General features: G+C 36.9%; 3 protein-coding genes and 2 pseudogenes across 8 annotated transcripts; 2 read left to right on the top strand and 3 right to left on the bottom strand.

Annotated features, from left to right (window-relative positions):
* Positions 1 to 26,900: 26,900 nt before the first annotated feature.
* On the bottom strand, positions 26,901 to 27,418 carry LOC141520279 (coiled-coil domain-containing protein 90B, mitochondrial pseudogene; annotated as a pseudogene).
* Positions 27,419 to 60,119: 32,701 nt separating this feature from the next.
* On the top strand, positions 60,120 to 187,514 carry TP53BP1 (tumor protein p53 binding protein 1). Of its 5 annotated transcripts, XM_074235236.1 has the most exons (28): positions 60,120 to 60,233; positions 61,134 to 61,318; positions 61,528 to 61,621; positions 61,823 to 61,895; positions 65,704 to 65,801; positions 66,756 to 66,917; positions 67,651 to 67,723; positions 71,729 to 71,892; positions 74,577 to 74,700; positions 75,345 to 75,439; positions 83,204 to 83,406; positions 86,495 to 87,833; positions 131,661 to 131,780; positions 132,822 to 133,025; positions 138,288 to 138,345; positions 140,053 to 140,145; positions 160,072 to 160,591; positions 164,523 to 164,675; positions 172,840 to 173,117; positions 174,142 to 174,291; positions 174,581 to 175,011; positions 177,280 to 177,471; positions 177,840 to 178,058; positions 179,418 to 179,633; positions 183,009 to 183,103; positions 183,578 to 183,777; positions 186,575 to 186,720; positions 187,169 to 187,514. In XM_074235236.1, the coding sequence occupies exons 1-28, from the start codon at positions 60,227 to 60,229 to the stop codon at positions 187,354 to 187,356; spliced, it is 5,880 nt and encodes a 1,959-aa protein (XP_074091337.1). In that variant the 5' UTR covers positions 60,120 to 60,226; the 3' UTR covers positions 187,357 to 187,514. The 5 variants fall into 5 exon arrangements, with proteins under 5 accessions (XP_074091337.1, XP_074091334.1, XP_074091336.1 ...); XM_074235233.1 differs by lacking the exons at positions 186,575 to 186,720; positions 187,169 to 187,514 and adding an exon at positions 185,041 to 186,565 and having other exon boundaries at positions 60,155 to 60,233; XM_074235235.1 differs by lacking the exons at positions 186,575 to 186,720; positions 187,169 to 187,514 and adding an exon at positions 182,590 to 182,666 and having other exon boundaries at positions 60,155 to 60,233.
* On the bottom strand, positions 149,455 to 150,241 carry LOC141522118 (small ribosomal subunit protein eS4-like; annotated as a pseudogene).
* Positions 187,515 to 188,501: 987 nt separating the features above from the next.
* Positions 188,502 to 223,967, bottom strand: TUBGCP4 (tubulin gamma complex component 4). Of its 2 annotated transcripts, none has more exons than XM_074235241.1 (18): positions 223,682 to 223,967; positions 212,207 to 212,335; positions 210,519 to 210,641; positions 209,483 to 209,536; positions 208,975 to 209,031; positions 206,687 to 206,766; positions 204,941 to 205,142; positions 203,889 to 204,054; positions 203,454 to 203,578; positions 202,767 to 202,817; positions 201,548 to 201,653; positions 201,041 to 201,148; positions 200,403 to 200,541; positions 198,743 to 198,935; positions 197,790 to 197,924; positions 196,685 to 196,801; positions 190,240 to 190,379; positions 188,502 to 189,564 (listed from the first exon to the last, which is right to left on the bottom strand). In XM_074235241.1, exons 1-18 carry the CDS (start codon positions 223,757 to 223,759, stop codon positions 189,552 to 189,554), a joined length of 2,016 nt encoding a protein of 671 aa, XP_074091342.1. In that variant the 5' UTR covers positions 223,760 to 223,967; the 3' UTR covers positions 188,502 to 189,551. The 2 variants fall into 2 exon arrangements, with proteins under 2 accessions (XP_074091342.1, XP_074091343.1); XM_074235242.1 differs by having other exon boundaries at positions 198,743 to 198,920; positions 223,682 to 223,966.
* A 99-nt stretch (positions 223,968 to 224,066) lies between these two features.
* Positions 224,067 to 235,120, top strand: ZSCAN29 (zinc finger and SCAN domain containing 29). The gene is made up of 6 exons (XM_074235239.1): positions 224,067 to 224,447; positions 224,869 to 225,304; positions 225,713 to 225,917; positions 228,204 to 228,902; positions 231,208 to 231,708; positions 233,191 to 235,120. Exons 2-6 carry the CDS (start codon positions 224,987 to 224,989, stop codon positions 234,060 to 234,062), a joined length of 2,595 nt encoding a protein of 864 aa, XP_074091340.1. The 5' UTR covers positions 224,067 to 224,447; positions 224,869 to 224,986; the 3' UTR covers positions 234,063 to 235,120.
* The last annotated feature ends 727 nt before the right edge of the window (positions 235,121 to 235,847 follow it).

Raw genomic sequence — 235,847 nt, 5'->3', positions numbered from 1 at the left:
GTAAGGGACCCAAAGAAAAGGGTCCGGGGGCCGACTGGTCGGCAGCAACAGCTGCTTGCTGGGACTTTCCTGGGGCCTAGCGGGGAGCCATCTTGTTGGTCCCCGAAGCCTGTAGGTGTGAGGTTGGCTCCCTTCATCTCTGTCCATCCCGCGCTCGGGCCGGGCTCTCCGCCCCTGCAGCCCCGAACCGTTGCTTATACCTGGTGTCCATCCTTCCCATCCCTAGCCCACCCTCAGCGGGGTCTCCCTTTCATGCTCATCGCCCTTCGCCACGCCCCTCCGCCTTCGGGGTCCCCAACCCCAGCGATGGAGCCAGGGCCTCCCTTCCATTCCCGGGTCTCCACGGAGACATGGTGATTTAGAGGATGGTTGTTCTCTGTCTTCCAGGGGAAACCGGGCCCTAGGGAGGGCACTCAAACTTCAGTGAGGGGGATTTAGAGAAGACCCAAGAAAGATATTTTCCTGCAGACTTCTCCAGACGGTGGGGGAGGGGGTGCAGATACTTTTCTCTGAGCTAGGGGAGAGGCTAAGCTCTCTGACTGCAGAAGAGGTGACCTCTGGAGGGCCCCAACAATGGTGTAGGATGGACTGGAATATGCTTGCATATGAGATCGGACTATGTGAATCTCTGCATCCTGTGTTCTTCTTCCTCCCTCTTGGTAGCACATGAATTCTAATTCAGATCTGAATTAGACTAGACTCTAACCACTATGGGAGGCAATCTTCAGGGACTCAGCAAATTGTAGTGGTACCCCTTCTCTGCCCCATATATCTAACATTTTGGGAGGGAGGGGTACCTTCAGCTACAAAGTATACAGATGGATTATGTAGTATTTTTTAATTTTTCATTTGAACTTAAGCATTTCTGGCATGAAAAGCACAACAGAATACAAAAAAGAGGATTGTCTGAAACCATAGATCTCTATTTCATATACTGATTTTTTTTTTTTAAAATGGACTATGTATCAGATTCCTCTCACCCCTGCAGCTCTAGGGAAAGAGATCAGTGGTTCAATGAAAAGATTTTGCATCCTTGGGATGTACCTTTCCACAGGTTAACTCCTGCCTAGTTGCTCTTAAAATAGTCCTCTTAACATGGAGCATCAATGGTAATCTATGACAAAGAATTAAGTTTTTAAATATATTTTATATATAATAAATAATATGTATTATATAAATATATATAATATATATTATATAAATATATATAACCTTAGTTCTATGACAGAGCAATCAATCATCAAAGCCATGGTAGTAAAAGGGTTTTTGTTAAAACCTAGATGGTAAGTTAGTAGACTTGTTTACCACTAGTTAGTAGCTATATAGTAAATAAATCAGTCATCCTGCTCTGCAACCAAACTGAGAATAAACAGCAAGATAATCAGTAGCTTTGGTGATGCTAAGGTACAAAGAAGAGAAGAAATGGGGTGGGGAAGGATCTGCATCTGGAAAAACATAAAATAGGACCCTAATTCCCATCTTTGCCTTCTAAATCTGCCCCTGAAGGGGGATGGAGGGAAGGATAGAACGTATTGTAGGCTTTTTTTTTAATTAGAAAAACTGCCAAGTGGTGATATGGAGCTGGTGAAGAGCCCAGTAAGAATAGGAATGAGCAGTTCCTATGGCAACGTGCTAGAGATGAGGCCCTTGTCTAGGGCTAGACCCTGCAAAAGGGGTTAGTAGCATTTTGCTACAGGTTTCATTACTTCATCAAATTAAGCAAAGGCAAAGAGATGGAACTGCAGATGTGATGATGGAATACAAATGCATAAATAAAATAGTTCCTTTCATTTTATGGGTCCTGAACATAAAAGGCTTATGATAGTACATCATGGGAGTGTACTGGTGTATATTACAATGGGCAAGCATATGCAGGTATCCAGAAGACTTAGCATACCAGAAGATATACCAAAGTGAATGAAGAGCTCAATTTTGAATTTCATTTCAGTGCTAGTCCATCACACTATCCACATCTAGTTTCTTGGGAGTACCCATCCATGATGTGATAGAAAGAGCTCTGAATTGGGAATTAAAAGACCTGGATTTGAATGATATTGTAGCTACTCACTATCTTTGTCACCTTGGACAAGTCTCAAGTTCTTTGTTTTGGTTTCTTCATTTGTAAGATGACAGAGTTGTACAAGATGATGTTTAGAATTCCCTTCCTACTCTAAATTCTATCATCCATTGATACTAGTACTTATTCAATTCAACAATTTGTTCAGGCCACAATACCATATGCTTGGACTATAGAGATGGGAAAAAAAGTCCATTCCCACAGAGAATTTATAATCTAACAGAGGTGATGATCAGTAGATATAGTAGTTTTATATTCAATTTTTAAGTTTTTCATCAATAACCATGATTTATGTGCACTTGTGTTGTGATATTGAGTACAAACTAGGGTGTAAACCATTTCTTTTTAGCTTATATTTTATTTATCTATTTTTTTCTAACTACTTGCAATGGTAGTTTTTACCATTTTGGGGGCAAGGTTTTGAGTTTTACAATTTTTCTGCTTTCCTACCCCTGACAAGAAAGCAGTCTGATATAGGCTCTATATTTATAACCATGCTAAAAACATAGATTGATATTGAACATGTCATGAGAGAAGAATCAGATCCAAATGGAAAAAAAGAAGACATTAGAGAGAAAAAAATGACAATACTTAAGACAACTTTTAAAAATTGAAGATAATAAGCTTTGGTCTTCATTTAAACTCTTTAATTCCATCTCATATTTTCCATTACAAGTCTTTTTTTTTTAGGTTTTTGCAAGGCAAACGGGGTTAAGTGGCATGCCCAGGGCCATACAGTTAGGTAGTTATTAAGTGTCTGAGGCCAGATTTGAACCCAGGTACTCCTGACTCCAGGGCCGGTGTTTTATCCACTGCACCACCTAGCCGCCCCTACACGTCTTTTAAAATTGATTTTGAAAATCATTAATTATTAGAGAAATGCAAATTAAAACATCTCTGAGGTACCACCTCACACCTCTCAGACTGGCCAATATGACCAGAAAGGACAATGGACAATGTTGGAAGGGATGTGGGAAATCTGGGACACTAATATATTGTTGGTGGAGCTGTGAACTCATCCATGCTTTCTGGAGAGCAATTTGGAATTATGCCCAAAGGGCAACAAAACTGTGCATACCCTTTGATCCAGCAATACCATTGCTGGGTCTATACCCTGAAAAGATTATGAAAAAGGGTAAAAACATCATCTGTACAAAAATGTTCATAGCAGCTCTGTTTGTTGTGGCAAAGAATTGGAAACTGAGGGAATGTCCATCAACTGGGGAATGGCTAAACAAACTGTGGTATATGCATGTCATGGAACACTATTGTTCTGTTAGAAACCAGGAGGGATGGGAATTCAGGGAAGCCTGGAAAGATTTGCATGAACTGATGCTGAACAAGATGAGCAGAACCAGAAAAACACTGTACGCCCTACCAGCAACATGTGAATGATGATCAACCTTAATGGACTTACTCATACCAACAGGGCAACAATCAAGTACAATTCTGGGATATCTGCGATGGAGAATGCCATCTGTATCCTGAGAAAGAATTGTGGAGTTTGAACAAAGTCCAAAGACTATTATCTTTAATTTAAAAAAAAGTTATCTTATTACGTAACTTTGCTATCTCTTATACTTTATTTTTCTTCCTTAAGGATATGATTTCTCTCTCATCACATTCAACTTAGATCAATGTATACCATGGAAACAATGTAAAGACTAACAGACTGCCTTCTGTGGGGGTGGGGGGAGGGAAGTAAAATAAGGGGAAATACTGTAAAATTCAAAATAAATAAAATCTTTCTTTTATTAAAAAATAATAATGCCACTACTGGGTCGGTATCCTGAAGAAATCATGAAAAAAGGTAAAAATTCCACATGTAGCAGGGGTTTTTTTTGGTAGTGGCGAACAATAGGAAATTGAGGGGATGCCCATCCATTGGGGAATGGCTGAACAAATTGTGAGAGATCATGAGGGAAGGGATTTCAGAAAAGCCTGGAAAGTCTTGCATGAATTGATGCTGAGTGAAAGGAGCAGAACCAGAAGAACATTATATACATTAACAACAACATAGGGTGATGATCAACCTTGATGGACTTGTTCATTTCAGCAGTAGTTTAATCAAAGTCAGTTTTTTAAAACTGCTTGGAACAACAATGTAAGCTTTATTTATTTTTTTTCATTTTAGAAAGGTTAGGCATAATTCCATATTGCTCTCCAGAAAGCTTGGATGAGTTCACAGCTCCACCAGCAATATATTAGTGTCCCAGATTTCCCACATCCCTTCCAACATTGATCATTGTCCTTTTCTGGTCATGTTGACCAGTCTGAGAGGTGTGAGGTGGTACCTCAGAGATGCTTTAATTTGCATTTCTCTAATAAGTAGTGATTTAAAGCAATTTTTCATATGACTGTGGATCGCTTTGATTTCCTCATTTGTAAATTGCCTTTGCATATCCCTTGACCATTTGTCAATTGGGGAATGGCTTTTTTTTTTTAATTTGACTCAGTTCTCTGTATATTTTAGAAATAAATCCTTTGTTAGAAATACTAGTTGTAAAAATTGAAAAATTATTTCCCTATTTCCAGTAGTGGTATTACTGAATCAAAGGATATGTACATTTTTATTGCCCTTTGGGCATAATCCCAAATTGCTCTCCAGAAAAGTTGCATTAGTGGGTGAGAACTATTTCTAGAATTTTGTTAAATAGTCAATTTAGAAAGAATCAGCAGAATGGACCAACTCCCAGGGGTGGCACAGGAGCATTAGCAATTGCAATATGGAATACATTTGATTGTTTTTCCCTGTGATCTCCCCACTGCTGTCAGTGTTAAAGAGACTAGGGAAAGTACCAGAAAACAACTTTGTTCAATTCAGCAAACATTTCAAGACACTATGTTGGGCACTGGGGGATGCAAAGGCAATAATGAAACCACCTGTACTTTCAAAGAACTTAGATTCTACAAAGGAGTAAATAATATGTATATGTAAGTAAATATATTATATTTGGATTCTCCCAGAATAGCTGTTCTAGGTCCTAGGGTGCTTGGTCGATCTGTACATCCCCACTGATGTGTTTACTATAGTTATTCAAAGGACATAATGAGCTGGAAAGGAAACACATTTACAGTAACATCATAGTGAGATTTATAATAGATTATTACCATCCCCCCATAAATTTGGGGCTGTTTCCTACAAATATACACCACACTGGTGAGAAGAGGGATCAAGTACAGAGCTTTTGCCATCTTGGTGAGACACATTGATTTGATAGGCTCACTTGGCTTGTTTTTTACAAGGGATGTTGCCATTCTGGTTACATGTTGTCTATAACCTCCTTGCATCTCCAGTTCCTGGTAACCTAATTCTTAGAACCCTGCAAGTTTCTTTTAGAAAACCAGAACCTTTACTTTAGGGCTTTTGGAAAGTATCCCCATTTCTTCTCCCTTACAGTCTTTCCCTAGTAGCAAGATCCCAGTTCCAGATGTCAAACTCTCTTCTTGAACTTCTTTACAGAAGGCTCAGAAAGTCATGTCCTTAATCTTCCCTTGTAGACTGCCTGTAAATACATGTATGATGGTCATTTCTTGTGAGCTACCCCTTCTCCCTTCCTTTTTCATCTCATAATCCTGTGACATCATTTCCTCTGCTTCTTCCTTTATGCTAGAAATAACTTTACTTCTTTCTGTGTATACTTGATCATATCCTCTTCCATTTTTATGCACAGATTGCTACCACCATCTTTTCCTCTTTTAATCTTCAATTTTGCTACTGACTTTTTCCTTGCTGCCTACAAACAAGCCCATTTTCTCCATTCTAAAAAATAAAATAAAACAAAATAAAAAAGGTCTCACTAGAAGCTATCATTTCATCAAGCTATTGCCCTTGCTCTCTTTTTTTTCTTTCTTGGTCAAACTGTGAAAAAATGCTGTCTATACTGGTGCCTCTGCTACCTAGCCTCTCTTCTCACTCACCTCTTTAATCTGATTTATGACTTCATCATTCAAATGAAATACCTTTGTCCAAAGTTACCAATGATCTCTTAAATGTGGATCACATATCCTTTTTGTAATTGATATTTTATTTTTCAAATTACATTTTATGAGTTTTTCAACATTCATCCACATGCATATACATATTTTAAAGTTACATAATTTCCTTCCACTCTCCCTTTCCACCCCACTCCCCTCACTGGTGAACAGTTTGGTGAATATTATACGTAAACATTTGTGTTTCAGATATTTACAGATTAGTCATTTTTGGTATGAAGATTTAGGATTAAGGGAAAAGAAAGAAAATCATAAGAAAGGAATGAGATACATAAGAGAAATTTTTAGAAAGAAAATATAGTGTTCATTCAGATTCTGTAGAGTTTTTTATTTGTTTTGTTTTTCTTCCTCTGGATGGGAACAGCACTGTCTATAGCTGGTCTCCTAGGGTTGTCTTAGCTCTCTGAACTTCTGAGAGGAGTTGCATTCTCTTGGTTCTGCTCCCTTCACTCAGCATTTGTTCCTATAATTTGTTCCATGCTTCTCTAGAGTTCTGTCATTCAGTTTCTTATAGAATAATAGTTTTCATAACATTCATGTACCATAACTTGTTCTATCAATCCCCAATTGATGGGCATTCCCTCAATTTCCAATTCTTTGTCACTACAAAAAGAGCTGCTATGAATATTTTGGAATATGTGGGACTTTTCCCATTTTTTTATGATTTCTTCTGGATATAGTCCTAGTATCAGTAATGCTGGGTCAAAGGATATGAACAATTTTATTACTCTTTGGGCATAGTTCCATATTGATCTCCAGAAGGTTGGATCAGTTCACAACTCCACAGAAATGCATTAATGTCCCAATCCTCCCACAACCTCTCTCTGATCGCTTTCCCTTTTTGTCATCTTAGTCAATCTGATAGGGTAAGGTTGAACTTCATAGTTGTTTTAATTTGCATTTCTCTAAGCAGTAATGATTTGGTTTCGTATGATTATGTATAGCTTAAATTTCTTCATTTGAAAACTATTCATATACTTTGACCATTTGTCAATTGGGAAATGACTTAAATTTGATGCAATTCTCTATATATTTTAGAAATGAGATCTTTATCCAAAGCCCTAGCTGTGAAAATTATTTCCCAATTTTCTGTTTTCCTTCTAATTTTGGCAGTATTGGTTTTATTAGTGCATCAACTTTTTAAATTTAATATAGTCAGAGGGGCAGCTAGGTGGCACAGTGGATAGAGCACTGGCCCTGGAGTCAGGAGTACTTGAGTTCAAATCTGGCCTCAGACACTTAATAATTACCTAGCTGTGTGGCCTTGGGCAAGCCACTTAACCCCATAGCCTTGCCAAAAAAAAAAAAAAAACTAATAAAAAAATTTAATATAGTCAGAAATCATCCATTTTGCAATTTTGCAAATGTACTCTATTTCTTGTTTGGTTATAAATTTCTCCCCTTTCCATAGATCTGATGGAGTATTTCTTGGTCTGTCAATTGGTTCATGGTCTAAATCCTATACCCATTTTGATCTTATTTTGGTATAGGGTATGTGATATGAGTTTTTGCCATATTATTTTCCATTTTCCCCCAACAATTTTTGTCAAATAGTGAGTTCTTAGGATCATATAAATTTTTTTCAATTCTCATCCTCCCCCCCCCCCTTCAGCATTTGACATTGCCTAGACCCCTCTCTTCCTTAATACTCTCCCTTCTTTGACTTTTCATGATACTCCTCTCTCCTGATTCTACTATCCAACTGTTCCTTTTCTCGGGATAAACATCCATGCCATGCTTCCTGAATGAATGTACTCCCAGGTACTGTATCTCACTTTAAATTCCCTTCTCAACTGCCTCAGAGCCAGCTTGCTTTCTATGTAGGACACAAGTGGCATGGCTGATTCTGGAAACCAGTTATAAAGGTCCTTGTGCCCATCAGCTGCCTACTTAGGAACTTCAATTTGATCAGTGACTAACAAAAGACTATCCTTTATTATGTTTTATCAGGTTGTTTAAGAAACCACCCCACTCCCTGCACCCCAAATTTAATCAAACTTCCCCTAATCCTCCTTTTTAATACAAAGTATTTTTTCAGAGGAGAGAGTGCTAACAACTTGAAGGATTCAGAAAGGCTTGTGACAACTCAGCTACTTTGAGGAAAACTAGGGATTCTGTGAAACTGGGATGTCTAGGACTGTTCTAGACTTGGGGGACCAATTTTGCCAAGGCATGGAGGTGGAATATTGCCTAAGAGAAAGCTTAACAGGCTAGTGTTACTAGAACAAAGTAGAAAAAAGTATTGGCTATTTATAGGAGCAGGTGAATCAAGGTTATTGATGCATAATTTTAGTTAGGCATAGAGCAGATGACAGTAATAAACTCTGGTATGGAGGATAACTATTGTGCTTTCCACCTTAGCTAATCACATTTAAAGGTGAAAGGGAAAAATGTTAATTGTCCTTTGTAGGGTGACAGGAAGTAGATGTTGCAGTGGGACTTGACCTGGAGTGAGGAAGATCTGAGTTCCAACTTGACCTCAGAAGCTTTTAAGTTATATGACCCTGGACAAGTTACAGCCTCTGCTTTCCCCCCAGGCATCTATCTCTCAAGTTGTTTTGAGGACCAAATCAAATAATATTTGAAAAGGGATTATTATATAGTAGGTATTTAATAATTGCAAAGTTCTCTTCCTTTTTTAGTAGGAGACCCAGATTACTAAGGGATTAGTAGCAGCTAGCCCCCTAATTGCTTTTAAATAAATAATTTTTTAAAAAATGTCAACATCCCCTATTTCCAACCCTCTAAATTTAAGCAATCTTTCTTTAAAAGACACTGGCCTCCTTTGGCAGAATTCCGTTTTGTCCTGGCTAGGTTGAAGGGTTCTATGACCTAAGGCTTTAGGAAAACAGCAGCTCAGGTTCCCATTACATACTCAGTTTTGCCCATGAGGCAGAGTCTTTATGTGTTAGATTACAGAATTGCAGGTTATATCTTTGACTTTTTGGAGATTATTGAGAGGTCATGATGCAGCTGAGCAGCAAGGGTAAGGTCACCTTCTGGCAGAACCCAGGAATGAGCCTGCATAAGATCATCCCAAGCAGTGTTGCAGAGATTGCTCAGTGTGAGAGTATGGGGCTTGTAGAGGATTCTGCTTTTCTCAGTTGATGAGGCTAAATATTGGCATCTTTTAAAATCTTTTCCTTTAGAATGGCAACTCCTTTAAGTAGAGATTGTTTTGATCATTCCATTTGTTTCCATCACCTAGCATAGTGCTTAATAAATACTTGATTGATAGTTTGAGGGATTGATTCTTCCTCCCTTTCCCCTTTTTAACCTACTGACCTTCCTTTCACTCTACAGAGGACAACTAACATTTTTCCTCTCCCTTTCACCTTAAAAATGTGATTAGCTAAGGTGGAAAGCAAACATATATGGAGGTCATTTTCTTCCCTTTTCCAGCTTGCCCTGCTTCAGTCCCAACTTGGGTTACCTGACTCTGATTTCTTCACTCAAACCAGGACATCCCACACCTTTGATTTTACCCCAGGACCTTCAGTGCTCTGGATGACTTCCCCAATTTGAACCACCTCAGACTGCTAATTCCTGATTTCCCTTTAGACTTCCCATAGACCACACCTTCACCTGCTGTTTTCTGTTGGAGGCATTTCACCAGGGTCTTACAGAAGACACCATCACTACCTACTTAGAGGTTGGATTTTGGGAAGAGTCTTCAGTGGTCTAATGTGGTCCTACTTCTTTCACTGGACCTCTCCACCCACTGATATTGTGCTTGAACTCATTCCTCAATGGTTAAATGTACTCTCACTGTCTCTTAGTCTCATCATTTCAGTGATTTTGAACCCATAACTAACTTTATTCAGATACCATTTCCTATTCTCCACTACCTGCTCCTTTGTTCTCATTTCCTGCAACTCTAGCTGTCCCATCTCCAATGTCCTATTCCAGATCTATTTAGAATACTCACTCTGCAGTTCACATATATCATATATATATATATATATATATATATATATATATATATATATATCATGAAGAATTTGTCAGAAAGGAAGGAAGTTGTTTAAATTCACTAATTTTCTGTATAAAGTTCAGGTTGATGATAGAAATACTTATCACCCTTATTAGGGGTTGTCATGAATTTTTCTCATTTCTGCTGTTTCAGAAAGTAGCACTCATGACTTCAAAAATCAAAAAGACAATAAAATGGCCAAAAAACCCAGAATGATGAAGAATAGGGATGGGGTTAGCATATACAAGATAAAATAAAAGTAGCAAATGAGCATCATTAGAATGATCACACAGCATAGAGTGTAGTGAGAACTGGCCTCAAAACCAGGAAAATCTGGGTTCAAGTCCCACCTCTGACTCATAGCCCTTGATAAGCCACTGAATCTTTCAGTGCTCTCTCTAGGCAACTTCTCTCTGGGTTGCTGAGAAGGTACCAAATAGCAGAGGAAGTAAACTCACCTGGAAGTCCTATATAACAATGACATCAAAGGCCTAGTTCAGATCCCTTCCTTCATTTTGTAGGGAAAGTAATCTGGGAGCTAAGCATATAGTGAGTGAATGAGTCACTTTTTTGGTTGGTTGGTTGTGTCTAGTGAAAAAGGCTAAACAATTAACCTTTTTTGTGTGTTTTTTTAAAAATGCGTTTTGACAAAGACACCTTTGGCAATTTTCTCCTCCCTATCAGAGCCCAAAAGTCATCAAATAGTCAATAAATTTCATGGGAAAGAATGCTAAATTCAAAAATCTTAAGAAACTGGGTTCAAATTCCAACTCTTCTACTTCTTATATGACCTTAGAGAAGCCAAAGATTTATCTCTGGGAGTAATCATAGAGGTCATAAAATCCAACCCCTTATTTTACATATAGGAAAACTGAAGTCTAGAGAGGTGAAGTGATTTGCTCAGTCACATAGCTAATAAACACTTGAAGTAGGATTCAAACTCAGATCTCAGAGTTTCATTGAAGAAGCATATACCAAATTGCTCTAGTGTCTTTGCCAAGAAAACCCCAGTAATAAAATTATAATATAATTATATTAATACAATCAATAAAATTATAATATAATTATAAAAATAAATTTATAAAAGATATGATACCAGTAGATGAGTCCCTCAAGTGAAAAAATGTTCAATGTTCAAAAATGTTCAAGAGCAGAGGACAACTACAAATAGCTCCAGTACTAATGAAGGCATTTGTCCAAAGCCTACAGGAAGTTTTTGAAAGCAGTGTCATATTTTATATTCTTGGGTTCAAATATCATTATAGATAGTGACTGCAGACATGAAATTAAAAGATGCCTACTCATTGGAAGGAAAGCCATGGCAAATCTGGATAGAATATTAAAAGCAGAGATAATACCTTGCCAACAAAGATCTGTATAGTGAAAGCTGTAGTTTTTTCAGTAGCAATGTATGACTATGAGAAGTAGACTATAAGGAAAGCTGAGTGCCACAGAATCAATATCTTCGAAATATGGTGCTAGAAAAGATTTTAGAGAGGCCCTTGTAGACTTGAAATATGTAATGAATTAACTGAGCAAATCTATTTGCTTTTCTGTTTTCTTATCTGTAAAATATAGATGATAGGACTTGTCTTACCCACTTCACAAGGCCCTTTCTCACTCCCTCCATCTTCTGTTTTTTTCCCCTTGGTTTTTGTGAGGCAGTGGGGTTAAGTGACTTGCTCAAGGTCACACAGCTAATAAGTATCAAGTGTCTGAGGCTGTATTTGAACTCAGGTCCTCCTAATACCAGGCCTGTGCCCTTATCCATTGCAACACCTAGCTGTCCCCATCCTCTAGTTCTTATTGATACCTGATTTTGTCCTTTTGACACTTTTTTTTACTAACTAACCCTTTCTAATACTGGTTATCATTCCACACTCTCCCTCCCTCAAACAAAACAAAACAAATTTAGATCTGTGGTAAGGTAGAACTTCTTGTTCTCTATTATCTTCTTAATTAAGCATCCCTATTTATCACCTAATTTAGATCCCCTGCGTCTGTTATGAAACGACACTTAAGAGATTCTCTTTCCTTCCTTAATAAATTCAGTACCTTGTTCAGAGTCTTTCTCTTCACTTTAACTCCTGCCTTTGTTTTGGATGACTTCAACAGAGATATTCTTTCAACTACTCTAACTTTAAATGTCTTTAGCCTAATTCGTCCTTATGACCGACTCCCCCATTCCACAGTAGTTACACATAGTCATACCCCTTGATCTTGACAACATTTATAGGTTTTCCATTCATATTCATGAATTCTGAATTTCCTTTATCTGATCATATTTTTCATTATTCTATCTTTTCGCTACCTTTTAACCTCTAAATTCGTTTTTCTTTTTGGTACTTACTTTGACCTCTAACCCCTCCACCCTTTAATATTTTCCCAGATCATTATTCCTGCATTATTCACCTCCTTGGATAATCAATTCAACTCTATTCTTTTCTCTGAACACTCAAATCTTTTGTCTTCCCTTCTTATTGTTGATCTTGTCTTGGCATGCTTCAACTGTTGATTATTTTCATAATCCAGCATCTTTAGTTCTATTCACATACTACTGAATGGAGCTGGAGAAAATCATGATACTGGGGCAGCTAGGTGGCACATTGGATAGAGCACCAGCCTTGGAATCAGGAGGAACTGAGTTCAAATTCAACCTCAGACACTAATGATTTCCTAGCTGTGTGATTTTGGGCCAGTCACTTAACCCCACTGCCTTAAATAAATAAAAATATTTTTAAAAGAGTAAGGAAAATCATGATATGGTGCTGAGTAGGTACACTGCAGATTTAATGTTACATAACTTCTGCTGGGCCCTCACTGTAGCAAAGTAATCCTTTCAAACATCCCTAATCGATTAGCTCTTCTCCCCACAGCAACTTTTTTCACCATTGCTCAAGCCTGCAAAGGCATCTCCTCTCCCTCACTGAGAACCTTGCACTAAACAATTTACCAAGCCTGAGGCCATTTTCTTCTTCTTCTTCTCATTCCACATCATCAGATGCCTCTTTTCCTTCTCCCAATCTTCTCTTTCACACCTGCCACACATGAAGAATTTGCCCAACTCCTAGTCAAGACTTCATTCAATCGTGATCACATTCCATTACATTTTTTCCTGGTGGATTCCTTCCACTATAGTTCCCACACTTTCCCTAATCTTTAGTCTCTGTCTGCTGATGACGACTCCCTTATTACCGACAAATACACCAATGTCTCTCTTATCCTTAAAAAAAAAATCCCTTCTTGATCTGATCACCTTTGCTAGCTTTCATCCTTTATCTCTGCTCGACCTTGGCAGCTAAACTGCTTGAGAAAGCTATCTATACTTGTTATCGCTATTTCCTTTCCTTTCTCACAATTCTAATCCCTCCATTATTTGGCTTTCTACCCCATTATTCAACTATAAATGCTCTTTCCAAGGTTACCAATGATTTCTTATTGCCAACCCAACAATATTTTCTCAGTCTTCATTCTTCTTGACCTCTTTACAGCCTTTGACCTGTTATTCATCTTCATCTCCTGGATATTCTTTCAGTTTGGGGTTTTCAAAACACTGCTCTCTCCTGGATCTACTTATCTCACTGCTTCCTTGAAGGCTCAGCTCAAATCCTACTTTCTGAGGAGATTTTACCTTGTCCCCCCAACTGTTACTCCTTTCCCTCTTAGATTGTCTTCTATGTATACACACATATGTATATGTACAAAAATGTGTGTGTGTGTGTGTGTGTGTGTATACACACACACACACAATTTTTTGCCTTCTTTCCATTAGATTGGGAATTCCCTGTGGACAAAGACAAGACTGTATCTGCCTTTATCTCCTCTACCACTTCCTGGCTCATAGGAAGTCCTTAATAAATGTTGAGTGACTCTTTATCTTCAGTATATAGTTTGCTCTTTTTTTTTTTTTTGCAAGGCAATGGGGTTAAATGGCTTACCCAAGGCCACACAACTAGGTAATTATTAAGTGTCTGAGACCAGATTTGAACTCAGATACTCCTGACTCCAGGACCAGTGCTCTATCCACTGCACCACCTAGCTGCCCCTAAACTTTCACTCTTTTTTTTTTCAGTATATAGTTTGAATTGCAATACTAATGTGATATCTGGCCCCAGTATTTCTTCTTCAATATAAACAGAACTTCTACTCTGAAATATTTTTGAAAATTCACTTGAGGGGACAGACAGGATTTAAATCTAGTTGTATTGAATTCCAGACCACATCTGCCTTTGAATTTTCGCATTATTTTCAGAGTATCCTTAGGTGTGGTCATTGGATTACAGATTTAGAGCAATTAGATGCTATTAAAACTAACTCCTTCATTTTAGAGAAGAGTTCTAACTAACTAAGGCACATATAAATTTGGGGAGAAGGGGCTCATACTTAAGCATTTTCTACATAGCATTGGATAAGGCCCTGATGAACTGAGAGCCTTAGGTTATTCTTTAGGACCTCCTTGCTGGTCTGGACACAAAACTTGCTATAAAGTTAGGCTCCCAGACCACTGATGACTTGCTACTCTGATCTTTCAAAGCTCACAAGGTCATAGCTGTCCCCAGTGTCCTTAATAAAAAAGCTGGAAAGGTTAGCTGTAACAGATAGAGAAACACAGCAAGGCCACATGTTCCTAAAGCCTCTCTCCTCAGAGGCAAAACTCCATACTCTACTGAATCTAGGTAGCAAAGAACCAAAAGAAGAGAATTTCTAGTTGATGCTTTTGGAATAGATTATATTCTAGTTCCAGCTCCATAGACAATCAAAAAGACTTCTACACCATGAGGCTAGCATACTGGACCCAGTTAAAATTGTCTGTGCATTCTCCAAAGTCCAGGTGGAAAGTTCATCAGCCAAGAACATTGTGCATGCTCACCATCCTGTTACACCTGATAATGAATTAACCCTTCATTCCTGATACATATCCAAACTGCTCATGGTGAATGACCTTTTTAAAATATTGCTGTAACTGCTTTGCTCCTATTTAATTGTTTTTTATTTTAATTTATTTTTATTAAAGATATTATTTGAGTTTTACATTTTCCCCCAATCTTGCTTCCCTCCCCCCTCCCCCCCACAGAGAGCACTCTGTCAGTCTTTACTTTGTTTCCATGTTGTACCTTGATCCAAATTGGGTATGATGAGAGAGAAATCATGCTCCTATTTAATTGTATGGTTTTTTAAATTTATATTCATTTCTCTATAATTTGCTTTTTTTCTTGTTTTGGGTATTAAGAATGAATTTATTTTGGATAGCTTTCTATTTTTGCAAACAATTTGCATAGTTTTAGAATTACTTATTCTTTGATATTTTGAAAGAATTGTCTGATGGATATGACATTAGTTTTTTCTTTGAAAAATTATTTGTAGCCTATTCAACTTCTTTTCCTGAAATCAGGTTATCTTGTTTACCTGAGCATTACCTATTTTTAAAGTTTATATATTTCATTTAGGTTATCAGTTCTGTAAAACATAACTAGTAAAATAATTTCTAAAAGCTTCTTTTATTTCTCCCTCATCTGTTGTATGCTTCTTTTTTCACTTTCTATTTTGGCAATATGATTTTATTCTTTTTTTATTTTATTTTTTATTTATTTTTTTTAGGTTTTTGCAAGGCAAATGGGGTTAAGTGGCTTGCCCAAGGCCACACAGCTAGGTAATTATTAAGTGTATGAGGCCAAATTTGAGCCCAGGTACTCCTGACTCCAGGGCCGGTGCTTTATCCACTGTACCACCTAGCCACCCTATTCTTTTTTTTTTTAAATGAAATCGGCTCATGGCTGACTCATTGTATTAGTTTTTATTTAAACAGTTATTTAGTTTTTATGAATTGAATGGTTTTTATTTTTCAATTTTGTTTCTCTTCTTTGATTTTTCATCATTTAAAATGTTATGGCTTTTTCTCAGTTCTCATATTTCTTAGTCTCTCTTTAGCCTTTGACACTGTTTTTTTTTTAGGTTTCTTTTTTTTCAAGGCAATGGGGTTAAGTGACTTTCCCAAGGCCACACAGCTAGGTAGTTATTAAGTGTCTGAGGCCAGATTTGAACTCAGGTACTCCTGACTCCAAGGCCAGTGCTCTATCCACTGCGCCACCTAGCCACCCCAGCCTTTGACACTGTTAATCATCTTTTGGATCGGGGGTGGGGTGGACACCTTTTTTTCTGCCAAGGGTCATTTGGATATTTGTTTATAACACCATTTGCTTGCTATATTTGATCAAACATTTGATTAATTCACTCCTAAAAAGCTCCTGGATTTATTGAATTTCAAGTCCCACCTGAGGTTGCCATGGCAGCAGCAGACCAATGACCTGCCCCACTGGACATCTCCCACTCCTGTTCTGGATACTCTCACCTCTCTCAATTTTTGTGAAACTGCTCTTTCTTGGTTCTTTTTCTCTTTGACTCCTACTCATACTCCTTTGCTTAATCTTCATGAAGATCTGGCCTAGATATTCACTAGGGTCCTGAAGCCTCTCTCCCCAGGGACAAATCCTCCATATTCTACTGAACATAGGTAGAAAAGAACCAAAACAAGAGAATCTCTGGCTAATGCCTTTGGAATAGAATATATTCCAGCCTGAGTTCCACAGCAGATCATAAAGACTCCTCTCCATGAGGTTAGCACACTGGAATCAGATAAAACTGTCTGTGCATGTTCTACAGTCCATGTGGAGAATTTCTGGACTCTTTTCTCTTCTCCCTCTATGGTCTCTGGCTTGGTCATCTCAGAAACTTCATGGATTTAATTATCATCTCTTTGCTGATAATTTCTCAGGTTTTTTAAACTAGTCGTAACCTTTTCTCCTGAACTCCCAGTCTAACTTCACCACCTGCATCTTGAAATGGATGTCCTCTAAATATCACAAATTCAAAATATCCAAAACAGAATCCAAGACCTATCCTCTTTCCTATTACTGACAAGGGCACTCCTGTCCTCCCAGGTACCTAGGATCACAACATTAGTGTCCTCCTTACCCTCCTTAATTCCTTACTCATACTATTCTGTTGCCTGTTTCTACCTTCACAGCATCTCTCGTAGACCTCACTTGTCTATAGTCACCCACCTACCATTACCCTGGTGTAGAACCTTATTACTTCCCACTAGGATTATTTCAATATCCTTCTAGCTGGTCTTCCTGCCTCAAGTCTTTCCTTACACAAATCTATTCGGGTGCCAACATTATTTTCCTAAAGTAAAGGTCTATATTTGACTGTTTTTTTCCATTCACAGAATGTTTCTTAAATGGAATTTTTTTTTGTATGCTAGATATGAAATTAGAGGTCCATTAGAATATAAGGCTCTTCAGATTAGGGACTATATTTTTACCTTACTTTTTATCCCTGTACTTGGGAGAGTTTTTATAGTAAAAACCTAATAAATAGCCTGTTTTAGAGTGAAAACATAATAAATGCTTGTTGATTGACTGTTTTGTTATTTAATTTATTATTTTTCCCATTTTTAAGTTGCATGTCTAGTTTATTGATCAGTTCTCACTTTTACTCTTGTAAATATTTGGAGAGAGAAATTTTTACCAAAGATCTCATTTGTCTATATCCCCAAAGTTTTGGAATATTGTCACATTGATGTAATTTTTTTGATGAAATGATCATTTTTCTTTATTGATGAAATGATTAGTTCTTTGACCTGTATATTCTTTAGCTTATATTTCTTAGTCTGTATTTTAAGTTGTAATCATTTCTTTGAATATCTATTATTGATTAATATTTTATTGTATTGTGTAAAGGATATGTTTAATATTTTTCTTTTCTGTATTTCTTTATGAGATTTTTAGGTACCAATGTGCCATATACAAGTGAAAAATATGTGTACAAACTCCTTTTAATTCCCACTCAGTAACTGCCAAAGACCTGTCATAGCTAATTTTTCAAAAATCCTATTCAGGTCATCAGTTTCTTTTTTGTGTAGTTAGTATACTAAGGATTTACTAGCCCAAAGAAACTCCTTCCACCATGTGGCTAGCAGATTGGAACCATTTCCAGGATGTTTACACATGTTCCTAAATCTCTCAAAAATATCTTGGATTACATCTTTCATATGGAGAGTAACATTAGATAGGTTCTGTTCTTGTGCCAGTCTTTACAATTGTTTGTCTTTTTTTTGTTAGATTTGTTCACATGGTGAGGTTCCCAACCATCTTCTTTCTCTCTCTCTCTCTCTCTCTGTCTCTCTCTCAAGGCAAGCAGGATTAAGCAATTTGCCCAAGGTCACACATCTAGTAAGTATTAAGTGTCTCAGACTGAATTTGAACTCAAGTCCTCCTGACTACAAGGCCAGTGCTCTAACCACTGTGCAACCTATCTGCCCTTCAATTATCTTCTCTTAAATCAAACAAAATGAGATGAAAGAAATCTCGGTCCTGTGTTCGTTTGACTTTCTTTACCTCCTCTGTGACCTTGAATCAAACAACAAATATTTATTAAACACTTATATGCCAGACACTATGTTAGACACTAGGAAGTTCAAGAAATAAAATAATTCCTACTTGTAAGAAGCTTCCATTCTAATGGAAAAATGTTATATGTACACACACACATATATACATATATAAATAGTAAACAGTAAATAAATACATATATACAAAACAAAATACAAAGTAGACTAGGAGGAAGGGCTTTAGTGTTTGGGGAATCAGGGAAGATTTTTCATATAGTACTTGAGTTGTGTCTTTTTTTTCTTCTCTTCTTTCTTTAGTTTTTCTAATTACATACAAAGATAGAATTCAGCATTCATCCTTTAGCAAACCTTTGAGTTCCACATTTTCTCCCCTCCCTATGGCAGTAAATGGTCTGATATAGGTTGTACATGTTCAATTATGCTTATCATATTTCCATATTAAGCATGTTATGAAATAACAATTAGAAATAAGAGGGGGGGGAAGATCATGAAAGAGAAAGAAACAATATAAAAGAAGTTTTAAAAAGTGAACATAATATGCTTTTGTCTACATTCATAGTCCATAGTTTTTCTTCTGATGTGGATGGCATTTTCCATAACAAGTCTCTCTGGATTGTCTGAACTGCTTAGAGGAACTGAGTCCATCATAGTTGATTATCTCACAAGGTTACCATTAATGTATATAATGTTCTGCGTACTTCATTCAGCAACAGTTTATGAAAGTCTTTTCAGGTTTTTCCCAAAGTCTGCCACTCAGTATTTCTATCAGGAAACACCATGAAAATTGTTTCCAAGCTTTCTGCATTCTTTTTTTTTTTTTTTAGTTTTTACAAGGCAGTGGGGTTAAGTGACTTGTCCAAGGTAATGCAGCTAAGACATTATTAGGTGTCTGACACTGGATTTGAACTCAGGTTCTCCTAACTCCAGGGCCAGTTCTCTATCCACTGCACCAACTAACTGCTCCTCTGAATTCTTTTCTATCTTGGTTGCATTGGTTTTATTTGTGCAAAACCTTTTTATTTCCCTCCATCCTATCTTCCCCACTATTTGCATTATAGAAGATAGTGCTTGAGCTATCTCATAAGGAAGACAGAGACTCCAAGAGATGGAGATATGGAAGGATAGGCATATGAAATAACCAATGCAAGGGCATGGAGATTGGAGATTGGAATGTAGTTAAGTAAACAAGCTTTTATTAAGTGCTTACTGTGTGCAAAGAAACAGTTCCTTCTGTGAATTCTCATCCCAATGGCGGTGACAAGCAAATAATTATATTTGTATATGGTATATACAGGGAGAATTAGATGTTATCTCAGAGGGAAGGCACTTAGCCATGGGGGAAGGGGGAAGGTGATTGAGAAAAGCTTCTTGTAGAAGATAGGATCTGACCTGTCTTGAAAGAAGTAAACGAAAGCAATTGGAAAAAATGAGGAGGGAGTGCATTTGGGGTATAGCAACAACCAATGAAAGGTCATGAAGTGTCTTGTGGACAGTATTGTGCTTAGGGAATATTATTTTGATAGCAAGGCCTAGGATTGAAGTGGTGAGAGACAAGACACTGTTACCAAAAATTTAGGTAAGAGATGAACTAAGGTTGTGACTTTGTGACTGGAGAGAAGAAAATGGATTTGAGAGATCCTGTGAAGGTAGAAGCAGCAAGACTTAGAAATGATTAGCTTTATGGGGAGAGAGAGGATAATGCCAAGGTTACGATCCTGGAAATCCAGAAAGTTGGTGATGCTTTCAATGGAAATAGGGAGCTTTGGAAGATAATTTCTTCTATATCAATTTTTCCTCTTATGCCTCATTTGTATAAATTTCTTCATTTTATGTTTTCCTACATAGTTTTTATTTTTTGTTAGAATTACCCCATCCTACTCAGTTCAGCCCAAACTTTTTTTTTTCAAACTACCCACATAATGATGACAGTCATGAGTACTGATAGGGGCAGCTAGGAGGTATAGTGGATAGACCATTGACCTTCAAGTCAGGAGAACCTGAGTTCAAATCTATCATCAGATACTTGATACATATTAGCTGTGTGACCTTGGGCAAGTCACTTAATTTCTTCACCTCCCAAAACAACAAAAAGACTACTGACAGCATTTATATTTCATAAAAGAGGTAAATAATTTGACCTCATTAAGTCCCTTTAATTGGTCTTTAATGTTTACCTTATATTTCTCCTAGGTGTTATATGTCAATTTTTTCTTAAGTTCTGCTGTTTTCTTTTTGTCACAAATATCTGAATGTCTTTCAGTTCATTAAATGAACTTTTTTTGGTCTTTTCTTACTCAGGATGATATTTGAACTCAGGTACTTCTGACTCCAAGGCCAGTACTCTATCCACTGTGCCACCTAGGCGCCCCATAATATAGGATTCTAAGAGCTACATTCCATCAACAAAATAGCTGCAAGGCCTTGTGTAATCCTTATTGTAACTCCCTGATATTTAAATTGTTTTTTTCTTGTTGCCTCCAATATTTTCTACTTAACCTGGGATATATTCCAGGCATATAAACTGGCTAAGATATTCCTCTAAATTTTCTTCCTGGTGATTGATGGACTTAAAATTTTTTTTTAAATTTATGACAGTGGGGTTAAGTGACTTGCCCAAGGTCATACAACTAGGCAATTATTAAATGTCTGAAGTCGAATTTGAACTCAGGTCCTCTGATTCCAGGGCCAGTTCTTTATCCACTGCATCACCCAGCTGCCCCCAGTAATTTTTAAATAATATCTTTGACCTGGGTTCAGGCCAGTTTTTTTTAAATATGAAATACCTTGTATTTTCTTCTAGTTCTTTCAGTCTTTTATACTTTTTAAAAAATTATTTGTTGTTGTCCCATCATGGAATTATTAGCTTTGGTTTGCTTAATTCTATTTTTTCAGAAAATCCATTATTTGGGTAATGCTTTCCTTCTTCAGTTCTAAACTATTTTGTCTCCTTCCAGTTTTCCCCTCATTATTCTGATTTCATTTTTTTGTCTCTTGCTTAATTTCTTCCAAATTCTCTTGGCATCCTTCTTGCCAAGACATCTTCATCTTTTCCCTTTCTTAAAGACAGCTAGGTGGTACAGAATAGAGAGTTTTAGGTCTAGATGCAGGAAGACTTGAGTTCATATCTGGCTTCAGACACTTAATACCTATGTGATTTTGTGAGTCATTTCACCTATGTGCCTCAGTTTTCTCATTTGTAAAATGGGAATAATAATAACATTTGCCTCCCAGGGTTGTTATGAAGCTCACATGAGATAAAACTTGTAAAACACAGCACAGTGCCTGCTATGTAGTATGCATTAACAAATGTTTGTTGTTCAAATCCCTCTCCTCCCCTCCCTCATCCCTTTTCAGCTTATCAACAAACTTAAAGACTTCTTGCTACTACATAGCATCAGGTTACACATGACCAGAAGTTGGCCCAGCAAGCACAGAGTTGGTCAACAGTTGTTTCTCATGGAAATGAAAAAAGGTGAACTGTGCTTCTTCACAAAAATTTCCCCTCCCAATGATAACTACAAAAATTTGGCTGGAAGCAAGTCTGCTGGCCTAAGGGACACTATTGTAGTGGGGGAGAGAAGAGAAAGTGGGGAGGGAAATAGGGAATACAGAGAGAGGAGTGAGATGCCGGGTAAGAGGAGAGGAAAAAGAAAAACAAACACAAAAATGGAACTGAGGGCCCCTGACTGCTATATGGGTGACCAGGAGCATGCATTAGGAACACATACCTGGGGTGTTGGCAGTCATGGCCCATACTGTCTTTTATCATCAGAACAGGTGACTAGATAGCAGAGAATCTATCGTGGGTGGTTTGAATCTGTGCTTATGGCGATGAGATCAGGAGCAAAAGTGATGGAACCAGTCTAGGGGGCATAAGAAGGAGGTTATATTGAGTGACAGTGCTAGCAATTGTCAGCTCTTATAAAATTCAGAGGAATAAAGAACTAGGACTGGGAGGCCAAGCTTCCTTACTTTACTGTTTAAACTCTATCTTCTATAACTGAGACCCTTTGCCACATGCATGCTTGCACACAAACCCAAAACACACACACACACACACACACACACACACACACACACACACACACAAAACTTTTTTTTATCCTGCTGCTTAAACAGTGAATGCTGATACTCTGAGTCTTTCCCAGACGCTGAAGAATGGGAAGGTGGTCTGGAGAGAGGGTTAGGTGGAATGATGATGATGTTTGTCCTTCATTAAAGAAGACCATGACATCACCTCCCTGATGTCATGGCATACAAGTGAATTGGCTTTCAGTGAACTGGTGCTGCACTAAGTCACCAGCCTCACTTTCTCCTCCAGAATCATCTGGGTCCAGTGAACTAGGACGAAGACTCAGATGCTAGGCAATCAGGGTTAAGTGACTTGCTCAAGGTCACACCACTAGTAATTGTAAAATGTCTGAGGTCGGCTTTGTATTCAGGTCCTACTGACTCCAGGACTGAGTTCTCTATCCACTATACCACCAGGGTGCCTGGATGGAATGAAAGAATGCCTAACATGGATAAACTTTTAATTAGCTCCTTTGATATTTTTGGACACATACTCCATACAATTCCTCTTGTTAAATTTAGAAAACCAGCAACCACTAAAGCCTGGGAGACTGTGGTGGAGGGAGGGAGGAGGTATCATAGCCTGAGCATTTGTGAACTGAGTGCCCCCCGTAGCAGTTATTCTCTTTTTCCTGGGTCCCTACTTGTATTTCTGGGCTTACATTATGGGTTTCTCTTAATGCATAATGTATTTTCATTGTATTTAGAGTTTTCTTTTTATTTTCATCTCCTGGATTAGGACTTTGTACAAAGCTAGGGAATATGCCATCTGGATTTTTTTTTTTAATACAAGGGACCCATTTGATCTAGTTGCCACAGTAGTTTGGGTGCTAGTATTTAGAGTTTTCTTCTTTTTATTTACATCTCCAGTTTCAGTTCCTGGATTAGGACTTTGTACAAAGCTAGGGAACATTCTCTCTAGCATTTTTTTTTTTTAATATAAGGGATCCATTTGGTCCAGTTGCCGCTGTTGTTTGGGTGCTGATACCATTGTTGTTCTGGATACAATAGTTAGTACTAATCCTCATTCTCTGCTATAATATCTGGTTTCTACTACCCTCTCCTGGTGTCCCAAATGTAGCTATTGACCTTGGGTTCAACATCGCTTGTTTTCTTAGATTTGCACAATCTCCAATTGAGAGTGGTTTTATCCCCTGCTGTGATTCTCATTAGCTACTAGTCAATGTTGAGCCTCTTCTTGCAAGACTCTGGGGCCTGGCTGGATTTTGAGCTGTGCTCTGGGATGATCTGTCCACCTGTACTTTGATCTGTTAGGAGTTGTCTCTGTCCCCAATGCAGTTTTGAGAAGTGAGAGTTGATATTGCACTGCCTTCAATTTATATTTAAATAAATATCTATAGTTCAAACTGGCTTCATAACCTCCTGGTATGTTCCAATTCAGAACCCCCACAGGCTTCAGGTCCTTTTTAAAGAGCTTAGTCTGATTTTTATCTCACTCCCAGCCTTCTGGCCATCTTCCTATGCAGTCTTGGATTGACTGGAAGAAATTATTACTATTTCTTCTTGATCATTGATCCATATGGTGCCCTTTTAGACATTTTCTGTGCTATTTATGGAGATCTCTGCTATTCTAGTTTCTTTAACTTAACATAAGCTTAAAATATACTTAAACAATCCATATTAACAACAAATAATACAAATTTACATTTTTATATACAACCCTTTATATTGAAAACTCATGTTGATGATAATTAGATTCATTTAACCAACTAATATCAATTAGCTTTTACAATGGTATATTTAACTTCAAAGATATAACAGAAACAAAAATATTTTCCCTAACATCTGAAGGACCTATTCTGCCCTATACCATCTCAATCTTGGGGAGACTGGGCTCAGACTTAACAGTTTGTACAATGTGTTCACCCTACTAAATTCACTTCCAAACACAGCATGGTGGGCTGTTGGATGAATTATACCTCTGCTACTGCTGGAATAGGCAAGAAGGTTATTTAGGACCTCTCTTCTCACTGTCACTCAGAAAATTCTGGCATGGACTCTAACTCCTTGGTTCCATTGTTTCACTCCCCTGAATTTTCAAAAAGCTTACAAGGTCACAGGTATCTAGTCTTTCTCACCTAAAACAGGAAAAAGTAAAAGTAAAGAGGCAAGAAACAGAAGTTCAATGGGGGTGCAGGTCTTTCCACTAACATTCTTGACACAAAGTAAAGCAAAGCCAGATCTGACTGATTTTATACAGCCAATCAAAAAAGCCTCCTCTTCACTACATGATTAGTGTACTAGTTACAGACTATCCATACAAGCTCAAATATACTTGAGGAATCACATCAAGTAAACATATTGAGCATATTCATCAGGCCTGGATTCATTGACCAGACCCTCCATTACACAAATATTTATAAGTATCAATATATTTTTTGTATTTTTTCATTTCCTATGGTGGACTAATATTACATTGTATTTATATATTATGTTTTCTTCAAGCATTTCCAGGTCAATAAGCACTTCCCTTCCTTCTGTTTTTGTTTTATTGCTATTACAAAAAGTGCTTCTATAAATATTTTTTTTTATATTTGGGAACTTTTTCTGTCTTTGACTTTGAATTTTATGTGTAGTAAGGAATTATATGTGTAGTTAAATAAAAGGTAATATATAATAGAGACACTTTTTATACTATAATTCTCAGTTGGTTTGGTTTTTTACAAAATGATTGAATGTATTCATGATTCTACTAAATTATTATATTAATGTGCCAGTCTTTGCAAAACCTATCCAATATTTATTATCTTTGCCCTTTATTACCTATGCAAATCTTTTGGGAGAGAGGTAGAACATCAATATTTTTGGTGATCTGTAGTTTTTTCATATACTTGCTGATAACATTTTCTCATAAAAATTACCTATTAATATCCTCTGACTACTTGTCAATTGCGCTTCTTAAATATTCATATCAATTCCCTATATGTTTTGAATATTAAATCTTTATCAGAGATATGTGCTATAATGATATTTCCCAATAAATTGCTTCTCTTCTAATTCTAGCTACATTGATTTTGTCCATGCAAAAGCTTTTCAAACTTATATAACACAAATTACACATTTTATCTTCTATGAGAATCTATCCATTTTCAAGTTGGAATTTCTCAGATGTAGACACTGGAACTTGGTGAAATTGAGTAAATCTTCCACCATCAAATGGCTCTCTCCCTAAAGTCTCATGAGTCATCTTTTCTGCAGACAGAGCCAAAGGCTGATTATGATGATTTAGGTCTTATAACTATTTGGAGTTTATTATGGAGTAAGACTTTTAGTATGTATTTAATTTTTAGTCTACATTTTTAGTCTATACTATGCTAAAATGCTTCTAATTTTTCCAGTATTTTATTAAATAGGGAAGCTTGACTATTTTAACTGGTGACCTAGGGTTTCTCAAATACCAGGTTGCTATGTTCAGTTATTTCTGGGACATGCTTACTTAGTCTATTCTTTGATCATTTTTTTCTATTACTGCTTTACAATATAACTTGAGATTTACTAAACAAACTTCATTCCTATTTTAAAAATTATTTTCTTTGAAATTTTTACCTTTTTTCCTAGATAAGTTTTGTTTTGATTTTGTGCTATATACAAAATACTTTATGAAAATTAGCTACATACACTTTCTTGTTTAATTCTCAAAGCAACCCTGGAAAGTAGGTGCTATTATTATCATTCCCATTTTATTCTCTTTCCCCTTATTTATTTATTTTCCAATTACATGCAAAGATAGTTTTCAACATTAATATTTTTGCAAGCTTTTGAGTTCCACATTTTTTCCACCACCCTCTTTTTCCAACCCCCTCCCCATGGTAGTAAACAAACTGATGGAGGAATTCCCATAAATTGAGGAGTCACTATATGGTATTTTAATGTGATGGAATACTATTATGCTGTAGGAAATGATGAAATAGATGATTTCTTTTTTTTAAAGTTAGACTAATCTTTTATTTTACTCAAATATGTAAACATCTTACTACTTAGTAAAACAAACCACAATAAAATTCCCACAAATACTATCAGATCATGATAAAAAATGAATATAGATACACTAAGTACTTAAGTTTGAGGAGTGGTTTACTCATATGTACCAAAACTGAACAGTCCAAGATGAATCCATGCCTAAATTACTTAAGTACATAGGTTATTGCAAGGACACAATGCAGAACTACCTGCAGGTTTAAATTGTAAAATAATTTTCCACCATACTTTAATTAGATCCTGAATGACAACTTTTTGGCATAAGGGAATAAAGTCAAATAGGAATTGAGACACACCAAATTGAATCTGTTTCCAAAGTGTTATACAAAAGTAAAGATCTTTAAATGTACCAAAAAAGTAGCTTTGCTCCTGCTGGTGGTGATACTGAGGAGCTGCTTTATTTCCAGAAGCGGTAAAATCCCAGAGCTATTGCCAGGCAAGTAAAAACAGAAGCTGCAAGATAACGAATTGTCTCAAGTTTGTTTGACTCCATCATTGTTTTTAGTGAAGCAATTTCAATGTTAATTCTATTCCTGGTCTATGAAATAATGTTTTTGATATGGGTATCCCTTTTGCTAAATTCATTGGTTGCTTCCATAAGTTTCTTTTCCTGATCTGTAAATAAATCTGTCACTCTGCTCCTCTCTAGGTTTATGTCCAGTTTATTATTTGATCTCATTCGAGTAGTTTCATCTATTAGTTGTTTAATTTGGGCTAGTTCAATTTTCATTTTCTCATTCTCTGCTCTTAGATTTTCAAATTCACTTTTCTCTAAGATGACCATATCTTTCCGGATTGAATCCAAATGTGCCATTAATTGCTGGACAGTGATTTCCTGCTAAGCTCAAGTGACCATCTCTTTATAGATTGTGTCTAGGCTGACATTTAACAGAACTGTTAATACAAAGACAATGGTTTCTGCTTTCTCGAATCCTTGACTTTCCAAATCCTGAACCAATGCATGGGTATCAAAATTTAACTTCCTTTGCTCTAAAGGAGCTATGTCTACTCTCCGAATGTTGTAACTTTTCCTGGAGCTAGTGGTTAGCAAACCTCTCCACGGGGCCAGTGGGCTGCCCGCTATGCCGAGAGGTCTCCCATGAAGGGAAAGGGCCCCCCAAGAGAGAGGCCCCCGTGAAGAAGCCCCGGAGCCCAATGAGTCCTCATAGCTCTCAAGGCATTGAGCTTCTGGAGATAGAGGGGAGGGCCCGGAAGACTCGAAATGTATGATTTCAAAAAGACATGAAAAGATTTAGATGAACTGATGCATGCTGAAGTAAGCAGAGTCAGCTAAATAATTTATACTGTAACATCAAAAATATAAAATTGAACAATTTTGAAGATATAAATTGATAAGCTAGGAAAACAATTTATATGATAATAATAACATTGTAAAAATAAAGAACTTTGAAAATTGTAAGAAATATGAACAATACAATTATTCTTCATGATTCCAGAGTGGTAATGATGAAACATGCTATCTATTATACAGAGAGGTTGGAATTAGGGTGCAGAATAAGATATATATATATATATATATATACACACATATATGTAGATTATATATGTATATATACATATATATGGTCATTGAGGGAATTTGTTTTGCTTGACTGCATATTTTTAAAAATTATTTTTCTTTTCTTTTTTTGTTCCAGTGGAGTAGAAGTTAAGAGAGAGAGAAAGCAGATTTCTGTTAATTTTTTTTAAATTGAAAAGTAAATCCGATGACACACATGTGAAATGTTACATGCACTTTCAGATGAGGTTACTGTGTTATTAGTTTTACTTTGTTCCAAAAGACCTCTCATGATGTGGGAGTAATCTGTAAATGTTTGTAATGTAAAAACAAAATACATCAATGAAACTTTTTAAAAATAAAGATAAACATAAAACTAAAACATAACCCCTTTTAAAAAATATGCATAGTGAAGCAAAACAAATTCATGCATTGACTGTGTCCAAAAATATGTGTCATTTTGACCTCTGAGTCCATCATGGCTTGGTCAGGAGCTAGGCAGTATGCACAGTAAGTCAATAAAGTAAGTGATAAAGTATTTATTAAGTGCCTAGGAGCAGTTTGGTGGAGCAGTGGATAGAGCACTGGCCTAGAAGTCAGGAGGATAGGAGTTTGAATCTGGCCTCAGACACTTGCCACTTACTAGCTGTGTGACCTTGGGCAAGTCATTTAATCCTGATTGCCTCTCATCCAGGGCTACCATCGGTTGAATCTAATCCTGATTCATCTTTGTACCCAGATGGCTCAGGAGGAAAAAGTGAGGTTAGTGATTTAACACAGGCTCCCTCCACCCCCCCCCCCCAAATCCAATTCATCTGCTTGTCATGGCATCACCTCTCTAATATCATGCTCTTTTTCGAGAATGAAAGACAAAACATCATCAAATTAAGTGTTTAAGAGCTTATGTGCCAGGCATTAACTATTCTAAGATACAAAAGGAAACAAAAGACAGTCACTGCCCTCAAAGAGCTCACAATCTAATGGGAGAGACAGCAAACAAACAAATACGTACATTCAAGTTAAACACAGGATAAATAGAAATTAAGTAAAAGAAGGAAAATATTAGAACTAAGATATATTGGAAAAGGCTTCTTGTCGATGGTGATATTTTAGTTGGGATTTAAAAGAAGCTAGGGAAGCCAGTAGTCAGAGAGGAGAGAAAACTTTCTAGGTATGGGGGACAGCCAAACAAAATACCTGGAACTGAGAGAGAGTCTTATTCATGGAATAGCAAGGAGGCCAGTAGCACAGGACTGCAGAGTCAAGGAGTAAGTTATAAGAAGAAGACAGGAAAGGTCAGGGGGTGCAGAGCACTAGTTTTTGCAATTTGATCTTGGAGACATTAGGAAGCCACTGGAGTTTATTGAGTCGAGGAATGACATGGTTGGAGCTGCACTTTAGGAAAATCATTCTAGTAGTTGAATGTGAAACATTTAAGGCAAGTGGTCCCACCATGAGGCTATTACAGCAGTCCTAGTGTGAGATGATGAAGGGATATCATTGGAGTGATGACCATATCAGAGAGTGGAGAGAAGAGATGTCTTCAGAAGCTGTTGAAAAGATGATATCGACTGGCCTTGCTTACAGAAGGATATGGCAGTTGAGAGACGGTGAGGAGTCAAGGATGACAACTACATTGTGAGCCTAGGGGAATAGGAGGATGACTTGACAGTAAATAGAAGTTAGGAGAAGAGTGGTATAGGGGAAATATAATGAGTTCAGCTTTGGATGTGTTGAATTTAAGACTCAGACATCCAGTTTGAGATGTCTGAAAGATAGTTGGAGATAAGAAATTAGAAGTGAGCAAAGAGGTTGGGGCACTTAGAGACATCAACATAAAGAGGGTAATTATTCCCCAATTATTTCCAAATCCATGGGAGTTGATGAAAAAGTTTAATGAAGTAGTTTAGAGGAAAACAAGAAGAGGGTCCAGGATGGACCTTGAGGAACATCTAATAACCACAGGTGTGATCCAGATGATGTTCTAGCAAAGGAGACTCAGGAAGATACAAGAGAAAGAGGTACCCTAGAGAAGAGAGTATCAAGGAGGAGAAGTTGATCAGTGTCAAAGACTGCAGAGATGTTGGAGAGAATCAGGATTGAAAAGAGACAATTGGATTTAGCAATTAAGAGATTATTGGTAACTTTAGAGAGAGCATTTTTAGTCTATGAGGTTTGACAAAAAAGGGCAAAAGAGGTATAGGACAATAGCTGCAAAGAAAGGATCAAATGAGGGTTTTTTGAGAATGGAGAGATAATAAACATGTCTATAGGCTGTCTACATAGGCTGTAGGTAGAAAGTGAAGATGAATGAGAGAATGGGGCAGAGAAGGCAATCAATTGGAGGAAGTAAAATGAAATGGGATTGGGTATAGGGATTTGCCTTGGTAAAGAGGAGAGCCATCTCTTCATTTTAGATAGGGATGAAGGAAGAGTTAATGGCAGAGACATATGAGCTATATGAGATGAGGAAGAAAGGAGAAAGACTTCAGAGAATGGTCTCAATTTTTTCTGTAAAATATGAGACAAATTTCTCAGCTGAGAGAATGGGATAGGATGGGATAATTGGGAGAATTGAGGAGGGATGGATAGATTTGGAAAAGTCATTGTAGAGAATGGGATAGGAATTGATAAGGAAGGTGAAGAAAGATTATTTAGCAGCACTGAGAACCCAGTTGAGATTGTGTAGCATAAATTTGTAGGGGACCTGGTCAAATGGTTGCATGATTTTTCCCATTTTCATTTAGCAGCTCATGTGGAGGAATGAACATAAAGGATAGTGGAAGTAATCCAAGTCTGATGCCTGGTACAGTGATACACTTCCTCATTCAATTTGTGGAATTTTGGTAGATCATTGGAATGATTATAGTTCTTAAATCTTTTGAGGTTGTTCATTTTTATTATGATGTTATTTTATCTATTATTTCTCTGGATCTGTTCAATCCTGATCCTATCTCTTCCCTTCTATCCCTTCTCCCTTCCATCTTCCCCACTTTCAATGATGGTTTCAGCCTTCCTCTTTCTTTTAGAGTAGCTAGACTGAGATATTAAAATTATCAAGGTATTGCTTTCCAAATTTCCTAATGAAAGAGAAGGGAAGGATATAGCTATCAAATCAAATCCCCTTCCTAGAAGATTAATACTTTTTTGTAGTAGAGGTAACTGAAAAGTGGAAAAGGACAGTTTAGTGATAATGACATTTAACAATGAATGCATGGGATTAGGCAAAATGGCAGGAAAATCTCAAGTATCTTATGTGAACTATTGCATAGAACTGAAGGAAATTATTTTAAAGAACAACACTACTTTTGTAACACAATTGCCTAATAAAATGTAAAATATATTTACTGACTTGCTGGGCCAAAAGTTTGTACTCTAATTAAATTCCTGAAATTTAGAAAGCAAAATATTTTTTCATTGTTATTCTACTATTTTCCTACCAAAAAAGATGAGTCCAATAGGTTAGTTTACATTTATGTAGCCAGTAGAAGGCTTTCATACATTTCATTCATAAGCATGAAAGGTCTTTCAGTGAATTGGTAGCACAAAAACTTTGTCAGATTATAATGGATATAGTGCTGGATGACTTAAGAGTCAAACTGGGTACTTGCCTAGGGTATGGTGGTAAAAATTAGTGGAAGTACATGTACAGGTTTCAAACCATGTCTTCATAGGCTGATGTATCTTTGACTCCCTCTGCCCATATCTCTTACCTCTTAGAAGCTTGACCTCTAAGTCCTGAGATGGCAGAGTCTCTATGAGGAATAGACAAACATCTTTGTCTACTCTGCTGTCCTGAATCTGAATCACTTCTTTTTGCCTCACAAATGGGCTACATTTCTACATGGATCTACTTCTTGTTTTGCCCCAATTTGTAAGTTGTTGCTCTCCAGTGGAACACCTATTATTTTTATGATTAATATGTAAGACTATAAATATGATATCATTTGCAAAAAACAACATTGTTAAGATTTTAAATTTTATTTAATGATTGTCAATGCTAAGATTTTTCTGTTTTACTTAATGATTGTCATTTCTCAAATTTACTTTGATTTAATTTAAATGATTTTCAATTTGCTTTCTCAAGTCAATTATTTTGATTTTCACATTTGTAAAAGCTTATTTGATTTGAAATCAATATACATTTTTATATTTTCCAAATCTACTTTTTTCTTTTACAAATTTATATATCCTTAATATAGTTTAAAATAAAGCTAGAGAAATAATAATGGCTTATTTATACATTTCAATGCTAACATAGAAATTAAAATGTCAAAAATAGCTTATAAGTAACATAATGCAATAATAAGCCTGGTTCCCATTTTAAAAATGCAATTTATAACATTTTAGTATAGTATTATAGTTCTTTATATGTTTTTTTAAAAAACTATTACAAATTATGAAAAAAGATCCACAAACTCTTGACAACCAGGGGTACCAGAGGATCTTAATATAATGCAGAATGAGATTCAATCAACTTATTATTATTAAAAATAATATATTTAGCATTCTTCTATGTTAAATATAAAGAACATAATCAAGAAGGGCAAATACACTAGCAAATATGGTTCAGAAATAGAAATGATAAATGCCAAAGACTTGCAGTTAGACAGTTAACCAGCTAGACCAAAGTACAAATTCTGCTTTATTAAGTATGTTACCCTGGGCAAGTCACTGAATTTCTCTCAACCTTGTTTTCCTCATTTGAAAAATGTGGCTAATAATAGCTCCTATCTCAGGTTTGCTGTGAGGATCCAGGGAGACAACGTATGTCAAAAATTTTGCAAAAAAAAGTGCTACCTAAATGCTAACTATTAGCTATTGTGGACAACACAGAACTCATGATACTACATTATAATTCTTTTCTTTTTTTTTAAATTTTTTATTTATTTAAGCCATTAGGGTTAAGTGACTTGTCTAAGTTCACACAGCTAGGCAACTAGGAAGTATCTGAGGCAGAATTTGAACTCAGGTCCTCCTAATTCCAGGACCGGTACTCTATCCACTATACCACCTAGTTGCCCCCCCCACATTATAATTATTTTCAAAGTACAGAATTGGGAGTTACTACACTGGTGACAAGCACCAAAGATTATAATAAAAAATAAGGTCAATTATATTTTAATAGACAGGAAATGACTCATTATTTATGAGGGAATCATTCTCATAAAGTGAAATTACCAATTTATTAAAGAAAAGAAAGCAATATAAACAAGAAGTTAAAAAATAAGAGGTCAGTATTCAAATAAAACAATTTTATCTGACCTATTTAAACAAGTTATTTGTGCCAAAAAAAAAAAGGGAAAACAGGACATCAGGCCTGATTATGCCAATTTCACATTACCATAATAATGAAACTTAAAAGAGCTTTAAATTTTAACTATAGAAAATATATCTCCATGCTAAGCAGGGACATATGATAACCAAGAGAAATACTATATTAGAATATAAATTAGTTTGTAAAAATCTTAATGGAGAAGGATGGTGGTAGATTATGAACAGAGCAACCTCATAAATCAATGAGAAGTGGGCAGCTAGGTGGATAACGCACCAGCCCTGGAGTCAGGAGGACCTGAGTTCAAATTTGACCTCAGACACTTAATGATTACCTAGCTGTGTGACATTGGGCAAGTCACTCTAAACCCCATGGCCTTAAATAAATAAATTTTTTTTTTTAAAAAAAGGATGAAGCTGGAAGACAAGTAGACAAGATGGGGAAGATCTGCAGGAATTTTGAAGGCAAATTCTTTTCAACATCACCAACAGTGGAGTCACCTACTTTGGACTTTTAACATCCTTGTTCTTGATGTATTTCTTGAGGAAATAGAGATGCGATTGAAAAAAATAAAGATTAGAAAAGGTGCTGACAAGCTTGAGTGTAGTTCAATGAGTGCTATACTGGAAGGATTTCTTCTAAGGTTCATGAAGGATAAATTGAAAGGTATAGTATCTGAAGAAGGAGAAAATATAAAATACAAAAAAAAGATCCTGAGTTCGTTATTACTAAAATAAGTTGTCCTAGAGAATATTAGAATAATCCATGTCTACTTACTTATTTTTTATGAGAATAAGCTCAAATATAATTAAGGATATCCCTGATAAGGGTATTAAAAAGGAATAGATGAATCTTCACAAATACTATACCACAATTGACTACATCTTTACCATCACAATTTTCTGAAAGATGTAGAAAATTTATGATCTTACTCCATTATTTGTTGACTACAAAATTATATTTGATTTGGCAAAGCAAAATAATGCCACCAAAGGCTCTCCTTATAAGGTCTTTCCTTTTATTATGTTCAGATAATTAAATATTCTTTTAAAATATATAACAATATTATGAGACAAAAAAAGCAAGGAGATATATATATATACTCTCCAAAGGTATTTGTCATAGTCACTGAGGACATTCAGCCCTCAGTCCAGATTGAGGAGTGATTTCCTAGTAATAGTGAAGTGGGTGATAGTTACTTTGAAGATAATACTTACTGTGCTACTTACATCAAAGATTGGAATGTTGTAGGTGAAATCTATAATCATTCAAAAGAGTTTGGTCTAACCATCCACACAGGGAAAATAAATGAGTAAAGAATGCCTATTTATGATTTATTTTTAAAACTTTAATTTATTATTTATTTTTAACATTCTTTTCTTTTTAAATTCCGAGTTCCAAATCTCTCTTTCCATTCCTTCCCACGCTCAACTCAGAAGGCAAGCAATATGTCAATTATACATGTGACATATGTTATTCTTTTGAATGGACGACCTATAGAGCTTCACCAGCATATGTGCATATAAATATTTATGTGTATATATATGTATATGTGTATAATTTTGGACAAATCCTAAAAATGAACCATAAGTTGAGCCTTGAACAGACCAAAAAGCGGAGATTAAAGGCTGGAATGCCTTTGGGAAATTACAAAGTTCCTTTGAAAAACCCAAGCTTCTCTTTGAAAGGAAGACACCCTTTCCTTTCCCCACCCAACCCAGTGTCTCTCTGCCTCTGTCTGTCTCTCTAGTTCTCTCTGTTTATCTGTCTCTATATGTGCATACATATTTTAATACTAATATTTTTTCTGGTGACATGGAACATAGAACATAGTCATAGAACATAGAACAAAGTATAGGAATTGAGGACCCCCCAAAAGATAACAGGAAGTCATGTGGTTAAATTATGAGCAGGCTGCAACATATTACAAACTAGTAATTATGAAGGAGAAATAATTTGAGTAAGTTATCAAAGAATAATTTTTATATAATTCAAAAATAAGATTTCTGGTCACATAATGAAAATGAGAAATAACCAATGAGTACCTTGTGTGCTGTGCTGGTATTCATACAGCATCAAAATACTGTAACAAAGCCTTCTGGGTGGATCCTCTGAAGTAAATTTATAGGAAAACAGATGAATGTCCTATGGCCTAATTTAGTCCATTTGAATGACTCAGATTCAGAAATAAAATGAAGTAATACTTCTGGATCATACAAAATGCATAGTTAAGATTTTAAAAGATACAAAAATGAAATAAAATGTATTTCTGCTTTCACCAGGGCAATGGCTATTCTGGGTCAGAAAGGTATCTCCACAGAGCAGTGAGAATTCTACTAAAATCTCCAATACCAACTCCTCACAGACTGGTCCCTTTATGTTCTGAATGTAAATTCAGAGAATGGCCTCTGCTCTTTTAGAAAAAAATCAGATTAAAAAAATAAAAAAAATAAAGAAGAAATCAGATTAACCTAGTTAAAACAGGTATTACTCCTACCACATCCCCACATCCACCCCTTGTTGACAAGGTCTTACAATTTTTCTAGGGGATCTTCTGTCACTAAAATAGTCTAAAACAATTTTGACCTTAGGAAGAAGCCTAGCATATATAACTCTGGAAGAGGATCTTCATACAAATAATAAAATCATAAAAACAAAAAATACAGGTAATTTTCTAAGAAATATAACATACAGTAAGGGTAATGTTAGGTACAGTTCAGAATAGGTCAGATACCATAATAATGTTTGTCCTTCGTTTTCAAAGAAGATCATAACATCAGGGAGGGATGCCATGAAACGTACATGAATTGGATCTGAGTGTGGAGGGGTGCTGTGCTAAATCACCAGTCTCACTTTCTCCTCCAGAGCCATCTGGGTCCATTGGCCAGATATGAATCAGGACAACTGGAGAAGACCTAGATGTGAGGCAATCAGGGTTAGGTGACTTGCCAAAGGTCACATAGCTGGTAAGTGGCAAGTATCTGAGGCCAGATTCAAACTCTTGTCCTCCTGAACCCAAGACTAATGTTATATCCTCTATGCCACCTGGCTGCCCTAATGACTGGAAGTAGTACCAGAAGCATCAGGTCCACAGCATTGTTATTCCTTATCATAGGTTTGGGTCTTCTGTACCAAGGTATGAATAAGTCATAAGCCTTTTGCATGCAGCTTGTCTCAGGACTTAAATTAATGCCAAAATTCATCTTGTATTAGTACCCACTCAAGGTTTACTGGTTCCTAACTAAAACTTCCTCCTCATTGTGAAGTCCATCAGGAAAACTGTTTAGAGACCTATTCTGAGGGGATGCTCCTGTCTTTTGTGGTGGTTGGATAAGGACTTCTGTTTATCTTTACTCTTTAACTCATTATTTGTCTCCCCAAGCTCTCCCTTCTTCCTAACTTATTGTCATGAACACTACCTTCTTATCAGTCACCTACACCAGCAACATAGGTGTTAATCACCACAACTGTTGACCACCTGCCACCAACACTGAGATAAGTACAGGAAGGAGCTCTGGAAGTGGTAGCACCTTCCCAACCACCATTCTTGCTTTTAGTTCATCCTTCCCAGATGATATGCAGGGAATTAATTCCTGTGGAAAAGACAGGTCCACCACCTGTCAAACCAACTGCCACACACAGAGCAAAAAGTTCAGCCCACTTAAAGCAGCAAAGAGAAACAGGAGATAGCATATGCTTGGCAAGTCAAACCATCTTGACCATCATCTTCCCTCAGACTCTGAACAACCTGAATCCAAGAACCCTGGAAATAGCAATGATACCAGCTCAATGTCTATATCTATCAATCTGTGAAGCACTCTTGTGGAGGTACAACCTGGCAACTGCTCCTGCAGTTGCTGCAGTCACAGCTACTAAAGATCCAGAAAGATTCATGAAAGTTCTTGGCATTATCAAATCTATCAACATTAGAAACCTATGATTTTGTCAGTGGAAATTAAATCAAAGAAGAGTCATTACTACCTGCTTTACTACTGCACCCTAAAGACCATAGGATTTTTCCATCTGACTTGCTGATGGAAGCTTCTGTGTATGTTGTTGTTCCTCATTAGAATGTAAGCAAATTGAGATCAGGTGTTCTCTTACTTTTCTGTGTATAATCAATACTTAACATAGTACTTTGTATATTGGAAGCACTTTATAAATGCTTCATTCATTTGTTCACTCACTCAGTTCTCTCACTCTTCAACCCCCCACATCTAATCTTTTGCCAAGTTCACCTTCATAACATCTCTTTTCTTCTCTCTTTTCTTATTGTCACTATCCTGGTATAGGCTCATCACTTCATATCTGAACTATTGCAATAGCTTTCCTAAAGTCTCTCCAATCTTCAGTTCATCCTCCATTCAACTGATAAATTGATCTTCCTAAAGTAAAAGTCTGACCACACCACTCCTTTATTCAATAAACTCCAGGAGTTCCCTGTTACTTCCAGAATCAAATATTACATTCTCTGAATGCTAAAGCATTCAGATTCTTCACAACCTGTTCCCCTCACACCTTTTCAGTTTTCTTCATTATCTTTTTTATAGGTTTTTTTTTTTTGCAAGGCAGTGGGGTTAAGTGGCTTGCCCAAGGCCACACAGCTAGGTAATTAGGCTGGATTTGAACTCAGGTACTTCTGACTCCAGGGCTGGTGCTCTATCACTGTGCTACCTAGCTGCCCCCCTTTCCAGTTTTCTTATACCTTGCTCCCCTTCTCCCAAACTGCATACATGAATTCTGTGATTCAGGGACATTACTGTTCCTTGCACAAAGCACTCTTATCTCCAATCTCCAACAATTTCTCAGGCTGTCCCTTTCATGCCTGCAATTCTCTCCCTCCTGAGATCTCCATCTCCTAGATTCCTCTACTTCCTTCAAGTCGAAGCTAACATTCTACTTTCTGCTAAGAAGCCTTTCTGGATTCCATTTAATGTTAAGTGCTTTCTCTGGATTAGCTCCAATTTATCTTGTTTGTATTTTGTATTAAGGTTCTTAGGAAATACTTCTTGACTAACTGTCCTTTATCCAGAGATTTAGGATTATCATATAGTTAACTATAGGATTCCCTTTCTTCCACATGAATTTCTGCTCACTAAATTTATAAAAAGAGAATTTTATCTCCCCAATGTTGTTAGAAAGCAAAACACCTCCAAGTAAATACCCTCCTTGATCCCTCAAATTCTCTCTAGGAAGGATTTGTCTGAACCCATCCTGGTGGAAAGAGGACCTCCAATTAAGCCTTATCTCTCCATCTCCCATCCCCCCCCCCAACTATTTCCATGGATTGCATAAAGAGTCCTATGGACTCATCACAGGAATAATGAAGTACTGGAGAGGGTTAAAAGTAGTCTGTCCTTTATCATATGAGTCTTACTAAAGGCAAGATCCAAGAAACTGTGCCTTCCTCACTTTTATGAAACTATTGATTTGAAAGGTGATTCTAGTGTTCAGTGATACCAACTGTTTTAAGATGACAAGAAAAATGTAAAACTTGGCTAATATGATGGTATCAGACCCAATGTCAGACCGTTTTCATGGCAAGATAGATTGCAAACTCCTTGAGGGCAAGAACTATCTTTGATTTGTTTTTTGCATTGAAGTTCATAAGGAGATATAGTGTTTTCATCACTAATATAATCGGCATAGGAAGCTTTCAAGAATAAAATCTTGATGATACAAGTGCTTAGCACAATACCTAGAACATAGTAAACACTTAATACATGTTTATTGATTAAAATGGGCTCTCTGATTAGAGGCAATGATGCAGAGGGTCCTATAAGGAAGAAGGATATTTTCTCTAAGAATTTTGACAGTGACTGCCACAATGGAGATTTAATTAGCACTCTAATTCCATACCTTGAATAAATTTCAACTTAAATTAGAGCAAATTTATTACCCTGAGATTGTGAAAAAGAGTCAGTTTAATTCATTTGAAATTAAAGAGAGGTCAAGTACCCAGTGGGACCATGCTGTACTGATCTTTCCAAGGCAGATTGGCACGAGGTGCATCATTGAACAGAAGTGGCTACAATGTCCTTATTTAAGAGAATCATGTGGTCCCATACTCACAGAAACATAGCACGATGGGCCTCATTTTTCAGTTTGTGATGGAACTAGTCTCCTATCTCTGTTCATTTCCTGCTTGTATCTAGATTTGGTTCATGATCCAAATATTGAGTGGCCTTGACATCAAAGTCTCAACAGGATAAGCAACTGGTAGAACAGATAGAAAGATTCTGAAAAGTATGAGTGTGATGATTCTGTCCAAGTCACTATTTTGGTCTTCCTTTATAGTCACTTTCAAAAAATCTCACTACATTCTGATGTTTCCATTTTTTTTCCTGCTTTTACCCATATATTTCTGCAGAGCTGGAAGGGCTTTTACATCTGAATTTTAGCAGTAACTTATGATCTTCAATAGTCAACAATATTCATGAGGTCACTATTCAAACATACCATTATCTTAAAAACAACCAAAAACAAAATACCTTTGTTACTGATGCAACATGTGAAAATAGCTTTAGAAAATTTTAAATATTTTAAGATATTTAAGATAATTAACTTCCAAATACTTTGATATACTATTTTAAGATAATTAACTACCAAATCTGTTTGCTTTCCTTTCAATACAATGCAAAACCAAAGCTAATTGGTTTTGATGATGTAATCAATGACTGTGATTTACACCTGCTAAAGCAAGAAAAGTTGTAATTAACTAGGTGGTACAATGGATAGGGCACTGGGCCCAGAGTCATGAAGACCTGGGTTCAAATAAGACTTCAGTTATTTGCTAACTGTCTAATCTCTATCTTTGGTGGGTAAAATTATTGATGCTATGATGTATGATGCACATATAAGTCAGAACCAGAAATTTAGCAACCAATGAATGTTTATTGAGTTAGTTAGTAAGAGAGCCTTGGCTTGGTTGTTGTCCTTTGTTCTTGAAGAGGACCAAAATGACATCACTGTGTAAGAGTCAAGTTACATAGTATGTCTGACTTCACTTGCATTGGAGTCCTAAGTAACAAAAAGATAAGGCTTATATAGGTTTTAATTAAACAGGAGATAAAATTGAGTCCAATGCACATCTCTTTATTAGATAGGGCTTGTCACTGGGGCTTGATGATAAGATTGGGGGCATGTAATAGAAAAGGCTCTTATTTGGGTTAGCTGTTTCTAGTAACCCTGACCTTATGGTTAGGACTCTTCTGGATACTTGTTGTTTCAGCAGAAAGGAAAATCATAGGACAGGGGCTGCAATATAAGCAGGATCTGAAACAAAAAAGAGAAATTGCAAACAAAATGACTTCAATTTTCTGAGCAGCCCCTCAGTTTCCTCATCTGTAAAAATGGGTATAATAATATCATCTTCAGAGAGTTATTATAAGAATCAAAGATAATATTTATAAAGTGTATATACCTTATACCCAATGCTTAAAAAAACAATATTGGTTCCCTTCCCTTCTTGAATTTGTGTGATTAATTTGATAATTTACTCAGGAAAACAAATGGTCAACAAAAGTCATTTTCATTTCCCCTTTGTCTCTCTCTTAAATTAAGTTAATTCAGGCCTTTGTAGGGACTATTGGGAAAATCATAATTCCTGAGGGAGTTCAAGTTGGGCAGAAAATCTATCCAACCTGTTTGAGAGGAAGACAGGATGCAGAAATAATCAGTTATTCTCCATTCCTCTTAGTTTAGTCTTGAGGGGTAGTATGGTGTACTAGAAAGAGTTCTGTGCTTCTAGCAGAAGATCAGAGTTTGAATCTCAACTCTGAGTTACTAGCTGTGTGACCTTGGGTAAATCTTCTATAAAATGAAAAAGCTTGCATTAGACAGTTTCTGAGGTCCTTTGCAGCTCTAAATGGATAATATTAAGATTTAACATGGAAGTCTGTGGATGCATTTTGGGAGCAGTTATATACCTTGTTAACTTGTGAGTCAGCAGGTTTCTTCTGGGTTTAGAATGCCATCAGCCATGCAGTCTTCTTTCCATTTGGTCACATTGGTCAAAAGATCATTTGCATGCTCTCAGTACCCATCAGAAATCTGTGTTGCTACCATCATACTTCCTTCCTGTGGCTTCCTTCTTTAACCTCTAAGGTCTCTTCTAGCTCAAGATCTGTGAATCATAAATTCTGGTTAAAAAAAATTGAAGTTCATAAGGAGATATAGTGTTTTCATCACTAATATAATCAGCATAGGAAGCTTTCAAGAATAAAATTTTGATGATACAAACTTTGCTGATGAGGAAGGAAGGAGGTACCAGTTAAAAATACATGTAAATGTGAAGGAAATCATTAGATATTTTAAAAGACATAAATAGGAAAAGTAATAAAAGATAACCATGATGAAAACAAGGATAGCATTCTTCTTTAAAGAAGTTTAGAAGAGCTGAAGTTAAAGACGAATACTCAATGACATAGGTAAATTTGAAATGAGTTGAATTTCAGCAGTGAAGTGACCCAATGAATAGGACACCAGGGTCTGGAGTCAGCATGACTCATCTTCCTAAGTTCAAATCTGGCCCTCAGACACTTACTAGTTGTGTGACCCTGGGCAAGCCACTTTATACTGTTTACCTCAGTTTTCTTATCTATAAAATATGTTGGAGAAGGAGATGGTAAGCCATTCCAGTATCTTTGCCAAGAAAAACCCCAAATGGAGTCACAAAGAGTAGGACATGACTGAAAAATGATTGAATATTGAATCCAAAGAGTTGTGATTAATTAATCAATGTCAAGCTGGTGGGAGGTTCTTATAAAGAAGCCAAGGAACTTCTTTCAAACTATTTTTTCCAGTACTGTCCTCATTGACTTGGATGAAGATAGTGAAGGCACATAATAAAATTTCAGGTGACACATAAAGCAGGGAGGGATGGCCAAGAGTGTGCCTGTGCTAGCTTGAAGTTTGAAATCTGTCTAGTCAATTGTTCAGTTTTTCACTGTGAGCATTTACATTTCAGAAATAAGCAAACTTACAAATAAGTGCTTGATTTATAATTTGGTTAATTGTCTAGACCTAAGAAAGTATCAGTGGTACAGATTTCTTGCCATCTATTTCTCCTTTCCCTTCAGAGAACCAGTTGTTAAATATTAACCAGCACACTCCTGAGGATAACTAACATGCTAAGTAACTGAGAATCCATAGAGATGTTAAAACGTTGAGCTGAATTTAATAAGGGAAAAATTAGGAATGAATATAAAATCCTACGTTTAAATATTCAGAAAATAAAGTTTCAGTATAGCACAGGAAGAGGCATGGGCAAATAATTTTTCTCATGAAAAAGAGCTGGTAGTGTTAGTGAATCAGTCAACAGTGTAACATGGCCACCAAAAAATCTAAAATATCCAGGACTGAGAGTAAGCTATAGTCTAATTATCACATTTTAATAAAGATGTTGACTAGCTGAAGTTTATACAGAAGATGAGCTGGATGGTGTGGAGGCTAGAAACTATGTTATACTAGGATTAGTTAAAGCAATGGAATTATTAGTCCCAAAATAAGAAGCCCTAATGGGAGATGTTAATTATCTTCAGAAATTGAAGACTGACATGTAGAAGAGTGTTGAAATTTATTCCTCATGACCCCAGAAGGCAATATTATGAGCAATTGATGGAACTTTCAGAGAAGCACAACATAATGAATAGCTTTCTAACAATTAAAGATGCCCCAAAGTGGAATGGCCACTTTTAGAGGTAGTAAGTTCTCTACAGCTGATGAGCTCCTGAAAAAAAAAGGCAAACCTATCTCTTTGGGGGATATCAAGGAGGGGATTCTTTTTCATATATTATTTGCTCTCAAAGATGACTTTTGACATCTCTTGCAGTTCTAATATTCTGTAATTCTTGTTCATAGACCTGGTCATGTCATTTCAGTGGTTTCCTATTGAATAAAATTCAGATTCCTTATCCTTGCATTCAAAGCCCCTGATAATCTAATACACTTATGTTTTTCTAGACTGCTGTTCTTCAGGATGAGACAGTCAGGAATTTTGGTTGTGTGTTTATGTTCTACTGGATATCTTTGTGTAGGTCCATACTTGGGTCCTCTGGTTATCAACCTGGACACAGAGTACATTTTCTCTTTCTTTCTTTCTTTCTTTCTTTCTTTCTTTCTTTCTTTCTTTCTTTCTTTCTTTCTTTCTTCCTTCTTTCCTTCCTTCCTTCCTTCCTTCCTTCCTTCCTTTCTTTCTTTCTTTCTTTCTTTCTTTCTTTCTTTCTTTCTTTCTTTCTTCCTTTCTTCCTTTCTTCCTTTCTTCCTTTCTTTTTTCTTTCTTTCCTTTTGTTTTTGCAAGACAATGGGGTTAAGTGGCTTGTCCTAGGCCACACAGCTAGGTAATTATTAAGTGTCTGAGGTCAGATTTGAACCCAGGTACTCCTGACTCCAGGGCCAGTGCTCTATCCACTGCACCACCTAGCTGCCCCCAGAAAGTACATTAAACAGGGCATCTATGTGATAACCATCAGATTTGGTCCATGAGCCATGAATCTATTCCTTCATAACTGTGTTCAGTTCCCTATAATCTGAAAAAGATACCTAATGTGCATCACAAGTGACATTATCATTCAAAAACAGCCAACATTTTTCTACTTCATTGGCTTTGCTGACATAATGGGCATGTCTAATGTCTGAAGGCCTCTTTCTCCTATGATATTCTGTGATGGTGATGATGTAGATAAAGATTAACAAAGAGGGGAAGTGGCTGGGAACAAGGAGGAAGACACAAGGATGAAAATGGGAGAGTAAGAGTCAAAATTTTAGCAGACAATAAGTTAGTGGCCATCAGGCAAGCCTGAGGAATACCTGAGGTAAGCAGAAAGCTCTGTAACTGCAATAACTCAACTATTGAAGGCATTGGAGGCAGATAGGATCAGAGCTGAAGTAGATTATGGACTCTGTCTTCACCCCAATTCTCCATGACCATTCACATTGCCGGGACATACTCCATGGGTATTGTAAGTTTTTTTCTTTTTCCTACTGAATTCAGAATTGAATTACATTGATATGATTATTTGCTTTGTAATAAATATGTTTTATGTTGAAAGAGTTGATTGATAACTTTTGTTGCCAGCAGGTGAGTTAATTGAATATCCTAATGAATAAGTCCTTTTCCCACACACTGCTGAACTAGTGTTCTCTAGAGGTCACTCCTTGCACCTTGGGGTACCATTGTTATTCTCCAGTTTCTTGGATTCAAATTTCTGGGATGTTTCCATCTGGATCTAAGAGAGATGGTGGTCAAGGTAGTGGTGGTGGTGGTGGTGGTGATGATTTGAGTTGTCTGGCACATGCAGTCTCCTCTCTTTCCCTCAGAATATCTTGCTGCTTCATCTAGGAGGGTTTGTCTATTCTGTAAATAGCAGTTTGTGGGCAGATGATAAGGATAGTTGACCCTTTTCTATAGATTTGCTTCTTCAGATGATGACTGTGAGAATTGGCTGGAAGTAGGACTAGTGGTTTAGGTTTCACTCCTAAGGCTTTTGTATTTCTCTGCCTAGTAGTGGCAGTTGGTCAATAGGTATTGCTCATAGTGATGAGAAAGGTGTCCCTCCTTCTGATTATTTCTATCCTCAATGTTGACTGTGTTGGCTAGGCTGGAAGTAGGTATGGTGGGAAACACTGCTTTTCCTAAGATTCTTTGATTCAGGATCTTGGGCTATCCTCATCATGGTTTGAAGGAAGATGATGGTCAAGGTAATTAGTGGTGATGATTTGACTTGCTTGACTCATATTGCCTCCTGTCTCTCTCTAAGGGTGTTTTGATGCTTAGATTGTATTCCAAAAATTTAGTATATTGTTTCAGTGTTCATTATCTTTAATTAAATTTTTTTTCATTTCAATGATCTGATCTTTGACCTACCAAAACTTTAGGATTAAGTTATTTAGTTTTCAGTTTTATTTCATTAAAAAATAACAAAAATCACTCCTAGGCCATCTGTCTTATTTCACTCCCTGTATAACCCTTGATGATATTAAGGTTCTTAGGACATATTTATATCATCCTCCTTACTCTATTAGAATGAATATACTTCATCCTTAGAATATTCTTATATAGCCTTTCCTATAAATCTTTCCAATTTCTTACTTCTTTTCCTTTTTTACTTCTATTTACCCCCCATGATTTGTTATAGAATTTCTACTTAGGTCTGGTCTTTTCATCCAGAATTTTTAGAAGTCCATTTTCTCTTTGAAGGATTATTTTTTTCTCCTATAGGTTTGGGCTTAGTTTTTTTAAAAAAAATTTCTTTATTTTTCCAATTTCACATAATGGTAGTTTTCAACAATCATTTCTTTTTTATATTTTCTCTCTCTCCCTTTCTTTCTTCCCCACTCCCCCTACAGAAAACAATGTAATATAGACTCTATACCTATAAACATCCTAAAAGTAGATCTAATTCAATCATGTTGTAAAAGAAGGAAAAAAAAAAACAGAAAAAAGACATAATTCATAAAACAACTTTTTTTTTTTAAAAAAAACTGACGATTTCAACTTTGATTTGTATTTAAACTCCACTGTTTCTTCTCTGGATATGGATGGTATTCTCCATCAGAAGTCTTTTAGTATTATCTTTGATTATTGTATTACAAAAATGATCAAATCCAATATAGCTGATCATCACCCCATGTTGCTATTAGTGTGTAGGTTCTTCTGGTCCTGCTCACTTGAATCAGCAACAGTTCGTGTAAATCTTTACATGCTATCCTGAAGTTCTTTCCCTCATGATTTCTTATAGAAAAATAGTGCTCCATCACATTCATATACCGTATAATCAGCCATTCCCCAATTGATGGGCATCCCTTAAATCTTTAATTCTTTGCTATTATGAGAAGAGTCGCTATAAATATTTTTGTACATGTGGGGTTTTTTAATCCTTTTTTTTGTGATCTTTTTGGGATACAGACCTAGTAGTGGTATTGCTGAATCAAACTGTATGCATAGTTTTATTGCCCTTTGGGCAGAATTCCAAATTGCTCTCCAGAAAGGCTGGATCAATTCACAAATCTACCAACAATGCATTAATGTCCCAGTTTTTCCACATCCTTTCCAACATTGATCATTAGTCATATTGATCAATCTGATGGATACAAGGTAATACCCCTGAGTTGTTTTAATTTGTATTTCTCTAATCATAAATGATTTAGAACATATTTATAGATAGCTTTAATTCCTTCATGCAAGAATCGTCTTTTCATGTCATTTGGCTATCAATTGGGGAATGATTTTTATTCTTATAAATTCAATTTAATTCTATATATATTTTAGAAATGAGTTCTTTGCCAGAAATGCTAATTGAAAATTTGTCTCCCAGCTTACTGTATTCCTTTTGATCTTGGCTGCATTGGTTTTATTTGTGGAGAAACTTTTTTGTTTGATGCAATTGAAATTATCCATTTTGTCTTTTATAATATTCTCTCTTCTTTGGTCATACACTGTTCCCCCTTCCACAGATCTGACAGATAAACTATCCCTTGTTCCCCCAATTGGCTTATGATAGCACTTGGTTAAGTTTTTCTGGTAAGTTATTTCTGGTTGCAAGATTATTATATTACTACTACTACTACTACTACTACTACTACTACTACTACTACTACTACTACTACTACTACTACTACTTTACCTATTGGAATATCATATTCCATGCTCTCTGCTCCTTTATAGTAGTAGCTGCTAAATATTGTATGATTCAGACTACAGCTCCATGAAACTTGAATTCTTTAATTCTGACTGCTTGTGCTGACTTTTTGTATATTTTTTTGTCCTGGGAGCTCTAGATTTGTGCTATGAAATTTTGGCGTTTCATTTAGTTTCTTTTTGCACTCTTGTCCTTTTGAAACAGCCAGTAGTACAGTGGATAGAAAACTGGGTCAGGAGTCAGGAAAACCGGACTGGTCTCAGATATTTAATAGATATGTGATCCTAGGTAAGCCACTTAACCCCTATTTGCCTCTGTAAAATGAGGATAATTATACTTTTTCAAGTTTGTTGTAAGGATCAAGTGAAATAACATTAAAAAAAACAAAATAAAACAAAACCACTTATCACAGTGCCTGATATATATGCTTATTTCCTTCTTAATCCCCTCCTTATCCTAATATGTCTGGGTATTTTTCTTCCATTATTTCTTTTTTTTTGTTTTTGTTTTTTGCAAGGGCGTGGGGTTAAGTGACTTGCTGAAGGTCACATCACTAGATAATTATTACGTGTCTGAGGTTGAATTTGAATTCAGGTCCTCCTGACTCCAGGGCCAGTGCTCTATCCACTGTGCCATCTAGCTGCCCCCATTATTTCTTGAGATATGATAGGTTCTTTTTTCAGTCATGGACTTGATAGTTCAATGATTCTTAGATTTTTTTTTCCTCTTCCATTTTCTAGGTCAGTAGTTTTTTTGTTTTTTTTTTTTTTAGTTTTTTGCAAGGCAAATGGGGTTAAGTGGCTTGCCCAAGGCCACACAGCTAGGTAATTATTAAGTGTCTGAGACCAAATTTGAACCCAGGTACTCCTGACTCCAGGGCTGGTGCTTTATCCACTGCGCCATCTAGCTGCCCCTAGGTCAGTAGTTTTTGATGAGATATCTTACATTTTTTTTAATTAAAAAACTTTTTATTATTAATTTTATGTTGTTTTGAAATCACAGAAATTAGGTGGGGATTAAACCCAAAGGGAACAAATAAAACTGAAAGCTACAGTGTCTCCCCAAAGTTCTTGGTTTTTACAGGAGCCTGGGGATAGGGAGGGGAACAAGACCTATACATCTTCTACTATGTAATTTAAGAGTCGCAAATCCAGGGCCAAGTGAAGGCTGGGAGCAACACATCCCAGGACCTCAAGTTTTCTGCTTCAAGGGACTCTGAATTCATCCGAATCCCTGTTGGTTATTCTCTGGCTATACAATTCTGAATCCTCTTGAATGTTGTTGTGTATTCTTCAGATGAGCTGCATCCTTCTCTCCCCAAAATTCCATCCTTCCTCTCCCATATTCCATCCTTATTCTTGTTCTTTGTTTTCATCACTCTTCCCCTTCTAGTTTGTGGATTCACTATTTACCAGAGTAGAGAGATCAGTATTAGGTTCCTCTTCAGTCTTCTCCTTGAGGACTCCTCTCAGGTCAATTGCTCTTCACTCATTCCCAACTCTGCTTTGATCTTCTGCAATGCAGGCGTATTAGCTTTCTGGTTTGCTTCAACCTCTAGTCCAAAAACCTGGATCTGAACCTAGTGTGGACATCTGTGGCTTTCTCTTCTATAAAGCCTGGCTGGCTTTATAATAGTGAATCTTTTTTATTTTAATGTGACCACCATCCAGATTGTGTGAGATACCTTATGTATGAAATTTTTTTCAATCTTTTGACTTTATTTCAATATTTTTGGTTGCCTGATGTAGTCATAATTTTCCATTTGGTCTGTTTTAATTTTCAGGTGACCTTTTATTTGGGTAAAGTTTTTGTATTTCTTACTCTGAACTATTCATTTCCATTTTGTCTTTTATTCAAAGTTTTCAATCCTTTTCTCTGACACTCTGAGTTCATTAAAAAACATTTTAAAGTTCTTATTTCATCTAGAAATTCTAATTGATTTTTGTGGTCAACCTATGTTTTTTTCTTTGAGACTTTGTGGTTGTTTTGAAGTTATTCTCTTCTGTATTTATGCCTTAGGAGTTCCCACCTTTTAGTAGTTATCTTGTTTGTTCATTTACTAATTATTCCAGTTTTATTTTCCAGATTGGACTTTGTATAGAGCTAGTAGCTGTGAACTCTTGATGGGTCTGGGGTCCTATTGCTATGACTGTGTTCTCCAAAGATCACAAGGGAGGCTTGAATCAGAGAGGTAACTACAAGCTTTCACTGGGTCTTATATGATGTTTGCTTGCTTTTTGGGCATTTCAGGTTGCAGAATCCTGTTTGGCCTTAGGGCAACAGAATTGTGGATTTGCCTCTACTCTAAAAGAGAGTAGCTGACCCTAAGCCCTTTCAGATAGCTAAAAGGATAAACAAGTTCAAAGCAACTGTGTTTCTGGCTTAGCCCTTTTTTAAGATGTATGCCTTTCCCTTTTCCCTTTTCTCCTCCAGGTCCATCCCTTAAAATAATTAAAAAGAGGATAAAGTTAAAGTCCAGCAAGATTAAATCAACATATTGAAATATTCTTTTTTTTGCTTTTCAATTTAATATTTATTTATTCTCATTTTGTACAAATAATGTTTTTTATACATTAATAAAATATTCTTGTTTAAGAGTAAACAAAATACCCACCCCCCAAAAAAAACAGACTCTCTTGAGCGATAAAGTAAAGGGGAGAGAAAAAAATTAAAATTAAAAAAATAATAGTAATAATTGTAGGTATGGCCAGGTGGCACAGTGGACGGAGTACCAGCCCTGGAGCCAGGAGCACCTGAGCCCATATCTGGCCCCGTACACCCAACAATCATCCAGCTGTGTGACATGCAAGCCACCCCAACCGCACTGCAATGCAAAAACCAAAAAAAAGAAAAAAAGACCCAAAATAAAATAAAATAGTAATAATAGTAGGGGCGGCTGGGTGGCGGACAGAGCGCTGGCCCTTGAGCCAGGAGCAGCCGGGTCCAAATCCTGCCTCAGACACCCAATTATCACCCTGCTATGCAGCCCTAGGCAGGCCACCCAGCCCCATTTGCCTTGCACCCCCCCAATAATAATAATAATAATAAATGTGCTTGAGTCTTTGTTCCAATACCAACAACTCTGTCGCGGGTGGACCACATTCTTTATAAGTCCATCACAAAAGTTACTTCCATATTTTTCTACCATTGCCATTGCTGATCGCAACTCCCTCCTTTTGTATTTCTCCACTACCATGTACTATATTTTTTCTCTCCTTTCACTCTGACTCTGCTGTAGGGTAGCTGAGTGGCACAGCAGACAGATCCCTGGCCCTGGGGCCAAGAGGCCCCAAGCCCCCATACCACCCCTTAGGCCCAGCATCCACCTGGCCCTATGGTCCCAGACAGGCCATCCAATCCCAGCCCCTTGCAAGAAGTAAAAAAGAAAAATGTGTTATATCTGACCACTCTCCCCCCATGGTCCATCCTCTCCTCCATCACTCACATCCCCCACCCCTTCCCCCTGTACCCCCCCCACTCTCCTTACTCCAGATGCCTATTCCTCATTGAGTATATATGCTGTTTCCTCTCCTAGCCACCTCTGATGAGAGCGAAGATTCCCTCATTCCCCCTTGCCTTCCCCCCGTTCCATATCATTGCAATAGCTCATTGTAATAAAGAAAAATCTTATTATATGAAATATCTTGACCTATTCCCCCTCTCCTTTTTCTTTCTCCCATTACATTTCCCTTTTTTCTATTGACTCCATTTTTACACCATATTTTATCTTCATATTCAGCTTTCTCCTGTGCTTCATCTATAAAAGCTCCTTCTACCTGCTCTGTTAATTGAGAAGGTTCATATGATTATTATCAGTGTCATTTTTCTATACAGGAATACATGCAGTTCATCATTGTTAAGTCCCTCATATTTTCCCCTTCTCCTCCACTCTCTATGCTTCACCTGGGTCCTGTATTTGAAGATCAAACCTTCTGTTCAGCTCTGGCCATTCCAACAGGAACATTTGAAATTCCCCTGGTTCATTGAAAGTCCATCTTTTTCCCTGGAAGAGGACATTCAATTTTGCTGGGTAGTTGATTCTTTGTTGCATTCTAAGCTCTTTTGCCTTCCGGTATATTATATTCCAAGCCCTACGAGCTTTTAATGTAGTTGCTGCTAAGTCCTGTGTGATCCTGACTGCAGCTCCACAATATTTGAATTGTGTCCTGGCTTCTTGTAATATTTTCTCTTTGACTTGGGAGTTCTAGAATTTGGCTATAATATTCCTAGGGGTTGGTTTTTTGGGATCTCTTTCTCGGGGGGATTGGTGGATTCTCTCCATTTCTATTTTGCCTTTTAGGATATCTAATTTTCCTGTAGTAATTCTTTGAAAATGATGTCAAGGCTTTTTTCCTGATCATGACTTTCAGGTATTCCAATACTTTTTAAATTATCTTTCCTAAATCTGTTTTCTATATCACTTGTTTTCTCAATGAGATGTTTTACATTTTCTTTTAATTTTTCATTCTTTTGGTTTTGAAGTATTGAGTCCCAATTTCTCGTAAATTCATCAATCTCCCTGAGTTCTATTCTTTGTCTGAAGAATTTGTTTTCCTCAGAGAACTTTCTTATCTCTTTTTTCCATCTGGCCAATTCTGCTTTTTAAAGCATTCTTCTCCTCAGTAACTTTTTGAACTGTTTTGTCCATTTGACCTAAGCTGGTTTTTATCATGCTATTTTCTTCAGCATTTTTTTGCATCTCCTTGACTAAACTGCTGAACTCTTTTTCATGTTTTTCCTGCATCTCTCTCATTTCTTTTTCCAATTTTTCTTCTAACTCCCTCATTTGATTTTCAAAGTCTTTTTTGAGCTCTGTCATAGCCTGAGCTTCTGTTTTTCTTGGAGTCTTTAGATGCAGGAGCTTGTGCTTCCTCATCTTCAGACTGAGTGTTTTGATCCTTCTTGGGCTCGCAGGCAAAATATTTCTCAATGGTGTTCCTCTTGTTTCTCTGCTTGCTCATTTTCTCAGCCTATGCCTGTTTTCGGGGGTGCTTCCTGAGCTTTTGGGGCACTCCCACAAGGATCTCAGTGTGTGAGGCTCTGTCTTCCCTCCTGGTCTGTGAATGACCATAAGCACCCCCCTCTGCCACGGGGCTGAGGTGGGGGGGGGGGCCCTGCTGTTCTATGGGGGGGCCTAGACTGCAATCAGGATCTGAATGCGGTCAGAACCCCAGTGTCCTATTCCCAGGGCAGAGGACAGAGCTCTGCAGTTTCTCTCTTCACTCCCTTCCCTAGGTTCAATGGGCTCATGCCCTGGGGGCTCCTGCTTACCAGCTCAGCCTGCTTCTATTCCTGGATCTGGACTGCCTTGGCCACCTGCTTGCTGTGTGCCCTGGGGGCTGGGCTTCACGTGCTTGCTCTGGCAGAGGTCCCCCGCTGTTCTGCCCAGTTGTCCCAGGTGCTCCCTGGGGGTGTAGGTCAGGAAACTTCACCGCTGCTGTGAGCTGGGGCTCCCAGCGCCCTGGGGCTGCCTCTGGGAGGCTGAAGTTCTTTGCCTCTGGCGGGCTGCCCCTCTGGCAGGCTGCCCCTCCAAACCCGGGGAGCAGAGCCTTTCTGCTCTTTTCCAGGTTACCTTGAGTAGGAGAACTACCACACTGGGTCCCTCTGTGGGTTCTGTCTCTCGAAAATTTAGAGTCCTTAGCTTATAAGTTTTATGAGAGAGTGCTTAAGAGAGGATCCTTTCTTGTCACCATCTTGGCTCTGTCCCATACTGAAATATTCTGATGTTCCATGCAATAGTCTACACTCATGACTAAGTTTAAGATCTATTCTATATAGAGATGGTGTCTCTAGTTCAGATTTCTTCTGAGTCTAGGCTTGACTCTGTGATCTACTCTGGGAAACCTGGTGATGCTGGATGCCTGGGAGCTTTGGGGGGCTGATTAGACAATTCTGAGTCCTCTAGGAGAAGCCTTCTATATTACTGCCTTGGCTGGGGGCTGAATCTATGATCTTTTAATGGTTTTTTTCAATATTTGTATTTTTTGATCTCTCAGTAGCATTTGACACCCTTTCCTCCTAGATACTTCTTCCTCTCCAGGTTTTTTAATCACACTAATCTTTATTGGATTTCCTTCTATATTGTTACTCTCAGACTGCATTGTTGGGTTCATATGTAAAATATTCCTTCCCAGAGATTTCTCAAGGTTCTGTATTTGGTCTTCTACTCTTCACCTCTTACAATCTCTCCTCAGTTCCCATGGGTTTGACTCCAGAATCTGTATATCCAAACCCACTCTCTCTTTGGAGGTACCTCAATCTCAATACATACAAAATAGGCCTCACTTTCTTCCTCCCAAAACTCCCTTGACTTCCCAAGTTCCTTTTATCTGTTAAGGGGACCATCATATTTCTAGTCACTCTAGTCAAGTCTTGCAATCATTTTCAATTTTTCACTTTTCTTCATCGTACATATCCAATTTAAAAATACATTTTTATTGAAATATTTTATCTTTTAAGCTTCCCATTATATTCTTCTTTTAATGACTCTGAGAGGTCTATTTAAATTTTAAAAAAAAGGGAAAAAGTTCAGTAAATCTAACATATTGAAATTTGTTAATTCCACTCATGGTTCCCATCTCTGCAAATAAATTTTGAGTTATTTAACTTGTTCCCCCCATTTACATGACTGTAGTCATTTGTATTCCTTTTTCTGCTTCTTTTTTTTAATCGTTCACATGTCTTTACATTTCTGTATTCATCATATTCATTGTTTCTTATAGCAGAGTAATATTCTATTTCATTTGCATAACCCAATTTGTTTAGCTTGATCAATGGGTATTTACTTTGTATCTACATCTTTGTTGCTACAAAACATGCTATATTTTGTCATTTTTAGGGATTTTCTCTATGTTATTGATCTTAATGAGGTAAGTTTCTTAGCAGTAGATTCTCTGGGTAAAAAAGTGAGGGCATTTTAGTCACTCTTTTTTACATAATCCAAATTGCTTTACTGAATTGATGAATCAATTCATAGCTCCACCAAGAGTGCAATAGTGTGTCTTTTCATAATCCCTCTAACAATTAAATCCTATCTTCTATATTTATAATTTTTCTTGTATCCATCAATTTTTCTTCACTCATATGGTTAACAGCCTATTTTAGACTCTTTTCACCTTTCACCTAGACTATTGCAATACCCTTCTAATTTTCCTCCCTTACTCAATTCATTTCTCCCCTAAGCCATTCTCTATTCAGTTGCCCTAAATGATGTTTGGGTGATTGACTAATAAAGTCTGAAAGAACCTGATGACATTCAATAGGATTCCACTCTCCATTTCAGGGCATGCACATCACTTAGTGTACATCACTTAGTGTTAACAATTGTTTTATATCAATTTAGCTTTTCTAAGAAAAGGCAATAGTCTCATTACCTTTATTTTTATCCATTTCTCAGTTTTTCTCAGTAAAAAAAAGGTGATTTAAAAGGTAATATTGGTTTTTTTTTTTTAGGTTTTTGCAAGGCAAATGGGGTTAAGTGGCTTGCCGAAGGCCACACAGCTAGGTAATTATTAAGTATCTGAGACCAGATTTGAACTCAGGTACTCCTGACTCCAGGGCCGGTGCTTTATCCACTGCACCACTTAGCCACCTCAAGATTGGAATTGTTACAATTGAACACAGCGTTTTCTCAACTTTATCCTTTTTCTCCTTTGGTGTTAGGTTTTCTTTTTGCCCTCCTAGTTGGTAACCTGGAAGCACATGCACACCCATGGACATCTGATTCTAAATAATTCTCATTTCTATAATACTTAAAAGATTTACAAAACACATATCCCACAAGAGAAGTAGCTAGTAAAAGTATTATTATCCCCATTTTATAGATGAGGAAATGGAGGCTCAGGGACAGGCAATAACTTATTCATCCTCATATGCTAAGTGGTTGAACCTGATGTAGAGATCTTCCCCGACATGATGCCACCTCAGTCTTGCTCCTTCATTTGTTAATTAGTTTTATTTTTTGTCATAACATCTAGTGTTTTTTATTTTGAAGAAAGTATTCTGATATAGTCATGAAAGTTATGTTTTTACATACCTTTATAAATTGTGAATAAATCTGACTCCCCCTCAATTAATCCCCCAATTATCATAACCTTGCATGGTTCAGCAAAACAAATTTACACATTGTTCATGCCAGAAAAATCTATGCCTCTCCTCTACATTTTAAGTACCTCACCATTTTAGTAAGGAAGTGAGGAACGTGTTTCATCTTATGTCTTCTGGCCTCATGGTTTATTATTGCACCATTTGGAATTTTAAAGTCTTTCAACATTGTTTTCTCTGTAATGTTCTTGTATAAATTGTTCAAGTTCTGCTTGCTTGGTTTTGCATCATTCCATAGAGGTCTTCTCTGAGAAACTATACATGTAGTTATTTCTTATTGTATAATAATAATATTCAATTACATTCATATACCATAATTTGTATCACCATTCCCCAAAAGGAGGACTGACATCCTCTTAGTTTCCAGTTTTTGGCTACTATAAAAATTGTATCTATGGGTTTTTTTTCTTTCTTTGATCTCTTTGGGTGTATAGGTGTAGAAATGGCATAACATAGGAGATGCTCCATTAACTTATTTTTTTTTTCAAGGCAATAATGGGGTTAAGTGGCTTGCCCAAGGCCACACAGCTAGGTAATTATTAAGTGTCTGAGGCCAGATTTGAACTCAGGTACTCCTGACTCCAGAGCCGGTGCTCTATCCATTGCGTCGCCTAGCAGCCCCATCCATTAACTTTTTGACTGTAGTACCAAATTGCTTTCAAGGTGGGCAGTATCAATTCACAGCTCCACCAAAAGTTCAGTAAGGGGACAGCTAGGTGGCACAGTGGATAGAGCACCGGCCCTGGAGTCAGGAAGACCTGAGTTCAAATCCACCTCAAACACTAAATAATTACCTAGCCGTGTGGCCTTGGGAAAATCACTTAACCCCATTGCCTTGCAAAAACCTAAAAAAAAAGTTCACTAAGGTAGGCATGAAACTTCTAAATAATGTATAAGATTTTAAATTCTGGGCTTCTATGGAAGTCCTACTTCAATGAGTTTATCAAGGTTAGAATATAAGATTTTAGAGGAAAGACTAACATTTACTCAGATGATTTCAGAGATGTCTGAGGTTAGGCAATAACAACATTAAAATATTGAAGAATTGATGCACACTGCATGGTATAGTGCTGGGTACAGTATAGGCACTTAATAAATGCTTATTGATTAGTTGAATAAAATTATGGCTTCTCAAATTTCTATGGGTTTTTAAGATCCTCATTAAGATCACTGTGAAGAGAATAGTGAACCCAGGAAGTATTTAATTTAGATAAAAGGAAAATTCTTGACAATGAGGTATATCAAGCTTTAAAATGAATTAAACACATGGAATAATGTAATTCTTTTCTTCAAGTCTTTGGAGACAGGATAGTTTTATTTTCTGACATGATATAAGTAAAATCTTATCTGAATGTATGTTGATCCACTAGATGACCCCTCCCCAGTGGACCCAGCAACCCTAAGAGCCAGTAAGAGTGGCTTTTTTTTATAATCTACAATGGAGAAAACCACCTTGACTCAGATTTATTTCTAATTCAAGCTATTGTAGATAATTTAGTGATTATTGATGGATTTTAATTGCATAGGATCTTACAAGGCAATTAAAATCCATCAATCCATATATATTAGGATTTTGCAAGGCAAATGGGGTTAAGTAGCTTGCCCAAGGCCACACAGCTAGGTAATTATTAAGTGTCTGAGCCCGGATTTGAACCCAAGTACTCCTGACTCCAGGGTCAGTACTGTATCCACTGTACCACCTAGTCACCCCAGGCATTTTTTTTCCAGTTTTTCTAGCTATCATATTGTTTAGCAATGGGAAGAACCCTGACCTTTTTATTTGAGGAACAAAATCTTAGGGATAAGCAGTGAAGAAGTATTAAGAGTTAGTATTCATCTCCTTTTCATTCACTTGGCTAGCCCCCTAAACAAGCTTTCATGACCTATTGCTTGGATTATTTAAATAGCTGGCTAATTAGTCTCCTCAGCTCAGATCTCTCTTTTTTTCCAATTCATACTCCATATTTTTAACAAAGTAAGATGATCACATTTCTTTCTCAATCAACTCCAGCATCCCCCTTTTGTTTTGAGGATAGAATACAAAATCCTTTGTTTGGCATTTAAATTCATTTATAATTTGGCTCAAGCATGCCTAGGATACATTACTCCCCTTAATTCAGAACTCCAGCCCTGGAACTGTCCTAATTGATAAGTGACTCACTTATAATGGTTGGTTTACTTGGGCCCCTACACTTAAAGTAGGCTCTTCCTCTGCATTTTTTCTCTAGCAGCCTTACTGGATCATTACCCTGTCTTTCTCTACTCCCTTCTTCCCATTTCCTCCCCCGCCCCAAACCCTTCTCCACTTTCTGATAATCAAATCAACTCTGTCATTCTTCTGGAAAGGGTACCTTGTGGCTCTGTGCACTAGCTCCTGACTTTTTAAATCAAAATGCACCTCCCAGGCCCTCTCACCTGTATCTGTGTAATCTCCCTCATTAGAATGTAAGTTCCTTGAAGGCAGAGACATCTTTGTTTTTGTATTTGTATTTCTAGCTCTTAGTAACAGGCATAAAGTAAATGCTTATACATTCATTAATTTTATACATTATACATTCATTTTATATATTATACATTCATTCATTCTACAATGCAGACAAAAAGAATTGCTTATTGTTCCTTATATATGGTATCTATTTCACTGAGGCCTGAGATGAACTCCTTTTTTACCATCTGCCTCTTACAATTCCTAGGTGCCTTCACAGCTTAACTGAAAAGCCATCTCCTACAAGAGGTTTTTCCTGAACACTCCAGTGGGTAGTGGCTTTCTCTATCCCCCACCAATGAAATTATCTTGGGAGTATTAGGGGAAGGGGGGTGACAGTAGGGGAGAGAGAAAAAGGGATATGGAGAAGCTGGTTTGTTAACTTGCTTTGTTAACCACAAATCTGACAACCCAGTATCTTGAGTTCCCCATGTCTTCCTAGTGCCATGTGGGCCATACCGACATTTCAGTACCCCTTAGGTACTTCCAAACAAAAGGTTATGCCAAATAATGTCGTCAAGTAAACTGGGGAATTCATCAAATTGATCAGGGACTTATTTGACTGAGCAATCTGCCCCCTCCTCCTACCACACCCACATTCCCCCTTTCCCCTCCCCACTCCCAGCCTCCCACAAACACACCATAACACTAAAAAATTTCTTTTTTTTTTTGCAAATTTTTTGCACCCAAACTGCAAAGTCTTTCAGTATTCCCCTTGCTTCTTGGGGATACAGCTTGTTAGTAAATTTTCATACTTGCCACACCTTCTACAGGACCCTGGCATCATAAGTGACATTAGGAGGGGCAGCATTTATCCCTTTCTTAATATCAGAATCCTCACAAAGCCAGGAAGAGGGTAGCATAGCATGTTGATAATGATCCTCTGTTTGTCTTCTAGGTTAGTGCAGAGAGGCTTGTCCCCAGAAGGTTGGCCACCAGGTGATTTTTTTTGTTGCCATAGCAACTCAGGAAGTATTCGCTATTAAGGTGTGTGTGAATGAGTTGTGTTAGAGGTGGTGGGGTTACATTCCACACAGTTTGTGGAATACTCACATCTATGAAATCACAGATCTTTAAAGCATTTTTGTTATTGTTTGGAGAAGGGTGGTTCCTGGCCTGGGTATGCTTGAGAACAAAGGTTAGTTGCCTGTATTCTCTACAGCTTGTGAGGAAAAACTGTATTTCTAATCAATTACTTTAGCAAAGTCATTCCAAGTGATTTAGGATTGACTTGATTTTGCTCCTTTACCATTTTTGTTTGATCTGATTTTGGTTGGTGGTCTTACAGAGAGAAGAAAGGATATGATAATCAATGATTGATATCTGATAAAAGTAGAAATGAAGTCTTCTACAAATTAATGCTTAATTTTTCCAGGTCATCAGCTCATTATTGAATTACAAGCTTTTGAAGGTCCCTGGGTTACATTCTGGTGGATTTCTTTACATTTTACTTCTGGTAAAATGAGATGCTAATTTAGATATGGGAGAGAGGGTTAGTCGGCAGGTAGTGCAAATTCAGCTTAGGTCATGTTATCAACTAATAAGAGTCCATATAGAATGGATAAAGTATTTTCCAGATTGTGGCCCCGTTTTTGCCGGGCTATATCTGAAAATTTCTGAGCCTGTGGCATGAATGTGATATTTATCACCATGCATCCCACGTCCATTCATGTTTTAAGTTATAAATACAAATACTAACTGATTCTACAGGTATCAGCTCCATTTTACAGGTGGGGAAACTGAGGTTGAGATCGCCGACGGTCATAAATACTGCTTAGCTTGTGGTCAGCATCTCCGCAGACATCTTCTGTAGGACTCCCCTCCCTCCCTGCCGCCGCCTCCCCTTTAACTAATATCAGAAGGGCAACATCAATCTTTGTCTTCAGTACAAAAGGAACCTCACAAAGGGCGCTAGGCACAGCCTGTTGGGAGCGGCGGATTCCAGCCCTGGAAGGATGGGGGACGGAGGCGAGGAAGGTGCAAGCTGGGCTGGTCAGGGATGGGTGACCTCAGGAGGCTCCCCTCTTTTGAAGGGGCTCCCGAGGGGCACCGAGGCCTGGGACTTCATGAAGACCCCGGGAGGAGTCCGGACTTGAGAGCGAGCCGACAAAGCCCGAGTTCCTTTGCCGTCCTGCCACCTTCCCGAGGCAGTGGTCATTTGCATTCTGCTTGCCCGGTCCCGTTAAAGGGAACCCCTTGGCCGTCCCCTAGGGGCCTGCGAGAGCCGGGATCCGGGCAAGAGGGTCTTCTGTTTGGGAGAGATAAAAGCCGCCCCTGCGGGAGGCAGGGGGGCAGCTTGCGTGACCTCTCAAGGTCTCTTCAGTTCAAGGATTCTGTCATTCTCTGGCAAAACTAGAAGGGGGAATGGGCCGGGGGAACCTCCATGCTGCCATGGTAACACGCCGCTGTCTTCCCTCTTCTTGCGCGGGGGTGGAGCCTTTGGGCCACGGGGTGCATTAGTGGCGGGATGCGATGAGTGACAGGCCCCTCCAGCCAATGGACTCGGCGTGTAGTGTGACGCGCGACGGGAAGAGGGGCTGGTTGTGGCGGCGGCGGCGGCGGCAGCAGCAGAAACAGCGGCGGCATTAGCGGGAGTAGCGGCGGCGGCGACCTGCGGGGACCGAGCCGCGGCCTGGGCAGCGTGCGGAGACCCTCGCGGCCTCCCTCCCGCCGGGATGCCCGGTACTGGCGGGAAGGGAGGCGGACAGAGACGGAGAGACAGAGGCAGAGAGCAGAGGCTCGCCGGCGGAGGCGGGAGGGGAGCGCAGGGAGGCCGGGAGGATGGCTGGCCGAAGGGGGCGGGGTGGCAAGCATGGCGGCCGTGACGGCGAGAGGGCTGGAGGGCCCGGGGAAGGGGGTGGCGGCGGCGGGGTGGTCGCGGCGGGGGGGGCGGCGGCGGAGCCGGGAGAGGAGGGGCCTGGCGGGCGGGGGGCGCTGCCGCCGCCGCGGGCGCCCCCGAGGGGCCCGGAGGGAGGCGGGGTCGGGGCTGGCGGCGAGCGTGGGGAGGAGAGGGGTCTCTCCGGGAAGGGAGGGCCCGTCTGGCAGGCCGAGGGGCGGGGGCCGCGCGGTGGGAGGAGGGGGCCGCGCGGTGGGAGCAGGGGGCCGCGCGGCGGGAGGAGGGGGCCGCGCGGCCGGAGGAGGGGGCCGCGCGGCCGGAGGAGGGGGCCTCGCGGCCGGAGCAGGGGGCCTCGCGGCGGGAGGAGGGGGCCGCGCGGCCGGAGGAGGGGGCCGCGCGGCGGGAGGAGGGGGCCGCGCGGCGGGAGGAGGGGGCCGCGCGGCCGGAGCAGGGGGCCGCGCGGCGGGAGGAGGGGGCCGCGCGGCGGGAGGAGGGGGCCTCGCGGCCGGAGCAGGGGGCCTCGCGGCCGGAGCAGGGGGCCGCGCGGCCGGAGCAGGGGGCCTCGCGGCCGGAGCAGGGGGCCTCGCGGCCGGAGCAGGGGGCCGCGCGGCCGGAAAATGCCGTCTCCACGTTGGAGGAAGGCGGGCCGGCGGGCCGGCGGGCGCGAGCCTGCCGCTCCGGAGGGGTTTTGTCCTTGCCCGGCCCGGGAGCGGCCGCTCGAGCCCTCGCCCTGCTGTGCGTTCCAGGGGAACAGATGGACCCTCCCGAGAGTCGGCTGGATTCAGACTTCTCCCAGCAAGGGACGCCTTGCCTGCTCGTCGAAGACTCCCAAGCCGAGAGCCAGGCCCAGGAAGAGGACCCCGGCTCCCACCTGAGCGTGCTGTCCAGGCACCTTCCCCATCTGCAGACCCCCAAGGAGGGCCCGGGGCCGGTGAGTGGGCAGCCCTCGAGGGACAATGAGACGGCATACCATTTTTCCCCCCTTCTTCTTCTTCTTTCTTTTGACGAGCCAGAAAGCCTTGGTAACGTTGGACAACTCCAGCTTTTGGTTAGGATAGAGGGAGTTTGTCCAGCAGCCCACCTCTCGGAGCTTTGTTGGAAACCCGAAGGTGGAGATCCTGAAATCGGTGTGTTTTTTAGGATGTTGTGGAAGACCCTGAGCAAACAGCTGGAGAAGAAAAAGGAGACGCGAACAATGAGTTCTTGGAACACTTGAAAGAACGCAAGTCTTCAGGTGAGGGAGTTAGTTCTCTTTTGGATTTTTCCAACAGAATCTTGCTGCAGCGAGACAAATAAAAACTAAGAATCTTATGCTTGTTTATTCGTGGAAGTTCTCCTGGCTATTCTTGTCGGAATCTCAATTTGCTTGAGTTTGTGGTTAAGTGTCTTTTGTACTAAAACCCAGTTTTTTTTCCCCTTCCTCTATATTCTATAGATTCTTCTTTGGACACAGGAAATACCAGAAGTCAGATCATTGAACTTTTGCCTCAGCCCAATAGGGAAAGCAGGTACATTGATGTTTGCTATTTATTTCAGTTCATTTTCTAAATTATTACTCTTTTATTTTCATTTTAAAAAATTTGTCATTTATTTAAGGCAGTGGTATTAAATGACTCACCTAAAGTCACACAGCTAGGTAATTATTTGGTGTCTGAGGCTAGATTTCAACTCAGGTTCTCCTGACTCCAGGGTCCATGCTCTATTCACTATACCACTTAGCTGCCCTATATTTTCATTTTTTTTTAATATCCCCAGTGCATATAGTAGGCATTTACTAGAAAAATGCATGTTGAATTGAATTATTCCTGTTTCTTAGACTTTAATCCTAGGAAAAAAGAAATTAGCCTAGTAACCTTTTAGACTTTTGTGAATTGATTTGGGAAATTTGTAATTTGTATTTCCAATACCAGAAAGGTGAACTATCTCTTGTGGAACTAGTAACCATTGATACATACACTGTTCAAATTTAACCTGTTCAAATGAAATGAAATGAAATACTTTTTTTTTCCCCACATACTCAGATATATAATTAAATTTGGAGAGACTGTGTTCTGAAAGGGTGATGAGGCCTCTAAACAAAGCTTTGTTGCATTTGGTTTTTTAATTTATTTTTCTTCTGTTTTAAATAAAACTTTTATTTTTTTCTGATTACATACAAAGATAGTTTTCAACTTTCATCCTTTTGCAAGCTTTTGAGTTTCCCAGTTTCCTACCATCCTTCCCATGGAAGTGAACAATCTGAAATGGGTTGAACATATACAATCATGTTTAACATGTTTCCATATTAGTCATGTCATGAATGAAGAATTAGAAGTAAGGGGAAAAATAGACCCCATGAGAGAGAATGGAGCAACATCAAGTTTTAAAAAGTGAACATAGTATGCTTTGCTCTGCATTCAGACCATAGTTTTTTCTCTGTATTTTTTTTTAGCAATTTTTTATAGTAGGTCTCTCATAATTGTCCTTGATCACTGAATTGCTGAGAGTTTGTCATAGTTGATCCCTTTAATGGAACTGGTTTCATTATATCTGTGCAATATTGCTATTATTGTGTACAGTTTATTCATGGGTCTGTTCATTTCACTCAACATCAGTTCATGTAAGTCTTTTTTTTTGGGGGGGTTGCAAGGCAATGGGGTTAAGTGACTTGCCCAAGGCCACACAGCTAGGCAATTAGAAAGTGTCTGAGGCTGGATTTGAACTCAGGTACTCCTGACTCCAGGGCCAGTGCTCTATCTACTACACCACCTAGCCACCCCATGTTCATGCAAGTCTTACCAGGCTTTCCTATAGACTACTGCTCATGATTTTCTTACAGAATGATACCACTACATGATATTCATATACCATAACTTGGTTTGTCATTCCCCAACTGATGGGCATTCCCTCAATTTCCAGTTCTTTGTCTTTACAGAAAAAGCTAAATATTTTTGTTCATGTGAATCTTTTCCCTCTTTTTATGATTTCTTTGGATATAGACCTAGTAGTGGTATTGCTGGATAAAAAGGTATGCACAGTTTTGTTGCCCTTTGAGCATAGTTCCCATTTGCTCTGTAGAATGGTTGAATCAACTCAACTCCACAACAGTACTTTTATCATTTTTCTTTTTTGTCATTTTAACCAACCTGATAGGTAGGAGGTATTTTAATTTTCATTTCTCTAATCAATAATGATTTGCAGGATTTTTTCTTGCTTTAATTTCTTCATCTGAAAACTGCCTCTTCATATCCTTTGACCATTTATCAAATGGAGAATGACTTAAATTCTTATAAATTAACTCAATTTTATATGTATTTTAGAAATGAGTCCTTTATCAGAAACATTAACTGTGAAAATTGTTTCCCACCTTTCTGCATTCCTTCTAATCTTGCTTGCATTGGTTTTATTTGTGCAAAACTTTTTTTTATTTAATGTGGTTGAAATGATTCCTTTTGCAACTTATACTGACCTCTCTTATTTGGGCGTAAACTTCTCCCTTCTCCATAGATCTGAGAGATAGACTTTTCCTTGTTCTCTTAATTGGCTTATAGTTTCATCCTTTATATTTAAATTCTGTATCCTTTTCATCCTTGGTATAGGGTGTGTGATGTTGGTCTGTGCCTAGTTTTTGCCATAAATTTATTATTTTTGAGGTCCTGACCATAGAATCAGGAAGACTTGATTTGAGACCTTCCTCTGTACATATAAGCTTTGTGACCCTAAAGAATTCACCTTATCTCTCAATACTCTAGACCAAGGCTGTCCAGAAAGGATGATTTTATGCATTTACTAAATGCTTAAGTAAATGAAGCTGAGCTACTTCAGAGCTCTTACTAAAATGTCAAATCAAAATATATTGTCTATTTTTTCAATAAAAACTTTTAAAGGTAAATTTGGATAGCCCTGCTCTAGACAATTCTCTGAAGAACATAAAGTACAGATAAGGTAAGAACTTGCTTTGGCAGCTGGAATTTTCTCATCTAGAAGGTTTGTTAATAAAAATCACAGGTCTAGCCATTTAACATCTCTTTTAAAAAAAAAATTAATCTCAGCATCAAAGATGACAAATTTTTACAGGCTTGTGGATCTGGATGAGTCCAGCAGAAATTAGAAGATTCCTAATCAGGATGTAGATGGAAGTAGACTTTTTCCAATGAATTTTAATAAAAATAGTTTTATTCTTTATTTCTTTAGTACTTTACTTTTTTAGCTTCATGATACCATATATTTTACTATCATTAGTATACTCATAAATGTGGAAAGCTTTTGGGAAATTTTATGAGGTAGTAAAAAAAAGCAACTTTTTTTTTTTAAGGAGGGTTTTTGCATGGCAGTGGGGTTAAGCGGCTTGCCCAAGGCCACACAACTAGGTAATTATTAAGTGTCTGAGGCTGGATTTGAACTCAGGTACTCCTGACTTCAGGGTCAGTGCTGTATCCACTGCACCACCTAGCTGCCCCCTTTTTTAGTTATTTAAAAAAAAAACATCGAGGAGCTTTATGAGTGAAACATGGAAGTTTGTTTTATTTTATCCAATTATTTAAAAAATATTTGAATAAGTGAATGTCCTCAAATTAATTTCTCCTTCTTTAATGAGTCATTCTTATCATTCCTTCCTATTATCTTTGATAAGGTCTTTCTCATAGTTTTAAAAAAAGTTTCCTTGCAAATATGTTTGTCTTTGAGCTTGAATTTTATTTTTCTGGTTTTTTTAATTTGTTATTTTGAAATTCAAAGTTTTCATTGCCCCAGAAATTTTCCTTTATGTTTTTCTATTTTTCCTTTGTAAAAAAAAAAAATCTTTATTTGGCATAGGTTATGTCAGCTCTCCAAATTTATATTACTCATTTTTTTAAACACAGAAAGTTACCACTTTGTCACTTTAATCACCACAGAAGGAATCTGGCTCTGTATAGTATTCATTCTAGGATCTGGCACTAAAATGAAATCCTTGTGAGTTTTCTCCTCTTTCATAGATTGACTTTTTCAATATATCTGTGCTAATACAGTCCTTCTCTGTTTAGTTCTCACAGTTTTTTCACCTGAAAGACAAGATTTTTATTCAGATTACTCATACTGATTCTCAGTCCTCTTTCATCGTCCTAAGGAATTACTAGTTCATATGTCTGTATATGTCTCAGTTGATTCTATATAATTTTTTTTTTTGAGTATTTATTGGTTTCCTGCAGTAAGTGGAAAGAAAGGGGAAATAGTTTTTATTTTCTCCAATTTACTTAATGGTCATTGGTGAGTAGAGAGACTGAATTCAAAGAATAATACTTTTACTAGATTTTGAAATGATATATCTTATGTTGCTTAACTGTTTATTTCATACAGTATCTTTGGGATAACAATAGTGGCTGATTCTACTGCAGAGAAAGAGGAAAAGGAAGAAGATCCTACAGACTGTATTTCACATTCAGTTAGTGCTGAAGGTAACCTGAATTCAAGTTTTCCTTACATGAGCTTCAGGATTCTTGCATTTTCCCCCCCTTTGACTAGATTAAATTTCTTATTAGGTGTTATGTTAACTTTGGATTGGGACTAGTGATTTAGAAATTTACGTAGATGTTCAATTTAATACTGCATTTTTTGAAATTTTTGCTTTGTAATATGTCAGTTACTAGTAGTTGGATGAGCATAGGTATGATTGTTTAGGGTAGTAGACAGTAGGTTTTTTCACTAATAGAAGTCTTGCATTAGATTTTTCAAAAAATTTAAATATTTTATTTATTTTTCCAACTACATGCAACAGTGGTTTTTGCCAATCTTTTTTTGGTATGGTTTTGAGTTTTACAATTTTCCTCCATCCCTCCCTTCCCTCCCCCTCTCCTGACAGAAAGCAGTCTGATATAAGTTCTATATTTATAACCATGCTCAACCTAGATCTAATATTGAACATGTGAGAGAAGAATCAGATTCAAAAGGAAGAAAGAAAACATTAGAGAGAAAAAATTAACATAACCCATAAGACAACTTTTAAAAATTGAAGATATTAAGCTTTGGTCTTCATTTAAACGTCATAATTCCTTCTGGATATGGATGGTATTTTCTGTCATAAGTCTTTGATAATTGTACTACTGAAATGAGCAAATACATTGTGGTTGAACATCACCCCATGTTGTTGTTAGTGTGTATAAATGTTCTTTTGGTTCTGCTCATTTCACTCAGCATTAATTCATGCAAGGCTTTCCAGGCTTTTCTGAAATCCCATCCCTAGATTTTTAAAAAAGATAACTTTTATTTTATGACATATATGGTGCATTTATTTTTGTTATTTTGATTGAGTTGAGATAGGTAGGAGAGAAGAGTTGTGATCTGAAAGACCTGATAATCTGCATGGTAGTTTGGGATAATGTATAATTTTGGGGGCTATTTGGTTCCTATAGATACTGGTTCATCACAGTTGGGCTTTGGGGCCCTGGAACTCTCACAGAGTCAGGATATTGAGGAACAAACTCTACCATATGAAGAAGACAAAGAACAACAGCTGCAGCCAGTAACCAAGGAGTCTAGTCCTCTCAATCCCTCTAATGTAGATGTAAATATTGGTATGTAACAAATTCCCCATGGCTTGGCACTGTTTTTCACATTAGATATTCTTTTCTTTGACAATTATTCTTCCTATTTTTGCTACAAGTTTTGAACAAGTTTTATCTCAATCCAAGGTGAGGTTTAAATTATTTCTAATATTGTGTTAGGTAGTAAACACTGGAGGAGTAACCTTGCAAATTGAGTCCTGTTGAAATGCATTGTTTTAATGGGTCTATTTTTGGAATGCAGTCATAATCTACCTAACATTGTTAATTGGTGCTTCAAAACCTTTCTATTGGATGAAATAACATCACTGGGTTGATTGGTTCCATAGAACAGTGTTATAAATATTATACTTTGATAATCAGCTGAATCATAGCAGGGTTTATTAACGTTATGGTAGGATTCAATTAAAATGTTTTATTCAAATTCCTGTTTTTAGTGACTTTAGTGGAGGGATATAACTTAAAAAGGAATAAGTAAAGCCAAGGTATTTGAGGAAGGAGAGAGCACTGAAATTGGAAAAGAGCATGAAAGATTTTACATTGGAGATAGCATTTGCAGTGAACTTTGCAGGAATTGTGAAAGGACATTGGTCAGGATAAACCTTAATGGCTTTTATTTATTATGCTTATGCACATTTTGAGTTAGTTTGCTTTCCAGGAAAATATTTGCTTTTTTGTTTTTTTCTGGGACACTGGGCCTTCTCCTTTCTCTTTTTTTCAACAACATAAATTCATTTGCTTCCAGAACTTGAACAGGATAAACATGAAGATCGGTCCACTGAAGATATACAAGTGTCAGTCCAACAAGGTACAGAGAGGTAAAAGAAACTTATTTTTTAAGAATTTTTAGTCTTATCTGACTGTTTATAGTAATTTTATTTCATTTTTTTCTCCACAATTTTTTAAAAGTTTCCTCACGTTTTTAGCATTTCAGAGCCATTAGAAACACTTTTAGAAATTAGAATTCGCATAGGGCTATTTCATTTTGCATGCAAAATAAAAATCTAAATTTTTAAGAGTCTCTTTAAGTTACTGTAAATTTTTTTTTAAGACTTCTAGGTTATCATACATTGCTGGGATCAAACCATTTTTAGAGTAGTGGAACTCCATTTAGCTTTTAGGATTGACATTAGATTTTTTTATCCATCTAACGCTGTTATCATTGACTTGCTATTCTGTGTCTCCAACTTCTTTCCAACCTGACTATTGCTGCATTTAGGCAGGTATACACTTTGGGAGATTTGCAGTATTCTTTGGTACATTATCATGCATTGGACCTCTGCTGCATATGAAAGCATACCTTTTCTATACTTCAAGAGATTCCCAGTTATCTTTTGATTCTTAGCTTCCCTTTAGACTGACAGTTTCTGGGCAGACTACACTTTCTGAGATCTGTGATAAATTTTGGACACCTGTTTTGACTAGGTAAGATGAGAGTTAGGAAATGTTACATACTCTGTTTATCACGATTGTTGGGACTATAGTATTTATATTTCTGAACAGCGGTAGCTTGCATTTGCCTGGAATAATAATAGTTGGAGAGATGGGCTTTTAAAAATTAGCATTTTCAAAAAGAGAGAGAAAGAATGCACAAAAACCTGTAAAAGCTTGAACCATAGAGATGTTGTTTTTATAGAGAAAAGCTTTTGTAATAATGGTTCTTTTTGGCCTGTGCTCAGAAGATTGTGTTCTAACAAGTTCTTAGGTAGTAACAAGTTACAAGTTCTTGTAAGTTAGTTCAGGAACTAACCAACTGGAAATTGGGAAGTCCTGTGGTCAGTGTAGTAAAACTATAAAGAAAGAGGAAGAAAACTGCTTTAGAAGATTTTGGGTATATTTGTGATAGGTGAGATAGGAAGATATCACTAGAAGGTGACATGAGTGGTTGTAGGAAGGAGGAGCCAGAAAATAATTTGGTAGCAGGATTTTTTTTAAAAAGTACGTTTTTAGTGATCTTTTCTGTTTCTAATATCTACCATAGTTATCCCATGATAACTTGCCCTCCCAGAGACCCAACCATAACCAATTGATACATTGAAAAAGTTTGGAAATACCTGTAGTCCTCCCATTGTGCAAATGGATGACTTGGGAGTGTGTTCTTTTTTTTTTTTAAAGGTTTTTACTAGGCAATGGGGGTTAAGTGGCTTGTCCAAGGCCACACAGTTAGGTAATTATTAAATGTCTGAGGCCAGATTTGAACTCAGGTACTCCCTGACTCCAGGGCTGGTGCTCTATCTACTGTGCTACCTAGCCACCTCCAGGAGTGTGTTCTTAAATCTTTTCATTTAAGTCCTATTTGATCTTCATAATTTTGGGACATTTGATTTTTTTTGGTATTTTGTTGGTTCTTATCACTTACATATATTGTTGTTTCTGTTGTATATTGTTTTCTTGGTTCTGCTTATTTTGCTCTGTATCAGTTCATTTAGATCTTTCCATGTTTCTCTGTAAAGTATTCATTATATATCAGTTTTTACAGCATATTATTTCATTATATTCATATGTGGCATTCATATGCCACAATTTGTTTAGCCATTCCCCTATCCATGGATGTCTACTTTTTTTCCTAATTTTTAGTTATTACAAAAAGTGATGAATCAGGAGCATTTTTTTAAAATGATGAGATGAATATTTTTAATTTTTTTAATTTTTAAAGATTTTATTTGAGTTTTACAATTTTTCTTACTTTTTAATTTTTACATTTTTTTTTGATTTTTTGCAAGGCAATGGGTTTAAGTGACTTGCCCAGGGTTACACAGCTAGGTAATTAATTATTAAGTGTTTGAGGTCCAATTTGAACTCAGGTCCTCTGACTCCAGGGCTGGCACTCTATGCTTTGCGCCACCTAGCTGCTCTTTTTAAGAGCATTTATAACAGAAATTGATTTTTGGATTTAAGTAGAAGTTACTTTTATACCATTCAACAGTTATATATCTACTGTATGCTCTGTCATGTGGATAAAGTAATAAAAGCAAGACAGTCCTTGCTTTCATTGACCTTAGTGGAGGAATACAACTCAAAAAAGGATAAGTAAAGCCAAGGTAATTTGAGGAAGCGAGAGAGCACTGAACTTGGAAAGAATCACCCAATATTTTGTATAGGAGATAGCATTTACAGTGAACCTTGGAGGAAGATAAGAATTTTAAGAGGCAGGGGTAAAGATGAAATGCATTCCAGGCGTGGTGACAGCCTGTGAATGGGTGGAAGATAGAATAACAGCTTTAGGGGGCAGTTAATAGACTATTTTGTAGGAATGTAGCTTCTGTAAAAAGGGAGTATGAAGTTATAGAAAGGTAGGAGACTGTGAAATGAGATGCTTAAAGAGTTTGTGTTTATCCTAGAGGCAGTAAGGAAAACCCTAAAGGTTTTTGAGTAGTAGAGTAGCATAATCAGAGCTCTGTCTTTGCATCTTATAGCAGTAGGGTTGAGGAAAAGAGGTACTGGCAGCAGAGGGACCAAATGCTTCTTCAGTTGGCTGTTGAAGTAATTTGGACAATGGCTGATGGCTTTTGAATTGGACTGACTGTGTGGGTAGAAAATTCATAGATTAAAAATTTTTGTGGAGATTGGTTCATTAATGCTTGACCACTGATTGTATATTGGTCTTGAGGGAGAGGGAGACATTTCCAGTTTTGAAACTAGGTAACTGAAAGAATGGTGATACCCTTAAAAGAAATAGGAAATTTTAGAGAAATGGTAGATGTTGGGAGAAAAAGATAATACATTCAGTTTTGGATATGTTGAGTTTGAGATGTCAGTGGAATGCCAAGCCAATTTGGGATATACAGCAGACCATTGACAATGCAAGGTTATAGTATAAGAAGAGAAGTTAGAGCAGATTTTTTTTTTGATAGATATTTTTCTGATTACATGTTAGGAATATTTTTCAACATTCATCCACTTGGATATTTATAAGTTACACAATTTTCTTCAATTCTCCCTTCCCACTACCCCCCACCCCCCTTCCCCTCAGTGGCAAACAGTCTAGTGAGCATTGTACATGTACATTCGTGTTTACATGTTTGTGTATGGGGAATTAGGACTAAGGGAAAAGAAAGAAAACCTTTGGATAGGGAGGAAAAACATAAGTGAAATTTTTAAAAAAGTGAACATAGTGTTCAGATTCTAGGCTTTGTTTGTTTTTTTTTTCATCTGGATGTAATAGTTCATAGCAGTTCTCCCAGGGTTGTAGGACAGAATTTTTGCTTTATGAGTTAATTGTATATAGATGATGCAGAGGAGATCCTTTTCAGAGTGTGGTCAGAGAGGAGAAAAAAGCCCAGAGACCACAATTCTAAGTTGTTATCAATATTTGGATCTGGTGTACCAGTCCCATCTCTATTTAACAACAGATATAATAGGTGTATAATCTTTCTTCAGGTGAACTGTTGCCCTCAGTAGAAGCACTCTTTGTATTTTTAACTACTTGTATGCTTGTAGTTAAAAACTAGCTTGGTGATATGGCTAAAATCATCAGTATCAGGAAGACCTGGATTCAAGTCCTGCTTCAGCCCCATGTTGTCTATATGACTCTTGGGCAGTTCACTTAACTTTTAGGATCCTAGGGAATCACTCTTAAGAGTATTAGGTGCCAGAACAGTGGCCTGTCTGTTTTGGTAGAGTGTTCTTTCTGAAACCTCCTCCCTTCCCTAGTGAAATTTCAGGTCCAGACAGAGGTTCTAGTAAATACAACTAAGAGGAACAATACTCAATATAGGGAATATGATTGTTTACATGTCTAGGAATTAAAGAAAGTTATTTAGACTTTAATAAAAGATTGAAATATTTGAATTTAAAAATTTTTATTCACCTAAATTTTGTAGGTCAGAAAATGCTTCTGTTTCACAAATGCCTCTTACCTTTATGGAAGCCAAGATCCAACTTTCTACCCAGGAACTGCTGGAAGATGAATTGCCAGTTCAGAAATCACCCGAGTCTGAGATTTTGTCAACTCAGGAAGACATGTTTGAGCAGAGTAGTAGAACAGGTATGTTCAATACCTTTCCCTTATTTTTGAGGCAGGGTGGTACAGGGAAGAAAGTGCTAGGTTTGGAGTCCTGAACACCTGAACTTAACTCCTTATAAACACATTTTATCTTTATTAACACGAGAAAGTTACTTAACCCTCCACCTGTCTCAAGTGACTCCCTGTAACTTATCTACCAAGTCACAGATGAGTTGTTGGGGGAAGGATTTCCCATACTGGAAGTTGCCCATGAAGATAAAATCACAGATCTCTTTGTGTACTTTTTACATTTTATTCAAGATACAAACGTAAAGTTTTTCTGTGCTGATCCTACATCCTATTCTTTGGAGATACTGATTCAAGATGGGAGAAACACTGGTTTTTTTTTTTAAAGGAAATGCAGATTAGAATAGGAATGTTTGTGATAGAGACTTTGGTTCAAGAAAAACAATTTTGAAAGAATGTTTTCTTAGCTAAATTAAATATTGAAGACTTTCTAGATAATTATTGCTGTAATTTTTATGGCACTTAATAAACTGCATATATGAATCTCTTTATAATATATACTTGTATAAACTCTCATATAACCTACTTGTTCTAACATTATCATCATAACAATATTTGACATTGAAGAGAATTGAAGTTTAGTTTTAAGAAAGTATCAGAATTGGGATTGTCAGTTACTGTCAGTATTTGTTGCTTGAGTCCTGAATTTCATAGTGGTTGGCTCTGTAAATCACTCTGCTTTCATCTCAGTGGTCTCTCAGTGACCTGAAGTGAAATAAAAAGGGCATTTCTGATTATACAAAGTACGTGTGTCCTCATACCTAAATATGTAGTAGAGGGCATTTGGGAAACTGGTCTATAGCAATGATAGTGAATCAGTCTCTTTGAGTAAATCTGAGTAAATCTAGACTCTAGAAAGCAAGACTGAGGGAGGTCTAGTTAAAAATCACAGTAACTCTGACAAAAACCTTGAACTGAATTTGGTGCCCTTGCCAGCTCCCTGAAAATTCAGGAGATTGGTTTTACATTTTTTTTTACATCAATTCTCTGGTAATTTAAAAAAGAGAAAGAAAAAGACCTTAATTCTTTTTATAGGCAATACCACTGCCAAAACTTTGTAGTTTAATGTCCCAGCAGATTCTCAAGTATGAAAGAGAAAAAGTTCATAACATCCAGCTTTAGAGGTGGAAGGAATCTTCGAGTTTTATGTAGTTCAGTCACTTTATTTTATAGATGAAGAGATTGAAGCTGAGATACAGTAAGTGATCTGACTTCAAGTTCATGGCTTCCAAATGGGAATTAATTGCCTTGTCCTAGTCATTGAGTTTGCAGCTTGTTTTTTTCATTCCTTGCAGTTCCTTAGCTTCTCAATGTCAAGTTTGGCAAATTTCTTAAAACATGATTTGGATTAGTTATATAAGGGTCTTCACATAGACTTGCCAATTGAAAACTCCATGTTGTTGTTGGACAAAGTGTGTTGGTTATTCTGAAGGCAAATAAATAATTTAGGGTAATGTAGATTTTTAGTTCTTTAATTTATCAATACAACAGCCCTATGAGGAAATTAAATGGCAAATGTTAGTAGTCTTTTCCTTTCTGAAACATTGAAGCATGATGGGTAAATTTCTCTCACAATGATTTAGCTAATTTAGTGCAAGAGGATTAGATGTGCCACACTTTTCTATTTATTTATATTTACTAGTAAAAGTCTCACATCTGGGATATTAGAATGCTTTAAAATTTCTCATCCATAGTAGGGACTGTATTTTCTTCTTTGGGAAAGTGTTTGTGTAGCTGTTACAAATCTGTTGATACTTTGTATCAGAAACATAAGCAATAAGAACAGTAGGACCAAAGGTAGAGATTTTGTTATCTCTTCCCTAAGCCTGTACTCGGAGAGGAAGGTTAGAGAAAACTTATCCTGTTGCCTCTGTCAGAAGAACTTTATTAGTAAATGTGTATTTTTAATATCATGCTTGGATCTTTTCTCATATTGGGATTATAATGTTTATACTTAAATTTTTAAAAATTATTTTTAACTTTTTTTGGAATTTTACTTCCAATTTCTCTCCTTTCTTCTCAGCCCACTCCCATTCACTGAGAAAGCAAGCAATATGTTGTTATATTATACACACACACACACACACAACACACACACACACACACACACACACATATATATATATATATATATATATATAAATAATATATAAATCATGTAAAAAGCATTTTCTTATTGGCCATATTTTTAAAAAAACCTATGAAAAATGAGTGAAAACAATGTACTTCAATTTTCACTCAGTTTATTGATTTTTTTTATTTGAAGGTAGATAGCATTTTTCATCATAGGTCCTTTTGAATTTGCTTCAATCACTGTACTGATCAGAATAATTAAGTCTTTCACAATTGATCATCATTACAATATTGTAGTTTCTGTATACAATAATCTCCTGGTTCTGTTTACTTCACTCTGCATTAGTTCATTTAGTTATTTTTTTTTGAAACCATCCCCCCTAGTCTTTTCTTATTGAACAATACTATTCTCTCACAATCTTAATATGCTTTACATATTAAAATAATTCCTGCCCTAAGGAATATAAATTAGAAATCAGCATTATTATTATTTTTTAAGAGTAACCTTCTGAAACTTCAGTTGTGTCTGAGAAACTTAACCAATTTTCTTTCCTTTGCCTTTCTAGTGCCTGATGATTGCTCTGCTCCAAGTGTGGAAGATGGGTATTCTTTGACTTCCACTCCAGCTACTACTTTGAAACTTCTACATCTCTCTGGCCAGGGTTCTCTTATGCAGGATAGTGCTACTACGTAAGTAGTAGGAAATTGTCTTGATGGGGAAATGTGTATGAGAATCAGTGGTGAGAAAAAGTTTGCTTTCTTTTATAAACTTAACAGTGTTTAAGGTCTCATCTGAGGGTATTGCTAGTATTTCTTTGAAACCCAGGTATTGTACCTGCTAAAAAAATAATGGTACAAGACTTTTCCTTTTATTTGGGGAAAGTCATATATCTAAAGTAGGTACTTCGTGTTTTTGTTTTCTTAAATAAAGCATATGCTTATTTCTTCTCCATATAAATAAGAAGTAATGTTATAAGTGACAGTGAATGGGAATTTTTTATTCATTTTCACCTTCATAATAGAGATGAAGAGGAGTTTTTTCTAAATATCTACGATATTTTCTAGTTCTTTGCAAAAAACTTCACGTTCTTAGTTGATAGACATTTTAGCAGTGATTTATGCTTTTCAGGTCTTGTGTCTTTGTGTCCAAATCACTTACTCTCCCTTATTTTTAATTCTGTTTGTTTATAATGTCTTCTGAAATGTTTGAAATGGAAAAGAATTACCATATCCAGAGCATTTTTAGTATTGTTTGCTTCAGGTTAGGTATTTTTGCTGTTAGAAAAAAAAATTATTCTTGTTAGTAAAATAACCTGTTAACTTTCTAAATATAGGAGTTCACCAGATCTTGTTGCTCCTTCACCAGATGTTTTCCAACCCACCCCTTTTATTGTTCCTAGCAGTCCAACAGAGCAAGAAGAAGTAAAAGGTGAGAACTTTTATTTATATATTTTTATTCCAGAATCGTTTTATACTATAGGAAGGTTTGGAAACTTTTATAATATCAGAAGTTTTTAATATCCCTTTGGTGTTAGAAGTCTGGGGTTCAGGCTATATAGATTGATATTAAATTCCATTAATCAATAGATTTTTAAACCAAGTTCTTTTTTTTTTTTTTTTTTCAGATTTTTGCAAGGCAATGGGGTTAAGTGGCTTGCCCAAGGCCACACAGCTAGGTAATTATTAAGTGTCTGAGGTCAGATTTGAACTCAGGTACTCCTGACTCCAGGTACTCCTGACTCCAGGGCCGGTGCTCTGTCCACCGCGCCACCTAGCCACCCCTAAACCAAGTTCTTTATCAGACCCTGGGACTATAAAGATAAAAATGAAACAAACCCTTCCCTCAATTCAGGGAGATAAAATGTACATTCTTAAATATTTACAAAATAAATTGGTTGCATCAGGGACATGACCTTGTTTGGTGCTTCCTTCAGTTCTTTGCTTTTCTAGCACTCATCCTTCTTCTGTTACTCTACATGATTAAAATAAAAATAATTAAATTTAGTTAATAATAAAAGAGAGCTAAACTTAGTACCATAGGTACAATATTTAGTAGAGATCCATGGATATATTACATGAGAAGTGTAATTCTTGGCTTTTTTGGGAATCTGTAAACAAGAAAGGATTATCTTGTTTTGTGAAAGGGTCACCCAGAGAAGGTCAAAGGACTTCTTGATTCATTCATTATCCTCCTTTCACTATTGTCTCCACAGTTGCTTTTACTAGCTATATTTCCCTCCCCACTCTCATTTATTCTGTTCTCTCCTTTTACCCTGTCCCTGTTAAAAAATGTGTTGTAGCTGAGTACCCTTTCCTAGGATCTTTCCTCTCTTCTATCACTTATTCTCCCCTTCCCACCCACCCTCCATTCCCCCTTATCCTTTCCCTTTTTTCTCATATTTCTCTAGGGTAAGATAGATTTCCATACCCTATTAAGTGTATGTTATTTACTTTCTGCTATTCCTGTTCCACTCCATTGAAAAAAAGCTTTTTCTTGACTCTTAATGTGAAATATCTTATATCTTAGTCCCTTCTTCCTCTCCTTTGTCTTCCTCCCGGTACTGTCCTTTATCATTCATTGATTCTATCTTTTTACTATATTATAACATTATATTCAACTTCTTCCTGTGCCTTGTCTATATATACTCCTTCTAACTGCTCTTATAAATGAGAAAATTCATATGAGTTATCAGTATCTTCTTCCCATGCAGGAATACAAACAGTAATTGTTCACCCCCTCTTTGGTTTACCTGATTCCTGTGCTTGGAGATCAAACTTTCTCTTCATCTCTTGTTGTTGTTGTTGTTGTTGTTGTTGTTGTTGTTTAGGTTGTTTTTTTTTTCCAGGCAATGGAGTTAAGTGGCTTGCTCAAGGCCACACAGCTAGGTAATTATTAAGTGTCTGAGGTCGAATTTGAACTCATGTACTCCTGACTTCAGCCTATGACTGATTTACTACACTTCCACTGTGCCACCTAGCTGCCCCCATCTCTTGTTGTTTCAATAGGAAAGTTTGAAAGTCCCCTGTTTCATTGTGAAAATTCAACTTTTCCCTGAAAGAGGATGTTCAGTTTTGCTGGGTAGTTGATTCTCGGTTGTAAACCAAGATCTTTTGCCTTCCAGAATATCATATTCCAAGCCCTACGAGCCCGTAATGTAGATGTTGCCAGATCCTGTGTAATCCTGACTATAGAGCCATAGTACTTGAATTGTTTGCCATAGTACTTGAATTGTTTGTTTCTGGCAGCTTTTAGTATTTTCTCTTTGATTTGAGAGTTTTGGAATTTGGCTATAACATTCCTGAAAGTTTTTCTTTCATGATCTCTTTCAGGAGGTATCTGGTGAATTTCCTCAATTTCTATTTTACCCTCTGCTTCTAGGATCTCAGGGCAATTTTGTTGCATTATTTTTTGAAAAATGAAGTTTAGCCTCTTTTTTTGGTCATGACTTTCAGGTAGCCCAATAATTTTTAAATTATCTCTTCTGGATCTGTTTGCAAGGTTGGTTGTTTTTCCAATGAGGTATTTCACATTTTCTTCTGATTTTTGTTTGTTTTTGGAATAGTTTTATTTCTTCCTGATCATCGACTTCCTTTAGTTCCATTCTGCATTTGAAGGAGTTATTTTTCTTCAGAGAACTTTTTTAATCTCCTTTTCCAGCTGGCCAATTCTGTTTTTTAAGGCATTCTTCTCAATTTGCCTTTTGTTTTGCCTTTTCCATTTGACCCAAACTAGTTTTTAACATATTATTTTCTTCAGTATTTTTTTTGTATTTCTTTCACCAAGCTGCTGATTTGGTTTTCATGATTTATCTGCATTACTCTCATTTCTCCTCCCAGTTTTTCCTTTTTCTCCCCTAATTGCTTTTCAAAGTTTTTTTTTTCAGCTCATCTACAGCCTGAGCCCATTTTCTATTTCTCTTGGAGATTTTGGGTACAGAAGCTTTGATTTTGTCATCTTCTGAATTTTCCATGGGACCAAAGTAATTTTCTATGGTCAGATTCTTCTTTTTTTTTGTTTGCTTATTTCCTCAGCCTATAACTGATTTACTACACTTTCAAGGCTTTGGGGGTGGGGGTTTGGAACAACCCTCTGGGACCTTAATTCCACTAAAGTCTTAGGAGAGGCTCTGACTACTTTCTTGCCTGTGCTTTGGTGTGTGGATGGCCCTAGGCCTTCCCCTCTGCCCTGGAACTGTGAGGAGGGTTTCCTGCTTAGTTATGGTAGTGTTGTGGGGGCCCAGACTGTGACCTGGATTTGGGTGTGGGCAGACAGCTGAGTCCAGTCCAGGGAAAGCAGAGAGAGATCTCTGCAGTCTTCCCTCTCTGGAGGTGCAGGCTAGCTTCCCCGATTCCCACTGCAGGTTCTCACTGCAGGGCTGCTCTGAGACTTTATCTTGGAATATTTTATATAAATAATTTTCTGCTATGAGTTTTCCTCTTTATTCTGTCCTTTTTGATTTTGTTCATGTTAAGTCTTTTCGTACCTATTAATTAATTTATCCCCAATCCAAAATGTTTTCTCCTTCAATTTAATACATTACAAAAAAAAAAAACTAACTCAACACTTTTCTGTATGGTGTAGCAAGATAAATTCCCATGTTAGCCGTGTCCAAAATTGTATATCTCTCTTTGTATCATAAGTTTCTCACCTCTTACTAAAGAGGTGCGTGTTGTGTTTCATCATCATTCTTTTGGATTTGTGGTTTTTTTCACTGTATTGATCAGAGCTCTAAAATCTTTAAAAGCTGCTCTTCTATATAATGTTCTTATCATATGAATTATTCTCTTAGTTGAGTTTGCTTCACTCTACATTATTCAAAAAGACATTCCTTATTTCCTTTGAAAATTTCCATTTCATCATTTCTTAGGGCTCAAGAATATTTCATAACATTTATATATCACAATTTTTTGAGCCATTCTCCAATAGGGGGACACTCCTTAGTTTCCAGTTTTTTACTACCATAAACAGAAGCTGCTACTTTGCACTTGTAGAAATCCCTTTTTTCTTTGTTTTCTTTGGGGTTAGTAGTTAAAGCTAAGGTTGAAAGATATGCAGATTTTGGTAATTTTCTGGACATAGTTTTCAGATTGTTTCCTAGAATGGTTGGATGAATTTGTAGCTCCACCACTAATATGTTTGCATTTCTGTTTTCACACAGTTCTTCTAACATCTGTCATTTTTCTTTTTTAACTATTATGTTTGCCAATCTAGGTATGTGGTAGGATCTCAGACATGTTTTAACTTACATTTCTCTAATCTTTATGATTATTGGTAGATTGGATTTCTTCCTCTGAAAATTGCTTCTTCTTATTTTTTAACTATGTTTCAGTTAGGGAATGGCTGTTAGTTAAGGACGTGATTTAAATCTTTAAGACCATCTTGGAAGTGATAACTTCGAAAAGACACTTGCCACAAAGCTTTTTTTTTCCAATTCCTGTTTTCTCTTGGAATTTTTGCTATATTAGACTTGTTATGCAAAAAGAAACGTTAATTTTATATATTCAAAATCGTCCACTTAATCTTGTTTGATCTTTTCTATCATTTTTTAATTTATGAACTTTTCCTTTCTCTAGGCAGGGCAGGTAATTTTTTTGCTTTGTTCTTCTAATTTGTTTTTAATGTGATTTTTTTTATATGTTATATATCTATTTGGAGCTTAATTTGACATAAGGTATGAAGTATTGATAAAACCCACATTTTTGCCTGACTCTTATCCCTGTCTTTCCAGTAGTTTGTCCTTGGAATTTGCTTTTATATTGTGTACCTTTTCTGTTCCATTGATCAACCTCTCTTTTCTTCAAGGATCAAATTGATTTGGAGTATAGTTTGAGATCTGCTACCACTAGGTCTCCTTCCTTCCCCCCCCCCCCCCCCATATATCTTTTGAGATTTTTTTGACCACAGTAGTTTGGCATGGAACTAAATAAAAATTAATTTAAATGTTGGTATTTTTATTATATTGCAGTTAGTTCCCACCCCATTACATAGATCTATTTTTATTTCTGCAAAGGGTGTTTTATAATTAGATTCATATAATAGTCTTGGAATCTTGAAAGATAACACTCAAGTATTTTATAGCTTCTTTCATTAAAGTATTCATATCCATTTATTATTTTGAATGGAATTTTTCTTTTTTAGCTCTTGTTCCTTTATTTTTTGCTTTTGAGTTTTTTTGGGTAATATTTAGAAATGCTTATGATTTATATATATATATTTATCTTACAACTTGCTGAAGTTGTTAACTACTAATTTTTTTAGGTTACTCTGGGTTTTTCTAAATATACCATTTTATCTTCAAAAATGCTCATTTTCTTTTCTATTTGACTGTGTTTATTCCCTCAAATTCTTTTTCTTGTTTTTTTACTATAGTCAACACTGTTAAATAGCATTGATAATAAATGTCTTTATTTTATCCCTGTTCTTGGAAAGGCTTCACATTCTTCCCTTAAATATGACTGCTCTTGGATTTACCTAAATATTTAGTATATTAAGAAGAATTCTGTTTAATCATTTGTTTAATTTTAGAGTTTGCAAAAGAAATGGGTCTTGACTTTTGTCAAAAATCTTTTTCACATCAATTGAAATAATTGTATATAATTTATTATAAGATTAACATGGTTTATTAAATTTATAGCCTTCTTTATGTTAAATCACCTCTGCATTCCTGGTTTAATACTAGCTTGGTCATAGTCTTTTTGATATAGTTTACTCATATTTTAATTTAAAAATATTTTGTCAAAGTTTATTGGGAATGTTACTTTGCTTTTTCTTCCTTGTCTCTCTCTGGTTTTGGAATCAAGACCATGTTTGTATCATGGAAATTGGAAGGGTATTTTCTTTTTTTTAATTGCACTCAGTTTTTATAGTGTTGGAATTAATTATTTTTGAACGTTTGTTAGAATTTACTTGATAATCTTTATGGATGATTTTTTTCTTTGGGAGTTTACGTCTTGTTTAAGCAGCAACTAGGATAAATAATGGTTGTCTCTTGTGTTTTTTTTAAATAAGCTGGATATTTTACATTCTTATAATATACATTAATTTCTTCAGAGTTATCAGTTTTGTTAGCATTTAATTGAACTAGTTTCTAATCATTTATTTCCTCTTCCGTTTTAAGTTCTCTTTTTTCATTTTTTTGATAAGAACAATTTTATTTTCCTCTATTTATTAAATTGGGTTAGCTCTTCATTAGGTTTCTTTTGGGGGAAAAACTTCAAGTTTTAATTATCAATTCAATAGCTTTTTTTGCTTTCAACTTTATTAATTTTTTCTTTATTTTCTGAATTCTTGCATTATCATTTAGTTTGGGATTTTTTATTTGAAATTGAAATTTTTTAAATTATATGCCCCAGTTCATTGATTTGTTTATAAAGTGTTTATAGATACCCATTTTCCTCTCAGAATTGCTATTGCTACCTCCTGTAAATTTGTATGTATTGTCATTTTATTTGATAGAATTTTCTCTCATTTTTATAATTTTATAATTTGTTTTTTGATCCTTCAGTTCTTTAAAAATTATTTAGTCTGCAGTAATTTTTAAATTCTTTCTTTAAGGGATCTATATTGAATATAACTTTTACGGGCATTATGATCTATAAATTATATGTTTAGTATTGTTGCTTTTCTACATTTTTATTGAGGTTCTTATGCCCCAAGGTATGGTCACTTTTGGGAAAGGTCCAATTCCAATTCAATAATTGCCATAGAGCTGTCATTTCCAATTTTTCTAAAGTTCTCTTCCAATTTTTAGCTCTTTATCTTTTGGATCTGTAAAACCTTTTTGATTTTCTGTAATAGAAATTGTCTGTTTTGTCTTTTATGTCTTCCATCCTTTGTATGGCTAAGCAATTCCTCCCCTCAAATATAGTTGTGAAACATTCCTTCTTCCATTTGTCTCTGACTTAAACAAAAAAATAGCACAACCTATTAGATACAAGGTGCATATCCATTTTGAGTTTATATCAGCTTGTGGCAAAAAAAAAATATTTCAAATTTTTGTCAAACTTTTGTGGTTTTCCCAGTATTTCTGTCACTACTGTCTTTTTTTTTTTAATTTCTTGTGACTGGTACAGTACTTTTTGCATGAAAGTTACTTAATGAATATTTTTAGTTTGATTTAGGGTGACAGCTTTTTTTGGGGGGGGGTTAATAGCAATGCTGTTTATAGCAAGGGTTTGAAAAGGCTATGTAAATGGATTAGCAAGAGTAAGGTTCTAGACCAGTCTCAGGCAGCAACTAGGATAAATAATGGTCATCTCTTGAAGAAGATTTATTATAGAGCAGAAGCAAAACTGAATTGAATATTTGAGTATCAAGAGTGGTTGTTCGTCTCTAGTTTAGTTCTCTTTTTGGTCTGGATACAAGCATGGTGCTAGGCAGCAAGGGCAGAATGGCCTCTCTTTATGTATTAGTTCTTGTGTTACTTAGTAAATAACCTTGGATATTTTATATTCTTATGTCCATTATATTTTTCCTTTTTGCAAATCAATGGGGTTAATTATTAAGTGTCTGAGGCTGGATTTGAACTCAGGTCCTCTTGACTCCAGGGCTAGTGATTTATTGACTGTGCCACCTAGCTGCCTCTTGACAATTATTTCTAATGTACCTCAGTGGCTTAGACCTCTGGCAAATGCTGATAGAAGCACCATCAGGCACATTTCTCTATAGTATACAGGTGTTCACTTTGAAGAATGATGAGCTTGTTTGCCATTCATCAAATACGTTGCAGTTCAGAGTTGTACAAATGAAATACTCTTAAGAGGTGTATCCCTGGGCAAAATATTGCCCCAAACCAGGAATGCCTTCCTTAAAATTCATTTAATCGTTTTATGTGCACAAGGGAGGGGCTTACCTTGAATTAATACTAATTTAGTTTCCATCTAATTTTTTTTAAGAATGTATATTTTTTCATTTGGGGGAAAACTTCAGCCATTTCCCCTCTTTACTTTTCTGTTTGTTCTCACAGTAGAAATAATAAATACTCCACTATCTGGGTTCCAGTGAAATGTAGGCACAAGGAATTTTTCTCTTTTCAGGTACAGTTATTATGCTTTGAGGAGGGAGAGAGTCTTATGGCACACAGACCATTTCAACAGGATGTGTGGCTCCTGTCTTAAGCTTGCAAGGGCATAATAAGACTTTGTATTGGTTGGTGACTGGCTCTCTTGCTATGTTTTCCTTTTTAAAAATCAGATGAGCCAGTGGACATGTCAGAAATGCCTGAAGAGGAAGGAGATGTTCTGAAGAACTCCCTAGAAGAAGAAGAAGCAATGGAGATAGAAAATACTCCCCTTGAACAGACTGTGGTCCCTCAAGCCTCAACACCTGTATCCCAGAGCACCCCTCTTTTCACTTCTGAACCACTTCCTGTCCCATCACAGCCTGATTTTTCTCATGTAAGTATTTCTGGGGGGGGGGGGGGACTTCCATTCATTTCACCATGTGAATCTTCTTCAGATTACCATGCTACCCTGAGTTTGGGATTAGGGTGGGGGAAATATGATACCTGTATATAGTTATCATGCATATTTTCACACAGATAAACATAAAAGTCCAGTGCCTTAATTGGTTCAACTTTTAAATTTTAGTGCTTTAAGTTATGAAACATAAAAATGAAGTTCTAAATTTAATCTAAGTGACTATATGGATCTGTTCAATCTAAGTGCTTATTCTCTCACAACTCTGGAGGAATTATTTTAGTGTTGCTAGGAAAACCTCTGCTATTAGTGCTTCATGCATTTTAGTTTGCAGATGTTAAATATAAAAGACTTTATATTTAAATTAGCTTTCAAGAATAGCAAGAACTGGATGGCTCAAAGAATGGAATTCTAGTTCTGTTATTAGAAATTACATAAAGATGTGTCTTCTATTGAAGTGACTTCATCTTGTTCAGACCACTAACAATAGAAAAATGAAGGCACAAAACTTCATAGAAACAGTAAATTATTTGGTTAAACTACTTTTAGTATCTGCAGAATTAATTTTGTTAACAGTTAGAAGGCCAATCTTTTTTTTTAACCTCATTATATGTTTTTTCTTTTCTTATGTGGTAGTTGTAAAGAAATGAAATTAGGACAGTAGTTAATTTGCAGTGTTTTTTGCAAAATGTACCTTGTGAATGGTAAAGCACTATACAAATAGAATATATTATTAGCAGCTATGCTCTTGATTCTCTTCTGCAGATGGTGAAAGTCTTTGATAATCTACATACTGACTGGCATATTATTTGTGATTAATATGCATACTAAATTGTTGACAAAGGGAAGTAAAATGTGGTTGAATGTCTGTTCAGCTCTGTCTAATAAATTTAACATACTCTTAATGGATAGTCTCTTAAGGGCAGTGTGGTACTTGTTTGATAGTTATTTATTTGGATCTTGGCGGGTCTGAATTGAAGTGACTCCAGTTGCTGACTTACATCATAGACTTCATCCTGGATGCTCTGTTGCAATTACAGTTATTTCTCATCTGTGGTCCTCCTGAAAGTTCATCAGGTCTATCCAGTCTTACTTTTAAAAGTTTTTATTGAAACAATAAGCAACATCTGCCATTTTAGTGAGAGCTCTGTGTACTAAAGCTTCATTTACTAAAGTATTTAGTAAATCCACAGGGGTCCACATAAAATTGTACAATGGGCTACATTTTGGACAATCAGGACTGTCCAAAATGCAGCCTGCTGTACAATTTTTTGTGTGCACTGATGTCATGAAGCCCAGAAATGACCCAAGAGGAGAGAAAAGTCTTCCCTAGCCATCATATCTTTCGAAATCCCAGAACCCAAAAATTTCTACTCTGTTTGAATTGCTGTTGCTAATATAGAAATTCCTAATTTATGGATTGAATAAGTGGACTCTCACCACATGAAATTTGTTTGCCAAACCCATTAACGTTTACGTTACTGAAATTTGAAAGGAATTTAATATTTAATTAGATAATGCTCTCTTTGTTTTTGCATGGCAGTGGGGTTAAATGACTTGCTCAAGGTCATATAACTAGTAAATATCAAGTGTCTGAGGCTGGATTTGAACTTAGGTCCTCCTGATTCCAGGACAAATGCTCTAGCCATTGTACCACCTAATTCTTTTGCATGGTTCCTGTTTTTTTGAAGCTTCTGTTACCTTCACTAAGCCACATCCCTAGACTGTTTTCTTCTCAGCAATATGTTGTTTCTTCTACTTAAAGAATTTTAGCCTTCTTTTGGGTCTAATCCCTTTATAACTTTGATTTTGACAGCTTTTTTCTCCAATCTAGTTATTAATACTAAAATGGAATATGTTTTGTGTTTGTTCTTTTATAAAATTGTGAGGTTTTATTTTGGTGAATATTATGCATATTGTGATTAATTGGAGGCAGATAAGGAACATATTTTAAAAGTTGTTAAAAGTGTTTATCTAGGTTCATTGAAACCATTATAACTAGGATCCAATTGTGCAAGTAATGAAGTCCCTGAAGTGGTTATATGTATTGAATTTTTACTATTCAAAGTTATAATTGTGAAAAATATGATAATTGATTCTAGACTAATGAAAATAGGCAGTACAAATTCAAGTAATCCAGCCATTTAGGGGATTTTATTATTCTTAATATTTGGGACCTAGCTATAAATTTCCCAAAACAGTAAAACAGATTTTATGGCATTGGAATATAGAATATTTAATATATGGACACTCTTAGAAACTTATTTTATTTCCAATTGGTTATTATAATTTTAAAATAATAGCAAATTCATATCTCACCTGCTTGGTTTAAAGCTTTTTAGAATTTATATTCAAAATAGCATAACAAATGGAAAATTTTTTGGAATCAATATCTGTCCTAGATTTGAATTTAAATCTTCTTACTGACATTCATCACCTAACATAATACTGGGAATATGGTTGCATTGCTCTTTTGTGAAAAACTTTGAAAACTTGGGAAAAGTTTATTTTAACTGAACATTTTACTCTGTGTCTTAAGTTGTGATATATTTTCCATGTTTCACTGTCAGTGCTCTTCATAAGAAAGAATCCTTCAGTAATAACTTATCTAAGTGTGTGCTGATTTCTTTATTGTCATCATTTTTTAAAGTGCCCAATTAGCTCTGTGATACTATTTTGAAACTGTAAATATATGTAATCAGACATTTAAATATAAATGTTTGTTTCTTTCAAAGGGAGAAGTTTGTTATCTTTAAATTATATCTTATAAGCATTCTGTTTTGCTTATGCCTGTGATTTGGACAGAGGAACTAGAGGAGGAAGTAGCTTTTTTTTTTTTTTAGCTTTTTGTTTTGAGAAAGATTGATAATATAAAAATCTGGGTTTTTTTTTTCTAGCCAGTTTCTTTTTAATCCTATGATCATGGACAAAGTGTTTATATAAACTCAGTCATTTTAGTTCCTAGTTTGTATAAAAGAGATGTAGACTTTTGATGTGAATTATACAGGTATACACAACAATATGAATCTGAAGAAAAAATGATATTTATTAATTTTTCTTTCCTTAGGACATTTTTATTCCATCTCCAAGTTTAGAACAGGGACCAAGTGATGAAAAGACTACTGAAGACAGAGGTGATTCCTCTTTCCCAGTGGAGTGCTCTAAGACCTCACAGACTGATCAAGAGAATCCCTCTGAGGATCTTGGGCAGTCACTGATGGGAGATTCTTGTAAATTGATGCTTTCTGCAAGTGATTGTAGTCAGTCTATAAAGATGGAGAGTTTTAGTTCTCAGCAAACTGATGAAAATGTTAAAAACACACAGATTGAAGATACTGAACCTGTATCACAAACTCTGGAGTCTAAAATTTGTTCCCCAGAAAATTCTGGTCTACCAGTGAGCCAAACAAAAGACAGTCAGGAAGAATTGAGTGAAAACTGTAAAATGACAGCAGAAGATGATATAAAAAGTACAAATGAAATTACCATTTCAGCTACTGAATGCAAAATCAGAGAAGAGGTAGAGCATGTTTGTGTTGATTTCACATGTGATTCAGGAAGCCAAGTACTTCTTTCAGAGGCACTTTCATCTGGGACTCTTTCTTCTGTGGTTCTTCCATCTGAGGCACTTGCATCTGCGTCTCATTTAAATGCATTAGATCAAGAGGTCTCTTTGGAGGTTAAAGAATATCAGGCAGAGGAGAGGTCTTCAGTTTCTGAGGTTGAAGAAATTCCTGAAACTCCTTGTGAAAGCCAAGAGGAGGAGCAAAAAGAAAACAGGGAGAGTAGCCCACTCCATCTCTGTCTAACTCAAACTCAGTCACCAGGATTATGCCTTCAGGAGAAAATCCCAGATCAAGAGTACCAAGAAGCTATGGAAGTTACTTCAACTGTTAGTGGCGGTGATTCTCCCAAAAAACCGCAAATGTTTGATGAAGAACAGAAGGATCAAGAGACTTGGGAGGAAGCCCAAGAAGATTGTGGTGTCCTTATAGAGGAGAATGTCACAGAAGATGAGTCCCCAGCTGATGTTCCCTCTCAGCCATTTGTGGGAGAAGAGGGACCTGAAGATACTCATTCTTGTATGGATGTTGATCCAGGAATAGAGGGATGTGCTACAAACAGTTTAGATCCTAAGGGAGAGAAGAGTCAAGAATCTGAAGGGAATCTGAAATCACTGACTGAAGAGAACTCTCAGCAACCTCCAATTTCTTTAGAAAGAATAGATGATGTACTGGCTACTGAACAGGACAAGCTGCTGCCACAGTCTCCAGAGAAAGTAGAGAATTTGTTAATAAAACATTCACAAATGGATTCTGTAGAGGAATTTGGAAGTGAGCTCAAGGCCCAGCAGCTTGAAAAAGCAGCTGATCACAGTCCACAGAGCCCCTGCGAAAGTTCCAATGGTGAGTGCAATTCATAAATATGAATGTGAATTGTTTGGCTCATTTAGCTGATGGATTGGGAGGCTTAACTGGAATTGATTTTTTGAGAGGTAGGAATACAGAGGACTGAAGGTTTATTGGAGCTAATGCTAAAATTGGACAAATATTAATAAATAGGAAATAACAATTAGCAAATTATCAACCACGATTATTTGTTTGAACCTAAGATCCTCTTTACTGACCATAACCCTATTTGCCTTGTATCCAGAAAAGGTTCTTTAATTTCACAAATATATGTAAATTGTACTTAGCTTTTTTTTTTTAGGGCAGGAAATTGTAGAGAGTATAAACATATTGTATTCTCAGTTGAATAATTTAGTTGCAATAAGTATTCATTTCATTATTCTTCATAGCAGAGCTACAAACAGATACGTAATTAAATAATTTTCTAATGGTTGTTTTTCCTTTAGGAGTACTAGACCTTTTCCAAGTATGATTTAACATATAAATACACACACACACACACACACACACACACACACACACACACACACCTTAGAATTTAAACCTTGAGAGATTTATTATGAACTCCCATTTTTCCTCTGGGATTCATTTCAGGATTATAAATTATTTTGAACTATATTGTGTAATACTGAGAGATTGCAGATATATATGGGTATACTATTTTCATGTGTCATAATGCTGAAGTGTTCTTAATTTTTCAAAGTTGATATTTGTGGAATTACAAGTTCTGGCAAAAAGGTTACCAGTGTGGGCCTAGGAGAACTAGTTCATTCACTGCTAAGTGTTTATTTTTTTCTTTTTTCACTAAAAGATAACCTGCTAAGGTACAGAGGAAGTTGCACTCTGTGAGGATGGATGGAGTATCCTTACCAATAAAATCACAGATCCTTCAGGAATAAATATTAATGCAGTGCTATTTGAAAGAGTATAATTGAAAAAATAATATTTGTAAGGAACATAAAAAGTGGCAAAACAATGTTTGTATAAATTTGATTCTAGAATGCCTAAAGGCAAATTCAACATTTGAACTTGTCCATGATAATAATTACATTAATAGATGCTTTTTTTTAAGAGTATAATTTAATGAATTTAGACTGTTTATATTAAGGGATACTGAATTACTGCTTTGAGTAATTTTTTCTCAATCTTCATCTTTCTTCACTTCCCTCTACATGTTTGACACATCACCCTCTTAATATTTCTCTTTAGTTTTTTTTTTTTAAACACTTAAAGTTTTCCTCCTACCTGTTAGACCTCTCTTCATTCTCCTTTACTGGATCCTATTCAGGCTATATCACTCTGATTGTAGGTGTCCTACAGGCTGCTGTCCTGGGCCATTCTGAAATACTTTGCTTGGTCATCTCATAAGCTCCCATGGATTTAATTATCATTTTTATGTTGGTGATTCTCAAATCTACCTATCCTTTTCTAACTTCTGCTGACCTCTGTTCATGCAATTTCAGTTGCCTTTTAAACACTTTAAACTAGATGTCCTGTAGACAGCTTAAACTCAGCATGGCACCAAAATCTTTCAGTCCCTCAGACTTGAAACTTAGAAGTAATTTTGGACTCCTCACTATCTCTCATTCTTATATCCAGTCAGTTGCCAAGCTTGTTATCATCTTTGCAAGATCTCTTGAATGTCTTCTTCTCTCCTGATACTGCTGTTGCCCTGGAGCAGGCCTTCTATATCACTTCATGCTTGGGCTGTAACAAAAATCTATTGATGGACCTGCCTGTCTCTGGTCTCTCTCTATTCTAATCTTTCTTCATCTCCTTTACATACTGTATCTTTATCCAGGTCATACCTACTAATTATGGATGTTGCTCAAGGCTTTGCTCTGAGACTGCTTTCCTTTTTTAAAAAAAATTTTATTTATTTTTATTAAATAAATATTTCATTTGTTTTCTAATTACATAAAATACTAGCTTTTACCAATCATTTTTTTTGCAAGGTTTTGAATTTTAAATTATTCCCCCTCCCCCAACAGAAGGCAATCTGATATTATATACATATATATATATGCATAGATCAGAACTGAATGTGTTGAGAGAAAAAAGCATGTCCATAATGAACAAAGAAAATCAAAATTATGTAATACATAAGGCAACTTTTTAAAAATCGGAGATAAAAATCTTTGGTTTTTTTGTTTTTAGAACTCCATAGTTCCTTCTCTGAATACAGATGGTATTCTCTTATCGCAGATATCTTAAAATTGTCCCTGATCATTGCACTGATAGAGTGAGCATATCCATCAAGGTTGATCATCACTCTATGTTGTTGTTGTTTTTTTTAGGTTTTTTTTTTTTTTGCAAGGCAATGGGGTTAAGTGGCTTGCCCAAGGCCACACAGCTAGGTAATTATTAAGTGTCTGAGGTGGTATTTGAACCCAGGTACTCCTGACTCCAAGGCCGGTGTTTTATCCACTAGGCCACCTAGCCGCCCCCTATGTTGTTAAGGTGTACACTGTTCTTCTGATTCTGCTCATCTCATTCAGCTTCAATTCATGCAAGTCTTATCAGGCTTCTCTGAAATTCTACCCCTCCTGATTTCTGATAGAACAGTAGTGTTCCATCACATACATATACCACAATTTGTTCAGCCATTCCCCAGTTGATAGGCATCCCCCCAATTTCCAATTCTTTGCCACTACAAACAGAACTGCTTATGAATGTTTTTGTACATGTGGGGTTTTTACCCTTTTTCATGATCTCTTCAGCATATAGACCCAGTAATAATATTACTGGATCAAAGGACATGCACATTTTTATTGACCTCTCCAGAAAGGTTGTATCAGTTCACAGCTCCACCAGCAGTGCATTAGTATCCGAGATTTCCTGCATCCTCTCCAACATTGATCATTATCCTTTTTGGTCATATTGGCCAATCTGAGAGGTTTGAGGTGGTACCTAAGAGATGCTTTAATTTGCATTTCTCTAATCATTAAAGATTTAGAGCAGTTTTTCATATGATCATAGAGAGCTTTGATTTTACTCTTCTGAAAATTGCCTTTTGCATATTCTTTGGCCATTTGTCAATTAAGGAATTTTTTTTTAAGTTTGGCTTAATTCTCTATATATTTTAGAAATGAGTCCTTTGTCAGAAACACTAGTTGTAAAAATTCTTTTCCAGTTTACTATATTTCTTTGATCTTGGTTAGAGTGGTTTTTGTTGTGTTAAAACTTTTTAATTTAATATAAACAAAATTATCCAGTTTATTTTTTATAATGTTCTCTATCTCTTCTGACTGGTAAAAGATTCCTTGTTCTCCTAATTTGCTTATAATATTACCTTTTATATTTAAATCCTGTACCCATTTTGATCTTATCTAGATATAGGGTGTGAGTTGTTGGTCTAATCCTAGTTTCTACCATTCTGTCTTCCAGTTTTCCCAGAATTTTTATTGAAGAAGCTGAAACTTTTTTCCCAGAAGCTGAACTCTTTGGGTTTATCAAACAGCAGATTACTATAATCATTTCCTGCTATCTCTTTTGCCTAATCTGTTCCATTGGTCCACCACTCTATTGCTTAGGCAGTACCAGTTTTGACGATTGATGCTTTATAATATAATTTTAGATCTAGTTAAGGCTAAGTCACCTACTTTTGCATTTTTTCATTAAATCCCTTGGTATTCTTGACTTTTTTGTTTTTCTATGTGAATTTTAGTTTTTTCTAGCTCAATAAAGTAATTTTTTGAAAGTTTGATTTTTATGGCACTAAATAAGTAGTTTAATTTAGGGTAGAATTGTCATTTTTATATTAGCTTGGCCTAGCCATGAAAAGTTGATATTTCCCATTATTTAGATCTGATTTAATTCTGTAAAAAATGTTTTATAGTTGTTTTCATAGAGTTTCTGAGTCTACTAGACTCCCAAGTATTTTATATTGTCTCAAGTTATTTTATTTTATTTTGGGGGGGGGGGTTAACAAGGCAAATGGAGTTAAGTGACTTGTCCAAGGCCACACAGCTAGGTAATTATTAAGATTGGGTGCCACCCTAGCTGCCCCCTTTGACATTCATTTTTGTAAGATCTTGAGTTCCAAATTTTTCTTTCTTCCCTCTTTCCTCTCCCAGACAGCATGTAATTTGATAAAGGTTATATGGTGTACAATCATTAAACATATTTTCTTATTAGTCATGTTGTGAAACAAGAATAAGAAAAGGGGAAAAAAAACCCAGAGAAAGAAAAATAAAAAAAAAACATTTAAAAAATTGAAGGTAGTATGCTTTGGTCTGCCTTCAAGCTTCATAGTTCTTTCTCTGGATGTAGATGGCGTTTTCCAACACATGTCTTGAAATTGTCTTTGATCTCTTATTGTTGAGAAGAACTCTGTCTATCTTAGTTGATCATCCTACAATGTTGCTATTAATGTGTACAGTGAGTATTCTGATTCTTCGCATTTCATTCAGCATCAGTTTATGTAAGTTATTCCTAGATTTTTTGAAATCTTTCTACTCAGGGACAGCTAGGTGATGCAGTGATAGAGTACTTGCCCTAGAGTCAGAAGGATCTGAGTTCAAATCCAGACTCAGCCACTTAATAATTGCCTAGTTCTGTGACCTTGGGCAAGTCACTTAACCCCATTGCCTTTAAATAAATAAAATTAAAAAAAAAAAGAAATCTGTCTGCTCATGGTTTCTTATAGAATAATGGTATTCCAATCACATTCATATATTGTAATTTGTTTAGTCATTCTCCAGTTGATGAGCATCCCTTCAGTTTCCTATTTTTTTGCCATCACCAAAAGAACTACTATAAATATTTTTGACTTTTTTATAAGCACTTTGGGATTCAGACCTAGTAGGGTTATTTCTGGATCAAAGGGTATTCTGGATCAAAGGGTATGCATAAGTTTTTTAGCCTTTTGGGCATAATTTCAAATTGCTCTCCAGAATGTGGATCAGTTCCCAACTCCACCAACAATGCATTTGTGTCCCAGTTTTCCCCCATTCCCTCCAACATTTATCATTTTCTTTTTCTGTCACTAGCCAATCTAAATAATTATGATGTGCTATCTCAGAATTGTTCTAATTTGCTTTTCTCTAATTAATAGCGATTTTAGAATATTTTTCATATAACTATAGACAGCTTTAATTTCTTCATCTGAAAATTGCCTGTTTATATCCCTTGACTGTTTATCAACTTGTATTATAAATTTCACTTGGTTTTTTCTGTATTTGAGAAATGAGGCCTTTATCAGAAATACTGACTATAAAATTATTTCTTAGCTTTCTAATCTTATTTGCATTGGTTTTGTCTGTGCAAAACCTTTTTAATTTTATGTAATGAAACATTCATTTTCCAGTTTTTTATCGCTTATCTTTTGTTTGGTCATAAAGTCTTCCCCTCTCCATATATCTCACAGATCTGACTTGATTTCCTAACTGGCTTATAGTATTGCATTTATTGTACCTAAATCGTAGTCCCATTTCGACCTTCTCATGGTATAGTGTGTGAGATATTAGTCTATTCCTATTTTCCAACTTTTCCCAGCAGTTTTTGGTCAAATAGTGAATTCTTATCCTAGGAACTAAAGTCTTTGGGATTATCAAACAGATTGCTTATAGACATTTATTACTTTTTTGTTTTTGGATTTTTTTTTTTTGCAAGTCAATGGGGTACTTGCCTAAGGCCAAATAGCTAAGTAAGTATTAAGAGTCTGAGGTCCACTTTGAACTCAGGTACTCCTGACTCCAGATACTCTATCCACTGTGCCACCTAGGAGTCCCAAGACAATCTTTTTTTAAAAAAAAATGAATGTAATCGTTTTTGCTCTTTGTTTAAACTCCATAGTTCTTTCTCTGGATACAGATGGTATTCTCTGTCACAGCTGCCCTAAAATTGTCCCTGATTATGGTGCTGATAGAATGAACAAGTCCATTAAGGTTGCTCATCATTTTCATGTTGCTGATAGGGTGTGCAATGTTCTTCTGATCTTCTCGTTCAGCATCAGTTGATGCAAGTCTTTCCAGGTCTCTCTGAAATCCCATCCCTCCTAGTTTCTAATAAAACAATATTGTTCCATAACGTATGTATACCACAGTTTGTTCAGTCTTTCCTCAGTTGATGGACATTCACTTGATTAACAATTCTTTGCTACCATACATAGAGCTGTTATGAATATTTTTTGTAAGAGTGATGTTTTTATCCTTTTTCATGATCTTTTCAGGGTACTGATCCAGTACAAGTATTGCTGGATCAAGGGAAGCACATTTTTGTTGCCCTTTGTTCATAATTCCAAATTGCTCTCCAGAAAGGATGGGTGATTTCACAGCTCCACCATCAATGCATTAGTGTCCCAGATTTCCCACATCCCTTCCAGCATTGATCATTTTCCTTTCTGGTCATATGGGCCAATCTGAGAGGTGTGAGGAGTGTCTCAGAGATGCTTTAATATGCATTTCTCTAATCAGCAATGATTTAGAGCAGTTTTTCTCATGACTATGCATAGCTTTGATTTCTTCACCTGTAAATTGCCTTTGCATATCCTTTCACCATTTGTCAATTGGGGAATGGCTTGTTTTTTTTTATAAATTGGACTCAATTCTCTATTTTATTTTAGATTTTTCTTTAGTGGTTTTTTTTTTTTGCAAGGCAAATGGGGTTAAGTGGCTTACCCAAGCTAGGTAATTATTAAGTGTCTGAGGTCAAATTTGAACTCAGGTACTCCTGATTCCAGGGCTGGTGCTCTATCTGCTGCACCACCTAGCTGCCCCCCGCCCCATATATTTTAGAAAGGAGTCCTTTGTCAGAATACTAGTTGTAAAAATTGTTTCCCAATTTGCTACATTTCTTTTAATCTTGATTACAGTGGTTTTGTTTGTGCAAAAGCTTTTTAATGTAATGTAATTAAAATTATCTAGTTGGTTTTTTTTGTAAGGCAAACAGGGTTAAGTGGCTTGCCTAAGGCCACACAGCTAGGTAATTATTAAGTGTCTGAGACTGGATTTGAACCCAGGTAACTCCTGACTCCGGGGTCGGTGCTTTATCCACTACGCCACCTAGCTGCCCCTCTAATTTGTTTTTAATGATGTTCTCCATCTCTTGGTCATAAACTGCTTCCCTTTCCATAGATCTGACAGGTAAACTATTTCTTGATCTCCTTTTTTTTCTAAATCCTGTACCCATTTTGATCTTATCTTAGTTTAGGGTATGAGATGTTGGTTTAATCAAAGTTTCTGCCCTACTAACTGCCAATTTTCCCAATGTTTTTATCAAAGAGAGAGTTCTTATTCCAGAAGCTGGACCCTTTGGTTTATCAAATAGCAGATTATTATAATCATTTCCTGCTGTCTCTTTTTGTATCTAGTCTCTTCCACTGATCCACTACTCTATTTCTTAGGCAGTACCAGACAGTTTTTGATGACTGATGCTTTATAATATAATTTTAGGCCTGGTAAGGCTAAGACACCTTCTTTTGCACTTTTTTTTTCATTAAATCTCTGGATATTCTTGACTTTTTGTTTCTCCATATGAATTTTGTTACAATTTTTTTTCTAGCTCATTAAAGTAATTTTTTGGAAGTTTGGTTGATTAAAGCACTAAATATAAGTAGTTTAATTTAGGTAGAATTGTCATTTTTGCTATATTAGCTCAGCCTATACATGAGCAGTTGATGTTTGCCCAATTATTTAAATCTGATTTTATTTGTGTGAAAAGTGTTTTATATCTGTTTTCATAGTCTCTCTGAGTCTCCCTTGGCAAGTAGACTCCCAAGTATTTTATATTGTCTGAAGTTATTTTAAGTGGGATTTCTCTTTCTAGTCCTTTCTGCTGTATCTTGCTAGTAATATTTAGAAATGCTGAGGATAGGATTCTTGTTTTTAAACCACTCCCATTATATGTGAGTTCATCCCATTCACTTTCACAATTATGATTTCTAAATCTTTCCTAATTTTCTTCCACTTCTGTTTTGTCTCTCTTTCACTCTATCCTTCTTCATCAGTGTTTTGCTTCTGAACACTCCCTCAGTCTGCCCTCCCTTCTCTTTTTCTTTCCCCTTTCCCCTCCTAATTCCCTATAGGATAAGATAAATTTCTAAACCCAACTGAATGTGAATGTTATTTCCTCTTTGAGCCAAATTCAGTAAGAATAAGATTCAAGCAATTCTCACCTCCTCCCTTCTTTCCCTCTACTGTAATTGGTCTTTTGCTCCTCTTTACGTCATATAATTTACTTTATTCTGCTTCCCACTTTCCTCTTTTCCCAGTACAATCCTTCTTTTATGACTTAATTTTTTAATATATAATCACATCAAAATCAGCTGAGACTTACATCCTCTCTCTAAGAATTCTTCTAATATACATTTCTCAAGAGTCTTTTATCTTCCCACGTAGAGATATAAACAGTTTAATTTTATTGAATAACATTTTTTTCTTTTCTGTTTATCTTTTTAGGCATCTCTTGAGTCTTATATTTGAAGATCAGATTTTCTGTTCAGCTCTGTTCTTTTCATCACGAAAGTTTAAAAGTGCCCTATTTTGTTGAATTTCCATCTTTTCTCCTGAAAGAGTATGTACATTTTTGCTGTGCAGTTGGTTCTTGCTTGTAAATCAAATTCATTTGCTCCCTGGAAAATCATATTCCAGGTCCTCTGATCCTTTTTTTAAAAAAAATTTTTATTTAAGTTAATGAGGTAAAGTGACTTGCCCAAGGTCACACAGCTGGGCAATTACTAAGTATCTAAGGTTCTGATTTCAACTTAGGACTTTCTGGCTCTAGGGCCTGTGCTCTATCCACTGGACCACCTTGCTTTTAATGTTGGAGTTGCTAGGTCCTGTGTAATCTTGATTGTGACTTCTTGGTTTGAATTGAGTCTTTCTTCTACTTGACCTGGTAATTCTGGAATTTAGCTACAATATTCCTTTTAGTTTTCATTTTGGATCTCTTTCAGGGTGTGATTTCTTCAAATGATTATTTTATCCTCTGGTTCTAGGACATTAGAGTTGTTTTCCTTGAAAATTTCTTGAACGATGTTATCCATGCTGTTTTTTGATCAGGGCTTTCAGGCAGTACTATAATTCTTAAATTATTTCTCCTGGATTACTTTTTTTTTTTTTGGCAAGGCAGATGGGGTTAAGTGGCTTGCCCAAGGTCACACAGCTAGGTATTATTAAGTGTTTGAGACTGGATTTGAACCTAGGTACTCCTGACTCCAGGGCCTGTGTTTTATCCACTGTGCCACCTAGCCGCCCCTCCTGGATTGCTTTTTTCAGGTTAGTTTTTTTTTTCCTTCCAATAGTTTTTTTTATTCTATTTTTAAATTTTTTAAAAAAAATTTGATGGATTCCTGATATCTCATAGTCATTGGTTTCCACTTGCACTCTTTTTTTTTTTTTTTTTGGCAAGGCAGTGGGGATTAAGTGACTTGTCCAAGGTCAGACAGCTAGGTACTTATTAAATATCCGAGACCAGATTTGAACTCAGGTCCTCATGTCTCCAGGGCCAGTACTCCATTCCCTGTGCTACCTAGCTGCCTCCTCCACAATTCTTCTTTTAAAGAAATTATTTTCTTCAGTTAACTTTTGTAGCTTCATTTTCATTTGACCAATTCTATTTTTAAAGAAGTTTTATTTTTCCAGTGGAATTTTTTCCATTTGGCTAGTTCTGTTTTTTTTTTAAGAGTTCTTTTTCCTTTTGACCAATTATGTTTTTTAAGGAGTTATTTTCTGTGCTTCTCTTTTCATGCTGTGTTTTCTCTTTTTCATAACTCTTATTTCTTTTCCTGATTTTTCTTTTACCTCTCTTGATTTTATATACTTTTTTGAGCTCTTCCAAAAAGGGACTTTTTGGCCTTGAGAGCAATTCATATTCTCCTCTAGGGCTTCACAAGTAGGTCTTTTTCCTCTGCCCTCTTCTGAGTTAGTGTTTTGATTTTTCCTTGTCACCTCAGTAGCTTTCTGTGGTCAGGGCTTTTTTCTGTGTTTTTTTTTTCTTTTTTAAATTAAACTAATTTAATTTAATTTAATTTTTTTTTGCTTTTTTTCTTTTACTCATTTTTTAACCTAGTTAGTGGTTTTTAAAGTTGAGCTCTGCTTCTGAAGGGACACTGTCCCAAACTTTGGGGACCAGGGACTTTCTGCACTGGGACCTCACTGTGCTGGAGTTGCCTAGTCATGCTGCACTTTCAGCACTGGGGCTCCAAGGCTTGCAGTTTGCCTTCATTGCTGAACTGTGCTGTTGTCCTGCTGAGCTGAACCAATCTTCGGTTGTTGATCTTTGCCTAAGAGCCTCCTATGGCTTTCCCACACCCTGCCTTGTGCTGGGCTGAGCTCCCCTTCCACCCATGTAAGACAGATCTTTCCTGAAATCCTTCCAAGTTAACTTAAATGGGAAAATTCCTCCACTCCGTCTTTTTTGTAGGTTCTTCAAGATTCATTTAGAGGGGTGCTAGGTGGCACAGTGGATAAAGCACCAGCCCTGGAGTCAGGAGTACTTGGGTTCAAATCCGGTCTCAGACACTTAATAATTACCTAGCTGTGTGGCCTTGGGCAAGCCACTTAACCCCATTTGCCTTGCAAAAACCTAAAAAAAAAAAAAAAAAAAGAATTCATTTAGAGACTGGATTTAATATTGTTTCCAAGGAAAACTAGGAAGAACTCAGATTACTTTCTGGCTTTTCTCTGCCATCTTGGCTCTGCTCCTTTCTTCATCCCCCATTTACTTTGACTCCTGACCTAGGTGCCATTCTCTACTCCCACTTTACCTTTCCTTCCTGATCCCACCTTATTCAATCAGGTGCAAAGTCTTGTTGATTCTACCTTTTTGATATCTCTTATAAATGCCCTCTTTTCTGACACTGGCAACACCATGGTGCAGGCCCTTATGAATTCACCTCATTAACCTCCTTGCTATGCCTCCTATAAAGATACTCCATCGCTCTACTTGGGATGTTTTTACTGGACAGTTCCCTATGCTTGGAATTTTATTCTTCCTTTTCTCAATCTCTGGGTCCTTCCTGCCTTCCTTCAAGTCCGATTAAAACCTTATCTTCTTCAAAAAAACCTTTCTACATCCCTCTTCATTCTAGTCCTTTCCCTTTCTTGATTGTCTCTAATATATTTTGTGTATATCCTGTTTGTATATAGTTGTTTTCATGTTGTCTCCCCATTACTAGAGTATGAGCTTTTTGAGAGCTGGCATTTTTTCTTTTTTTTTCCTCAGTGCTTAACATAACTGGCAAGGTACTTCATACATATTTGTTGACTGATAGATATATGTTAAAAGAACTTTGGTTTTATTTCAGAAATACAGTAATTTTAATTTCAGTCAGATCAGGAGCAGCTAGGTGGTACATCAGATAACTGCCCTGGAGTAAGGAGGACTTGAGTTCAAATCCGCTCTCACACATTTAATAATTACCTAGCTACGTGACCTTGGACAAGTCACTTGACCCTATTGCCTTTCAAAACAAACAAACAAAAAGAAAACGTTAGGCCTTTCTATGTTTTTAAATACCATAGTTTGTAAAATACTTAAAGATGCTTAATAATGCTTTTAAGTAGTTTAAAGCATTTTTTATGAATTTACTTTTTAATGTTGATCTGTTTTAATAAACTTTTTCTTCATAGACAAACCTTTGTGCAACCCTTTTCAGAATTAACACAAATTCTGAATTAATGAAATCTTGAAGGCATGAGGTTTAATGAACTATGCCTAGTTTGGGAATTGAATTTTTGACAGAAAAAAGTTTTAAAGAGTTCAAGTTGGAACAATAAAACCAAAGAAAGAATTGAAAAATGTATTTGTGAGAAATTAAAGAAATTGGGATTGTTTAATTTGGAGAACAGAATGCTAAGAAGCTAAATGTTCTTTAGGGGGAAATTGATCCTGTGGATCAGCTGAAGGAACTAGGATATTTATTCTGAAGAAGAGAGAACTTGCTGGGATAGGACAGCCACATAACTGTACTCAACTTTCAAAGCATTATTTTTGTTATATAGAAGAGGAATTAGATTTGGTTTTTAACCCCAAAGAGCAAGACTGGAGCAGAATGAAATTTTCAATGGGTACAAATTACTTTGAGCTGAATATGAAAGAAAACTTTGAAAAGTTAGACTAGTAAATCATGGCCAATGGAATGGACTGTGGTGGGATAAATTACTGAGCCTCCAAGTCGTTGCAGGATTTTCAAACATAGCCTTCATAGACTTGATGAGCACTTGGTGAGGATATTATAAATTAGATTCATGCTTTGGAAAAGGGATGAACTAGATGTTTTTTTAATAAAGATTTTATTTATTTTGAGTTTTATAATTTTTCCCCTGATCTTACTTCCTCCCCCCCCACCCCTCACAGAAGGTAATTTGCCAGTCTTTACATTGTTTCCATGGTATGCATTGATCCAAATTGAATGTGATAAGAGAGAAATCATATCCTTAAGGAAGAAACATAAAGTATAAGAGATAGCAAGATTAGACAATAAGATAGCAGTTTTTTTTTCTAAATTAAAGGTAATAGTCCTTGGTCTTTGTTCAAACTACACACAGATGGTAATTCTCCATTGCAGATAGCCCCAAATTGTACCTGATTGTTGCACTGATGGAATGAGCAAGTCCATCAAGGTTGATCATCGCCCCCATGTTGCTGTTAGGGTGTATAGTGCTTTTCTGGTTCTGCTCAGCAGCATGGACTAGATGGTTTTTGAGATTCTTTATGCTTTTTTAAATAGCTAGGATGTTGTAATGTGCTAGCAATGTGACCAGCTGTTTTCCACCTCCCTAGATAAGAGGAAAGGGGCTTATATTTAATAGTAGGTTAGAGATCAAATGGAACTTTACATCATTGTTCTCAACACAGGATTGGGCCAGTGAGTTAGATTCTAGATTCACCTTTCCAGAGATTCTAGATTCGCCTTTTAGATAGATATACAGTAAATTTTCAATTTTGGGGGGTAGTTAAACATTTTATATTAAGATCTTTCCTCCTTTTCCACTTAAAATAATTCCTTCTGTATTCTATAAAAGAAACCAAGAGACCACCAGTCAGCCTGCTAACATATTCCATAAAGATATGGGGAAGAAAGAACCTGATGGTTTTAATTCTGTCTTTAAGGAAGAAATGCTATTAGAGGCTTAGATTATATGAGATATGAGTAGAAATGGAAAATTTTAGCAAAACCAGTGCTAAAAGACATACTCTAGCACAGAGCTGTCCAAAATGCAGTCTGCAGTGTGATTTTATGGGGCCCCCTGTGAGTTTACTAATGCTTTAGTAAACAAAGCCCTAAAATGGCAAATCAAAATGTATTGTCTGTTGTTTCAATAAAAACTTTTAAAAAGTAAGATTGGACAACCCTGCTCTAGTAAATAATCTGATGTGGTAGAAAAGAAGGTTTGAAATAAGAATATCTGATTTTAAATCTTGACTCTGCTACTTAATATTTTTTTTTTGACCTTGGGCAAATCTTTTAGCTAATTCAAGTCTCTCCTCATCTTTGATGGTCTGTCAGGTTTAATAATTCATTAGTTCTCAAAGTGTGGTCTGTGGGATCCTTGTCAAAATCATTCTCATAATGACACTAAGATGTTTTAATTTCTAATATGGTATACTGAAAGATACAATCCCTTTAAACAAAAGCTCTTTAGGGAGAATATTTCGTAATTTTTGAATCTGAAATGGATCTTGAGATCACAAAGTTTGAGATCTGCTGGACTAAAGATTCCTTCCAGTACTAAATCTGTGATCCAAATAATAGTTCAGCCTGTTGAAGAAAATACACAAACAAACAAAAAAAAAACTTCAAAACTGAGGAAATGGCATAAATATTGTAGGATCTTTGTTTTATATGCCTTTCATTTAGTTTTTAAATCAAATTTCACAGGAAAATATCACATATCTTTATTATAGAATCATAGTTATTTGATTCTTGTTTTTCATTATTACTTTAATTTCCTCCTCATTGGTGGTGAGTTCACCTTTTTCATTTATGATACTAGCAATTTGGTTTTCTTCTTTCTTTTTTTTTAATCAAATTGACCAGAGGTTTATCAATTTTATTGGTTTTTTCATAATACCAACTTTTGGTTTTATTTATTAATTCAGTAGGTTTTTTTCTTTCAATTTTATTAATTTCTCCTTTAATTTTTAGAATTTCTAATTTGGTACTTAATTGGGGATTTTTGATTTGTTCTTTCTCTAATTTTTTTAGTTGCATGTTTAGTTCATTGATTTCCTCTTTCTCCAATTTATTCATATAAGCATTTAGAGCTATAATATATCCCCTGAGAGTTGCTTTGAATGAATCCCATAGGTTTTGGTATGTTGTTTCATTATTATCATTATCTAGGATAAAATGGTTAATTCTTTCTATAATTTGTTTTTTGGTCCACTCATTTTTTAAAATGAGATTATTCAGTTTCCAATTTGTTCTGGGTCTGTATCTCCTTGGCCCAGTATTGCATGTAACTTTTATTGCATTGTGATCTGAGAAAGATGTATTCACTATTTCTGCCTTTCTGCAGTTGATCATAAGGTTTTTATGTCCTAGTACATGGTCAATTTTTGTATAAGTTCCATGTACTGCAGAGAAAAGGGTATATTCCTTCCTATCCCCATTCAATTTTCTCCATAAGTCTATCATATCTAATTTTTCTAACAATCTATTTACCTCCCTAATTTCTTTCTTGTTTGTTTTATGATTCGATTTATCTAGATCTGATAGCGGGAGGTTGAGGTCTCCCACTAGTAGAGTTTTGCTGTCTATGTCTTCCTGTAATTCTTTCAGCTTCTCCTCTAAGAATTTGGGTGCTGTCCCATTGGGTGCATATATATTCAATGTTGAAATGACTTTATTGTCAATGGTACCTTTTAGAAGGATAAAGTTTCCTTATCTCTTTTAACGCTATCTATTTTTGCTGCTGCTTTGTCTGAGATAAGGATTGCTACTCCTGCTTTTTTTACTTCAGCTGAAGCAAAATATATTTTGCTCCAACCTTTTACCTTTATTCTATATGTATCTCTCTGCTTCAAATGAGTTTCTTGTATATATTGTAGGATTGTAGGATTCTGGTTTTTAATCCACTCTTGCTATTTGCTTACGTTTTAAGGGAGAGTTCATCCAATTCACATTCAAGGTTATGATTACTAATTCTTTATTGCGCTCTGTGCTATCTTCTCTTTGTTTGTATTCCGCCCCCCCTTTTTATCCATATTCCCCAGTCTTTTGTTTCTGAAAACCACCCCCTTCGGAGTTTTTGCCCTCCTATATCACACCCTCCCCTTTCTTTCCCCTTTTCCTCTTTCCCTTTTCCCTTCCCTTCCTTTTGTTATTTCCCCTTATTTCCCCCACTCCCCTTCCCTTTCTCCATCCCCCCTCCCCTTTTCCCCTTTTAATACTTGAAAGGTTAGATGTTTTATAAGTTAACAGTATGTGTCGGTTGACTATAAGCCAGATCTGATGAGAAGAAGATTCAGGTGTTTCTCCTCTGCTCCCTACTTCCCCACTATTACCATAGGTTTTTTGTACCTCTTAGTTTAATGAGATTTACCCTATTCAATCCTCTCCCTCCTCCTGTCTCTTCTCTCTGGGTTTCCTGGATCAGACTTCTTCTAAGAGGTTTGTTTCATGTGATGGATGGGGAAGAGATCGGGAGACTTCAGAAATGTGCCTGTCCTCTCTCTCCGCCATCTTGGCCGGAAGTCCCTGTTAATCTTTCTTTTGTTTCCATACTATACATAGATCAAAGTTGAATGTGATGAGAGAGAAATAATATCCTTAAGGAAGAAAAATAAAGTGTAAGAATTAGCAAAATTACATAATAAAAATTAAAGGTAATAGTCTTTGATCTATGTTCAAACTCCACAGTTCTTTCTGTGGATACAGATGGTAGTCTCCATTGCAGATAGCCCAAAATTGTGCCTGATTGTTGCACTGATGGAATGAGCAAGTTTAAGGTTGATCATCACCCCCATGTTGCTATTAGGGTGTACAGTGTTCTTCTGGTTCTGCTCATCTTGCTCAGCATCAGTCATGCAAATCCTTCCAGACTTCCCTGAATTCCCATCCCTCCTGGTTTCTAATAGAACAATACAGTGTTCCTTGACATGCATATACCATAGTTTGTTAAACCATTCCCCAATTGACTTAATTTCCCATTTTTGCCGCCAGAAACAGGGCTGCTATGAATATTTTTGTACAGGTGATGTTTTTACCCTTTTCCATAATCTCTTCAGAGTACAGATCCAGTAGTGGTATTGCTGGATCAAAGGGTATGCACATTTTGTTGCCCTTTGGGCATAATTCCAAATTGCACTCCAGAAAGGTTGGATGAGTTCACAGCTCCACCAACAGTGTAATAGTGTCCCAGATTTCCCACATCCCTTCCAACATTGATCATTGTCCTTTCTGGTCATATTGGCCAGTCTTAGAGGTGTGAAGGTGACATCTTGGAGATGGTTTAATTTGCCTTTCTCTAATAAGTAGTGATTTAGAGCAGTTTTTCATATGACTATGAATCACATTGATTTCCTCATCTGTAAATTGCCTTTGCATATTCCTTTGACCATCTGTCAATTGGGGAATGGCTTTTTTTTTACTTTTTATTTTCTTTTAGTTTTTGCAAGGCAGTGGGGTTAAGTGGCTTGCCCAAACCATGCAGCTAGGTAATTATTAAGTAGCTGAGGTCGGATTTGAACTCAGGTACTCCTGACTCCAGGGCCAGTGCTGTATCCACTTTGCCATCTAGCTGCCCCAGAATGGCTTGTTTTTTTAAAAAATTGATTCAGTTCAGTTTTAGAAATGAGTTCTTTGTCAGAAATACTAGTTGTTAAAATTGTTTCCCAATTTACTACATTTCTTTTGCTCTTGGTTACAGTGGTTTTATCTGTGCAAAATTTTTTTAATGTAATCAAAATGGTCTAGTTTGTTTTTAATGAGGAATAGCATTTTTTTAAATAGAACTTTAAATAGATTTGATTTCTTCTGAAAACTGCCTATTTGCATCCTTTGACCATATTTTTTTCAATTAGGAAATGACCCATATAGTTGAGGAATGAGTCCTTTATCAGAAAAACTTGTAAATTTTTTTCCTCCATTTTATTTTCTTTAGTGCCCTTGTATTCTTGGCTGTGTTTATTTTGTTTGTGCAAAATCATTTTAATTTCTTATAATAAAAATTATCCATTTTATTTCTTATAATCCTCTTAATCTATTGATGGTTATAAATTCTTTCCCTTGTTATAGATCTGACCTGTAAAATTTTCCATGTTCCTCTAATTTGCTTATGACATCATCCTTTATGTCTAAATCATGTGAGATGTTAATCTAGACCTAAGATTCTACTGAACTGCTTTTAGTTTTCCCAGTAATTTCTCGTAAATAGTGAATTTTTGTCCCAAGAACTTAGATCTTTGTGTTGATTAAACATTACATTACTGTCAACATTTTCTACTGTGTATTGTGTATCCAAGCTATTTCAGTGCTCCACCGCTCTTTTTTTTTGTCAGTACCAGATTGTTTTCATGATTACCATTTTGTAATAGAGTTTGCAATTTGGTAAATCTTGATATTCTTGGCCTTTTGTTTTTTTCAGATGAATTTTGTTTTTTTTTTCTAGTTTTATCAAATAATTCTTTGGTAGTTTGATGGGTGAGGCACTAAATAAATTAGGTAGAGTTGTCATTTTTATTATATTGGCTCAGCCTAACCATAAGCATTGACTATTTCTGCACTTATTTAGATCTATCTATTTGTAAGAAAAGTGTTTTGTAATCATGCTCATATAATTTCTCTTTTCTTGGCAGCTAGGCTTCATGTTGTCTATAATTGTTTTATTCATTTATATATTTGATTTTTGCATTTTATTTTTTCCAATTTCATCTTTTTGTAAGCTATTGAGTTTCACATTTTTCTACCTCCCTCCTTTCCCTCACTCATCCCCATGACAGCAAGTAATTTGATATAGGTTATACAACTACAGTTATGCTTACATATTTCCATATTAGTCATGTTGTGAAGGAAGAATCAGAATTAATGGGGGAAAAACATTAAAAAGAAAAAAGCATGAAACATTTTTTAAAAAGTGAAAATAGTAAGATTTGTTCTGTATTTGGACTCTATACTTTTTTCACTGGATGTGGATGGTATTTTGCATCACAAGTCTTTCAGAATTGTATTTGATCACTGAACTGATGTGAGCAGATGAGTACCTTATGGTTGATCCTCACTTAATGTTGCTGTTAATGTGTACCGTGATCTCCTGGATCTGTTCACTTCACTCAGCATCAGTTCATGCAAGAGTTTCCTGAAGTCCACTTGCTCATGACTTTTTACAGAACAATAGTACTCCATCATCTTCATATACCATAATTTGTTTAGCCATTCCCCAGTAGATGGGCTTTCCCTTGATTTCCAAATATTTGCTAATTCAGAAAGAAGTACCATTAATATTTTTGTACTTATGTGTCTTTTCCCCCTTTTTTGAGATATAGACCTAAGTAGTGTTATTGTTGGATCAAAGAGTACATGCTTAGTTTTAGTCTTTGGGCAAATTTCTCTGTAGAATGGTTGGATCAATTCACAACTGCACAACAGTGCATTTAATGTCTCCGTTTTCCCATATCCTCTCCAATATTGATCATTTTCCTTTTTTTGTCCTTTTAGCCAATCTGATAGATATGAGGGTGATACATTAGAATTCTTTCTGTTTGCATTTCTCTAATCTGTAATGACTTAGAGCAATTTTTCATGTGACTATAGATAACTTTAATTTCTTTACTTGAAAACTACCTATTCATATACTTTGACCATTTATCAATTGGATAATGACTTATAGTCTCATAAATTTGACTCAATTTTTAAATATGTTTTAGAAATGAGACCTTATAAGAAATATTTGCTCTGAGACCTTTATCAGAAACACTTGCTGTGAAAATTGTTTCCCAGCTTTCTGTGTTCCTTCTAAACCTTGGTCCTGTGGTTATTTTAAATGTAATTTCTTTCTATCTCTTCCTGCTTGGTTTTGCTAGTAATAAATAGAAATGCTGATGATTTATGTGAGGTTTATTTTTTATCCTGCAACTTTCCTATATTTGTTAATTGTTTTGACTAGTTTTTTAGTAGATTTTCTCAGGTTCTTTAAATATACCATGTGCAAAAAAGAGAAAGTTCAGTTTCCTTATTGGCTATTCTTAGACTTTCAATTTCTTTTTCAGTTTCCTCTTGGCTATTCTTATTCCTTCAGTTTCTTTTTCTTATTTCTATAGCTTGCATTTTTAGCACAATATTGAATAATATGATAATGGACATTCTTTTTTTTTTCAGCCCTTATCTTATTGGAAAGGCTTCTAGGTTATTCATATTATAGATAATATTTACTTTTGGTTTTATTTTCCTTTCTGGTATTTATTTAATTTTTTTGCATCAATATTCATTAGAGAAATTAGTCTAAAATTTTTTTACTGTGTTTTTACTTCCCTTGATTTAGATATAAAACCATATTTGTATTATAGAAGAAATTTGGTAGGATTTTTTTTTTTAGGGTTTGTTTTTTTTTTGCATGGCAGTGGGGTTAAGTGGCTTTGCCCAAGGCCACACAGCTAGGTAATTATTAAGTGTCTGAGGCCGGATTTGAACTCAAGTACTCCTGACTCCAGGGCCAGTGCTCTATCCACTTAGCTGCCCCCCGACTCATTTTTTTTTACCAATTTTTTTCAAGTAGTTAATATATTATTAGAATTAATTTTTATTTAAATGTTTGATAGAATTCTCTTGTAAATCCATTTGTCTTGGTCTCCCCCTCCCCCCAAACCTTAGGGAGCTTTTATGGCCTGTTAATTTTTTTTTTTAGGTTTTTGCAAGGCAAACAGGGTTGGTTAAGTGGCTTGCCCAAGGCCACACAGCTAGGTAATTATTAAGTGTCTGAGACTGAATTTGAACCAAGGTACTCCTGACTCCAGGGCCAGTGCACTACGCCACCTAGCTGCCCCTTAAATTTATTTTATAAGAGAAAATATTCTGTTTCCTCTTCTGTTAATCTGGGCAATTATATTTTTGTAAACATTCACCCAATTTAATTTAGAATGTCAGGTTTATTGGCATTTAATTGCATAAAATAGTTCCTAATGCTTAAATTTAATCTTAATTGGTGGTATATTCATCCTTTTCATTTTTGTTGCTGGTAATTTAATTTTTTGTTTCTTTTTTAAAAAATCAAATTGACCTATGATTTATGTTTTCTTTTCCCTCTATAAACCAATTCCTAGTCTTATTTCTTAATTTAATGCTTGGTGTTACTGTTCTTGTTTTACTTGGAATTTTATTAATCTCTCCTTTGATTTTTTTTCAGGATTTCTCTTTTGGGATTTTTAATTTATTCCCCCCCCCCCTTCTAGCTGTATATCCAGTCCATTTCATTTTGCTTTTTAGTTTTTTTAAACTTTCAGTGTTATTAATCTCTTTGATTTTCAGAATTCTTATTTTGTTATTTAATTGAAGATTTTTAATTCGTGCTTTTGTAGTTTTTTTATGTCCAGTTCATAGATCTCCCTTTTCTTTCTGTTATTGATATAAGCACTTAGGGATATAAATTTTCTCTTGTGAGGAACTGCTTTGACTGTATCCTAGAAATTTTGATATATTGCCTCATTGTGGTCATTAGCGTTAATGAAATTGTTCTTGTTTCTGTGATTTGTTCTTTGACTCATTGATTCTTTAAGGTTAGATTATTTAGTTTCCAATTAATTTTTTTTTTTAAGATTTTTCAAGGCAATGGGATTAAAGTGGCTTGCCCAAGGCCACACCGCTAGGTAGTTATTAAGTGTCTGAGGTCGGATTTGACCCCAGGTAATCCTGACTCCAAGGCCGGTGCTCTATCCACTGTGCCACCTAGCCGCCCCATAGTTTCCAATTATTTTAATTTTTTTTAATATGAATGGTCTGAAACAAATATATTTAATATTTTTTACTTTTCCTGCATTTGTTCATGAGGTTTTTATTCTTGGACAATTTTCATGGTGTCAAGTAGAGATATAAAAATGGTTTTTTGTATTTCTATTTAGTATTCTGTAGAAGTCCTTCATATCTACTTTTTCTAAAATTCTATTTATCTCCTTAATTTTTTTATTTTTTTGGTTAAATTTATCTAAGTCTGAGAGGAGTAAATTTAGGCCCCTTAGTAGTATAATTGTATTGTCTGTTACCTACTGTTTTTCATTTGACTTCAATTTAAAGAATTTTGAATGCTGTGCCATTTAGTGCATATGATTAAGATTGATATTAGTTCATTTTCCTGTGGTACCTTTTAGTAAAATATAGTTTTCCTGATTATGTCTATTTTTCTTTTTGCCTTGATATCATGATACTCTCCAGCTTTTTTGTACTTCAGCTGAAGTATTAATATATACTGCTCCAGTCCTTTTTTTTTTTTTTAACTCTGTATCTCTTTTTGTTTCAGGTTTGTCTTGCCTAAACAACTTATTGTTGAATTCTGATTTATAAGTCACTCTCCTCTTTGCTTCTGTTTAGTGGGTGAATTAATTTCATCATAGTTATGATTAACTATATGTATTTCCCTCAAACCTATTCTCTTTATACTTTTCTTTTTTTATCTCCTTTACCCTCTTCAAAAGTCAGTTTTGTTTCTGACAGCTGCCTCTTGTTAATATACCCTGCTTCTTATCACCTTCTCTTTGCTTCTTAGTCCTTTCCCTTCCTCCTTTCTGTTAGGCAAAATTAATTTCTATATCCTTCCCTCTTTGAACCATTTCAGATGTTGAAGTGTTGTCTGTTGCTCCCTATTTCCCTTTGCCCCATTGTAGTAACTCTTCTTTGTGTGCCACTTTTATATGAAATTATATTCCCTAGTCTTCCTTTTCCTTCCTTTTTTCTCCCAGTACATCTCACTTTCCTACCCTTCCATTTTTCTTTTGAGACCATCTCAACATATTAGACTCACACGTGTACCCTATATTTAAGTAGATTTTTTCTGATTACCATTTCTAGGTCTGTTTCCTAAAATATATTAAAAAACAAAAAGGAAAATCACCTTTATGTACAAAAATATTTATAGCAGCTCTTTTCTTGTGGCTCAGAATTGGAAATTGAGGAGATATACATCAGTTGAGGAATGACTGAACAAACTGTAGAAATGCAGTTTAAAATGATGATAAATTTCCTAGGGGTTTACATGTATCTTCCTTTTTGGGGATTGTAAAAAGTTTAAACCTTACTAAATTCCTTATTTTTCTCATTCATGTTTATCTTTTTATTCTTCTTGTACTTTTTATTTATCAGATTTTGTATTCAACTCTGGTCTTTTCATTGGAATTGCAGTCCTCTATTTCTTTAAATGTCTATCCCACTCTTTCTTTCCCCACCCTTCCTTGTGGGATTATGCTCAATTTTTCCAGGTAGATTTTTGGTTGTTATTTTAGCTCTATTGCCTTCTGTAATACCTTCTTTTTTGTTGTTGTTTAAGGCAGTGGGGTTAAGTGACATGCCCAAGGTCACACAGCTAGGTAATTATTAAGTTGAATTTGAACTCGGGTCCTTCTGACCCCAGGGCTAGTGCCCTGTCCACTGTACCTCCTACCTACCCCAATACCTTCTAAGCTCTCTGCTTCCTAACTATTTTTATATCCTATCTATGGTTCTGTGCTGTTTGAAAAAAATTTTTCTGGCTGTTTTCTGTATTTTTTCCTTGATTTGGAAGCTCTAGAATTTGGCTATGTTATTCCTGGAAGTTTTCATTTTTAATCTCTTTTAGGAGATTATGTAATTATGGAAGATTATGGAATCTTTCAATTTTACTCTCTCCTTATAGTTGGGTGTTTTCCTTTATAATTTCACAAAATGTGATATCTAGACTTTTTTGATCATGAATCTTAGGTAGTCTAATAATTCTTAAAATAATTCTGTTTTCCAGGTTAGTTATTTTTCTTATGAGATATTTCATACTTTTTTCTATTTTTTATTCTTTTAATTTTTTTCTTTATATCTTATGGATATACTTGACCAGTTTTGATTTTTAAGGAATTATTGAGATTTTGTCCCTCTTTTGCCATTTGATCAATTCAGATTTTTAAGATTTTATTTTTCCCCAGTTATATGTAAAAACAATTTTTTTGCTTAAAGATTTCATTTATTGAGTTTTACAATTTTTCTCCCAAATCTTACCTCCTCCCCCCACCCCCACAGAAGGCAGTCTGTCAGTCATTACATTGTTTCCATGGTATACATTGATCCAAATTGAATGCGATGAGAGAGAAATCAATATTCTTAAGGAAGAAACATAAAGTATAAGAGATAGCAAGATCAGACAATAAGATAGCAGTTTTTTTTTTCTAAATTAAAGGTAATAGTTCTTGGTCTTTGTTCAAACTCCACAGTTCTTTCTCTGGATACAGATGATATTTTCCATTGCAGACAGCCCCACATTGTCCCTGATTGTTGCACTGATGGAATGACCAAGTCCATCAAGATTGATCATTGACCCATATTGCTGTTAGGGTGTACAGTGTTGTGAAAATAATTTTTAACGTTTGTTTTTAAATTATTGAGTTCCAAATTTCTTCATTTCTTCCTCCCCATTTCCCCCTTTTCTCTCTTTGAGAAAGCAATTATATTTGTGTAGTTTGCAAACCATTCCCCATCCTCTCCACCCCCCAAATAAAAAGAAACCTTGAGATTATTAAAGAAAATAAAAAGGTATGCTTCAGTCTGTATTCTGACACCATCAAGTCTTTCTTTGGGGCTGGATAATGTTTTTTTATCATAAGTCCTTCAGAGTTGTCTTGGTGTTTTTTGCTGCAAAGAGCTAAATCATTCACACTTGATCTCCTTAGCATATTACTGTTACTTTGTTCGGTGCATTTTGTTCTGCATCAGCTTATGTAAGTTTTTTCCAGGTTTTTCTGAGAGCATCCTGCTTTCTTTTTTTATTTTTGTTTTGGTGAGGCAGTTGGACTGGAGTGACTTTCCCAGGGTCCTCCCAGCTAGGAAGTATCAAATTTTCTGAGGCTGGATTTGAACTCTAAGAGTTCTGACTCAGGGCAGACCTTCTCTCTACTGTGCCACATAGCTACCCCATTGTTTGTCATTTCTAATAGCAGAATAGTATTCCATCATAAGCAATGTAATGTAATGACTGGCAGATTGCCTTCTGTGTGGGGGAGGTAAGATTGGGAAAAAAATTGCAAAACTCAATTAATGAAATCTTTAAGCAATTTATTCATCCATTCTTCACTTGATGGACATCCCTTCAATTTCTAATTCTTTACCACCAGAAAAGAGCTATCTGTATTTTTATATATAGGTCTTTTTCCTTTTTATTTTTTATCTCTTTTGGGATACAGGTCATGGATAAAGCTTGGTTTTATAGCCCTTTGAGTAGAGTTCCAAACCGCTCCACAAAATGATTGAATCAATTAATAACTCCACCAAAAGTGCATTATGGGGGCGGCTAGGTGGCATAGTGGATAAAGCACCGGCCTTGGAGTCAGGAGTACCTGGGTTCAAATCTGGTCTCAGACACTTAATAATTACCTAGCTGTGTGGCCTTGGGCAAGCCACTTAAACCCCATCTGCCTTACAAAAACCTAAAAAAAAAAAGTGCATTAATGCTTTGTTTGTTTCACATCTCCTCCAACATTTGTTATTTCCCTTTTTTGTTCCTTTTAGCCAATCTAATAGGTATGAGATAATAACCTCAGAATTGTTTTATTTTGGGGGGTGATGTTCAACCTTGATGGACTTGCTCATTCCATCAGTGCAACAACCAGGGACAATTTTGGACTGTCTGCAATGGAGAATACCATCTGTATCCAGATAAAGAGCCGTGGAGTTTGAACAAATTTCAAGTACTATTCCCTTTAATTTAGGGGGGGAAAGCCAGATATCTTATTGTCTGATCTTGTTATCTCTTATACTTTTTGTTTCTTCCTTAAGGATGTGATTTCTCTCTCATCACACTCAATTTGGATCAATGTACAACATGGAAACAAAATAAAGACTAACAGATTGCTTTCCGTGGGGGTTGGGGTGGGGGGAGGGAAGTAAGATTGGGAGAAAAATTGTAAAACTCAAAATTCAAATAAAATCCTTAGAAGTTAAAAAAAAAAAGAAAAGAAATAACAAGATCAAAAAACAAATAATGCAGTATCTTGGTGACCCCAAAGGGAGAATACTATTTTCAAATAGTCCAATTTATACTTAGGTAGTTGTTTCACAGACTTAAGGAATCTTATAGTCAGAAAAGACCGAAGAAATCATTTAGTCCAGAGATATGACATATGGGATCTTGTCCACTAGTGATGGTCAAGAATGTGGCATGAAGATTAAAATGTAATTGGGAAATATTTAAGAAAATAAATAAAAATACAATAAAACATAGATAATTCTCCATATTTAAAATTGTCTTTAAACAAACTGCAGAAGTCTTTATATAAGAATTAGAGTTCCTTTATCTCTGAGTTTGATACCACTGATTTAATATGGCATATTACTTGAAGAGGAATTCCTTTTATAACCTTCCTCACAAGTGATCATCTGACCATTTATTGAAAATCTCCCATGACAGGATTATCACTGTGATCATTTATATTCTTAACTTTACTTAATTAATATCAAATTTTTTATTATAAATCATTGCTATATGAAATTTGCAAGTGAAGAAACTCCCTTGAAAGAATCAAATTGGCAACTTCTCTGACACTTATAGTCTTAGGGGACTTCAGAAAGCACCAAGAAATTTGTCTAGGATCACAAATAAATATGTGTCAGAGATAAGACTTGAACTAAGGTCTGTTCTGGCTTCAAAATTAGTTTGCAAGATATGATGCCACATTGAGTCTCTATTGTATGGTATGGGGATAAAAAAAATCAGGGGTGTGCTGGAGCCCATGCAAAATTGCTTATGAGGGTTGAATTAAATTTTCAGTGAAAAAAATGTATATTTTGGAAATTGATAAACACTGCAAACTAGGAGTTGATTTCTTTTTTTTCCTGTTTTGTTGATGATCTAAATAGTAAAGTGATAAAGGAAATGTTAATAATGCAGGTTAAAAAAAAAGAATTGTTTAATTTGCATTTCTCCAATCCAATAATGAAGTAAGACACTTTGTCTTAGGGTTATAGATAACTTTGATTATTTCATCTGACAACAGCTCATATCTTTTGATCATTTATTACCTTCAATTACATATTTAATTAAATTAATTAATTTATTGGAGAATGACTCTTATTTTTATAAATTTTACTTAGTTCTCTGTATTTGAAAAAAATGAGACCTTTATCAGAGAAATTTGCTTCATAATTTTTTTCACAATTACTGTCAGTAACTATATTAACCTCAGTCCTATTTACCCATTTATTCTATTCTCTCTCTCTCTCTCTCTCTCTCTCTCTCTCTCTCTTTTCCCCCCATCCCTTCCCAAAGTGTTTTTTTCCCCTATCCTCTCCCCCAGTCTGCCCTCTATTTTATCATCACCCCTTCTCCCTTCTCCCTCCTTCGTCTCCTACTTTTCCTATAGGGTAAAATAGAATTCTATACCAGTTGAATATGTATGTTATTTCTTCCTTTTTTTTTTGGTTAGTACCTCTTCAAACCAGTTCTGATGGGAATGAGTGAGGTTCATTCATCCCTCTTATCACCCCCCTCCCCCACTGTAAAATCTTTTTCTTGCATTTTATTTACCCCATTCTACCTCTCTCTTGCCCTTTTCCCCAGTACATTCCTCTTTTACCTCTTAATTTTTTTTTAAGATATCATTCCTTCCTTTTCAACTCATACCTGTGCCCTCTGTCTACATATACTCCTACTAATTGCCCTAATAATGGGAAAGTTCTTAGGAGTTCCCAGTATCATCTTCTCTATAGGAATGTAAACAGTTCAACATCATGAAGTCTTTTTTTTTAGGTTTTTGCAAGGCATTGGGTTAAATGATTTGCCCAAGTTCACACAGCTAGGTAATTATTAAGTGTCTGAGGTTAGATATATTGTCTAAAGTCAGGTCTTCCTGACTCCAGCCCTGGTGCTGTATTCATTGCACCATGTAGCTACCCCAACATTATTCTTTTAAAATTTTCCTTTCCTGTTTACCTGTTTATATTTCTCTTTGAGTCTTATATTTGAAAATCAAATTTTCTTTTCAGGTTAGGTATTTTCTCAAGAATGCTTAAAAGTCCTAAGTTACATTGGATGTCTGTTTTTTCCCTCCTGAAAGATTTTGAGTAGGTGGTTCTTGGTTTCTAATCCTAGCTTCTTTGCTTTCTGGAATATTGTATTCCCACCCCTCCATTCCTTTAATGTAGAAAGCTGCTAAATCTTTTGCTATTCTGACTGTTGTTCCACAATACTTGAATTGTGCTTGCATTATTTTTTCCTTCACCTGGGAATTCTGGGATTTTGCTATAATATTCTTGGGAGTTTTCATTTTGAGATCTCTTTCAGGATATGATAAATGGATTCTTTTGATTTCCATTTTACCCTCTGATTCTAGAATATCAGAGCAGTTTTTCTTGATAATTTCTTGGAAAATGATGTCTTGGCTCCTTTTTTTCTGATCATCACTTTCAGGTAGTCCAGTAATTTTAAAGTATCTTTCCTGGTTCTGTTTTCAGGGTTAGTTATTTTTCCAGTGATATATTTCACTTTACATATTTCACTGTCCTATATTTTTCGTTCTTTTGGTTTTGTTTTATTGTTTCTAGATTCCTTATAAAGTCATTAACTTCCATTTGCTCAATTCTAATTTTTAAGGCATTATTTTCTTTAATGAGCTCTTGTACCATCTTTTCCACTTGACCAATTCTGCTTTAAAAAGCATTCTTCTTCATTGACTTTTTTTGTAGCTCTATTTGGCTTAGTCTGTTTTTTAAGGTGTCATTTTGTTCAGGTTTTTTTTTTTTGTGTCTCCTTTACCAAACTCTTATTTCTCTTCCCAATTTTTCCTCTGCTCTCTAAACTTGATGTTCAGAATTCTTTTTGAACCCTTCAGTGGCCTGAGACCAGTTCATATTTTTCTTGGAACCTTTGGATGTAAGAGCTTTGACTTCATTGTCTTCTGAGTGTGTGTTTTGATCTTCCTTATCATAACCTTTGGATTTTAACTCTTTGGTAAAGTAGCTTTAGGACTTTTGTGCAGTTGTTTTCATAGATGCTTCTAGGTATCTGTAAGTTTTTGGTTCTTCTAAGCTAGTTTGATCTAAGAAGAGGTATATGTTTACTACTCTCCTGGCCTGTACTCTGGTCTGTGAATGACCACAAGCACTCTTCTCCCCTAGAAATGTGAAGGAGGATCTCTGCTTCCCTGTAGCCTCATCAAGCCCTGGTACAATAATTCTCCTTCTCACTCTGGGACTACCATCCAAAACTGGGACCTGAATTTGAATGTGGGCAAAACAACAGAGTCCTGCCTTAGTGCTAGCAAAAAGATCCCTGAAAATCTCCTGCTCACCAGTTGTTGAACTCCATTACTGGCTGTGGACTGAGAACTCCAGAAGCAGCAGGTGCTGCTGATTTGGTGGGTTCCAAGATCTGCTTCTGGTTTGCTGGAGCCAGGTCTGCCCTGCACATTCAAGTGTGACAGATCTGTTCTACTAACCTTCTCAGTTCTTTGGTATCTGTGGGCTGAGAGGTCTGGACACTGTTACGACTGCCTCTGATTCAGTTCTTGAAACCTGCTCCTGGCTTGATAGGACCTGGTCTGTTCTGGTGTGATCTATGCTGGCTTGCACATTTCTCTCACCCTAATGCAAGTGAAAGTTATCTTAGACTGGCAAATTGTTTTACTCTGTCTTTTTGTGTGTTCTGCTACCCTAGAATTTGTTTAGAATCATTTAAAGATATTTGGAGGAGTTTAGAGCTCAAGCAAGTACCTACCTTTACTCTGCTGTCTTGTCTGTGTCCTAAGGTTATTTTCTTTAGTAGTTTGGTTGATCATTTGTTCCAGTTTGTCTTTGATTTAATTTCATTAATTTATTTCTCTACCTCCTTTATTTATTTATTTTCCCAGCTACTTGCAAAGATAATTTTCAACAATCATATTTTGGTAAGGTTTTTAGTTTCACATTTTTCCCCCTCCGTCCATCCCTCTCTCACAACTTCCCTGATAGAAAGCAGTCGAATATAGGTTTACATGTATAACTAAGTTAAACATATATCCATATTAATCATGTTGTAAAAGAAGAATCAAATCAAAAAGGAGGAAAAAACCGTAATACAAAAAACAAATTTTAGCAGTTGAAAATAGTAAGCTTTGGCATGCATTCATACTCCATAGTTTGTCCTCTGGATGTGGATGTTTTATTTTCTAACATGTGACCTTTGGAATTGTCTGATCATTGTACTACTAAGACCAAGTCCATGATAGCTGATCATCACATAATTTTACTGTTAGTATATACAGTGTTTTCTGGTTCTGCTCACTTCACAAAGTCTCAGTTCATGAAAGTTTTTCTAGGCTTTTCTGAAGTCTTGTCCCTCAATGATTTCTTTCTTTTTTTAAATATAATTTTATTTTTCCAATTACATGCAAATTTTCAGCTTTCATCCATCTGCAAGTTTATGAATTCCACATTTTTCTACCACACTTTCCTCACCCCTTGCTATAGTGGTGAACAGTCTGGTAAAAGTTGTATATGTACACTTGTATTTCACATATTTCATATATTTCAATATTAGGTATGTGTGAAAGAGGAATTAGAACTAAGGGTGGAAAAAAATTCCATTCACATTGACAGTTATGATGATTAATTGTTTATTTCCTATGCTGTTTCCCCTGTTTATACTTTTCTCTTTCCTACCCTTCCATCCTTCCTCACCAATGTTTTGTGATTGTTGCCTTTTGATCAGCCCTTTGATCAGTGCTTTTCTTCCCCTTTTAAATTTTTACTTTAACTCTAACTTTACCTTTACTTTTTCTTTCACCCTCCCTTATTATCAGTCCATTCTTCCTTATTCTTTCTCCTTCCCTCCCATTTCCCTGTAGGGTAGGATAAATTTTTAAACCCATTTGGGAATGCATGTTACTCCTTCTTTGGGCTAAATCTGTTAAGATTCACTGCTCACACCCTCCCTTTCCCCCTCTACTTTAATAGATCTTTGTGCCTCTTCATGTGGTATTATCCTATCCTCTGATGCTTTGTCTTCTACTAGTTTAATTTCTTTCATGTTTTGATTTTTTAAAAAATTTTATTCATTTAAGGCAATGAGGTTAAGTTACTTGCCCAAGGTCACACAGCTAGGCAATTATTTAGTGTCTGAGGTCAGATTTCAATTCAGGTCCTTCTTGACTCCAGGGTCAGTGCTTTATTCCATTGTTCTACCTAGCTGCCCCATCCATTTACCTTTTTATCTCTTGAGTCTTGTATTTGTTGATCAAATTTTCTGTTCAGTTTTAGTTGTTTTATCAGATAAATTTAAAAGTCCTCTATTTAGTTGAAAGCTCATCTTTTCCCAGGAAAGAATATGCTGAATTTTGGCAGGATAGTTGATTCTTGCTTATAAACCAGTCTTGATTCCTTTGCCCTCTGGAATATCTCATAAATCCTGCATAATCCTATCATTCCCTGGTATTTGCTTTTTTTGGCTGCTTGTTGGATTTTGTCCTTCAGCTGAGAATTCTGCACTTAGGCTACAATATTTCTTGGGAGTTTTTATTTTGGGACCTCTTTCTGGGGGATGATTGATGGATTCTTTCAAGGACTATTTATCTTCTTGTTCTAGGATATTAGAGGAGTTTTCCATGATAATTTTCTGCATGATGTTGTCTATGGCTCTTTTTTTTTCCCCAAGGCAATGGTTAAGTGGTTTGCCCAAGGCCACAAGGCTAGGTAATTATTAAGTGTCTGAAGTCAGGTACTCCTGACTCCCAAGGCCAGTGCTCTATCTACTGCGCCACCTAGCTCTTTTTTTTGATCCTGGTTTTCAGGTAGATGAGTAATTATATAAATTATCTCTCCTGTATCTATTTTCCAGGTTGGTCATTTTTCCTAAGAGGCATTTTAGATTTTCTTCTTTTTTTTTTTTCAGCCTTTTGTTTTGTTTGATGGAATCTTGGTCTCTCACAGTCATTTATTTCCATTTGTCTAATTTTAGTTTTTAAGGTTTTTTGTTTCCTATTCCAGTTGATTACTTTTATTTTCCAGCTAGTCAATTTTACTTTTAAAATTGTTTCCTTCAATTAAATTTTTATAACTCTCCTACATGACTCTCATTTCTTTTCTCTATTCTCCTCCCCACCTTTGTTTTTAAAATACTTTTTGAGTTCTTTCAAGAAGTCTTTTTGGAATTGAGACCAGTTCATCAATCCTTTGTAGGGTTTTTTTTGTCACTGCTTTCCTCTTCTGAGATGGTGTTTTCCTCACCCCTATCAGAATAGTAGCTGTCAATGTTGAATGCTTTTTCTTTGTGGTCATTTTGTCAGTTGAGTTCTGTCCCTGTGGTATAGGGTATATATAGTCTCAAACTTTTTTTTGCCAGAGCCAGGGTTCTAGTGTTCTGGTGTTTCCAGTGTTTCTGGTTGCCTAGGGCTCAAAACCTTGCTCTGCAAATTGAGATTGGGACTCCTCTGAGACCTTAGTTGTGTTATGGCTAAAAAGCTTCTTGCTTGTTTCCCAGCTCTCCTGCCTACCCTGGAGCATACTCCCTTTTTACCCATGGGACCCACTTTTCCTCAAGTTCCTTGCTATCAAGTTGTTTCACTTTTCAGTGGGTTCTGTTGCTTTAGGATCTTATCAGAGATATTTTCTTAAAAATTGTTTTTAAGCCTCTTTTCTTTTAAGAAAGATTTTATTTAAAAAATAAAATAAAAATAATAAAAAAAATAAAAAGGGGTGGCATAGTGGCGTAGTGGATAAAGCACCAGCCTTGGAGTCAGGAGTACCTGGGTTCAAATCTGGTCTCAGACACTTAATAATTACCTAGCTGTGTGGCCTTGGGCAAGCCACTTAACCCCATTTGCCTTGCAAAAAAACCCTAAAAACAAATAAAATAAAAAGAAAGATTTTATTTATTTTGAATTTTACAATTTTCCCCCTAATCTTGCTTCTGTCCCCCCACCTCCCACAGAAGGCAGTCTGTTAGTCTTTACATTGTTTCCATGATATATATATATATATACATACATACACATATACACATTGATCTAAGTTGAATGTGATGAGAGAGAAATCATATCTTTAAGGAAGAAAAAGTATAAGAGATAGCAAAATTACATAATGAGATAATTTTTTTTCTCTGGATACAGATGGTAATTTCCATTGCAGATAGCCCCAAATTGTGCCTGATTGTTACACTGATGGAATGAGCAAGTCCATCGAGGTTGATCATCACCCCCATGTTGCTGTTAGAGTCTATAATGTTCTGGTCTTTTCATCTCATTTAAGCCCCTTTTACCAAACTATTCTCTTTTCATAATTTTCTTGTATTCCTATTTATTTTCTTAAATTTTTCCTTTTATATTCTTATCTGATTTTTAAAATGTTTTTTCATCTTTTAAAAAATTTCTTTAGTTCCTTAAGCAATTCTTGTTGGACTAACTTGCTTTTTTATTTTTAGCTTCTCTGTCATTCTAGTAGGTCTTGGGGGTGTTGTTTGTGTGTGTGTGTGTGTGTGTGTCTGTGTGTATGTGTGCATGTATGTGCGTGCACGCATGCGCTTGCATAGGATTTTCCTGAGTTTCAGGCTTTTATGCTGTGCTTTTTTCCACAACTAGATCTGGGGGCAAGTTTTTGGTGCTTTCATAGTGATATATTCTAGGGACAGATCTGATCACTTCTCTCCTGGTCTGTACTCCCTGCTCTCTTGTGACTATAATTCCTCTCTGCTCTGGAACTGTAATCCAAAACTGGGTAATGGACAATGGAGTTTCCAATAGTAATAGTACAGGGGTCCCTTGTAATCTCTAGTCAACCAGATGTTTAGTCCCCTTACTGACTCTGGATGCTGAGTGCTCTCAATATTGTTGTTGCTGCTACAAATGGTGTCTTTTCACAGTTCTGGATAGCACCCACTACACTATCCTTAGACCTCTCTTTAAGGTTTTTTTTTTGCAGGGCAAACAGGGTTAAGTGGCTTGCCCAAGGCCACACAGCTAGGTAATTATTGTCTGAGGCCAGATTTGAACTCAAGTAGGTACTCCTGACTCCAGGGCCAGTGCTCTATCCACTTCACCACCTAGCCACCCCTGATTTGATATACTTTTGAGGGTGAGGTTGATTTTTTTGTTTTGTTTTGTTTTGTTTTGTTTTGTTTTTCTGAAGCAATGGGTTTAAGTGACTTGCCCAAGGTCACACTCCTAGTAAGTATCAAGTGTCTGGATTTGAACTTAGGTTTCCTGACTCTAGGGTCTGTTCTAATCACTGTGCCAGCTAGCTACCCATATTTGATGCACTTTTTGGTGAGTATTGGGAGAGTTCCATTTGGCTTTCAACTCCATTCTGGTTTCCAACTTTAAAATTTCTTTTTTTGTTCCAACTTTATCATTTTTATCATATCTTTAGGAAAAAGACCTGTGTTTAATTTTATCTTTATATTCCTGGTGCCTAATAGTTAGGCATAGTAGACACTGAATACATGCTTGTTGGTTGATTGCTTTATCATGAATATCTTTGAAAACACAAAAAGGGTATAGCAAGTTTTTATAACTGATTCAGTATAGTAGAATACTTAGAGGCTAAAATAAATGATCTTGCAGTTTTTATTGGTAACCAGTAGTCAACAAGCATTGATTAAACATATGCAGTGTTATAGGTACTGCTAAGGCACTGAGGTTATATTTTCAAAGAAAAAGAAAGCAGTTGTTTTTATAAAATAAAATATAATCTCTTTTCCAATAAGATATCTCTTGAAAGTAATCTTCCCTTCTAATTTCCATTTTCTAATGTGGACTATAATATAAGGTACTAATCTAAGAATAACTTTCAATATATACTGCATTCTATTTTCCCTGCTGTTTTTAAAAAATGGGGAGTTCTTCCTTAGGTACTATGATTACAGGGTTACTGGGTTTCATTATTTCTGAGTTTCTCTTGTCTAGTCTGTTCCATGGATGGATTGTTTTCTATATATTTTTTTAAACCAATGCCCAATAATTTGATGATTGCCAATTTATAATACATTTGAGGTCTGTAAGTTCTATGCCCTCTTCTTTTTTCATTATTTTCCTTGATGTTCCAGACCTTTTGTTTCTCTAAATGAATTAGATTTTAATTTTATTCAGCTGTTATCATTTTGATAATTTGATTGGTGTAACATTAAATCTGTAAATTAATTGGTAGTCTTGTCATTTTTGTTATTTTGTCTTATCCCAGCTGTGAATGCTAATTGTTCCTCTATGGTGCTATTCCCAATAGAATATGAATTCTTAACTATTTTTGTGACATGGACCCCTGTGGATCCATTGCAATCTGAGGAAATCTCTTAGTTCCTTCAGAAAACAGTATTTTTAAATACATAAAATAAATTACATAGAACTTAAAATGAAACTAGTTATAAAAATATTTTTTAAGTTCACAATCTTCTGTTAGAAACTTATATTATAGAAGGCAAGATTCTCTAGATAGTTATTTTTTGTGCATGCTCTTATTGAGATCCATAGCCTTACCAAAATAAATTGGTATTCCTAATGAAGAATCCAAGGGGATGAAGTATTCCCATTATCTTGATTATAAAATGCAATTGGATATGTTCCCATTGATTGTGGGGATGAGGGTAATAGGTATTCATTAGGTACTATAGACAACAAGCCAGAATTGAATAGGGGAAATAGAACAGAGTAGATTGGATTTGGTACATTGTACTGTGTTTTCAGTGCCTGTTTTCTGCCTTCAGTGCCACTAACTTGTTGACTTCAGATTTTTTTCTGATGATATTATATGATTATGAATTATGGAACAATCAGAATTGCAAATTACTTGGGTAACAGAAGGATTTATGGAGGGGCATAAGTTGACTGTACCCTATTAATGATAATGTTTGCCCAAGTAGTAATCCCAAGAAGGATTATCAAAAAGATGTATAACTGAAAAAGGAGGTGGTCCAGTCACATATTGAGAATAATTTGTACTTAGAGGAATGTTGCCTAGTATATTGCATAAATCTTCTATGGCAAACTTAGGGAAAAACTTGAACAAAACAATAGCACATTCTGAAGTAGTATATATTAAGTGTGATAGGAATACCCATATCAATGAGATCAGATCTATTAAAGAATCAAGGTCAAATTGTACAGGCAATAAATAATTGCTCTAAGCGTTCAAAAAAACTTTACAGTGATGGTAAGAATTTTTTTATCATTACCTTAAAATGTAATTTTTTATTTGAAACTTTAACATTCAGATCAATGCAAGCAGTTATTTTTTCTTTGTAATCACATGTAAATATGTATAAAGTTTCATAACACTTTTACAATAAGACATTTTTATAATTCTCTTTTAAAAAAATTTCTGTATCAGTCATGTGACAGAATTATCACTAGGGGAGGAAAACATGTCAAAAAAAGAAAAAACAAAAGAAATTTTAAAAAGTGAACATAGTATGCTTTGCTTTGCATTCAGACTCCATAGTTTGTTTGTTTTCTGAAGGTAGGTTGTTCACTGAACTGCTAAGAGGAGCTGTGTCCATCATAGTTGACCCATCTCACAATGTTGCTGTTAATGTGTAAAATGTTCTCCTGCTTCCGCTCACTTCACTTAGTACTAGTTTATGCAAGTCTTTCCAGGGTTTTCTGAAGTCAGGCTGCTCATGACTTCTTTTATCTTAAAAATAATTTTGTTTGTTTTTACAAGGCAATGGGGTTAAGTGACTTGTCCAAGGTCACATAGCTCGGTAATTATTATTAAGTGTTTGAGTCTGGATTTGAACTCAGGTACTCCTGACTCCAGGGCTGGTGCTCTTATCCACTGTGCCACCTAGCCATCCTGATTTTCTTTTCTTGAAAAAATTTATTTTTATTGATTTTTTGTTTTTATATCACCTTTATTTTTTAATATATCCTTTTCATCTCTACCCAGCAAGACATTACTTGTGTTCTAAGTTTTTTGTTAATCCTTCCAGCCAACTTGTTGTTCCTTTTTCTTTAATTTTTTTGTGACTTTCTAGTTTACCTTTCAGTTTCTTAATACCCTAATTCGATCAGCTAGATGTCCTGCAGAGTTCTATCATTTTATTTTCCATGGGGTCACTGTGTACTGATTGGGTCAACCTTCCTACTGCTTTTCTCTACCATGCTCTCATTCCTATTAAATCCTGCTATCTTTTTATTTTCTTTCCTACACCTCTTTGAATGACAGTGAGATGGTAATGAACAGAGAGAGCTGGCCAAGGGAGTAAGATCTGTGGGTGACTCTGAGTAAGTCACTTTACCTCCTGGTGCCTCAGGCAATATTCTAATATTTGAAGTGGTTGAGCAGTTGTAAATCTGCACTGATGGAAGGAGTTTCCTCACTGGGGAACTCTGTACTTAGAAGGGGAACTCCCCATACTGGGAAATTACATGATTGGGTGTTGGAGTAGGCTGTAATCTCTACTTTTAGGGAGAGGTAGAGGCTGATGAATACTGGAATTTAAGAGCTCTGAGCTATAGTAGGGTAAAATCTAATTGTTGTTCACAATAAGTCTGGAAACCAATATGATGAGCCCTCAGAAGTGGATATTCATCAGATTGTCTAAGGAGGGGCAAACTGGGCTAGATCAGAAAAACAGATCCCATCAGTATTGGGATCAGATCTGGGAGTGGCTGCTGCCTTTTCAGTCTGGGTGGGATAGGGATATCCAGTCACCAGAAAAAAGAAAAAACTAGTGTTGTGATAAACAAGACCCACCCTTTCATTCTGATTGCTTTTAGGCATTAACTAAAACTTAGTTTTTCCTTGAAGATTCACTTTTTTGACAACACACTCCAATTCTAGATTCTCTTTCCTATTCCTCTCATCTCACAGGAGCCTGGAAAAGTTGGTGTAGTTCTTGCTTCTCATTCCTACCTCCAGATTCTCTGCCACTATTATTCAGCAGTTCCTTTTTTGATGTTCATCTCTGGTCATCTGTCTCTCTCTCTCTCTGCAAGATAGTGGCTTTACTAGGTTAGATTTGAACTCCGGTCCTCCTGACTCCAGGGCTAGTGCTCTATCCACTTTGCCACTTATCTGCAGCATTTTTCTGCTTTTCTCAGTGACTTTGATGCTTACGCTTTTTTCTCTATCCTATTTTCTGATATCTCTACAGTATGCTTCAGAATCTAAATTGGGGATTCCTTGAATTCCTGGTCCACCTTACCTTCATTCTGTTTACCTTCATTCTGTTGTTACCTACTAAACTGGTCACATTTTTAGCCTTTTAGAATATCATATTCCAAGTTTTCCATTTCTTCTGAGTGGTGACTCAAATTCTTTCTGCCTGATTGCAGTACTTTTTTCTTTGATGTAAAAGTTGTAGATTTTGATTAATGTACCTAAAAATGTTCATTTTGGGGTTTCTTTCAGGAGTCAATGGGTGCGTTCTTTCTACTAACATTTTGCCCTTTGGTTTTAAAGATTTCCACAATTTTCTTTAAATAATTTAAATAAGCTTGTTTTTAGGTCATTGCTTTAATTTTTGATATCTTGATACTTTCTAATCTTTGCATTGTTTTCATGGCACTTCCCTTTGATCTTTTTTGACTATTTCTTCATTTCCTACCTCATCCTCTTGTGTCAAAATTCAATTTTCATTCTTTCTTTCTCTGAAATTTCTTTCATTCTCATACTTTATCATCTGTGTAAAGATGACTCCTAAATCTCTGATCTCTTCCTAGAATTTCAAAGTTTTTCTTTTTTTAAAAAAATTATTTATGGCAGTTGGGTTAAGTGACTTGTCAAAGGTCACACAGCTAGGCAGTTGTTAAGTGTCTGAGGCCAGATTTGAACTCAGGTCCTCCTGACTCCAGGGCCAGTGCTCTATCCACTGTGCCACCTGGCTGCCCTCTTCCTAACTTTCTAAAGTCTCAATGCCACATTCACAAATTTCCTATTGAATTTCTTCATCGGAACTGTAACCTTATATTTAGCATATCTACAACTAAACTTAAAATCCTGCTTCTAATTGTACCTTCTGTTCAGCATGATTTTTAAAAAAAATTAACATTTTTTCTTTTCTCTCCTTTTTCTCCCAGACAGCAACAAAAAGAAAATTAAAATTATCATAGTAAACATTTGTAGTCAAGGAAAGCAAATTATCTTGCTGGTCATGGCCAGAAACATATGTTTCATATATTTTGAGTCCATCACACCTCTAGCAGGAGGTGAAAAAACATTTTTTTCACATTCATTTCTTTGGAATTAGATTGATCAGAGTTCTCAGGTCTTTAAAATTGTTTTTTTTAAAATAATGTTGTTGTTGATATTGTGTAAATTGCCCTCTCAGTTCTCCCCCTACTTCATTCCATAACAATTCATATGCATTTTTTTTTTAAGGTTTTTTGGTAAGGCAAATGGGGTTAAGTGGCTTGCCCAAGGCCACACAGCTAGGTAATTATTAAGTGTCTGAGACCAGATTTGAACCCAGGTACTCCTAACTCCAGGGCCGGTGCTTTATCCACTACGCCACCTAGCTACCCCCATATGCATTTTTTATAGATTTCTCTGAAATTGCCCATTTCATCATTTCTTATGCTATAGTAATTTTTTATTACATTAATATGCCATAACTGTTTCTCAGTAAGAGGACATTTCCTTAGTTTCTAGTTTTTTTTAACCACTTTGAAAAGAACTGCTGTTAACTTTTGTACATATAGACATTTGCCTCTTTCTTTGAACTCTTTGGGGTCATGGGTCTAATAGTAGTATCTCTAGTTTAAAGGCTTATTGATTTTGGGGGCATAGTTCTGAATTGTTTTCCTGAATATCTGGACCAATCTTCAGCTCTTCCCATAAGCACACTAATTTGCCTATTTTCCAGTAAATCTTTCAATAATTAGTTATCTCATATGTCTTCTGCTAATTTGAATGATAGGTAGAATCTCAAAATTTCTTTAATTCAGAGGTGTCATACTTGTGACCTGTAGACTACTTAGTCTTTAGTGAGACTCCAACTCCCAATTAAAATGTAATTGAGAAATGTTTAACAAAAGTACTGTACAATATATAGATAATGCTAATTTTGTGGTTATCTAAGTCACTATGTAACAATCCTACAACTATCCTACTTGACATCACTGCTTTAATTCACATTTTCCCTTATGGTTGCTAGATCCTAGATTTCTTCATTTGTCAATTTATATTTATAGTTTCTGACTATTTATCAATTGGGCAGTGGCTCTTGTTCTTATAGATTTGAATCAATTCCATATGTGTCTTGGATATGAGACTTGTATCAGAGAAACTTTCTGCAAAAATGTTTTTCCTACTTACTTACTTTTCTAACTTTTAACTGCAAAAATTTTTGCTTTTCTTGGGATGAAAATTGTCTATTTAATCTTCTGTGATATCACCTTTCCATCTCTTTTGTTTGACATGAATGAACTCTTCCTATAACCATAGATCTGCAAGTTTATTTCTTTTACATTTAATTTGTTACATCCACTCATGTCTAAGTGATCTTTGGAACCTGTCCTGATGTATATAATGTATGATAGTGGTCAGTGCCTAATTTTTGCTAGACTATTTTCTATTTTTCACAACTTTTGTCAGATAGTAAATCTTTACCCCAATTAGGTAGCATTTTGGAATTTATGAAACACTATGACACTGTTTATTTCCTTATTTATATTATGGTTTTAATTTGTTTCATTGATCTCTCTATTTTCTTAATCTAGTACCTAATCCTTTAGATAATTATGTCTTTGTAGAATAATTTGAGATGTGGTACTTTTAAACATCTGTTCTTTCTCAACTTACTTTTTGTTTTATAATTTCTCTTGTGATTTTTGACCTTTATTTTTTGCCAGTTAAGTTTTATATTTTTCTTTCCTAATTCTGTAAAGTAATTTTCTGATAGTTTGATTGATATTGGCACGGAAAAGAAAAAAGGCAACTCAAAACCAACCAATAAACCATATTTAATACTATATACAATATTCCTGTAATTCTCCACTAGTATAAAAAAGGGGGAGGGGAGGTGCTTTTTTTTAATGTATTCTTCAGGATCAAGCTTCTCGGTCATTATATTACATAGTGCTAGGTTCTTTTTTTGTTAGTTCTTTTCATTTACATTATTGTAGTCATTTTGTATGTTTTTCTGGTCCTGTTTACATTCGTTTTTGTTCAGTTCATAGAAAAATCTTCTCATGTTTCTCTGTTATTTCTTAGATAATATTCTATTACCTTCCTGTACCATATATCCTCCTTGGGCATATATCTATATCTATATCTATTTTTGCCAGGAAGTAGGGTATTTAGAAGAGAATTCAGGACGTGAACAAATGATTATTGGTATTAGAGAATAGGATTTGATTGTTTTCATCTTAACCAAAGATGAACCTAATAAGGACCAGAAAGAATATGTTTGCATGGAAGCTTGCTCATTTGAGAAAAGTGCCTAGACATAACAATGGAGAGGCCTGCAAAAGAAATGAAAGAAAGACTGGGTTGATATTCATAATCTCAGATGTTTGTAGAACATTGCCATATATTGATTATAATGAAATTAAGAGCTTAACACTAGTAAGTAAACACAATCTCATAGAATTCACTTAGACATAATTATAGGTCTGTCATATGTGAAAAAAATAGCCTATGCAATGAATTAGCACTGTATATTGAATCTTTTTCACAGAGGAGGTGACATTTGAATTGGATTTTCTTGATTAGCTTTACTAATAAATTTGCTTTTCTTAAGATGAAGTTCACAGAAGTCTTACTCAGGTCCTATTTTTAGATGAGCAAGGCAGAACTGAAGTAGAAATGTTGGAAATATTTATTAGAATGTTTGTAGATTATTATTTAGTGAACTGATTCATAAAAAAGAACACCATAACATCTTAGAATTCTTTTTTAAAATTTATTCTTATTTTTGTACAAATGATTTTTTATACATTACTAAAATATTCTTGTTTAAGAGTAAACATAATACCCCCTCCCCCCAAAAAATACAGACCCTCATGAGCGATAAAGGAAAGAGAAAAATTAACATGAAAATTAATAATAATAATAATAATAATAATAATAATAATAATAATAATAATAATAATAATAAGTACAGCCAGGTGGAGCAGTGGATGGAGCACTGACCCTGGAGCCAGGAGCATCTGAGCCCAAATCCTACCCCAGACACCCAACAGTCACTCAGCTGTGTGACCCCAGGCAAGCCACCCAGCCCCATTTGCCCTGACCCCCCCCATAATAATAATAATAATAATAATAATAACAATAATAATAATAATAATAATAATAATAGTAATAATAATGATAAATGTGCTGTGTTCCAACACCTCCAGCTCTGCCACGGGTGGATCACATTCTTTATAAGTCCATCACAAAAGCTACTTCCATATTTTTCCACTGTTGCCATTGCTCCTCGCAACTCCCTCCATTTGTACTTCCCCACTACCATATACTATATTTTCTCTCTCCTTTCACTCTGTCCCTCATCTTAATTGTGCTGTAGGGTAGTTGAGTGGTGCAGCAGACAGATTCCCGGCCCTGAGGCCAAAGGCCCCGAGCTCACATACCACCCCTTACCCAGCATCCACCAGGCCTTGTGGTCCCCGACAGGGCCATTCAATCCCAGCCCCTTGCAAGAAATAAAAAAAAGAAAATGCATTATATCTGACCACTCTCCCCCCCATGGTCCGTCCTCTCCTCCTTCATTCACATCCCCCCTCTTCCCCTGTCCCCCCACTCCTTACTCCAGATGTCTATACCCCATTGAGTATATATATATACTGTTTCCTCTCCTAGCCACCTCTGATGAGAGCAAAGATTCCCTCATTCCCCCTTGCCTTCCCCCCTTCCATATCATTGCAATAGCTCACTGTAATAAAAAAATCTTATATGAAATAACTTAGCCTATTCCACCTCTCCTTTTTCTTTTTCCCATTACATTTCCCTTTTAGCCCTTGAATCCATTTTTATACTATATTATATCTTAAAATTCAGCTCTCTCCTATGCTTCATCTATAAAAGCTCCTTCTACCTGCTCTGTTAAATGAGAAGGTTTATATGAGTATTATCAGTATCATTTTTCTATGCAGGAATACATGCAGTTTATCATCGTTAAGTCCCTCATATTTTCCCCTTCTCCTCCACTCTCTATGCTTCACCTGAGTCCTGTATCTGAAGATCAAACCTGTTCAGCTCTGGCCATTCCAACAGGAACATTTGAAATGTCTCTGGTTCAGTGAAAGTTCTTCTTTTTCCCCTGGAGGAGGACGTTCAGTTTTGCTGGGTAGTTGATTCTTGGTTGCATTATGAGCTCTTTTGCCTTCTGGAATATTATATTCCAAGCACTACGAGCTTTTAATGTAGTTGCTGCTAAGTCCTGTGTGATCCTGACTGCAGCTCCACAATATTTGAATTGTGCATCTTAGAATTCTTAGCCTAGTTTTTTTTTTGTTTTTGTTTTTGTTTTCTTAGGTTTTTGCAAGGTAAATGGGGCTAATTGGCTTGCCCAAGGCCACACAGCCAGACAACTACCAAGTGTCTGAGACCGGATTCGAACCCAGGCACTCCCGACTCCAGGGCCAGTGCTCCATCCACTGTGCCACCTAGCTGCCCCCCAAGTTTTTAGGAGGATTAGATTGTAGGAAATTTGGTGCAAAGATAAGTATAATCTCCTGGATTGAGATTCAAGGTGCAAAGTCAGTCAATTTAAGAGGGATAGGAAATGTTGAAGAACAAAAAAAGTTTAAACAATATTTTTCAATCAATAAAACGATTTTCTTCCCATGACTATCCCTCAACCCCCACCAAAAAAAGAAAAAAAAATCAAAGCCCTTGTTATTGTTACAAAGATGCATTGTCAAGTCCAAAAATTATGTCTCATTCTGCACACTAAATATATTATCTCTCTGTTATGCTTCATTGTTAGTTATTGAGCTAACTAGAGTTTTAAAAAATGAAGTTATAATGATATGTGAGAATAATACTGATGCAGAAGATAAAGAGACACCCAGGACACCATTGTAACTATGGGGAATTCACTGATCATAGAATAGAGAGAACATGTAAGGAAAAAATGGAAGTAAGGTAATATATAAGTACTAAAAACAAATACATCGTAATAGTATAGTTCTAAAGGAGCACTGAATACAGGCTGCTTGTCAGGAATGTTGTAGGAGGACTATTATGCTTCAGGCAGGGAATTTTATTAAATGATCTCTTTAGTTTCATTTTGTAACAGCAATACTACCTTTATACAAATTATGAAATATTAAATGTTTTGTTGCTCTCACAGTTTTATGTTTTGCAGACTTTCTCTTACTTAGACATGCTCTTATCGGGTCTATCAATATAATTCTCTTGTGATTTTTTGGGGTGGGATTTTAAGATTTAAATAGTTCAAGAAAAGACCAACTTAATTTCTTTTCCCTAATATTGATCTTTGATAAGTAGGACACACTGTGCTAGGTATTTCTAAAGCCAAAGCCTGTCATTTTTGTACATAGTCTTTCCTGAAAGTTGAGAAATACTTTGGCAAAAGGGGAGACTTTTAAGTATGTATCTTTGTAAAATTAAAGACTTATTGTTAAAAGAAGAGGGTTTTTTCTTTGGTTAAAACAAATAAATCATAAACTGAATTTGTAATAAAGGTTAATATGGTGAAGAAATGAAAATCACACAGGAGACATGATGACTGGAGGAGTAACATAGTGACTGGAAGAGATTTTGGAAGTTAAGGAAAAGAATGAACTCCAATAGGCCTCTTTTAAAGTTTACTCTTCTGTTGCATATTTTGTGTCTTTCTTTTTCAGAAACACCATTTCATTTCACTCTGCCTAAGGAAGATGATGTTATCCCATCTTTGACCAACACAACCCCACCTTTGATTGGGCATCTTAAATTAGGTCCAAGGAGACACAGTACTCCTATTGGTGAGTGATATGAAACTGAAACTCTTTGAGCTAGAAATTCTGAGATGTCATCCTTTATAATAAGGATATCCTTAGGATCATCTAAGGAATTGGGATTAGGTTCTATCATTTATTCTTCTTGCTTCAGGAAAAATAAGACTGACTGCAGATCTTCATATGCTTATTCTAATCCCATTGGGGATCTGGTGACAATTTCCAGTTTCTTCTGTTTTGAAAGTATTCTTTTTGGCCTTTTAGAAAAACATATATTTGAATAATAGAAGTTGGCTGTGCTTGCTTTTTCACAGAAGCTAATCAAAATATGGAGGGGAGTCAACTTCCAAAAAAAATTAAGCAAATATTGATGTAAGCTTCTTGAGGGCAGAACAATGTTTTTTCTTTAGTTTACCAAAGTTTGGCAAAGGGCCGGGCACATAGTAAGTGTTCCATCAAAATGCTTTTTTCATTCATACATTGATTGAATAAGCAACTACTTTGTGTGAAACACTAGAGGAAATGGAAAGTTAGAATGAGTATAAGAAAAGGAGGGAGGGGAATATGGCCTGAACTGAGATAATATAGGTTTTAGGTAGGGATATAAGTTCATGGAAGAGGTCTTCTTATGCAGGACCATGTACAAATAATACTTCTGCTTGACAGGCAGGAATATTTAGGTAGCTCCCTCCTCTTCAGCAGTTCAGTAGTGTTCTACATTAATCTATTTGTTTTCTCTAGTCAGTGCTGGGAGGTAACTGTCATGCCGTCTGGAGTTTCCTGCTACCTATGCCTGATGCTGGCAGATGTGGGTTGGCTGAGGGCTCATGCAGCATCCTAAATCCAGATGTGGAAGTGGAACTGAATCCTGTTGCTCCTCTTAAGACCAGGTGTCAATTATAGCGTGTAGTTGTGGATTTTTGTGACAGGATCTCTCTCCTAGGTACAACACCTTGGATCTTGCAAACCTGTCGAATTATAGAGGCAAACTGATGACCCTGAGGTGCTGTATTAAATGTTTGTGCTTTAGTGGTTTTTTTTTTCTTCCTCCTCCTTCCTTTCTTTCAGTTGTGGACAGCTATTCAGAGAGCCCCTTAGCAACCAGTGATGTCATGGCAGAGAGTTCTGTGGGGTCCAATGATGTTACTGTTGAGAGTGAAAAAGGGGATTCCAGAGCTGTCCCAGAAATGGATGAAAAATTATGTCTGAGAATGAAACTGGTCAGCCCTGAGACTGAGGCGAGTGAAGAGTCCTTGCAATTTAGTTTGGAAAGTAAGTTGTCTTTTTATGCATATCTAGGTAAGCTATGATAAGCTTCTGACCCCTTGTTTATATTATAAGATCCAACTGAGTAATAATCTTGGCTATTCTTAGTACTCTCCTTTTTTAAATTTTATCTCAATTTTTACTGATACTTTTTGTTTTTCTATCATTTTTTCTTAGTACATCCCTCTCCTTTCCCTGGAAACATGCTTTATAAAAATTAAAGAAGAAATTTAAGAAGTTCAACGAAACTAACCAGCACATTGATTATCTCTAACAGTATAAGCATATAAGCATAAGTCATATCCACTGTTCCTCATATCTGCAGTGAAGGAGATCCAAACCCTCTTTTTTTTCCCTAAGTAGGGTGAACAATAGATTAGCTAGTAAAAAATGAATTTTGGGAAATTTGTGTTAGACTGAATTTTCTGATTTTTGAGGCATTTGGCAATGCTGCCTAGGCTGGTTGCATTTTAGTACTTTATTTTGGTTTGGGGAGGAGAGCGATATCTGGATAATTAGGTGATAATATGATAGAAGTACTAAATATTCTTTATTATTCAGTCAAAAACTCCCTAGTTGTTTGATGGTTTAACCTGGTATGATAGAATGTGAATAAACTAAAACCATAATGTCCTTGTGGGATGATGTAGGAACATCATAAAGTTAGCATGGAACTTTTCAAAGAGAAAAGACAGCATTTTCTTTTGAGATTATAAGGGAATTGGATGGGATTCAAGAGTGAATCAGAATGGCACATCTTAGGTTGAGGAACTGTAGTAGTAAAAGAGAATAATTTAGGATCACTTCATATGGGACAAAATAGTTTACTTCTCATTTACCTTTTCTGATTGTATTTATGTAATCTCTTTTCCATTGTTAGGATGTTTTTTAAAACTAGAAAACATTCTTTCTGATGAGTTTTGTATGGAGATGTGGGGCATAGAGGAAGGATGCACTGGAAATGGATGTGAGGATAGAGTGACATTGGCAGAAAGAAGGAGACTATTAGGTGATTAGGGATTAGGTATTTCAGAACCCAAGAAGTTATACCAGCTCTGTACCTTTGAAAGTCATAGGATCACAGGATTTAAGAGCTAGGAGGTCCCTTGGGCATCATTTGATATATGTCTCTTATTTTTACAGAAAAGGGAACATTTCTAAAGAAGTTAAATGATTTGCCACATAGATACTTAGTAGCAAAGCTGGAACTTGGACTCAGGCCCTCTGCCCCTAAATCTAATGCTCTTCCTGGTTTGTTTTTTAAAATTGTGAACTTAACAGACTAATTGATGTTAATACCAGAGTAAAAAAGAGAACAAGAATTATATGTGAAACCATGAATCTTGATGTAAGGAATAGAGGGAGTTAGGGGAGTCCATATAAAAAAAAGACAAAAGAAAACTTAACAATTACCTAGTACAGCACAAGGGAAAGTTAGATGTCTATCCTTTCCTCTTCCCTTAAATGGAGGAGTTTATGATTCTGCCCTCCATTCAGAAAGTCAAAAGGTACTGATGAGGAATGAGTGACAAGTTATTGGATTTTGTAAGATGATGAGATTTTTCTGTGATGATTTTACTAGGGACAAGGTAGAGAAATCCAAAACAGTGCTGTCACATGGGAAATTAGAAGATAGCCCTACTATCACTTTTTTTTTTAATTTTTAAAATTTAATTTTAGTTTTTGCAAGGCAATGGGGTTAAAGTGACTTGCTAAAGTCACACAGCTAGGTTATTGTTAAATGTCTGAGGCTGGATATGAGCTCAGGTCCTCCTAACTCCAGGACCGGTGCTCTATCTACTGCGCCACCTAGTGGTCCAACTACTATCACTTTTTAAATGGTTGATAGACTTCCTTAGTTTCTAATTTATGATTACAATAAAAATCACTGCTGTTTTTTGTACATTTTCTTCCTTACATTGATCCCTTTGGAGGAGCATATGCCTAGTAATACTAAACACTGGATCAAAGGGTATGCACAATTTTTATCTTTTATATACTTTCAAATTGGTTTCTAGATTGGCTTGACAACTTCAGAGTTCTACCAGTAGTGCATTAATGGTACCTGTTATCTCACAGTTCTTCCAACAGTTATTATAATTTTCCATTTTTTTGTCATTTTGTCAATCTGAAGGGTATGAAATAGAACTTGAGTTATTTTAACTTGCATTTTTCTTCCTATTAGAAATTTCATATGATTGTTGATAGCCTGGATTCCTTTATTTGCAAGGCACTTATTCATAACATTTCTCCTCTCTCTTCAGGGTATAGACCCAGTAGTGGTATTGCTGATCAAAGGGTATGCATATTTTTGTTGCCCTTTGGGCATAGTTCCAAATTGCTCTCCAGAAAAGTTGGATGAGTTCACAGCTCCACCAACTATGTAATAGTGTCCCAGATTTCCCACAACCCTTCCAACATTGATCTTTATCCATTCTGGTCATATTGGCCAGTCTGAGAGGTGTGAGGTGGTACCTCAGAAAAGCTTTAATTTGCATTTCTCTAATAAGTAATGATTTAGAGCAATTTTTCATATGACTATGGATTGCTTTGATCTCCTCATCTGTAAATTGCCTTTGCATACATATCCTTTGACCAATTGTCAATTGGGGAATGGCTTTTTTTTTTCAGTTTAGTTTTTGCAGGGCAATGGGGTTAAGTGGCTTGCCCAAGGCCACACAGCTAGGTAATTATTAAGTGTCTGAGGTCAGATTTGAACTCAGGTACTCCTGACTCCAGGGCCAGTGCTCTATCCACTGTGCCACCTAGCTGCCCCCGACTTTTTTTTAAATATGACTCAGTTCTCTGTATATTTTAGAAATTAGTCCTTTGTCAGAAACATTAGTTGTAAAGATTGTTTCCCAGTTTACTACATTTAGGAAATTAACTTTTGTTCCATGTTTGTTCCAATTTGCTACATAGCTTGGTTATCAGGACTTCATTAAAGAAATTTGCTCTAGAGATATTTTTCCCAGTTAGTTTTATTGTTCTGATTCTAGTCTCATTGATTTTTTTTTGTGCAAAACCTTTTCAATTTTATAAATTTAAAACTATCCTTTTTATTTTTTGTAGTCTTTCTCATGTTTGGTGAAAAACTTTTCCCCTTCTTCCTACTTGTGCAAGTACCTAATTACTTGCTTTTCTAATTTATTTAATATAACCTTTTGGATTTAGTCTTTAATCCATTTTGAGTATATTGTGAAATATGGTGTGAAAACTCATTTGCTTTACATTTTTTGTAACAGTTGTAGAATATTGAGCCCTTAACTGAGTAGAGATAGTCTTCTTAGGTTTATCAAATATTGAACTACTTACAGTGTCAGTTTCTTCTGGAGTCTGGATTCTAATGCTGTTTCCACTTTATTGTGCCCTTGGAGGCATATGCCTCCAAGTAAGTAAGGGTCAGTTTATCAAAGAAGTTTAGAGAAGTGAAAGGCAATGTTTTGAGGCCAAAGAAAAGTCTCTAGGTCACTCATTCTACTAACTGAGCAGAAGAGCTTGATGCCTTGGGATTCTAACTACAATTTATTGAAGTCTTAAGTTCAGGGCTGCAACTCAGACCTGACTCTGCTAACTCCTGCAAAACGAGGGAGTGAGATTAAGATGATCCCTAAGGTCCCTTCCTGATCACATCATTCAGTTTTGTTCAATTCAGGAAACATTGATTAAGAGCCTGAAACTACAAATTGGTATATACAACTTGCTATTCCCTTTAAATATATAATAAAATTATGTAATTTTTTCCTCCTTTTTTTCTTCCCTCCACTTTTCTTCCCTTCCCCAGCCCTAGAGATGGCTGCCATTAGACATAAAGGAGTAGTGTGTGTGTGTGTGTGTGTGTGTGTAAAATCATTCTATATATTACTGTATACTACATTCTCTTAGTTCTTCTCATTTTTCTCTTCCTTATTTGATACAACTTTATCAGTGTTTTTCTAAGATCATTGAGCTAAGCATTTCTTATAGTATAATAGTATCATCACAGTTATGTACCACAATTTGTTTGGCCATTTCCCAATTGATGAGCATCTCTGTAATTTCAAGTTCTTTACCATCACAAAGAGAACTGCTGTAAAATATTTTAGTGCCTGTAGATTCTATTCCTTTTTCCTTAATCATCTTTGGAAATAGTAGTAGTAGTAGTAGTAGTAGTAGTAGTAGTAGTAGTATTGCCAGGTCAAAAGGTATATAGGCAGTTTTCTTTCAGAAAGCTTTCCAAAATTGTTGAATCAGTTCACAATTCCACTAACAATGAATTAATTTCCCAATTTTTCCATATCCCCTCCATAATTTGTTACTTTCCCTTTTAATAAAGGTATAGCATGGTATCTCAAGGTCTTTTTAATTTGCATTTCTCTAATCAGTAGTGATTTAGAACATTTTTTAATACAACTGTAAATTGTTTTGATTCATTTGTTATTCTTGAGATTTCTCTTTCTGTGTGTATAAAAATTAGAGAGTTATCTTGTGGAGAGGCAGAATGGAATAGCTAGGTCATTGAACTCAGTGTCAGGAATTTAGGAAGACCTGTATTTGAATCCTACTCCAGATATTAGATGGGTGACCTTAGTCATACCTTGACATCTTTCTCAGCTTCAGTTTCCTCACCTGTGTTGGTTAGTTTAGATGATTGAGATAATATTTGTGAAGTACTTTTCAAACTTGAAAAAATAATAAATGTGAAATATTATTACTGTAATTATTCATTCTATTTTTATTTAGATCTGAGGTTCTTAACCTTCTTAACTTTTGGTATTTTGGTGAAGCCTACGAATATAATATTTTAAATACATAAATTACAAAGAAAGCCAATTATATTGAAATCTGTTAGCTATATTTGAAGTCAGATTTAAAAATATTTAGTTTAAAATGATAAATTTAAAAAATGAACAAATCTCAGGTTAAGGACCCCCTGATTTAGAGAGATATGTAGGTGATAATTTAGAACAGTGATTCAGGGAGTTAATTTTCATTGTTAAATAATACAGCTAAATTATTTCACATAGTATTTTTGGCTTTACCCACTTAGTCCTTAGAAAAGGTTTAGTAGGAATATTGATTGTTAGGAATGAGTATGCTTGTATTGTTAAATTGTAGTTCATGATTTTTCTTATTATTCCTTTTTCTTTATCTGTTTTTCTGTTCCTTTCTGCTGCAGAGTAGGGGGAAGAAAGAGTACAAAAATAAGGAAAAGCTTGTTAGGTATGACACTAACTGTATTCTTTCTCTATTTTTCTCCCTTCCCTCTTTGCCTGTGTTTTTGTTCAGAACCTGTAAGTGGTGAAAGGAAAAATGGATCCACTGCTGTTGCTGAGTCTGTTGCCAGGTAACTAGAGCTTGTTGCTATGCAGAGCAGTCTCACACAGAGCCACTGATAATGAAGAATGATTTATCAATAGCAGAAAAGATTAAAATGAAACCCAGAATAAGGGATTTGTAGGAGGAACTATTGAATAAATCAAAGCTTTTTTTTCATTAATATTCTCAAAAAACCCAGTATTTTGACTACTAATTCTTGACTAAATTGTTGACAAAAACAATTTTAAAAATTTATTCCATTAATAATATTACAATTTTTATCCTGAATATCTTTATTGGTGGGGCTGTAATGTATGCTAGGCGATTATTGGAAGCTCTCATAGAGGATAATTGTGGACTTTGTCCTTCAGGGATTTCAACTATTAGCCATTATGTAAGATCATTTTTAGTCAATGTCCCAAACTAACTGCTGTTTTGTGGTATATACTTATTATTCTTTTTGTTATTGTAAGCTATTACATAAGATCATTCTACTTGTGTCCCAAACTGACTGCTGTGTTGTGGAATAGTATTGCTGTTATTGTGGTATAGTATTGTTATTATCAGTTTTTCTTGCTCTAATGCCTTGAGGGTGACTGTATCTGTAGGTTCAGGCTTGTGTAGTTGAACTTTGCCATCTGGTGGCTATGAGAAGGTATGAAAGTTTCTCATCTGCTACTGACTATATGATAATAAAATATTGAATTACAGTAGTATTGCTTAAAGCATGACTAAAAGGTCCTAAGTCCTTCAATGTGATCCTAGTTATACCTCTTGCTTACTACATATTCTGGAAAAAATTTCATCTCTCTGAATTTAACAATTCTTCCTGTTAATGAAGTTAATATTTCTGGGTCAGGTTTATATGTTATTTTTGAGTATTCTACTTAAATATCCTTTATAAATATAGACTTCCTAGTGGGGAAAGAAACATTATTTTATTCTATAGTTTTTGCATTATTATTTTCCAGACACTGCTTATGGTTAGTCTTGCATGTGCAATTGAATTTACTTCTAAGGTTAGAGAAAAAACCTTAGAATATGGGAGAGAAGTCCTGCAGAGCAAGGATGGGAATATAACAAAGGAAGGGATTGGAATGAAGTAAAGGGATTATTAATGATTTATGTTACTGATAGTGGTATGAGGGTATTATTATATGTTTATCTTCTTTTAAAAACAAGCCCAAACAGATGAAAATCTTGATCTATAGAAATAGATTGAGGGAGATAGTCTCTTTGCCTGTTACTTTAGATTCTCATTATTTTTCTTTTCTTTATTTTTTTTTTGTTTCTATGTTTCTGTTTTTGACAGCTCTCATAAGGTTATGTTTGGAAGAATCACTCTTACTACAAAGATGGAGGAGTGTTGCTATTTCTGAACATTTGTAATATTAACACTGTCCCAATATGAGGCAAATCCTGTAGAGGGACCAGAAGTATGGTGATAACATGGGATTTGACCTTGTTTGATTACATTGTTGTTACTGATGATTTTTCTCATGATAATTTTCTTATGCTGCATTATTAGTATTTATAAGAGTGCTACATCCTGGATAAAGATGAATTATGGGAGGACTATAAAGGAAGGATTATTTACCTCCAGTGCCAAAGATTTCTAATACATAGTATAGTGCCTTACACATTCTAGACACTTAATAAATGCTGTTGCTTGATTGACAGGTATTTCTATCCAAATAACTATAGGATTATTATTATTTTACTTTATTATCCTTAGTTCTCAGAAGATGGTGTCTGTCTTTAGCCGTGTCTGTGAAGTCCGGCAGGATGACGAGGCCAAAGGCCATAATCTCCCATCAAGTCTTATCAGGTAAGCATTATTTTCATGTTATCTTTGCTCTCACATTGTTTCACAAAATTGTTGCTGCCAGAAAGTTATATTATCTCTTCTATGGTTTCTAATTTAGCTTTTTCTTGAATATGGCATATTCAAACCAGACAGAATCATGTTTTATTATCTTTATATTTTTGATTGGGGGGGGGGGGTTTGAACTCAGGTTCTCCTTACTCCAGGACCCGTGCTCTATCCACTGTACTACATAGTTGCCCCAGAATCATGTTTGTTAAAAAAAAATGGTCTTTGAAAGAAATGGCCCTTTCTCTTCATGACCTTTGAATCTGCAATCAGATTCCAACTTTTGTTTTGTCTTCTCCAGAAGGTGGCATCTTCAGTCTTTCCCTCTCTATTGAATATTCAGCCTCTCCTTTTTTATTGATTCGTTCACTCCTGCTTTCAAAAATATTCTTTAAAAAAAGCTTTTTTCTGCACTCTATGATCCCTCAAACTTTCATCTTATATCTCTCTCCTCCTTTTCTCAGTGAAATTATTTGAAAAAGCTGTCTTGATGTACTTGATACCTCAATTTTCTTCCCTCTCACTCTTTGATTCTTCAAAATCTGACTTTTGACCTCATCACTCCAATAAAACTGCTCTCTCTGATGTTACCAACAATTTCATTGTTGCTGAATCTGATGGTATTCTCTGTCCTTATCCTTGAGCTGTATTTGACTCTGTTGTTGACCACTATGTCCTCTATGGGTTTTCATGACTCCACACTCTTCCTGATTCTTCTCTAACCTGTCTGATCACTCTTCAATCTTCATTCCTGGCTTAAATCATCTGTATTATGCTCCCTAAATTCGGATATTCCCAAAGTTCTGTCCTAGGTCCTTTTTTCTCTCCTATACTTTTTCCTCTTGGCAGCTTCATTAGCTCCATGGGTTTAATCTTCATCCATATATGACTTCTAGAGCTACATATTCATTCTCAGTCTTTCCCCTGAGTCTCAGTCCTGTATCTCCTGTTATATAGTGGGTATTTCAGAAAGAATGTCTCAGTGACATCTCGAATTCAACATGTCCAAATCTTGACTCATTATCTTTCTGTTTAAACCTATCCTCCTCCCCCAAATGTTCTGGGTTTTTCCCAATGACATTTACTATCTTTTTGGTCTTCTAGATTTGCAACTTTAGCATTATCCTAACCTATACTATTTTCTTCTCACATATGTCAGATATTGCCATTTCTGTTGCCACAACATCTCTTGAATCTGACTCTTCTCTTGTAAGTACCACCTTAGTTCAGGTCCTTCTTCTCCCTTGCCTAAATTATTGCAAAAGGCTCCTCTGTGGCTTGTTTTTTCCTCCATTCTATCCTACACGCTGATGCCTAAGTAATTTTTCTTAAGCTCAGATCTGAATGTAATTCCCTTATATTTTTAAATTTTTTGCCTGTAAGAGCAAATATAAACTCTTGTTTAGTTTTTTTAAAACCCTTTATAACCTGGTCCCAGTATTTTTTCAGCTTCAGTGACTATCACTTCCCCTTATTGTATTCTACAATCCACAAGACATTTCATCTCCTTTCTCTTTATCTTTACAGTGGACATTGTTCATATCTGGAATACATTTTCTCCTCACTTTTTACTTAGAGAATCCTCTTTCTTTTAAGATGTAGGGCCAAACTCAAGCACTACTTTCTGCATAAAACTTTTCCTGATTTCCCCAACTACTAGTTCTCTTTCCCAAACCTTGTATTTAATTAATTTTTATACATTTGTATTTATTCACTCTGGATACTTACATATTTCTTAGTGAAGCTTTAAGCTTTAACAGCATGAAACTACACTTAGACTTTTGAGACACTCTATACTCTATACTGTCTCCCTTTTAGAAGGTAAACTTTCTGAGGAGGAATTTTTGTCCTTTGATATCCCCATTGCTTTAATATAATGAATAACTTGTAGTAGTGCTTAATAAATGCTGTTGGTTGATTAATTAGTTGCTGAATCAGTTTTCCAAATATTTTTATAAGGACAGAATATTTGTGTTGTTAATCTTGCTGTCAGAAAGCCCTATTCATTTTGATATGATTCAGTTTGCATAAACTTTTGTGTGTGAGGGGTTTGGTAAGGCAATGGGATTAAGTGATTTGCCAAAGTTCACAAAGCTAGTTTCAACTGTCTTGAGGCTGGATTTGAACTCAGGTCTTCTTGACTCCACGACCCATGCTCTATCTACTGTGTACTTTAGCTGCCCTTTGCATAAACTTTAAAAAAATATGGAACTTTTAATATCCACATATAGATATTTAACTTAACACCATGCCTTCAGAGTTCAAATATAGGGGCAGCTAGGTGGCACACTGGTCCTGGAGTCAGGAAGACCTGAGTTTAAAGTTGACCTCAGACACTTAATAATTGCCTAGCTGTGTGACCTTGGCAAGTCACTTAACCCCATTGCTTTGCAAAAACAAAAACAAACTTCATGTATAGTAACTAGCACAGTGACATAATTCATATTTTATTAACTTCTGTTGACAGTAAGTGGTAGATCATGCCTCTGTCCAAATTTAACAGACATTAATCCTAATTTGTTCTGATTTGCCCACATAATTTTATAGAATCATTATAGTACATTCACTTTCATTTGGAATGTGTCTAAATGTTAGTGAATTGCTTTCATTGAATTTTTTTTTAGGTTTTTTTTTTGCAAGGCAAATGGGGTTAAGTGGCTTGCCCAAGGCCACACAGCTAGGTAATTATTAAGTGTCTGGGGTCGGATTTGAACTCAGGTCCTCCTGACTCCAGGGCCGGTGCTCCATCCACTGTGCCACCTAGCCGCCCTGCTTTCGTTGATTTTGATTTGACTTGTATTTTCATTGAAACAAAGAGATATATTTGTATAGGAGTTGTACTTGACCAAATACATTAATTTTGGGCATTTACTTCATGCCTCTTCCCAGAGGATCTCGTACTTTTCCAAGAAGGTAAATTTCATAACCTGGAAAACTTTGATCTATATCTTTATGTGAGAACTTCTATTCTAATCAGGTGTTCAGTAAATCAGACTCCTTTGCTTACTGTTATTTGCCTACTGTTATTTTATCTGGCCCCTAGAACCTGTCTTGGTAACTCTCATGGCTGGCAATTATTCATCCTTCTATCTACTCTGACTTCTAACACTTAAAATAGACTCTTTTATTCTTTTGAGGTTGCTTTTCTTTCTTTTTTTGGTTTTCAGAGAGCAAAAATCCACCTTCTTCCTGTTTACCCTCTCATTCACTCCTTTTGAGAATGAAATTAAAACAATATCCTCATTAAAAACATGGTTAAAAAAAAAGCAAAATAAATTTCTACAGTAGGCATGCCCTTAAGAATGAGAGAGAGAAAGAGAGAGAGTGAGAGTGTTTGTTGGTTTCATTGTGCATTCTGAATCTTTCACTTGTTTATCAGCATGTGGGCAGAATATTATATTATTAATCCTTTTGAAATTTTGTTGGTTTTTATATTGATCAGAATTCTTAAGTTTTTCAGTTATTTTTCTTTATTGTAATGTTGTCATGTTACAAATTATTCTGATTCTATTTACATCATTTCATACAAGTCTTCTAAGGTTTCTCTGAAACCATTCCCTTCACCATTTCTCATAACACAATAGTATATACTATATTTTCTCAATTACATATAAAAACAATTTATTTAAAAAAATTTTGAGTTCCAAATTCTTTCCCTTTTCATTTTCCTCGTTGAGGAGACAAACAATTTGATTTTGTATGTGTACAGTCATGCAAAACTTTTTTTTTCCATTTTAGTCATGAGAAAATAGACGAAAAGCAAACAAGAAAAAAAAGTTTTTTAAAAGTATATTTCAGTTTGCATACAGACTCCTTCAGTTCTTTCCTCTAGAGATAGTATTTTTTTTTTAAGTTCTTGGGAGTTACCTTGGATCATTGTGTTGCTGAGAATAGATAAGTCATACATAGTTAATCATCATAAAATACTGCTGTTTCTTTGTGCAGTGTTTTCCTCATTTTATCCATTTCACTTTGCATCAGTTCATTTAAGTCTTCCCAGGTTTTTCTGACAGCACCCTCATTTTTTTAGAATATAGTAGTATTCTATCACAATCATATACCAAAAAAATTGTTCAGCCATTGCTCAGTTGATGACTATCCCCTTGATTTCCAATTTTTTGCTGCTTCTAAACTATTCCACAGTCATTTAGCCTTGTTTAATCTGTGTTATTTGCTTATCTTATCCTTTGTCATGAAGGTGTGCTGACTGCTAAGAAAATCCTCATTTCTCATTGCCTTCAGTAGCCCTTCTCTTCCCTTATTCTTTGTAATTGATGCATCTATGTTGAATAAAAACAAAATGAAACACCCTGGATTCAACAATGTTCAGACTTCCTGAAGTTAAACAATCCATTATATATATATATATATATATATATATATATATATTTTTTTTTTTTTTTTTTTTTTTTTTTTTTTTTTTTTTTTTTGCTATTGCCTCTGAGCATTGGAGGGAAAGTCACATAAGTACCCTGCTAGGTTATACTAGAATTTGATGCCATTTACTTGGGGCTTCCATGCTATTTAGATGTGGTGTGAGGATCGAACTTTGGAGTCAGAGTGACTTGAGTTAAAATAAAATCTTGCCATAGATACTAGCCATGGAACCCTGGGCATGTCACTTAACCTCTTAACTTCAATTTTCTCATATGTAAAATGACAATAATAATAACATCTATCCCATAAGTTTTTTTAAGTATCAAATGAGATAGCACTTGCAAATGTTTTGCAAACCTTAAAACTTGTTATCTTAGCTATTTTTATTATACTCTGATTGACTTCTTTTTTGTCTCCATAATGATCTTTTCACTCTACTCAAGCTTCAAACTTTACCTTGTTCTGCTTATTTTATTGATATTTTTACATTAAAATAATCTCCCCCAGTATTCCTCCTATATAGAATCATTCTATATATTGAATAGTATTTTTTAATACAAAAAAAGAAAAAGAAGAGCAAAAAAATCAGCCTAAGTGATTAATAAATTGAAAAAGTCTGAAATGATGTGCAATTTTGTGGACTTGGGGCAGCTAGGTGGTGCAATGGATAGAGCATCCTCCCTGAAGTCAGGTGGACCCAAATTCAAATCCTGCCTTGGACGCTTAATAATTACCTAGCTCTGGGACCTTGGGCAAGTCACTTAATCCTATTGCCTTGCAAAAACAAAAAAAAAAAATATTTGTGACCCTTTCACCTCTGTCTTTTTCATCTGTTTTCAACAGTTGGTTTTACTTTCTCCTTTTCTTTTTTTGGGGGTGGTGAGGTTTTGTTTTGGGGTTTTGGGGGGGGCAAGGCAGTGGAGTTAAGTGACTTGTCCAAGGTCACAACATCTAAGTAAGTATTAAGTGCCTGAGGCCAGGTTCTCCTGACTCCCGCTCCATCCACTGTGCCACCTAGCTGCCCCTACCTTCTCCTTTTCTGAAGTAGAGCCTTTGATTTGAAACTTGTTTGGTGTTCTTGTCCTTAAGATTTCATATATCTTTAACTCATTCTTTACCATTCATCAAGAGAAGTATATCTCCTTTCCAAGAAAACTTGCACCTCTGTCTTTCTTTTGGTTCCTTCCTCATCTGAGTCTTATCTCCTTTGCATCTTTTTCTCTTTCTTGTATTCTTCTCCTCTGTCTATAAGCATATTTAAGGCTTCCATAATTTAAAAGACTCACCCATTAATCTTACTTACTTCCTCCTTGAACTATATATCCTTCCTTTTACCATCAAACTTGAAAAGGATGTTTGTACCTACTCTCCCCTTTCTTATCATGCTTTCATTCCATTTAATAAATAATTATTTTTCAACTTTTTCAGTTTGATTTCTACCACAACTATTACCATCACTCTTCTGCTCCTTTCAGTCTTACTTCAACCTTTACCACTCAAAAGTCATTACTGCATCATGAAGGAAACCAGGGATTCCAAGAGGCAGAAGGTAGGAAGGAATGCATTCCAGATACAGGATAAAACCAATACAAAGGCATGGGAGTGGGAGATAAAGCATCCCTTTTGCAGAACATTGAGTAGGTCAGTATAACTAGATTACAGTGTGAGGAGGGAAGTATAGTGTAAGAAGATGGGAAAGTTAAGAAGGGACCAAATTATAAAGATATTTAAAAGTCAAGAAGAATGTGCAAGGCAATGGGGTTAAGCGGCTTGCCCAAGGCCACACAGCTAGATAATTATTAAGTGTCTGAGGCCGGATTTGAACTCAGGTACACCTGACTCCAAGGCCAGTGCTCTATCCACTGTGCCACCTAGCCGTCCTATATTTTATTCTTGAGGCAAGAAGGGAAGCCACTGGAATTTGTTGAATAATTGAGGGATGATAAAAGGTGATATGATCAGACTTGTTCTTTAGATAAATTACTTTGGCAGCTTTGTGGAAGATGAATTGGCATGAGGGTGGGTTTGAGTTAGGAAGACCAAATAGGTAGTTGAGTCAAGAGGAAGTGAGGGCCTAAGTTAGGCTAGTAGGTATGGAATGGCAAGGTGGAAATATATGCAAAATATGTTGTGGAGCTAGGAACACAATATTTGTCAACTGACTGGAAATATAGGATGAGTGGGAATGAGAAGTCAAGGAAGACAACTGAGGTTGTGAACCTGAGTTACTGGCATGATACTGCTATTTTTGCTAGAAAAGCTGGGAAGAAGGATTGATTTTGCGGGGGGAAGATGAGTCCTGGTTTGGTCATGTTGAATTTAAAATAACCTATGCATTACACAGTTCTAAAGGCAAGTAATGATACAGACTAGTGCTCTGGAGAGAGACTAGCACTATAGGATTAGAGTTAATAGTGGAATCCATGGATGCTGATGAGATTATCAAAAACAAAAAGCCAGGAAGAGTTATCTTCTTGAATTCAAATCTGGTCTCAGACACTAGCTAGCTTTGTGACCCTAGACAATTCACTTAGCCCTTTTCATCTCAGTTCCTCATCAGTAAAGTGAGTTGGAGAAGGAGATGGCACATCACTTTAGTATCTTTGCCAAGAAAACCCCAAATGGGGTCATGGAGTCAGAGGTGACTTGAAATGACAGAACAACAGTTACAAATCAAAAAAGAGAGTGTAGAACATAAAGAGGACAGAACTTAGGATGGAGGGTTGGGGAACATCCACAGTTAACCTGGTTGGTGAGTCTGCAAAGAATACTTAGGAGTGTTTGGAAAGGTGTTAGGGAAACCAGGACAGAGTAATAAAATTGAAAGCTCAGAAATAAGAATGAGAATGTAATCCAGGATATGAAAATAATTAATATCAGATACAGCAAAGAGAGTGGGCGGAGGAGGAGAGAGAATTAAAGAGATGCCCCATATACTAGATTCATAGATGATATAAAAAAGACAGAAGAAGAGTCACAACCTAAAAATAAAAGAGTCAATTTAATAGGACTAAATATCAAGTCTTACTCTTTGGGTCAAAGAAATCAACTTCTTAGGACCAAGATGGAGAAATCATGGGAGTCATACTCTTAGTCTGAGATGTCATCAGTTTGGGTGTTCCCTCACTTCAGATCAACCTGTCCATATTTGCCCATCCTTTATGTAACTTTTTATATATGTTCTCCTAAAAGTTCATCACAGGGGTTCTATCCCACATTCTGGAGGCCTTCCTCACTTTGTCCCTATATCTCAAGGGATTCCAGTGGTTCACTCATGGCCATCTTTCTTGTCATCCCCCAGTTTCCCACCTCTTAATTAGAGGATTCTAAGAAACTGCAATATGATTGAACAATATGACATTTGACATGAAAATGTATACTACATTAAGAGAGGTATAGATTCTGGGAATAAGGATCATCCTTCTGTATTCTGTTCTGGTTATCAGTTCACATTTAGAATATTGTGCTCAAATCTGAGTGTTAGGTTTTTGGAAGGATGTTGGTGATCTGAGAAAGCATGTTACCATATTTGATAGTGAATTAGTGGGGCAGCTAGGTGGCGCAGTGGATAGAGCACCAGCCCTGGAGTCAGGAGTAACTGAGTTCAAATCTGACCTCAGACACTTTAAGTACTTAGCTGTGTGGCCTTAGGCAAGCCACTTTAACCCCTTTGCCTTGCAAGAACCTAAAAATAAATAAATAATTAGATAATGACTTAGCCTTGAAGCCAGGAGGAATAAAGTTTAAGTCCATCTTCATGAACCCTAGACAAATCATTTAACCACTAAATGCTCTAGGCAATTATGTGAAGATTTGTAAATTACAGAGAAGGTATGGACTTAGATAGTTTGAAGCATTTTACTCTTTTGGCCATTGCTTGAATCAGTGAAATCTTAGGAACAGTCCCTATCCCTGTTAATAAACTGATGAGGGACCATAATGAGGGACCTGAAGATGTTTAGCTTGGAGAAGAATAGATTCAAAAAGGACATGATAAGTATCTTCAAATATTTGAAGAATTCTCTAGTTCTGTTTAGCCCAGAAGGCAAAATTAGTTAGATTGTTGTTGCCCCTTCCCCCCCTTCACATACCCCCTGCAGCTTAAAGTTGAAAAGAAAATATTTAGTAATAGACTATCTTATTATTGAGAAGTATTTTCCAACTCAGGTTCTGTGATTCCTTCTACCCATCCATAACCTGTCATTTTGACAATTCCTGTCAGCTCTTTATCTGTATCATCTCACTTTTATTTTCAAAAAAGATTCTTTGTATTGTTGCCCTGAACTATTTTAATTGCCTAACTAGCTGTTGTTCTATTCTTTACCTCTTTCCTATCCTGTACATTGATGTCAGATTTAATCTTTTTTTTTTTAAGTTTTTGCAAGGCAATGGAGTTAAGTGGCTTGCCCAAGGCCACAAGGCTAGGTAATTATTAAGTGTCTGAGGCTGGATTTGAACTCAGGTACTCCTGACTCCAGGGCTAGTGCTCTATCCACTGCGCCACCTAGCCGCCCCTGAGATTTAATCTTCTTTTACTTTTTCTTTAAGTTTTATTAATATCTTTTGTTTTAACATCAGCCATTTTTCAATATTCCTCTCCCCATCCTCCAATCACAGTGGGATTTCCCATGTAACAAGTTAAGCAAAACTAATAGAGGTACATCTTCCACGCCATTTTATGCAACAGTCATACACAAAGTACTCTAATTCAAGGAAAGAAGAGAAAAGCATTATGGCTTGTTCAGTATTGCTTTATAAAAATGAGCTGTTTAAGATTCTTATTTTTTTGGTGTAATTTGTGTATTTGTAGGATAATCGTCTTAAAAACTGAATTTAAGATCTTAATTTGATTGAAAACCTACAAATTCTCTCATGATTTACAATCATTTAGCCACTGCTCTGCTTAGCTGTCAATCTCTTATCTCTCTCCTCAGCAATTGTAAGGCGGATACCCTTTCCTCTGGGAAGAGAGATCCAAGGCTTATTACCTTTGCCAATAACAAAAATGTTTGAAAGCCTAGTGGCAAAACTATTGCCATTGGCATCTTTTACATGAACAACATCAAAAGAGCCAGGATGTTTCTCCCTATTTGTAATCACACCAATTCGACCCAAGTTGGCTCCACCGGTCACCATACATAGGTTTCCAGTATCAAACTTAATGAAATCAGTGATTTTGCCAGCTTCTAAATCAATCTGAACTGTATCATTCACTTTGATGAGGGGATCTGGATAACGGATAGTACGGGCATCATGGGTCACCAGATGGGGAATACCCTTTGTACCCACAAAGATTTTTCTCACTTTGCATAACTTATATTTAGCCTCCTCAGCTGTGATACGATGAACAGCAAAGCGTCCCTTTGTGTCATATACCAAACGGAAATGTTCCCCTGTCTTCTCAATGCTAATGACATCCATAAAACCAGCAGGACATTGCCATCAATCTTGATGAATCGCTGCATGCAGATCTTCTTTACTTCATCTCCAGTAAGGGCATACTTGAGCCTGTTTCTCAGGAAGATGATGGGGGGAGACATTCTTTCAACTTGTGGGGACCTGTAGATGGTCTTGGAGCAAATACTCCTGTTAACTTATCCAGCATCCAGTGCTTTGGAGCTGCTACATGTTTCAGATGTTTCTTGGGACCACGAGCCATGGCTACACTAAATCTGGGATAAAGCAGGAAGTTTACTCGACTGCAGGTAGGGTCAGGGACTACTTAATGGCTGTGTTTGGCCACGTCACTTTAACCCTCTGGGCCTCAGCGCCTTCTCCAGAAGCAGGACTGGCCGGTCCCAGGGCCGCGCGGCAAGAAGCAGATTTAATCTTCTTAAACAATGATTCCGACTATGTCATTCTCCTATTCAAAAACCTTTTACAAATCTTAATTATTTATAGAACAGTAGCTACACATTTTATTATAGCATTAGAGGTCCTTTATGCTTTGTTCCCAACCTGTCACTATTCTTTTCATGAACCCTATATTGCAGTCAAACTGGGCTAATTGAAGTTTTTTCTTTCTCCCATCCCTACCTGTCACAATTTTACCCATTCTTGTGACTCTAGTTTAGATGCCATCTCTTCCATGAATTCTTCTTGATCCCCAACTACAATCTTTCCTTGTACTTTGCTCCTCTGATATTTTACCTAAACTACTCTTACAGCTCTTACATGTTTGTTTTACTTCTATTATAATTATTTCTGTAGGTGTCTTATCTTCCCTATTAGATTTTAACATGCTGTTTTCATGGAAAATAATTTGTTTTTCTTTGTATCCCATGGGAATTTGCCCAAAAGAGTATTTAAATATATATGGAATTCAATTAGTTTTGGTAGCCTCTCTGATTTATAGAGCCTTAGTAGAAAGAAGTACCCAGTCATTCAGGGACTGAAAACTTGAACAAACATTCTTCCAGGCCATCCTCCTCAGAAATTACAGAATTCATTTGCATGTTATATTCTTGACTGTTTTCTTATTGAAACTGGAGCATTCAAGTGAATATGCATTCAGTGTTTTTAGCTTTTTAAATTTGTTTTGGTATATTTTATGGTATCTTCAGAGATGTGTATGTTCTGAATCTATTGGTTTCAAGTAGGAATAACTCCTAGAATCTTATTACTCAGAATAGTACATTTGGATTTACTGGGATTTATTTGTTTTTTATCCTTCAGAAACATTCTGTTACCCTTCATCTGTCTCTCTCTGTAGGTGGTGGCAGGATTAATTACTTTGGAAAGCTGTCCATTTTTGTAGCATTCAGAGTATTATTACTAAAAATTCTGAAGTATGGAATTTTTGTCTAATTTTCCACCAGAGAGCTCAATTTTTGATTATGAAAAATGAAATGAAAATAGTATTATATTAAAAAATTACAGTCTTAATTCATCATCATTAATAAGTGTTTATTAAGCACTGAAAAACTGGGCACTATGCTAATCTATGGGATTATAAAGAATGACAAAATTCCTGCCCACAAAGAGTTCACATTGTACTGGAGAAGATAATATTTTTTAAAAAACCTTCTGTGCATATATGTGTTTGCATGTATGAATGCGCACACACACATATTGTGTACATAAATACAGTGTAATTTCAGAGGGCAAGGCACTACAGTGGAGGAGAAGAGGAAGGAAGAGACGAGGAAAATCCTTTTGAAGAAAATGGGACTTGAGTAGAGCATTAGAGTTAGGAGGCAGAAGTGGGAAAAGAGAACGTTCCAGCAAAGCTATGGAGAAAGCATAGAGTAAGATGTCTGTCATGTTTGAGGAAGTACAGGAATATTACAGTATCCTAGAGGATATGGAGAAGAATAAATGTAGTAATACTGTAAAGGAAGGAGCTAGTTGTGTAGGGCTTAAAAACACAAGATTTTATGTTTCATCTTGAATGCAGTAATAGGAAGCCATTAGAATACTTTGAGGAGTAAATTGATGTGGTTAGCTTTGCCCTTTATCAGCTGATAAAGATCAGCTGAGTGGAGGATAGACTGGAAGAGGGGAACTTGTGGCAGGGTTACTAACCAGCAGGCTTTTTACAGTAGTGTGAGGTAATACTCTTGGCAAGGATTTGATTATGTGTCAGTCAGTAAACAGGTATTTTATATGCCAGACACTGTGCTAATTGCTGGGGATACACAAAAAGGCAAAAGATTTCTCAAAACAACAAGCAAACAAATATGTACAAACAAATTATATATAGGATAAATAGTAAATAAATTGGAGCGGGAAGGCACCAGAATTAAGAGGAGTTTGGAAGATGGAATTTTATTTGGGACTTGAAGGAAGCCAAGAAACCATTAGGTAGACATGAGGAGGGAGAACATCCCAGTCTTGAGAAACACCCATGTCTTTGTAGAACAGTAAGGAGGTCAGTGTCACAAGATTGAAGCATATGTGACAGGGAGTAATGTATAAGAAGACTAGTAAGATGATAAGAGAGGCTTGATTATGAGAAGCTTTGAAAACCAAAGTATTTTTTATTTGATCCTGGAGGCAATAGGGAGTCACTAGAGGGCATTAAGGTCAGGAGGGAATGGGGAGTGCTATGATTAGATCTGCCTTTTAGGAAAATCACTTTAGTGATTGATTAGAAGATGAACTGAAGTGAGGAGACACTTGAGAATAATCCAGGCATGAGATGATGAGGGCCCACACCAGAGTGATGGCCTTGTCTGTCAGAGGAGAAAAAAAGGGCATATTAGAGAAATGGCAATGGTGAAATCGACAGACTATGTAACAACAGATTGGTTATGAGGGATTATGAGGATTCTGGGATGACTACCAGATTACAAGTGTGAATGGTTGGGAGGTTGATACTATCCTTGACAGTATTAGGCAATTAGGTATGAGTGTGTGGGAATTTGGAGGGAAAGATAATGAACTTGGTTTTGGATGTATTTAGTTTAAGATGTCTTCTGAACATTCAGTTTGAGATATCTGAAAAGCAGTTAGAGATACCAGATTAGAGGTTAGGATAAGATAGATTTGGAAATATTCTACATAGATATGATAATCAGGTCCATGAGTTAATGAAATCACTAGGTGAAGTACTATAGAGCAAGAAGAGAAGAGGACCCAAGATGAAACCCCATAGGACCCCTACAGTCCAGAGAGTCTGATTCAGAAGAGGATTCAGCAAAAGTGACTGAGGAGAAGCAAGGAAGAATGGTGTCCCAAAAACCTAGAGAAAGGAAAATATCAAGAATGCAGAGTGATCAACAGTAAAAAGGTTGCAGAAAGGTTGAGGAAAAAGAATTGGGGGGAAAATCCATTGGATTTGGCAATAAAGAGATTATAACTTTCAAGAGGGCAATTTTACTGTAATGGGTTTGGAAACTAGATTGTAATGAGTTAAGAGAATGAGAGATTTTCAAGGAATCTAGCTTCGAAGGGCAGAAGTTAAAGAATGATAATTATCAAGGACAAAAGGATCCAGTGAGAATTTTTTACAGTATGAGGGGAGACCTGGACATGTTTTCAGGTGGTAGGAAAGAAACCAAGAGACAGGAAGAAGACAATCTTTTGGAATTGTTGATATGGAATAGGATCACTTGAGTGGGTGGATGGTGTTAATCATGATATGGAATAAGGCCACCTCTTATGTGAGAGAACAGTGAAGGAGGAGATAGTGGTAGAAAGCATATGAGTGATAAGAGATGAGGAAGAGGATGCCAGTTTTTTTCTCTAAAATATGAGACAAATTTTTTTTAGCTGAGGGTTTGAGAAAGAAGGGGAAACTGTAGGAGGTTTCAAGAAGGATGAAAAGGTTTGGAAGAGCTTCTGTAGAGAATGTGTTGATAAGAAAGATGTAGGAAGGGTAACTAGGTAGCGCAGCAGATAGAGCACTGGCCCTGGAATCAGTAGGACCTGAGTTAAATCCTGCCTCAGATACTTAATAATAGCTGTGTAACCTTGGGCAAATCACTTAACCCCATTGCCTTAAGTAAAAATAAAATGAAAAAAAAAAAGGATTGCCTAATAGTAGTCAGGGCCCAGTTGAGGTAGTGTAATTATAAATTTATAGAAGACCCTACTAAAGTGGTTGCAAATGGGATTTTCTGAACATTTGTTCAGCCTTATATGTGTAGGAGCAGAGGAGGCAGATGATGGAGTTATCTGTCCAAGGCCCAGGACCTTCTGAGTATATGAGTGTGAGTATTGACCTCTGGATTGTGAGCCTGAGTGACTGAGAGGATAATGGTGTTGACAATAATAGATAGGTGTTACAGATTAGACATATTACCACAAATATTAGCAATAGAAGAATGTTGGTAACTCATGAACTTATACCTAAGGATGGAAGTACCTAATGAAATATATCCTCTAGAACCAGAGTCCTTAATAGACAGAAAATCTTTTCACATCTATATTGAGCATAGATGTCTTCACTGCCTTTTATAGCTTCTTTGAATCAACTTTAAGAATTCCTAAATATTGAAGATTTAGGTGAGTATAGCTACTTAACTAAACCATGAATCTTAAAGAATAAACTTAATTTTAACAATTCCAATATTAATTTTCTTTGAGAATCCAAAGTGAATCTTTGTGTGCTTTAGTTTCCTAATCCGTAAAATCAGATTATTATGAAAGTTAATGTATTTTAATGTATATAAACGTCTTATAAAAATAAGAAACATGGTATCTTGTTTTTATTGTCATTTGGTGCTCCCTTTGTCTTATTGACTTATTTTTCTTCTGATATTGAATCAGCCTTGAAACTTGATTGCAGTATTATAGTTGAGATAACATTGGAGCTAGTTGAAGAATTGTAGCTTTAATTCATCAATCTCTATGTAGTACCTTTGTTTAAAAAAAAAGTAAAATCACTATATGAATTACACACTTAATTGTAATATTCATTTGTCCAACATACATACTGTGACTTCAAAATTTTGTACTGTGATCAAAATTTCTTCTGGTATTTGAAAAACTGATAGTTGTATGGGGCTGATTGTTCCAAAGGTATAAATATCTAAAGACAATGTTACTTTGTCAAGTCCCACCTAAATAAAGCACAAAATTAGAATGATATAGGTCACTTGTTAGATGAAATGATTTGTCCACACCTCTGATTTGGTGGCTCACTAAAATCATCATAGAACATGACAGAATTATCATTTAAATTGTGGCCAGAAGATTCAGGATGCTAGCTGGGCAATGCATATAAGTATTTCCATCTTATCTCAGCAAACTAATGGGAAGGATTATTATATTTAAAAAGTTCTGCCATTCATAGTAGCAGTTCTCCAAAATAAGTAAGTCCTAGAACAGATAACTTCAAACTCTGAAATCCATCATTGGAATAGTATATCTTGGATCTCAGTCAAAATATTACTAATTTATTAGGCAAAGATCTACATTTGACAGTAAGGAGGAAACTTCTTTTTCTTTGTTTTTTTAATGGTTACAACTTCCATTTGTACAATTCAGGTATTATACTTGGTGTTCAGTAGTTGTTGTTTACTTGTTTTTAAATATCATATTTTTAGGCATACTTAATGTTTGATTTCTAGTTTTTTCATTTCTCTTTTCAAGTCTTCTGTCTTTTCATTGCTGCTAGAAATAAAGACTGAAGTCCCCATTTACTTATGCTTTTTTAGGGAAGCCAAGAATATAATTTCTTTGCATCATTGTCAACCATCATTTACTTTTTTTTTTTTAAGTTTTTGCAAGGCAATGGGGTTAAGTGGCTTGCCCAAGGCCATACAGCTAGGTAATTATGAAGTGTCTGAAGGCCACATTTGAACTTAGGTACTCCGGACTCCATGGCCGGTGCTCTATCCACTGCACCACCTAGCTGCCCCTACAAACATACATTTTTAATACTATCAGGAGATGAGTTGAAATGTCATCTATCATTTAAGTAAATAAATATAGAGAATGAGAGCAAGAAAACAAACTAATAGTAATATCAGGTAAATTCAGCTCTTGCTGTATTTTTTTTTTTTTTTTTTTTTTTTAGGTTTTTGCAAGGCAAATGGGGTTAAGTGGCTTGCCCAAGACCACACAGCTAGGTAATTATTAAGGGTCTGAGACCGGATTTGAACCCAGGTACTCCTGACTCCAGGGCCGGTGCTTTATCCACTGCGCCACCTAGCCACCCCTGTGTTTTTTCTTAATGATATTTCTTGTTACAATGTACCCAAACTCACCAAAGCGAATAGTACAGTAATGTGAAATACTGCTTAGCAGATACCTGTGAAGAAAATGACTGAATGAACCACTGGAAAAGATTTCTGTTCATGGAATTATATATCTCATGAATAATAAGTTTGGGAACTATAAGGCCAATTTCATCATGTTATTTTCTCCTGTTTTTATTTCAAATCTAAACAACAGATATTTACCAAGTATTGTGTGCAAAGTCTCAGACAAACTACTATGAAGAATATAAAGAAATTGAAATATAAAGAAAATAGAGCTTAGTTTAATTAGGTGCTGTAATCTAGTTCTTCTTGAAAATACAGGAAAGCAAATGGTGTATTCTACTTTAATGATAAGCAAAGATCCTAAAGGGCAGTGTTCCTTGATCTCTGTCATCTTAACAAACACATTTAGATTTAAAACCTGAAATATGCTCATTTCTTTTTCATGTTTTACTAATATCAAACAGTATTAAAACTTAATTTTCTCATTAGGATTTTGGTTCTTACTGATTTCTTATCTTTATTTTGCTGAAATTAAGCAGATAGAGTTCATATTTGAAGGAACACTTTGAAATCAATCTTATCTGAGACTGTATCTATATATACAAATTGCAATTTCCTGCAATTTTGGGTAGTTTTTAAACTCAAAAATACTTTTCACCTAAAATTTCTCAGATAATAATTAAAACAAAAAGCTTATTTTTAATTTTGTTAAGTTTATGCAGTTAATTTAACATAGCATTCTTCATTATTTCAAGAGATACTACCTGAGATTTTCTTTTCATTGTTTAACCCCTACTTTAATAAAGAATATTTAGATTGTTAAGTATTTGTTTTAAAGCTCGCATAATAATAGTAACTAATCGAGATATTTTAGATTAATAGCAGATTTGTATAGAGCCCCCCCAAAAAGTAATAAAAATTTTTACATTTATCTAACCATAAATAATATGCTTATTATCCAGGTGTCTGTCAGCTACCTAGTTTCCAGTTTAACAGATTTCTTTCTCCAAGTAGATGGGGATTTGATAGATTCTTATTGTGAGCAGAGGTCACTTTGTTCTCTAATGCATATTGCTCATGTATTCAGAGATAGCTGTTTACTTTCTTTTTTTTAAAAAAGATTTTATTTATTTTGAGTTTTACAATTTTTCCCTTATTCTTGCTTTCCTCACCCCACCCCCCACAGAAGGCAATCTGTTAGTCTTTACATTGTTTCCATGCTATAACATTGATTTAAGTTGAATGTGATAAGAGAGAAATCCTATCCTTAAGGAAGAATAATAAAGTATAAGAGATAATAAAATTACATAATAAGATAATGGGTTTTTTTTTTCTAAATTAAAGGTAATAGTCTTTGGTCTTTTTTTCAAACTCCACAATTCTTTCTCTGAATACAGATGGTATTCTCCATTGCAGACAGCCCCAAATTGTCCCCAATTGTTGCATTGATGGAATGAGCAAGTCCACCAAGGTTGATCAACACCTCCATGTTGCTGTTAGGGTGTACAGTGTTCTTCTGGTTCTGCTCATCTCACTCAGCATGAGTTCATGAAAATCCTTCCAGGCTTCCCTAAATTTCCATCCCTCCTGGTTTCTAATAGAACAATAGTGTTCCATGACATACATATACCACAATTTGTTAAGCCATTCCCCAATGGAAGGATATTCACTTAATTTCCAATTCTTTGCTACCACAAACAGGGCTGCTATGAATATTTTTGTACCAGTGATGTTTTTACCCTTTTTCATCATCTCTTCAGGGTATAGACCCAGTAGTGGTATTGCTGAATCAAAGGGTATGCACATTTTTGTTACCTTTTGGGTGTAATTCCAAATTGCTCTGCAGAAAGGTTAGATGAGTTCACAGCTCCAACAATGTATTAGTGTTCCCATATTACCCACATCCCTTCCAACATTGATCATTGTCCTTTCTGGTCATATTGGCCAGTTTGAGAGGTTTGGGGTGGTATATAAAACCCCCTTCTGCTGCTATCTTTACAATATTCTCTATACTTTTATGCCAATCATATATCACCATTTCATATTAGTTTTACTTATTCTGTTGGTCTAGGCCCTCTTTTGATCTTGGTCTGTTCTGATGACTGCATCATTGACAAGGAAGATTTGATTTAGAGTTTCATTATTACATGAGTGATAAAAAAATGACATCCTTGCAACTTTTGTAAAGCTAAGTTATCCGAAGGTGGTTACTGCACCAATAACTATTACTATTATTACCATCAGCACCATTTATATAGTGCTTTAAGGTTTGCAAAACTCTTTACATGTTATTTCATTTGATTCTCACTATGGCCTCATAAAGTAGGTGCCACAGTTATTTCCATTTTATAGATGAGGATACTCAGGTTAGAAAGGTTAGGTGGCTTGTCTAGGGGTCACACATCTGGTAAATGATTCAAACTCAGGTTTTCCTGTCTCCAAGTCTAACACTATCCATTGGGCCATTCCCTAGATTACCTCCAATATATATATATCTATATTTCAAATTACTCTGTATGTATCTTGAATGTACATAGCTGTTTCGCATGTTTTCTCCTCTATCAGAATGTGAACCCTTTGAGGACAGGAATTGTTCTTGCCTTTCTTTGTATCCTCAGAACTTAATATAGTGATCAGCACATATTAGATACTTATACATATTTTTTGATTTGACTACTATAACTGACAGAACTGGAGGCTTAATTGCAGCACATAGCCTTTTAAATTGGATTCCTTTCCCCAAAATAAATGTTGGGTTTGAATGGTACAGCTCAAGTATTATTAACTGATAAATACTACTAATTAATTAAGAAATATTCTAATGGATCACTTTTCTTATTAGTGTGAATATTTTATCCAGCAAATGGCAGTTCATTTACTGTTGCTTGTCCTTCATGACCTTTATTCATGTCATCCATTTCTCATAATGTCAACTAACAAAAGGAAAAATCCCCAATATCCAATATTGAAGTGTGAGTTCATAGCAAACCTGTAAGTCCATTTAGACTCAGAAAAATATTAGATACATTAACTTTGTTCATAAAACTTGTGCTCTGACTTATCCTTTTTTTTTTTTAAGGTTTTTGTAAGGCAAATGGGGTTAGGTGGCTTGCCCAAGGCCACACAGCTAGGTAATGTGTTTGAGACCGGATTTGAACCCAGGTACTCCTGACTCCAGGGCTGGTGCTTTATCCAGTACGCCACCTAGCAGCCCCTTATCTTCCTTTTTAAAAGTGAATTCTGGGACAGCTAGGTGGTGCAGTGGATAGAGCACCGACCCTGAAGTCAGGAGGACCTGAGTTCAAATCCTACCTCAGGTGCTTCATAATTACCTAGCTGTCTGACCTTTGGCAAGTCACTTAACCCATTACCTTGCAAAAACCAAAAAAAAAAGTGAATTCATCTGTTTTCTTGTTTTTCTTTTGTCAGTAGTATTAAGAATTTATCAGTAAAAATGGAAAACATTTTACAAAAATAGTATTGTCATATTTGAATAATTGTGAATTCACCATTCTTATTTCACAGGAACAACTACTAAAGATAATGATATAAAACTTCATAAACACAGATACCAGTAACAATAATCATAATGTTGTCACTGTCTGTATTTCACGTGGTGCAAGTAGTCTGGACATTCACTTTGGTGGAAAGACTGGAACATGGTTTTGCTAAATTTATATGTTTTGGTATCACGTAGTGGTGAATGGGACATGATATGTGCTCATAATGTTAAGAGAACACCAAAGGATTAGAAGGGGGTTTGGAGCACTTGTTAGGAGGCTTGTCTTTTGGGTCTTGATTCAGACAAATTTATTTACTTATGACATGATCTTTTTGTGTGGTTGGTTTTCAGGGGGGATTTATTTAATTTCCCAAGTACTCAAGAAGTGGCAGATGAAAAAATGGAGGATGACTCTAACTCCTGGTCTTGCCAACAACAGCCCATCAAGCACACTTCTCATGCTGAGGTCCCTGTGTCCCCAAATGCACAACAGACTGTCACACAAGTGCCATCCAGTCCAAAAGGAGATACTGTGGAGATGAATGTGGCAGGAGATCAACAAGAAGAATCAAAAATCAGTCAGGACAAACACAGTAAAGTCTCATCTATGAGCCCAGGAAGTAGAGGGGAAAGCATTTGGCCCAAGACAAATAACAAAGAAGTTCAGACAACAGAATATTCCCTTTGGGTTCCAACTGTTGTTTCAGTGGCAACGCAAACTATGAAAGGAGTGTGTGATCAAGTAGAGGTGGGTACCAGCATGGCTGACCAGAACCTTGGGAGACAAGATGCTAAGGTACAGACTGAGAGGAGGAATGCTGAGAAACCTACAAATATCTCAGGAGATGATACTGACTCCTTGCATAGCCAGGTATGAAGAGGCATGAGGCTTCCTTGGGATCTTTTAAACTGTGTGATCTATTAGTTAATAATTGTATCAGTTAATTGAGAAGGTGAGACCTTGACAACATAGGGTTGTGTTTTTTTATGGAATACAAGGATACCCTCAAGAATGGAGGTGAAGTGGAAGATATCAAAATTAAAGCTAATCTGTAATTTTATAGAGAAAACTGAGTACTATTTGAGTTTGTTATCTCTTGAATGAGAGGGTAAGGTAAACTATCTGCACCATATTTCATCTCTCTCTCTTAGAATATTGCTGTCTTCCGTTATTTTTCTTTCCTTTAATGGACTTAGTCTGCTTCCCTATAGTTCCTGGGATTTTGGGAATGTGAGAGAGGCCTGAAAGTTTGTGGGGAGTGATTGGAGGAGGAGCTGTCTTTGAGCAGGAGGAACACAAGTAAAAGAAAAAGAGTAGTTAGAAACTTTGGGTGGGGATCGTGGAGGAAGTTTTAAGATTTTTAGTGAGTAGGAAAATATCAGGAACTGGTAGGAGTAGAAGGGGAATGCTTAAGAATATAATAAATAGGGGCAGCTAGGTGATGCAGCAGATGGAACACCAGCCCTGGTGTCAGGAGGATTTGAGTTCAAATTTGGACTCAGATACTTAATAATTGCTGAGCTGTGTGACCTTGGGCAAGTCCATTGCCTTCAATAAATAAAAAAAATTAAAAACAAAGAATATAATAAATAAGACACTAAAATTGGGTGGTCTTAAGTACAGAAACTTTTATATTAGACTGACAGATCTTAAAATAAATTTTAAAGATTTCTGTAGGTGGCAATGAGTTTGTTCTTTGAGATGAAAAATATGGAAACTGATACAAGTTTGACTATGCAGTCTTACTTAGCCTGTCAATAAATAAGTTATGGATCACTTTCAATTTGGTTCAATCTAGAAAAAGGCTTCTTTCTAATCATAAACCCATTATCATGTGCTTTCCAAGGGCCCCTGTGTTGAACTGTAACACAATCTTAACTTATTTCATTTATTCATGCTTCTTTAGGAGTAAAACCTATAAGGTACTATAAGAAGCTTCTACTACCTGAAGAAATGTCTGGATAAAGAGGTGCTGTTCTAAAGCAGTGTATTATTACTCCAAGAGTATGGTAGTTTCAACCTACTTGGAGTAAATCAATCCTGGCACAGGAGACGCACCTCCTCAGACCCCTAGTTCCCTATTTTCATTTTTAAGGTATGACATTGTGGCTAGAACATTGCACTTGAGGTTAGAAATTCTTTAGTTTAAACCTTGCTTCAGATGTTGAGTAGCTCTATGTTTAGCCTCAATATTACCTGCCTCCAACAATTGAGAAGACCAAATTAGATTTATATATTGATATATATATATATATATATATATATATATATATATAGAGAGAGAGAGAGAGAGAGAGAGAGAGAGAGAGAGAGAGAGAGAGAGAGAGAGAGAGTTTAAATTTCAGCCTTTTTGTTGCAATCTGTTTTAGATTTCTCAGAGACTCATTTTCACGTGGTACCTTTTTAATTAACATTTTCCTCACTTCAGGTTTGAAAAGTAGAAAATATGAATTTATTTCATTCCATATTATTTCCCTCATGGCAAGTGATTTCATTTTCAACAGTAGTAACGTAAGAATATATTGTGAAAGCTTATCCTGAGCAGCTGAAGACATATATGTAATCCTTTTAACTTAAAGGCAGTATCAGTAGGTGAAAGTACTCTGAAGTGTTTGCTCAATTAGCAAGTGTTAATATGCCTTCTCTATGTCAGACACTATACTAGGAACTCGGGTAGAGGGTTCAAAGTGAAATGTAGGAGGTTCACAAGTAAATTACATTCTTATAGGGATCATAACATGTATATAAATAGGTATTGCAAAAGAGATAGAGGGGAGGCTAGGTGGCACAGTGGATAGAGCACCAGTCCTGGAGTCAGGAGTACCTGAGTTCAAATCCGGCCTTAGATACTTAATAATTACCTAGCTGTGTGGCCTTGGGCAAGCCACTTAATCCCATTTGCCTTGCGAAAAACCTAAAAAAAAATAATAATAAAATAAGAGATAGAAGGAAACCTTGTTAGAAAAGGGACTATCAACTGGAGGGACTGGGATAGGATTCATTCAAAAAGTGGTATTTATGTTCAGTTTTTTAAGGATACCATGGATTCTAAAAGGTAGATCATTGTGAAGTGGGGAGCACAGTTAGGGCAAAGACAAGGATGGAAATAGGAAATATATTGTCAAGTTTGAGTAACAGAGAGACCAAACCAGTTTGTACTTTAAAAGATGTGGAGGGGAGTGATATGTAAGAACTTTGGAAAGCTAAGTTCAGATCAGGTTGTAAAGAACCTTAAGTACCAAAGAGAAGAGTTCATCTTGGTCCCAGAGATCATAGGGAGCTGTGGGAAATTGTTAAGGCATGTGGTGTAGCGGTCAGAGGGAAAGACAGTAATAGCATTGGAACTATACTTTATTTTTTAAAAAATCACATCACCAGCTCTGTGGGGAATAATGTATGGGACTTGAGCAAACCAGGGAGGCCAGTTAAAAGACTGCTGTCTTCTAATTCCAAGAGATAGATGATGAGGGCCTGAGTGACTCAGCAAGATGATTTAGAAGAAATAACTATTAGTATGGAATAATGTGTTGTTTCTATTAAAGTGATTAATTTCCTTGAATTTTTAAATTTTTGTAGCTCCTTATAAAATATGATTGGATTTTACAAGTACATGTCAAAGGTTGCAACTTATGAGAATTTGTACTTAAAAGAACTTTAATGTGGGAAAGATCATAGGTTTAGAATTGGAAAGAAAATTCATCTAGTCCAGCTCTCTTATTTTACGCATAAGGAAATTGAGGACTAAGAAATTAATGACTTAAAAGTAGCTAGAATCAGAGTTGATATTAGCACCTGAGTCATTTGACTTCAAAATCTTCCAAGACCTTCATATGATATTTCCCACCATAGAATTCATATTAGAAAGAAACCTTATCAATAAAGATAAATACTTTCACCTAAGTACATGGACTGATTTCACCCTGGAGATTTCATACTGGGGGGGGTGGGGAGACTAAATGAATATAACAATGGAAGGAAATTTTTTTCCAGATCTAACACTCCATTTGTGATTAATTCATAGAATGATAAAAATTAAAATATAAAAAAATTTTAAATTAAAAATTTATAAAAATCAGCATGGCATTAGTACTTAGAGGACTGATGTTGGAATAAGATAAACCTAGGTAACAGTTTTTTTCTGCTACATACCAGCTATGCAATCATGAAAAAGTCACTTGATGTCTCAATGCCTCAGATAACACTTATTTTTTATTTTTTTAATATTTAAGGCAAATGGGGTTAAGTGACTTGCTCAAGGTCACACAGCTATGCAATTATTAAGTGTCTGAAGCCAGATTTGGTCTGACTGGCTCTGTCCACTGGGCCACCTAGTTGCCCTCTCAGATAACTCTTTAAAAGTATAAATTGTAAGGTACAGCTCTGCATGTGGGTGTGATAGGTTTATACACAAGGGTTTCTTTACAATGATAAAATCACAGAATTATTGAATAGGAAAAAAGTTTTTTATTTTCTAGCATGAGCCAAACTTCACTAATGTTTTCACCTGTCGGCTTTCATAAAGGCACAAAGTTTTGAGCTAACAAATTATTTTTCATTATGATAAAACTATAAACAGAATTCTCACTTGCTCAGAATTTGTTGTAGACATTAACCTAGGTCCTGAGGTGTACTACATATACAGTATATCTGTTGAACAGATTGTGGACTTGATATTTAAATGCTGGGGGAAATCTTATCAGGTTCTAGCTTATGAAACCCATTAAATTGGATCATTTTGAATAGGTTGAATTACTACATTTGTTGTATTGTCTTAATTCTCTGTTCTGTTTTATCATTATAGGGAGAAGAAGAATTTGACTTGCCTCAGCCCCCACCTGGTCAGGTTTTACATCGCCACATGCGAACTATTCGTGAAGTACGCACGCTAATTACACGTGTCATCACCGATGTATATTATGTAGATGGCACAGAGGTGGATCGAAAAGTGACTGAGGTAATAATACAGTAGATCTGAGGCAAATTTCACTCAATAGAATGTTATGTTGGATTTTTTAAACTATATTTCTTCTCTGTGTTCCCGTTATCTAGCTGTTGATAATTGTTTTCTGTCAGAGAGTGAATGGTGAAGTAGCTCAGGGACCTTAGCACAACAAGGCTAGAAGTTAGTGATTCAAATTTCTAATCCTCTCCTGGTCCTGATTTTCCTATAGAGCACTGAGGTTGTCACTTAACCTCTTAGTGTTGTCTTTTTCTTTAATTACTGTAAAGTTTTCTTAGATGTGTAGTATTAAAAAGAAGTAGCAAACTAAAAATACAATTTAAAACTTTTGAGAGATTACCCAACCCACCTCCATAATTTTGTGACTGGGAAAATATCTGGTGGTGCCCCCAGGTCATATAAGTACTAAGTTGAAAACCTAGGATTGAAACCCAATTCCTTTGACTCCAAATACATTATCATACTGTAGTTCATATGCAAATTGTAATATAGTTTTGAAAGGCATTTGTTGTAATTTCTTTTTTTTTTTTTAAGGTTTTTGTTTTGCAAGGCGATGGGGTTAAGTGGTTTACCCAAGGCCATACAGCTAGGTATTATTAAGTGTCTGAGGCCAGATTTGAACTCAGGTACTCCTGACTCCAGGGCCAGTGCTCTATCCACTGTGCCACCTAGCCATTTGTTTTAATTTCTTAATCACAGACTTCTAGATTTAGAACTGGAAGGGACCATAAGAAGCCATCAATTCACCCTCTTTGTATAGATGAGGAAACTGCGTCTGATAAGAGGTGATTTGTTTAGGTCATGTAGCTATTATGTAAAGGTAGGATTTGAACTAGGTCTTCTTGATTCCAAGACCATTGCTCTCTGTTCACCACTTTGACCTTCTTTCCTCCTATCTTTGGATATTATAGGGAATAGATTTACTGAATTCTGAAAGTTCATATTTTTGGAAGCTAACAGAGATTCATCTTCAGGCTTGGTATAATATCTGAGTTTTTAACAATCATGTGAGAGTTAGGGCAGAAATTGACATTCTGAAGGAATTACATCCTAGAACCTCTGTTGGTGAGTCTGATTCAAAACTGAAGAAACAAGGCAAGAAATGTTTTCCTTTTGTATCCAGCTGTTCAGCATATTCAGTTTCTTTGACTATTTTGAGGATCCATTAAGAGATCCATTATCAGACACTTGAATAAACAAAGATTTTTACATGCAATCATATGTCTAAATCATATCAAGCTATTAGATATCTATGTATCTCATTAATAATAGCTGACATAGATTGCTTTAAGGTTTACAGAGCACTTTCTTCACAGCATCTTTCTTAGGTAGTAGTGAGGAGCATTCTTATTAACACTGTATAAGTGAGTTAACTAAGGCACAAGAAGGTCCAATGATATGCACACAAAGCAAGTTTTTTTGTTTGGATTTTTTTTTTGGCATGGCAACAAGGTTAAGTGACTTGCCCAAGTTCATACAGCTAGGTAATTATTAAGAGTCTGGGGCTGGATTTGAACTGAGGTCCTCCTGACTCCAGATCCAGTACTCTATCCATTGCACTACCTAACTGCTTCACATATAGCAAATTCTAAAGCCAGGATCTAGCTTGTACTTTGTTCCTGTTCTTGATGTGTGGATGTTCTTTACACATATTAGGGATTTGGAGTAATCTTTAATATGGCAGCTGATCTTTTACATTTCTTCTTCTGAAAGTTATTTGTTCAATATATTTAATTATTTTAGGAAAGTACTCTTTGATATTATTTGAGTCAATTCATAGTATGTCTTGAATTCTTTTGTGGACTGGACCGGTGATTTCAACTATATGCTTAAACTATATGTGATTTCAACTATATTGCCTGTGCAACTTGACTCTCCTGGGCATCCAACCAGTTCATCTCACAGTAGGGACTGGTCTTATTTAACTAAGGTCAGTTCGGTCCAACATATCATGTGCTCTCTGCATATATTGACATCTAACTTGTCAGAAATATTTAATGTAAACCACATTTGGTTAAGAAATGCACCTTCCCTTCTCCACCTCCCTTCACCACCTGCAAGCCAGTTGTGAAAGAGATCATCTATTTTCTTTTTCTTTTTTTTTTTCCAAAGGCTGTGACTATAATTAACAGGTTGCTTCAAAAGTTTACTTTCGTTACAAAAGTTACAAAAAGCTCACTGATAAGGTTCTTTAGCAAGGTAAAGAGTTTTTAAGACAATAAACTTAAGCACAGAAGAACTTCCATCTGGGTTGAACAGCACAATTAAGAAAGGGACAAGTGGGGCAGCTAGGTGGAACAGTAAATAGAACACTGGCCCTGGAGTCAGGAGGTCCTGAGTTCAAATTTGGCCTCAGACTTAATCATTACCTAGCCGTGTGACCTTGAGCAAGTCACTTGACCCTGTTGCCTTGCAAAAACTAAAAAAAAAGGTGGGGGGAGGGAAAGGGATTCCCAGAAGACAGTGATTGGGCTCAGATTAGATATCATCTATCTTCTAAATCATTGTATATGATTTTTTTTACTTTGTAGATAAGAGAATAGATAAGCTTAATTTCTACTAATTGTCTTCCAATTTTCCATCAGTTTTTGTTGCATAATGAGTTAATTACCATCTTAGCTTACCAGGCTACTACTTTTTCTTATTTCTGGGTCTGGTTAGTGCCATTTATCTTGCTTTGTCTTGAATCACTACCTAAATAGCTTTCAAGTTTCCTTACTTATTATATGGTTTGTGATCTGGTAATGCAGGTCCCTTTAATTCTTTTTTTCCCCCCATTTTTTTTTATTTTTTTATTTTTTAGATTTTTTCAAGGCAACTGGGTTAAGTGGCTTGCCCAAGGCCACACAGCTAGGTAATTATTAAGTGTCTGAGGTCGGATTTGAACCCAGGTACTCCTGACTCCAAGGCTGGTTCTCTATTCACTGCGCCACCTAGCCGCCCCCCTTTTATTCTTTTTTTAAAAAAAAAAATTTATCCATTTATTTTAACCCAATGTACTTACTGTTTAATAACTTCTCTTTTTTATATATAAATTTATTTATTTATTTATTTTGAGTTTTATGATTTTCCCCTAATCTCACTTCCCTCCCCTCTCACCTCCCCACAGAAGGCAGTTTGTTAGTCTTTACATTGTTTCCATGGTATACATTGATCTTAAGTTGAATGTGATGAGAGAGAAATCATATCCTTAAGGGAAAAAAATAAAGTATAAGAGCAAAATTACACAATAAGATAATGTGTTGGGTTTTTTTCATTGAAGGTAATAGTCTTTCGTCTTTGCTCAAACCCCACAGTTCTTTTTCTGGATAGAGATGATATTCCTATTGCAGATATCCCCAAATTGTGCCTGATTGTTGCACTGATGGAATGAACAAGTTCATTAAGGTTGATCATCACCTCCATGTTGCTGTTAGGGTGTACAGTGTTCTTCTGGTTCTGCTCATCTCACTCAGCATCAATTCATGTAAATCCTTCCAGGCTTCCCTGAATTCCTGTCCCTCCTGGTTTCTAATAGAGCAATAGTTTTCCATGACATACATATACCACAATTTGTTAAGCCATTCCCCAGTAATGGATATTCACTTAATTTCCAATTTTTTGCCACTACAAAAAGCTGCTATGAAGATTTTTGTACATGTGGGGTTTTTACCATTTTTCATGATCTCTTCAGGGTATAGACCCAGTAGTGGTATTGCTGGATCAAAGGGTATGCACATTTTTGTTATCCTTTGGGCATAATTCCAGATTGCTCTCCAAAAAGGTTGGGATGAGTTCACAGCTCTACCAAGAATGTATTAGTGTTCCCAGATTTCCCACATCCCTTCCAACATTGATTATTGTCCTTTCTTGTCTTATTGGCCATTCTGAGACTCTTTTTTATTCTTTCAGAAGTTCCATAAAATGGGTAGCAATTTGAGTGATATCACACACCCATTGTTCACTGGGCTGTGGTTTCATCTTGATTCTTTCTCATCCAACAGGCAGTTGTGTCCTACTTATTGTTGTTATTTCTTCTCATGCTTTATACCAGCCTTTCTACCTCAAAGTAACTTTCTTCTGGAATGAGGAGGGAACCCTCAGTTTCTGTTTAACGATTTTCTATGACAGTTGTTATATCTGTGAGAGCTGTATTGAGGCAATCTGTTCTTTCGCATTCACGGGGATGCTTTTTTGGAAAAAAATCACCTGTATCCAACATTGGGTGCTTCTTTGTTGACATGTTAGTCTCATTTCAAGAATGAAGAAAGAAAGCGAGGGCGAAAGGGGGATTGGGAGGAAGAAGGGAGAGAATTATTGATTCAAGTGTTAAAAATTGTTTTTACATGTAACTGGGGAAAAAATAGAATACTAAATTTAAAAAAAGAATGAAGAAAGCCTCATCCCCTTCTAAACTATGATCATCTCAGTTGATTTCTACCTGCTCATACTTGTCTGGAAAATATGTATATATTGGAATCTGAGGAAGGGCCAGTGAGATGAAATGCAAATGATAATGGCTCATAATCAAAAGAACTGGGTTTGAGTTGCATTTCCATTACTCACTAGTTGTGTTATTTCATAAATAATCTCTTAGCTCTGAGCCTCATTTCCTCATCTATAGCTATATTTTCTCTGACAACATTTGAGGGATTTATTGCAGGATAACAGAATCACTTATTTTGCATTTCACAGATGCATCCTCCTATAAAATGGAGATGTTAATCTTCCTACTAGTCACTTAATGTTAGAAATATTAAGGAATAACATTTCTAGCACTGGCTCTGGAGTTGAGACCCTGAGTTCAAATCCAGTCTCAGACACTCAATTGCCTAGCTGTGTGACCTTGGGCAAGTCACTTAACTCCATTGCCTTACATAAATAAAAAAAATTTTAATATTTCATTACAGAGTAATATGTAAAGAAGATTGTTATAGGTATGGAAACAATTGGAATTATTTTAAGACCTTGTTGACTCATCTTAGAGACCAGTGAGGACTTGTTATAGATGGACAGTCAGAGAACACACACTGCTATTATTTTAATTCCTCTTTGTGATTCTAGTATAAACTTGTCCCCAGTGTCTTACCTTAAATAGGAAACACTAGAAATTCTTTCATTTTTTAGACAGAGAAACTGATACATAGTTTGGCAAAATGATTTGCCAAAGGTATAGAGGTAATAAGTGATACAGAGTTGAGATTTGAAATCATATATTCTTTCCAGAGCAGCAGGCTTTCTTCAACTTTGTCTAGTGGCCTTTTGGGGGAGTATGAAACTACCTTATTCAGTTGTTTAAATAGAGATATGTTACTGCTCATCTTACCACTGAACCTATGTCAGACTTTTGCCAAATAAATATTTGAAACTATTCTATGTAAAGTCATACATCAGAAAATTCTTACTTAAGGTATTGATGATGATTATGAATTTAGTTATTTCCCAGATAAATTAAACTGTTGATTTCTTAGTGTTTTTGTTTATATGTATTGGTACTGTAAAGGGCTCCTCAGGGCTGATTGTATCTGATAATACATATTTTGATGAATAGTATTCTTAATAGTTGCACTAATTAAAATAAATATTCTATTTCATATTCTTTGAATTCTTATAGTCAGTAATTATTTTAATGTTTATCTCTTGGCTTGAAAACTTTTTAATATACACTTAATTAATACTGCTATTTATGGTAATAAACTGACTAATTTAAAGATTATTGTATCCATTTTACAAATGAAAGTTAGGCCCAAGAGCCAGTTGATGTATTTGACTGCTTATATTTATACATAAAACCTTTTTGCTCGTGCTCTTCCTTTCTCTCTCTGTCTCATTTGCTCTCTCTCTCTCTCTCTCTCTCCTTGGTTAAGTAAGTTAAGTGTTGATGGGGTTTTTGTTGTAGTAAAGTACTGGGAACTGACTGAACAAATTCTTATATGGGTTTAATGGAATATTGTCACCCATAAGAAATAACAAAGATGAATAATTCAGATAAACTTGTAGAGATTTGAATGAATTGAATCAAAGTGAAATGAGCAGAACTAGGAGAATAGGTATCACAGTGGCTATCGCACAATAAAGAAGGGCAACTTTGAAAGACTCTGATCAGTGCAGAGACCTATCATGACTTCAGAAGACTGATGGTGGAGAATCATTCTTTGTGCTCCTTGTAAAAAAGGAATGAAGGGTGGCTAGGTGGTGTAGTGGATAAAGCACCAGCCCTGGAGTCAGTAGTACCTGGGTTCAAATCCGGTCTCAGACACTTAATAATTACCTAGCTGTGTGGCCTTGGGCAAGCCACTTAACACTGTTTGCCTTGCAAAAAAAACCCTAAAAAATAAACAAACAAATAAATAAATAAGGAATGAATTGGAAGTGTTATTTACATGTTGAATTTTCCTTTAAGTTCTGGATTTTTTGTTACAAAAACGGGAAATTCTTTTATCAAATATCCATTTTTTTTCCATTCAAGATTATACTTAACTTTGCTAGTTAAGTTATCCTTGATTGTATACTTAGTTTCTTTGCTCTTCAGAGTATAGTATTCCAAACCCCACAGTCATTCAATGTAGTGACTGCTTGGTCTTGTATCCCTGATATTTAAATTGTTTTTTCTTGTTGCTTTGACATTTTCTCCTTAACCTGGGAGCTTTGAAACTTAGCTGTGATTCTTATAAGTTTTCTTCTTGATATCTCATTAAAGTGGTGATAGGTGTATTTTTTCAATTTTTGCTTTCTCTTGTTTCTAGAATTTCATGGCAATTTTCCTTGATAATTTCTCATATTCTATCAAGATGATTTTTTTATTATAATTTTTAAGTGGTCTGACTACTTTTTTCTCCTCAATCAGTTCTCTAGATCAGTTGGTTTTTTGAGATGTTTCACTTTCTCTTTTATGCTTTCATTCTTTTGACTTTGATTTCTTGATTTCTTAGAATGTCATTAGCCTCCCTTTGCCTAATTCTAATTTTCAAGGAATAATTTTCTTCCTTAAGTTTTGAATTCTCTTTCAAGTCGGTTGACTTGCTTTTTTTCTTTTTTTTTCCAGTTTTTGCAAGGCAGTGGGGTTAAAGTGATGGTTGACTTTCTTTTAATAATATTCTTGATTGTCCCCCATTTTTCCTCAGTTTCTCTTATTTGATTTTGAAAGTTCTCCCAAGAACTCTTTTTGTGCTTGGGACCATTTGATATTTCTAATTGAAAAAGGAGTGGCTTTTTAAACTCGTATCTTTGAATATGAACCCAGATCTTCTCTATCCCCATAGTAACTATCTTTTGCTGGTTTTTTTCTCCCCCTTGGCTGCTTATCTTTATTTATTTGTTTGTTTGTTTGTTTTTAGTATTATTAGCGTAATCAAGTTGTAGTCTTAAGTTTTCAGGAATAATACCCCAAGTCTCAGGTCTTACTCTTATTTCCTAAGATCTGTCTCAGGGCCCAAACTGAAGCCTCTCTTGTCCTCTCCAAAGACATGACTAGGGCACCTCACCATACTTTCTGGCCACCCTCTGGTGGCTGCAAAGCACAACTGTCCTCTCTGCCCTGGATCTGAAAGCAGGGCCTCTGCTCTTCTGTAAGTGCCCCCAGCTAGCAGGGTCCACATCCCTTCCTACTGCACTCAGTAGCTATGTGCTAGCTCCTTCTCCCAGCAGTGATAGTGGATGCCTCTTGTCAGCCCAGATGTGCTTGGCCTTCCTCAAAAGTGGAAAGTCCTTCTTATTTATATTCAGCCATCAGATCCCTGGTTCTGTCCCTGAGAACAAAGTTTCTAGGGCTGAAACGGCCTCTCTATCCAGCTGCTCCCAGGGCCTGTTATTTGTTCATTCTTCAGAGTCAAACAGAAGTGTTTTCCTTTAGAGAGTTCATCTTTCTTGGGGTCTTCTCAAGTTGTCTTATAAGACCTGCTGTTTTACTCTGTATTTATATCTTGAGATCTGAGATGAAATTCTATTTTTTTTTATAGGAAAATTGGAGAGCCAAAAGTTTTCTAATCTCCATTTTCTCAGACTCCTCTCCCCAAAACAGTTTCTTTTTTTAAAAAGAGTCCTTGACATATTGGTTCTTAGACTGAAATCCAGGTTTATAATCTGAATTCTTTTTTTGCCATTTTTAGATTTTTGGCATCAAAATGCATTGTCTTAATATAATTCCTCTTAACTTTATTTTCTTTTTCCTTCCTTCTAGGAGGCTGAAGAACCAGTAGTGGAGTGTCAAGAGTGTGAGACTGAAGTCTCTCCATCACAAACTGGTGGCTCTTCAGGAGATCTAGGGGATATCAGCTCTTTTTCTTCCAAGGCATCTAGCTTGAACCGAATGTCAAGTGGAGCAAGTAGTGGCCTCTCAGCTGCACATAGCAGTAGCAGCTCAGGGAAAGGAGCTGGACTTAACAAAGGGAAAACAAGTGGGACAGAACCTGCAGATTTTGCCTTACCCAGCACACGAGGAGGCCCAGGGAAACTGAGGTGCAGATATTGTACCAGAGGGCTTAGGGTGGAGTGAGGAGGCTGAGGGTTGGAAGGATTTAATTTCCTAAGAAAGGGGGAGGGATGGCCATGGCAGCTAGAGAGGTATATAGACTTTTGCTATATCTCCCCAGTCCTCTATCCCAAATTAGTTCCCTTTTCCTTTCTTGCTTTTGGGTTGTTACAGTAGGTGATGCTTTTTGGGGGGGTACTTTTAGCTGCTCAGTGAAGAGAGTGCTGTAGGGTCAGTGTGAGCCTGTCACTCTTGAAACTGTAGGCCCTGATTCTGCTGGCAAAGTAGCCTCCTTCATAGGCCAGAGACCCTGATGGGCTCCTGGTGACAAGTCATGGGAGGTATGTGACTATTAGGAATGATGAAGGTATGTTATTCCCAGGTCTCTTTCTCTAGTTCTTAAGAATTTCCTTGGGAACCATAGCATTATATGGATATAGAAGTAGGAGGGACTTTAAAGATTATAGAGTTCAAACCATTTACTGTTGAGATGAAAACATTGAGGCCTGATAAATTAGTTTCTTTACCCAAATTCATACAAATGGAAAGTAGCAGGACAGGAATTCAAACCCAGGTTTTCTGATGCCAGATCCAAAGTTTTTCCCACTACACCATGCTGCCACTTTCACAATCATTGTTTTTACGAGGAGTAAAACAGTGACTATCCTGGCTCTTTGTTTTCTCATGCAAATTCTGTAATGGAAGGGAAAACCAAGCTAGAGGTGGAAAAAGGTTTGCTGTATTTGATGGTTATGCTCAAAAAATTTATTAAGAGCCTTTTAGCTTTATCAATAGAGAAGAAATTTCTTCTTTCTCCTTTCTATGTTTACCCAATTCCCCTTCATGACTAAGACTTGACTGATATGAATGAGCCCATTAACATTAAGGGCTAGTATATTTGTATCGTATATGTAGCCTTTCATATGTAGAAAAAAGGACTGGGGGTTTTGAGAAGACTTACAAAGAATTCTCTAATAGGTGCTCTCTGACTAACCTGCCTTTATTCTGTAGTCCTAGAAAAGGTGTCACTCAGATAGGGGCACCTGTGTGTGAAGATGATGGTGATGCAGGCCTTGCCATCAGACAGGGAGGAAAAACTCCAGTCACACCTCGTGGCAGAGGGCGAAGGGGACGCCCACCTTCTCGGACAACTGGAACCAGGTATTTGAGTGGTGTAAGATGTGCTTATTAATTGGTGATATGTTCATTAAAATAGGAAGAGAAGAGAGTAGGAAGAGGGGGCCAAAATATATGAGGTGACAGGAGAGCAAAGAGGGCATCTTTTGAATTACATGGTGATATAAGTAAAAATGAGAGCAACTGACAGACCACACTCACAACTGTTGAGATTGTTGATTCAGCCCATCCTCTATAGAAGTAGAAAAATCAGAAGTTGATGTGCATGCCTTTCATCTCATTCTCACTTCATTATTCTTCATTTCCTTTTCAGAGAAACAGCTTTGCCTAGTCCACTTGGTGTTGAGGATATCTCAACAAGTGTTTCACCGGATGATAAACCCTTTACTCGCATTGTACCCCGTATGCCAGATGCCAACAAACGAGCAGATGGCAGTACCGGAGTCTCACGCCGTAGCGACTCTCCGGAGATTCCTTTGCAGGTTGTTGCTGGCCCATCTGATGGCCTAGACTCCTCTTCTCCGGGAAACAGCTTTGTAGGACTCCGAGTTGTAGCCAAGTGGTCCTCTAATGGCTATTTTTACTCTGGGAAAATAACACGAGATGTTGGAGCTGGGAAGTATAAGCTGCTTTTTGATGATGGGTACGAGTGTGATGTGTTGGGCAAAGACATTCTATTGTGTGACCCTATTCCGCTGGAGACAGAAGTGACAGCCCTTTCGGAGGATGAGTATTTCAGTGCAGGTAAAGAAAGGAGTGAAGTCTTTAGCAGCTCATTGTGTCCCTGGATACACTGGGCCCTTTCACCAATTCCTGAAAAGCCATTCCAATCTAATTATTCATTAGGTTAAGATCAGAAATCCTATTCACCCAAAACTAAATACTTTGATCACTTATTTTTGGTTTACTGTTTATACTGATGAAGCCGGTAGGGTGGCTGCAGCTGAAAGAAATCAAATAACTCTACTTAGGAAAAAGTTGTACTTCTGCCAGTGTGTGTGTTCACATGTAAACAAAAGTGCACATACCTAGGTGCCTCTGATTGAGTTCCTGGCATTTTGGCCTCAAATTCTCCCCTTTAAAGATATAATTTTCTAAGGGAAAAGGAGATATAACTTTTTAAGGGGTGGACACTGAGGATCTCTTTTTGTTTTGCACATTTCATTGTTTCCTCTTTGTGGATTAACCTGGTTATTATCATGTCATTATTAAGTTTGATACTTAGGAACAGTTTACTTTCACATGAGTTTTTTTTTTTTTTCACCCTAGATGATGGGAAAAGAATTATATTGTTTCTGAGAACCCAGGCAATATTCTTTTATAATTAAGGATTGTTTCTTTTGAGTTTCTATTGCGTGTCATTTTCTTTTTTGATTTCTTTTTATTGACTTTTTGTAAGGCTTAAAGGTTAAGTGACTTCCCCATGATCACACAGACAATTATTAAGTGACTGAGACCAGATTTGATTTGAACACAGATCCTCTTGACACGAAGACTGGTGCTCTGTCTACTGGGCCACCTAGCTTTCCCTGCTTTTCCATTTTAATCTGGAGAAGTCTTACACATTTTATAGTTCTTAATGGCAAGGCTTTTTAGACAGATTCCATTTTTATTTGTTAGAAGGCATGTTACGAAATAAATGAAATAAAATAAATACCAAAAATTTTGTTCAAAATATGTACTAATTTTAAAAGTCAGTTCCAGTGTCTTGTTTTTTAATTTTTTTGTTGTTTCATTTTAAGACTATTAAGTATTTTGTAGCTAATACCCTGATTGATTAATTCTTGGCTTTCTTGTGTTTACTTTGAGTATTGTGATTTTTCTTGTTGAGTTCTATAGCTTAATGGGGCTTAAGGAAGAATTGTAAAGAAATTTATGACAAAGGGCTTGCCTTTTGTTTCAAGGTTGTGATACTAGTTTCTGAAAGTAAGTTCCTACCTAGTGTGTTAGAGATAGGATTTTTCCAGTTCTATAATCTAACACAAATCAGTACAATAGAACACAGTGAATTCTTTTGATTATAGATTTGAGGTTAGATGGTATGAAAGTTCCTTTTTTCAAAAAACCATCTTCTGGGGTGGCTAGGTGGCACAGTGGATAGAGCACTGGCCTTGGAGTCAGGAGTATCTGAGTTCAAATCTGGCCTCAGACACTTCATAATTACCTAGCCATGTGGCCTTGGGCAAGCCACTTAACCCCATTGCCTTGCAAAAATCTTTAAAAAAAAGATTAAATCAAAAAACCATCTTCTCTAATTAATTTTTTAACATTTGACATTTATATATTGGCTTATTGATAAACTGAGGATTATTAGGAAGAGTGGATAGTGCTCAGGATTTCACAAATCTTGGTTGTAATGGAATGGAATCTAGAACAGAACTCAAGTCTTCTAGATTCTACCCTGATTTCTGTTTATACTGTGTGCCCTTTATTCTAAGAACTTGTCATTAGAGATTGAGTCAGAATTAGAGTGATGGGACTCAGAGCAGAGTGAGAAAAGAACTGGCAGGTAAAACATATTTTAGTTTTATACTAGTTTGTCTTCACTTCACCTTGTCTGATTCCTCTCTAGTTTATTAAGAAGTCCACCCACTTCTTACCTGAATTAAAAAGATTATCATATACCTCCCAAAGAACCAAAATCAAAAACCAATGACTTATTGTCAAGTACTATTTATAATATATCATACTCTAACATGAGAGAACTATTAAAACAATCAAAAAGCCAGTAATAATTTTAATAGGTCTTATAATCGTGTTCTTTTTATGACACCCTAGAATCTTCCTTACCCAGTCCCAATGTAGTAGTTGATTATATTTTGGTCAGTAATTCAGTAGTTGTGAAAGCTAGTGTTTAGTCATCATATCCCAACTTTTAAATCTCCTTGGACCATCTGGTTTAGGCTCCCTGAGCAGAGCACAGAGTGTGAGCACCAGTATTGAATTACATGCAATGGCATTAAGACAACAACATTACTGATAACAACTTTCCCTTATTATTTTTCTTCCCAGGTGTGGTAAAAGGACACAGAAAAGAATCTGGGGAATTATACTACAGTATTGAAAAGGAAGGCCAAAGGAAGTGGTACAAGCGAATGGCAGTTATCCTGTCTTTGGAGCAAGGGAACAAACTGAGGGAGCAATATGGGCTTGGTCCGTATGAGCCAGTAACACCCCTCACCAAGGCAGCAGACATTAGCTTAGGTAAGACCTTTTTTCTTTGTGTAGCTAATCTCAGGAAGCCTTGTCAAGCCTATACTTGTTTTTTTGGGTTACTTGGGCATAATTTCATTAACTTTCTTATTATTAGATCCACCTGTGCCTGATCAGATGGAGCCCAGCTACATTTTCCTGGGCCACTGCCTATCCCTATTCCCTTTCCAGGACCTTCTAGTAAATCCTTAGGCTTCTTCTCATCAAGAAATAGAAAAAAAAAAATTGAGTCCAGAAGAGTGTGAAACAGAAAATAAAATGGGCCTAGAATGTGCTTTATGCTGCAGTGGAAGGTGTGAGGGAAGGGTTCAGGGCCTCAAACTGTTGAGAACTAATTATTTTCTCTTATTTCATTATAGATAATCTGGTAGAGGGTAAGCGGAAACGACGCAGTAACCTCAACTCCCCAGGCACCCCCACTACCTCCAGCAGCAGTGCCACCACCACTCCTCCACGGAAAGCCCTGGAAAGTCCCCGAGTCTCCATGGGACTTCTCTCTGGAAAAAGGAAACTGATATGCTCTGAAGAAGATCGATCTCCTGCCAAGCGTGGCCGCAAGTCTGCCGCAGTAAAACCTGGTAAATCCTCTTCCTTCAGATTCTTCCAGATACCTTCATGACATGCAAAGGGTAGGACCCTTGACAAAAGGTAATGAAAGTTGTTAATTCTATGGCCTTTTGTCCTACTGATATATACAGTGCACACATTTAGCTGAACAGGGCTTAAAATCCTTTCATATGGTCTCCTCTTTTAGGACATATCAACTCATTGAGGAAGTAATCACTCCCTACCCTCTCAATTCAGTATTCAGGACAGAGTTAGGTAAAGAGGGAATGGAGAGAATAACTGAAGTATTTAAGTGATAATTTTTGCGTTGGAAATGCTGGGCTCAGGCTAACTGGGCAAAATGAGAAGGATTTAGAATTTGTTGTCACTTTTGTATGGCTTCTTGGTGTCTCATTTGCCCTCAAAATCTGGAAGCTCATTATATCTTGACACATGTTGTCTGTCCAGAACCTTTTTACTATGGCGCTCTTATGACTTTTACTAACTCCATTATTCAGTGATCATTTCTAATCAATTTTTATTCCTTTGGTGCTAGGAGTTAGGAAAGCAGTTTGATTAAATTACATTATTAATCACGTATTATTGGTTTAATTAATTATATATTAATTGATTATTAATTAATAAATACATTATTAAATTGTATTAAGAGGATAACTATTTTTATGTTCAGACTTATTCTTTCTTCATCATTTGGGTGTCAAAATTCCATAGAAGCAAGCTTCTTTCTATCTCCTTATTTTATCTGGGGGAAAAAGGTACCTGTCATCTAAGTCTTTATATGAGGCCTACTGTCAGTTTTCCTGACAAATACCCATTTTCTTTTATTACTGAGCAAAGGAAATAAAAAAATCTGGATGTGTAATAAGTCCAGGTACTAGAAACAGTAACAGAACAGACAGTGAAATTTGGAACCAGTATAGTATTTCTCTAGAAAGAGAGAGGGAATCAACAGAGACTACTTGGGGTGGAGTGCTAATGGCCATAAATCATCTACTAGCTAATCCGATAAAAATTTGATTTGACTATAAAAATTTTAATTATATTTGCGTACTGAAAGACTTTTTATTTTATGCATGCCATTGTGTCACTGATTTTATTATGATTTTTATTTAAGTTAAAAATAAATTCTTCATGGATGTTCAGTCTGCATAGTTTTTGTTTTTTGCTCATGTAACATAGTTGTCTGCTCAGAACTAAACAAAATAGAGTGGAATGTTGTATACTACTTCGTACTCAGGCAGGTAAGACATATTCAATTTTAAGAACATTTATAAGTGCCTACCATGTGTAGAACACTACATTCTTAGGTTCCTTGGCTCTGGTACAAAGTTATAGTTCTCTGTAATAATGTTGTTTTTGTTCTCATCCAGGTACCATGGGAGTAGGAGAGTTTGTGAGTCCATGCGAGAGTGGAGACAATGTTGGAGAGCCATTAGTTTTGGAAGACCAGAGGGGACCGTTGCCCCACAACAAGACCTTGTTTCTGGGCTATGCTTTTCTCCTCACCATGGCCACAGCCAATGATAAGCTAGCCAGCCGCTCTAAATTGCCAGACGGTCCTACTGGGAGCAGTGAGGAAGAGGAGGGTGAGACCATTGTCCTCATTTCCCAGGGAAATTTGTGGGTTTCTGACATAGCTTTACAGTTCTCTCAAATTCATTCTAGATGCTTTGCCTCTTTAGTAAACCTGTGGTTGGTTCCCTTTGTCATTTATAGAGGCTCTAAAGCAAGTGGAAATTGACCCTGAACTAAGGAATGGAGAAAAGCAGATATGTTTCTTTCTAAAATAGTCTGACATTTTCCTATCCAAAGTTTCACAGCAGAGACCATAGTAAAACTGGTGGAAGGGGATAAAGGTGACAGGGAACTTCAAAAGGGTGGGTATATAGTGGTAGCAAGTCTTCTGTTGAGTACTTTCAATAAACAGTTTCTTGACATTGTTCATTTTGTACAATTTTGAGGAGTAATGGGAAAGATTTATTCCATGCCTTCAGAAAATCTTGAGTCTTATGATTCTTAAGATGGAAAGAAGGCAGTTATGAATCTGAATACAAATGGTTGATAAAAACACATTCTTTCCATTAAGACTAAGATACAAACTTTTGTCTAATGTGATGTTTGAACACTACCATGTTTCTGACTGATGTGGAAGAGCAAACTGTATTTGCCATTAATGTTATGAGGATAGCATGATTTATGACCAACAATTATATTAGCACTTCAGGGGTGTGTCTCTAAATCTAGTTAATGAATAAATTATTTTCCCAAATATTTAACATTAGTCAAACTTCCCTGAGGTTTAATGTTTAATGTTAAGATTAGTCAAATGTTTGCCAAAATTTGTATTTAATGATAGAGATCTTAGATAAATGCCAAATAGTCAGAGAAAGGGGAAAAATTTAAAGGAGGCCAGATTTTATGGAGCCATCTTGGAACACTAGAGAGAATCACTTTAGCAGAAAAGTGGTATATAACTTGGAGAATAAATAGGGCAAAGGCCAATATAAGAGACAGGAATGGATAGGTTTGTCCTGGTAAAGAGAATTAAGATGTAATAGGAGAGGAAGTCATTTGAGGCTAGGGACATGTTTTGTTAAAACACTTTTTTAAGTTGAATATATACATTTTAATTTGATTCTATAGGTGATTTGTGTTCTGAAAAGGGGACCTTGACATCTAGGGCCCCATTTTTCTTTATCTTTTAATATTGCCAAATCTTGTTCTCTTTCATATTCTTCTTTCTTCCTTCTCTTTCTCCCAGACTTCTGGTCTTTAAACCTTAAGAATTGTGATGATGGGGGTGGCTAGGTGGCACAGTAGATAGAGCACCAGCCCTGGAATCAGGAGTACTTGAGTTCAAATCCAGCATCAGACACTTAATAATTACCTAGCTATGTGGCCTTGGGCAAGCCACTTAACCCCATTTGCCTTGCAAAAACCTTTAAAAAACAAAAAAAAAAAGATTTTTTGCTGATAAAAGTCCCCATTTCATCATCCTCATTTTCATGCACTATAATCCTGTAACATCATTGATTCCCAAGTAACTAGACTCTGAGAACGGGAAGGGATATGAAGCCATCCTGGGATTTATATGGGGTGATATTTCAAAGTGGTTGGTTCTAGGACCGTTAAGCATCCATACAATTTTTGGTTGTACCCTATCAGATAGGGCAAATTATATTTCCAAATATAGACATTGATTCCCTAGTATATGGGACAAATTAGATATATATATATATATGTATATATATATATATATACATATATATATATGAATACAGTTGGAGGTTAAAACTGAAGTAGGCACAAACTAGGCAAACCTATCACAGAAAATTACTGAAATTACTAATGTATCACAAGCTGAAAAATATTGTCAGCATGATGATACGATGTTTTGACAGATTAAGTAATCCTTTTTTCCCCCTGCAGTGTTGGGTTAGAGATCATGTTCAGTTTTGAGGTTTAATTTAAGAGGGGATGTAGAATAACTGGAATCTTAACAGAATAGAAATAATTTAGTGGAATAGCAAATAGGAGCCTTGAGAAAAGTATAAATAGGTTGGGGTATTAGGTGTCAGTACCAGCACAGGAGTTCCTTAAGTATATGAGGTGGTACAGGAAGCAGGGGCCTGCATCTCTTACTTTCTGCTGAAGTGCTGTTTTATATTTAACATAGAATAGTGGAGAGAATACTGTTCTCAATTGTAGGATACCTGGGTTCAGTTTTTAGCTCTCCTATTAGCTGTGTCACTTTTGTCAAGTAACTTAACATTTGTGCCTTAGTTTCTTCTTTAAGATGAAGATAAGACTTTACTGTGTACTTCACAATGGTAGGTTTTAAGGAATAAATGCTGTATTAACTTAAAGGCATCATTTATAAACATGAACTGTTATTTTAGAATAAGGGGATTATTTCTGGAAATTTTTGATGGGGAGGATGGAGGGTTGAAATAGAAAATCATGCACTGGATTGGGTATTTTTTTTCTACATTAAAACTTCAATTAATCAGAATCCAGTTGGCTAGAAGCGTTAACCAGAATTTTCTCTCTCATTTGTCATCTTTATTACTCCATTTATGTCAGAAAGGAGTAAATGATCCAAAAGAAAAAAAACTCTTGATTAAGGATATCCTTTAAAAACAGCCACAAAAAAGTTTTCAGGATATAACCTGTATTTAGTAATTGTCATCTTCTATAACAACTTAAAGATAATATGGTAATCATTAATATTCAGATTAATCTTAATCACTGTAATATCTGATTTATCAATACCAAGTATCTTATTATCTTCTGCTAAGCTAGGACAGTTGGCTAATAATTTTAGAAAGACTTTTCAATAATAAAAATCGAGAGAAAACAGTTTTTCTGGATAACTCACAAAAACTAGAAAATTTAAACTGAAATATCTTAACCCCTCCTCCTCTCCCCACAAGCATTTTGGTATATTGAAGTTTTAGTGTATTTGGGAAAAAGAATGTAATGAGGGGGAATTTGAAGGTTTATATAAAGAGAGTGCTGATCAGCTATTCTTCATCTCCACAGAGGACAGAACTAGAGGAAATGGGCTTAGTTTGCAGCAGGAGAGATTTAGGTTAGACATAAGGAAGAACTTCCTGACGGTAAGGGTTATTAAACATTGGAACAGACTACTCTGGGAAGTTGTGGAATTTCAATCCCTATAAGCAACCATGGTTTAGATGCAGGCCTGCCTGGGAGGACTCCTGATGTTCCTTCCAGCTTTATCGTCCTATCTCCATTTCTCAACTATCCCGCCACCTTTCTTCTGGCAGCATTTTCTGTCTTTCAAGAACTCTTAAGATCCAGGGGGAGGCCCTTGAACTGACTTTGGAGACAGCTGGGGAGTGGGAGAGTGGGGAGTAGGAAGTCAAGTGTAAAATAGGAGAGGAAAAAGAAGTTTTTGGCAATAACTAAATTTTATTGACTCTTCTTACTTGATGTAGAATTTTTGGAAACTCCCCCTTACAACAAGCAGTATACAGAGTCCCAGCTCCGAGCAGGAGCTGGATACATTCTTGAAGACTTCAATGAAGCCCAGGTAAGCATTTCCTCCTGTGTGTCTTCCTAGAATGGTGGTGGTAAGAGAATCTGTTCACGTTGTGGGAGAGAGAGATCAGGAGGGCCTAACTGTGGTAGCCAATCCTGGAGAGCTGAGAACATATTGGGGAAAAGAATTTCTGGGGAATAAAGTTTGGGCTTAGGATAGGGAGAATGCTGTTTCTGGGAACAAAAAAGATAAGAGATTTGAATTTGAAAGAAATGTCCACTCCACATTGGTGATTCTTAGGCTGTAGATTGACTATATAATTCTGCTGAGGTCTAATGGTATCCCAATTTGGTGAGTTGCATTAACAAGAAATTGAATATTTTTGACAATTGTGGCTAAGCCATACTTTTTACTATTTGAAGGGTTTCCATCTTAGCTCCCTTCTCAGTTGATTGGGACTACCTTTTATGGGCCATCTTAGAACAGACTCTTTCAATATATTGGCTGAATTTCTTCCTTCTCCAGTGTAATGTGGCCTATCAGTGTCTTCTGATTGCGGATCAGCACTGTCGGACCCGGAAGTACTTCTTGTGCCTTGCCAGTGGGATCCCTTGTGTGTCTCATGTCTGGGTCCATGACAGTTGCCATGCTAACCAGCTCCAGAACTATCGAAATTACTTGCTGCCAGCTGGGTACAGTCTCCAGGAACAGAGGATACTAGAATGGTAAGGACCTTGGAAATCCTTTTGAATTCAGTAGGATAACACGATAGTAAATGTAAAAGAGAGAACCCAGGCAAGGCACTGCTATAAATGAGAAGCTTTAGGTGGGAACAAGCTATATCACTGAGTTGGTTCAGTATTTAAGAAGTACCAATGATGTGCCAAATATGCTGAAGCACTGGGGAGAGACAAGCAGCAAATAGTTTTGAACAGATGAGTTTAATATAGAATAAATAGAAAATAATTTTATATTTGATTTTAGTAACAATAGGGAGCCACTGTAATTTATTGAATAGGGGAAGGGTGACACGGTCAGACCTGCATTTCAGGAAAATGATATTGATGGATAGAGGATGGACAAGAACAAGGAGAGACTTGAAGCAGACTGGCCTGTACCAGGGTATGAGTGTCTGAGGAGAGAAGGGGACATATTTAGGAGTTGTAAAGGCCTTGACAGCAGATTGAACATGGTGGGTAAGAGATAGTGAGGAGCTCAAGATGACTGCTAAATTTGAGCCAGAGGGACTAGAAGGAAAATAGGGAGCAGAGGGAATGGGGTGAATGTTTAGGGGGAAAGATAACAAGTGGTTTTAGATATGTTTAGTTTAAGATGTGTGCTGGACATCCAGTTTGAGATGTCTGTTGAAAATGTTTTTTTCAGGGGCGGCTAGGTAGTGTAGTGGATAAAAGCATAGGCCTTGGAGTCAGGAGTACCTGGGTTCAAATCCGGTCTCAGACACTTAATAATTACCTAGCTGTGTGGCCTTGGGCAAGCCACTTAACCCCATTTGCCTTGCAAAAACCTAAAAAAAAAGTTTTTTTCAGTGGGAAATACATTTGGAAATGAGAGATTGAAGGTAAGGAGGGAGAGAAGTTGGGGTAGGATAGGTAGATTTGAATCAGCATAGAGATTAAATAGAGATTAAATCCATGGGAATTATGAGATCACCATGAGAAGTAGCATAGAGGGAGAAAAGATCAGGGCTCAGGAAAGAATCCTATGGGACATCTATTCTTAGATAGCATGACCTGGGTGAGGATCCAGCCAATGACTTTTGAGATAGAGCTATCTGATGGGTAGAAGAACCAGGACAAAGTGATGTCTGAAAAAACATAGAAGAAACAAGGGGGCAGCTGGGAGGTGCAGTGGATAGAGCACTGGCCCTGGAGTCAGGAGTACCTGAGTTCAAATATGGTCTCAGACACTTAATAATTACCTAGCTGTGTAGCCTTGGGCAAGTCACTTAACTCCCGGTTGCCTTGCAGAAAAAAAGAAGAAGACAGTGTCAAGGACTGAATGATCCACAGTATTAGCAAGGTCAAAGAGAATGAAGATTGAGAAAAGGCCGTTGGATTAAGAGATCATTGATAACCTTGGAGAGAGCAGTTTCAATGGAATGATAAAATTGGAAACCAGATTGCAAGGGATTAATAAAATTGAGAGAAGAAAAATCACCTATAGATGGCCTTTTCAAGTTTAGTCTTAAAGGGAAGAAGAGAGATGTAAGATAATTTAAGGAATGGAAGAATGAAATTAAATTTTTTTTCAGGATGGGAGGGAGACATGATGGGCATTTACTTGAAGGCAGTAGGAAAAAAGCTAGGAGACAAGGAAAGGTCAAAAATAAATCATAGGGGCAGCTAGGTGGCATAGTGGATAAAGCACTGGCCCTGGAGTCAGGAGTACCTGAGTTCAAATATGGTCTCAGACACTTAATAATTACCTAGCTGTTGTGGCCTTGGGCAAGCCACTTAACCCCGCTTGCCTCGCAAATAAACAAACAAACAAACAAATAAATAAATAAATAAATAAATGAAAGCTAGGAATGACAGGTGGGGCAGTCTTTTTGGAGGGGATGGAATGGGATCTCTTGAACAAGTATAGAGATTAACCTTGGCAAGGTTGTAAGCCCCCTTATGCATGTGAGATAGGAGTGAAGGGGGAAGGTCCAGTAATAGAAGGTATATGATAGGAGATGAGGAAGAGGAAAGAAGAGGGGAGCGCATGGTGAGTGATGTCAGTTTTTTCTGTTAAATGCCAGGTAAGGTTCATCTGAGATAGTGGAAAGAAAAGGAGAGTCAAAGGAGATTTAAGGAGGACTGAAAAGGTTGGAAGAGCCACTGTAGAGAGTGGGATAGTGAGTTGATAAGGAAAGTATAGGATTATCTAGCAGCAGTGGAAGCCCAGTTGAGGTTGTGTAACATAAATTTGTAGTCGATCCAGTTAGAATAGTTGACTTTGTTCAGCAACACTTTTGCAGTAGTAAAGTGTAGAAAGTGGTGATCCAAGATTGCAGGTTGCAATCAGCAAAATGGTAATTTGACCAGCGTCTCAACAAAGGATATGTAGAGCTGATGAATTGGTTCATCAATGGGAACCAGTTAGTCCTGAAGTTAAAGGTTTTTTGAAATGTGTACATAGATTTGTATAATTTAGAACATTTAAAAATGTCTGTGATCTCTGGGAGAAGACCTGGAGTGGAGGGGGTTATGTAAAAACATGCTCTTATATGACCCTGCACCTAACGACCAGTTAGACCTGAGATGATCATAGCAGTGAGGGGTTAAGCTGATCAGGTTCTCCTGGCAAAGGCCTAAAGAATAGACTTTTGAAGAAGTTTTTATTTACAGGAATTGTTAAAGGTGCATGAGTATGTTCTTACAAGGCTTACCCTTTAAAACATTCAAATATATTTCAAGTATGCTATTATGGGTTTTAGTATCCAGCTTGTTTTCCCCTTGAGAGGACTAAGATTTGCTCTTTTCCAGCCTTGATCTGTTCTCTTTTTTTTTTTTGTAGGCATCCCAGGGAGAATCCTTTCCATAATCTGAAGGTCCTTTTAGTATCTGACCAGCAGCAAAACTTCCTGGAACTCTGGTCTGAGATTCTTATGACTGGGGGAGCAGCCTCAGTGAAGCAACACCACTCTGTCGCCCAGAACAAAGGTACCTAATGAAAAGATTTTATGAAGCCCCTACTTCCCCAGGGAATACAGTGTTACAACTCTATATTTTTTATGGTTATCTTTTATACCCACTGGGCATTGTGGTCAGAGTCCCTATCCTAACAAGTTGACCTTGTCCCATGTTCCTCTGAGAGCAGATATAAGCAACTTCCAAGAGGTGAGGGGACCCACCAAAAGACAAGCATAGATAGGGCTGTCCTTAGCTCCTAATTTATTCCAATGATATGTTTGCCAAATTTTGCCCTAGACTCAACCATTCTCTGGGTTCAGGAGACACTCATTATGGTATCCTTTTACTAAAAAGTTCTAGTTCAAATAGAGATATGGATAGAACAGGTCTTTAGTTTGGGCAAAGTGGAATGGGCTGGCTAGAGGGTACATAGCAAAGGACTGCAGTGTATTCCTTTGTTTTCTGCTAATTCTTTCAGATGTTGCTTTGGGGGTATTTGATGTTGTGGTGACAGACCCCTCATGCCCTTCTTCGGTGCTGAAGTGTGCAGAAGCATTACAGCTACCTGTGGTGTCACAAGAGTGGGTTATCCAGTGCCTCATTGCTGGGGAGAGAGTTGGATTCAAGCAGCATCCAAAATATAAACATGATTATGTCGCTAACTAAAGATGCTCAGCCCCATCAATTTCATTCCCTGCTATTGTGAAGACTGTGTTTTAACCAGGTTTTAAATGTGTCTTGTGTGTAACTGGACTTCATGCATGGATCATTGTATATAGTTTTCTTTGCTGGACTTTTATGATAAAATAAATGTTGAATCTCTTTGGTTGTAGTAACTGATTTATCTTCTCTCCCCCCCCATCCCGAGTTTCTGTTGGAATAGGGGAAAAGAACCTTGCTTCTGAGGCAGAAGTTCTTTAACTTTTTTTTTTTAGTATTTTGATAAATGGATTTCATATAATGTTTCCTTTGTAATACTGTGTAGCTTATGAATTTAAAAACAATTCTTAAAAACACAGACTTTTTACCAGCCTGCCAAAGGGCTTTCATGTCAAGAAAAAAATTAAGAGCGCCAACTGTATAACTTTTTAAAAGTGACTTGCCCAAGGTCACACAGCTAGGTTAAAGTGCCTAAGGTCAAATTTGGCCTTCCTGACTCCAGATCTGGTGCTCCACTGTGCCACCTTGCTGTCCCTCCAAATATATGACTTTTAATCAGAATCCCATTTTGAAACAGAGGCATCTGGCCTAGGAGATAAGAGGACGAGGGGTTTTAAAATTTGCTATTTGGTGGTTAGGAGGCAGTGTTAATCCTTCCTTTTTTTCTACTTTACTTTGTACCAAGACATTCCAAAGATAAGTGGAGAATATTCTTTGCCTTAAAATATTTCTTTCCAGTATGACTGGTAAGTTTTATATATATACACACACACACACACATATATTTTCCTTGAAGGGCTTGATGTTCTTTGATGTTTGAGTAAGTTATCCTGTGGAGCTAGTGGAGGGTCTAGGACAGGGCTCTGGGGTCAAAAATGAAATCGCTACCTGAACACTTAGAAATCTTCAAAGTTATATATTTAACTACTATAGCCATTGGCTCTAACTACCAGAAACTAGTTATAGTCCCTTTACATTGTGTATGTTAGAGGAAAAAATGACCTTCATCCATTTTTCTTTAGTAGATGCCTAAATATATCTCTTCTTACTAGGAGACAGCAATAAAAAGTCCCTGCTACTTGTCAGTGAGTGATGGCACTAGAATCTAGGTATATTCTCTAGGGACAGAGATCAAGTTTTTATCTATAAACAGAAACCAGAACAATCATATGGGTTTAATAAATATTTATTTTGATGGTGTTATGAAACTGCTTAAGACCTAGGTTTGCATTCTGTCTCTCTGCCACATAGAATATGGGCAAGTTGTTTGACTTCTTGGTGCTCCTGGTACCCATGAGCTGATTGGCTGCAGATCTAAATCAATGGAGGAGCCTTCCAAACTGATGAGATACTGTTTACCCCATTTCCCAAATTGCAGAATGCTTCTGCTTTAATAACACTAATATAGTTGAATGTGGAATTCATGATTTAAATTACTATTGTCCTTTTATGGCTGAAATTTTCCCATGGATCTTTCTGTCCCTTCCCTTTAAAACCAAAAAAATTCTCCAGGCATCTTATATTTCTATTATTGACCCAGCCACTTAATAAAGTTCAAATTGAGATATAGTTAGTAGTTGTTGACAAATTCCTTTTGATTCACAGATTAAGATCTTTTAGCTTCAGTGGAAAAGTTCTGAATAAGGAAGAATGGCTATAAATTAAATAGAAAATTTACTTGTTGCCCTTCTTGCTAATGATAAGCAGAAATCTAATGTGTGCAAAAAAAAAAAATACCCATTCCAAATAAAAACCAGAAATAGATTTAACTTTTTAATTATATTACAATGATTGTTCAAAATCTATTTCTAGTACAAATGCTACATGTTCAGTGATGGTCATCTGACTATTACCTAAGTCATGCTGTACCACCAAACTCCTAGAAGGATGATTAATATACTCTTCCAGAGAAGTCCGGAAGAAAATTTGCTTTTGTTTGGATGTATATAAAGATAAACATTATTTTAAATGATGACAAATGATGTCCTCAGTATAAAATTAATGGCTCTGTGACAGAAGGGAATGGATTAAACTGCACTCATTGAAGAGGAGATAAAGAATTTCTCAATCATAAAAGTAAAAGAGAATGTTGCCATGAACCTTCAAAAAGAGACAGGATCTCCAGGCTGGCTGGATGGAAATTGAAATGTTGCCAATTCAGTTTCTGAACTCAGCTCCTAAATGCAACTTCAACGACAGGGCTATACCCCAAAACTGCAAAAGAAAAAAGAAAGACCCTATCACATGATTTTCTGAAATCTTATAGGACTATGGATCTGAGACAGTTTCACATTAAAACTCAAGGAATGGCATATAGTTCCTACTGCCTTCTGTTCACATCACCAAAAGATTTGTTGGAGGGTCTTAGAAGAAATTACTAAGCCAAATAAACCTTTATTTCTCTTTAGGAAAAAGTCTGTATTAAGTTAACTGTAGAACTGAGCAAATGATTCTTACTATATACCCTCTTGCTCACAAACCCACATTTTAAGTAGGAGGACAAAATCCTGAAGGCTGCCATGAGGCAGCATGGCACAGCAGAGGAGAATCCACCTGAATTCAAATCCTGACACTTATTTATATGACTTTGAGCAATATGAGATACTGGGTATTGATTAACTCACTGTAAACTAAAGAGTTTGGAGGAGAAGACCCCTCCAGTGCAGTCTATGACTCTTATGCTTTTGTTTTTTTGGGGTTTTTTTAGCTTTTTGCAAGGCAAATGGGATAACTGGCTTGCCCAAAGCCACACAAGGTAATTATTAAGTGTCTGAGGTCGGATTTGAACTCAGGTACTCCTGACTCCAGGGCCGGTGCTCTATCCACTGTGCCACCTAGCCGCCCCCTAATCTGTGACTATGAACCTGTTTGAATACTGCCTGTTCCTACCTGCCCAGAGTCCCACCAGCTTGGGTGTAATACTTGTTATAGTCCAATCGTAGCAGTAGTTGAGCCAAATCTGAGTTTATCTGATGATTCCGGACACTGGAAAGGATCTTAAAGAGGAGTGAAGACTGACGGCTAAAACCCTGCAGGAGGAAGGAATAAGTGATTCAAGTGAGTTTCCCATAAAATCTCCTTTACCTATAGGTGCATTCATCTACGGAAGGAGAAATTCATAGAAAGTGCCTTTAAAAGTTTAGGGGACTGATTGTGACTGAATGCCAGGATAAGAAAAGGTCCTAGATCCAGCATAAAGGGGCCTGATTTTGTGCAGGAAACCAGTAATAAGCCAAATGACTGCTGTCACTACCCAATGCTGGGCCAGGGGTTGAGGAAGGGTCCTTTACCTAATAGGGGAGATGTGGTCACAAGATCTCTAGCAAGTCAAGAAGCAATTTTATGTGGCTCTGCTTCTGGAAGTGGAATTTGGAGTGAGGAAAGGAAGGGATCTTAGTTTCAGCATGAAGCCCAGTTTGAAGCTGACAAGATAATAACCATGGAGGAATTCTTTGTTCTGTCATGCTTAATCTGCAGAGCTTTCCTGTAGGCTGATAGTAGCTGATTCCAACAACAGTCAGCTGAAACCCAATGAGAAGCAAGCCTACAAGTGTGTTGCTCAGACCCAAAACCAGATCAGGAACTTTGCAAAGTATTCATATTTCATCTTAGATCAAATCTCTATGGGTATTAAAAAGGTTGCAGGTATCCAGCCTAAGCTATCCCTGAGACCCTGGAAAAAACATAAGATCCAAGAGAATACAAATTTCACCTAGACATTCCCTCCAAAAGTGCCCAAATCTTGCCTTTATAAGCAAATATTCATCAAAGGATCATTCAACCTAGAATTCAAGAAGGAAAAAAATGACTCCAAAACACCTAAAAGCAGTCTCAAAAAAAAACAAAACCACAGCTTAAGCACAAGTTCCTCGAGAATTCTTTGAAAGTTTATTTTTTCAAAGTACAAAAACTTTTTTATAGTCCAAATTCTCACAATTCCCAATAAGAAAAATAAATCCAAATCCTATTACAAATATGCATAATAATGCAAAACAATATTGTATATTAGTCAAACTGAAGAGCTTAAAATTTTTTTATACATGATGTGAAAGTATTAGAGGAAAAGAACTGAATGGAATATAAAATTAAGAGAATAATTTGGAACAGGATATACAAAACCTTATCCATGCAACAGACTCCCTGAAAATTAAAAGGAACTAAATAAAAGATAATGATTCCACGAGACAAGAAATATTAAAATAACATTAAGAAAACTACCCAGATCTCTTGGAATCAGAAGACAATGTCAGTCAGTCATTGAGCATTTATTAAGCATCTACCATGTGCCAGACACTATGTGGAGCTGAGGTTGCAAAGAAAGGCAAAAAACAGTGCTCTTGAGAAACTCAGTCTGCTAGAAAAGACAACAAACAAGCTGGAGCCATGATCAATCTGAAAGAATCAATATAAGGAAGGCACAATTAAGGGGAAAGATTTTAGTTGGATCTTGAAGCTAGGAGATGGAGATGAATAGAGGGAATTCCAAGTCTGGGGGACAGTGAAAATGCCTGCAGGGGGATATGGAAGAGTCTTGTGGGAAGAAGAGCAAAGGGGCCAATGTCACTGGAACACAGAGGATGTGGAGACTAAGAGACTAAGAAAGAAGGGGCTTAGGTTATTGAGGGGCTCTGAGGATTTTAGCTTTGATCCTGGGGGTGACAGGAAGCCATTGACATTTATTGAGCAGGCAAGTGACACATCTACATTTTAAAGATTAATTTGAGAGATGAGTGGAAGATGGACTGTAGAGACTAGAGACAAGGATATCTACTTCAACAGAACGAGGTGATGAGGAAAGGTACCAGAAATATAAAGCACAGTTAAGAGGAATATTTGACATGTTCCATGGTAAAACTCAATGGGACATGGCAAAAGATCAGATATGGGGAATGAAAGAGAATGAGCCCTTGAGATGAGCCCTTGATCTGGTGTTGTCCTCAACAGTAACAGAAAAGTTCAGAAGAGGGTAAGGTTTTTTTAGGGAAAGTTTAGGGAATTGTTTTGGGCATGTGGAGTTTAAAATGTCTATGAGAAAGCCAAGATGGCAGAGTAGTGTGAAGCAACAAGCTCTTCCTCTAAAAAACCCAAATTACTAAACAAATATAGGAAATATACTGGACTGAATCTTGATGGGTAAAAATCACAATGAGTCATTTGTCCATTCCAGGGCATCCTGGGGAGACAGAAGGGGAGGTCTACAAACATTAGGAATGAAGCTGGGCATGGAGATTCCAGCTACTGAGGAGAGGCCATGCACCAGGATAAGAGGAAGATCCAGATCCATATTAGGGCATAGTATGCAGGGTGCAGGAAAAGCAGTCAACTGGCACTTCTGGCATCAGTTACCCAGTTCTGGATCATAGATATGTGTAATGATGTAGCTTAAGACTCCCGGAGTCGCTTGCCAGCTTCTAGCCCAGAAGAACAACCCTGGTGGTAATCCTAGGCCAAAGAGGAGTGACAACTCCATCATTCTGAACTAGCTACTTTCCAGGTGTCTATAGGTTAAAATTCAACAGTTTATTGCTGCAGACCCAAAGCAAGGGCAGGGCTTGTAGAGCTTAGACCATGAGGCAGGGATGAGACTTTGCCCAGGATCAGACCACTTTGGGGACATTAGAAGGTGGCCAGTCCCTAACTCCTGGCATAACACAACACTCAATTCTCCAAGAAAGCAGCAACAGGATCAGACTAAACCTTCATTCTCAAACTTTGTGGGACCCAACCTTAATATCAAATCTGAAGTTAGGAAAAATAAAGAATCCCACTAATAAAAAAATCACTATGGTAGACAGGGAAACTCAAGATATTTTATAAGAAAGAAATGACCCTAAATATCTAAAAACAAAGCCTAGGAGAAAAATACAGTTTAGGCACAAATTCACCTATAATTCTTAGAAGAGATAAAGCAAGAATTTTAAAAAGAGCTTTAAACATTTTTTATAAATTAAGGACACGAGGGAAAAAAGGAAAAGAAATGGGCTCTGGATGAACAATCTGAAAAGGGAATTGACAGCTTGGCACAAGACTTACAAATCCTTGTCTAAGCAACCTACTCTCTGAAAACTAAAATGGATCAAAAAGAAGCCAATGAAACTGAAACATCAAAAAATATTAAAGTCAAAATATTAAAAAAAAAGAAAATGCAAGGAAAGAATCTCATAAAAATAACAACTGAGGAAACTGAGTAGGAAGAAAAAACTTAGGAATTGTTGAACTAATTAAAACCCATGAACATCTTATTTAAAGAATTTTTAAAAGAAAACTGCTTATATCTCTTGGAACTAGAGGGCAAAGTAGAAAGATGAAAAATTGACCAATTACCTTCAGAAAGAAACCCCCAAATGAAAATTCCTAGAACATCATAGTCAAAATCTAGAGCTTCTGGGTCAAAGAAAGTTGCCCAAGTTGCCAAAAAATAAAGAATCTAAGTACCAAGGAGCCATGGTCAGAATCGTATGTGATTTAGCAGCTACCAGTAAAAAGGAGTGAAGAACTTGGGCAATATTTCAGAAGAACAAAGACTTAGCATTTCAACTAAACATAACATAAGTACAATTGAGTACTCAGTTCTAGAATAAAACTAAGAACTCAGGGGTAAAAATGGGTTTTAATGAAATAGATGACTTCCAAGCATTCCTAATGAAAACACTAGAGTTTGGTAGATACATTGAAATTCAAACAGGAATTAAGAGAAAAATAAAAAAAAAGATAAACAAATGAACAATGATAAGAGACTAAAACAAGTGTAATTACAGATAAACAGATTATTTATATGTTCCTTATGAATGCTATTAGCAGGTATCATAGGAAGTCTAATCAGGCAAAGCCTGGGAATGGTCTTGTTGATGTCATGAGGATATTAAAAGAAGAATGGAAAGAGGAAGTGTAATAATGTATTGAGGGAAGACTAGGGAAAATTAATAACTTTTGGGCCATAGCCCCCAAATTGCTTTCTACAATGGTTATGACCAATTTATAACTCTTCTGATGCAGAGCATTTAATATACCTATTTTACCATATACTTTCGTTCTAGCATTTCCCATTTTCCTGTTCTTTCAGCTTTGCCAAACTGATGAATAGAAAGTATAACCTCAGTTGCAAATACATTTTTCAAATTATTAGTGATTTAGGTATTTTTCACATGACTTTTGATAGCTTGTATTTCTTCCTCTGAAAACTGCCTGTTTATAGCCTTTGATCATTTGACAATTGGGAGACTTGATCTTATGAATTTGAATTTATTCCCTTTGTTTTAGAGATGTCATTTATCAGAAAAAAATTTTCCTTTTAATTTTAGCTGCATTGGTTTTGTGCACAATCAAAATTATCCCATAATTCTCTCTATTCTTTATTTGGGCATGAATTCTTCCCCTTATCAAGATCTGACAGGTAATTTCTTCTTTGCTTTTAAAATCTGTTTATGATGTTACCCCTTGTGTCTAAGACACATACCCATTAAGTATAATGGTATATGGTATGAGATGTTAAAAGCAGAACCAGTTTCTGTTAGACTGCTTTACAGTTTTCCCAAGTTTTTGTCAAATAGCGAGTTATTACCCTAATAGCAAGGATTCTAGGATACTGTGTATCTAATTTGGTCTACTGATTAGTCTATTCCAACCAGTACTTAAACATTTGTTTTGCAGCAGTATAATTTGAGATCTGGTACTGCTAGGTTTGTTTCCTTCCCACATTTTCCCCCATTTTCTTTGAAATTCTTAGCCTTTTATTCTTTTACCCTGTTAATATTTTTTTTTATTTTTACATGTAAAGATAGTTATCAAGATTCATTTTTTTTTAAATTTAAGACAATGGGATTAAGTGACTTGCTCAAGGTCACACAGCTAGGTAATTACTAAGTGTCTGAGATCGGATTTGAACTCAGGTCCTCCAGACTCCAGGGTCAGTGCTCTATCCACTGTGCAGCTAGCTGTCCCCAAGATTCATTTTTATAAGATTTTGAGTTCCAAAATTTTCTCTCTCCTTACTTCCTTTCCTGCTCCCTAAGATGGCAAATAATAGGTCATACATTCAGATTCTATAATTATTTCTCTAGAAGAGGATGGCATTTTCATTACCTGTCTTTTGGAATTACCTTGGAACACTGTATTATTGAGAAAACCCAAATCTATTATTTTTGATCATCAGTCTTTGATTCTTCCAGATGAATTTTGTTAGTATTTATCTTAGCTCTATAAAATAATATTTTTATAGTTTGATTGAATGGCACTGAATAAGTAAATTAATTTCGATTGCACTGCCATTTTTTATTATGTTGGTTCATCCTACCCATGAGCAATGAATATTCTCCAATTATTCAGATTTGTCTTAATGTTAAAAGTTTTTTGTAGTTGTAGTCATGTAGCCCTTGTGAGCATCCTTAACGGGTAAAATACTCAAATATTTTATATATTCTGTAATTATTTTAAATTTCTCATTTTATTTCTTCCTGCTGGATTCTGTTGGCAATATAAGAAATGCTAATGATTTCTTGTAAATTTGTTGAAGTTGTCAATTGTTTGAATTTTTCAGTTAACTCTCTAGAGTTTTCAATGTAAACCATTATATCATATGCAAAAAGTGTTAACTATTTCTTTTCTGTGCTCATTTTCTCAGTTTATTTTTCTGTTTTACTATTCTAGATAGCATTTCTAACATTATATTAAATTGTAATGGTGATAATGGACATCTTTGCTTTGCCATTAATCTTATTCAAAGACTTCTAAGTCTCTTGGATAATTACTTTCAAATTAAGGAAGATACATTTATTCCTACTAGTCCCTAGTCTTTTTAATAGGAATGGGTATTACATCTTGTCAAGCTTTTTTTGATATATCTTTTGATATATTCATATGATTTTTGTCAATATTATAAACATGATCAATTATGTTCATAATCTTACTCATATCAAAAAATCCTGCAATCTTATATAGGAACCTGGTCATACCTGGTATAATCTTTGTGATATGTTGCTGAAGTCTACTTGCAAATATTAAAAATTTTTGCATTATTTTCTTTTTTCTTTTTTTATTATTTTCATTAGACATGTCAGTCTATAGTTTTTTCCCTGTTTTGATGGGTTTTTTTTAAATTTAGCCAATGAAGAAATCTGTTTTGTTTGACTCTACATATCTGTTACAAGAGCTTTGTTTTAGTTTCTTTTCACTGGTGGGGGAAGATAGGAGGGAGAGATGGTAGGTTTTGGTTAACTGAAAAAAGAAAAATTGAAAAAAAATTCCACAGAAGAAAATGGAAGCTCTCTCTAGCTGGCAAGATATTCCTATTCAGTTCCATTTTGGCAGAACTGTCTACTTTGACTGAAAGACTTACTTTCACTAGGATACTCAGTTGGGCAGCCCCACGTTCATCTAGAGGTCCCAGATTCTGACTGACCAGTGAGCAGAAACTGTGACAGAGATCTAGGATTTCATTCAGGCAGTGAAACACCTATATTAACAAAAAAAAAAAGGGAAAGGAAAAGGACATGTTATGGTAAATAATAGATAATGGGATTAGAGGTCTTTTATTCCTAAGAACACACCTACAAATCTAACCTTTCTTCTTAAGCTTCAAGCTTACATCTCTGACCACTGAATATATATTTAAATTTGGATGTTCTTTGGAACTCATTACTTTTATTTCCTCAAAGCTTCTTTGTCCTTTGAGATTCCTAATATTTATTCACTATTTCCTGAACATTCCATGGATATGTCTTTATTCTATATCCCCTATGTGGCATGTACAAAATATACTTCTCTTTTCCTCCCCTTATTTTTCCACTTCTCTTAAGTCTTTCTTCAAGGTCTAGCTTAAGTTCCACTTTTTTCATGAAATGTTCCTTGACTGCCCTAACTCACATGCTAACTCTGTCCACACCAAGCATTCTAATATTTACTGGCCATGTCATTTATTTGAAACTATAGTAACAAATTTGTCTTCCCAATTAGACTGTAATGTCTTTGAGAAGCAAAAACCATGTCATTTCTCTTTGGATCCTGAGTAACTAGTAGAGAGCTTTAATGGAGCAGGTGCTAAAGGACTGTTGATGAAATTCTAGTCCTATCCAAGGCAGATGGTTGATTGTTCCTAATAGTACTCAAACTTTTTTAGTTCACAGACATCTTTGGTATGAATGAAGTATTTTCACTCACTCTTCCTTTTTAATCATTACCATACATACTCACTAAAATTCCTCCTGCTACAGGCAGTTTCTGTTTCTGTTGTCTTAATCTATTTTCTACTCCTTATGTTTTCGAAACTTGAATACCTATCATCTGTGCTTTCTATCTTCTATTTATTAATATTGCCAAGCACCAACAAAAATGGGGAATAAAGATTTGCTTAATTGAAGCCTGTTGTCTTGTCAATTCAATATCATCTGAAGGGGAAGATTCAGAGCATAAAAATTTCAGAAAATCAAACTAGCCCTACTTACAGGTTTCAGCAAGATGAATGACTGAGCCAACAAGTTGCTCAGGAAATGGTCATGAGCCAACTGGATGCTCTCAAAATCCCTAGTGGAGTTAATCTGATGGAGGAGTTGGGAGAATTGAGACTCCAGAACATCTACCTGAATGAGAATTAGAAGTAATTAAAGCATTTAGGATCGAAAAAGGTATAGTGAGTCTTCTGAAAAAAAAAACACAGAAAACTCCTCTAGCCCCAGCTCATCCACTTTCTCTAAACGTGCTCTTAGACTGACCAAGAAAGCCCTTATTTGGTAGGATCTCCTTCAGCCCAGTCTCTCATTAAGTGGATGTCTTGTGTCCCTACTGATTGCCTTGGTTAAGATTCAAAGGCTTATGTGACATTTCAAAAATAATCAAGTTAAAACTTCAACGATTCCAAAGTTCTGAGATTTCATCATGAGGAGGCTTCCTCCAGTGAATTATATTGTTACCACTCTACACCTTTGTGGACAGTGTTTATGAGCTGCTGTTACCAAACCAATTCATCAGTTGGTAATCAACATTGGATGCTAAGCTGCTTTTGGCTTAGTGAGGCTGGTTCTTAGACAAAAGATAGTTTGTCATGTGGCTTGAACTAAAAGTTTCATTAGTTTAAAAGGATCTGTCAGAGCTTGAATTTTAATGATATAATTTCAAAAAAAAACCTGAGTCAACTTCCTGCCCCAACAGAATAGGATTTTAGTGTGATAACAATGCCATCGTATATTAAATGCCTTAGTTGGGTTGCCCATATGAAATACTTATTGCTTATGGAGTTCCTCATCAATACCATTCCACTGTAAAGTAATCCTAAAAATCATGCCCACAGAGACAGCCCATTTTTTCCTCTCACAAGCAGGGTAGGAATTAAACATCCCTTCCAAACCTTTTTTCCTGTCCTTTCATTAATTCCCCATCTTTATTAATTTTCAGTACAGACCTGGAGATAATATTGAAGATTATCCACCAAGAAGGCCATGTGGTTCCGTAGGCGCCATTTAATGGCATCGCTCTGGTTAGACTTAAGGTGTTTACGCTGCATCTGAAGAGCCCAGCAGTGCTGCAATTCTGCCTGCACTCGTCGTACGCTGAGCAAGTACTTGAAGACAACATTGTACCTGGGTCCAAAACAACTACTGTGATGCTAGAATCTTCCATTCCCAGCTATATCCCCTTTCCCTAGGTCAAATTCTGGTTTCCTACCCTTTCTCCTATTTTTCTTCCCATTTCCAAAAAAGAAAGGATGTGAGGACAGCTAGAGAGGGGCTCTCTCTGCTGGAGGTGAAGTCAGTGTTTTTCCCTGAGGCTCAACTCCATTACATATGTCTGTCCTAGGACTTTTCACTACATTCAGGTGAGACCCAGCATTCCAAACAGCCTCTGCTGCCCCTTCTACCTTTACTTCGACAAGTCAAATCAAACAATATCTGCCTTACAAAATTCATTGAACTATATACAGAGGTCATGAGAAGCAACAGGAGACTAGCTTTTGGGGAATGGAAACCCCTCAAAAAGGCAGGCATATTTTCACAAACTCTTATTTGTGCCATGTACATGATGAGCTCTTAATATTTAATGGTTAGCTGTCTTTGACAGCTTCTTTGAAAAATAATGATTTGCCTATCCCTGCAAGTGTTCAAATGGAGGATGAATTACTCTCTCAGAGAAAGAACTCCTGCCTTGGGAGTGATGCTGTACTTGTAGGGTCCCTTTTAATTCCAGAGTCTATGACTCTAAACTTTTTAACCCTCCCTAGGTCATGACAGCCACTGATGTGGGAGGAATGCCAGAGGACATATATTAAGGATAAGGTAAATGTGAAGAGTTGATTCCCAGAGGAACCAGAATTATGTGACTTTTCATATAAATATGAGTTTCCACAGAAAAATGAGAAACCGAATTTCCTTAAATTCTAAAATCAAGTCAAAATTCTCCTTTTTCAAAAGAGTTAAAGACACATCTCCCTCAAGACAAGCCTCCAGCTTTCCCCAAATCATTTTCAAAAACAGAAGCAACATGGCATATTAAGACAGGAATTTGGAAACTATTTAGTCCAACCCCGTCTTTCTACAGGTGGAAAAATTGAGGCCCATAGAGTTTAAGTGACTTGCCATCATCAAAGATGATTCCTGTGGCACATCCAGGACTCACACTCAGGTTCAGTGATTCCACATTGAACACTATTTCTACTAAACTATGACTATTTCCTCATGAACTTTGATTCAAAAAGACACCATTTACCAGGCTCTTTTTTTTAAATTTTTTTTTAGTTTTTGCAAGGCAATGGAGTTAAGTGGCTTGCTCAAGGCCACACAGCTAGGTAATTATTAAGTGTCTGAGGTCATATTTGAACTCAGGTACTCCTGACTCCAGAGCTGGTGCTCTATTCACTGCACCACCTAGCCGCCCCTACCAGGCTATCTCTAAAGCATCCACTCATTAAATATAATGGGATGAAGATGGCTGGATTCTTGAAGTTATATCTCCTGGGCCTGTAGACATCTAACAAATGATTAGAGGGCCTCTGTCTTCCCTGTCTAGAGCACCTAGGATAGTTAATGTTTACTTGCAAAGAGCTTGCAGAGGCCTTATAAACCTACTTCTCCAGGACAGCAGGAGTGAAGAGAATATGGAGAGGCCACTGTACTTTGTAGGAAAGACCCAAGGCTGCCCAACCTGATGCAGGGGCTTCTCGGGGAGAAGTGTCCCGAGAAGGTGCTTCTCGTGCTTGAGTAACATCTAAGGCAAAAAGAGAATAAGAAACTTCAGCCTAATTAAGGTAGACAACTTGTTTTGTTAAAAGTATGATAAAGACACAAAGAAGAAGACATAGTAGGCAGAGGGCAAGGAAACAAATAATGTGTATACAGGCTTTTTGGTAGAACTTAGTGATTATTCTGACCTTTAAACATAGAGGCAGTGGAACAAGACAAGAAATGACCCATCTAACAGAAATGCAGCATGGTATAATGAAAAATTTCAACTAGACAATGAAGTGATCTGGATTCTAATCCTGGCTCTGCTACTCAAGAGTCTGGGCAAGTTGTATATCTGTATCCCTGTTTCTTAATCTTTAAAATGAAAAGGTTGAACTAGAAGATCTCTGAGGACCCTCTGAATGCTAAAAGTAGATTAAGATAAAAACCCAAGAAAACTATGTCAGTGTCTTCAGAGAAGGAAGCAGAGTCAAAAAAGGAAGAGCACCAATATGGGATGGAGAGAGAAAAGGAATCAATACCTTTATGTTCCTTTCCATGGTATTCAATTGTCAGATGGAGTAGAGGGAGAAGGTTGTCATCATCTAATAGTACCTTGTGGGCCGACTGCTGGAAGGCCACATTAACATCTAGCAAAGAGAGAACAGGAAGCAAATAATAACTTTGGCTATATAACTAAGCCTGGGGGAAGTGAACTCCTACCCCACCCTGCCTAACTGTAATACTGTCAGGAACAAATAGCCCACACATTTTCATATAAATATCATTGGTTCTGTGGTGGTTTGTCCCATAAGACAGTTGCAGACTGACGGACCCATCCAGTCATTCTGGAATGGCTCCTCTAGGCAGCAACAGAGGGTAAGGAGGCTGCCTCTTGAACCCCCAGTGAATAAACTGAGAACTGGGCTATTCTTTCATGAAAGGTACTTTTGTAACTCAGTCATCCACTTTTCCATTAAGAAGACTCAACAGTGTGGCAGGAATGACATCACAGGAACATAGAGTTTCAGAAAGCAAAAGATATTGACCATGCTCAGTTACTGCAGTGGGAGGTGTCTTTAACATATGCTGGGCTGTGTCAATGAAGGCCTGGAACAGTTCTCCTCGTCCCAGCAGGTAAAAGTCTTTAATGATCTGTGAAAAAGAATGTTCAACAATCAGCCAGGCCAAGGAATTTCTCACTACTCAGAGAATCTAATTCAATTAACGTATTTATAAAGTTTCTGTTACGTGCAAAGCACAGTTCAAGGGAACACACAGAAGAAAATTAAATCATCCCTACTGTCAAGTAGTTTATAGATTACTCGAGAGATACAATATATACATAAATAAGTAAAACCAAAGATAAATTAAGAGGCAGAAATTTTAAAAACTGAGCAGATAAATGAAGGCTTTCTTGAGGAAGTGAACCTAAGTTAAGTTTTGAAGGAAAAAGACAAAGACTTGTGAAAAGCAAAGATGAGAAAAGAAACCATTCTAGACATGGTGGGATATTATAGTGGTGGTGGCTCATATGAGAAGAAAAAGACAAGAGACAAAGTATTTAATAACAGCTACTAATCACAGTGGGTGGGACACAGAGCTCATCAAAGGGAGTAGTATGAAATTATGCTGGCAAAGTAAGTTCCCAGACTATTGTAGAAAGGCCTTTAAAATAAAGACAACATAGAGCTGACTCTTTAATTTGAAACCAATTCACATAGGAATCTGAGAAGGCACTGGTACAGTGGATAAAGAGCTAACCTCAGAGTTAAGAAGACCTGAATCTAAGTCCTTTCTGTGACACATCCTAGTTGTGAGACCGTGGGCAAGTCCCTCAACCTTAGTGCCCCCAGATAAACTCTCCAAGACAAGAATTTGCAAAGGTACCACCAATCTATAATGATAAAATGTTTTATCCTTGGAAATACCCCATACCTTTGAGTCATTTCCCTCCTGTCCCCCAACATATGGATGTAAAATTCTACCATTCTAAACAGGCATATAAGGAACTGAAATTTTAGTGATGCTATTAAGTCAGGAGATTACAGTATATTTCTTATCATTTATTTGTAAAATCATGTTTCTATTTACAGAAGTAAGTCCTGGAAGGAATTGTTCCTTCAGACAAGACATTCAGCAATGGGCTGCTTATTTTGGGGAAGAATATACTAAGCAATCCTTTTCAAAATTAAGAGAGTTTGGGAGACAAAGTCACTTACCATTAGCTACCTTTTAACAGTAGAGGAAAGTAAATGAAACTATTACCTTTAGTTGGCCCAGTAAATCTGATTCTTCTACCATGAGCTTCCATAGATGCTGAGGAAACAAGAATATCAACAAAATCCCATTTTAAGAACACAATTACAAAGATTCTTTGATAAAAAAAAAAATTACCCTACATTCCACTGAATGACTCATAAAGATTCTACTCTTATGGTCATTACAATAAGCTGTCTACCAAAACCATTTCTGAAAAATTGATACTAGACCCTTTACATATATGCCAGCAGCAGAAAAAGTGAGTTGAGCAGCAGCTTAGTCCTTTATTTCTTTTTAGTGGTATACCAAATTTGGTCAAAAGCTACTGAAGAGCAGTAATACACATACAAAATGCTGAACAGTTCAAATGAAACAAAGATCTTATTTATTCCTTCAACTAAAGAAAACTTTGTGGCATGAAAGGCTGTCAGTTGTGTCTGTCATCATGCAGGCACAGAAGCAAGACAATCCTGTCTTGTCCCTCAAAAGACTAAGCTCAATAAGAGGAACAGAAAATGTTGGAATGTTCCAAAAACCCAAAGACAGAGAAAAGGCTTGGTCTCAGGAATCATTCCTTCATCCTGGTCTCCAATACTAGCTATAAGAAACAGTTGCCATACTCCATTCTCTTCCTTGCCAGATCAATCCTCCCCCTTAGAAACATCTCCTGGATCAGACACTTAAAAGGCAAACCTCAGCAACAGTGCTGCGTATCCGATCCACCACCAGCTCAAAATCCACAAGGCTGAAAAGAGGTTGCTGCTTGAGGCGATGTAGCTCTGCAGCAAAGGTGTCTTCTTGATTCTTTAAAATAGATCCTGGATATCATGAGAGTAGGAGGAGAGATCCTTGGAGCTAGGCTATCAACAAGGATCCAGGTCTTTCATTTATTGTTGAAGAGAATCTAACTATCCAAGGTTTAGGAAACAGAGAACAATAATTTTTGCTCTTAACCACTGCTGCCAATTCATTTGCTTTGAAGATTTCTGACAAGAAGCATCATGGCACCCTCATATAATATTTATCTCAGAGTATGATGTGCTACAGTGATCACTGCCTTGGCCTAGGAGGCACTGAGCAAGTCTTGACCAGCTCTTGGGGATGAGACATTAGGGCAGGACTTCTTACCTTTTCTGGTCAGATTCACATTCTGATTCTCAAACATCTGTACAGACTCTCCCACAAACAAGATTTTTTCAGCGACCCTCACTGGAATATAGGAAGGAAGTATCTCCACTCGAAGGGAAAACTGCTTTAGGGAGGGAGCCAGCATGTTCTCTTCTTCAATTAGGCGCTAGGCAAGGAAATATTGAAGGAGAAAAGAAACAAGGAAGTATGCAGTAACTATTTATCTCTAGCCTTTATATTCCATAGTTAATATATTTGGACAAGACATTTTAAACCCAGGGATAAAACGACCCCACACCTGCTATAAAACACCAGGTGTATATTGTGTTTACAAGGAAATAGTCTAGCCTACTGGAAAGAAGAGCAAATAGGAGAGCTACAACATGTAGGTATGCTAATTATTGCCATTAACTAGCTATGGGACTCAGGCTAAGTCATTCAATCATACTGAATCTTAGTTTCTTCATCTGTAAAATGTGAAGGTTAGACTAGAGCTGTAAAGTCCTAAAAAAAAAAAAAATGAAAAATTCCCAAATCCTATTATCCTCACTTTCAAGAATTTATGATTCTTATGTAACGTGCTGGTGTCTACATAGAGTTTTGTAAATCCTAATTGAGAACATGAGCTGCATCTAACAGCTGCAGGGGAGGCATCATTCAAAGAGCACAAAGGTACTATACATTCCTAATATGTGTCAGTGTGGTATAACTGCCCATTATAACAGATTATTATAGAATCACAGATTCAGAGCTGGAAAGGATCTTAAAAGCCATCAAGTTCAGTCTCATTTTTATACTTCAGGAAAATAGGGTCCAGGGAGTTTAAGTGATTGGACTTAGACAAAGAAGCAAGGGAAGCCCTCTAGGAATGCTAGTCAATGCTCTTTCTCAAGCATCTTGCAAACCTTATTCAGACACAAATAAATATAAGAATGGAGAGATTGAGATAAGTAGTTCAGACTGCAGCAAAATGGCAGGCTTGGAAGTTCATTTAAGAGGGCTAAGAGGTCAATTTCTGGTGAAATGTACTGCACTTCCCATCACATCCTCACCAAATCCTGAAGTTCTCGTAATTGTTTCCCTGTCAGGCCCCCAATGCCCAGGTCCTCCTCCTCTTCCTCCAACTGAGTGGAGACAAGACCAGAAGATGGACCCTGTTTAATAAAGAACTCTTCGTGTTGGTCCAGGAGCAGACCATGTAGCATCCAGGCAGAAAGTTGCTTGTACATGACCCCATGGCACACAGCTAAAATCCTGAGTGGGAAAGGGAAATAAAAATTAATACCATCAAAGCCCCTGCAGAAAGTGTTCAAAACCCACAAGCAAGTAAGTCATTCTGGTACATTACTAGAGGATAATGGTTAAGATTTGAATAAGAATTTGGTGAATCAAAAGGGAAATTGTCCACCATACTAAAGATAATGACCAGTTTTATTCATATTTAAATCATGATTTACTCAGTCATTAAATTTCTTATAATTAAAGCTGATATATTAAAAGTTTAAAATGTTCTTCAGTCATTTTGACAGCATCTTTTAGGAAAAAAAGTTTTTTCTTGTTCTTTTTTCTCACTCTAGGTAAGAGTTTCAGAGCAGAAAATTCCTGCTAAAATGACAATTAGATATGTAGCATTATAAAAATACAAGGAAATAAAAGATCAAGCACTTTCTGTAGAACTATCTGAATTATTTTTAAGGCTTTCTTGTGCAATCAACAAATATCAGAATTAGAAGGAAACTTGAAAGTCATAGAATTCAATCTTCCACCCTATACAGAAGATTAACTTCAAATTTTAAAAAGGGCAAGAAAAATAGACAAGATGAGTTAGCTCCCTAACATCTCCAGGATCACATCTAAAATTCTCTTTTCAGCATTTAAAGCCCTTTTATAGGCTGGCCCCTTCCTAACTTTATGATCTACCCCTCCTCTCCACATACTTTACAGTTCAGCAGATCCTGGCCTTCTCAACATTTCTCTCCTGACTCCACATCGTGATATTGACTGTTCCAGTATCTAGGAGGCTTTCCTTTCTCCCCTCCATATGCTGGCTTCCATGGTTTACTTCAAGTCTCAGCTCAAATTCTACTTTCTGATGGAGGTCTTTTACAGCAGTGCCTTTCCTTTGAGATTTTCAACTGTTCTGTATATACAGTATCATGTATATACATATTTATTTAAAAGTACTTTCCTCCAATAGAAAAGTGTGATCCGAGAGGGTACGGACTATATTTTTTTCCTTTTTTTTTTGTATTCTTAGGCTTAGCCAAAAACCTGGTAAATAGTAAACATTTGGTGGTGGGGGGGGAGTTTTGCAAGGTAATGGGGTTAAGTGACTTGCCCAAGGTCACACAGCTAAATATTTATTAAGTCTGGATTTGAACTCAAATCCTCCTGATTCCAGGGTTGATGCTCTATCCACTACACCACTTAGATGACCCAAAATAGTAAACATTTAATAAAATTATTGACTGAAAATACCAACTATTTTCAAAGATCTACTCAAATATAGCCAAGCAAAACCCAGCATTTATAATTGTTATATCCTAAAGATGATGGGATCTGAAAATTAAAGGGACCTTTAAAGTAGTTTAGGTTACTTCACTCTCATGTAGTACCACCCTTGAATCTTCTTTACTGGCTGGTGTCCTGGTCCACCCTACTTTCATCAAATATTCATCTGCTCATTGTGAGATTTCCTGTCCTATCTATTATTGAATATTTTGGAGAAGTCTAAGATAAAATGCAAATGACATGTTCTTAACAAACTATCAATTTTTATCTGAGCTTTTGTAACTTACTTTTCTAGTGCACTGCGGACAGGAGGCAATCCCCCACAGCTGTATTTGTAGACTGTTTCCAAGATCTGACAGCCATGAATCTGGAGAAAAGATAAATTTGTAAAATATATATTCCATTTTAATAGAACCTACTGTAGAAGATTAAATTCTACCTTCAATTGTGATTGGTCTAGGAGGGACCTATTGAATCAATCCAGTGGTTCCCTATCATGAACAAGATTAAACTTAAAAACCTGTCTGGATTATAAAGTCTTCCATAACTTGCCTCTTCCTACCTTTATAATTCTCTTACACTTCAACAGCAACCTATCAAAAGACCTACACCTATACCCATATTCACACACCCACACCTACCCCCCCAACACACACAATCTCAATCTCTCTCTCTCTCTCTCTCTCTCTCTCTCATTCTCATCCAGCGACACTGGTTTCATTGCTGATACTCTTATCTCTGGACCTGAGGAATTTTCCCCAGCTATCACTCATGCCTGGAAGTCTTTCCTCTGTCTCCTAGTTTTCCTGAATCCTCAAGTCTCAGCTACAGTCCCTACTTCTGCAAGAAGCCTTTCTGAAATCCCATGTTAGCTGAAACTAACAACTATATATTCCATGGATTTCATAAAGATGGTTGAGCAGGGTCAGCTTACTTGGGGATGTGTGAGTATGCTCTTGCTCTATAAGAAGGTAGAACTTCTCCAGAAAAAAACTGCCCAAGAATGTTTAACTGTTTAGAAAACCACAGGCTCTCCATTCTACATAATCACTGTGAAAGTGAATTTATTAAGTCAGAAGTGAAAGCACTGCTACAACTAGCACCCCTGTTAGCTTCCCCCAGAAAGAAGTTTTTATCTTTGTTTTTGTAGCCAGAAAGCACAACACTGATGTCAATTTTTACCAACTGAATAAAGTTAAATTCTGTTGAAAGAGGCAAGTCTTTTCAATTGATGCTGAACCTGAGTCCACAGCATCTTTCGTAAGCCCATCCTGGAAAGGAGGGAAAGTGACCCAACAGCTCTTCTTTGATTTTTTTCACTCTCCTTTCCCAATTCAAATAAGGTAAAGAATGATAACATGGGGAAGGAGAGGAAACTTCAATCTGTCTTATAACTCCATTTGCACTGATAGTTTTCTTGTCATTTGGTATTACAGTGGGGAGAAGGGGGTAGGAGAAAGCTACAAAGGTGTAGAGATTCATGAAGAAATGATTCCCACATAAGACTTACAGGAAAGGAGGGGAAAAGGGATGGGTATATATCTACACAATACAAAATGAAGCCAAGGGCTAGCAACTATTTGGTTAAATTCATTAAAGCAGGAAGCCAAATTAGATACACTTCAATCTCTTTGCTGTGATTTCTTCTATTTGGGACTAGGTCGTCCTACCTTTCATGTCAACTTTTTAGCTTGAATTATCTGGTTGGACTTAATCTCTGATCAAATTAACTAAAGAAGTGGCAGTTATTTATTTTACTCTGTGTTGTATATATATAAGACAGATAGACAGACCAGGATGGGAGTGGGGTAGGGGGAGAGAGAAAGGGAAAGAGAGAAGTGGGGAGAGGGAGAAGAGGGAAAGAGAGAAGACTGGGGGGAGGGGGGAGAGGGAGGGAGGGAGGGAGGGAGAGAGAGAAAGAGAGAGAGAGAGAGAGAAAGAAACAGAGAAGGAGCCCATATCCATTAGTACATATATATGCATATGTATAGAGAGATATTTTGCATCTGTATGACATTTACAAAGTTCCTATTAAATATCTATATATTAGGAATGAGTACAGGGAGAGAAAGCAGATAGGAATGTGTCATATGAATCCAACTGGCTTACTGCAGACTTTTTAAAATACTGTGGATGAATCTGTAAAAATTACTGTACTTTTAAAGTTGCTTCCTATGATTGACTTTTTATAAAAGTAAAGAATTCACTTAAATCAGGGAACAAGAGGGTACTTTTCCTAACACAACTTCACCTTATGCTGGTTTCAGAGTTAGTAGCTCAGACCCAAAATGCGAGTGATCTTGGAATACTTGGAACAAAATTTTCCAAGAGAGTAATAATAGCAACAACATAATTTTACATTTAACATTTAAAATTGAACAAACAAAATAGGTGAATGGCTTAGGCACAGTGATTTCTTAATACTGAAGCAAGATCTTGAGGAAAAAAGTCCCCCACTCCCCTCTCCTTCTCAGGTCTAATTTCATGGTCCCAAACATGAAGAAAGCCAAACAGCTCAAATCACTAAGCACACCAAATTACTAACATTATCAACCAGAACAAATAAAGTGCTCACCTTTTGACTCTTAATCTGTTCAACAACAACCATCACGGAGGGAAAAAGAAGCTGGAACTACAAAGCAAAGTAAAGGACAATTAAGAGGATAGGCAACCAAATGTGAGAGAGTATAAACAAAAGCTCAAGAAATGATGGCATTTCTGACTAAAGAAAAAGATATCAGGTCTACCCAGAAAAGGAAAGAAAAGGCTCTCCTGTACTAAACTCATCTTAACTTTCATAGTTGAGGCATGGGAGGTAGATAGAAACACTTATTTTAGAGGTTGGCAAGATAGTTAATATAATTTCAATATGGATAACTTTTTTAAATCAAATATTTAATTTTTAGAATTCATGAAATAATGCTGATATAGTAAAGTAGATTAAATGTTCCAAAAAGAAAAGTTTAGACACAAATTCCGAGTCTGGAAGTAGGCAAGTTCTTCAAAATACAGAATAGTCAAATATAGCCTAAAAGACTGAATTCAAGAAGAATTCCAGACATTCCATTTTCTATAAAGCGTACCTGATCCAAGGAGTAATTGACATGTGATATGGAAAGATGAGGGTCAGCAAGGAACTGTAATAAACAAATATAATTAGAGCAGAACCAGAAAAACACTGTACACCCCAACAGCAACATGGGGTTGATAGTCAACCCTGATGGACTTGCTCATTCCATCAGTACAACAATTGGGCACAAGTTTGGGCTATCTGCAGTGGAGAATAACATCTGTATCCAGATAAAGAACCGTGGAGTTTGAATAAAGTTCAAGGACTATTGCCTTTAATTTAGGAAAAAAAACTGATATCTTATTGTCTGATCTTGCTATCTCTTATACTTTTGTTTCTTCCTTAAGGATATGATTTCTCTCTCATCACATTCAATTTGGATCAATGTATAACATGGAAACAATGTAAAGACTGACAAATTGCCTTCTGTGTGTGGGGGGGAAGAAAGATTAGGGAAAAAATTGTGAAATTCAAAATAAATAAAATCTTTTTAAAAAAAAAAGAAAAACAACATCTTAGAAAGTTTTTAGCCTATGGTTTAAGAACACTAGCTGGGGACAGGGAAAGAATGGACCTTGTGGTAATCTGAACACTTTTAGGTTCTCACAGAAGAATAGGGAAAGAGATACAAATCATTAAAAACAAAAGACAAGGGATGGCTAGGTGGCCCAGTGGATAGAGCAACAGCCCTGGAGTCAGGAGTAACTAAGTTCAAATCCAGTCTCAGACACTTAATAATTGCCTAGCTGTGTGGCCTTGGGCCAAGTCACTTTTACCCTATTGCCTTGCAAAAAAACAAAAACAAGAACAAAAACAAAAGGCAAGACTTTCACAAAATACCCTGAGAACCTCTAACATACACAGAAATTTTCTTTTTATCATTATATGAGCAATAGCAGAGAGGTTATAGTATTACTCACTAATTAAAGACATTTCCCATCTCTGAAACCTTAATTAAAGGAATACTTTCCTTTCCAAGGATGTGGTTTATTAAGGGAATTGGGAGATTCAGGGGCACTGTCTCCTGTTTCTCCTCTTTTCTACCTCACCTCCTGTTCCAAGTCAAGCAGTGCTTGACGATATGGCTGTAGGACTGAGTCCAGACCTGTGCAGAAGGCCCGCAAATAAATTCCATGTAATCCACCCTGGCCTTGCTGTGATAGATGGTGATCCTACAATTAAACAAAAAAAATTAAATTAGCCCCAGTGTTGGGACTTGCAGATCAAGTGCTGAACCTGGAGTCACAAAATCCTCAATTTAAATATGGCCTCAATACAATTCCTAGTTGTGTAAACCTCAACATGTAAAATTTACTCTGCCTCAGTTTCCTCATTTGTAAAATGGGGATAATAATAATATTCATCTCCCAGAATTGTTGTGAAGACCAAATGAGATCATAATTGTAAAATACTTTGCAATAAATCCTCTTATTTTTGTTGTTATTTTTGTCATTGTTTAGTTGTATTGTTGATGCTTGAATAAACTATCAAATTAGTACCTCCATAAGAAGAAAAAACTTACAAAACAGTACAGGAAATAGTTTATCCATTAACATTGTTGGATCATAGATTTAGAGTAGCAAGAGCCCTTGGGATTCATCTAGTCCAACTTTTTCACTTCAGAGATGAGGAAAAGGTTAGGAGATATAGATTAGGTCCAAGGTCACAGAGGTCAGAGATCATAAGAGACAGAACTGGGTACTGAGCTCAGTATTTGGTGTAGTGTGGAGTGAGCACTGACCTTAAAAAAAAAGAGAACCTGAATTCTAGTGCCGACTTCAAACTGATTAGGTTAGCAACCTAAAGCAAAGTCACCTCACTGTTCTGAGCCAGAATTTACTTATCTATAAAATGGGAATACATTCATACTCCTTACCTCAAGGGACATTGCAATGAAAGCAGTTTTTATATCAGTGTGAGTCATAATTCCCTTTATCATATTTACTTTAATTCTGAATATTTTTAACCCTCTTGCCTTAAGGGAAAATAACTTTCTGTTACCCCCCCAAAAAAGTAAAGTATTCCTCCTTTAATGAAAAAAATTCATCTTCCTTGAGAACTATTAGATTTGAGGAACTCAGATTTTTAACTCAAACTTGAACAAAAACCTAGGCATAAGTCCAAGTTTAAGACAGATGTTTTTCTGAGACCAGAGAGGTTCAGTTACTTCCTCCCAAGGCCACACACAAAATATGTTACAGAACCAGATTCCCATTCAGCACTTTTCACATTATACAATTCTGATTTTTAAGCTGTAGAACAAAAACTCCCAGAAGTTACAGGAAAAGACAATCCAAATAATATGACAATAATAATTGGGAATAACCTTAGGTGGATTCCATCTTCCACAGGACTCTGTATCATTTATCATATGTATTGGTCTGCCTGTTTCCAAGGAGACAGAACTAGGAGCAATGAGTTGAAATCACCAAGAGGCAAATTTAGACTTGATGTCAGGTGAAAACCTTCCTAACAGTTATACCTATTGAAGCAGGGTTACCTTTAGGAAGTATGAATTCTTTCTTAGTAGAGGTCTTCAAGGATAGACTGAATGACTACTTCTCAGGGATGGTTGTAATAAGATCTCAGGTAGCCACTGAGGTCCTGATCAACTCTGAAACTGAGTGGTTCTATTATTGTTATGATTATTAATACTTGGCACGATTCTGAATTCAAAAGGCATTCTGCATACTATGTAAAAAAAAATCACCACTGTCCACAAGGAATGACTACCTACTTGTTGCTGCACATGACCTGTATATTGTTCAATGAACTCCGTAAAGCGAATATAGTCTGTGCCAAGGCGGCAGAGTCGATTCAGAACACTGGTTTCACTGGGGTGGAGAAATGGAAAGTCTTGTGATACCTACAAAAGGAAAGACAACAAAAAGGACATGGATGTCTCTGATTCATTTGACGACTTTCCTGAATATATCCCAAATGTTTTACAATAATGACGTTTTTCTCCAAATGTTTTATGATCATATTTTTTTCCCACCTCATTCTTTCTTTTGTGAGGAGCATCTGTCAGAAAAGTTCTGTAAAACATAATGATTTCCATATTACCAGTAGCTTTCTAAAGTGATTACAACAAATTCATTAGATTGTAAAAAATTGATTTTTTTAGTTCATGTAAAAATCATTTTAAAATGAAATAGTGTATTTTTTAAAAGAAAAAATTTTTAATTAACAAGCATTTATTTTCTTTCTCTTCTTTCCCCATATTAAAAACAAAATGAAACCTCTGCAACAAATATGTATGGTTGGGCCAAACAAATTCCTGCACTTTCCGGGTGATAAAGATATCTCATTTTGGGACAGTTAGGTGGCGCAATAGACAGAGCACTGGGCCTGGAGTCTCCAGACTTGATTTTTACTAGCCATGTGATCCTGGGTAAGTCACTTTAATTTACTGCCTCACAACCCCCCCCCCCCCCCCAGTCTCATTTTGAATCCATCAGCTGAATGAATTTAAGTAATTTGGAGGAGGGGAAAGTAGCCTAAGCAATGACCTTTTCCTTTCTAATCCCTTCAGCTTTCCCATTTCTAACATTCCACCACTGAATAAACACCTATTAAGCACCTTTTGTATGCAGAGTATTGAGCTAGGGAATATGAAGTACACTAACACACACTCATGAAAACTTTAAAAAACATTCAAATTAAGATATAATGCATGACAAAACTGAAGAAATTAAACAAAGTATTCTCTTCTCAAATTCTATAGCCTTATAAAATATCGGATGAGAAAGTCTATAAATAAAACTTGCCTTTCTAAACTGCTTAACTTGTTTAGGGAGAAAAAGTCATGCAAACCACAGGTTAAACAAAAAAATTCAAGAATGAAGAGAAAGAACAATGTCAACACCTTCCTTTTAGTTGAGCTCTTCAATTTAACAATCATTTTCAAAGCACCTTTGCAACAGTCCCATGGACACTGGGACAAAAATGCAAGCTTCTGCCCTCAAATTTATATCATCCTGAGGGAATCAAATTTGTACACAAGTAAATAGAAAACATATACAAATCAATGGGAGGAGAGTATCAACAAGTAGGGAAATGAGAAGAGGTATCTTCTGAGGTAAAGCTTGAAGAGAGTCAGTGATCTTAAAAGGCAAAGTGAAAAAAGAAAGCCTTTCAGGAATGGAACACTAGACAAAAGCATAGAGAGGAGAGATGGAGTGTCCACCTCTAGGAATAAACAGAACCCAATATGGACAGAATATCTGGGGTATAAAGGAAGTTGATTCTTGTCCTTCATTATCAAAGAAGACCAAAATGACATCATTATGTTCACAGAAGTCATTGACCATTTACCTCAAGTTGAAGTCAATCAGTCCCTAGCTGAAGTTGCAACTGAAGAAGAGGTTTTGAATACCATTAGACTCCTTTCAAGTGTCAAAGCATCTGCTGCTGAATCTATCCCAGCAGAGATCTACAGGGTGGAGGGGGTCCATTGCTCATCCAAAAATTGACTGAAATTTTCCAGTTTATATGACATGAAGAGGTTATCCCCCAAGAATTCAAGGATGCCTCCATTGTCCATCTCTATAAAGGTAAAGGGAATAGATTGTCCTTTGACAATCACAGGGAAAATTTCTCTTTTAGTCATTGATGGTAAAATTCTTGCCAGAGTCCTCCTCAATAGACTGATCTGGAAGATGGCAGTCAATATGGTGTTTGCTGCCCAACAACTCCAGGAAAAATGCCAGGAGCAGAACACAGGTATGTATACAACATTTATAGATTTGACCAAGGCCTTTGATACCATCAGCTGTGAGGATTTATGGAAAATTATGTCAAAATTTGGTTGCCCAGAGAAATCAGCATTGTACATCAATTCCATAATGCCATGCTTGTCCAGGGTTCTGGATAATGGACATTGCTCTCAAGATTTTCAAGTCACCAATGGAGTGAAACAAGGATGTGTCATTGCTCCCATGCTTTTTTCTTTAGTATAATATTTTCAGCCATGCTATCAAATGCCTTCACTGAGGATGAACATGACTTCAAGGTCAGCTAGCACATTGATGGCAAATTCTTCAACTTAAAAGGCTGCAAGCCAAGTCCAAAGGTGAGTGTTGGTGCATGATCTTCTGTTTGTAGCTGATGGTGCACTCAACGAAGCCTCTAAAGCAGAGATGTAACAGCTGAGATACTTCTTATGCTAATTTTAGTCTAACACACACAGGTGCTCCAACAGCCAGCACCACCATCCATATGTAGAAATACTAATTACAGCAAATGGAGAAGTTTTGATTACTGTGGACAAGTTCACTTACCTTGGCAGTGTCCTTCACAAGGAGGTACACAATGACAATGAGGTTCACATTGACAATGAAGTTGACACAAGTATTGCCAGAGCTAGCTCAGTATTTGGGAGGCTCCAAAAGCAATTGTGAGAGTGAAGTAATTACTGACAACCAAACTGAAGGTCTACAAAGCCACTGTGCGGACCTCATTGTTATATGCCTGTGAAACCTGGACAGTCTACCAGCACCACATCAGGAAACTGAATTGATTCCATTTAAATTGTCTTAGGAATGGGGGTGGTGTAGTGGCGTAGTGGATAAAGCACCAGACTTGGAGTCAGGAGTACCTGGGTTCAAATCTGGTCTCAGACACTTAATAATTACCTAGATGTGTGGCCTTGGGCAAGCCACTTAACCCCCATTTGCCTTGCAAAAACCTTAAAAAAAATAAAAATAAAAAAATAAATAAATTGTCTTAGGAAGATTCTGAAAATCACCTGGCAGGAGAAGATACCAGACACTAAGGTCCTTTTTTTTTAGCTAAACTGCCTAGCATTCCACCATTACTACAGAGAGTACAACTCTGATGGGCTGGACATGCTGTTAGAATGCCAGATGTATGTGTGCCAAAAAAACTATTTTATGGAAAACTCACACAGGGCAAGAGCTCACAAGGGGATGTGAAGAAGCGAAACCCTGAAGGTTCCATTGAAGAACTTTAGAATTGATTGTGCAGCATGGTAGACACTGGCACAGGACCGCCTAGCATAGTGTGCCCTCATCAGTGAGGGTGCTGCACTCTATGAGGAGGGCAGAATTGAAGCAGTTCAAAGGAACCAAGACATACCATATTTTCCCATGTGTAAGATGTACCCTTTTTTGAAAAGTTTGGGATCTAAAAACTGGGAGTGTCTTATACAATGCTTGTATATTTTTTTTGCATGCATTTCTTGCTTTTCCATGCTTATTGTCTTTGTGCTCATTGTTATCAGTATATATATAAGGTTACGTTTTGCCATGTTCTGCCCAGAAATGGCTCAGAAAAGATTTTTGTACAGTGCTGAATTCAAGTTCAAAGTGATCCAGTTTGCAAAAGTGAATGGAAATCATGCTGCTGAACCTAAGTTTGATCCTCCTCCAACTGAGAAAACAATCCAAGACTGGCTATGGGAAGAAGAAACCCTACTGAAAAATGCCCCAGCAGAAGAAGGTCTTGACAGGCAAAGCAGCAAAATGGCCTGAGTTAGAGAGGGAATTAAAGATGGAGATTAAAGAGCAAAGGGCAACTGGAATTCCTATGTCCACAAAGATGGTTCAGCATGAGGCCAAAATTGCTGATGAAAAAGAAGAGACTGATTTCAAAGGAAGACACAACTGGTGCTTCAAGTTCATGAAACAGAATGGACTAAGAGTGTGTCCAAGTACCAGACTTAACCAGGGAGTGTTTGTAGTCAACTCCAGACCAGAGCACAGGCAGGAGAGCAGTCAGAGTCTCTCTAAGACAGTGATTCCTCATCAAACACAGTTGAGAATGAGCTAATGGATAGGAGTTTTGACAGTGCTGAGGAGTTGTATGAATTTTATGATGAATAAAAATTGAGTTCAACAACTTTATATAATACATTTTTTTCACATTTTGGGCCCCCAAATTAAGGTGCATCTTATACATGGGGGCATCTCATACATTGAGAAATACAGTACATAAGTTTAGAACACCCATCCCAGGTATTCACATGGATGATTTGTGGTAGAGCATTCTGAATTCATATTGGTCTGAACAGCTGCAAAGTAATATGAACCATAGATCAAAAACAAGCTGGAGTCAAACCGGGAAGGATTTTAAGTATATCTATACCAACTCCCCCCCATCAAAAAAAAAAAAAAAACAAAGAGTAAATTTTTTTTTCCTTAGTGCCTGAAATAGGAGTGGAAAGAAAGAGATGTGAGAAATCTCATGAAGGCAGAAGAGGTATGGCTGGCAAAAGAATAAATATAGAGGGATGGAAAACCTGAAGGGAAACTCAAAGATGACTTGGAACTTCAGATGTCTAACAGTGTATGACACTGGAGCTCAGGACTGAGAAGAAAGCTATATTGTAGAGTGGAGAGATATCTATCAGGAGATAATTATTGTACCCTTGAGAGTAGGAGGTGAACAAGGTGAAAGTATAGAAATGAAGGAGAAGAGTGACTATGATGCAACACAGGATGTGGATAATGATCATGCAGAGACTTCGAAGGGTGAGTAGAGTAGGGAAGAAAGGAAGCATGATAGAACAATGTCTTACAAACCCAGAAAAGGAAGGTTTTCAGAAAGAGTAGGTAATTAATAGTAATCATTACAGAGAAGTCAAGAAAGAGAAGGCCTGAGAAAAGGCCATTCAAATTAACATTACAATGTTAATTGAGAGAAAATCTTGAGAGAAAGTCGCTTCAGCCAGGTAGTAAGAAAAGAAGCAAGAATGTAAGAGATTGAAAGTATGAGGGAAATGAGAAAGTAGAGGCAATGAGTATAGATAGCTTTTTCTAGAAATTTAACAGAAAATAGCTGGCATGTTTGTGGGACATCAGGAAAGGAGCCAATGGTCAGGAAGAGTTTGGAAATTTGGGAGAGCATGTTGATATCTGAAATCAAGATCCCAGAGGAGATAGGAGAGGAAGGAAATCAAAGATACAAGTAGAATAGAAATTCCTCATTTTAATTTTGCCATGAATTCCTTTGATGGAATACATCTGGTGACACCTAGACTCCTTCTCAGAATAAAATTTTAAAATATGCAAAATAAAAAGCATGAGTTCAAAGGAAACTATATAGAAAAACAATCAAACTATTAAAAAATCAAGTTCTTAGATGTCAAATTAAGACTCTCTTAAAGGATTTGGCATTGTTGAGAAGGACTACCTCTTCCTCCTTGGCTAATAATGCAAAGGAGAGAATAACACTGAGATGATTTGAAGTATATAATAGGGGAGAAGAAGAAACTCACGATGGATAGTCCTGATTTTTTTTTAATGAAGTGTGAGTTGAGACCTCCTGTTTAGAGGAGTGGTAAAGAAGTAAAATAAAAAGTCAATCAGAGAAAAGAGCTGGCAAGCAGAAGTGAATGACCAGCTAGGATTAGGTAGCATTCATTTGTAGAAGACTTAAGTATCAGGATTGGGTCCTCCTCTGGCAGTACTCATTGGCATAAAAAGTAGGAACAGATAATTAATCAGTAAGAATTATTATAGACTTGGCATTGTGCTAGTGAAAGACAAAATAAATAGTCCTTGCCCTCATGGATGTAATATTATTCCACAAGGAAGACACAATAAATATGCAAACAAATAAGATACTATATGTATATATATATATACATATACAAAATATATTTTACATATGTATATACACATACATATATATATACACATTGCAAACAAGTAAATATAAAATGTATACAACATAAAATTTTAGGGAGAACGGGAGCAGTTGGGGGCAGGGAGTGGAGATGAAGAAAGGCTTCATGAAGGAGATGGCACTTAAGAGACATTAAGGGAGGAGTGAGGGTCTCCAAGAAGTAGGGAAAACCTGTGGCCAGGTATGGAATAGTGAAAGGGAACTTTAGGTGCTCAGTTTGGTTGGAACAGAGTGGATAAAGAATAGTCATGTATAATCATTTTGAAGTTAAGATTGTGAGGGTAATCCTAGAGTCAAGTGAGAGCTATGGGAGTGAAATAATCAGACTGGTGCTTTAAGAAAGTTATTTGGCAGAATTTGCAAAACCTAAATAAAAGTTAATGAGAACCCGAACTAAATTGGTTTGGGTGTGAACAGAAAGAGATGGATGTGAGATTTGTAGAGGTAGCACCAACTGACTAGATAAAGAGGCTAAGAGAGGAGAGGAAGAATGAAGGTTGGATTTAGGATTGTGAACTTGGGTAACTGGAGGGATGATAATACTTTTGATAGAAATTGGAAATTGAGTAGGCAGATTTAGGGAAGAAGCAGAGGTCTATTTTGGGCATTTTGAGTTTGAAAAGCTTATGGGGGGGGGGGGGTGGAGCCAAGATGGAGACAAGAAGGATCCTGTCTTAGGTGCTCTCTCATAAAACTCGTAAGCTAAGGACTCTAACTAAATTTTCGAGAGACAGAACCCACAGAGGGACCCAGTGAGGCAGTTCTCCTACTCAAGGTAACCTGGAAAAGAGCAGAAAGGGGTAGGAGGGGCGGCCTGCCAAAGGGGTGGCCCGCTAGAGGGAAAGAACTTCAGCCTCCTGGAGGCAGCCCCAGGGCGCTGGGAGCCGCAGCTCACAGCAGCAGGGGAGTTTCCTGAGCTACACGCCGGGGGAGCACCGGGCACAAATTGGGGGAACAGCGGAGGACCTTTGCCATAGTGAGCACATGAAGACCAGCCCTCAGGGCATGAGCCCATTGAGCCAAGGGAGGGGAGTGAAGAGAGAGACTGCCCAGCTCTGCCCCTGGAGCAGGACTCTGGGGCTCTGACCACATTCAGATCCTGATTGCAGTCTAGGTCCCCCCATAGAAGAGCAGGGCCCCCCCACCTTAGCCCCATGGCAGAGTGGGGGCACATATGGTCATTCACAGACCAGGAGAGAGGACAGAGCTTCACACACTGAGACCCTTGTGGGAGTGTCCCAAAAGCTCAGGAAGCACCCCCAAAACAGGCTTAGGCTGGGAAAATGAGCAAGCAGAGAAAAAAGAGGAATGCCATTGAGAAATATTTTGCATATAAGCCCAAGTAGGATCAAAACACTCAGTCTGAAGATGAGGAAGCACAAGCTCCTGCATCTAAAGACTTCAAGAAAAACAGAAATTGGGCTCAGGCTATGACAGAGCTCAAAAAAGACTTTGAAAATCAAATGAGGGAGTTAGAATTAAAACTGGTCAAAGAAATGAGAGAGATGCAGGAAAAACATGAAAATGAAGTCAGCAGCTTAGTCAAGGAGATCCAAAAAATGCTGAAGAAAATAACATGCTAAAAACCAGCTTAGGTCAAATGGACAAAACAGTTCAAAAAGTTATTGAGGAGAAGAATGCTTTAAAAGCAAAATTGGCCAGATGGAAAAAGAGATAAGAAAACTCTCTGAGGAGAACAAATCCTTCAGACAAAGAATAGAATTCAGGGAGATTGATGAATTTACCAGAAATCAATACTTCAAAACCAAAAAAATGAAAAATTAGAAGAAAATGTGAAATATTTCATTGAAGAAACTGATATGGAAAACAGACTTAGGAAAGATAATTTAAAAATTATTGGAATACCTGAAAGTCATGATCAGGAAAAGAGCCTTGGCATCATTTTCAAAGAATTACTATAGGAAAATTGCCCTGATATTCTAGAAGCAGAGGGTAAAATAGAAATGGAGAGAATACACTGATCCCCCCTGAGAAAGAGACCCCAAAAAACCAACCCTTAGGAATATTATATCCAAATTCAAGAACTCCCAAGTCAAAGAGAAAATATTACAAGCAGCCAAAAGGACACAGTTCAAATATCGTGGAGCTGCAGTCAGGATCACACAGGACTTAGCAGCAACTACATTGGAAGCTCGTAGGGCTTGGAATATAATATACCGGAAGGCAAAAAGAGCTTAGAATGCAGCCAAGAATGAACTAACCAGCAAGGCTGAATGTCCTCTTCCAGAGAAAAAGATGGACTTTCAATGAACCAAGGAATTTCAAATGATCCTGTTGGAATGGCCAGAGCCAAACAGAAGGTTTGATCTTCAGATACAGGACTCGGGTGAAGCATAGAGATTAGAGAAGGGGAAAATATGAGGGACTTAATGATAAACTGCATGTATTCCTGCACAGAAAAATGACACTGATAATACTCATATGAACCTTCTCAGTTAATAGAGCAGGTAGAGGGAGCTTTTATAGTTGAAGCACAGGAGAAAGCTGAATTTGAAGATAAAATATGGTGTAAAAATGGAGTCAATAGAAAAAAGGGAAATGAGGGGCAGCTAGGTGGCGTAGTGGATAAAGCACCGGCCTTGGAGTCAGGAGTACCTGGGTTCAAATCCGGGCTCAGACACTTAATAATTACCTAGTTGTGTGGCCTTGGGCAAGCCACTTAACTCCATTTGCCTTGCAAAAAAAAAAAACCTAAAAAAAAAAAGGAAATGTAATGGGAGAAAGAAAAAAGGAGAGGGGGGATAGGCCAAGAATATTTCATATAATAAGATTTTTCTTTATTACAATGAGCTATTGCAATGATATGGAAGGGGGGGAAGGCAAGGGGGGATGAGGGAATCTTCGCTCTCATCAGAGGTGGCTAGGAGAGGAAACAGCATATATGCTCAATGAAGTATAGGCATCTGGAGTAAGAAGGAAAGGGGGGAGACAGGGAGAAGGGCTGGGGATGTGAATGAGGGAGGAGAGGATGGACCATGGGGGGAGAGTGGTCAGATATAACACATTTTCTTTTTTACTTCTTGCAAGGGGCTGGGATTGGATGGCCTGTCTGGGACCATAGGGCCAGGTGGATACTGGGCCTAAGGGGTGGTATGGGAGCTCAGGGCCTCTTGGCCCCAGAGCCGGAGATCTGTCTGCTGTGCCACTCAGCTACCCTACAGCAGAGTCAGAGTGAAAGGAGAGAGAAAATATAGTACATGGTAGTGGAAAAATACGAAAGGAGGGAGTTGCGATTAGCAATGGCAACAGTGGAAAAATATGGAAGTGACTTTTGCAATGGACTTATCATAAAGAATGTGATCCATTGGTGACAGAGTTGTTGGTGTTAGAACAAAGACTCAAGCACATTTATTATTATTATAATTATTATAATTATTATAATTATTATTTTGGGGGGTGCTGGGCAAATGGGGCTGGGTAGCCTGCCTGGGGCTGCATAGCAGGGTGATCGTTATGTGTCTGAGGCCAGATTTGGACCTGGGGGTTCCTGGCTCAAGGGCCAATGCTCTGTCTACCACCCAGCCACCCCTACTATTATTACTATTTTATTTTATTTTGTGTCTTTTTTTCTTTTTTTTTTTTGGTTTTTGCAGGGCAGTGGGGTTTGGATGGCTTGCATGTCACATGGCTGGGTGATTGTTGGGTGTATGGGGCTGGATGTGCGCTCAGGTGCTCATGGCTCCAGGGCTGGTGCTCCGTCCATTGAGCCACCTGGTCATACCTACAATTATTAGTATATTTTTAATTTTAATTTTTTTCTCTCCCCTTTACTTTATTGCTCAAGTAAGTCTATATTTATGGGGGGGGGTATTTCATTTACTCTTTTTTTTTTGTTCTTTTTTTTGGGTGTTTGCAAGGCAAATGGGGTTAAGTGGCTTGCCCAAGGCCACACAGCTAGGCAATTATTAAGTGTCTGAGACCAGATTTGAACCCAGGTACTCCTGACTCCAAGGCTGGCACTTTATCCACTTCGCCACCTAGCCGCCCCTTCATTTACTCTTAAACAAGAATATTTTATTAATGTAAAATAACATTATTTGTAGAAAATGAGAATAAATATTAAATAAACAGAAAAAAAAGAAAAGCTCGTGGGACATATAGTTTAAAATATCTAATTAAACCCATGGAAGTTGAAGAGGTCACACAGAAAGAAAAAAGAGAAGAGGGCACTGGCATATGCACATTTAGTGATCATGGTATGCCTAATGAAAAGTCTGGGGAGTGGTCAGACAGGTAGGCAAGAAGTCAGGTAGGAGGAAAAGAGATGAAAGTGTCCAGAATCAGAGAGGGGTAAAATGTCAAATACTGAAGAGAGGTCTCAAAAGATAACAGATAAAAGGTGACTGGATTTGTCAGTGGAGATCAGTGATAACTTTAAAAGTGTGATTTCAGTTGAATGATGAGGTCAGAGAAGGTTGCAAGGGGTGAGGAATAAAAAGAGGAAAACTGTAAGCAGAGTTTTGGCAGCTTTTTTCCTAGGAGTTTGTGAAAAGGAGAAGAGGATGATAGTTTGAGGGGATGATTTTTTTTTTATGGACAGAAGAGACAGGAATGGGTGAAACAGGGAAGAAGAAACATGCAGGAGCTGAAAAGAAAGATAAATGGAATTAATTCTGTCTGGGGTTGGGGTTTTGGAAAAGGATGAGTAATGAGAAGACAAAGGGAGCAAAAAAACTCAAAAGTGGAGGAGAGTATAGTTAAACTATAGGGTCAAGATTTTCAAGGGAGGAAAGTGAAGCAGTGAGGGCTTGGGGAACAAGGTTTGACACACTGAAGGTGAGCTTGAGTTTAGGAGGGGGTGAGGTACAGGGAACGATGGCAGGATAGGAGGGTTTAGTCAAAAACGATGTAGAATTTCAGAGTCAAGGACTGTGCTCCGTTTCTTCAACTCTTGAATGAAGGCCACCTTTCAATGTATAATCCTTTTGCCATTCTCAGGGCACCAGGATGACCTCAAGTTCCCAAGAGAAGAATCACCCGCTGATGCTTCCTTTTCTTTAGGGCTGGAGAAAGAATAGCTTGAAAGCCTGCCACGCGCGGCCAGCTCCGAAACTCTGCTACAAATGTAAACCTGGGGCAAGATGGGCTCAGCTGAGATCTGGACCCCACCTGACGCTAACCTGCGGGCACTGACTCTTCCTCCTCCATGCCAGCCCCTCCCCCACTCACTCCCCTTTGGTCACGTCAGTCATGCCCGACTCTGTGACCCCCATTTGGGGTCTTCTTGGCGAGGCTCTCGGTAGGGTTGCCGCTTAAAGGCGGATCTTTTCCTTCTATTCTTGCTAAAACCTTAAAACTCCTCACTCTCCTCTCGGTAGTCATGGCCCCGCCCCTCCGGCCCTGCCCCGCCTCCATTCAGCACCCGCCCCGGCTCCCGCCTTTTTAGGCTCCGCCCCTCGCGCTTTGACCCCGCCTTCCGCGTCTCTCTCTCTCGCGGGTCCCGGGCCCCGCCCCATGACCTCCTCGCGCGCCTTCCCTAGCCCCACCCCATCGCTTGCACTCTTGACTCCGCCCCTGGTCGGTCAGCACGGATGAACGGTACCTGGAGGCCGCTCCTTTTGTTCCAGGTGAAGATGGCACCCGGGTACCCACTCAAAGCCAAGAGCAATTCGTGGATCATCCCCACGGCGGGCAGCGGGTCGCTGAGAAGGGCCGCAGCCCCCACGGCCCTCTGGGAGGAGCGCCGCTCTGGCCGCCGGCCGCAAAGCCCACTGGGAAGTGTAGTTCCGCTCGCTCCCACCAGCCTGGAGAGCCTCTTCCTTCGGGAGGACGAGAAAGAGGCAGCGGCTGGCGCGGGCGCTTCCTTTTCCCCGCCGATAGAAATCCGGAAGTGCTGGCGCTTGCTTCTAGGCCACCGAGCGCTCTGGGAGTCGTAGTCCCGGCAGCAGGCTCGGCGCACGCGCCCTGAAGTCCTGAGTGTCTCCAGCGCGGACTTCCGGTTTGGGAGCCGGACCGGGAGGCTGAAGAGCGGGGGCCGGGGCCGGGGCCGCAGCGGGAGCGCGGGAGGCCCGCCGGGAGGCGCCCGGGGAGGAGGCAGGTCGGTGCCCCCTCAAGCCCGCCAGTGGCCGTCCGGAAGGGACCGGACCTCGACGCCCGGAGCGACCCGGCCGGAGGGAGCCGAGACAAAGAGGCTGCCCCGGGGCGCCCCGGCCGGCCGCGCTCCCCGAGGTCCCGGGGCAGCCTGGGTGGCCTCCCCGGAACCCGCCCCCGCTGTAGCCCGCCGAGACCCCCGTCCGCACCACCCCGAAGGAACGGGAGCGGGAGCCCCGCTCGCCACCCGCACGGGCCCGGGCACCAGGCCGACCCAAGTGAGAGGGAAACAAAGACATTTTCGTAGATCGACGACGGTAGCCTGGGAAGAGGGTGAAAGTGGAGCCGAAGGGGGCGGGGCAGGCGCGGGGGGCTCTGGGAAAGGTTCGGGCAGGGGGCCGGGGAGCTGGCTGCCGGGCATCCCGGGTGATCCAGACCCCCCCGTGTCTCTTTTGGAGGTGAAGTCAATAGGATCGGACTCGGGGAAGGGGACACAACACGGTGCCCTCCTTCTCAGACCACCCTGCCAGCCAGCCCAGCCCTGCAGCTTTTAGGCAGCGGCACCCCCAAGGCTCCTGAGCCCGGACCCCTCCTCCGGATAGTGCTCCAGGTTCTTCAGATAGGCAAGCCGACCCTCAGAAGGCTTTGGATGAAGGGGTGCGTCCTGTTGACTTTGTCATTCCTCTCTCTCTGCCCTAGGGAGAAACTACTCTCACAGAGACTCAGGTGCACTGGTTTTCCCCAAGGATAGAGAGGAGACAGGTGGAAGCCCTGGCTCCCGGACTTCCGACTGATGTCCAGCTGCCATCATCTGTGAATGATGGCCAAATCCACTCTGAGAGGGGATGGGAGAAACTCTGAGACCTTTCGACAGCGGTTCAGGAAATTCCATTACCAGGAGGTGGCTGGACCCCGTGAAGCTTTCAGTCAACTCTGGGAACTGTGTTGTAGGTGGTTAAGGCCAGAGGTTCGCACCAAGGAGCAAATACTAGAGATATTGGTGCTCGAACAATTCCTGACTGTCCTTCCTGGGGAGATTCAGACCTGGGTAAAGGAGCATTGTCCAGAAAGTGGAGAGGAAGCTGTGACCTTGGTAGAAGACTTGGAAAGAGAGCCCAAGAGACCAGAGTGCCCGGTGAGGAGGGAATTCAAACACATAAATGAGAATAAATCAGGATGAGAGACCAAATTTAAGTAGAAATGGGGATAAAATGGGGTCCTTGTCTCTCTGTAGGCTACCTATGTGTCTCTGGTTATGTAGTCAAGTGACATAACCTTGAAAAGGAGACTGGAATGATCGTTGACTAATCCTCAGGCTACAAGGCCACAATGTTTCAGCAGTTTCTTGTGCAATGCATAAAGGAGACTGGTTTTGAACTCTGTTACTAAGTTTAGGGTCTCCATGTCACCGTTTTAAAACTCTTTGCTGCCTGGGGAATAGAATATGTGACCCGCCTTTCCTTTCTACTCATATCCTTGTGAGTGATCTCCTTTTACTTATAGTTGTAACTTTTCATGGAGAATTAATGGGTGTTCTTTTTAGGTCACTGTCCCTGTGAAAGGACAGGAAGTTCGACCAGAGAAGATGGCACCTCTGAGATCACCCCTAAACTTACTAACTGTCCAACAGGAAGCAGGGGAGTCCCAACCCAAGGCTGTGGCCAAGAAAGAATGGGCAGAATGCCCAGAACTAGGACCACAGCAACAACTTAACCTAAAGGAAAAACTCAGACCTCATCAAAGGACTGGTAAGAAATAGAGAGAAAAGGGAGATCCCCTAGGTTGGAGAATAGAGTAAATGGGTGAAAAGCTCTCAGGGAAATTTTGGGAAGTTTTAGAATTAAGTAGCTATTAGGGAATGCCAGAAGGTAACCCTCCTTCCTTCAGGAATGATTCACTTGAGTGATCTTATATTCTGTTTTTATCAATTACTATAAGTGTTTCCAAAGACTTTTTTTCAGAATATAGCAACTTTTTTTTTGTTTCATCTGTAAAAAATAGTATTAGGTCACCTTATCAGTATCATAATCTTTTATGTTTTTAATTCATATTCTATTTTTTCCCTCTGGATTTACATTTCCCTGAACCTTTTTTTTTTGCCATTTTCTTCTGAAATTGTTTTAAATTTTCCCCTTCTTATTTGTGAAATCCAAAACTGAACATTTTTCTATTGAGGATCTCACAAGTATAGGTTTGGCAGAATGTTCTATAGTTCTTATGTGTTGTATTCATTCCTCTATAATATCCCAATTATTAAGTAATAATTTATATCATCTGGTAAACTTTCCTACTGCTTTAATTTTTTTTCTTTCTCTTGTGCCTAGTTGGTAATTCCTTACTTTTGAATTTGAATCCTTACCTATAATTTGTTTTTCCGCCTTGTACTCTGTTGAACTATGTCTCATTTATTTTTTTAATTTAAAAAAAATGCAGCAAGTTTTTTTTGCAAGGCAATGGGTTAAGTGACTTGCTCCAGGTCACACAGCTAAGTAATTATTAAGTGTCTGAGGCTAGATTTGAACTCGGGTCCTCCTGACTCCAGGACTGGTGCTCTATCCACTGTGCCACCTGACTTACCTGATTTCCTTCTTTCTTACAGACTGCTTGCAGTTGTTAGCTCTTCACAACTAACTTGGTGTTTAATTGATATTCTTTAGTCATTTAAGGATATTTATTTACATCATGAAAATATAACATAGCACTGTAGTTTACTTTTAGTATTACAGAATTAAAAATTAATAATTTGGTTATCTGCTATGGGCTTTGTGTTATTCAAGGCACTGCTACAATGCATTGAGTATAAACCAGATTATTTGCTCTCAAGGAGCTCGTATTCTAGTTGAAAAACAAAAGCCAGGACATATGAAACAGTTGCAAACAATATAAAACAAATGTAAGGTTCTAAGTTGTATGATTCAGAGAAGGAAAATAGGCTAGGAAAGGCAGGAAACTCCTTTGTTTAGGAGGTAGGGCGTTAAAGTTAGTCAATGCTAGCCAGAAAAGAAAAAAGCAAGACATTTTAGGTAAGAAGATCAATAAGAGAAGAAACAGAGGAAAGATGTTTTGGAAAAGGAATGTTGAATAGTAGGAAAAAAATAGATTTCATTGGTAAGTGCTGCAGAATATAGAGGACTTTTAAAAACCAACTAATGGAATTGGTATTTCCTAGAGTAGGAGCCAATGAAGGCTTTAATGAGGGAGTGACATGAAAGCAGTGATTAAAGAACATTAGTCTGGCAGCAACATATAGAATGGATTATAGCTGGCTAAGTAGCTGTTGCCATAATCCATGTGTAAGCAAATGAGGGCTTAGTCTAAGGTATTGATAGTGGAAACAGAAAAGGTCAGACATCGGAGACACTCCAAAATATACAAAATTTGATAATTGACTAGATAAAGAAATGGAAGAGAAGACACGAGTAAGTTGAAGATGGCTCTAAGAATGTCAATTGTTGTAGACTCCTTCCAACCCAATGATAATTACTCTTAATGTAGCTTACATATAAAAACCACACTAGAATAGAGGTGACCATTTTTATCACTGCTGGATGTTAATCAATGCATAGGAGCTTCTATAGATAGTCAAGAGTCATAAGTTTGAGAATTAAAGAGGTATAAGAAAAGATTCCAGGGGCGGCTAGGTGGTGCAGTGGGAGCACCAACCCTGGAGTCAGGAGTTACCTGAGTTCAAATCCGGCCTCAGACACTTAATAATTACCTAGCTGTGTGGCCTTGGGCAAGCCATTTAACCCCCATTGTCTTGCCAAAAAAAGATTTCAGAAGGCTAATAATCTGGGTCTCTTATCTCTTCATCCCTGCCATGTTATTATTGTCCCTAAAACCCAAAATGTTGCTGTTTGAAGTTTCAGACCCTTACATTTCTTTTAAATTTCTCCATATCATTGGACCCTTTTAGGATGTCTCTCTGGATATTTTTCTTTTAACCTTTTCCATACTTGGTGAATAAAGAGGGTGGTATTGAGTCTATGATCAGTACAAATCATGATATCCTTTGTTTGCTTCCCTATGAGCAGGATTTCCTTTTTCCAAATCTGGTATGTTTTCTGGGATGGAACGAGGAGAACCATGGATCCCAGATCTTCTGGGCTCCAAAGAGAGGGAGATCCCAAGAAGCAGTCATACAGGTGACAAACGAATGCACTCTGATTTTATGCCATCAAGGAGGGAAAGAAAAAACTGGGGAGACCAGGAGCAATGGGGCTTTGAGGATGAAAAGGTGGCTGGTGTGCACTGGGGGTATGAGGAAACCAGGACTCTTCTTGCAATTTTAAGTCAGACTGAGTTTTATGAAGCCCTCCGGAATTGCCATCGTAATAGCCAAGTGTATGGAGCTGTTGCTGAGCGACTCCGGGAGTATGGCTTTCTCCGGACACTGGAACAATGTCGGACCAAATTTAAAGGCCTCCAGAAAAGTTATCGTAAAGTCAAGAGTGGCCATCCACCGGAGACCTGCCCCTTCTTTGAAGAGATGGAAGCTTTGATGAGTGCCCGAGTCATTGCTCTACCCAGCAATGGCATGGAGGAGGCAGGATCTCGCCCCAGTGGGGCGAGTGATGCTGAAACAGAAGAGCAAGAGCAGGGAGGCTGGCAACAAGAGGAAGCTGTAGAAGAGGCTGCAGCTGAAGATTCTGATGGTGATGAAATGGGTATTGAAGAAGGCTCCCAGGAACCTGTGAGCCCCAATGCTCCAGTCCTGTTCCGAAGCCCAAGTGGTAAGTTTCTCTTTCTTCCTGGGGCTGGTATTGAAATTAAGGCAATTTCTATAGAAAATAGGACTATGCTATGCATCAGGAAATGTGAATTTAGTTCCTTGCTTTTTTACTGTGACTAAGAGTTCTCTGCTTTGTATCTGTTTCACTTTCTATGGTAGAAAGATCAATGAAAAAAATACATAGTAAGTTTTTAAAAAAGTTTTGGTGAGAGAGAATAGCAGTTCAGAATAACATAGTAAATGAATGTCCTTATCACCCTGCATTTCTAGGATTATGATTGCAAAATGACCTTTCCTCTTCTGTTTGATTCTTTTTTGGGCGGGGGGTAGAAAAGGAAGGAATGGCAATACAAACCTGTGATTTTACTGATGTAGAGAACTCCCCAAAATTTCTACAAATGACCAACAACTAATTTGCTGCTTAGTTTCCTGAGAGTAATGAGAGTTTAAGTGACTTGTTTGGGGGTCACACAGCCAATACATCTCAGAAGCTGGCACATCTTTCTGTCTCCAGGGTTAGACCTCAATCCAATGTTATGAGGCTTCTATATTTGTTACTCCTATATTTCTTTTCTTAATTTTTTTGCTACTGTTTTTTCCCTTCAATTCCCCTATCTCCCTTATATATTATATTGTTTTCTTTTGCTGCATTGTATCTGTAACAGAATGGTATAATGCAAAGAACTGTGAATCATAATGGATCAGGAATTAGAAAACCAAGATTCCAGCCCCAGTTGTCACTACTCGGTAGGCAACCTTAGGTGACTTAACCTTTCTTCTCATTGGCTTATTCAGTTATAGTAATGGCTAGCATTTATATAGCGTTTTATGATTTGCAAAATATGTTATTTATCCTCACAACCCTAGAATGTTATTATTATTATTATTCCCATTTTTATAGATAAGTAAACTGAGGCAGAGGCTAAATGATATTCTAGGGTCACATCGCTAGTAGGGTGTCTGAAATAGGATTTGAATTTGGATCTTCCATCTCTAAGTTCGGGGGTCTATCTACTGTGGCACTTAGCTGTTAAATCAATTGGAATAAATTATTGTCAAGGCTCTTTCCATCTCTAAATTTCTTTGCCTTAAATCCTCTCATCATTACAATTTTCTTTTTTTTGTTTCCTTCCTACTCCCTGACTCCCCCACCCCCCCTAACCATTCTCTTTTCCCCCTTTCCCCCTATTTTGCAGACTTTAACTTTTTCTCCTTTCCTTTTCTAGTTTCCCCAATGCATTCTGTTCTGTTTCCTACCAGCAAATGGGGTCCATGTATGGAGATCTGAATTACCAATGGGTAGAGGGATCTTTCCTTCTTTAGTCAAGAATTTCTTCTCATTTGCTATCAGTCCTTTAATTCACTCTCTCATCCCAATTATAATGCTAATGCTTCTTTCTTTTTTTTTGGAGAGGCTGATGAAAACTTTAGAAGTTTGGCAAGGGGGAAGCAGAGTGATTTAGGCTGCCCTAATTCTGACCTCAGTCTGGAGGAAGAGTCTATAAGTTTCCACCTTCACCCTAAAAGCCCTCAGAAAACAGATGATATCAGTATCTTCATGACTTCCCATCTGGCCTGGCACCTAGTTGTTGAATCTGCAGTCTAAGCAAATCTCTAACAAAAAGAAATCTTACTCATGGGATCTGTTTTCTTTATCAGATTCCTGGGAAAATAAAGTGTTCCTAAGGTGAAGGAGCAAGGTTGTAAGATCATTTTAAGTCTCTATCAGGGAAGGCACATACTGCATGCAGGCTTAGTGTCCCAGGGTGAGAGTTATATGAAGGGCTTCAGTGCTGGGATTTAAAAAGCAAAATAGTTGCCTTATATCTTGAAACATTGGCAGAAGCAGTGTTCTAGGAGTCTGAGCCCACCTTTAAAAATATGAAAATCTTGAGATTATGATGAGGGTAATAGGAGTTGAATTTGAGTTTGCCTCTCATCAGTTGGTCACTTTCTATTTATTTCTATTTAGAATCAGGTTCTTATGACAAATTGTTAGAAACTAGGGTAATATAATAAGCTATGATTATGCCACATATCCAAAGAGTTGGTCATGGGGTCAGATAGGAAAGCCCTCTCTTATATGAATAGGCATAAAGAACAGAACTCAACCCTAGCAGGGGAGTGAGATAACCTGATTTACCAGATTTTTGTAGCATATAGAAAAAAATGATTTTTTTTTTTACTTTTTAAAGCATTTAAAATCCAATCCCAGATGATTTCTGAGGAAGCAATTGGTAGAATTGGGAAACTGAGGTGGTAAAGCTAAGTGGCTTAGAATGCTGAACTTTCTCTTTGGGTGGCAGGTGTACACTGGGGCTATGAAGAGACCAAGACTTATCTTGCAATTCTCAGTGAGACTCAGTTTTATGAAGCGCTCCGGAACTGTCATCGTAACAGCCAATTATATGGGGCAGTGGCTGAGCGATTATGGGAATATGGTTTCCTTAGGACACCGGAACAATGTCGGACTAAATTTAAAAGCCTCCAAACCAGCTATCGAAAAGTCAAGAGTGGTCATGCCCCTGAGACCTGCCCCTTCTTTGAAGAAATGGATGCCTTGGTGAGTGCCCGGGTTGCTGTCCCATCTAGTGATGGTCTGGAGGAGGAGGCAGCAAATCAACCTGTCTTGGGGGCCAGTGATGGTGAAACAGAAGAGCAAGACCAGGAGGGCTGGCAGCAGGGAGAGGCAGCTGAGGAAGCCTCAGCCACAGCAGAAGACTCCGAGGGTGAGGAAATGGGTGCTGAGGAGCTACCTCGGAGTTCTGGGAGCCCTGGTGCTCCGGTCCTGTTCCAAAGCCCAAGGGGTAAGAGAAACTTTATTCTTAGGGCTTGGATGTCCAGAAAGGGCAATTATGATATATATATATAGAGAGAGAGAGAGAGAGAAAAGCACTAAGTTAGGTTCCAAGAGACATGGGTTCTACTCCCAGATCTTCTGTCTCAGTTTGTGAGCACTATCACCTTTACTTCAGATACTAATCTTTTAAAATAATTAAAATCAAAAAGCCCTCCTCTCTCACGGAGCTTCAGAGAAGTGGTAAATATTTTTTCCCAATGCAATAGTAACTAAGTCCTTTAATCTGTCACCACTTCTTTGTGGGTTGGCAGGCAGCAAGTTAGTAAAAGGAGTCTCTAATATCTCATCCTGGACAAAAGTTTGTTCATCTCAGGTGTGTGTCTTAGCACGAAGAAGATTCATTGTCATATAAGTGGGTTGTTTTCTTCCAACTTGAGTCAGTTTTCCATGCTGTTAGTCTCATTAACTTACTGAAAGCCTGTTGCCCTTCCCTTCCTTGCATCTACCTCCTCTCCCAGAGAGGAAATTTAGGGAAATTCTCTCTGAGTATAATATTTACATATAGTCTCTGGAATTCTTCCATGATAGGGCAAAGTAAAAATACTTAGTATCATGGCTAGGTTATACTTAAGGTTATACTTAAGCTTAGCACAAACAATTAATCTTAGCAGAACTAGACTTTATTAGTTAAGATTCCCAGACTGGAGCATTCTAGCTACAAAACTTCAGGAGTCTGGAGACATTGGGATGTTCTACAAAAGATGCTTGAATAGTTTTATACATTCTATGAACAATGTTAAGAACTGAGTTGGGTTTCCATAGAGTGAACCTAGAGCATCCTGGCAACTAATCTTTTTTCCTGCTTTGATGTGTTCTAAAAAGTAGAACACCTGGGTGAGTTTTAAACAATTAGGTGATTTTTTTTCTCTCCTTAAATTTAAGTATTTTTTGTTGTTGTTGTTCCTTGTATATAAAAGGTACTTATTCATGTTGTCTAGGCTAAATTCAAGTAAATGAATTTCTGAATATTCTGCTAACCTTCCTTGTAGCTAGTATGCCATTAGTTACCACCTCAATAGAAAAGAACCTGTGTAACTCTTGTTGGACAGAGGAAGAATGTATCCGGGCAGAAAGGAAGTTTGAGGATTTGTGATCATCAGATATTGAACTCCTGTGAAAAGTCTGGTAATAAACAAAAGTCAGAATCAGGGAGGCTCTTTGTTTCTGGCAACAACTGACATCTCCCCAACAGTTACTGCTATTCACAAACTCAGTACCTCTCTATACCCTCCCCATCAAAATAGTACAATGAGAAACCACTGTTTCCCTAAAAGAAAAAGAAAAATTTTAATTCCTATGCAAGTTAAAATTCAATGGGAGATAGATCCAGCTTCTAAATTAATTTTGTTAATTTAATTCCCTAATTTTCTTATACTCTTTACTTGAAAAACTGAAAAAAATGAAATTGAAATTCTCTTCATTCTTTCAGGTTTTGAGGCTGGATTTGAGAACAAGCTGAACACAAAACGGGATATTTCTGAGGAAGTAGAACTGCATAGGACATTACTTGCAAGGTCTGAAAGGAAAATTCCCCATCATTTTAATCAGGGAAAAGACAATGACAGTGATTGCAGGACAGGAAGGCAATGGGCAAAGTCCCCAGTGGAGAAAAGAGTAAAACTGACACCCCCAGAGAGGGGCTTGGGAAAAGTCCTAAGTCATCAAAAACCTTACTTGGGAGAGAGACCCTATAAATATCTTAGATATGGAAAAAGCTTTGGTCCAAATTCACACCTTCTCATGCATCAAATACCCCACCAGATAGAGAATCCATATAAATGTGGAGACTGTGGGAAAAGTTTCAGTCGAAGTGCACGCCTCATTAGACATCGGAGGATACACACTGGGGAAAAACCTTATAAGTGTCTTGACTGTGGCAAAAGTTTCCGTGACAGTTCAAACTTCATCACTCATAGGAGGATTCACACGGGAGAGAAACCTTATCAATGTGGTGAGTGTGGAAAACGATTCAATCAGAGTTCAAGCCTCATCATACATCAGAGAACTCACACTGGAGAAAAACCCTATCAATGTGAAGAGTGTGGGAAAAGCTTCAATAATAGCTCTCACTTTAGTGCACATAGACGAATCCACACAGGAGAAAGACCTCATGTATGTCCTGATTGTGGGAAAAGCTTCAGTAAAAGCTCTGACTTAAGGGCACATCACAGAACCCACACAGGAGAAAAGCCCTATGGATGTCATGAATGTGGGAAATGTTTCAGCAAAAGCTCAGCCCTTAATAAACATCGAGAAATCCACACAAGAGAAAAGCTTCTATCACAGTCAGAACCTAAGTAAAAAAAAAAAACCTCAGAATCTGCAAAGAGCCTATTAATGTATTATTTGGGAAAACATCTATTAGCAATCCCATTTCCAGTGCCCACTTGGCTTAAGAAATTATCTTTAAGATTTACCCCACTGTGGTGCTCCTCCTTATCAGTCTTCTGAGTCTGAAACCACAAAGTCAAGGCAATAAGATCTAAGGAACAAAGGTCAGAAAAATGTAGATACCATCCTAGCTCTTTTTCTGACTTAAGTTTCTTGCCCCCTGTCAGTGCCTATGTCATTCCTTCAATAAAAGGAGAGGATTCAGTGAATTAAAACATATCCCTGTCATTGCTCATCCTGTCATTTTGCTGCATCTCTTGACTGGAAACATTTCAGCAGTATCAAAGGGGAAAGATGTTATGGATCTATCTCATCATTATAGGCTCCCCCCCCCCAAAACAAGGGAAATACTGAAAGGAATGGAATGACTCTTGTTCATGTAAATCTGTACTCAAAATGATGTGATTGGATTTAGTCTCCCCTTCTTTATCCTTAATATAAGTTTAGGGTCCCTCTTGATCATGTCTTACAAATTGTCTTGTTAAGAAACTAGATGTTTACGGGGAAGCTGTTACAAATTTTGTGTAAATTTGAAGTGTCAGCCCTGGATGGCTACTCCTTAATTTCCTTCACACCACAAATGGTTCTGAGTATATACTTAAAGTATTTAATTTCTTCTCTTCTGTTCCAGTTCATCTGTATTTCAGCTGTTGTTTGTCGTCCCAAAGAGCAAACCAGCTGGGCAGAGGTTGGATAGAAAAGGGCATTAATAGGGATTTTCCATACCCCTGATATTCAGTTCAATTAGTTCAGTATTATGCACCCTGTGGGTGCTAAATACATCTTGACTAAGAAGCAGAAGACATTTACTTTGTTACTATTTACTGGGAAGAGCCCACCAGTACCAATGGCCCTCAAGCCCGATTAAAGATAAATTATCTTTACCTGGTTGATGGGGTTGCCAATCTGTTTTCAATATTTAAAAATACACACACACACACACACACACATATTTATATATATATATATATATATATATATATATATATATATATACACATACATACATACATACATACAGGATATGGAACATTTAAGAATAAGTCTATTGCTGCTTATTAAACAGTATTAACTGCTCAAATGTGCATAATCCACTGGTGGGCCATATATAAAATGAGACAAATAAGAGTTGGGCCTCACCCTCTGGGAGCCTACAGTCTAAAAATAGGCAACTTTGATATAGAAAGAAGATAATCAAATGCACATATATAACCTGCGGCAGATACTAAACAGTTTAGAATATAAAACTAGACAGTTATGTATTTATAAGTTTGGTGCATTGCAATGCAATGTGAGGAAAGGTCCTGGGATTTGCAGATTCCATTTAGTGAGTTAACAGTTTTTTGAAGGGAATAGGAGAGGGGAAAAATTCTCAAGAGTAGAATCAGGTTTTTTTTTTGAGTGGAAAAGGTATAAAAACTGAGAAGCGGGGTGTTTTGATATGAGTAAAGCAGATAACATTTGTTGGACTGTAGGGAGATAAGAGATGATTCAGTTTTCAGGAGTACTTAAAATCAAAATAAAAGTGAACTGAACACCATTGAAGGGCTTTAAAACTATGTAGAAGAAATGACTTTATCTGAATCTTGAAAATGTGCCACAGGCAGAAACCAAAGGTGCAATAATTGATTTTCTGGAATATCATTAGGGATGGAGGATAGCTTCCAGGAGTATAGAGTAAGAATGATCTTATTT

This window comes from Macrotis lagotis, chromosome 4, assembly GCF_037893015.1.
Source record: "Macrotis lagotis isolate mMagLag1 chromosome 4, bilby.v1.9.chrom.fasta, whole genome shotgun sequence".
Classification (NCBI taxonomy): domain Eukaryota; kingdom Metazoa; phylum Chordata; class Mammalia; order Peramelemorphia; family Peramelidae; genus Macrotis; species Macrotis lagotis.
This window is presented reverse-complemented; position numbering and strand designations above follow the sequence as displayed.

Coding starts and splice junctions, on each gene's coding strand:
- TP53BP1 (XM_074235236.1), top strand. Junction 61,622..61,822: donor GAAAGAACGCAAGTCTTCAG/GTGAGGGAGTTA, acceptor TATATTCTATAG/ATTCTTCTTTGGACACAGGA. Junction 173,118..174,141: donor GGAGGCCCAGGGAAACTGAG/GTGCAGATATTG, acceptor TTTATTCTGTAG/TCCTAGAAAAGGTGTCACTC.
- TUBGCP4 (XM_074235241.1), bottom strand. CDS start 223,759: ATGATCCACGAATTGCTCTTGGCTTTGAGTGGGTACCCGGGTGCCATC. Junction 209,537..210,518: donor TGCTTGACTTGGAACAGGAG/GTGAGGTAGAAA, acceptor TGTTTATTACAG/TTCCTTGCTGACCCTCATCT. Junction 206,767..208,974: donor AACAGATTAAGAGTCAAAAG/GTGAGCACTTTA, acceptor TCTTTTCTCCAG/ATTCATGGCTGTCAGATCTT.
- ZSCAN29 (XM_074235239.1), top strand. CDS start 224,987: ATGATGGCCAAATCCACTCTGAGAGGGGATGGGAGAAACTCTGAGACC. Junction 225,305..225,712: donor CCAAGAGACCAGAGTGCCCG/GTGAGGAGGGAA, acceptor TGTTCTTTTTAG/GTCACTGTCCCTGTGAAAGG. Junction 225,918..228,203: donor CAGACCTCATCAAAGGACTG/GTAAGAAATAGA, acceptor CCCTATGAGCAG/GATTTCCTTTTTCCAAATCT.